Source organism: Ostrinia furnacalis, unplaced genomic scaffold (assembly GCF_004193835.3).
Source record: "Ostrinia furnacalis isolate ACB-3 unplaced genomic scaffold, ASM419383v2 OfSCF2506, whole genome shotgun sequence".
In the NCBI taxonomy this organism is placed as follows: domain Eukaryota; kingdom Metazoa; phylum Arthropoda; class Insecta; order Lepidoptera; family Crambidae; genus Ostrinia; species Ostrinia furnacalis.
This window is the reverse complement of record NW_021132745.1, coordinates 465,918-712,337: the sequence shown is the minus strand read 5'-3', so window position 1 is coordinate 712,337 and position 246,420 is coordinate 465,918. Positions and strand designations below refer to the sequence as shown.

Genomic DNA, 246,420 nt, shown 5'->3' with positions numbered 1-246,420 from the left:
CCAATCGCAATATCTGCACAATACGTAAAAGTATCGGACATAATTTCTGCACTATCAGTCGCGCTCAGGTCGGGTCGCGAAAGCCCGGTCTGTGAGCACGTAGAATTTTGTCCAATGACCCCAAGCTACCTATCCTTATCGCTCGCGCGTAATTATATTGCTGTTGCGACTGTGCGACGGGCGCCCGCAGTGAGTGTGCGAGCGCGACAGCAACATAATTACGCGCGAGCGATAAGGATGGGTAGCTCGGGGTCATTTGACAAAATTCTACGTGCTCGGCGACCAGACTATATGTAGATGTAGTAGGAGTGTAGGCCAAACCCTCCATTTGCCTCTGGTATTAGAGGGTCGTGCGCCTTCAGTGGAGACTAATGCCCGTTTTCACCATCAATCCCTAATTTTTAAGTGACCCCTTTGAAAACAAAATTCCTGTTATGTGTTACCATAGGAGTACTTATTATTATTCTGTGCCATAGGGGTCACTTAAAAATTAGGAATTGATGGTGAAAACGGGCATGAATGACCTGATGATGATTTTATTTTGTTACAGATCTCCGAAGGCCCGCTAACTGGCCGAGTGTTGAAGGGAGTCCAGTACGAGGACATCAGCAAATTGGCTAGCTAACATTGTATTATGATTATTTTTATATTTAGATTAAATGTACATTTTAAAAGGAACTTTTTTTAATTGATTGTCTCCAGATCTTAACAGTTCAGGTTTTGCCTGCGGATTCGCCCGCGTGAAGTTTTTCTATGACAGACAAAATTCCACGCGGCGAAGCCGCGGGCGGAAAGCTAGTGTCTTTATAAATGATAGCCTTCACGTTATTGAGGTAAAAAATATACTACAGTTTCATCAAAATCCGTTCAGTAGTTTTATAAACTTTCTCACATTTCGACTAATTTGATAGAGAAAAGATTGTTTGTTTGTATTGAATAGGCTCCTAAACTATTGGAACGATTTGAAAAACTGTTCACCATTATAGTCTTTTTCACGTAAGATGATCCGTATGACACTTCAAGGTTATCCATATTACGCATACTACATATATGCAGAATATTTTTGAAAAACTATTTGTATTTTATTAGCAATATAATAAAAAAAAAATAACTACTTGTCTTGAAATATATAGTAAAATCTGAGTCTATTGATTATATTTTAATTAAATACGATGTAAAAATATTTTTTATTTAATGTACGCAATGTGTGAAACGGAATAGATTTAGTGCTGGGGTATTTCTTGTATAATAAAATCGATTATTTCCGCGGTTCATTAATCGATTGCAGTGAATACTTAGTTATTAAAAACATCACAAAAATCAACTGTATTTTTCGATTATTGACTTTAATAAACGCATTGAAAATAAATTAATAGTTTTTAATTTAAAGAAACAGAACCAGTACTTTTTAGGAATCGTTTTTTTGAACACGAACCATGAAATTTGAATATTATCATTATATAATTGTTACAATAATATTTGTAATTAATAAAAACATGTTTTTTGTTAAATAACACCTATACAAAATATTTCTCTAAAAGTAGGTTTTACTAACTCTTAGAAAAAAATCGATAGATAAATCGCTATGGTTTAGTTATGTGACATCTCTAAATCTTTCAAACTCGAAACGTCATACGGATCATCTTAGGTGAAAAAGACTATTAGTCCAGTCAATAAAGCATTATAGATGGAAAACTGTAGAACACAATTTCTGACTTCAGGACTTTATTTAGACTAGTTAGGAGGTGAACATAGCAAAAGTCCCCGCCCTTAGCCCTTGAGCCGGCGGGGAGAGGGGGGTTTAAAGGTGCCACTTTTCGGTTTTTCGCTTAATCCTCGGAAACTATGCGTCCTAGTGACATGACTACTTTGAACCAAAAAAAGCATATTCAATTTGCTACAGATGAGATGGACAAGTTTTTCTATAAATTGTATAGTTTTCGCGGCATCTGCTCTAGAAGGTCTGTAATATTGGAAATTTTATTTTCGTCTTACATGTTCCCATCAGGAGAAAATCGACTAAATCAACATTGAGCAATCATTCTAGACATGCGGGAGCATGTTAAGCCTAGTTCCAGCGAGGGGACTACACCGTGCGTATATTTAGACGAATCACTTTGAGCCACTTTTGAATCCTCATCACTCAAAAACTACTGTGCATTAACACTTCAAATTTGGCTCATGTGTTGAGACTTGCAAGATATACATCAGTTTCAAATTTCATAAATATGCCTCAAACGGTTCTTTAGATATTGACGTCCAAAAATCTACATGTCTGACCTATAGACCAAATTCTAACCACTTCCAGATGACCTCGAAGGTTCAAATTTGGCATCCAGAAAGGTAGTTATGTAAATACAAAGGAACAAATAAAAAACCAGTAAATTTTAACATTTCACATGTGATAGATAGATAGTAGTGCTCTAAATATCGATTTTTGAACGTCAATACCTAAATAACCGTTTGAGGTATATTTATGAAATTTGAAGCTGATGTACATCTTGCAAGTCTCAATACATGAGCCAAATTTGAAGTGTTAATGCACAGTAGTTTTTGAATGATGAGGAGTCAAAAGTGGCTCTAATTGGTTCGTCTAAATATACGCACGGTGCAGTCCCCTCCATGGAACTAGGCTTAACATGCTCCCGCATGTCTATAGTGTTTGCTCAATGTTGATTTAGTCGATTTTCTCCTGAAAGGAACATGTAAGACAACAATAAAATTTCCAATTTTACAGACCTTCTAGAGCAGATGCCGCAAAAACTATACAAGATATAGAAAAACTTGACGGTCTCACCTGTAGCAAATTGAATAGGCTTTTTTTGGTTAATAGTAGTCATGTCACTAGAACGCATAGTTTCCGAGGATTAAGCGAAAAACCGAAAAGTGGTACCTTTAAACCCCCCTCTCCCCGCCGGCTCAAGGGCTAAGGGCGGGGACTTTTGCTATGTTCACCACCTAACTAGGCTAAATAAAGTCCCGAGGTCAGAAATTGTGTTCCACGGATTTCTCTCTACACCGTCGTTAAGGCATTCATTGACTGGACTATATAGAATCTAACTTTACTTCTACGAGGAAAGTAACTGCATTTAGTGAGGAAGGGTAATAATTGAAATAAAACGAGCAATTTAATATATAATAACTATTTATGTAAGTATATAAACATTACATCGATAAGAAAAAAATAATTCATTTACCTAACTCACAAAATGAAGGAAAATAATAATTAATAATAATATACCTTAAAAACAACATACAACCTCACGCTACACGTATTTTAATTTAATGATTAAATTAATAACCAATTTTAAATTATTATATTCTTTAAAAAAACATGCCGGTTGTCTGTCAACCGACATTTTGTCGAAATTCTATTTTTTTTTGTTTACACTAAGTTCACTTAACCCTAATCTTTTATTCAACGCTGCATTTAAATTTACAATTTTTGGGTCCGTTTAGTGTAAATTTCGCTAAAAATTGATATATTATTTATTTTTTTATTCATTTTTGACACAAAAAATTCTATCAAAAAATTAAATACACCACAATTACACATTCAAATTGATTTTATTTACAATTTGTATTATTTATCAATGAAATGGGCGTGTCCGAACATCAGTCGAGATTCAAAATCGGTATCGATCTTTGAGGTATCGTTTTTTTTTGGTATCACTAAAAGAACCCAAACTTGCGCAGAACTATGGACAGAGCAGACGCCCCAAAACTTAAAATCTACCTCTCCAAATCTATGAAATATTCTAATTTATACAGATTTCCATACACCCCAAGAAAAATATAATCCTATGCTACATCAATGAAGAGAGTGAAAAAAAAAAACTATTACAACACATCACTATCTCATGGTATAAAATTTCCATAAAAATTTCCACCCAAAATCTCGAAGCTTAGTGCTCAAAAATGTGTTCAGGCAAGAACAAAAAATTTAAAAATTTCCGGTATCGACGTTGAACACATTTTTGAGCTAATTGCCTAAGCGTCATATTACATCTAGATAATGCTGTTTATCGCGTGAGAAATATCGTAAAATCCATAATTTATATAACATGAATAAATGCTTGTTCTGGTGCGAGAGGAATTTTATTTGATACCAATTTTTTGAAAGTTTTTTTTTGTTCAAATATAAAATTCAATCGCGCATCAAAACTTTAATTAAATCAGAGACTTGACCATAAGCCGACATTGTTGTTTAGATCACTTTTTTTAAACTGCACCAAAAATTCTAATGTCATCAAATCGAACAAGAAAAAAACAAAAACCAAGTAAGTAATGGATTAATATTGTGATATTCAAAGTGATGCTTTTTACAATTTAAAATAAATCCGGTGACATGTTTTTAATAAAATTTCCCAAATATTGAAATGGATTAAGTTATTTCATATCTTATAAGTTGTATTACTTGGATTATTTACCACTTTTTTGCTTAGCTTTATCGCCTTCACTGTACAACATAAACTCGACACTATTTGCAATACTAAAAATGTTGCCTTAATTCCGTTAACTGCTCACGTCTAAGTATTATGTCAAATTAATAAAAGTCACTTCACATTGCATTTGTTTTATGGTCAGTTTCACCGTTTCTTGATCAAGTTTCAGACAGTTATCTGACAGATAACGCTATCTAAAAATAGAGGCTGCTGGTTATGGTGATTTTTTCTAACAAATATAAATATGTTAAACCAAATGTTGTAGTTTATCTGACAGATATCCTTACAGATTGCAGGCTAACAGGGACTTGATCAGCAAGCGGTGAAAGTGGTTCAGTGATTCAAACAACAACGCCGATACATCCAACACAGACGCACCGAAATATCCCAAGAAGATCTTAAGAATACAAAAAATACATAATCTAGGAACATTAAGAACTTAAAACAATATGTTAACGCTAAATAATTTATTTAACGAAAAGTTACGAGGAAGAAAGTTTTATTTGTTGATGTGATTATTACTATGAACGCAGTACAATGTAGTGCGTATACTTAAATTATACTTATTTGAACTGTAGCACGAACGCGTAGTTTATATTTTAAAACTCATTAAAATGTATTTTTAAAATTGTATAACTTCTACCAGAGGTAGGGTCAATGCCTAAGGATTTTCAAATTTAATTAAATATTTGTACAGTATTGTATAAATAATATTTTTCATTAAAATGAAAACCATTAGATTTTAACGTATAATTCATAAAAAGTATAATAATTAATAAGTAATATTGCATAATATAATCCATTAAAAACATTGATTATAATAAAGTTCAATTTCATTTATCTTGTTGTGCTTTTTTACTAAATATGACAGATCATTTTTTACAATCTGTTGATTTAAAGCGACAGATTTTTTTTAAAAGTTTTTTCACCGTCAGTGTAGTATACCATGCTACAGTCCACATAATCTTTATGTCTAGCTTTGAAACCACGTTTTAAAGACGTGCAGACGTCAAATAACCTCAGTGCTTATGTAATATCAATACATACATACTTTATTCGATTAAAAAAATCTAAATAACTAAATATTATAGATAATACATAGAATATCACTAATTAAGTTTCTCTTTTTATCTCAACTATGTGCAAAGGCTTTGTTTTGACTCTTGAGACAGAAGAAAAGAAATAAATACATGAATAAGCGAGAAAAATAATATTAATGTTAAGTAGATACCCGGGAATAACTCTGCAATGCGCTGGTATTTTTCATCAAGCTGTCAGCTGTCAAATGTCATGACTGTAGTGATGCTCACAGCTTCAGAAGACTGTCATTGGTGGCAATTATGTCACACCAGTCTAACTAAAAGAAACTTGAACATACAACAATTTGGAGCTGTCAAACTTTGCAGCCACACACCAGGGAGAAAGCGTTAAATTAAGGCGAAAGCAAATTTATACAGTTTGACTGCTCTAAATTGAACGAGTTAGACTGACAGAACACAATTGCCACTAATTTCGACAGTTTTTTAACGTAGATTTCAGTAGGCTAAGTATCACTTAGGTGCGTATTACAAAGACGCTCAAAACTCCAAATTTCAATCATAGATTGACCCTTCTGATTGAATTTCAATATTTAGACCAATAAAAGGTCTGAATCTATGTCTGAGATTGTATTTTGATAGCTGTTTTGTAATACTCAGGCAGCCTACATTTGATCTAAAACAGTCCGGCTGTAAAACTTTTGAATGTATTTGAACAACAGAATTAAACTGTCGAATCGACAGTCTTTAGTAAGGCTGTAAGTCCTTTAACAGTGCAGATCAGCTCTAAATTAAAGTAAGATGATAGTTTTTTATTTGATAGAAATTAAGAAATGCGATGGGACTCCATTTCTTGATATCAGACTTGATTTATCAGAACTAAATTGCACTGATTTGTTCAACAACACAACGTTTGACTGACGTTCAACTGCTTGATCATTTAAGATGTTTCATTACAGATTTAAACCTATTTTGTTTATTATTAATCTAAGCATGATTACACTAATGATACATATGATTTAAAGGAACTTCAATTTGATTGGCACATAATTTTGAAAATAAGCTTTTTAAACTGTCCAAAGAGTCACAAACACACCAGAGGAAGAATGCGCGAAAACTATAAGTGTCTCTAAACAATAAATAACGTGCGAAAAAAGTCAAAGAATTTCTATTACAAAAAAAAGTTTAAAATAAATCCTCTTCAGATCGTTGGAAAACATAACGCGAGGCGGCGCCAACCCGCCAAAAACAAATTTTGAGATCACCAAAATACTTTGCTAGACGAATTTCGATACCGAAAAAAATTGGTACCAATTTTTTCGGCAACAAAAATGATACCGAAAAAAATTGATATCATTTTCTTGGCGAGCTGGCGGCCGACCATCGCGCGATTCACTGCATGAAGTAGTCCGGATGGTCTGGGTCTTTCTCGAATCGTTTCGCCTCCTCTTGCATGCTCTCTTTGATTTTCAAGATGGCCGCCGACTCGGTCTGGTCGTTTTGATCTCCGCCTGGGCCGCCGAAACCTTTCGGACAGCGTTTTCAAGCGCATTTAAACTAAAACTTAAATGAAAATCGTCGAGTCGTGGTCCGATTCGGTACTAGTTAGTTTTAAGATTAATTTTAATAATATAACCCGTCCCTCCAAAGAATTTGAATTATTGATAATTAGACGTGATTTTATAAAAATACCTCGTGTATTCGCGTGTTTATGGCCCTTTTAATCGCGGTTTTGCTCAATTTAGTTTTGTTTAATCTCAAAAAATACGTTTTTACTACATAAAAAACATTTTATGCAGACACTGCCAAGAGGGGCGAGTCATATTACATAAATGGGGGTGCTATCTCACCGAATGCTAATCTAAACCACTACAGAAGCTTACAATTAAACTTAATCTCATTAAAAATATTTGCTCTAATGCGGGAATCGAACCCGCATGCATACATACAACTATAGCTTAGCTAACAATGAGCAATAGAAACTTGGTTTCTTTCAATTTGTTCTTTAATTTCAAAGTATTTTAACGTCTAACCTAAGAAACAACAAAACTGAATATTTTATAGGCAAGATTTGACAATAGTATTCTAAACTTACAATTAATTTAAGTACATTATTATGAAATGTAATAAAAATACTCTGACTTCTATTTTTATTTTATAAAAAATTTCAAGCCCGATTCGTTAAAAAAACGTTCAAAAAAATGTAATCGAAACATGAATGATACAGAAATTTAATGTTATGAAATCCATGGTGTGTTCCTAATAGGTTTTTCAATGAAAAAATTGTTAAAAAAATGTTTACTATAATTTATTTAGACCGATTTTTAACTGTATATTATCCAGGCTCGGCGAGCAAACGTTAACAATTTAACTCATATCGTTGTAACAAGTGTCGCCTACATATAAGATCTGGTTGTACCGTACTCACTTAAACTGTTGTAGTCACCCATTCCTGATCCGGAGTCTTCCCTGGGAGTCCCGGGGCCTCCGCCCCCCACGCCGCCCGGGGAAGACTTCATGCCGTCCACACCTCCTAATCCTGGGGGAAGTTTTAGAGCTGTTCAAGTTCTTGTATTAGTATTAAGCTTACTGTGAAGTTGAACTGAGCGCCATGTTGATTTATTGTGGTTTATGTTATAAGCACAGAACAACAGAACAATGTATTGTCAAAAAAAAAAACAATTTTTCTGAAAAGTGATGCGACATTTTTTTCAATAACATCATAATGGCGCTTAGTTCGAAATGATATTTTAGTATAAGTTAGTCGGATTACGCGTAGTAATAGGAAGGGGGCAATTTATAAATAACAAATTCATAATAACATAACAATTATTATAATTTATTTTTTTTATCAACACAAGGAAGCTCTTGGCCTGTATCTCACCTGATGGTAAGTGATTTATGGTATTTTACTTAAATATTAATTATATGGATGCATTTTTACGTCAATAAGTAGCTGGCAGTAGTTTTAAATTTTGAGGTTCTTTAAACTGAAACCTAAATAAGGTTTATAAAAAAATGTTATTTATAATCCGCCCCCTTGAAGATAATAAAATTAGTAAGCAATTGTAATATTTGACATGTGGATATAGTTTCGTTTCGCTTCATTCTCTAATAACTCGGTCAAAATGCATTTTTTAAAATGATAATGGGACATTTTGAGTACAACTATTTTTTTGTAAATAATAGCAATAACGTATTTTATTTTATTTGTATTTTAGATAATGTCTGTCATGTTTTGTCCCATTTTCACACACACAAAATGTCCCACTATTTATATCTATTTGATTGCATTGATCTCATACAATAAAATTTTTTGTTAATTTAATTTTTGGTGTTTATTTATCATAATCATAACGTTTTTAATATTGTTTTCTAAAAAAAAAAAATAATTCAGCATCAACTTTGAATAAAATTTATATGAGATCAATGTTGTATTTTTTTCGTTTGATAATAATTTTCCTGCTTTTTTTATACGTAGTAGGTATAAATATTGTGTATAAATAATATTTATTACTTGACATAAGCAAACACGCTTTCAAAACAGTTTTTTTAAGTAAAATTATTTGAAATAGACCAATGAAACAACAAAAATAGCATGTAGAACGCGTGATGTGCCTTATGTTAAGTAATGAAAAGATAAATACTAATTTGGTGGTGGCAGTGTGGGCATAAGTTCGTTTCAAACCGGAAAACATTAAACTGCTTTTAAAAATACACAGTTTAATACTTTCCTTGTTTTTTTAACAGTTTTCGTTTATATCTAAGTTTAATATCCTAAGAAAAAATTCAAAATTTCGGGCATTTTATTTCACAGGAAAACATTTCACGATAATTTGAGTTTTTTTTAGTAAACAAGCATAATTCTAAGCACTTTTTTTTAATTATGTGCAATTCAATGATTATAGAGATGAACTCGATTTTTTTTATACCGAAAAAATTGGTATCGTTTGACCAAAACAATGATTTATTTATGATACCATGATTAGTCGTGTACTATGTCAACAAATCGTAACACCAACTAATGTGTTGAGTAGTTACGTTTATAAAACAGCGGGGTTACTATTTGCGTATTCAAACTCAGTCGGTACTTTTTTTTTCAAAAGATTACTAGCAAATAATAATTTTATTCACTTAAGCTAAAGGATGATGGGCACTTTTCTATGGAATCTGGGCGTAAATCCAACAGAAATGTAACTACTATTATTTGTTAGGACTTAATATCAGAAATATATTTTCATATAAATAACTACCAAAAACTCCCGGGTTTGCTTGGAAATTGACATAATGTGTAATAGTAATAGGTTCTTTATTACGCAAACCAAAAATATTATTAATTAATATACTTATCTACTTACATTTTAAATACATTAAGTTATTTATCCATTATTATGTCCAACAGTTCAGGAGTGGGGCCAACAAATGGTTTATTTAAACCATGTTCCATTATAAGCGTAGGACCATATCTAGGTACCATTAAGAGAAATGAGAAATTTTATTGATTACCATCATTACTATCATTTGATTGTTAATTCAATTCCTTATTTTCAGCAATATAATCGATTATTGAAATCGAATAATCGATTATGATTTATTCGGTATACATACTTACTAAATCGATAGAATCTATAGTAAGAAACGATACAATACTCTCAATATGATCGATAAAAGCAATGTAATTGACCTAATACTATTTTTATTACCCTAATGTGATGTGAAATACTATGGAAACTTTGGATACGATACAATACTCTCAATATGATCGATAAAAGCAATGTAATTGACCTAATACTATTTTTATTACCCTAATGTGATGTGAAATACTATGGAAACTTTGCATATTCAACGACCTCTATCTCCGTAGCCCCGCGTATTTCAGGGTTGTTGTCATACTATGAAATGAAGTACTAGTATTAAGCTTTAATTTAGTATACTTTTTGTTTCTGTTGGACTAACGCCCAATATGCCCATCATCCTTTGCTTGTTTTCGGTATAAGATCAACAGTCAATCGGTAGCCGAAACCTTCTTCGATCACCGGTACCCAAAAAATTCGGTATCAACGTAAAACAAAAGCCGAAAAAATGCCCGAGTGAAATCCGTACCCAAAAAAATCGGTATCGACGTAAGAAAAAAAGCGGAAAAAATGCCCGAAACTTTGCCTGGCCGGAAAGCACCTTCACTGGCCGGCGGCTGAGGCAGATGCGGCGGCTGCGGGCCGTGCTCGCCGGCGAGCGGGAACTCGGCGCCGAGCGCGCCCGCGCCCACCGGCTTCATCAGCGTGTACATGTTGTCGCCGCCTGCCGCGAAGTGATACCGAGTTTTTGTAACTGGTATTTTTTTTTGCGTCACCTCACTACGCTCGCTAGTTTGGGGTGTGGACGCTAGATAGTGCTACGTTTATGATAGGGAGACCTGGTTTTTCTACAGTATACCGAGTTTTTGTAACTGGTATTTTTTTGCGTCACCTCACTACGTTCGCTAGTTTCAGGTGTGGATAGATAGTGCTACGTCTATGTATGATAGGGAGACCTGGTTTTTCTAGTCGCCACAAAGTGATGCCGAGCTTTTGTAACTGGTATTTTTTTGCGTCACCTCACTACGCTCGCTAGGTTGGGGTGTGGACGCTAGATAGTGCTACGTCTATGATAGGGAGACCTGGTTTTTCTACAGTATACCGAGTTTTTGTAACGTGTTTTTTTTGCGTCACCTCACTACGCTCGCTAGTTTGGGGTGTGGACGCTAGATAGTGCTACGTCGATGTATGATAGGGAGTTTTTCTAGTTTCTACAGTCGCCACGAAGTGATACCGAGTTTTTGTAACTGGTATTTTTTTTGCGTCACCTCACTACTGGAGCGAATACTCGCTAGTTTGGCTTGAAGGACGCTAGGTAGTGACTACATCTATGAGTGTCGAATGGTTGACCTGGTTTTTCTACGGTTTTTATTAATTTGCATTATTTTCTCACGACTCAAGACAGTCGACATGATGCTATATTTGGAACGTGTAAGTACCCTGAAAAGGGCCTAAATAAAAGAATCAGAATTTTAAGTTTTGTGCTGTGGCTGTAATTGTGCTAAAATTATGTTTAAAAAAACTACTACTTCAAAAAAATATGATACATGATTTTTCTTTTGAATTTCGCTCAGCGGTAAAGTCCGGCATTTTATGAAATTGTCTTAAATCAATATTGATTTAATTAACAGAAGTTTAAAACCAGGTCATTATCATGTTGAATACATTTTTCATTCGTAATCTAGCTAGGGGAAGCATACATGGAATTTTTGTAAGTCTATTATCATTTTAGTTTTCTAACCGGCTAAGCACTTTTTCAATCGAATGCTGTAATAGTTGTTAATAATAAAGGGTATTCGATGTACGTACATATTTTTATCTTTTAGAGGTTTACAGCAACATAATATAATGTACATTATTCAAGATAATAACAGTTTGAAAACTAAAATGATTTACTTCTACTCACTTCATAACAACAGGTGACAAAATGTAGATATTTTGGTTTGATTAAGAAGATTTTATTAGTTTGTTTTAACGTTTTTTTTTTTACTATTTGATTTAATACATTATCACCTGTTGAAACTTAGCGAATCAAACTTAACATCTAACACAGAATGGATACAAACATAAAGAACAAAAATTATACAACATAAAAGGAACATATAAAGCGTATACAGAAGTGACCCAAAGCGGACGAACCAAGGTTAAGCGAGAATGAAGCAAGCGAAACTAAAAAGTAAGAAATAATCTTTGAAGGTTTTTTTTAATAAACAATAAGTCACACCCCATAAATAGTTATGAAAAACAATATCATTGGTACCAATTCCAAAAACTGGTATCACCGATACCAATTTTTTAACAATTCCCTGAGGTGTGCGTAAAAAATGTAAAACGACGCCAAAGGAAGTGCCACAGTCAAATACCTGGTTTTTAGTGATGTAAAGATACAAGAACCTGTAAACTTCTGAATGTAAAGGTTAAATACTCGTTTAAGGTGTGCTGGGTTTAGTTCAAAGTGTTATTAACGGGACCAATAGCGACGGAGAGCGAAAACTGTACGGAATACATTGGGGGTACACAAAAATAACAATATTACATCCAATTTCCGCTGACAGACAGTTAACTTTGAAAGCGCGCTCGGATACCGATTATTTGTCATTAAAAAAGATACCTCAAAAAATCGGTATCCAAGCGTAACCCATCGCCACACCGCCACCCGAGTTACGAGCTACACTCACCAGAGTTCGAAGAGTCTTGCGGGCTCGGCATGATCGGTGTGGGCGGACCGGGGGGCCCGTTACTGCCGGGCGGGGCCCCGTAGGCGCCCGGGGAGCCCCCGCTGTAGTTGAGGGGCGCGGAGCCTCCGCCCCCGCCGGCGCCGCTGCCGCCGGCCCACGCGCCACGGGGTCCCATTCCCATCGGTGGCATACCTGTTTTTTTTGGTTGGTTTAGTGGGCGGTACTTGAAACTTCTTTATTTTTTAGTAAAGTTAAGTAACAAATAAAATATTTTTTGATAATATTGTTACTACTTTTAAGGCCTGATTTTTCAATAGCTGGATAACTTCTAACTGAAGAATATGTTTGGCATATTGACAGTTTTAGTATGGGAAATAAGTCAAAATGACAGTTCTATTCTTCAGTTAAAACTTAACCAACGATTGAAAAATCAGCCCTAAGTTAAGTAAGTTTAGTTTACAGATTTTTTTTCTTTTTGTACAGCTTGACCGCCAATAAAGACCCAACCAGTGAAGGCTTAAGTTTGTCCCAAGTAAAACTGACTACATTATTGGTAAATAGCATAAATGGTATAAAAATAATAAATGAACTGTGAATTGCTGGGTTTTTGTCTGGATATTTTGCCGCAGCGCTGTAAAAGTGTCGCTCACCTGATACTGCTGTGTACTCGTTTCTATACAAATAGGCAATTATCAACAATACTGTATGTGCACCTAGTTCGTTCGTTCGTTTCAGCCAAATGACGTCCGCAGCTGGACAAAGGGCTCCCCCATGGGTTTCCATAACAACAGGTCCCGCGCTGCCCGCATCCAGGCTCTTCCCGCGACATTCACCAGACCGTCGGTCCACCTAGTGGAAGGCCTGCCCACTGGTGCCCACGTTACGTCACCCGGCCCATGGTGGCCACTCGAGAACTTTTTTGTCCCAACGACCATCGTCTCTACGAGCTATGTGCCCCGTCCACAGACTGCCACTTTATTTTAGTAATTCTGCGAGCTATGTGCACCTAATGCTCGGCGGCATTTTGCCGCCTTGGGCCGCGGGGCGTCATGATAGTAGTAGCTACTGTAGTCTTGAACTAAAAGCGTGGTTTAGTTGCAACGGCGTTTTGCCGCCATAGCGACATTTTGCTCTTCTCACCTGGTTCCTGCGACGTAGGCGCTGGGGCTCATGGGCCCGATGCCGGGGCGCGACGGCGTCATGATACAAGTACCTACTCTAGTCTCTAACCAAGGCGTGGGATGTCATATGTTGAAAATAAGTTACTGTGAGCAAAGTAATTATTATTCTCCGGTAGTCTTTTAACACTTTAAAAGGTGGTACATGGTAACTGGCACCGGGTTTTGCGTTGCCACATCAATTATTTGCGCTGTAAGGCGGGGTTTTGCTGCAGTAGCAGCACGACGGGATCATCCTAGAAGGACCTAATCTACTTTCAAACCAGGAGCGTGGTTTTGATGAAGCGGCGTTTTGGCGCCATAGTGGCGGCGTCATGATAGAAGTACTCTAGTCTCTAGCCAAGGGCGTGGAATGTCATACGTCGAAGACAACTAACTAGGAGCAAAGTGATTGTCTTGTAGTTTTTTAAAGCGTTTGTTACTTGCTGCGTCAGTTATTAGCAGTAAAGCGGGGTTTTACCAATTAGGGGCGGCATTTTGCCGTTTCAAGGCGGCATTTTGCCGCTTCAAGGCGGCATTTTGCCGCTTCAAGGCGGCATTTTGCCGCTTCAGTTTAAGATCTCCTCTCACCTGGTCCCTGCGGCGGAGGGCCGCGTATGCCCGCGGCGTTATGATAGAAGTACCTAAACTTAAACCAAGAACGTGATTTTGCTGCAGCGGCGTTTTGCCGCCATAGCGGCATTTTGCCGCCCTACCGGCATTTTGCTCACCTGGTCCCTGCGGCGGAGGGCCGCGCATGCCCGCGGCGTAGGCCCCGGGGCTCATGGGCCCGATGCCGGGGCGCGGCGGCGTCATGCGCGGCCCGCCCAGCAGCCCCGCGGAGCCGGCGCCGCCGCCGCGCTCCATCGAGTTGCCCATCATGCCTTGACCTGGGTAAAAAAGATGATAAACATTCAAGTTAGCATGTTCAACAACCTAAAAAGTATTGTCACGATATTTGCTGTTTGAGGGCATGTTAACCAGCTTATTTTCGTATCCTGACACTTGCGCGAATGCACAAGTGCGAAAAGCCATTTGCGCGCACCAAAACTTGCACAAAAAGACAGTGCGAATGGACGCTTGCGCGAAAAGTCACTATTTAATATTATAACTAATACTGTGTCAATAAAATTATTTCTATTTCATACTAAAAAATAGATGATGTATTTCTGGGTTGTCAGGAAGAGATAGTTTCAAGCAATTGGTCCGCCATAATTGGCCCTCTTTCTGAATTGAGATTTTAAGCTTGAGCTTATCATGTTTTTAATTTTTTAACTAAACGAAAAAAGTCACAACATGGTCATTGTCTACAAATTAAATCAAACAAACAAACCTGGAGGTCCATTAAAATCGTTGCCCATTCCCATCCGCACGGCGCCCCTCGGGCCGCCGCCGGAGTACCACGGGCCTATGAACGGCTGGCCGGTGCCCATGAGCTGCGGCTGCGGCCCGTGCGGCGACGGCTGCGAGCCCGGATGCGGCGCCGGCGGCGACGGCCGCAGCGGCGAGTTCGGGAAGAAACCGGGCGGCATTCCGCCGCCGCCCATGCCTGGAATTAAATAAATAAATATCTTTCGACAATTTCACACAGCGCTATCTAGCCCCAAAGTAAGCAATTAATATGCTTGTGTTATGGGTGCTAGTTTAACGGATATACTTTTTAAATACATACATATTATACATAGTAAACCGGGACCTCTCGGCATAGTAGTCCGTTTTAGAACCACTACACCAAACGGCTGACAATTGCACGTGTTTTTTTACGATAGACTGGTTTATTACATACTTTATGAGTAGAATTTAAAAAATCTGAAATTACAAAATTAGACAGCGAACAAAACTAACAGATGCCCTCCAAAAAGCTTTGAAACTAAAATGGCAATGGGCTGGACACCTAGCAAGGTACAACAATAGAAGATGGACTATAGCATCAACAGAATAATAATAATATAATATAAGCCTTTATTACTGGATTACAAGGTATTTTTACAACATTAACATTTCATTTTACAATTTAGTTGCACTCATCTCCAGTTTGTCCTTGGACATAGGCCTCCTCCAATGATCTCCATGCTTCTCTGTTTCTAGCCATTTGTGGCCATAATGGCCCTGCTAATTCGCGGATATCGTCTTCCCATCTTTTCGCTTGTCTGCCTCTGCTTCTTTTTCCTTCACGGGGATACCATTCCGTTACGGCTCTTGTCCATTTCTCTTTCTTTTCCCTCATTAGGTGTCCCGTCCACTTCCATTTCAACTTTCTAATTGTTGCAACAACACTTCTGAATTTGGTTTTTGATTTTATTGTGTTTAGGTTTATCTTGTGTTTAAGTTTCACTCCTAATACACTTCTCTCCATACTATTTTGGCATACTTTTAACTTTTTAAGTTTTTGCTTAGTTAGTGACCAGGTTTGGCAAGCATATGTGAGGCAGGGTAGTATACAGGCATCAAATATTTTCCTTTTGTGGAACATCTTTAGGTTCCCGTTTTTCATTACCTCTGCTAGTGACCAGTATCTCTTCCATGTGTTTGTTATTCGTCTATCTATTTCTTTGCCCATGCATTCTTTGTTGGAAATTAGATGTCCATCAATCAACAGAATAGAAGGGACCAAAGGGGAAGAGGAATGTTGGGAGACCCAAGAAAAGGAAATAATGAGAGCAGCGGATGAAAATTGGCTCGACCTAGCCCATGACAGGAAGAAATGGAGCGGGATGGAGGATTTTTTTGCCAATACAGGGCACCACAAGAATGAACAAACAAATATTTCTAATTAACTTAATTTATTGGAGTCAAAATCTGTTTGTGGCAAAAGCTTTTTATTTTTATTTATTTATGAGAGAGATCCATCCACAAGGTGGACCAACAACCTCATAAGGGTAGCAGGAAGGCGCTGGAGGCAGGCCACTACCAACCTGTTGGATATCATTGGGGCCTTCCCCTATGTTCAACAGTGGGACATCAATGGCTGATATGATGATGAGATTGCAAATTTTCAAATATTTATGCCATATGGAAATGTTCTGAAGATGTTTTTAAGATTGGCCATGGTTTGTCATTTGCAATCTAACTCTTAATGCACACATAACAAGAACTTTAGAAATACTATTTCAGGTGAAATTAATCATTTGTTGTAAGCCAATAATCAAGGATTAACAAAAATTATTCCATCTAGTTTTAACATTCTGTGTAGGTATTCGATTGATATTGATATTGCCAAAATAAAGTTATTTTATTTCTTCTTTTTATATTGGTCAGTGATTAACAAAATACAATGTCAAAAAAATCTATTAGGTGTTCGGATCAGAACTTGTTTTCAGATATTATATATTAAGATAAGTTATGAAAATTACAAGACGTCATGCAACATAACTAATAAAAAAATAATTTACTAAACCTATTCCTTTCCTTTCCTTCACAAAACCTATCATAATTAAGTAATTGAGCTTAAAAATGTCAACTAAAAATAGAAAAAATAACCTATTCGTAAGTACCTAAATAAAACTAAACTGAATCAATTTAAACATCATAAATGTATCAACTGCTATGATCCTACAGCGACATGCTAGCTGTAAGGAATAGGGTTCAGTTGAATTGCTTTAGCAAGGTAACAAATTGTAATCATCATATTGAGAATGGATAACACAGAGTGCCCTTGCATATTCCTAAAAAACTACAATAATGATTTTCAGAGTGCCGCAGTTAGTACAAAAATACTAATTTACAGCTAGATTGGTGACCTAGATGTTTTAATTCCAATGTTTGAAGAGATAAGCAAGCCTGCTGGCTGAAATTCATCAATTACATTTCAAATTGAGGTAAAAACTAATAGCACACCATTTGCTTTAGATCTTCAGTTAATTCTTCACAGGAATACTGTTTACATACGCTTCTTTCAGGCCAAAACCGCGTTCCACTATTTACATAGCACGATACATACAGGCATGGCCTAGAAACGGTCGGTCGTAAAAACTCACAAATAACGCCGCGTAACTGGGTTGAATGGTACGTACCGTCGTTCGGAGGCGCAGGGCCTGCGTTGTGACCGATTCCGTTGACTCCATAGCCAGAATTGACAAAGCCGTAGTCGTGAAATGCTTTTGCTTCTGATGAGTGTTCGCACGTATCTCTACGCTCGGGAGCCGCACAGTACAGGTCCCAGAATACACACCACCACGAATGTAGGAACCCTGGCGGCTCCCCGAGCGTTATATTCTTCTCCCATCGGATTTCTGAGAGGAACGTCTGTGCGGCTTTGGTGGCGCCGACATGAAGCAGGTACTCATACACATACAGCGCCAACTTTTCACGAGCCTGAGCGTCCGAAGGCACCGTAGAGCCTTTGCCCTTGGCATACATATCGACTGGAAGCCGACTTTTATGATAAAATTGTTTATTATTTACATTAACGCTTTATATCAATAAATTCAACTTCACAAAATGTCATTGATCGATGGCGACATTTGGCGTCTGTGGCATAGAGAAATGAGTTTGTTCTCGTAAACATAGAACTGTCATAAATGTTACTCTATGGCTACCATAGACTAGTTAAGGCTCATATAGACGATTTATTATAATCATTGCATATCGTTAAAAATTAATTTCCACCTTTTAAACATTTTAATTAAGTTTTTCACTAATCATTTACGTTGCAAGATGTTCAAAGTTTTGAGAATAAGGCACAAATCAATTAACAAAAATAAAATTTCTCCTCAACTCTTCACATGACATTTTAATTAATTTATTTTATATTTATTTATTTATTTATTTATTTTCAAATATTATTAAAATTAAAGCATAAAAATGGTTCTGAACCACTGAATTAAAAATATTTAATAATATTAATCAAATAATTTTGGAAAATATACTTTTCATAAAGTATATTCGTAAAATAGAACATTGAAAACATACTTCCGCTCTAGCAATGGCTGTCAATTGTCTATTTCTTTTCCTTTTCGTGCGGCCGTGTCACCGCGTGGTTCACTGCCGCGTTTCTCAAAGAAACACTCAAAATGGCTATCAGACCAGTTTATAGGCCTACAATCGTCAAAAAGAGGACGAAAAGGTTTATCCGCCATCAATCGGATCGCTATGACAAACTTAAGCGTAACTGGCGTAAACCCAGAGGTAAGATTTTCATGGTGTTTCCAACTTGTTCATTGTAGCCACATTTTGTGATAATTTTGTATGTTTGACGAATATATTACTGTTTTTACTCAAATTAGACTTGACTTCAATTTAACTCATGTATAATTTCAAAGAAAAGTAGTTTATTTACTGAAACCTAACCTTTCCTACGAGGTTATGTTTCGGGTATGGTCTTCAACTTAAAACCTTAGGAATATGCAAGGGCACTCTGTGTTATCCATTCTCAATATGATAATTACAATTTGTTACCTTGCTAAAGTAATTCAACTGAACCCTATTCCTTACAGCTAGCATGTCGCTGTAGGATCATAGCAGTTCGATACATTTATGATATTGTGAACATAAAACGCACGGCACGGCTCCTGAGCGCTCGGCTAAAGACATCGTTTTTAACATAATTTACTGATTTTAATAGTGAAATGTTTAAAAACACTGGAAGTAAATTTTGTTCATAAAACTTTTGATACTCATGGAAACAATATTGAAGGTTTACACATTTGTCCATAAAGTGTTCAAGATCCATGTCAGGGACCATAAAATCTGCTTGTACTTAAATCATTAATTCTTGTGTGGTTATGTTGCATTATGAACCAATAGAGAGAAAAATTTGTACCTATCTACTATATTTATTTGTATTGATATAAATTATCCACATGGAGACTAATGTGATTGTAAACAACTTCCAGGTATTGACAACAGAGTGCGCAGGCGTTTCAAGGGACAGTACTTGATGCCCAACATTGGTTACGGTTCAAACAAGAAGACCCGTCACATGCTCCCCAATGGCTTCCGCAAGGTGAGGAAACTTCTATTAAATTATCGTCACTGCCCGAAAACTATTTTACCAGAAAGAGGCTAATGGAGTATTGTAATGATACTACCCATGATTGCAATGGTGGAGTGGCCTGGTATACACATATTGGTTTCGTGGTCACCTTTAACTAAATCCATAGGTAAATAGAGCAGTCCTATTCTACTCTCAAGAGTTGTCAGAATATGTGAAAGAGATTTTGACTTAATTTTACTGTTTATTTCACTGTCATTGCTATATTCAGATAATGAATATTGTTATCCACCTTCTACTGATACTGAACAGTGTAGAAATGTACTGTTACTGTTTTAGATAAAGCTTTCAATAATATTGTAATAGTTTAGTCATGATATCACCTCCACAACCTGTGGCCAGCATGACTGTAGTTCAAACCCTCAATTTTCCTCTGGTTAATTAGAGAGGGTCTACCAGAAGGTAGACCCTGCAGAATGCAGTGGATGGCGGGTGTAGCTAGGTACCCAAGGGCCCTGGGGAAAATTTAGAAATGGGGCCCCACTGCAATCTAAACTGGTTAGGTTTTATCAAGTTTATTGACATTAATCTTACTTACTCTTCATACAGCTTTCGAATTGCAGTCTATTTATTTTGAAAATGGGAGAAATTTTCAAAGTTTAGTTCAATTGAGATTTTCTGGTAAGGGTTCGGGGGCCCCCTAAACTTGGGGGCCCTGGGACACTGCCCTGCCTTGCCCCTTAGTAGCTACGCCCCTGAGTGGAGATTAAATGACCTAATGATGAAACACTCCAACAAATATTAACACTTATTTTATTTTTATTTTATTTATTACGGTATACCAACAACATTACATACAAAGTAATTACATGAAAATCTTACATATAGAAGTTTAGTGTGTATGCATGCCAATAACAGGTACACACAGCTTTGGCTAATATACTGAGTTTATTTCATACTAGCTTTCCGCCCGCGGCTTCGCCCGCGTGGAATTTTGTCTGTCACAGAAAAACTTCCCTGTTTCAAAAACCGGGACTCAAACTATCTCTATGCCAAATTTCATCAAAATCGGTTGCGAGGTTTAAGCGGGAAAGCGTAACAGACAGACAGACAGACAGAGTTACTTTCGCATTTATAATATTAGTTGGGATAAAATTCTGAGATATTATTCCACCGACAGAACATTATTCCTCCCATTTTTCTTTCAGGTCCTGGTCCACAATGTCCGTGAGCTAGAAATCCTGATGATGCAGAACAGGAAATACTGCGCAGAAATCGCTCACGGAGTGTCCTCGAAGAAGCGGAAGGCGATTGTGGAGCGTGCTCAGCAACTCAGTATCCGGGTCACCAATGCAGCTGCCCGCCTCCGCAGCCAGGAGAACGAATAAACTTAAGTTTAATATAAAGTTACAAAAATTTGCGTCTTTTATTTCTGCCTGGTTCATAGTAGTACGATAATCGCGTAGTTATCATACATTTGCAAAACGTAACCGCACGTTTACCGCCTCAGTGCATCGCCAATGGGGGCGTTTGGCCGAAAATAGCGCTTGTTACCAAGATGTTTTTATAGAGTAAGAAATTGTTAGCAAAATTGCGATCGCCATGGCAACCGCAGAAAACTAGCATGTTTTCGGCGAAGACACGTTTGCGAACTCCATTATTTACATTTACACTCGTACATTTTTAGCAGTAATTATAGCACTTGCCCTAAAAGGATGCCATTTTTCTTACATGCGCTATTTTCGGCAACTTGAACAAACTTGATCAACAACACCGTATCGCCTTTGGCCGCGAGGCGAGGCGTTTACGACTTACAGAATTACAATACGGAGTTTCATACAAATAATACTGGACAGCCTCGAGTTGATAATATGGTTACGATCCGTTTTCGGGTTATTAAGTGTGCTTCGTCCTTAACCCTAGCCGAATGTCGCGGATAGCCGAGCGCCCTGTGTTGTGTGACGTCACGCATAAATATATGAATGTCTTTTAAAGGCACCAAAAAACGCGTTTTTCAATAAAACAAAACTTGGTAATAGGTAATTATTTTTTTTATTTTAGAAACTACTACCTTTATTTTAGAACAACAACTACGACCTTTACAGTTCCGTGCAAATACCTACTTAATTAAAAGTTTATTTTATTAACAAATGCCTTGTCAAAGAATTTGTATCCTATTAGAATTCACCAGTTGGCGCCATAGTCGAGTGCAGTGCTTCACAAAACTTGCCAGGGGCGCCAACTGATCAGCGCCACTGTCGAGTACGATGTTTTAGGAAACTCGCCAGGGGCGCCAACTAGTGAGAATACTCGCTAGGGACGCAAACTGACGAGTGCAATTATGATTTGACTGACAAAGTTTATTTGGTGTCAACTAACTACCCTAATACTACGTTTTAAGGCCTATATTCTCCTTTAGGATACACGCTAATATAAGACACGCCCATTTTCTCAGCAGCCGGCTTAAAAGTATCCCCTATAGTCACTCCCTTCCCTTTCCCTACCACATCCAGCTTGGCGACCTTAGTTTTTCCCTTACGAAGTCTCACACCGAGTTTGTCTTTCTTTTTAGAGTCTACGAAAGCTGCTTTTTCAACTTTAGCGTCTATGTCTTGAATCTTGTTTCGTTCTTTGCGTTTGTAGTAGAATACTTCCCAAGCTAGAGTTATCATGGCAAGGCCAAGGCCGAAAAGGGTGGCTATGAAGACTCCGCCTGGAATAAAAAAAAACGTTATTTAAATTCTGAACCGTTAAAAGTCTCAAACTATAGGTTTAGCGCTTAACTCGTTGCTTGAGGTATGGGAGCGATACGGGAGGGTGTTTCATCAAACATCAGCAAGACTGCTTCGTTCGTTCGTTTCAGCCAAATGACGTCCACTGCTGGACAAAGGCCTCCTCCAAGGCCTTCCACAATGCACGGTCCTGCGCTGCCCGCATTCAGGCACTTCAGACGACCTTTACCAGATCGTCGGTCCACCTAGTAGTCGGCCTGCCCACGCTACGTCTTCCAGCCCGTGGTCGCCACTCGAGAACTTTTTTGCCCCAACGGCCATCGTCTCTACGAGCTATGTGCCCCGCCCACTGCCACTTGATTTTAGCAATTCTGCTAAAATTTGCTAACCGCGGCGTCGGTCGGTTCGATGCTCACCTTAGGCAATAATAATTCGATTTTTTCAAGTTATTAAAAATACAGGGTGACTGCAATGCAGCAATGGGATGGCAAATTATTATGAATCAGTTTTGTCGATAAATAACAAAAAAAAGTTGGTTTACCCAAGCTCTCCAGCGTGATGCCTTCAGACTCGTCTGCATCAGGGCAAGCTTGGCGAGCTGATTCGTTCCAATACCTGAAGAAAAAGCCATTAAATATGTCAATAATTTGATTTGATTGTTCCATAGTCGCCTACCATGTGAAGAATGGCAATGGTCCTATTCTAGATAGGTCATCTCCTCCATTTGTCTCTGGTAAAATCGTGCTCCTGCAGTAGAGACTACCAGGGATGTTATGGATATCCGTAACCGCAACCGAAACTTTCGGATATCCGAAATAAAAAAATATCCGAAACCGTAACAGATTCAAAAATTTCGGCTAGTTTCGGATGTAGGCAGTTTAAATTATTTTTGTATAGCATTATAATGTAAAGGCATAACAGCCTGATTTACCTTTATAATGCCTTTTAGTAACTACCAATTTGTATTTTTTATTCGATGTAAAGTGTGCGGCCATGAGTGAACCGTGTTGGACAACTATTGCAAATTGCATTCTAAAGCACAGATACTATCCGTATTACCGTAACCGAAACATTCGGATATCCGAAACAAATAAATATCCGTAACCCTTACCGAAACCGGTATAATATTAATCCTATATCCATAACCGAAACTACATAACATCCCTACACCTCCCTGTGTTCGCGTCGCCCCGTCCATACCAGAGCCTCGATGTGTCGTCACAGCCAGGTGCGCAGTTAAGGCTGGCTGTAAGTACTTACTTTAGTCGCCTTCTTGTCGGCGGTGTTTGTTCTAAACTAATTAAGTAGTGGACCTACTTAGACATTTTTACATATATTTTGAACATCTTGTCTAATACTTTAATTAAAGTATTTGTATCTTACTTGGAAGCCAGCTGTTCCAAGAAGCGTTCCTTCTGCAAGTCCAGCAGAGCTCTGGACAAGTGTTCCTGTAGCCGAGATCCTTGCTGCACTGCAATAGCATAGGGCTGCTCGGCGAACACCTCGCCTACTTCTGTCAGGTTGCAGTTACGGGTGACTTCGTACCTTGAGGAAGAAGGAAACAAAAAATTTGGTAAAGTCCGGTCGCCGAGCAGATAGAATTTCCTACAATGACCCCAAGCTAGTGAGCAACGAACGCGACAGCAATATAATTACATGCGAGCGATAAGGATAGTTTGGGGTCATTGTACGAAATTCTATCTGCTCGGCCGGCTCGGCCACCGGAATTTAGTACCTACCAAAACTTTCACTGTTTGGGTTTTTATTAGCGGTCAAGCTGTATATCTTGGCTACACAGGAGTTGTAGCGGTGGGAATAATCCCGTAGTACCAAAATAACAAGTAACTAATGAGGAAGACAAAATCCGGTCAAGTGCGAGTCGGATTCGCGCACTGAAAGTTCCGTACAAACTTGTAAATATGTAAATATTGTCTCTATAATACATACATTGTGAAACTTGTCTGTAGCAGATTAGAAGGTGAATCGACAACCTGATAAAGGTAGCAGGAAGGCACTGGATGCAAAATTGCAGACCGCTACCAACCGTGCGATGTGGAAGTCATTGGGGGAGGCCTATGTTCAGCAGTGGACGTCCTGTGGCTGAAATGATGATGATGAATAGGTAGGTACCTACATTATTGTGAAATACGTAGGTTGCGAATTAAGTAGTTCGTAGGTAGGTAGGTACAGTGCAAATATTATTAGCTATCTAAGTAAGTAATCGAAAAATACCTTTTTTTGGTTCATTGAGGCACAGAACCCTAATAAGCACTTACTTGATTTCAGCCGAGTCGTGGATGAATGCGAAGTCTGCGTCCGTATGTTCATTGACCTGCTCAAACCCTGTCTTTGCATCTGGAACTGGCCCTAAAACAAATTCAGGAAAACACGACTTTTCACTTGAAATATCGAGCATTACAAACTTTTGCATGTCGATTCTACTGGACTACTGGTCTAAGACTGTACTAAACGCTTTGCCTAATCAGGGTTGCTACACACGTAACCAGGGTTCTCTTCGGCATTAGGTACCCACTTGTTAACAACAAAACCGACCCAAAATATTGCTTCATTAAACCGTGCCGATCGGGTGCACAAGCCCCACCACGACCAAACCGAGTAAGTAGAATATGTTGCCGTCATTGGGAATCGAACCCGAGATTCTCCGAGTCTGAGGCCCGGGTTCTACCAGGGCTGAGTAGACTGACAGCTGACAGCTACGCACAGCTGGCACATCTCCTCCCGTCTCATCTTTTTTCCGCTCCGTTTTAGTGGAAATAGCCTATCAGCTTCACCGCACCTTTCGTCTCCGCACCGCTCCACCTTGGTGGCCTGAAGCAGTCTCAGCCTAGTCTCAGGTGACCACAGAGGCCGTCAAATTCAAATCAAAATTGCCGTTTCTGAATTCTGGATTGCCTGCCTCAATGTTTTAGTGAACTTACCTGAAGCATTAATAGCCAGGAGTATGTGCCCATACTGCTCCCTGATCGGGTAGTCCCAGACTCGGTACTGCGCTTGATCGGACGTAGCATTCAGAGTGATCTCCTTCCATACCCTATGAAAATCATTAAGAAAGAGTAACTACTCAATATCGATATAACTACCTAGATATCAGGTATTTGTTCTATGTCAATACCTTTAAGAGAGCTATCGTATTTGCCGTCACCAGTTGGCGCCACTGTAGAGTATACCTGTCACTCGCCAGTGGCGCCAACTGGTACTAGAGATCTTAAAAAAGTATACATATACCTGCCTACCTTAGGTATTAGTAACATGAGCATTGTAATGGCATTGTAACAATTTTGGCGCATACTCAACTATTTTGTAGTCTTCCAGTGACTTGGCTCACTTTTAGCTTGGTCTACGGGCCAAGTCCCTGTCTTAAATTTTTAAATATTTTTTTTTCAGTAACTGGGCCCACTTATTTTTATTAATAAATTAAACACCAAATCAACAAAAATCTACTCTGAATCTTAGATTGGTCCCAGTTGCTGGAAGAAAAAATATTATTTAAAAATTAAATCCTGCGACTTGGCCCGTGGACCAAGCTAAAAGTGGGCCAAGTCACGCACCTACTTGAGTCATTTAGGTACCTGTACAATGTGTCTTCAGCGAACTTCATATTGATGAAGTACTGATGTATGGTGGATCCTTCGACCACTGTGTAGTTGATGCGCGACTGCCTTGCTAGCTGCTCCAATGATGACACTGGAGTCTGATATTTATTATTTATTTATTTATTTATAAGATGGCCGCCAGCGTTCTGAATGGACAAGTTTAATTTTTTTTTCTTTTAACAAATCTTGAAAATGTAAGTAAGTAAAACTAATAAAAATTGTGAAAGAGTCATGAAAATATCTCTACAAATTAATACAAAAGTTACTTCTCCATTACTCATGGGTTCTAATCTATAAATCAAATCGCTATAATTATGACACCATGCTGAGTGGATACCTTTTCAGTATCATTGTACCAACGTATGACCGTGGGCGGGGCACATTGCTGGAGCAAACTTGGCCTTTAGGGCAGAAAATGAATGAAACATATTTTTTATTCAATTTAAACCAATATTTAACACATATTAAGAAAAGTTGACGGTAAAAAAGTAAATGCGTAAACTTTACAGTCGTAATGACAAAAAATCAGTTGGCGCCCCTGGCGAGCTAAGTCCTGTTAATCACCAGAGGCGCCAACTGGTGACATCACATTATAGAGGCGCCAACTGTTGACATCACATATAGAGGCGCCAACTGTTGACATCACATAATAATATAGAGGCGCCAACTGGTAAGTTGGCAGTAACTCAATTTTTTACCTGCATTCTCTCCACGGTAAGGAAAGCAGCCAAATTAGCCGTAAATGTGGCCAGCATTAGTACAACGAACAACCAGTATGCAGCCACGAGGGTTCTTCCTGATAGCGCTTTGGGAGCCTCCCCCCCTCCTTGGGGGGTGAAAGAGGTGAGGGCGAACCAGAAGCTCTCTTTGAGAGTGAATTCCCTGCGGAAAATGTTTTAATATTGTATTATCGTTTTGGCGCCTAGTGACTCAGTAGCACTGGTAGCACTAAATGTGTGAAGATGGGTCGAGCGCGGCAAGGAGTCTCAAAAGTGTGAAAAATAGCACCAAGGTGGGGTTAATGAGATCAAGTGTGACAAAATATGGTACAAGACAAGTTGTGTCAAAAGTGTGACACAAGTGTGTAGTGCTGAAAAAAGTGTATAAAGGGTGACACGAGTGAAAAATTATGCTAAGTGTGACGTGACAAATGGCGCTAAATTTCATTAATGAGACTAAGGGTGACCGAATATGACTAGTAGTAGCAAGTGTGACCAATGGCGCCAAGTGTGACAAGTTAAGTTCTAAAGGCACGTCATGGCTTTGGTTCTGGTTTTTTATTTTTATTTATTTAAGTGGAGTCAATCGTGACAAGCGGCGCCATGTGTGATAAATGGGTTGGAGGTAAAGCATGGCAAGTGCCTATAGTCTCAAAAGTGTGACAAGCGTCCTAAATAATGCACAAAATACCTTAACATGTCTGGCAAGGATACCTGCACGGATAAGGGTGAGCTTGAGGGTTATTCCTCGCAGAGTATGGCGAGTATTTGTCCAGTAACCAGATCATGAGTCCAGTCAGTACCAGAGCCGCTACTATGCTCAGCCACACCTCTGTCCTTAACACCGTCATGAACTTGAAGAGAGACGTCTTACGGATCGGCTTGCGAATCGCTGCAGACAAGTTTAAATAGATAAATTAATAAGGAACAAGCAAAAAGCCATCCCTACCCACCAATAGATTCTAAACGTATAACTTTAGAAGAAAATAACTAGACTTTTAACGGTATGGGATTGCGATTGGTGAGGCAAGTGTGACAAACAAATAATGATAAGTGGGGCTTAATGGCGCCAAGTGGCATAGACAACGCATGTGTGACAAACAGCGAACAGTGCGGCACCAAATGGCAACAAAATACATCATTGGTACATAATATGCCATGGCTAGTCCCATGTTGCCATTGCAGTTGTTCTTTGGGGGTTGATGTGGACTCAAATAAAGATAATCATAATTGCTACTCTAAGTACTCACCAATAAGAATCCCAGTCTGCTCAAAGTATGGGGCGACGAAGTCGATGACTTCTTCCCTCTCCGCTGTCATCGTCAAAGCGGCTACAGCAAGATCGGTTTCCTGCAAAGCACACAGGTTTTTTTGTAAGCTGCTTCTAGCAGCACATTGGTTTCTCAGTGTGATGAAAGTTTAGCAGCATAAGTAGCTAAGAATCATCTACTTTTCACTGGTTGATAGAATCTATTTACGACAAACTAACAACTGTTTTATTACCAATTTTATTGAACTAATACCACCTCTCGTTCCCACTCATTTATAGTCTACAGTATTGGTTCCCAAACTTATTTGAGACGCGCCCCTTTTCGACCATACAAAAAATTCCGCGCCCCCCCTCCAGTCCAGGTTATTTATTGGTCGTATCGATCAGTCTGGAATGCATTATCTCAGCGGTCGCAGGTTTCTTACAGATAGCCCGCGCCCCCCACTTTGGGAACCAATGGATGGGGTTGGGTGTATGTGGGAACCAATTAGTACCACTAATATTCAACCAGTGAAATTTGAGTTCTCTCGGATGCTCCTGCCTTAGAAATTTAGAACCCGCAAGAAATATCAGAAGATAATATCCACAGTGAACAGGTGCTTAGGTATTTTTCTGACAAATTTTCTGTTCAAATATCTTCTTAGTGATATTAAAAGGTTCCACAAAGGAAGCTCTGTCTGGTCACGAGGAATATCATTGAATATCAATAAAGATGATAAATCACTAACTTAGCACACAAGTTATTTAAAAAATGTTTTTATTATTAAATACCCCTCTCATCAAATCACCAACCACTCCATCCCAAGAGCCATTCGGCAATTTTTTGCCGAAACTGCCAGATTTTGGAGTTATTATCTCGTAGTCGAACTCCATTGTCTGTAAATAAAAGAATTCCTTGTATCAATTTAATCAATAATTTTAACTAAAATTCATAATCAAGGTCATCCAATTCGCGCTGACCAGTTGGCGCCAATGACGAGTACCTAAGTCGTTAGTGGCTATGATAATGGAGCCAACTGGTGTATATGATAGTAGCTCACCAGTTGGCGCCCTGTCCCTCACCAGTGGCGCGGGCGCCAATATCAAATCAATAGTAAAATGCTAGCTGATAAGTCGATAAGTGTAACAATCTTAGGCTGGGGTGCACCATGTTTATTAATTAAAGAAACTTCGAAAGTCTGCCAAACTCCATAAAATGCAAAGGTTATTGTGATACCTAATACTTAAGTAGAGACGGTAAAAGTTAGGTGGTGCAATTTTATTCACTTTAGCCTTGCAAGCAGCGTCAGTGCGGGAAGTTTGATCCGATCAATCCGTTTTCCAATTCCAATCCAATTATTGTACCTAGTTTGCGTGTGCACTCGGATAATAATTTATTTAGCGTACCGGACCGACGATCTGGTGATGGTCGCGGGAGGTGCCTGGATGCGAGCGGCGCAGGACCGGTCTTTGTGGAAATCCTTGGGGGAGGCCTTTGTCCAGCAGTGGACCTCTTTCGGCTGAAACGAACGATACTGATAACACTCAAACATTAGCAGAAAAATGGCGGGTCGAGTCTTGGTGTATGGCACGATCTATAATCATAGTTCTGAAAATCTCACCTCTGCCAGTTTGGATATAAGATCGATGCAGTACCCCTCGTAAACTGGCTGCCCGTCCTCATTGACTTCAGGCTCCCCTGTCTCTGGGTCTAGCTTCGGAAGAGTCCATGGTACAGCCTAGAAATATTTGGGCTTTAGAGCAACTGCACACATTTAGCATCAGCAATTCATTGGCGATTTTGCGGATTCGCGATTTCGCGACGTTTCGTTCGGACGCGGTATCGGAATCGCGCGTTTTAGCGACTGCTGTCGCTGCATCGAGCTTAAGAGTAGGCGCACACCGTTGATTTTTCGTCGGCCGATAGTTTAGTCGGGCTGTTGATCAGTATCGGCATGTATGGGAGTGCGCACACTACGCCGATTCGATTTGGCCGATTCTTCATACAATTTGAAATCGGGCACAACTATCGGCCAACTAAAAATCAACGGTGTGCGCCTACTCTAAAAGCGACTCAATGAGGGTTTTCGCGATTGAAAAACCGCCAGATGAGAATACGTAAACACGAGGTCCAAATGCTGCATGATTGGTTATTTTTGACATGACATTGTCAAACCATACATACGTCGCTCACTCTGATGACGCGGTCAGAACAGGTTCCGAAGCGCACGCGTCGCGCTAGCTAAGTATTTGGTTCTACCCAAGATACGCACAAATTACGGCAAGCGAATGCTTAACTTTGAGGGAGCACAGTTGTTTAATAAACTACCCGCATCAATAAAAAGCATTGACTCCCTAAATATTTTTAAAAAGAAACTTGCCCTACATATTCATGACGTTGTAGAATGAGCCTTACTTATTAAATTTAATGTCTAAAACTAATATTTACAATTTAGAAAATTATATTTAATTTTGTTTTGAACCTATATTATACTGATTTACTTTTTATCGCCAATCAGATGGTATAATTTGCTAAAGCCAATGCTTTTTATAAAACATATCGGTGCGAACGATTCAAATGTAAATTATACTTAGTTTAATTTTGTTCTCAAGTAAGTGACAATTATGTTTTTATTGAGAAATAAAGAATCTTTAAACCTTACATTGACAGATATGTCAAAATCCACCAATCTTGCTGCATTTGGACCTCCCGTCTACGTATTGCCATCTGGCGGATTTTTCAATCGCGAAAACCCTCATTGCCGCGTTTGGCGCTTTTAAGTGTGGGGGTGTCTGTCAATCAGCGAACAGAATCTCAAGAGTCGTACCAACACAGTTGAAAATTTCATAAAATCTGTTTCCACTGCTGCTATATCAGCAATACCAATCTCTTACAATATAAGTGCTTGGCCAGCACAAGACAGTTCATAGATGAGCACGCGAATAAGATTTCATTTTAAATGTTTGAGTACGCTGTGCCGCGCCGCGACAACGTATGCAGTCGGCCAAGCACTAAGGCTGTTAAAAGTCTGTCAAACTCAAACTCCATACAAAAAACAACGGTTAAAGTTAGTGGTGTGCAACTCAGCCTAAATGTTCCGGAGTAGGTACTTAATAAGTTTTTGTTATATTTACAAAAGTTTCCAAATAAAAACCCAAACATGACGTTCTATCTTACGATGTCCAGATCAGTTTCTTACCGGAGAAGTTCCAATCCGAAAGAACAGCTTCAGAGGGTCCAGCGTGACTCCAGGCAGCAGTTTGTACTCGTCATTAGCAGACCAGCTCGCTACAGTCTCCAGGCCCGAGTCTGGTCTGTATACGGAGAGGACGAAGGAAGACCGGAGGAAAAGACCGGACCTGTAACATTTTTATAGTGCCATGGCCATCACCATATCACCATGGGCGTAAACAGAGTCTCGGAGTCAGATCAAACTATCAAAGCCTCAGAGTTTCAGAGTCAGATCAGTCTCAGAGTCAGTTCAGAGTCTCAGAGTCAGATCAGAGTTTCTGAGTCAGATCAGAGTTTCAGAGTCAGATCAGAGTTTCAGAGTCAGATTAGAGTCTCGGAGTCAAATTAGAGTCTAATGCCCGTTTTCACCATCAATCCCTAATTTTTAAGTGAAACCTATGAAAACATAATTACTGTTATGTATTACCATAGGGGTCACTTAAAAATTAGAGATTGATGGTGAAAACGGGCATAAGTCAAACTATCTGAATTGCCCCCCTCCCCCCCTCTAGGCTAGAAGCTGGATAGACTTGCTTCTTAGGTCTGAAGCTGGGTACGCCCATGGATTTGAGTACGCCTGTCTTTGAATTCAAAGTTAAGAACAGGCACTGAAACAGTGCAATCTCTGCTTAAGTGACTCGATTTTCATCTATTAATTTCCCAAGTATCTCTACATGGACTGACGACCTGGTGAAGATCGCGGGAAGCACCTGGACGCGGAAAGCGCTGTTGTGAAAATCCTTGGGGTGACCTGTGTCCAGCAGTGGACATAATTTGACTGAAAACTACCCTGAGCTTGTAGCTCAGCATCATCTTGACTGCGAAAATTACAAAGCGGTAGCTGAAGAAGTCATCAATTCATCAAATTCAGAGTTTAAAAAAATATTCAGTACACAGGCCCTTTCCAGGGCACTTACATGAGTCCCAAATATAGCTTGCCCTACCATCCCGCAACTTACCTGTCATCATCCCAGTAAAACAGCGTGTCGTTATTGATCTCCACATCCTCACCAAACTGCCTGACCAAACGATCCCTGGTCACATTCATCTCTGAAGCCAGGACATTGTCGCAGTCCACCTTGGTACTCAATACAGGCAGTTCTCTCTCCAGCTTGGAGTAGGTCTCCGATAAATAGAGTACAAGAGCGTTGATAATAAGTTGTTTCCTCTGGAAAGACCATGCCGGTTTTTGAGGGTTAAAAGACAATGGAGACCATGCCTTATTTAGCAAACGTAACCGTGAGGGCTACCGTTTTTGCACTTTAGTTGGCGCCGCTGCCGTACCGGAAAGCTCAGCCTCAGCCAGTCCTACGTTCACCTACAAGGTGGACCGACGACCTCATGAAGGTAGCGGGAAGGTGCTGAATGCAGGCCGCCGCTAAGCGGCCATTGTGGAAATCATTGGGGGAGGCCTATGTTCAGCAGTGGACGTCCTATGGCTGAAAATGATGATGATGGCGCCGCTGGCAAGATACAGGACCTTGGTCGACAGCGGCGTCAACCTTATAAGTGCAATTGCGATATGATTTAAAGGCTATTGTTTTGCGTTAACTAGATGGTAGATCCGGCCCTGGCCAACCGAGTAGGTTAAGTAAAATAAATGGCAAAGCTGTCCACCCGTTATAAGGACCGGGAAGGAATAGTTCAAACATTGTGTCCATTTGTATATTTTAAAAATATGGTCCTTCGAGCCGGATCGCAAGTAACCAAACAATTTTTTCTCTCAAAACAGATTCTGTAGAATATATTAGTTCTCAATACCTACCTTCAAATCAGAAGGGCAGCTGCACTCCTCCCTCAACCCTAGCAGTCTGCAGCACTCCACTTGGTCTACATGCAGTATCATAGTTGGGAGAGGGAGTTGCGTGACGTCAATGGAGTCCCCTGAATAGTCTGTGAGGACCAGATTCCAGCGGTAGTCGCGGCGGACTAGCTTCTCTTTTACAGCCTGGAGGGTAGGAGAAATAATACAGAAATAAACGTTTATTGTCATGTAGGTAATCAACTGCAGAAGGCAAAAATTGATGTTTTATAGTGCTTTCAAATGCGTCGATAGGACAACAGTGTGGTAGAATATCGATCGTTTTAACAAGGTAGCTTTGTTCAGCGATTTTTTCTTCTTGTTTTTTTTTCTTAGATTGGAATTAAAATACACGAGTAGGATTGTTATTTCTGTTCTACTCTGCCGAAACCAAACGGTATCGGTAGAGTAGTTTTCTATCAATAAAATTGCTTTTCAATAAACTATCGATGGTTGCTCTTCCATCCAAAATCCAAAGTCAGAAGCTGGTAAAGTAGACTCGATAGCATATCAGAATACCATTTAGGTAGCGCTGGATGCAGGCCGCTACCTACCGGTTATTAAGGAAATCATTGGGGGAGGCCTATGTTCAGCAGTGGACGTCCTATGGCTGATATGATGATGATTAGCACAGTGCTTAGCTTGAAGCCTCCACCTCTGGTAAATTAGAGAGGGCATGATCCTGCATTCAAGACTAAATGATCTGATGATGATCAATAAGATGACGTAATCTATACTACTATACTAACGCGTCTGTAAGTGTCCATCAAAAACCCGCTTTCGCCAACAATGACGAAGAAGCTGGGCTCTGGTCTCATGCTCTTCAGTGCCTTGGCAGAATCCCTGGTGAGTCCTGCGTGGACCCATAGACGCACGTTGGACCTCCCCAGTAGTTCGTATAGCGTTTTGTCTACATCTGGAAAGGAAAACACTTCGTTCATCTTAAATAGAGTTGCAGCGGTGGGAAAGAGAGGTGAGAATGGCGAGACTATTCCCACCTCTCGTTCCCACCGCTGCAACTCCTGTGTAGCCAGGATCTACTTATACAGCTTGACCGCCAATGAAATCCGACCAGTCTGAAGGTAAAGTCCCGGGTTTGCATCATCAAACTATTGTTTAATTAAGGATTTCTTGGAGTGAAAGTGAAGCACTTGTTTCTATGTCTGGTCTGCGAGCACGTAAAATTTTGTCCAATGACCTCAAGCTACCCATCCTTACCGCTCGCGCGTAATTATGTTGCTGTCGCGCTTGCACACTCACTGCGGCCGCCCGTCGCACAGTCGCGACAGCAATATAATTACGCGCGAGCGATGAGAATGGGTAGCTTGGGGTCATTGGACAAAATTCTACGTGCTCACAGACCGGGCTTTAGCAGTTGTTTTATTTTTGTAAGTTGGTGTTTAGCTAAATATTGATTTGTGCAAATAAATACTTAGCCATCGTTTTGCTAGCTCATACACGTCCACCTTTCAGGCGCGGTTTCCACCATAGCGGAGAGGAGATATGATCAGATTTCGTTATTTCCGCACCACCTCTCCGCTTAAGTGGAAACCAGGCCTTAGTAAGGAGTCATTGGAGTTCTTAGATACAGCTCAGTTCTTCACTCACCGCTCTCACTCTCCAAAAGTATAGCAGCATCAGTGGCGTTCCTGCTCTCCAAATACTCGTCCAATGCTGCCACCAGCTGCTGCGAGCCAAGCAAGGTCCGGACTAGTGGTAACCCTGACTCGGCACACAGCTGTTCTGCCATGTCCCAAGGCGCCCAGGACAGGTCGATAACGAGAGACGCACCTTTGGACACTCCTGAGCATACTGCAAGAGTTTATGATGGTTTGGACTAGTGGTTCAGTCAGCGTCAAATAGTTCGTGACACCTAAAGTGGCCAAAAAGTGACACAACCTTATTCCAATTGTAACAAAGACGTGCTGCGAACTTTTACTATTTTGGGTGTACTAAAACTAAACTATTTGACGCTTACTTACTGTACCAGAAGTCGCAGATTCGATACCCGCACAGTATAAACATTAAATTTTGTGTGCATGACACACCTATTTCTTTGTATTGGTCTGGGTGTTTTCTATTATGCTACCATATTACTTACTTCATTGAACCATCATCAAGTAATGCTGGTAGTCTCCACTGCAGACGCACAAACCTATATCTACTAGAAGCAAATAGAGGATTTGGATTCCAGATTTTGGACCACACTTCCCTCTTTCTGACCAGACGGGGTGTAAAGTAGAATTAGAACTTCTCCCAGTCTTTCCGTAGATGTGGTAAAAGGCAACTAAGGAACATATATTTCCGTGAACACCAGGCCTTCCCTACCTAGTCTCCAATCCATCCGTGGGGAGGGCAGGCCTTGATTTGCCTCTGGCAAATTAAAGAGGGTCGTGCTGCAGTGGAGACTATGACCTGATGATGATAAATAAAGTTTTCTAGAATGCCCAGTCATACTCACGCCTCCTATAGCTTTCGTCTTCGTTCTCCCTGTCCAGCTGGACCATATAATCGCTTATCTTAACACCTGATCTCTGTTCTTCAGCATTCCTCAACGCTCGACCTATCTGGTGGGCCAGGTCTGAATCGTGGACTTCCGTGATGAAGACTACAATTTTTGATCAAATCAATAGGTAAGTATGTAGGTACAAAGGCATTGGTTTATATTGCAGATTATCATCATCATTTCAGCCACTGGACGTCCACTGCTGAAAATAGGCCTCCCCTAGTGATTTCCACATCGCCTTGGTAGCTGCCTGCATCCAGCGCTTTCCTGCTACCATTATGAGGTTATCGGTCCAAGTATAAGGTGGGCCCGTCCGTGAACCTTGCTCTAAAATTGCTTAGGTAATAATATTTTTCCTGAACAAAGATTAGAATGATAGAGAAAAAGAGAGAAGTGGAATTATTGGATTTAAAATTGGGAAAACTTTGAAAAACTCCTTCGCTATCGATTGTGTGTTTACTTAGACGATTTTGTAATGGGCAAGAATTTAAAAAAAGTTAATGTAGGTACTCGTATAAAATCTGAGCTCAGTAACTTACCAAACCGAAGAGAAATCTCCGATAAGACACAACCCAAATTGATAAGAAATAATAACAATAACGGGATCTCCATCATTTAATTCTCACAGTATCTACAGTTGCAACTCCTTACTTTGCTTATAAGTATCGCCGATATGTATTCTTGTAATACATAAGGTATGAACAGAGTTAAAAAAACGTAAAATAATATCCTTAATTTTTCCAACATTTGATAAAGTTACCAAAACATTTTGTGAGAACGCAGCGAAAAAATTACGTTTAAAAACTTGAAACTTCTTTGCCACAGTTTAAAAAACAAAAAGCGCGCGAAATTGCACAACGTTGAAGACAAAATGGCCGATTTCAAAGGCGCAATAATTTTCATGTCATGGAAATGATTCTGAAGGTTTTCTTCAATGAATAATTAAGTTTGAGTTGACAAATAATGCTCAAACAAAGGCAGACATGATATTGTTAGCTTTGATTTTATGAACTTGGTAAGTACAGTTACGTGGAAACTACAAAATGGTCCCTTTTTACAAATTAATTTGTTTTTTTTTTCTATGCTTTTCTATCATAGACAGATGGTAGGTTACGTACGTGGGAACACGGTACTCACTGATATAATATTTCAATACATCACATTTAAGTGTAAATATCAAATACCTACACTAGCTACCTCGCTCTTACTAATGTGTGCAAGCAAGATAAGACTACAGATACAGATCTTGCTGTAAAATAAAAAGTAGTCTTAAATACAATCCGATCGAGCTAACTGCACCTAGCTGGGATACGACTCTCCTTCCCACTTACCCGCACACTTCCCAGCGTTTGTCCCGTCCATGCCAGATCATCAATGTGATGTCACTGCCGCTAGGTACGCAGTTAGTTAACACGTGCGTCATAAAGAGACCGATGTCATTAATTAAAAGGTAATTGTTTTTATTGGTCGCTGCGATACAAGTTTCTTGCTTAGTGCAGAGACCGCCAGAATAAAATTGTACATGTTGTGACATCTTTTATCTGGTCTGCGAGCACGTAGAATTTTGTCCAATGACCCCAAGCTACCCATCCTTATCGCTCGCGCGTAATTATATTGCTGTCGCGACTGTGCGACGGGCGCCCGCAGTGAGTGTGCGAGCGCAGGATGGGTAGCTTGGAGTCATTGGACAAAATTCTACGTGCTCACAGACCGGGCTTTAGTAAAAAATACTTTTTTACTTTGAATGGTAAAGTAAAAGTTTTAACTGCATAAATAATTTTGTTCGCGATTGTACCCCACCTGAATATTTGAAGCACCTCTTTATGTAACCTCTTAGCTTTAACGAGTGTGGGAGACCTACCACATGGTGTGTTAGACATGCAACTTGTGTAGGGTGACCATAATACTAGCTTTCTTAAGGACTTTGAAATACCTCATTTGAGTTGGTAAAACTACATGCACAAAAGACTCACGCCCGTATTCACAAACGATGCTTGCTTAAGTGAAGCAGCAAATCGAACGCACAGCGTTGAATAGAGCTCTGTGATTGGTTCGTGTGTCACCCTGGGCTTTCGCGCGCACTGTGAGATTTCATAGTAATCTTTGAATACGGGCGTCAGGTTCGATACCCGACAGGGGCAATCTTTTTAATTTAATATCCATTCCATAGTGACCAAAAAGTTGACACACAAACATGTTGGGAATTTATTGCTATAGTCTGGTCTGTGAGCACGTAGAATTTTGTCCAATGACCCCAAGCTACCCATCCTTATCGCTCGCGCGTAATTATGTTGCTCTTGCGCTCGCACACTCACTGCGGGCGCCCGTCGCGTCGCACTGTCGCGACAGCAATATAATTACGCGCGAGCGATAAGGATGGGTAGCTTGGGGTCATTGGACAAAATTCTAAGTGCTCACAGACCGGGCTTTACTTTGGGTGTCACGAATTATTTGTCATTGACTTAAAAAACTTAACACGCTTTACTTGAAGTAAAAAAAAATCTGGTGTAATGTATAATAAAGGTACAATAAAACAATATAAATCTAACAATAACTTTATTTACAAATATAACTATAGCAGACAATAAACAAACACTCAAATACGGCTCAATTTTCTGTTCAATCTCTGTCAAACTCTCTTTGCGCGACAAATCATTACTTTTGTTGATCGCCTCAACTAGGGATGTTATGGATATTTAGTTTCGGTTGCGGCTACGGATATTTTTTATTTCAGATATCCGAAAGTTTCGGTTACGGTTCCGGATATCTGTGCTTTAGAATGCACTTTGCAATAGTTGTCCAACACGGTTCATTCATGTAAATCGGACGGGTGCGTGACAGTTTATATAAGTTTATATGATATAAATTCATTTCAATAACGTTCATATTGTATAATAAACGTATGTTATAATAACACTTGATATAATTTTTTAACATATAATGTTTACTTCATATAATAAATCATTTCTAATAATATCATTTCAGATACCAATCACAACGCATAAAGACATTTGATATAAACCTTACTTAATCTAAGACTCATTTGATGTAATTTTGTTTAATATAAATATTATTTCACATAACCATTACTTGTAATAAATATTATTTGTTATACTCTTTAATTGATATAATTTCTGATAGATATAACTTTAAGTATGTTCTTCTTTAGCTTGACTTATAAATGACTTTAGTGACAAAAACGAATCGCCGTAAAACCGACTCCACGTAGTCTTGTCTGCCCTACCCCTAGAGTGTAATTTAGAAGCGCGTAGGCACGGAGGGGCGAGGCGGCCCGCGGGCTGAGGAGCAGGTGTTTTGACACTTTACCTGGGATTCTACACCTTCAGAAGCAGCACAAATCCTTGCACTATTGCAAGCAGGGCTCAGCCAGCGGGCTGTCGCATGTCAGCTCCACATAAGCCAGTCCTGGGTTTCGAAAGTTTTAAGACGCTTTCGGGAGACTAGTGGCTTTATCCCGAGACCAAGTTCTGAACAGCGCCAGTGCACATCGCAGAAGGATGACCGTTTTTTCATGTCAACCTCTCTATGAAATCGTCATTTCATTGGTATCGACGTCCAGCAAGAGCTCAAAAATGTTCGTAGGATAACTGTTAGCATGTGAACAGTTCGTCTAAGATATAAGCAATAGAATTTGACTCCAAAAAGACCTGCCACAGGCTCGAAACTGACGGCAGGTCACCGATAAGCACGCTTTCAATTTGCTCGTACACATCTCGATGGGAAGTCGAGCAAGCCACCCCCATAAGCCACTGTTTCAGCGAACCAGCACTGCACAAATCGCTCCCCAGGCTGCCTATAGACCCGACCTCTTCAACTGCTGCACTGCAAACACAGTCTGCATTCATCGGAGAACAAAACTCGCCTCCATTACTCGCCTACCCATCAAAATAAGTGCGAGTTAATTGAAAGCGTGCTTGTCGGTGACCTGCCGTCAGTTTCGAGCCTGTGGCAGGCCTTTTTGGAATCAAATTCTATTGCTTATATCTTAGACGATCTGTCCACACGCTAACAGCTATCCTACGAACATTTCTGAGCTCTTGCTGGACGTCGATACCACTCAAATGATGATTTCATAGAGAGGTTGACATGAAAAAACGGTCATCCCTCTGCGATATGCACCGGCGCTGTTCAGAACTTGGTCTCGGGATAAAGCCACCAGTCTCCCGAAAGCGTCTTAAAACTTTCGAAACCCAGGACTGGCTTATGTGAAGCTGACGTGCGACAGCCTGCTGGCTGAGCCCTTCTTGCAATAGTGCAACGATTTGTGCTGCTTCTGTAGGTGTAGAATCCCAGGTAAAGTGTCAAAAAAAGCGGAGATGTGTATGGATCAACGTGTGAAAGCAAAAATCCGAAAACACGTGTTTTATAGGGGGTAAGTAGGCCGCAACTCGCGACGTATCAAACAGTTGATACATGTCTTTTTCCTTACTTCTTCACATCAGCCGGGATATCTTTTTAAATACCGGTGTGATTTAAATGAATTTGGTATCAATTAAAAGGTAAAAGTTTAATCTTTAAAATGGTGCCACTTTTTTTGTTACTAACAAATTCGTTAGTACACAAGATCGCGTGGAAACAACTTCATATAAGTGATTCCATAGTTTTGCTCGCGAGTGTAGTTATTTGTCTTAAAATTATTCGTTTTAAAATTATATTATTCGTTTATTATAGTAAATAATTATTATATTAAACGATTTTATATAATTTGATGTTATATCCTCTAAGTATTATATGTTAAGTAGTTATATCATACATTACACACCCGACAGAGCGTCGTATTGTAACTTGACAGATAGTTACCCGGAAATAAAAATGTAAATGTCACAGACCAAATGTAAATGAAGAATTCTGTGCACGGCTGATAATGCAATGGTTATAGATGCAACTATTAGCTGGCTGGATATACTGAGTGGGCGTCCTTTTTGGCACATCGCCTTCATAGACATATTATTATGTATTATTATTGTTATTTTTATTTTTTTATTTCCATTTTAATGTCCTGATTTATTGTTTCTTTTTTTGTGCCAAATAAATTATTCTTTCTTTCTTTCTTTACCTACATCCAAAACTATCCAAAACTTTTGAATCGGTTACGGTTTCGGATATTTTTTTATTTCGGATATCCGAAAGTTTCGGTTACGGATACGGATATCCATAACATGCCTGGCCTCAACTCTCGCTGCTCGTCCTAAAATAACGTAGTTTAAAGACCTCCCTACCAGAAGGTCCTAGCCGTAGGTTTCTCCACAAAATCGCTGCTGTTATTCAGAAATCTCTTCCCAAAGGAGATTCTGAAATGGTCTAGATTCAGATATTCGCCATCGTCGATCTCTTTGATAAGTTTGCGCACTCTCTCTTTGGATGATTCGACGAAGCAAGCGGCCATCTTCATTTCGAGTTCTGCGTTGCGAAGGCCTATGCAGTACGATCTGTGGGACAATAATTGAAATAGATATAATAATAGTTATTTATAGTGTGAATGATGTTAACTTAAGCTGTTTGTTTTCGATGAAAATAAGATGAAAGTAAAGTACGGCCGAGCGATACTCAATGTCATGGTCATTTAGAATAGCAGGGGTTTGACCACGGTAATAATATCATACAGTATTGTAACTTCATATAAACAGACGAAACGAGAACTTTCTTTCGAAATTCAAATCTCGGTATGCGCTCGGCATGCAAAAGTCGGGGGTGTCGCGAATGTGCCGAATGGACGTCGGTGGCCAAGTGTTAAAAATGACAAAACTGATTGAATTTGACTGACTGTTATTTACGGTCAAATTGGTCAAAAACTAGTCAAATTGACATTTTCAGTCAGTTTGATTTGAAACGAAAATTATATTGTATTAAACCAGCTTTTTTTTGCCCACGACTTCGCACGCCCGAAATTAAAGTAACAGATCATTATGATTGTTAAAGTTTCAAAATTATTTAAGTAGTTTTTACTAAATTAAATCTACTAATCACAAAACAACACTCATTTTTAACCTACTCCATTCATAAATTATTTAGTTTGTCTAACTAAATAAAAAATATAATTACAAAACTAGATAGAAGTAGGCAGATGTAATCAAACTGGGTACTGTAGATGGGCAGCCCTATCGCATGTTGTCATACTGTGACATACCGCGCGACTGTTGACATTTATATCATAAATATGGCCGAGTTGGAATACTGTATAGATAGTATTACCGTGGTTTGACTTTGACATATTTTGGCGGGAGAACGAGACATTACGACAAATACACAAGATGGGAAGAGACAGAATAGATTGTCAGTTCGACAGTCGAATCGACCTTTTGTATCGCTGCTATTTGGCCGTACTTTAGATGGTATTACATTTTTTAGTTTGCGGCAAAGGACGACTTCGTACGACATCAAATGGTTTTCAACCGACTTCAAAAAAGGAGGAGGTTCTCAATTCGACCCGTATGTTTTTTTTTTCTATGTTTGTTACGCGATAACTCCGCCAATTATGAACCGATTTGAACAAATCTTTTTTCGGCGTATAGGTAATACGAGGGCGGCACTGAAAATTTCGGGAATTAAGGAAGTGAAACAACATTACTATTTAAAAATGTATTTATTGCTTTTTAAAGTATTCTCCGCGAAATTTGACACATTTTTCCATACACGAAACCAATCATTGAAGCAACCATTGCATTCGGAAGTTTGGGTCTCCAAAATGGCCGTTTTGTAGGCTTCCACAGCTTCTTCAGGTGATGAAAATCTCTGACCACGCAATTTATTCTTTATTTTAGGGAAAGTATAGAAATCATTAGGGCTTAGGTCGGGGCTGTACGGCGGATGGACTAATAATTCTATGTTTTCTTGCTTTTTTTTTTTCTTTTTTTCTTTCGTTTCAAACCACCCCCATCCCTCAACCCTTTCCCCAACCCCTGCTGTACAAAATTTTTGTGTGTTTCGTCTTTTTTGTGTTGTCTTGTCGTGATTGTGATTTGTGATGTCTTTTTTGTTTTAGGTCGATAAGTTCGCTTAGTCTTGTAGTTAAATTATTTTATTTTATTTTATTTGTCTCTATCACTGTGTAAAAGCTGCGCACGTGACATTGGCGGAACAGTGGCGAAAAAGCACAAGTTCATCGCCATCAATAAAAGAAGAAGAAGAAGAAGACGCGTCGCTGTCATTTTGCATTTTTATACCACAATTCTCAATCTCAACTCATTAAATCCCACAGTTTGGGTTGAAAACGTTTTAAATACATTCCAAAAGTGCATACATCCTTTATTAGTGACATTAACAAGTGATAACCAGGTCTACACGGCCTCAAAAGCGCATTATTTGCGCTTGAATTTCGTGCGAACTTGGTCGATTTAATCCGCCAAAATTAGTGCTGTAATGGTTCGCGGAACTGGCAGGGGCGGCAGAGGCATGCCCGGACGTGGCGGTATGGGGCGTCCGCCCTTCAACAGACCCAGGATGCTGATGCTAAGACCCCCTTTTGACTTGATATTGGCAGAGCCGGCATTTCCTCGATGCAAACCTGCCCCGGACGATGCGGCGCTTACCCAGGTAAATAAAGCTGTAATATAATGTTATTTGCATTTCCTTGTGTAATTTTTATGTATTCAAGGGTTATTAACCCACTTTATACTACCGTCGTTTTAAAACAACACATAGAAACAAAAAATTTTGGAGAATATGTAGGTACTTTTGTTTTTATTTATTTATGTTACTTGACAGGTGAAGGCTTTATCGACTTAGTCTATGTGGAAAATCTTAATAATTCATTAGGTTTTCCATAATATTTACAAGTTTATTTAGCCATTTTCAACGATGAGTTTTCAAGATAAATAATAATAATAAGTTGCACACTTTATTGAGATAGTTTATATAAAACCTGATGTTAGTATCATAAACTACATATAAACATCAAATCACACTGATTCAGAACCTTTGGTAAGAAGTTATAACGAAAAATAACTGGTGTTGTTTATAAACGCCAGCAGTAAAATGTACTACTTTATCTTTCAAGATATTATTATTTTATTTTTTACTGTAGGACACATTATCAGGCTCTGGAGCTTCATGATTTCGTCGAGGAGCTGGAAAATGACGATAATTTTCCAGTACTAGATTGTCTGATGATTATTGATACAGTAGTTAATACATAGATATAAACAATAACAACACAACTAGAATAAAAACAATTACTGAGCAGTGGCTCAGTGGGGCAGTGGCCCCAATAGGATTATTCCACTATGTTCACCTCGGTGATATCACCTGGGTGAAGAAAGTGTTATTTTTCATGTCCTCATTTCACCTCAGAACCATTTCACCCAGATGATATTATCCATATGACTTGATTTGACTAAAGCAGTCGCTTTTGTTCATCTATTTTTAGGGATGAATAACCCAGGTTTTCGCATTTGTTTACCAGGGTGAATTAATTTCTAGATGAACAAAGGTTCTAGGTGATCGTTTTAGTCGACGCGATCCACCTGAAAAATGAAGCTAGGTGAAATGGTTCCGAGGTGAGATGAGGACACTAAAAAGACAAATAAATATTTCTATTTCACTTTCTTCACCCAGGTGAACAAAGTGGAATGACCCCCCAATAGGCTCCTCGCTCAGCATTTATCCTGATATTCTCGTAAGGGCATGTCAAGAAGCTGGTCTTCCTCGGACGCTCTTGCTTTTGGCATCGCACATCCTGTCGAAGAGACATCGACTCGAGTTTGCTATCCCTCAAAAGGGTGTGCAATGCAGGGAATTACCGTGGTACCTATCTTCAGTTATGCATTTTTACAATTAAAGAAACAAAAGATAATACCAAAAGTAATATTACTCAGTTTTGTCACAAAAGCCAAATAAAATAAAGGATGGTTTTCTTTATGCAATGCATACCTCATAGTAGTGCATTTTACTACTGTTGTTTATAAACGACACCGCTTTTCCGAATTTCCACGAGGGAAATATTTTTTTTCTTATTTTTCCCATGTTATTTGTCAGTTTTTAAGCCTCATATACAAAGATCATTAAGTTTGGAGATAGTAAAATGTTTCAGGAGTATCTGGGTTAAGTGTAACTTAGTGCATAAACTGTTATTGAAACATGTTTTTGTTTGCATTTTGTTGTGTTGTATTCATCTATAGCTAAAATGCATTTGCCATAGGAAGATGGCAACTGTCAAGAAAAAAGACCATGAAAATAGTGTTATTTTTATGTGAAATACTTATTGCTAAATTATCAGCACAATTAACTAATTACATAATTAGAAAAGTGCATTCCTTTTGGCTATTATTAAGTAATGTCAAAACTTGTAAAACAAAATAATGATATAAATGTTCTCAGCTTCTTCTGCAAAGTTGTTGATGTTGAATCCCTTTATATGTATAACAACAATAATGCTTTAATAAAAATTTGCTTCTTAAATCTTCTAAAATCGGCTTCTTCTTTTACGTAAACAGCGTTATATAGACTGGGACTATCAATAATTTCTTCCCCAAGGCTAAGGTGTGAAATCCACGATAGTCCAAACCTTACAATAGTGACAATGTCAAACTGGCAGACTTGAAATCTGATTAACGATGATTTCAACCCCGCTGCTGCTGGAGACTATGTGGTGAAACCCACTTAACACAAGCATATATTTAGCTTCATTACTTTGTTCGTTGAAGCCAATTGACGTCCACTGCCGATCAAAGACCTCTCCCAAAGATTTCCACAAAGACCGGTCCTATTTACGAGAGTAATGGCACTATTTGTAACTAATGCAAGGCAAACTTTACTTTTGACTATAAAACAATTCAACATACTAATATGCTTATTCCAGGCACTCCTCAAGCGTCACGCCGAGCTGTGTCCCACGCCAGCGGAGCAATCGGCTGTGCTGAGCCTCGTCACCAAGCTGCAAACAGTATTAGACAACTTGGTTGTCGCCCCTGGTGACTTCGCTGCCTGTGTAAGTAATTTTTTTATTTGTTAGATTCCAAACTTAATTACTACCTTCATAAGGTAGGGAACAAAGTATTCATAAACTCTGTGATCCTTCTTTTGAGTTCTCTGTGATCAGTAAAATGATTTTTAGCTCTGTCCTAAGTAATTGCAAGCACTGGCACATCATTTAGCAACTTACAATCATGAAAACCAGTAAATAACTACTAAAGCCCAGTTTCCACCAAGGCGGAGCGGAACGGAGAAGTTTTTTGAAAAAGCAATCAAGATTTCCTGGTTCTCTGCGCCTTGGTGGAGTGGAAACTGAGCTTAAATTAAAACTTTTTACAATGTGTATTGCTAGTAGTCAGATCTGCCATTCGTGACGTTAAAAAATAATAATAATTTGTTGTTTTTTACAGCAACTGGAAGAAGTAAGGCAGGTGGGCTCGTACAAGAAAGGCACGATGATGGCAGGGAAGAATGTGGCTGATATCGTCGTCATCATGAAGACCTTGCCCACTAAAGAGGCTGTTGAAGGTCTCTCTAATAAGGTTAGTTTTCTTGTAATTCTTTATACTGCAGTGTAGTGCACAGCACGGTAAAAAAAACCTGATTTATAATGAAGTAGTAATATTTACCAGACTAGTAATAACCTGGTGTGGTTATACAGGGTATATCCACGATAGCTTATATAAATTTAAAGCTGTATTGCATGACTTGTTCGTTTCGGATAAATAGTCTAAAGATTGGTCTATGTATCCGAAACGAACTGTAGACTCTAAACATGATTTATCTAAAAGAGAAAAAAATATATTTTTGCCTTCTATTAGTAGTGCACTTATTTGCATGTCGTGGCAGCCTTTAAGTAAGGCAACACCACAGAATGTTTGATGTATTAAGGTTATATTAGATAAGGTGTATGCTTTGTTGGCTGTCCTTAAAATAAATAAATAAATAGCCGAAGCTTGAAGGGGTCGGACTAGCCGACTCGAAATCCGAGGAACGCGGGTTCAACCCCAATTCGACTGACACAAGCATATTTAGCTTAGTACGAGGAGCTAACGGGACTATTTGTAATTTGTGCAATAAAAATTACTAATATTCTTGTAAAAAAAAAACAGTGAAAACGTAAGGATCTCACTCAATTCTAAACTATACAAGATATCAAAAAACTGGTTACTGATCCTGAAAGTTCTCAGCTCTATCAAACGGTATCTTAATAGGTTACAGAATAAACTAGATCTATCTGAAAATTCATTGTTTCCAGCATCCATACATTTAGTAGAGCCACACAATATTAGATTAGAAACTATACAAGATATCGAAAAACTAGTTACTTCTTTGGTCTATGTTCAGCATTAGATCCTATGCCTAATATGATGATGATGATGAAACTGTTAATTTAAATATCATTATAAACATCTTTCCCTTCTCTCCAGGTCAACGAAGAACTAAACAAACTGATGCGTGCCGACGGCGGTGGTTCTGTGGTGTGCGCGTGCCACGAGCGCGGTTTCACCGTCACCGCCGCCGCGGCCGCCGTGCGAGTCTTGGTCACGACTCTGCACCAGAACTTGAGGAAGCTGGAGCCTGATGTGAGTATTATTTTGAAACTCGTCACACTTTTTTAAAATTCGTCACAGCGTGTGACGAATTTTGTAATCCCATTTGTGACGATGGAGATCGCTCAGTGGTAGTATGTGCATGCCACGAGCGTAGATTCACTGTTACCGCCGCCGCGGCCGCGTGCGAGTGTTGCTCACGACTCTGCACCAGAACTTGAGGAAGCTGGAGCCTGACGTGAGTATTATTTTGAAACTCGTCACACTTTTTAAAAATTCGTCATAGAGTGTGACGAATTTTGTAATCCTATTTGTGACGATGGAGGTCGCTCAGTAATAGTATGCGCATGCCACGAGCGCGGTTTCACCGTCACCGCCGCCGCCGCCGCCGTGCGAGTATTGGTCACGACACTGCACCAGAACTTGAGGAAGCTGGAGCCCGATGTGAGTATTTTTTGAAACTCGACACACTCTTTAAAAATTCGTCACAGAGTGTGACGAATTTTGTAATCCTATTTGTGACGATGGAGGTCGCTCAGTGGTAGTATGCGCATGCCACGAGCGTGGATTCACCGTCACCGCCGCCGCGGCCGCCGTGCGAGTATTGGTCACGACACTGCACCAGAACTTGAGGAAGCTGGAGCCCGACGTGAGTATTTTTTTGAAACTCGTCACACTTTTTTAAATTCGTCACAGAATGTGACGAGTTTTGTAATCCCATTTGTGACGATTAAGGTCGCTCATTGGTAGTATGTGCATGCCACGAACGTAGATTCACCGTCACCGCCGCCGCGGCCGCGTGCGAGTGTTGCTCACGACTCTGCACCAGAACTTGAGGAAACTGGAGCCCGATGTGAGTTTTTTTAAACTCTTCACACGTTTTAAAAAAATGTGACGAATTTTGTGATTATTATAATGAGTATCGTGCGGTCTAATTTTTTTTTCTATAGAATTTTACAACGGCGGCGGCGCGGCACAGAGCGGAACTGTGCGAAGCGGAGAGGAGAACTGGTAATAATATTGGTTATTTATTTATTTTATTTATTTATCAAAACATTTCTCCCCTCTGCTCTATCTTGATGGAAACCTGGCTATAGTGTTTTTCCTATCATAACGTATTATATTTATTGCAGGTGCACCTGGACTATAAGGTGATCAGCAGCCACCTGGCGGCCATCCGCCACAGCCGCTGGTTCGAGGAGAACGCTCATCACTCCTCCATCAAGGTCAGTGAATCAAAATCAAAAATACTTATTCAGTTTAGACCACAAGTGGCACTTATGAACTTCAAATATAGCAAACAGTAAAAAGAAAAGGTAGCCCTTATGGGGCACTTTACATGTCTCCTTATCTTTTGGGCCCTACCAGCGCTTCGAGACAAACATATGGCAAGTGCTGAGAAGAAACGCCGGAACAAACTCAGTCACCACTAATTGCCAGGAATTATCTAACTCTATCCTATCCCTCTATAGTTACGGTCAAATCAAACGCGCTAACACAAGTTGATAAACCTTGTTGTACTTGCGGGAGGCAGTGGTTGTAAGGCACCGCTCCCGTGCCCGGGATATGCGGTCAGGAAGGGAACTAACTTCCTAGTGAGCCTAGAGTCCCTATTCCCTAAGACACTAAGTCCCTAGAGCCCTAGCCCTGCCTAACAATAGATACTTAGACATAATAAGGTTTGATAGGAAGGAAGCTGTGCCCAGGTCGCCCAGGGCAGCAGCGTTAGGACGGCAGGTAGGCGGCGGGGACCCGCTGCCAGCCCGGCAGACTCACCGGACTGATCATAGCGACAGCTAAGGGTGTCTTGGCCGCAGCGGGGGGAAATGAGACACAACGACGGACGGTTGATATCTGATTTATTGGTTTTAACTATTGCTATTTATACCTAAGTTATTTACTGTACACAATGAAACGTATTTGCTAGTGTGCCGTCGGTGTAGAGTGCCGACGGTGCACGCTGAGGGTTCATGGGTCGCCCGGCGGTCGATGCTGACGGTGCAGCAGGATGTACGATCGTGCTCGTACACTTGTTTGAATTTATTTAACTGGATAATTAGGAGAAAGTTGTATTCGACAAACTAACATTCAAATCAAATCATTTATTCAGTACTTAGGCCCTCTCCAGGGCGCTTATACACTTCCCAAATATAGCTTGCCCTACCACCACATATTTTATGGGCTGGTGTTGAAAAGAAGAGGCGGAAGAAACTCATGAGTCACGCATACGAGTATTGCCAAAAGCAAACCATCACTCTTGATACCTAATTAGGTTATTTTTTTCTATTCCAACAGCAAATCCTGTCCTGTCTAAAATAGCTCAAAAATAAGAGAAATCTCCTGGCAAGGCGAAAGGTTGAATTCTCACCTTAGGCAATTCGATTTTTTCAAATCAAATCTAATATTTTATTCTTTAAACGATATGTGATGGATGGATGTTATGGATATGTGTAGGTTACGGATCTATATCCTAATAATATTATACCGGTTTCGGTTACGGATATTTTTTTTATTTCGGATATCCGAAAGTTTCGGTTACTGTTACGGATATCTGTGCTTTAGAATGCAATTTGCAATAGTTGTCCAACACGGTTCATTGATGGCCGCACACTTTACATCGAATAAAAAGTAATAAAAAAATAAAAAATTATAGATGTCATTACAAAGTTGTAAATGTCATTATATAAATAAATAAATAAAGGTAAATCAGGCTGTTATGCCTTTACATATAATCCTATAAAAAAACAATTTTTAACTGCCTACATACTTTTGAATCTGTTACGGTTACGGTTTCGGATATTTTTTTATTTCGGATATCCGAAAGTTTCGGCTACGGTTACGGATATCCATAACATCCCTGATTTATAATGTGGTGTGCTCATGTTTTGTTTCATACAAAGCACTACAAAAATTTCAAGTTATTAAAAACCTTATTTTTTCCAGGTCCTAATCCGCCTCCTCCGGGACATGTGTTCGCGCCACTCGGGGCTCGAACCCCTGACGCCGTGGATGATCGACCTGCTAGCTCATCACTGCATCATGAACAACCCGGCGCGCCAGGCGCTGCCCATCAACGTTGCCTTCCGGTGAGTTTGTTGATCATTATCATTATCATTTCAGCCACAGGACGTCCACGGTCCACTGCTGAACATAGCAAGCAAGCTGCGACTAGTTAGTAAAGTACAGTATACTAAATTATGGAATTATTCTCTGGGGGAACTCTGTTGATTCCGAAAAAGTATTTAAAATACAAAAAAAAATGCATGCGTGCGATGTGTGGGGCAGGCTATAGAGATAGTTGTAAGCCACTCTTCAAAAAATTAAAAATATTGCCATTGCCATGTTTATATATCAAGGAATTATGCCTATTTGTAAAAAAACATCCTGATAATTTTAAGACGCATGAACAGGTATTAGAAAAGACTACTCGCCACAAGAACAGATTGTATTTGCCCAAAATTAATTTAACGTTATATAAAAGAAATGTATTTTGTATGGCTATAAGAGTTTTCAATAAACTGCCAGCTTATATACAGGGAGCTTCTATGCCTGAATTTAGAAATGTATTGCACAAGTGGCTGCTCGATAAATGTTTCTACTCTGTAAATGAGTTTTTTTAGAATTAAATAATTGTGAAATTTTATGTATTAATATTGGTTGTGTGTTATTTTATGTAATTGACATTTAATTGTAATGATTAGTATAATTGGATTGTTGACATTGTTATGATTTTATCAAATGACTTTTCATAAGATTATTAATATTTTGACATGTTCTCCTAATTAACTTTCACATGCCAGTCATGGCAAGGTACACTGTAACGAAATTGATTATTTACAAACATCTAATGGACGTGTATTTCTGTGAATAAATGAATTTGAATTTGAGATTTGTATTTGTATTAAAAAGATTAAAATACGTTTCAAACAATGAAGCAATGATGTCGGCATATTACGGTTATGTCTCCTCTATACTAAATTATGGAATTATTCTCTGGGGGAACTCTGTTGATTCCGAAAAAGTATTTAAAATACAAAAAAAATGCATGCGTGCGATGTGTGGGGCAGGCTATAGAGATAGTTGTAAGCCACTCTTCAAAAAATTAAAAATATTGCCATTGCCATGTTTATATATCAAGGAATTATGCCTATTTGTAAAAAAACATCCTGATAATTTTAAGACGCATGAACAGGTATTAGAAAAGACTACTCGCCACAAGAACAGATTGTATTTGCCCAAAATTAATTTAACGTTATATAAAAGAAATGTATTTTGTATGGCTATAAGAGTTTTCAATAAACTGCCAGCTTATATACAGGGAGCTTCTATGCCTGAATTTAGAAATGTATTGCACAAGTGGCTGCTCGATAAATGTTTCTACTCTGTAAATGAGTTTTTTTAGAATTAAATAATTGTGAAATTTTATGTATTAATATTGGTTGTGTGTTATTTTATGTAATTGACATTTAATTGTAATGATTAGTATAATTGGATTGTTGACATTGTTATGATTTTATCAAATGACTTTTCATAAGATTATTAATATTTTGACATGTTCTCCTAATTAACTGTCACATGCCAGTCATGGCAAGGTACACTGTAACGAAATTGATTATTTAAAAACATCTAATGGACGTGTATTTCTGTGAATAAATGAATTTGAATTTGAATATTTTACGCACACTCATAACACGGAACCGCTCGAGCAGAGGGCTATCACTAGTGACGACGTTTGATGTATACTTTCACTAAGCAGTCGCACAGGCATACATTGACTGCTCAAGCAGTTGACTGCTCTCACGCAGTTACCTACTACCGAGCTCTATTCCGGTTAAACAGTTAATACCAATGTTAGTTATGTAAACCCTGGCATTCTTAATACACATAAAGATATAAATAAACTGCTTCAGAAGTTAATAGTAATGACTCCAGCAGTTATCAATGGCAGCTTCATGCTTTGATTATGACTGCAAGAGCGGTACACAGATCACTGGCTAACTTCTCAATTTGTCCGTGTATAGCGTGTATGTCTACGTATGAAATATCAAATGTAACTATAAGAGTCAATAGGCACTTACAGGGCAGATATGTATGTAACATCCTAGACTGCATCGCACTTAACACCAGTGGCCTAATTCACGTATTTTGATAGTCAAGATCTCGCTGACGTTCAGAAGTCGTCCCATTGAAAAACAGTTCTAAATCCGTATTCACAAGGGTCATTTCGATAGAACGATTACTCGATAGGATCGCAAGTCAGTGTTTTGTTGTTGAAGTTTTGGTACGTGAATAAAGCTACAGGTGCGATTGTTATGCATAAAAAAATGTAGGTCAGTCGCAGCTGGCCAAAGTGTATATTTGCATAGTTCGAGTTGACTGGTACACTATTAATGTTTATTTTTTCTCTCCAGTCGCGCGCTGTCCCTGGTGGCGGGCGGCCTGTTCCTGCCGGGCTGCGCCGGCCTGCCCGACCCGTGCGAGGCGGCGCACGCGCGCGCTCACACCGCACTCGACCTCGCTGCCCAGGACTTGGCCGCTGCTACAGCGCAGACGTGAGTACACGCGACTGTAGACCTTACGGGCTATATTTCACCGGGACACCATGGCGGCGCAACCAGTCGCCGCTACAAACAAAATGTATACAGCTTTGCGCAACCAAACAGACACCAGGTGAGTAACTCTCCATAGAGCTGTATACATTTTGTTGGTAGCGGCGCCACAGTCGCAGGACCAGCTGCCCGACCCGTGCGAGACGTGAGTACACCTTACAGCACAAGGAATAAGGCTCATATTGTAATGAAGCGCGGTTGCGCACTCCACGCGCAACCTCACCGAGCGATAAGGATGGGTAGCTTGGGGTCATTGGACAAAATTATACGTGCTCACAGACCGGACTATAGCTAGAGTATAAGTGCGTGCGCACTCTGTGCTCGACCTCGCTGCTCAGGACTTAGCCGCTGCTACAGCTCAGACGTGAGTACACCTTACAGCACAAGGAATAAGGATCAGATTGCAATGACACCATGCGTACTAGAGTACTAAACTTAGCTGCTGCGACTGCGCAGACGTGAGTACACCTTACAGCACAAGGAATAAGGTCTAGAGTTGAGTACACAACGCTAGAGGATAAGGGACACATTGTAATGAAGCGCGGTTGCGCACTCCACACGCGACCTCACCGCTGCGACTGCGCAGACGTGAGTACACCTTACAGCACAAGGAATAAGGCTCATATTGTAATGAAGCGCGGTTGCGCACTCCACACGCGACCTTACCACTGCGACTGCGCAGACGTGAGTACACCTTACAGCACAAGGAATAAGGCTCATATTGTAATGAGAGCGGCCGGCGCATAAGGTTCAGAGTCGCAATGAAGAAGATAATGGTTTGCGCACTCTAAACGCGACCTCACCGCTGCTACTGCGCAGACGTGAGTAGACTCTATGGCATATACAATAAGACTCACATTGCTAATGATACATCTCATACACAAGGGTCATAGTCGCGTGCTCACACCGCGCTCGACCTCGCTGCCCAAGACTTGGCCGCTGCTACAGCTCAGACGTGAGTACACCTTACAGCACAAGGAATAAGACTCACATTGCTAATGATACATCTCATACACGGTCATACACCAGGGTCATAGTTGCTCGCGCTCATAAGGGTCACGTTGTTATATCGCGCGTACGCACTGTATACGCGACCTCACTGCTGCTACTGAGCAGACGTGAGTACACGCCAATATGGACCCTGTGGTCAGCGTATAAGATCTAGAGTTGCGTACACGACGCTAAAGGATATGGGTCACATTGTAATGAAGTGCGGTTGCGCACTCCACACGCGACCTCACCGCTGCTACTGCGCAGACGTGAGTAGACCTTACAGCTTGGGCATAAGGCTCATATTGCCATGAGAGCGGCCGACGAATGAGGGCTATCGTTTTAGCGCTCACCAGTTGGCGCCACTGTAGAGTAAGGTCCTGTCACTTGCTAGTAGCGAAGACAGTGGCGCCAACTGGTGAGCGCTAAAGTGGTAGGAGGACTATCGCATTTGCACTCATCAAGATGGCGCCACTGTAGAGTAAGGTCCTGTCAATCGCCAGGGGTGCCAACTGTTAAGTATAAAAACGATAGCCCTCATTAGGTTAGAGAGTAGAGTCGCGCACACAGCGCTAGAGGATAAGGGACACATTGTAATGGAGCGCGGTTGCGCACTCTAAACGCGACCTCAATGCTGCTACTGCGGGAGACGTGAGTACACGCGAATATGAATCTTATGGCTCACACACAGAGGCGAGAGTCGCGCATACAGCACTAGAGGACAAGGGTCAAGTTGTTATATCGCGCGTGCGCACTCCGCGAGCGACCTCGCTGCTCAGGACTTAGCCGGTGCTACCGCTCAGACGTGAGTACACCTTACAGCACAGAGAATAAGGATCAAAGTCGCGCACACAACAATAGAGGATAAGGGTCCGATTGCAATGACACCATGCGGTAGGTAACGCGCGCGCTCACACCGCGCTCGACCTCGCCGCTCAGGACTTAGCCGCTGCTACAGCTCAGACGTGAGTACACAAAATAAAATACCTTTGTCAGTCACAGCTTTGTAATAATGTTGTAGTCGTAACTGCCCACTGTGCAATTTTTTGTATAGCCTGACCAGGAACATAAAAACCCTGGCATAGAGGCGCGTCAATTGCATTTGATAGTGCAACACTGAGTACAGTCGTACCTGTGTTAAATTAATAGGCTAACTTTATGTATCAGGATTCAGGATTACGGGCTAATTTGATATTTTCATGAATTAACGAAAAAATATTATTACAGGTAACCTGGTTTAAATAAATTAAATGAAAACATCAATCGAGCTATAGTCTTTTTCACCTAAGATGATCCGTATGACACTTCAAGGTTATCCATATTACGCATACTACATATGCAGAATATTTTTGAAAAAATATTTGTATTTTATTAGCAATATAATAAAAAAAAATTAACTACTTGTCTTGAAATATATACTAAAATCTGAGTCTATTGATTAATATTTTAATTAAATACGATGTAAAAATATTTTTTATTTAATGTACGCAATGTGTGAAACGGAATAGATGTAGTGCTGGGGTATTTGTTCTATAACAAAATCGATTATTTCCGCGGTTCATTAATCGATTGCAGTGAATACTTAGTTATTAAAAACATCACAAAAATCAACTATATTTTTCGATTGTTGACTTTAATAAACGCATTTAAAATAAATAAATAGGCTTTAATTTAAAGAAATAGAACCAGTACTTTTTAGGAATCGTTTTTTGAACACGAAGTCCTTGGAATTTGAATATTATCTATAAAAATTGTTACTAAAATATTTGTAATTAAAAAAAACATGTTTTTTGTTAAATGACACCTATACAAACTATTTCTCTAAAAGTAGGTTTTACTAACTCTTAGAAAAAAATCGATAGATAAATCGCTATGGTTTAGTTATGTGACATCTCTATAACTTTCAAACTCGAAACGTCATACGAATCATCTTACGTGAAAAAGACTATAGTAGGATTTATTTTATTATTCATCAATAATCAAATTCAGAACTTGAATATTCAACTGCAATGTCTGCTCATGAACGCTTCAAACTCGGTACTTCTTTCCCAATTCCATAAAATTCAACACTTAGAAAGTGACAAAAAACTTTAAAATAGGTAGTTGAAACAAACCACAGCTAATTTTCATAGTGGACTGTACTATACGATAAACATGTCAGTCAATTTGACAACCTTTGTCGGAAAAATTATTCAATGAAAATATTGTCCGAACCCTTAGTATTTCTCTTCGACAAATACTTTAACACATTGTGAACCACTTTTCTTTCACGACTATAAAAAGATTTTAGCAATTTAATTCACAAAATCAATTGCGCACATTTAAAATAAAGTTTGTTTACACTTTGACAGCAATAGACTGACATGCAAGGTGACATATCAATGAAGTTTTCAGTTACTGTTGCCATTAAAAGAAATTAGTACCATTAGTTTTCCGCAACATGGCGAGGGTTTTTATGTTCCTGGTCAGGCTATACATATTCTCTAAAGATTTCTATTGTTTTTTCGAATCTTCCCGCGACTAGTTTTACTCAAAATGACTTGATTAGTCTATATTGCCTACGGCATCAATGCTGCGAACCAAAAAAGGTAAAAACTGTCAAAACCAGCTGTGACGAACGAAGAAACATGCCGTTTTGCATGCTGCAGCCTCATGCTAGAAGAAAGTGTCTGGGTCTAACAGCAATAAACTAATTTGTGCATAATTTTGTACTGTGGATTTTAAAGACTATCATGTTATTTTAAGTCTGGGTCTTAGGAGGTAATGCCCGTTTTTACCATCAATCCCTAATTTTTAGGTGACCCGTGGTGAATTTTAATTATTTAATTTTATTAACTTAAGGGTCACTAAAAATTAGGGATTGATGGTGAAAACGGGCATAAAGCTCACATTGCCATGAGAGCAGCCGGCGCATAAGGTTCAGAGTCGCAATAAAGAGGATAATGGTTAGATTGTAATGAAACGTGGTTGCGCACTCCACATGCAATAAAAATACAGTGTGTAATTTTCAACAGATTTTAGTTGGTTCGATTCCCGATGGTAAGCAAATTTTTGGAAATTTTTGAATGCAGTTCCATTTCTTTTAAAAACTAAAAGAACGTTTTCTTTAAAAAAATTATCTATCTACAGTATTAAGAGTACTTTCCCTCCAGGTACCATTACAAAATTCCACCCTGTATTTGTACTGTACGGGAATCGAACCCGCGACTCCAAACGGCCGACTGAATAAATGTTCAAGCCAATAAATAAATTATTTTTATCCAGCCTCCTCCGCGTGGTAGCGCGTGGCGGGCACCGCTACGTGCTCGGTCTGCAAGCCTTCGAAGGCGGCAAGGACATCTCCACCGAGATCACGGTGTGGGACGGCGTGGTCGTGTCTCCCCTCGCGCCGGCGTACCAAGACTCGCCTGAGCCGATGGACACGGATGATAAAGGTCAGTCTCCTCTGAGCTATTTTGTTTGCGAAGTAATGACCCATCATTTCAGCCACAGGACGTCCACTGCTGAACATAGGCCTTCCCCAATGCTTTCCATGTTACCCGGTTGGTAGCGGCCTGCGTCCAGCGCCTTCCTGCTACCTTTATGAGGTCGTCGGTCCACCTTGTGGGTGGACGTCCCACGCTGTTTTTGGGTACGTTGTCTCCACTCCAGAACCTTGCTGCCCCATCGGCCGTCAGTTCTGCGTATGTGCCCTGTCCACTACCACTTCAGCTTGCTAAGCCGTCGGACTATGTCAGCGACTTTAATTCGTTTCCATCCAAGTGACGATCCATTTATTATTTTCATTCTTACTTTGCTTGCATTTTTGTGATAACACATATGGCTAGTTGGTTCCATAATGATATACTTACCTTACACTTAGGCAAAGTTGCACCACCTTATTTTAACCATAAATATAACCCAGGTTCAACAGTTCAACTGGTTAATATCCACCATTAACCAGTTGAACTGTTGAACCCGACATAACTACTGTTTAACACGTCTTTTTTTTCCGGTTTTAAACTAAACATTATTTGTTACAGATGAAGATGGGCAAGATGGCGTCGCCGCTTAGTTTAAACTAGTTTTAAGACCATAGTTTATCTATGTACAACTATACTTCTCAAATAAACTTTCTAAGTTTTTATTTAAATTGGCTTTTATTTACTCACAGGATATCACCAAGGTGAAAAACAAAAGGCTGATGCGAACATGACATACACAACACATTAGGCGGTTATCACACTGCGCCGCGCTCCGCCGCGGAGCGCGGGACGACAGATTTAATCATTGTATGCAAGTACCTCAGTTTGTATAGAAAACACGCACGGCACTTCACACTTTTGAAGCCACGATAGCCGAACGGTGAAGGGGTCGGACTGGCCGACTCGTGATCCGGGGAACGCGGGTTCGGTCCCCGCCGCCGCTCGACTATTGTGGTGAGCTCACTCGTGACACAAGCATATTTAGCTTAGTACGAGGGGCTAACGGGAGTATTAGTAATTTGTGTAATAACAAATTACTAATAATCTTTTGTAAAAAAAAAAAAAAAAAAAAATGACAACGCGTGCGCGCGTGATTTTTTATATGAAAATCACGCGCTCCGCGGCGGAGCGCGGTGCAGTGTCATAACCGCCTTACACATTCATACTATTGAAATTTCGAATAAACTAGCAAATTATTGCAAGCGAGACAACTAGCAACGTTTCACTTTTCTTGATGTTTTGTGTTACTCTCACTAATGACCTAGGTGATGAAAAAATAAATTCCAGCTCCAATCAACTTCACAGAGAAAAATAAGACAGTAATACAATTAATAATAATAATATTTATTCAATACTTTCTTACAACCTTATTTTAGTCGCATACAAAAAATACATCGAGTCGCTATCCACATAATAGTCGATACTAAGTTTGTCCGTTGACATCGGAAACTATTTACAATTATTTTGTACCCCTCCATTGATTTTTTAAAGAATAAAATTACAAAATATCATTCTTCTCTTTGTCATTACACCCACTGATCACAAGAATTTGTTCTATAGTAGACCAATCACATTGAAGCAGTGCAATTTGAATAAAGGAATGACGGTTATAGTGCAACAAAGCTAAAATATTGGTAGGTGAGATTTAGAATCATTACCGAAGGAAGGAATTACATCCTACTTCCTACTAATTATAAATGCGAAAGTTTGGATGTTTGTTACTTTTTCACGCAAAAACTACTGAACGAATTTGATGAAACTACAGTATTGTTCCTTATAACCCAGAATAACATATAGGCTATAATTTATGACGATCTGTGACAAACAAAATTTCACGCGGGTGAAAAGATCAAATAAAATGATTGATGTAATTTTTACTTGCGAATTCTGTTTCCGTGATTTTAAGTTATGTACCTACTTATTAAAGACTTTATGAATCTTGTTGTAAAATATGATTTTAGACGTAGATTTTTTAGAAACCAATGACAAGTGACTATGTACACAACCATTAACTTTATATTATCTAAATTATGCTCGTTGTTGTCTCGTCCTCGATGATGAAAGATAACTAGTGTAGTCCCGGCTTACATCCTCTGGCGTCACACAATTTTAAAGCTAAAATAAAATATTTCTGAACGCAGTCGTACCTAGGTCCCACCACGCCATCTATACCTGTCAACTCATTCGGTTTTCCGTGTTTAATGGCGTCACGTTTGCGGTCGTGAAAAATTTGTTAATTAGAGTGTTTTTTGTACTGAATATTCGAAATTNATCGAAAATTGTCTTATTTGTCTTATCATATCATGTCATTGTCGATGCGCGCATCTTAGGCCTACAGATCTAAATGCATTGATCGCCATCGCTGCACGCCGGTTGATCGCGTTGGTTTGGCCGAACCTTAACGATAACCGGTGTTTTTGTATGGAGTTTGAAAGATTTTTGACGTTTGTCAAAGTTAAAGTAAGATAGTGCAACCCAGTCTTAAACCTGCTAATGACGATTTAAATGACATTTTAGTGGTTCAAATTAAGCTTGTAGAGATAATTAAGGGCGCAGAAAAAACATACTAGGATAGTTTTTATCCCGGTTTTGAAAGGGGAATACGAACGTGCGTGATAAAGTTTTTATGTTGCGGAACAAAATTAACAGGGGTGAAGCCGCGGGTAAAAGCTAGTCTCGTATACTTCAATTAGGTGCGATATTGCAAAGAAGTTGTGTAATGAAGTGGTAAGCTTATTACAAATTGCAAAATTGTTAAGTACCTACTTAGGTGCTAATTTATCAACATTGTTACTAAACTATCAGAAAGTCTCTACATAATAGAGGCAATATCAAATTCAGAGATTTCAAGAGATCTCAATCGATCGATTCGATCTATCCAAAGTTTTATCATCATCATCATTTCAGCCATAGGACGTCCACTGCTGAACATAGGCCTCCCCCAATGACTTCCACATCGCACGGCTGATAGCGGCCTGCATCCAGCGCTTTCCTGCTGCCTTTATCAGGTTATCCAAAGTTTATTGAGAATGTAATTTCTGAATTTTCACGTCAGAGTGATGGCGATGCGTATCAGAAATATTATGAATCACTGACGTCTGACATTACCTAGATCTGAGTGATTATAAGGTTTGTAAATATATTATGTAGATGAACTACGCTGATCTGTCCCACCAAACACATTGACAGGGGGCGCCACCGCGCCTCCATCGTCGTTGAACTATACATATAGTTTCCAAACGTGGCAAAAATCAGAACCAGCGATCCGGTATTGACGGTGGCGCCCCTCTGTCAATGTATGATCAACAAACTGTCACAGGATGGACAGTTTGTTGTAGTTCATCTATTTTTGAGGGTTTTCGCGATTGAAAAATCCGCCAGATGGCAATACGTAGACGGAAGGTCCAAATGCTGCATGATTGGTGGATTTTGACATATCTGTGAATGTCATGTCAAAAATAACCAATCATGCAGCATTTGGACCTCACGTCTACGTACGTATTGCCATCTGGCGGATTTTTCAATCGCGAAAACCCTCATTAGCCAGATTCAGAATAATATTATTTATCAAAATTAATTATTTTTAACCAATTACTCATGCAATACTATTCTACCTATTTTTATGGGCACCACACTACCTGAGAATGAAACTCTTGCGGTGATAAAGTATAAATTATATCGAGTTCTAATCATTATCGCATCAGCCCTACAAACGACCTCTACTACTCACCTATCTTTTAATTTTAAAGTACTTGAAAACAAAAACTAATTCAAAACAACTTGTAAAAGTAGCTGTCAATAATATTGATATCGCAAAGACGATAACCATTCGTCTAAAATTAGATAATTTACTTAATATAACCTCTACCAAGAATTGTATGTAAATTCTACCAAAATATTTACATTATTTATATCACAGCCAAAATAACCCCAAATAATCTAATCTCTTGTAGGTAACTAATATCAATTGGCAGTTATATTAAGAACCTAGAGTCCCTCTCTCTCTCTTATGTCAATTAGCTTGTGTTTAATTAGAACTAAGTGTCTCTACCACTATTTTAATATTAATCTGGTTTCTCAATATTTGTTGTTAGCTGACTTTATAAAGAACAAAATGTAGAGTCGCCTTTGCTAGTTACTTTTCTACCTCAATTGCGCGTAGTAGGAAATTAAGTTTTCTAATGCTTTACTAAAGAATTAGCTCCCAATAATACATTGTAAACAGTTTTCAAAGTTACTTTCCGTATGTTAACCATAAGTGCCAAATCTCGCTCAAAATTTAATAAAAACATTCTATTCCATCAGAGTAAATCTAAACAAAAAGCTATAAAACCTAAACGTAGCATTCAAACCCAAACGCATTCGCATCAACTCGGACGCGGAAGGGTTAACTCAATGTTACGCTACCGCATGAGTCAGCCAAGCGCGAGTCGTGCGCGCGCGCGTTCGCTCCGACGGCCCGATCGCAAGTGGCGCGGGGCGCGGGCGGGGCACCGCGGGAGGGGAGCCAAACAGCTGAGCGCGCCTCTATTGACAGTGGGGCGCGTGGTGCCGCGACGTTAGTATGCTCTCTGATCCCGCGGAGTGCGCACGTAGCCGCAACTTCACGCTTTATTATGCCACGATCGCCCCGCAGTACTAACTGAGCTGCGGTCGGGACCCGTTAAAATTATGACTTTTGGACCGATCGCCGGCGAAGAAGATAGCAGCAGACACCTCGTTCTAGAAGAGAAAGCTTTAAGAATAGTGTCCAGGTACTGGGAAGTCTCCGGTGCATCAGCCGCCGAAAGGCTCCGGTACGCGAACAAACTGCTGAGAGAACCATTCGGACTGCTATAAAACTTTAAATTTTTTTGAACACAAACAATTAGTGATTTTTTTGAGTGCAATACGTGAACTGTGTTTTTGTGTTTTGTTTTTTATTTTTTTGGGGTTTTGTATTTTTGGATATAAATGAAGATGGTGCCCCAACAAATATCGGATGTGAGATCGCTGTCGCCGACATCGAGCGGAGTGCCGGTGTTTGGTTCACAGCTGGTGGACAAAAATTCGTCCACACCATACACGGATGCTACACAGGTAAGTCCATGGTAGGCCAAAAAGTGTGAAAAATCCCCCAATAAAAATTCCGTGAAAAATTACAAAACTGAAACCCGAAAAATATTATTCGTCAAAACTGATCTGATAAAAATCCACCAAAATTATCTAAAACCGTGCCTAAAAAACCAAAAACAATATTAAAAAGTGATTTTAAAAAATCCAAATAAAATAATGTGAGCGTGGAGCCGATCCTAAATAAAAATCTTAAAATAAAATATTTATCAAAGTATATATTTACTTGAGTCAATAAAATTTCCAAAACTCAAAAAAGTAAGTCAGTGAGGTTAATAGAAAAAAAAATGAACTATGGGACAAGTTGTAAATAAATAAAATAAATTCTAAATGTAATAAAATATTTTAAAGGTTAATGTCCATTACAACCTAAACTCAAAACAAACATAACAAACAAAAATAAAAGTCAAAACAAGGTTGTAAAATAAAAAGATGAAAATTAAATAGTAGTTCATATTAAAAGTGAGCATCACAACTCGTAAGTTAATAATCGCATGAAATCATCTGTCTCGAATAATCTGCGATAACCGGCGTAATCTAAATAAACAATTGCAAAAATAATAATAATAAATGCATGCATCAACTTCCACACTTATCAAAATCGCGTAAAAATATTCGCAATAGCAACGCGAATTATTTAATCCAAAACGCGAACGTTAAATAAAATAAGGCGTAATAGTGTTATCTTCAAAAAACAATCGTCATATGCCTAAAAGTAATACGTAAACATGTTTTCATAAATGCCAACGCCTAGACTCGTTAAAGAAACCACAATGAGATGTTTCCTTGGCCAAGTGATAATAGAAACAATGTCCTCACATTGCGGAAAAACATTAATAAAACTCTTGATTTAATTTGCATTGAGTAATTTGTCTCCATTATTCTAGATTGCAAAAAAGGGCCAGTTTATTATCCTGCCTGTAATCGTGCATTGGCTAACATTGCTATTAAACAGACAGAGAAATTCAATACACCCAATAAACGGGTTACTAACGAGGGATAATGGCTCAGGAACATGCGATCGAATGCACTGGGGAGCTCGGAAAAAATTTAAGTCCCACGAGGAGCGTGCGATCTGATTCTTCAAAGTTTACTGCCCATAAAAGTTACGGCAACGAAATCAGAATCTCTAATTAAATGTTTTAATCTTAATGAAAGACGTAAAATAGAGACTAAAGTGCGGAAAGACGTTAAAAATTATACGGGCGTTAAACTAAAATAGGACTTGAATTTTTCCAAAGACTAATCCGTTAGTGAAACGTGGTTGAGACTGAATTTCATACGCGCAGCACTAACTGGTGAATTAAAATAACTAAAAAATACAGCTAAATTGTAACAGGATGTGAATATTAATTGGAACGGTTTTATCTGGATTTATAAATGTGAAATAGAATTTTAAATTGTGCAACAAATATCAGTGCTTCAAGTCACGTACGATCGAACTAAAAAATCAGGGAATGCCCGGCACTCAAATTTATCACAATCGAAAATAATGTGCCAGGCGTCGAGTTAATTTAGTGTCCGTAAAACGAAAAGGATCAGCACTTAAACAGTTAACGTACCATAAAATGTGGAAGCTGATAGTAATGAATAAAACAAACGGGCAAATTTCAAAGTGGGCAAAGATAAATTGACTGCAGCCTGACGCTAACATCCCGAGAGCAACGACACTCGCAACGATTTCCATTAAATAACGAATTAAACACGATTCAACAGTCGATTCTGTTCGAAAATGAAACTTTACCAGTCAAAACAATCGATAAAGTAAAAAGGAACTCGAGTTTTATTAGTCTTGAACGAAATATCCGTAAAATGCCACGCCGTACCCCGAGAGTGCATTAACATTTCAATGTCAACCCGCAATATTTTTAGTCATCTTCTCTGTGTGAGTGGCCTTTCGTGTGTACGCTGTCGACATGTGCGTTTCTGTATCATTATGCTTGTGAGCCTGACAACTACTAGGAAACGATAATCTTAGGTCATTCGCGCCGGTGACTATAAACAAAATCTTCAGCGAAATGCTTAATCATCCTCTTTAACTCCCATAAAAACAGCGGAAAATGTTACAGTTGACGTTATGAGGAAACAATAACATTTGTATCGTTTACATCATTACAGTATAAACTGCAATTATCGAGTCACGAGACGATTAAAATGTTAAGATTGAGAAATCTACGGCGTATAACAGGAACGAGCGAGCCGTGTAAAAAATAACAAAATTAAGTAAGGGCGGAGTTTCAGATCATTGTAATCTCGACGGCGAGCAAACTGCGGACTTAGTTTTTGTTGCGTTTTTTATGTCGTACACATAGCCGGGTTGTTGCCAAGTCGCTATACTGTTCGACCCAAGGTTGCCCACACCTCTGTACCTTTATGCTAGAATAATTGTCCGTTCTCCAAACCGATTGTTAGATTATACGTTGGAGTCTGAAAAACGCGGTACGCTTGCTTTTAATTTACTTTAAACACTTCCTAGAAAGAAAAGGCTCTTTGTACAAGTCTAAAGGCAACTTTTCTTTCGTGTTTGTCTACTATAATGTTGGTTTTCTTACAACTGTTACTCACGGAACGTTTGTTTGGGAATTTGAAGAATTCTCACTATCCTCCCGCTTAGAGTTTTGATTGAGTCCCTCGGGGATTATAAGTTGGAATTGATACGTAACTTCTAACTGAACTGGAATAATGTTTGGACGGTAATAAATTAACATTTAATGCTCCTGGTTACCTTTCTGAAACAATTTCGTGTAGAACCTTTCCTCGCAAGTTTATCGCTTAAGTAAGCAAATTTATGTACCCTAATGCAGCCTGAGCAAATCAACATTTGATTGTAAAATACGTACCCATGTCGGCAAATGCAATTTGCTCTACACTAGTGGGTGTTGTTTTAATGGCGCTATTATGCTTCTGAGTCGAATGTTGCCCGAGAAAATTACCGCGTATAGATAAACACGGTACGCGTATTTACAACAAAAATTAGTAGAATCACGCTTATGGAGTGGAACAACAAACTCCGTGGGAGATTCTCGAAGTGTTCAATGAAATTGTGTGTTTGAAAACTGTGTTCTCTCAAATTAGACGTTGCTTGTTTGAAGCGGAAGGAGTTAATACCGTTTCTGACTAGTCGCTGATGATTTCATTATGATACTCAATAATGTAAATTCACTTTGCATCCTTTGTCGAATTTGCTTAGAAATGTATTATCGGGCCAATAATTGGCCCGATAATTAGATTTCTAATTTACAATTATTGTAATGAAATCGTTTTATTGGAACTTTGGAAGTTTAACACATTTAGTGGAATATTTAAATCCTTTAAACCTTAGGCATGAATATGTATGTATCTAGAATATTAAGCTGCGTGTATAATCTATTAACCTGAGCTAAGCTTCAAACTGTTTACCTGTGGTATGCTAAACGTATAATAGCAAGGGAAATTAGACAGTCCAAGTTCCGTTAGTCTGGTCGTTTACTTCATTACTCCAATATTGTGTACTTGCACCTCGAGCCTCGAGCTAAGTTACCACAGAACTTCTAACTCGAAACTCCAAGCATGACATGTGAAAACAGAAAGTCTGCACTGCAAATAGCTATAAATTTGGCCCCACTACGTTGACAGGGCGAAAATCGCAACGACCAACTTCAACGTTTGAACAACAAAAATAAAACATATATCTTTCACTTGAATATTCTCGGTAAGGTTCATGCTTTTGTTTTGCACGAAGCTTCGTTCGAAAAACTGTTTGTCTTTATGAACTTACATCGTTATTTTTTGCTATCTTTCAGATCGATTACATGTTTAAGGATAATTCGTTTCATCTTATTTTTATGTGCAAACCGGTTATGATTTATTGGACCCATTTTAGTTTTTGCAACTTGAAACGCCTGGTAAGGACCTAAATGAATTACCACAAAAAGTATAATGAAAAAATTCTTAAGGTCAAGACCGCTGCATTGGGTGAAGACTGAACATGAGTAATATCTGCCTAAAAAGGTAGATTTTTTTAGGTTATTTATCAAAATAACCTCATCAGCGCATACCCTATTTACCGAATTTTGTATGGTGATTGGATCCTCAAAAAGTTTGCCACTTCCACGCAATCTCGTAAACCCCCAGGTTGATTAGGTGTTTTAGTCGAAGCAACTTTATTGTACAAGTTTGATTGGAAAGTAATGGAGGCCCGTGGGGGCATAAAACTAACATTATCAGTTTTGGCCGAGTTGCTAACAATACTTTGTAGATTAAATTGGTGATGTTGTTTGCAAGTTGTTTGCCCGTGACATTAGGATCAGACTTATAAATATTATTTTTAACTCTATCACTTTCATGAAGTATTATAGCTACTTTGTACGAATTATCATTGATCAAATTCATGTTTCTACAGCTAAAATCGGTCCATTTCTCAAAAGTCAATTTGATAGCGACTTTATGCTCATTCTCCATCTACGGATATCATGGCCGTTAATCTCCGAAGATGGGGTCTTTTTTAAAATTTAACCTCTCATATCAGCAAGTAGGTCAACTTTACTGTACCTAGCGTTATGGCTCCGAGCGTTCCGTTTTCTCATTTCTGAACGGAACACTAAAAACGATAAAATTTATGACTGGCTTTTAAAAAGGACGACATTCGATCCCGGTTGCTTTCGAAAAGAAATTTCTCTTTTGTTAAGGCTACCGTTTCGTCTGTGCATATTCCACCTCGGATCTCACTCCCTGATTTTATGGCGAATTACTGAAGCTCAGTTAAATTTCGACGATCAGATTCACTTTAATAGCTCTGCCCGTCTTCCATCATACTCGCCGAAGTCATTTCCCTTTTGTGTTAACTTGAAACCTCAAGCGAACAATGTTCCAAACCAGTTTTTACGAATAAATCCGTGATTTTATGTTTGATGCACAAAGGCCTAAACTTATTCCGGCTTTAAAACTAAATCGGCTAAGTCGAGCGTGCATTATCGACAATGACCTTTAAAAGCTTACTTTTATTTCGTTCAATTGAAACCGGTTCTATTCATAGGCTGGAGTGTACAGCCGGCCACACGTGAATATACCTTCACCTAAACCTCGGCGAGTAATTTTAGACTCTACATTCAATGGTATACGACTCAAAGCAGGATATGGACATTGATTTACCTGTATTGCACACAGGTAAGGTATACTGAACGCCTTTAGAAGCATCGAGATGACGGACCGTGTACAAGCTTACAGTTACTGGGGAGCCAACGTAACTCATAAAACAGAAGAAAAATAATCTGTAACACTAATAAATTAATTCCAGATAGTAATTGCAAGTTGTAATTATTACTCTTTAATGTAATTAATTGATTTGGAAAACTAGTCATATTAAAAAGTAATGAGCGAGTAAGTACAACGGATACTAACTCAATTATGTGTTGTATTAATCTATGTTTTATTGATTGTGTTTTAATTACACTCACTGGGTACATTTATTGGAGATACGTAAGAACAGATGTGTTGATGAATATAGTTCAAAGAAAGGTTCAAAGACACGAAAATAAAAAAAAAACATACGGGTCGAATTGAGAACCTCCTCCTTTTTTGAAGTCGGTTGAAAATACACTTCGCATGTCAAAGGCTAACGATTAAACTTCTACGAAGAAAGTTATCGAATGTATTTTTAGAAACCAAGGACTGTAATCGTTTATTAAATTCCTACCGAAGACAGAACTACTAACAACGAACTTTAAACAGCACGGAGTCCATCCACAAAACAACCTCGGGCCGACTTAAACGAATTTCGTTTGGATCGTGGTGGTGTCGCGGGGAGCCCCACTTTGCCCGAAACTTTTCCTGTCTATCCAACTTCTAGATATTCACTTGCAACTTCCCTAATCGTGTTATTCGATTAACTTGTGGACAGGTAGCTTTTACACAATTACCCAGTTATTGGCTTGGAAAAATCCTTTCTAATTTTTTTGCCATCGATTTTTTGTTCCCCCTAAACTTCTAAGTTAAAAGTCATCGTAATTGGACCTAACACTTGTGGACGCAGACTGGTTTTTGTATAATTAATTGTACCGTTGAATGACATTTTAATTGTTTACTGATTGGTCAACCTAGCATTAATTAATATTCAACTCAAAATACGACAATTATAAAATATGACTTGTTTTTTTTAGAATTTGACTAAATATTAAATTTCAACTCGTTTCTGTCTACAATTTTCCTTTTCGAAAACACAGTAGGTATCGTTTAACATGAAAGGTAAAATCGAGGTACATAACAAAAACTTGCAAGCAAGCGAGTGACAACAGAATTCTTAGCACTTAGTTTTCGCGTGATAGAACCCAACATTCCAGGTTCAACTTAAAATTTACACGACAACGACAAAAAAGCCAAGGCAAACCATCGAGTACGAACAGATGATTTGCATGGGCAGTTGCGTGACTCCAGAACGAAGGCTTAGGCTGGTGACTGACGGAGCAATTTTGAGACGCCATTTCAGCCGGTAGTATTTCTAGACTCTACCCACATTTAAGCACTATTACATGTACCTACTAGTAGTTACAGAAGTTTAAATAGGTAATCATTCTTCTCAAGTTTTACACGTTATGCATTATTTGACATGCTTGTTCATTTCATTGACCTTTTTCGGCAGTGCAAAATGTCTACACACATTTTATATATTTTAATGTCACAAACACATTACTTTTTCAACAACATGCATTTACAACATGAACCACGAAATTCGTTGTTACTCATAATAATATTCTAAACATCATACGTTAGTTCTCGCGTTTAAAACTGTTCCGTGAGAGTTGAACTTAAATCCCTCGAATGCCAGTGAAATTAATCACCCTCCTTGAATTTCCCCTCGTGTAAAGTTTTATGAAAATTCCATTATTGCAACTAAAGCTGAATAGGCAAACGATAAAACATTCCGAGATGTAAAGTGGAATACGTAAGCTTTAAATTAAACTTTAACAAAAACATTCTTGTCATTAAACCCGAAAAAAATTGGTTTTGATTCATGAAAGGTTTCTAAATGCTCCAAAAAGGAAGCATTTCACACAATTGAAAATAATTTTGAGACGCAGATTGAAACGTAACTAAGTCAAACCTTCAAATCTCACCTCGCAAATAAAATCAACCAAACCGAAATCGCAACAAGAGCTTTCTGTAGTCATCCGAAACGCAATCAAACACACGCTGTTAACGCTTTGGGGATTATCTCGACGTAATTGAACGAAATCCTTATCAAAATAAATAAGGGGATCGAAGTGGAAGCCTACGATATACAAAAATCACATTTAGGTACGGTAGAAGCACAAACATAACTTGGTGTTAATAACTCACTGGAAAGCATTTGAAAGGTTTCTCGTGACGATAAACACAAACATTTTACATACTAATTGAGTACTAATTTACAAAGTCTTAAAATTTTAGAGTCCCGAAACGCGTTCTATAAATAAAACATTGCAATTTCAAATTTCTTTTTTAAAATGCAAACAAAATACACTTGAAAATTCTCAAAGGAAGATAAAGAATTGATAATACAATAGCTTTAGCTCCAAGTCAAAGTGAAAAAGAAGAAAAATTTCAAAGAGATAAGTAATTTTGTTAGATTCAAAAGTATACAAAACTTTTCTTGAGTTTAAACAACGGTTGCCTGATAGTACGATAAAGCTTAATGCGTGTACTCTTGTAGTACAGTCGACAGTACATCAGACGATATATTTTTGTTGCAAAATAGCTACTATTTCAACTGCATAGATGCCACAGTGTTCAGCTAGATGTGCCGTTGTTTGTCCTAACTTCTGAGAGAACAGAGGTACTCAGACATGGTTTACACTCTTGTATCTATTGACGGGATTGAAATCTACCTCTTTTTAAACTTTAAACTGTGTGTTAAAATCTTTAAAACCATTAGGTATATTCTTGTCTGGCGCAATTAGTAATTGTGATTTCATACCTGACATTGGTCACGTCCAAATTTTACTTGAGAGATGGAGTATTAATGTTTTATATAAACATAAATAAATAAATAATTAAATTGTGCTATGATCGATACAAACCAATAGTCACACACGATGCGTCCACGCTCGTATCTAGAACTATCTGGGCCATTATGAACATTGTACTATCTCACATTAATGAGGACGGGTAATTTAATAATCATTACTTAAATTTAATTTTAATGTTGTTTGTTTTTGCAAGCCCTGTACCTCTGATCTTATGAATCTCGTAAAGGTGTATTCTAGTGATTTTTTTTATGAAAATGTCTTAGATGATTTTCTGAAGTATTTTTTGTGTCCGTTAATTTATTTACATTCAAGATTCATACTGGTTTTAATTATACTGATTACAAGTATTGATATATTTATTTTACTGGATTTCATGCGATGATTTTCACACAGTTAATGATATGTAATGACGTGACGGACAAGGGTATCTCTTCAATTGATTACAATACGACTATTATTATCGTCTATCTTCAAAGAGGCGATGTGAAAGAAATCACTTCAACTCGATAGTCTATTCAAATGAGTGCCGGACCGGTTTTTTCGAACAATATTGAACTTGATCTAACCATACCTTCACCTTTACTGTAATTGTAGTCAATTGTGATTGTTGCCCAACTTCATTCACCGTGAACCTTAACATTATGCTCAACAATAGGTGGATAAATTTGAGAATTTTCCGTGGATATTAACCTTCCATGGAAAAAATTGTATCCCATCAAATGGTAGAGAAAGTTCAGATGCAAATATTGATACCTTTACTAGTTTTCTAGGCGCAGGCAATGTATATTAATCATGAAATCGAGATTTAAAAGATTCTTGTCTGAAGAAATTTTTAAGATAATTATTTTATGATTTCAAATAATCTTGGAACACGCTATGAAAATAATTGTTGGTATCGGACATAAATCAATATAATCGTAACCGGCAATCAATTTAAGTTTCCTTTCAACGATATCTTTTATATTGTGAGTAATTAGGTACAATACAGACTAAGAATTTCATTTTTTAATTATAAAATCGGTAAGAAACCTTAATTTTGGTATTACATACTTAATTTCAGTTACAAAAAGATAACAGACACAATTATGTACACAAAATGAGTTAAGTTTGACAATATCTTGTACAAAATCAGATATGAACCGATGTAAGATAACATAATTAAATTGCCAGTCTATATGAGCAGTCAAATGGCATTAATACGGTATATCCTGATTATCCAGTATGAATATTAATGTGCTATAAGAGCAATAAAATTATTAGAAGATTTAATTACAACTCCGCTATTAGAAGTAATTTATGCGTTAGATATAATTGATACAGCTACTTCTGGTCTGCGATAGCCGATATTTTATATAAAAAAACAAAACGTATTGATTGCAATTTCTAACACCTAAATTTTACGCAATGAATAATTCATTCCGTTGTAGAATAAAGATGAAACTTAATAGGTTAGTAAGAATTCCTCTACAAATATTATCTAAAATGATGATGAAGAAAATGATGATGATCATACAGATCCAGAGGTTTTTAGTGACATTAGTGAACCATAAAGGTTTTTGCCTTCGATCAGAGCAGTGCATTTATTTATAAATGCGTGACGTATTAAAGTTAATGTCGCGTGAACCGGTTGGGGCATGATACGAGATAAAAATCGTTCGATGCACTTTATATGAGAGCGTAATATCTTCCTAGTAGACGCCGAGCGCGGTGATTTCTTGAGACCGTTTAAAATTGAACGTGTTTTTGTTGGTTATTTCAAGTTAAAGTGAAAATAGACTAAAGATTCGCAAACATATCAATCTTTGGAAACAATTACACAAATACACAAAATGTCGAAGCAAATAACTTCCTACACGTAGCCTTGATTCACAACAACTGAAATGAAAACTTCTGCAGTAACTCAAAGCTGTAAATAATGGATGAGTTTGTCCATTAAATAATGAGCAACAGGCCAAAAGTTCATTCCAAGTGAATTGTCTTTTGCCAAAAGAAAACGCCTCTTTCCGTCTATAAAATACATTAACATATTATTATTCCCGCATCAGCTTCCACTCAACTTACGATCTTTGACATTGCAAAAAATTGAAGCAATTCTGCAATTGGTTTCAGAAAAACAATGTTCTTTTAATTTCTTGAGTATAAAGTGATTCATTTTGAACCTAGCGGGTCTAGACTTAAAGTAAACAGTGCAATGCAGGGTTCAGTTGAGAAGTCGGCTCAAGGAAGCTAAAGAACATTTTATAAATACAATTGCATGACCTTGAACTTCGGTACCAGTGGAGTCGTTCGCCTCTCAGACCGGTGTGCTCTTGCCTCGGGCGCTCCGTATAAGGCAGAACCACTCTTTCAATATCAACGACCAGTAACTTTCAAAAGTCAAGATTTTAATGAGCATTTACAGCGTTGATATCATAGCGCTAAAAGTATCTTATCTTCATCTTCTTTTTAAGTCTGTTATGATGTTGAAAATTATGTTGATTAAAATTTCATTATTAAAAAATATGAAGCGACTAAAATTTATCATGGAGATTCTTAAATATAATTACGACAAGCGGGAGCTGGGGATTTGAAACAATCTGAATTTTCAATAACACCAAACGAGGCAAGCCCTTTGCCTTAATTATACATTCACGATTCAAGAGCTTCAAATTTCGTTCTTAATCGACATCTTTGACTTCTATTTTATGATCGCCTTAAGAGGTACATTTAATAAAATATTTATGAGGGTATTCCTTAGTTAAAACCTTTAATTGTTGGACCTACAAATCGCATTAACTTCAAAGGGTAGGAACAAAAATATCACGCCGAATTTCTGTATCTAATCTCTGGCAATCTACTAGATAATGTAGATGAAAAGACTGCTGACGATTTATGAAGAAGGCTGAGCGAAATATGGCGTCGTCGCGACCATTTTCATTGAAACTTTTTTTTAGTGCCTCCCCTTTAGATGAGAGATAAATTTGCAAATAGAGCCGAGCAGCCGGCGGGAATTTATTTTAGACAGTATTGAAATGTAAATGTCATAATGTGAGTTTGTTTTTGCAGATAAATATAAAGCTTGACGATTATTAACCAGTGCTACGTCTTTTAGATCAGTTACAAAAGAGTATAAATTGTTTATTGACGAAAAGAAACATACACTTATTCGTATTAATATCATTTAAGATATTGTTAACATAATTTTCAAATTCTGTCAATATTTATCCCAATCGATCTTTATTTGACTATTGATCATCAGAAATGTAGGGGAGAGTAATTGAAAGTCAACATCCGATACAAAAACGTTAAGTTAAAAAGAGGTTAAAAATTAAGGCAAACTCCGTGGTAGTAGTTCAAAAGTGACTCGTTACCAGGCTTCTAATACCATGCCAATATTTGCTTTCCCGGGGACTCCCGTGGGACGGGTAGGAACGTTTCGTTGCACAAACACTGTCGTAGTCTTCCGATGCATTCTGCCGGAGTGTGGAATGCCTCAGGGAGCCACGCTAATAATGTTAGGACATATCCTGCATTCAATATGTTCATGCGATTTTCTGAATATTAAAATGCAGGCGCAATTTTTCGAGAATATGTTAATGTTGGCAGTGAGTTTATTATCTTCATGTGTTATGTTAAAGTCAGAGCAGATTGTGTTTTATTTTTTGAGTTTGACATTGAAGCGTATTATTTTAAAAGTTTCTTTTTGTAAACTTTTTGTGATCAAGTTAATAGGGTAAGATGTTTATTGTTGATGAGGGCTCGAAGAACTTTTTGTAAAAGAAAAGTGAAACTTAAAGTGATATTGATTACATGGAAAAAAATAGAAACTGTGAAGAATAATAAGGTAGTTTGTGAAAGTCTAGACCTAAATTGGTTGTACTTTAGTAAAATAAAGTAATTAAGTACCGTTTGTTACGTTTTTGTAAATTTTATCACGAATACTCGTTAGGGGCTACCTACTAATGACAGTTATTGTAAAAGCGAAGAAAGTTTTAATGAATACACACATTAGTGTTGCAGTAATTTGGAACTTATTTATCCCTGCTTTGAGTTTAAAATGTCCTGTAGATAGTATGGTTGTATAACATCCTTATCGTAGTAACGTTTAATAGGTTATAGTGATTGGATAGGCGAGATTGTCATTAACCGTTAGTTGACGTGATGTCTGGCCTTAGACAATATTAGTGATTACTAGGGCTGGGAGGTGCTCGATCTGCAATAATTAAGCAGACGTTGTTATAGTTACATAGCTTTTACTGCAAATAGATCCAGTTCAATCCGGTTCAGATTAGCTCGCGATCGGCTGGCATCATCGATACAGAGCTGCATTTACGATCAAATTAGCTAAAACACATGGAGCAAATACTTCGAAACCGTTCAGCGATTACCGAGTAGTTTTTAAGCGTGAGCCATAAATTTTACATTTACAGCGCTGGAAACACGGCCACTTTGTTGGTGGAAACAAAAAGTTGAAATTGAACAACGCGGTATTAGTCCCAATTCATGTTTGGACGATTCCCATCTGCGTCCGTTCCGAAGTTATTGATTGGAAGCATCTGGCTTTATATGCGGTGCATTCCGCGTCAAAATATCTAAGTGGGAATTTGAACGTCTTGTCCCGGGAAGAATTGCGGAGTTCCGACCGCAAAGTTTTTCGTTTCCCTTTGAATATCAACCGCTCGGGTCGTTTCCTTAACATATCGAGCCCCTATTTCATAAACGACGTCTAATGATAACTGTGACGCAACATGCGAATAGTTTATACTAAGGGCAGCTTTTAAAATTCATCCCACACCCTAATCCAGAAGTTGTCTAAACGAGATACGCTCAAAGCAAGGATCTTATTGACTGCTCCGTTCGGTTTACGCCGGAGTCTATTGACTCTGTAATGTCGCTCATTTCCCGAACCAGCTTTCGGGAATAAGAAAAGTTCCGACGTCCTTCTAGCGAGGAAATGGAAGAAAGAGGCGCTTCGGAGCGCACTAAAGTTAGTACCTTTGATCTTACATCCAAAAGTTCGAATTAACACGAACACAAAGACAGTCATAGGCCCGGCCATCTGTTTAGCAGCGTTGGCAATCGAGTAACTAATTCCAAGTTTAATGAGAAACTTCTTAAAGAGGAATAATTCGATTGTATACTGAATACTTGTTAAATATATCTTCGCATCCCTACCTTTTTGATCTTACCAAATTAAATTCCTTGCTTCGTGGCGTGGATACAGCTAGTTTTGTATATAAAGAGGCTATTATACGACGTTAAGGGCAAACGGTGATCACTCTTAATGTCTTGCCTTAATACGATCTTAAATGTAATTACTCGCCTCTTGGTAGCAATATTTCGAGATCGATTTCGCTCAGGGTTCTCGCGTCCGGCGAGTCAGCATATCAAACAATTTAGTAACAAGACGTCTATGATTTCTTTATTACGGCCCTTCTACCCTTTTCTAGCCGGCGCCCGTTTCCTTTTAGTAAATTCCTTCCTGTTTCGCCCAGTATCTCTCTCGAGATAAGTAGATATTGAATTTTGAAGCATAAGGTTCCCTTTTTTATTTTTATCCGGGATTTGTTTCCGTGAATACTGGTGATTTAGTTCGTCTATTACATACATTGATATTTGTGTGGCTCGTTGTTTTCGGGGTACTTAAAGATTAAAGGGTATCGTGGGGAATTCTCTCCAAACACGCCTGGGCGCCATTAAGTCAGACCGAAAAGAATTGTGTTCCAGTTCTCTCGATGCGTACGGTAAGGCACTTACGGTAATGTGTTTATAATTACGTTTCTATGTAGGTTTCGGTCGTGACAACCAGAACAGCTAAGTCTCTAGTTTGAGAGTTCTATGTATATCCATTTGTCGTGATTGCTATAATGGTATGCTTAACCGTGAACCTCTTAAACGAGAAACGAATGACGGTCTACATTGTGTTAGCATTATACAGGGCGATAAATCAAAATGCTTGACAAACTGAGATAATATTATTGTGCTCACTACCATTATCAACTTTCATTTTGTGACAACTTTGACAACATTCTGTTAGAGCATAATTTTTTCGACATTATCCGTCTTTTTCTAAACTAAAGAAGCTAATCTTTCTTTCGTTCGCACATCTTCGCAAATTCTAGAACTTTTCGGAACAGTAACGGTTATCAAATAATACATTCGTACCACGAATTTTGATTCCGTATCATTTGAGTAGAAAACATAACGTCCCATTCATTGAAAAGGCTATTATCTTAGTAATTAAATCCCTTGTGAGTGCTTAACGGCTGTATGCTGGCAAAGCACGCGGTAATAAACCGTCAGGCATGCTTGTTACTGCTTTCCCATGCTCGTAGGAGATGCGTTTAGCTCCGTTAGAACAAATATAGTGCGTAGCTCTAAAATTATCTGTACGATACACGGAAAATTACTGCAACGTATGCTGCCCCTTTTTCCCATCGGCTCAGTCGTTAGCTTAAATTATAAGGCTAACAATGATAGCGGCTTTGGTCTCTGCGTTTGTTCGAATCTTTTTACCGTAAAACTTTTCTTTTAAAGTCGATTATAATGTAACATTTTTTTGTATAAAGATCATGAGTATGAACAAAATTTTATACTGACAGAATTTAGTGCCTAAATGACTAAGAACCATCAAAAATTCAGCTTCAAGTATCTAGTCATGACAACGTGGAACATCTTAATAATTTGGCTGCAATAACTTTAGTGTTTCTGAGAACTTTATCATCTTAATAAAGAACATAAAACGGGCGAAAATATTCCATCCAGTGATGATGGCATGGAGTCGTGTACTTTATAATTTATGTGGGTTTTAGTATTGCAGCAAGACTATCCTTGGTTTCTATATTTGGCGGTTTTAATTAATCTCAGATGTAAAGTACGTCTCGTAAATTGTTTAGGTAAGTTATTATGTGTTTGCTTACGACCTAGAAGGAAATTATACCAAAGAGACTGTAATGTATTACTACAGAAAAGTACTATGTAAATTTGGATTACAGTTTAGATTTATATCTCCTAAATGCGTTGATCCGAGACGCTCTTGTAATTGCAGTGCAGAGGCATATACATTCGCTTAAATGCGACATTGGCAAATGCACTGCAATTAATCTAAATACGTATGTTTATGTTAGACAGAGATAAATTGTAATTAAATGATTAGGGCTATCAAGGCAAAAGGGATTTCGAAAATGATGGAATGGAATGGACCGACGTCAGAAATCATTTATTCAAACATAGCAACGAGAATTTATAGCGCCAAATGAGATTTTGCATCGAATAAAGCTATTAGAATATTGTATAGCAAAGTTGACATACAATTTTAGATTTACTTCTACAAGGAACATGCACAGGCCCTGTATTGTATACTGTAGAAAATATACCATAATTATGCATTCTGAAACAGGGTGAAAGTGCCGATGACTAACATCTAAACTTGGCTGCAGGAATCAACTCAGAAATAGAACTCGCGGCGATGAAAGCTGCACGTGTTGAACTTACTACCTATGTCACTTATTACGCAGAAAGCACGGAATCACTACAATTATAGCGGCCTATTTACTTTCTACACTTGGAAAATTATCAGCTTTGCCTTACTAGAAAAGATTACTTGAGTTAATTTGAACATGCCTTTAAAACAGTTATTATAAATAATGGAAAAGAACACTGTTTTGTTGGTAACCATCTAAATTACGTAGTTGAAACAAGTTTTAGCTTGAAATTTGTTAGGATATATTAAGTCCGCTACAGAGCAATAAACACAGTGGTTGGTAGTAACATAATAAATATATTGGTATCAAAGCACACGTAGAATATTTACAATAGAGAGTTCGGCACAGCCATTACACAACTAAAGAACAACATCACATTTGAATATAAATGACAGTTCTATNTGTCACATTTATGATACATACAAGGTTCACTCACTGTTGGTCTCAAACCCATTTCTCTAAGTTTCATGTCCAGCTTCATATTCCACTGTCTTCCAGCTTGCTTGAGACCATATAACGACTTCTTCAAAAGACAGGTGTCACCCCCTGCTTTCATATTCTCAAGCATTTTCACAGCTCTTTTGCCTATTTCGCTTTTTCTGCCATCCAAGCTTATCAGCTTTTCTAAACTTTCTTTCAGCAGTTCTGGAATTCTCATATAAATATTCTCATCAAGATCTCCATTTAAATAAGCAGTATTTATATCTATCTGATCTATGTCCATGCCCATTTCAGCTGCTAAAGCAATCAATAGACGAACCGTTGCTATCCTAGCAACTGGGGCGAATGTCTTGAAGTAATCCAGACCATGTTGTTGACTATATCCTTTCGCGACAAGCCTGGCCTTCTTCTTTTCTGTTAAATCAACATTTACTTTCGTTGTTAACACATATCGACATCCAATGACATTTCGATCAGGTGGTTTCTTTACTATTTTCCATGTATCATTCTTCACTAAACTTCTTAACTCTGATAAAATTGCTTCTTCCCATTTGACTTTTTCATCACTTCCCAAAGCTTCCTTCAAAGTTGTCTCAATAGCTCCAGCAAAATCATCACAGTCACCATAACCCTTGTTAGGGATATATTAAGTCCGCTACAGAGCAATAAACACAGTGGTTGGTAGTAACATAATAAATATATTGGTATCAAAGCACACGTAGAATATTTACAATAGAGAGTTCGGCACAGCCATTACACAACTAAAGAACAACATCACATTTGAATATAAATGACAGTTCTATCATAGCGGTTCCAGCTAGCCAGCTCTACGTTATACAGCATGAAGGTGCTCATCAACAAAATTCAATATCAACGAAGTAACTACGTTATATTTTGTTAAAATGGGCTAATAGTTTTTCGACATCGTTTTCTTAGAACTTATTAAAACATTTTCTTTCTAATTATTTTTTCGTTGAAATATCCAGAAAAGTTTGGATTTTCACCCAGTCATTCTAGATGTCAAAGGTCTACGCGACTTAGATCACGCACCCAATCACCTAACAATAAGTGTGACGAACGAAACGTGTGGCAGAAATCTATAATCGGCATGACTAAGATAGTTATTAAGTATCGTCCATCAGCTGACTTGCGAACGTGTTACGAACAATCTTGAGTTATCCACATCTTGTATAACCCCCTTTCTCTCTAAAGTAAGTTATTGAATACAATCCGTAAGTTTGTACCCTTATTTCGCTTCCGCGTTCCCCTTTTTCATCTGTTTCTCTCTTAAATCTTTCTTAAACTTCGTTCCAAATAGATTTCTAGCCAACTAATTGCTGCCTTTGAACAGATCAGCAGCACTTTATCAGACGTTTAACGGTTTCTTAGCTTTGTCATCATAAATATAAGTTTTGGCTCGGCTCGCCCGTATCGACGTAGGATCGCTCCGCAGACCAATCCTTTACTGAGATAACGGAGGATCCCAAAGAAGAATAATGTCAGATTACGGAGGATTTGGCGGTTATGTGGTATACTTTAGACTCTAAATTACCAGTATTAACTTATAATTTAGATTTCTGTAGTCAAAGATATCTTTTGGCATCAGCAGCTCCTAGTATTAGTACTAAAATACAATTTATTTCTATCTGAATTTTGGATTAATTAACAGTTTAATGAAGCAACGAATTGAAAGCCACCAGGTATTTTACGGTCGGCAAAGTATTAAAAACACGAGTTAAATGACACTTTTAAGTCTATTAAATTCAGTGTTTTGTATTTTTTATCAGTCTATAAACAATTTTCTCCTTGTCTTTTGCGGCGTTCAAGTAATTACGTATCGGTAGAGGAATTCAAAATGTTTATAACTACATGTAGAGGCAAACAAAGGTCATCGGTGTGACTCACTATTCTGGAAGTATCCTCGTTTCATTAAATACCAGTATTCGATTGTCCCACTTCAGTTATTCAATGCAAATCGAATATTTTTGGACCAGTAGGGTATTACGGGTTGAGACATGAGCGTAACAAATTGTAGATTATATTTGAAACTGAAACTAACTGTCCATAAATAAGGTAATTTTTCGAATATCATGGTGATGTCGAAGATTATAATATTATCTTCAGGAATATTTTAATATCAAGACCCTCCTTTTTAAGGAGACGATTTTGGGACTGTAAAAAATTTGTCGCTTGCCTTCGATGGTTCATTCACGTTTTCTGTTACTAAAATATTACATCAAACGGTTGATTAAATTAGATCATAGAGTTTTGCGTGAGTTTCCGAATAAACCCACGTTCAAGTAGAAAGTAGAGAACATTAAAATAAATGCATTAAATGCTTGAAATTGAAGTAGGAAGTGATTAATTGTTACACTACTACCGAGTAAATTTACTGGTAATCTAAAACACTTTCATTGAGTCGTACGTCTTTAGAATAACACTAACGTAAATATGGGTTTTCCCCACCTACGACATAAACATAATACAAAGTCTATATAAATCTACAGAATATATCAATTAATACACGAGATGTGACAAAATTATATAATGAGGAAAACGATACATTCGTAACTAGCTTGTTATTAGAGTCCATTTTGCATATTTCCTCAGTTAAATAGAAATTATTTACATTCTTAAAATTTTCTATGAATCTACATACACGAGGAGTGTTTGTATTCTTAAGAACAAGTCTAACAATAATAATGCCTCTTTTGGAAGCACTTCTGCAGAAATGTTCCTATCTTCTGGGTATGTTGTCTTGTTTTACTGCCTGTTTTCTTTGCAATGTTTCATAAACTCTTCTCCTTAAAGCCTTACCAGTTTCGTGTATTTTTAGTTGACTCTGAGCTACAGCAGCTGCAGATGACCTTGTCTACTTTTTGCGATATTCGACTTTCTGGCCGGAGTTCATGACATCATTCTAATTACAGTATCTAAATCATTCTAGATTCTTCTATTAACGTCTAAGATTCGTCAAGCTATAGATCCTGGCTACACAGCAGTTGCAGCGGTGGGAACGAGAGGTGGAAATAGTCCCGTAATATCTAAGATTCTAGTTTTATGTTCGACACAATCTTCAAGCTATCGTTTAAATTTAACAACGAATACTTTTCATACAAATAAAGTGCACATTTAATACGTAGCTCGTCGCAGATAAAAACGAAACACGTGTGCGATTAGGAAATATAATAACAACACTGTTTACCGTTTTCACTATAGCAGTTATGTTGGCACGAGTAGATAATACAGGGTGAAAAATCCTGTAACTTTGAAAACTTGTGAAAACTGTTTAATTGATATTCTTCTAGAAAAAATTCTAGAGATATCTAGTAAAAAATTGTGAATAGTAATGAGCCTAAAGAAATTTCATTTTTTTAATAACATAAGAGAATAATGATATTAATAATGTACGAGATGAAAGTTTGAAATCCAAATATAAATAGTGTTTCCAATTAAATATAGCCAAAGATATTTATGTGTGTTTATCGTCACAAATCTAAATGACGATACTCGATCAGTGTATAATTAGACCGATATTTTGAATAAAAGCGGTCAATGTGCGTAGTTCACACGTGAACATTGTTATTATCCTTGAAATAAGTGTCTAATCACACTACAAATAGTTTTCGTTTTTGAAGTAGATTATTTAGAAATTAAAAACTTGTTTTTAATTTCTAAATAATATACTATTTAATATAAAATTATCACTTCACGGGATTTACTATTTCTACACAATTTTATGCAGCTTAGTATTTTATTTATTTTTACCAATGGTCCGTGACCCTCACTCGGCATGGGGCACACTGACAGTGGCCCTCGTCACCGTGGGCCACGGCATATACTGAGTGGGGTCCCGTTGCAGTGGGCATCTTGTTGGTGGATGGGTGGCACTGCTCAGTTTACTCTTGTTTTTATTTTTTCTTCTTCCATTATTATGTGCCACTGTCATGTCTATGTAATTGCCTGTATTTGTGTGATGTCCATTGTAATAAATGTGTCTTTCTTTCTTTCTTTTTTTGGGATACCCAACGTGAAGCCAGAAAACATTAGGAAAAGAATAAGTGCGTAATTTTGAATTATTTTAAAACTACTAGGTGATCTGATTCAAATCAATTACCGTTTATCTGATGATATAAAAAGTAATAAGGTATGAAGTCAACAAGTAATCAAAATCTCGCTACAGTTTATTGCGTTACTGCGCCATCAATCGTAAATACTATAATCGGTGTTTTCACTTTTACAAACTCTTCGTCCATATCTTTAATCGTGCTATCTATTCCTTGCTCACTTTCATAGGATTATGTTTCAAGAACACAGTCCAATTAACGGCTAACTCGATTATGTAAGCTATACTGCAGTGGAGATACATTTCAGTAAGCGTCCTACAGCTCTGACCTTAAAGTATTAATTTCAGATTCCACAAAAGTAAAAAAGTGATATTACCAACTCAAATAATTTTGAAAACATTTTTGTGTTAGCCCGAAAAGAATAACATCATCTAAGTATAACTTCTTTTTCATTTTGCAAAATGTGTCCATCTTCAGTCCAAAATAATTCTGCAAAGTCCTCATTAATTCATTGGTAATCATAACTAGCTTCTGAGAATACTCAATGTACCTTATCTAGTTCTTTATCTATTGCCTATTAGCATTGCTATTCCTTTACCTGATCCATTTCAAATATTCTGATTGATACTAACGACAACTTCACGGACTTCAGCTTGAAATCTAGACATGTGTCCAGTTCATTGCCATATTTGTATTATAATGCGCACAATATCTTAGTTCGTATGCTAATTCTTGCTTTAAAACTTATCATTATCTCTACATCGTCCTTTTGACAGAAATCAAAGGACTATAACAACAGTGCCTATTGTAGTTGACTCTAGTGTAATCACAGTGAGCATGCTTGCATTTAACTCCACTGTAAATATACTATGTTGAACAAATGACTCGTGTCGTATTGCAAAACTATGTGTTTACTATAATATCGTTTTACAGTGAGCCTGTACGTTGCTATCTGCTATGCGGATGAGATATGGACGCCTGTGCAGTATAGGGTGTGGTTTTGGTGACTGCTTTTTAGAGGGCCATATAAATTCTGTATTTTATTTTATAAACACTTAAGTTCAAATTAAAAATAGGACAGATCTTAAAGAACTGTAGAAAATACGCGTATCTCCAATCAATATATCCGCAGTCGCAATTCCAAGCGCACACGCCGCGCACGTGTCTGTATTATCAAAATAACTCAACTACGTTACAACCGAAATCGTTTATTGATATTGTTAGCATACTAACATGTACATAGGTTGATAGCAACATAGCTAACTTTCATTTTTCACATTATCTGACGATAGAATATCATAGTGTGCCAAAGTATGTTCATGTATTCTCCAAGTTAGCGAGGACTTCAAAGAATATCTGTTATATTCTTTTTATTCTTATTAATTTCAAACATCTTATTAACTACAAGCAACAAGTGATATATCAGTACATTTTAATAAACATACTTGAAGTCAAGATCCTTTATGACAGTCATGTCAATTGAAATTATTCAAAATACTCTGCTTTTATAACAGCTCTTAAATATTTGAAAGTTACCATACCTATCTAGTTACCATATCTACCTATCATGAAATGGGTCATACAGACCAACCAAAAGAATGTTTTTTGATATTGACAACTACAAAAACCATGACTCTACATTTGCTCTGCTTTCCGAAGCTAAACATTACCCTCCCTTTAACGCAGTCGGATAAAACCATCCGCTGCTTTCCTCACTAAGCGCACACCCATCCAATCGCAAGCGCACGTACAAGGCACACGTGTGGGTATAAATAAACGCGGCGCAAGAGTGCGCGCGTGTAGTGATGTAACTGCGTATGCGAATGTACTGCTGTCGTTAACACCTGGACACGCTCCTAGGATGACACTAGGGTACGTCCCTAGGGTACCTCTCGTTCCCACCGCTGCAACTCCTGTGTAGAATCTACAGCTTGACCGCCAATGAAAACCCAACCAGTGAAGGTCAAGTTTGTCCCGGGGAAGGGTAACTGTCATAGGACCCGCAACGAAATTAATCAGAAGAACATAGGAGGAGTTCGATGTTAAGGTTCGACTTCCCTCCATTGCAAAGTGTTGACAGGTGATAAATAAAGATGTAGTAACCTTTAAGAGAAAAGACATGCACCACGGACACTAGTGTAACATAAACACCTGAATCTGATGATCCTACGATGACATCTAGGGTAAACTTGGGGATTTCGAGTGAAACTCGCTTCCATCATCCAATACAGATGCAGGCCGAGAGCATAAAAATGTATCAGTACCTGCCAGTTATTTTTTTAGATTTTCACAGCTTTTAAATGCTCATGAATTTATTATTATTCATGATAAAATGACAGCCATCTGGTGGCTTGGTGATTTGCACTGGACTGGACTATAAGTGCGAGGTGCAGTTGCAGATTCAAATCCCTCTGGGACAGGATGTTATTTTGAAGAGTTTTCGGAGACAGAAGTGTATGTCCAGAATCAGAATGATTTATTTGCTTTATATGTGGTAGAAACGATGCATAGAGCTCTCAAGTGGTACTCAAAATTAGTAATTTGCTTACTTGTTACCTACTTATTTAGTTTTCATACTGCAAAATCGGCTTAGTTTGGAGGCAAAATTAATGTCATTGTTTTAATAAATCGCAATACTAGTCTGTTAATGAATTCCAAGTGAAGAGTTAGTTATTCCATTAAACGCAGTGCCCATTTTAAAAATTAACCACCTCTTGACGCAGGAAATTGTTTACGGTCGAAATATTTTTTGCTCCGACTCCATAATCATTACCATTTTTTTCCAAATCTCTCCGGAAATGACCCTTAGTTCATCACAAAAGATAATTCGTAACTTGCTAATGCAAGGTAATAATGTAACGGCTATTACAAAATGAGTATTGAAGTTACAAAAAATTTTAAACCTCTGTGCAGGTAGAAAATGAAATATGACTTGTTTTTGTCATAGACTTGTATATTTGGTACTAGCTTTTCGCGTGGAATTTTGTCTGTCACAGAAAAACTTTATCTCTTGCGTCCCTGTTTCAAAAACCGGGATAAAAACTATCCTATGTCCTTTCCCGGGACTCAAACTATCTCTACGCCAAATTTCATTAGAATCGGTTCAGTGATTTAGGCGTGAAAGAGAGACAGACAGACAGACAAATAGAGTTACTTTCGCATTTATAATATTAGTATAGATTTTCCTTGTAGGTAGTCGATTACATCAACTTACGATATTATATCAATAATATTGACTTTTGATAATAATATCAACACCGCACGTAACAACGCTTGCGAACGATAAAATTAAATGATGTTTTTCATCCGATCCACAATATTGACTGTTATTATTAATGTTAAAAGAATAGAAATTGTTATTTAAAAATTGATGTGATAGCAGAAACTTATGTATTTCTCCTTCTTTCGTTACTTCTTTATACATTCGTTTTTCTCTCTATCTACCCAGTCCACCAATTACATAATTACGCAGTTTTCTATCATACTTATACCAGTCATATTTTTTATACTGATTGTATAAACATTTATACAATTAAAACATATGATTCTGATTTCAGGTCAACAATTACGATGATGATGATAAATAATCGTTATTAATAACTCTTAACTGTAAATTTAATTAATTTCCACATCAAAACCCTATGATACATTAATTGCTCGAAAAGATAAGAATAAAGTGAATTAAAATTCGTATTAAGTTTCCCAGTATGAAGTCGCGTGCATTTGAAGCGAGCTAGGGTAGATTCACACTATGTGGAGTGGAATTATCACACAACAAATTAGAGAAATGTCCCTTTGGCCCTATGTCTGAGAGTCCTCCACCTGGACATGAGCTCCCCTGGCTTACCTGGAAATCTTTGAATAGACTTCGGACGCAGGTTGGCCGTAGTAAGAACAATCTCGTCAGGGGATTCTTGGATGGCTCAAACATGCAGATGCGGTTTTGTTCCCTAGTCGATGAAGCACATGATGTCGTGCCCTGAGTGCCCGAGCAACTGCACGCAGGAGGATTTAATTAATGCTGCTGACAACGCCACTTTTGTAGCGGAGTTTTGGGCTGACACTGTGTAGGTTTGTTGTCAGCACGAAAGAAGAAGAAGAAGAGGAATGGAATCACAATGTCTTTTTTATTTAACCGATAAAATAATATGTTAATCATATAACTCTCAAACTAAGATGAGTTTGTCTTATGACGACTAGTAACTGAGAGATAATAAACCAACGTTCATGACTTTGGACATAAATTCTTCATGCTCATCACTCAAAAATTTGCTCCCAGCGGGGATCGAACCCTTAACAACCCTTAACTGCCTTAGTTCTATAGCAATACACTTAACAACAGGACATCGTAGCAAGCGTGTTTGAGTTTTTAAAACGAATACCTAGTGTAACTCTACCTTTATTCTGTATAACATCATTGCTAGAAACGTATGTGTTTTTCCATATTTTTTACTGCCACTCGTTACATTATGTCATATGTCAGCTGGGTTTATAAAACTTCACGTTGGCATAGAATAAATTAACTGGCCCATTTTATAGTTCTAAGTTCTAACAATACTGCGGTAGTGTAGTAGTGTAGCTTAAAAGTTTGTCCACTTTGGAATATGTTCGGTTTGTGGCGTGGCTTTCGGCCCTTTTTTGGACGAAATGGACACTTCAGAACCAAATTGGTAGTATTACTGTTCATATTTATGTGCGTGAAACAAAACACTTTCAGTCTGCTCCTCAACAACAAAAAATACCACTAAGATTCCTTTTATACCTAATTAACTTTTTAAAAAAATAAAACCGACTTCAAATGCGTGAACACAAAAAAAAAACTAAAAATTGAAAATATTGCGTATAAAAAAGTTCATCCCCAATTTTCCACCCTTGGGGGTGAAATATTTTCTTCAAATTCGCATGAAACCACCCTTTTGATAATACCNTCCGTGACTGTACATAGGTTGATAGCAACATAGCTAACTTTCATTTTCACATTCTCTGAAGATACCTAGGCTATCATAGTGTGCCAAAGTATGTTCATGTATTCTCCAAATTAGCGAGGACTTCAAAACATAATATGTTTTTATACTTCTTCTTAATCATTTTAAACACCTTAATAACTCCTATCAGCTCATTAAAATAATAAGCATGCTTCAAGTCCCTTTATGACGGTCATATCAATAAAAGTTTTTCAAAATCTGTGTTTTTGAACAGCTGTATAAATATTTGAAAGTAATTAGGCCAATCTGAGATGAAATAGGCCTTACAGACCAATCAAAACAATAATACCTTTCGATAATCATCAATTCAAAAACGACTGTACATTTGCTCTACTTTCAGAAGCTTAACATAACCCTCCTTTTAGCGCAATCGGGTAAAACCATCCGCTGCTTTCCCCACTAAGCGCTCACCCATCCAATCGCGAGCGCACGTACAAGGCACACGTGTGGGTATAAATAAACGCGGCGCAAGAGTGCGCGCGTGTAGTGATGTAACTGCGTATGCGAATGTACTGCTGTCGTTAACACCTGGACACGCTCCTAGGATGACACTAGGGTACGGATTCCCACCGCTCGTTCCCACCACTGCAACTCCTGTGTAGAATCTACAGCTTGACCGCCAATGAAAACCCAACCAGTGAAGGTCAAGTTTGTCCCGGGGAAGGGTAACTGTCATAGGACCCGCAACGAAATTAATCAGAAGAACATAGGAGGAGTTCGATGTTAAGGTTCGACTTCCCTCCATTGCAAAGTGGTGACAGGTGATAAACAAAGGTGTGTAGTAACCTTTAAGAGAAAAGACATGCACCATGGACACTAGTGTAACATAAATACCTGAATCTAATGATCCTAGGATGACATCTAGGGTAAACTCTATGGTTAGGGATTTCGGGTGAAGCTCGCTCCCATCTTCCAACACTGAGATGCAGGCCGAGAGCATACAAAAAAAGTATTAGATCTCTCACAGCTTTTTAAACTCTCGTGAGTTTTCATTTTGCAAAGTTTGCTTAGTTTGGAGGCAAAATTAATGTCATTGTTTTGATAATCGCAATACAAGCCTGTTAATGAATTCCAAGTGAAGAGTTAGTTATTCCATTAAACGCAGTGCCCATTTTAAAAATTAACCACCTCTTGACGCAGGAAATTGTTTACGGTCGAAATATTTTTTGCTCCGACTCCATAATCATTACCATTTTTTTCCAAATCTCTCCGGAAATGACCCTTAGTTCATCACAAAAGATAATTCGTAACTTGCTAATGCAAGGTAATAATGTAACGGCTATTACAAACCGAGTATTGAAGTTACAAAACAATTTAAACCTCTGTGCAGGTAGAAAATGAAATATTACTTGTTTTTGTCATAGACTTGTATATTCGGTACTAGCTTTTCGCCCGCGGCTTCGCCCGCGTGGAATTTTGTCTGTCACAGAAAAACTTTATCGCGCGCGTCCCTGTTTCAAAAACCGGGATAAAAACTATCCTATGTCCTTTCCCGGGACTCAAACTATCTCTACGCCAAATTTCATTAAAATCGGTTCAGTGGTTTAGGCGTGAAAGAGAGACAGACAGATAGAGTTACTTTCGCATTTATAATATTAGTATAGATTTTCCTTGTAGTCGATTACATCAACTTACGATATTATATCAATAATATTGACTTTTGATAATAATATCAACACCGCACGTAACAACGCTTGAGGACGATAAAATTAAATGATGTTTTTCATCCGATCCACAATGTTGACTGTTATTATTAATGTTAAAAGAATAGACATTGTTATTTAAAAATTGATGTGATAGCAGAAATTTATGTATTTCTCCTTCTTTCGTTACTTCTTTATACATTCGTTTTTCTCTCTATCTACCCAGTCCACCAATTACATAATTACGCAATTTTCTATCATACTTAGACCAGTCATATTTTTCTTACTGATTGTATAAACATTTATACAATTAAAACATATGATTCTGATTTCAGGTCAACAATTACGATGATGATGATAAATAATCTTTATTAATAACTCTTAACTGTACATTTAATTAATTTCCACATCAAAACCCTATGATACATTAATTGCTCGAAAAGATAAGACTTAAGTGAATTAAAATTCGTATTAAGTTTCCCAGTATGAAGTCGCGTGCATTTGAAGCGAGCTAGGGTAGAGCCACACTGTGTGGCGTGGAATTATCACACAACAAATTAGAGGAAATGCCCTTTTGTCCCTATGTCTGAGAGTCCTCCACCTGGACATGAGCTGGCTTACCTGGAAATCTTTAAATACATAGACGTCGGACGCAGGTTGGCCGTAGTAAGAACAATCTGGTCAGGTGGTGATTCTTGGATGGCTCAAACATGGAGTGCTGGTGCGGTTTTGTTCCCCAGTCGATGAAGCACATGATGTCGTTCCCTGAGTGCCCGAGCAACTGCACGCAGTAGGTTTTAATTAATGCTGCTGACAACGCCACCCTTGTAGCGGAGTTTTGGGCTGACACTGTGTAGGTTTGTTGTCAACACAATAAGAAGAAGAAGAAGAGGAATGGAATCACAATGTCTTTTTTCTTTAACCGATAAAATAATATGTTAATCATATAGCTCTCAAACTAAGATGAGTTTGTCTTATGACGACTAGTAACTGAGAGATAATAAACTAACGTTCATGACTTTGGACATAAATTCTTTATGCTCATCACTCAAAAATTTGCTCCCAGCGGGGATCGAACCCATAACAGCTGTTATTTCTAAAGCAATACACCTAAAACAGGCCAGGCGACATCGCGGCAAAAAAATGAGTAATAGTGTTTGAGTTTTTAAAACGAATACCTAGTGTAACTCTACCTTTATTCTGTATAACATCATTGCTAGAAACGTATGTGTTTTTCCATATTTTTTACTGCCACTCGTACATTATGTCATATATATGTCAGCTGGGTTTATAAAACTTCACGTTGGCATAGAATAAATTAACTGGCCCATTTTATAGTTCTAACAAAAGTGCGGTAGTGTAGTAGTGTAGCTTAAAAGTTTGTCCACTTTGGAATATGTTCGGTTTGGGGCGTGGCTTTCGGCCCTTTTTTGGACGAAATGGACACTTCAGAACCAAATTGGTAGTATTATGTTCATATTTATGTGCGTGAAACAAAACACTTTCAGCGTGCTCCTCAATAACCAAAAACCCCAGTAAGATTTCTTTTATAAAACTAGAACCAAATTCAAACTGACTAATGGTTTCTTTTAAAAAAAAAGCTACACGTTCTGTAAGCCTGAACAGTGAACACCTTGAATATTATAATTTACACTACACGCCACACCTTATCGAAATTATAACATACTTGCAATGTATGCACAAACGACGTGAAGGGAAAGTTTCGACCTGTGTGAACTGTAATTTTCATTTTAATTGCTCCACATTACCATATGTTAAGGGAATACCGTGGTTAACGCATTTGTTTGGACATTTTATGGGGAAATGTTTATAGTTACTTCCTTTCATGATATGACACAGAAGGGTCCTTTGAGAAGTTCAAGTTAAGCTACTTTTTCGGAAATTTCCTTAATATTAGACTTAACGAATATCACAAGAAGATAATTTCAAGCTAAGAAACCACCAAAACAATAAAGAAAAGAGAATAATATATAAAAAAAAGAAAAGGATGAAAATTTATTCTTTATCATACTTCAGTGTTAGAAAAAAAATAGAAAATACAAAAAGAAAACACCTCATACAAAGTAACGTGTAGAAACTAACCTAAAAGTTGCGTGCAGGTAATGCAAGTGTTAATATCTACCGCTAATAGGTTACCTGCTTCGGCTTATTACGTTTGTGCCAGAAGACTTTGGATTTACTGAACTAGAACACAGACAATTTTAAACATGATGTTTAACACAAAAAGAGAAGTAAGATAGAGTATTTATAATAAATATTTAGGTACTGTTTACGATTGTATGAAAACTAAGTGTTTTGAATTTTTTCTTTTACTATAGAGTGAGGCAACTCTGAAGTCTGACTTAATAAGATGTCTAGGCATCTGACAAAAATAAATATGTGTATTTATAAGTGCTAGCACAACTCATGTAAATAAAGCCCGATATCACAAGAACAACATACTTTTTATCAGACCTTTACAACGTTCAATGGCAAAAGAAAATAATAATTGATAACAAACTTTTTCAATATCACCAAATCCTTGAAGAGTTGTCGAGTTCATTTGTATCTCGACATTAGGTTTGTATGGACGGATTAAATCGAGTGCTGATATCGATCGACGGCTAACTAACCACGAGCTTTTAGATGGCGCAAGTGAAAAAACGGAGCGTTTGAAAAAATGAGATAAAAAAGCAAATGATAAAAAAAAATTAATGATATTATCAAAGCCTTCGTGATAACAGTATAAGTAAATACAAATATAGAAGTAAAAGATAAAGATGTTGAAAATAAAGTTGAACCAAGATAGATTGAAAAGCTTACCAAGCAAGATCGATTGTCCATTTTGTGTGAAAGATAACTCAAGTCACTTAAATATTAATTCTACTTGTTAATTCGTGAGTGTTTATAGATCAAACTGTTAATCGTCGGCTAAAGGTACAAACACGAGTAGCCAAGTTTCGCTAAACGCGTTATGCTAATACTTGGCCGCGAAGTTACTTCACTAAGCAGTATTTGCACGTAGATAAGCATAGCGCTCGCAAGGTTGTAAGTCTTAACACAAATGTTTGCTCACACAATATTTTCTTGTGAGCCCCCACTTGATGTCGACATCAAATTATACAAGTTTAAAACCAAGAAACCGCTTACAGTATTATCCAGATAAAGTTTATGGAGCTCGCCATAAAATATGGGATAAGCAACCTTTAGGTCGTTGGTGATATTACGTAATAGGCACTCCTTCCTTTCTTTTTAATTTCTAATTATTAATTTTATGACTACAAATTGATGTTATCATTCCTTTTTGTGTTTGCGTCTTCACAATGGTTAATGACACTCAACTTTACTGCCAAATGCCAATGTAAATTTCTCCACCATTGATCATTAAGGACATTATTATTTACAAACGCGAACAATGTATCAAGTTAATAGTCATAATAACGAAGGAAACAAATTATATACGGCAAATTCGGCCACCTGATACCACTCGAGGTTTTTGCACTTGAGCGTTTGAGTGCCACATGTTCGACAGAATTTTCGAACAGTTGTCAATTGTCGCATGGTTACAACCTTTTTCGTGCACTTGTGTAAATGATCAAATTGCGATCTCCATTAAAATTTGGCATCTCCATTTAGCGTTGCTTCCTCGTTAATATTATCTTGTTCTAAAATTGCGAAATAAAATGTTTGCTATTAACAAAATACAAAGCTTTAATACAATTTTCAGAAATTCTCCCCGCCTGAAATATTCATATCTAAATGGTTCACCCTCGGAGTTTAGAAGTTTATTCAAAGAACAAAACATCTTGGAGAAGTAACTCGACTCGTTCTGGCATCCCAGGAGACAAGATACTAAAGAAAGAACATTTATACAGAAAACTTGAGCATAGACAAAAGAATCAATAGCAAGAGACAAAAAATGCTTAACTGGGACCATTCAGGCTGATTTATTTGTTTATGCCGAAGCATTAAGGCTTAATATCGAATAACGTTTGGACAATATAGGATAGGGGCTGCATAAAGCGAGGTAACGCGAAGTAAAAAATGAAAGAACAAAAAATGTTTTTAAACGAAAACATAGTGAAGGAGATAAGAGAACGTTTTATTGTGGCTTGACATGGGGGCGATTGACGAGTGGAAAAAGGTCCAATACAGGCTGCTTTGAAGAGCGACACTCATAAACTTCTGTTACTGATAAAAAAACTGCAACAAATCTCTTGACTCGCAATTTCACAGACTTATGTCAGCCATACCGAATTTTTGCGAAAAAAGAAATAACAGAAGTAAAGATTGAAGATATGCACGGAGGAATATTTATTATTATAATTCAAGATACATCAGAAGAAAACGTAAAACATTTCACGCACGAAGCTCACGATATTAACTGCATTGCGTGTCAGACCCCGTAAACACTATATATCTTCATACTACACTATCCTGAAGCTTGTGACATACGATACGATATGTATCTATTAGAACAATACATCAAACAACCTGTATGTGTATCTGATGCAAGACTTTACTACCTGTCTTCATCAATAACGTTTTTTTTACTATCCAAAGTTCTTTGCCATCTAACGAACGTGCCATGTTTGATGGATTCGTTTTGAATACTTGGACTTTTTGGTTACAACTCTTGATAATGTCTGAGGGGAAGGCACTCGTGGAAAACGCGACCATTGAATTTAAGGAGTTACCTGTCTGCAGTAAACTCATAAATCTTTTGGATCAGTTAAATAAATAAGTTGACTCGGTGACCCCTCGAATGATTCCCAAAATGAGACTCAAAATACCTTCTGTTTCAAGTTTAAGAAGCTTTGATGAAATAATCGAGTGACGTTTATAAGACAGCTTGAGTTTCTCGCACACTGCACACCTTGTAAATCTCGACACCAAAATATCACCAATTATTGTCAGCGAATACGATAAGATCATCCAAATAGTCATTTCTGTAATCTTTAAATCCCAAAGCTGTATATTTAATGAATACGCGTAACAATTCGACGTGTAAAGTTGAGATCGGTTTAGAGATAAAAATCAATTACAAATACGAAAGAGATCCAAAATCCCGACCGAGTTGGGAGATGATGAAAAAAACAGGTTAGCGACTGTTGGGTTCCCGGCTTAGGGATCAGTAGAAAAACCGGAGACAATAAACTGGTGAACATATGGCTAGTTTACAAGGAAATAAATCACTGCAAGTACATTTCTAACCGTGTCAAGTTTCAATCCGAAAAAAATACAGTAGAACAAAAAATAATGCTTCTGCAAATAAATTTTCCAAGCTGCATCCATGACAATTTTTTCTCCAATAACTAATTAAGAATGTAGCTTAAAAAAACAATCGTGTGATTTTTAGGTAATTAATATTAGGTTACATTTCCACGGTACCCCAAAAAGTACACGGCTTCCGTGGCAATCTCGATAAAATTGAATAAGAGGATTAGGGATTTATCGTATAACCCTCTTCAGAGAGAAATTTTGGTGTCCCGAATTATTTTTGTCGTTCGTTCGTTGTCTGGTGAAGGCGTGCTGTCGCATAACTTACTTGAAGTGAACGTTGGCCTGTGTAATGTACTAAGTTATTTTGTACGATGCGTTATGTCGTCTACATACATCTGAAGGAGTGTGCTGATTACGAAAATAAATCTGTCAACGCGTTGATCCTCCTCCTATAAAGGGTTGAACGGTCTTAATCACATAAAATGTACACATCAGATGTATGAAAATGCTAATTTAACGTCATTAGAGATCCTTGGAAATAGATCCTGTATAGAAAAGTTTTCGTCTGTACATGGCATTACTCATCGATGTACCAAATTCCAAATGAAGTGAAAAAGAAGTGGACAGAGACAGTACCTTTACGGACAGATAGATACGTCTCACATGTAGTTAAGGTTTCTATAAATCTTCAAATAACATTAGCATAATAATAACAGTAAAAACTACATTGATACCACAACTTCATTTAACAGTTGCATTATTATAATTAATTTAACATAATTAAATGAGAAGGGTACCTTCATCTATTTGCGTGCACGATCCTAATTTAGAAACTATATTACTTTCATTAATTCTTTTCCACGTGACTTCAGATCATACAAAAACATTACAAGGCCCGTTTTATATGAGTGACGTTCACAAATCAAATTCGATTTACATTTATATTGAATTAAGTAATTAAAATAAGAAACAGATCACTTTTTCTCTGTAAAAATGCAACTCATTTAATATTTAATTAGAAAAATAGTTTTTGATTGTGATTTTTCTTTTTACAGGTAATTTGAATAAGCTGGTGGTGTATATTGTGAGCGATGCGGTGCGTACAGGTTATGATTTTACTTCTTTTAATGCAATTATCACCATTAATGTCAATACTTTAACTTTTTAAGTTTATCGTCAAATAAGTAATCTCTAACTTTTGATACATTTTGATTATTTTCAATAAGTATTGGGACATTACTTGAATCCTTTGCACGTTTACTCTCGTCCAGTCCATAAAATACATTGCAATCCACTTCGACTAATTCAAATATATCTTGGTATTTGCTAACAGCCACTTCGTTGCATGTATCCTAAAATAGCATACTGTAAGAGTCTATTAATTTTGATTTAGTTTTATATGCATTCCCGAAATGGCAGGGTCGTTATTCAGGTTTGTACTACCCGTATTTTATATAGAGTCCTTTACGAGTGCTTCAGGTATAGCCTTTCTTAAACTATAACAATAAATTTTCAGGAACTTTGTTCATTCCACGGCGGCAATGTTTAACAACTCATCCTTTATCAAGTAAATTACTAGGATAGTGTTGGAATATTTTTCATTAGAGAAATTTACAGCTTTAGATACAGTTTAGTTGGTTTCTTTCTATCTGGAACAGAATTTTACATTTCTAACTTCATTCGTGAGATTCTTTTAGTACTGAACCTTAATGTGTAATTCAGTATACTGTGGAGAGCGTTTAAAGTTTTTAAATTAAAGTGAACTCTTCAAGATTGACTTTTAAAGCATAATAGTTATGGTTCACAATGAAAAACTTGTGGAGTTTTAGTTAAAAAGTTAATCAGCGAAAGTTTTTGTTAGATTGTAATATGAGTGATAAAATTTTATAACGTTAACTTAACCTGAACAGTTTAAGCTAACAATGGCTTGGTTAACTTTTTACCCATAAAGAGATAAGAATAAGGAACGTTTTATTGACAAATACTATTTAATAACTAAACCATAATTAAATCATAATTAAGTCGAATGCAAAGAATAGTAATGCTGCAGTTCTTAAGTTGTCTAAGTAAGTGAATCAGCACTTAAGTCCATTACTATTTCTATTACTATGAAACAAGAAAGCTGTAAAACTTTGTCCTGCGAACATTTTTTTTCGTATTCTTACAATGCTTCAGACACTAAGGATATATGAAAAGAAAAGATAGTAATTTCAATTTATAGACTACTTAAAAGGGAGATAACGGGTAGTCAACGGACAAACAAAATGGAAATTTGCTATTTGGAAGTGAAAATTATACTACTTGTATTGACGGCACCTTTGGTAAGACTATACTTCTCTATGCTTACTTTAAGAATGCTAGTCCTGCTCTTCAAATTTCAATTGTACTAGACTAGGGGAAAGAAGCAATTAAAAACTTTGTAGTCTGTAAAACTTCCATACAGAAACTGCTATAGCATGTAGTAGATTAATATGAAAATCGCGTGTAGTATACTCTGGAGTACTTATCAGAGCTATGCTTTTTCCTTTATTTATACCTTAATGAAATGCAAGCCTTCGATTAGCATTAGCACTCCGTGGTCATGCTGTGATGTGGAGGCTTAAACGTGCTTATGAGTTACCTTATTTTTATCCTTGGCACGTTTTACAGCTGGAAATATATTTGAAAGGAAATGAAGACATGTAGATCTTGATGCAACTACAATAATGTACTCGTACGAGTATTTTGTAATCGGGTCGTTAAAAATAAGTCAGCTCCTTTTAAAAGAAAATCTCATTATTTTCTTACATTGTAGGTTGTGATATTTCCAATATGTTACAATAAACTTTCAAAATTATTTTATAGCGTATCCGGGTGAGCCCTATAAATAAAGAGTTATGAAAGGGGAATAAAATGAACGCAGGAATGCCATGCATTCCCCCATAACCCATGTCATTCAAAATATTTTCTCTCGGAGAGCTCTCACTATGGGGGTTTTATATGGGGTCTTTATCTTTAGGATTATCATTGCTATTTGTTTTGTTATTTATGTTTGCTTTGATTAAATATTTTTCTTCAAAAGAAGTGGAGCTCATGTGCATATCTCTATATCCATCGTTTTATGATTAAAAAAATATTTTCTCATAATCAGCTTGATCAAAATAATCTGTGAAAGATGTTTTAGTCACAAAAACAAATAAACTTTTGAACCAGAAAAGTACAAACACTCCAGTTGACGAAATTACGACGATGAATAAAATTGTTAGACATTTGAGAGCATGTGTCATTAAACACTGTTATTAGTACACGACCAGACTAAGCTCTGCCATATCAATGCGGTCATAGACAGATTGAATTAATCTAACAAACGTTAACGAGCACTAATCTAGGTTTAACGTTAAAAATATCATCTCTTTCCTGTTCTTTTTAAGCGACGTTTAATACAAGCTCGTAAGTAGCCACTTCCTCATTAACTGTTTTGTTAATATTTATCCTAGTCGGCCATTTAACTCCTGGAGTCACCTCGATTACAGTTCGTTAAGAACGAGCACCTCACTTTGTGCAAACGAGAATTTTATTGATGGTAGGCCATTCGTATGCGGAAGGTGTCAGGTTTCATTCAACTAAAAATAAATTGGTTTTGTTTGGTGTTGTCTAGTTTAACGAATCTGAATCTAGAGTAGATTCGCTTTTGTTTTTTATAATGGCACTAGCTGTTACCCCGACTTTAAACGCGTGAAAATATTTGAACAATAGTTCCCGTTTTTGCAACACTTTTAAGTATTTACCTACTGATCCGCCCCTATTAGCCGTAGCCTAAAGACTTCCTCGAAAAATGGGCTATCCAACACAATATTTTTTTTTAAATCGGACCAGTAGTTCCTGAGATTAGCGCGTTCAGGCAAACAAAAAAAAAACTGTTCAGCTTTAAAATGAGTATAGTATAGTATAGATTTTCATTAATTTATTGAAATGTTCTTTGCATTAATGTTGAAGATGTTTAAATTGTGCGGTCGTGATCAGTGTAAATGCGATCAGTAAAGTTGGAAATTTACCGCCTGTAACGTCCGAAGTAATGCAACGCAAGGAATACTACTTCACATAAAACGTTTGTAGGGCACTCTAAAATAAATACACATCGAACTATTTAAGAGCAATGAATTTAAATTATTTACGAGCTGATTTTGCAGCAAACGGTTTATATGTATAACTATCTAAACATAATATCATGCATTTGATAGTTCAAAATCTTTAAATGGATGATTACTCGTGGGTAAAAGTTTATTTTATAACTTCTAGAGCAATTATGAATGAGAAAATAATACAAATAATATAACAACGCGTGTAATTGTTTGCTACACGAAGAGTTACATTTTGATAGTTCTTATAAGTATTTCATTAAATAATAAACTGGAACATTTCTTATTTGTATAAGTAAACGCTCAAATTATACAATGTCTACGTCATGAATTGTAAATATCAAACTTGGAAATAATCTGTTATCGACAAAAACAGGAACAAACTTGTTTATATTAATTAAAGTTGCTCAACAACGAAACATACGGAATTCATTATCAAACTGACATCTTTTGTTTATTATTATAAAGCTATTGTCGTACCCATTGGATTTCCATCAGTCTTGACAAATTGAAACAAACTCAAAAGTTTTGCAAGAAACTTTTCAAGTAACCGTCTTCAAATAAGGGCACCTTCATTAATTTAGTCTAAGTTGAATTAAATCGGTTGAACATCTACTTTGTTGATTATTTTTGAAATTATTTTCTTCTTTCTGGCCGACTTTCTTTTGAGTTACTTCAGAATTGAAAATAAGTTTCTTAATTTGACATCTCCTGATTTCGTCTCTTCAAATCTAGATCTTTAACGACATCTACAATTAAGAACGTTTAGTAAACTGGATCGCATTTAGAAATAATCGCGGCAAAATGAGCAATAACTGGTTCTAATAATTTTATAACAGATATTTCCTAGATTGTGTTTACGGAAATTGTAACGGAAGCCTACCAAAGATAATGCCTTTTAAAATGGTTATTGCTAAGCGCCATTTATGGTACACTGCTCGTGCCTCATCGATCATAAATTAAAACAACAGAAGCGAATGCTCTAACGGTTCAAAATATCCAAACCCTTTGGCTCTCAATTTTTTCCTTCGAAAATTATGAAGTATAATGAACCAGAGGGAAGTAAGTTAGCATTAAGTATTCGCGTTTCCAGAGCTGTCTCTGTCGAGGCAGTTAAAATTTCACTTGGCTAAGCAAAATTTTCTGTCCGCTGCAAAAATCTTCCCCTTTTAGAGAGAGGGGAGCACCGAGCGAATTCTCGCATAAAATTTACATCGAGCGGTCCATACAAATTACCATTTCGCTTCTTACTCTGATTAAATGTTGTAGAAAAAATATTGCTCTCTAAATGGAAGAGAAAATTNTTAGTCTTATTTTAGCTTAAAGTTTTTGTTAGGGCTGAAAAAGGGGAATAAATTTTGATTTACATCTTCCTCATTCAGTTTTAAGAAATAATCTCGAGCCAACATCCCTCTTAAAGTTATTTACAGCAGCCGTATAGAAATTCCCCTCGTGACTTAACCGAAAGGCAAAGAGAGCACGCAAAAAGAATGCGAGCGACTGTCGGACAAAAACTCGCTAAAACTTGGCAGTGCCCGATGAGGTTTCGTCCAAAAAAGGTGTATGTAACAGCATCTTTCACGCAAAAGGGTGAGAAAACAGTAGAAACGGACTGAAGATATTTGGCAGGCCTTTACAGGCTAATGATCCAGTTGATTGCGGTTAAGTGTCGCTATAAAAATGTCCAAATGTTGCCAACTAGGAAAAAACAGTTGCCTCCTCTAAAGTGACTATTTTTCCTGGCAGTCTCCCGATATCATGAGACAATTGCCTTTAGGAGCACTTTAAGTGGTTGGGAATTGATGTTTTCCTTCCTCGCTTTTACAAACTTAGTAACTTTTTCATGTGGAATTGTATACGGGAGTGTCGCAATGTTCTTTTCTTTTATTTGTTCCTGCAAATTTGTTTCCGCAGTGATTCTGTATATGTTAATACTGAACCAAAACGTATTTATAGATAAGCTTGTTATTTTAGAATCAAATGTACTTTATGAAACAAAAAGTTACGAACAAAACCATTACCACAACTGTAATCAAGTCAATGTTGTTTTCAATTCAATATTCCTAGTTCATAAAACTTAGAACGATGTTGACAGCGAGCTATAATCGAAACTTCTTCAAGGAGCAATTTTTGGACCAACTTTATTAAAAGTTGATAAGGTACCGTAACACCAGTTTTCAAGTAATTTAATACTTTTGCGCCGGCCGAATAAACGTTTCAATATTCGAAAGGTTCATTAATCAAGGTAATTGACAGGAAGGGGACTTGGACGGTGTCTACCCCCCCTTCGCCTATCTCCGAACGCTCTTTTGTTTTGTTTTTATTTTGAAATAACGAAACAGTTTTATGCGATAATTTGCCTGGGGGAAAGAATAATTGTCATCGTTAAATACGTTAGATGATGGAATTAGCGTGATTTGTTAAAATTGTTTAGATCTTTCTTTTTGACAAAATTGTCATGACATCTTTTTGGTATTTAAAAAAAGATTTTTGTATCTAAAGGGACTTTTCGATACTTATTATTGGCATGTATCTTAATATTCAATTATAATTCCATTCGAGAGAGTTGCGCAAAAATTGGAGCACCCAAATTCTTTTCATTTTCGACTCGTCCCTCTACACTCGAAAACACATAAATAAGATCCTAAGAGGCGTTCAATTAAAAATAGACATCACAGTAATAAATTAAAGGAGAAGGACATAAATCACTATATAAACAAACCTCTTAATACCACGGTTGGTGTTGCCAAAACGCGAAGTTACTAATGATCAAAAGTTTTCTGTTTGATCGGTTATACTTCCCTAAACCGTATTATCGGAGATGGAGATAGCTAAAGTAATTTGTGGGAAAAATCCAAATACATTAAGAACATCAGAGTATTTGCACAGAAACACATTTGCGTAACGATTNTAACGATCATTCGTATTAACAATGCTGTTATTTGAAAATTATAAATAAGTAACTTGAAAAATTGAACTGCCTACGGTGGGAATTGAACCCACGATTCCTTCCGCTTGCCGGGCGACTGCTCTCCTAAAGGGTAGGCATACCAAACATTGATGAAACAAACGCTGGCCGTAACAGCGTATTACACTTGAAAATGTCGATGTTCATCCAGTGTCTAAGTAGCTCAGTTGAAAGAGAAGTCGCCCGGCTCGACAGTTCGATTTTTTAAGTCATTTATAATTTTCATATTAGTTTGAGATGCGACTCTTAACGCAAAAAATCTGTTATTGCTATAAGGAGTGTCAAATCCTTTTTTGTCAGTCGAGTTAGCGCGCTTAGAGCGTTTATCCCCCGTGTAAAGAGCTCAGTGATCATTAATAGCACATTCATCATAAATCAGGAGAACCTTGAACTATCCCCGTCCCGCTCCAACTTACGTCTCCATTCCCGACTAAATGGGGTTCCGCAAGGATTTACTTGACAAATTACTTTTTCGCTTTTCTTGTTTATAGGAGGCGAGGGGTTACTTTTTTCACAGTATCAGCGCAGTATCGGTTTGTTTACGGCGAAGTTTGCTCCAGTCATTTGGGAACGATTTTTATTAACTTTCAAGAAATATACTTTAGCGTATTGCGACTTTTTCGTTTAACTTTACGTTCAGGGTTTTTATGGGTGCGCACTCCGTTTTATCGCTTATTAAATTGACTATTGATTAAGTATTAAAGATGAGTTTGTTTTTCTCCAAAGTTTGACAAATTGGAAAAGTTTTTCTTTTTTTACGGAGGTAGTACCATCCATCAGGGATTTACAGATCTTGTGCCAGATAATGTTAATTGTTCAGTCAGAATCTTAGAGTATAATATTAGTTAAAGGATTTGCAATTCAAATTATGATTTGACTTTAGATTAAATTATAACTAGTGGGAATGATTAGCATAATAAATATTATCTAGATATGGGTGCCAATATTAGTAACAGCTAAGGCAGGCAAAAATTTTAAACGATATTCAGATTCTTCTTTAAGTCGGCATGGATGATATCAGTAGTTACCTAACTCCATCATCACTGAACCCAAAGTGAAACCCGTTAAGAAGAATTTTATAAAATAAATTGGATATCACTGCTTTTGAAATCTTAAAATTATCCGAGCGAACATTATTGTGCAAGCTGTTACAAAACGCGTCAATCTTCGAGTAAGAACACCCACACAGTTAGCTCGAGGCTCTACCAAGGCTGGTATATTGAGGCCGTAGTACCTAATAAACTCTTAAATCAACTCAGTTTTGGTTTCTGCAGAACCTAGTTCAATAAATAAAATTACTTCTAAAACAGTTGCAATTGTTTTATCAATTTACTCTTCAGTATTTTTTAGATTAACGTTATTTTATTTTGCCAATAAATTTTAGTTTTATTTTTAGACTTCAATTGAATCTAATGTCAAGGTCATATGCCGAATGCAATTCTAGAATCTCTATTTGGAAGTCAAGGTTCGCTTTTTATCATATTTTATTATTATCACTGTCTTTTGCAATGTGTCATTATGTACCTGGTCTGCAAAAGATAATTTTGATTCCATATGAAGCTGAGACACATCTAGGCACATGACCTCTTGCGTTATCAAAATAATTTTATTATTATGGCCTGTTTCGTTACTAATTGACGCTTTTGACCTTAATGTCAAATGATAACACAACTTAACGGTGGCTTGTTTTGCTTTCTCGATCAACTGTGTTTATTATGGTTACTAGAATATCGTCAACGGAAGGTCTCGTTAGAGTAGGAATTAATAAATTAAAAAAGCCCAAGGTGGTTTTTGAAATGACACATAGAATATTTACAACTGATTAGCACAATAACCTAAATTGAAACTCAACTGATACTAACCAAATAATAATATGTCCAAGCTATCCCATGACTTAAAAATATTTCCTTACGCGCATCTGACGGATCCAAATCGAGCTGCAGTTTACACAACACCACCAAAATGAAAATGAGTTTTATTTTTTTGGTATAGGGCTCATATTGGCTTTCAAATATAGTTTGTCGATTGCAAAATCGCTTAACTTTACGCACATTATGAACGCAAATTTGACATTAATCGTCATATTAATTGCGGTTTTATGCGACACCAGAGCCCAAGGTTTATTTATGCACGAACTGATTTGCAATACCAGTTTGCCCTTCGTGTTTGAGCATTAACATATTTAAGCGAAATCGCGCAGTTACGTTATAAATTTTAAGTACAGTTTTGAAATTACATCTGCATCTTGATCAATTTTTGATGTTGCTTAGATAACTTTTGGTTTTGTTAAGATGCTATGCAGCTGTTCCTTCCTTTACTCTTTTGACCAAAGATTTTTTATTCAAAAGAGTAAGTACTTCAAGTAGTCTCATTGGTTTCAAATCTATTTTAAAATAATATCGCCCAAAGAATGACTGGCTTTGTTTCAAATTTCACTGACCTATATTGAATTTGTAATTAAATTAGCAACAATAGTCATGTATCGTATCATTAGATCGTTAAAGAATACAAACATTAATGTAGAGAATTGCAACAATCCTTCTTAATTTTCACTTTCACATCCCCTTGAACAATTGAAACAAATTACAAAATAATGTCTTCCTTATTCTTCACCTTTCATATCAAGGAATTACTTCGGGTGCAAGAATGTATATTGCATCATTATCTTTAATTACACCGGCATTGTACCATTAAGTTTAATAAATAATCGTAATAGCTCAATTGGAAGTGAATCTGACCTTTTCGTTAACATAACTGCTTTCGGTGTAGAGTTTTTAGTGTTAAAGTGTTAATTGGTAGACATTTACGATAACTTCTTATGCTATTTTTTAAAATATGATCTAATTTTATTTTATTTACGATTTTAACATTATAATGTAATTGGATAGCTGTAGCTGTATAAATATTCATTTATTCCAAGTCTATTATGTGTCTAAAATACACATAATTTAGAACAGTATTAAGTTATGTATTGGATCGAACAATATCAAACGCCTGTAACAGTTCGAAACATTCAATACCTTTCATTTATTGTAAACTCAATTTATTTACTAAAATTAAATTATTATCATCAATAAAATCAAAATTGATTCAAAATTTACAAAAATGTCTTAAAAATACTAATTCTGAACTCGATTCGGAGTTATTAGGCAAATAATCAGCAAGGTCAAGTTTCCACGCCGGCCGTGGTCATGACGAGCTAACGTACGCAGTCATACATGCAAACCGTTTCGTAATCCGAGGTTTTTGCAATAAAATTAAGTACCTACGAGAAAATCTTAGAAGGCGTATTTAGCAAGAATTATAGTATTTACCTAATAGTCTAGTAATGAAATCTTCAGAACTTACTCGTAGTTTTTTTTATCTCCCTTTCAGGACAGTTTTAGTTAACAACTTCTCTTTCTTGTGTGACGAATGTGCCTTGCCCGTATTCACAATCGATGCTAGCTAAGTGAAGCAGCAAATCGAACGCACAGCGTTGAATAGAGCTCTGTGATTGGTTCGTGTGTAATCTTGTGTTTGTGAATACGAGCGATGTATTTTATCTACTTTGTGAAATTAAATAATCATAAAATCACTGTCTTCATGTTTTTGACTTGGATATGCACTGTATCTATGCACTTTCGTTCGTTGTAGCTAATTAATAATCTCGTGATAATACTTACATTTTATCGAACGATTACGTGAAAATCTAGGTTGAAATTTTTATACCACTTTAGTTTAGTGAAATAGCCAATACAAGAACGAAGTATTTTCAATAGAAATGTAATTTTATTTGATCGGAAAAACGTTCACTTTATAATGTATTTTTGAAAAAACTGTTACGTTTGTAATGTTTGCAACAAACAAACTTAATGATATGGCTTCCCGGCCATAAAGGAAAAACGAGCCAGGAAGCGTGACTCGTAAATTTAATTAAGAAAGGCAATGGCAAAAGTCACCATTAAACTAAAACAGTGTATTCGAGTCACGTACTGAACTCAAATATTTTTGACGCTGAAAAAGTTATAATACAAATATAGAGCCAACATTGTTGCTAAGAAACATTTATAATATGGGTTACAGACCGAGAGCTGAGCTAAGTTAGTTTAGCTTAGATCTCATAGCCGATGGAGTTTCTAAGAGTAGGCGCACCCCGTTGATTTTTAGTTGGCCGATAGTTATGCCCGATTTTAATTTGTATGAAGAATCGGCCAAATCGAATCGGCGTAGTGTGCGCACTCCCATACATGCCCATACTGATCAACTGCCCGACTAAACTATCGGCCGAAGAAAAATCAACGATGTGCGCCTACTCTAATAGTGTATAGTTTTCAGTTTAAACACGTTTAAAGAAAACTACGTCAGCTATTCAAGCTAAGCTAAAACTTAGCTTAACTCTTGGTCTGTCATTCACATAATCATGAACATTATAGGTGTAGGCTTTACTCAGTTAGTTCCCGAGGTATGGGAGCGGCCCAGGAGGGTGTTTTTGTAATTACGGGACTATTCCCACCTCTCGTTCCCACCACTGCAACTCCTGTGTAGTCAGGATCTACAGCTTGACCGCCACAAAAACCCAACCAATGAAGGTCAAGTTTGTCCCGGGGAAAAGTTAAACTGTCATTGGACCCGCAACGAAATTAATCAGAAGAACATAGGAGGAGTTCGAAATTAAGGTTCGACTTCCCTCCATTGCAAAGCGGATGACAGGTGACAAACAAAGGTTTAAAACCTTTAAGAAAAGATTGTGTGTTTTTGTAATGTCAAACGTTATCAAGACTTCAGATCTCCTTTAGATGTATATGCTCTTTTCTATCACGTCATAATGTCAATGTCACCTCTCCCGTGCCGCTCCCATGCCTCAGACTCTGACTGAGCTATGCAAGACCTTAGTTGGAAATTTTCCGTTTAAGAACTGGACATATTAATGTGGTTTTCATCTTGACAAATTAATAAAGGCGCGGTGGTGTCATGTCCTCAATGATTTATGTAAGTTGCGCACCAAAATGAGTAATCCATTTAATTTTGATATTAATAATGGGTTTAGGCCCCTAGAGACAGGCGCACACCTAATTTAGAAGGATTGTAAGTGAATTAATGTTGTTCAAACTATCACATCTTACAAGTAAATACATAAGTATCTGATAAAGCTGTGATATATTAAGTATTTGAGAACTAAGTATGTAAATTGCGAAGAGTAGTAGATACTAATTTTTGCTTAGATCAATAGTTGGTCGACTGTAGTAACCGGAAAACAGATAAATAAAATATTAAATCGAATGCTGAATGAATGCTTAAGAATATAATATACTTTGAATATAAATATTTGTCTCTCAGTATCATCTCTCGTGGTCTGAAAATATGACAGACCCGAGCGTAGAGTAGCTAACTTACTATCTTTAAAAAACTTAAAAAAATCAAATTGCCTAAGGTGGGAATTAAAATTAAGGTAGGCTCTTAACGCCATAAAAATTATAATAACTTACTGTTTGTTTAAAATCGAGCTCGAAAAAGTCTGAATAAGTAACAACCATAGCTTTATACACCAAACCAGCACTCAACTCGATTTTCCAAGATTTCAAGATATTTACATATTGAAGGTAAAAATCTGGAAATTTTAAAATTTTCCCTTGTTCAATCTAATCAGTTAATAACTACATTCAAATTGCATAGTTACATACATTATGAATGCTGATGCGTTCATGAATATTGTAATACGTGTATGGCATGATATGTAAGCATGATTTTAGCAATATGAAGGTCGCGATGTGTTTTGAATTACAATTTTAATTGATACTTTAACTTTATTAATTACATTTTAAAACTTCCTAAATAATTCAATAAAAAATAATTATTATAATTTTAAAACTAAACATGATTTCATATCCTTGATTTTTCTTCAACGTACGGAATATTAAAATTTTAAATTGTAGCCTTTTTTATTTGCCTAATAAAAAATTGTGAACGATATCATATTGACCACAGCACTTTTAACATTGACACTAAAACAATTTAGGTTACATAATTTTGTATATCAACTAGCGACCCACCCCAACCACCCCTTCGCACAGGTTCCTCCCTCCAAAACCTCCCTCTTGAATTACTCTATCTATAAAAAAAACCGCATCAAAATCCGGTGCGTAGTTTTAAAGACCTAAGCAGACAGACAGGAAAACGACTTTGTTTTATAATATGTAGTGATATGTCCCAAATAAGTATTTAGAAATTCCAAACCTAATCCAAACTTCAAACAACTGCTAAACAACATGTAAAATCCAATCTTTTACAACAAGCACTCTACACGGCGTGTACAGGAGTATCCCTTGTAGTATGCATTAGAGTGCAGGGTTGCCATGGCAACGGGAGGTAACTAACCTCTCCCGGTTCCTCCAATATTATCAGTGTAACGACCAATAAATGTCGAGTGCGCTAACCAAAAATTGTAGCGTACACTTACGTGCAAAAATTTCGGTGTTAGTTAAAAAATAGAATATTTCAGTTTACTCGTAAGTAGAGCCAATAAAAGTGACCTGTACTTTAAAAGGCATGCTTCATGCAGGCTTTTGTTTTTCATTGTTAAAGCTATTAAAAAGTTTTACATTACGAAGCCGGATTATACAGCTGACTGATTTATAGCTAGGTGAAAAACCTTTTTTTGTTTGTAGCACAACCTATTTAAGTTGCATATACAAAAGCCAGGGCTTTATGCAACTGGGAACCGTTTTCGTTGCACTTTTTTGCCTATTCATAGTTGCATGCTGCCTATTCATACTTACACTTTTATTTGTACAAAAACTTTTCTATTTTTAACAAGTAAAAAATGTTTAACTAACTAATTGTGAACCCAACTGTACGGGAGTATAACATCTAAAAATAATGGGATTTTTACTATTCAATTACCCTCACACATGTCAAGATGAAAGATTTAAAAATGTGTGTTTTATAATTTGATTACCTTGATCGTAAACATCCGTAGTTATTTTTTAGAGTGGAATCAAATCATACCTTATAAAGAATCGTTCATAATTTTAGAAATGGAATGAAAAAAAAAGTGTACCTTTTCATAAAGTAGTTATTACCGATATCGTCCAACAAATCTCCCTTTCCGATCCCTTACATTAACATCTCATTTCGTATATTTCACATTTCCTGTTGCTGTTCCTTAACCATTTCTAGCCCGGCCCATTCCGTGTAGAGTTTAACACGTTCACCGACAGTTTACACATTCATGGATACTTTAACCTAATATCGTACTTTTCAACATCACACGTCTTGACGACGGAATCGTTGACGGCATAATTGCTGTTCACGCACCCATTCTTTGGAAAAAAGTTAAGCGCGAGCTTAATTTGACGTTGAGGGGTTCCACGGAAATGTTTATGAATATTCAAATCGGCATTGTTACCTGCTGGACAAAGGCCTTTTTTGGATAGGCTGCTCAGAAGGTCATAAATGAATATTTTTTTAAACATTATTACATTATACAGATGAAGAAATGACTTATACCAGAAAGCCAACTTAGTTACACTTAGCATAAACACACTGAAATGCATTGATGGAATAGTCAACTTAGTACAGTTTTTTGAAGACAATTATTCACTATGAAATAGGAGGTTCAGGTACCATAATGAAGATACATTCTATACATCTGATCAAAAGCAAAGCCAAGCCTTTGACATAAAAACCATCTCTCTTAAAATAGACTTTTGCCCAAACAATTGACTACCGACCCCCAAAAAGGCATCAACTCAAAAACCTACCAAAAACTTACTATACGCACACCAACTTGTGCCTCCACAATTCGGCCAGTTAATAAGGTTCCAGAAATTAGAACATGACTGTGGCAACACGCGAGGCGATTCAAGATCTGTATCTATTCAATGGATGGTTATATCGTTACGGAGTTGTGTTTAAAAAATACGAATCTGTGAAGGTTGGGGCGCTGGCGTGGTTAAGCGGTTGAATATACAAGTTACTATCGAGTTACAGTTGATACTTTTAAAGAATAGAGTCGTTAAAAAGTACTGTGATATTTTGTTCATATAATAAACTCTAGGCCAATCTATTGCAACATTATCCATGGATTTTGTCACAAACAGAGTCACAAAGTTTCTATCTGTAGTGTCATTAAAATTTTTAGATGTTTTGGAATCCTGTTCTTTAATAAGTAGTCATTCAAAATTTTGATCCAGCAGGTCAAATCCTCCATTGGTTTTAGAGAGAGGGTAATCTTAAATAAGAGAGGGTAATCTTTCTCTGCAGTGAAGGCTAAATGACCTGTTGATGATGTAGACCAAATTTACATTATCGTTCTTAATTTCAAACCGCTTCTGCCAAGCCACTTGCACCACTTTTAGAAGCATGCAGTGCGTGATACAGTTAATGAAGATCGCTCAAAAAGCGTTGTATTTAGTAAAATTACAGCTAATAAATGTACGGGTCAATTTTTGTGTTATAATAGCTCATTTTGTTATGTATAATGGTGGATGAAGAATATAATGAGTCATGGACTTGTAAAATTAGGTGTGAAGATATGAGAAGAGTTAAAAGTACTAATGATTTAAAATTTTAGAATTATTTAATGGTGTTCTGAGATCACTTTAAAGGTAATTCTATAATGTTAATAAGCAACTGCAACACATCGATCAACGTGCCATTAGATCGCATGACACTAATCAATCACAGGGCAGTTCTATAATGTTACCGCCACAAAAAATGACCTCAGAACACTTCCTTGAAAACCCAGCGTTTGATATTTCAAAATCACAAGGTGATTTAAGAAGAAGGAAATGTACTACATTAAAGTGCCGAATCACGACCCGACCGGCCTTCGGTTTAACACAATCAGTTTAAAATACAGCCCAGCCTTTGATCTGTAGATAATAATTACTCTTGGCTCAATAAAATTGATGATTCCAATACATTTCTAGAGATTACAGATACTAGTTGTGCTTCTGACAAACCAGTTGAGCTACTGAACAATTTATTAGAAAAAAACTAAACTGTTTACATTTATAAAAAGACTAATATGTTCGTTAGATTCACTTGTTTATTTCTAAATTGATAAATCATCAATCGTGAAAAAATAAGATAAGTGTATAGCTAAAGAAGGAAACAATTTACGACAGATAGCAACTAAGCTCTTCCGTAAAAGTCAAATACGATGTAATAAGTGCTATCGGTCGAATGATCCAAAGATCGAAGGTCACAGCCTAAATAGAACCATCAGTTATTCAAATTTAAAATTTTGGAGACTGCGTACTTTTTTTGTCGAGCCATCATCATGATTTTTCCCTAATGGAATATCATTTAGTCTTACTAGTCCGGAGTAAAGATATAAACTGGTTGTGGCGATGTAGAATACGAGAAATAGAATATTAGAGATCAGGACTATTCCCACCTCTAGTTCCCACCGCTGCAACTCTTGTGTAGCCAGGATCTACAGCTTGACCGCCAATAAAAACCCAACCAGTGAAGGTCAAGTAAGAATATTGGAGATAGCTAAAGATATTTTATTTCCAAAATGTATTCCAACTCCGTATCTGACTAGTTTCATCATTTTAAAGCACTTAATATTGATTCCGTCCTTGAGTTTCAATTAGATGTTTCTTACTACATTGTTTAAGGATGTAGCCTTTCGCGTTAAAACCTCGTAAATGCATTTTCAGTGTTTTATCATTACATCACTGCATTTTAGCACATAATGTACGAATACATACTATTACATACTAACAGTACATCAAGCCTAAACACTGTGGCATCTTAAGTCGTTGTAATAGGATATAGTTTGCAACAAAAATAATATTTCTGCTGTTTTATCGTCTGTACTATCTGTTCTTACTTTGCCTTCACCAAGGTCTTCGAAATATGATCCCTGGACCATTCTCTAATCGTTTCTTCCACGCCACCGGGCCGAGTTTCACGTATCGCTAGTTAACCAATAGTTGTTAGTTAGGAGGGCCATCCATTATTTAAGTTGAGATTCTGAAGTGGAAACATTTAATTTGGCCCTAAAGACATTAAGAATATTATGTTCTTTTTTGTGTTGGTTAGATATCAAGTTATTAATATTAGCATAAGATACGTGTTTGAACTTTTTATGTCTTAATCTAATATAGATGGAATAAAGACACATAATATTTTTTACATAGCTCAAAGTAGAATTCATCAATATTAAGATGGGTCATAAAATCTGAAATATACATACGGTGTAACATGTGGAGACTTCAGTTATTACAATAACATAGATGAGTTTAAAAATGAGACTTTTACCCCCTTATTAATAAAAAGTTACACCTAGGATCAACTCTGGGTTAATATGATATTTCCATACTAAATGACAATTTAAGCCAGAGTTCAACTAGGGTGTAACTTTTATAATAAGGGGGTTAGAGTAGTATACTAGAGTTAAGATTTCACCATCTTAATAAAATTATTTAATTACACACTTATATTAGGTGTGCACTTTTACACAATACTGAATTGGAGAGGCTAGTTTCAAATCATCCAGTCTCTGTCAATCATGACACTTGAAAAATGATACCGTAACCCAATGCAAGTGTTCATGCTCTTTTTTCTAATGATGCAAGCACCTTGAGTCATCATATCCTTGTAAGTTTAACATCTAAATAAAAGTTATTTATATTCGTTTTAACCCGTTAACCTTCAACATAACCGGTTTGTTCAATTGCGGAAATTTGCAAAGCCTGTTTGAGTCGACTTCCGATTTAGCCTGGCTCTATAAACAAGCTCAATGGACAAAGTTATGGACTAGTAAAAGCAGAATGACAAGAAACTAAGCTTCGCCTTGAGGATTATATAGTCATAAAGTGAGCGAAAGAGCTTTCAATGCACGGAGTTATGTTTTGTCATTGAACTGGTTTTGAGACGTCTATCCTTCGTAATGTAGTATGATCTTCAAAATAAAATCTGCCTGATAAAAGTCACTGAATATCTTAAAAAGTTCAATTAGATTCCAAATTATAGGAAATATTTGATTGTTTGTTTGTCTTGAATAGGCTCCGAAACTGCTGGACGGATTGGAAAATTGTTTTACCGTTCGAATCCTACATTTTTTCTGATGAGGTTTAAAGTTTGCCGGGTCAGCTTTTTAGTAAATTTGAGAATTTAGTAAACTTTTTATCATTATTTCTGCCAGAGATTTGATGAGCATGAGCTTAACCTCGAGGTAGTTCAGTCAGTACAACGAACTATAGCTTCAAATTTTCATCACCAGGAAGGCACTGCTGTCAAATGCACCGCATGCCTGACTGAGAGCAACAAAAATCGAAACCCATACATCATAATCAAGATTGTTTCCTATTAAGGTCAACCTATGATTGCAGTCTCCATTTACATTTGACATTCGCCACGACGGTCGTTACGTGTGAAATAATGGACGTTATTAGGAACACCCACGGAACGCCATAAAAGGGCATGTTTGACATCACCAAATCGAACTTGGTCGAAATTGTGATCGTTAAAAATCTTCTCTCTATTAACCACAGTGGAAAAGAACAGTTAGCTAACTTTGCTAAAAAAACTTCTTATAATATCACAGTGTTGTTAAATTAAAGGGAGATGTACCAACATAAACATCTATGCATCTGTCTGTCTTAATTTGAATTTAAATAAGGCTGATATTGAAGTAAAAATAACAATAGCTGATAGCTGTTCTGTTTAAGCTACTCAAAATGGTTTTTTTTTGTAATTTCAATGATATTGTCGGATTTTTTAGAATTTCAAAAAGGTATCCGTAGATACTAAAAGTGTTAAGCTGGTCTACAAAAATAGTAAAGTATATTCCTAATATTAAAGTAAGCGGAATATAAGTAAAACTTACTGACTCCAACTATATTGTGGTTATTATAGATTTCATATCGACAGTTTTTATGGCTCCAAATTTGGTAGAGATACGTCATTTAGATAAAAACGTTTGATTACTAGCGTGATTAATATTAACGTTTTTTAATTATACTTTTATTTAGTTGCTAACATACGTGAGCTAATGTATTTGATAGCGGAGGTAGCAATAAATTGAAATTTTATGTAGAGTTTAGTAAAACTAAACAATTTTTTTCGATTTATTTATTGACCTCCTCCTTTTCTAGGACAGGTAGGTATAATACCTAAGAACATAACCCTCCTGATGAAGTCGGGTAAAAAGGTGCATATTTAAGATCCTCGTGTTAAAATCCGAAAACTTTATTTTTGAAAAGGGCTACTCGCTTTTTAAAATGAACATCGCTTTACTAAATCTTGTTCTTAGAGAAAGCCTTCAATTTATCGTCTCCGACGAATAATCTGTAGAAATCATCATTTACGTGATGGTTTCTCTTAGAACAGTCTTGTAAAGTGTTTATTGAAATCCTGAAAGCGGCCATTTTATTTATCGGTACATTTAGAAAACTTTCTTAAGAGACGAAATCCTCTGAAATGTTTGAGCGAAACAATTTGTTATTTTTTCTATTCATCAGAAAAGTTTTAGTCGAGTAGTTCCATTCAGTTTGAAAGTGGCCATAATATTATGTAGTGGGTATAAAAAAATCGTAAAGCTATGGTTCATTACTTATTTAAAATGCTAATAATAAAGTATTTTGGATAGTCGGAAACGTGTTTTATGAACTGTTATTGTTATTTAGTGTACAGTTTACAGTATATCAGACTTTATATATTTTTTAATGCAAAAAGGACCAATTACAATTTAACATAAGCTTTTTTTGAAAATTATAAATAAATAACTTGAAAAAATCGAACTGCTTAATGCCTTAACATAAGCTGTTTCTTTATGTGCCTTCTGTTTTTACATACTATGTACTTGACTCTATCTACACTAATATTATAAAGAGGAAAACTTTGTTTGTTTGGTTGTAATAAATAGGTTTAAAAACTACTGAACCGTTTTTAAAAAATATTTCACCATTCGAAATCCACATTATTCACGAGTAACATAGGCTAAATTTTATTTTGGAAAAAAATAGGGATCCGTAAAATATGTAGATAATGTAGTCCACGCGCGCGAAGCCGCGGGCGGAATAAAGTTTTATAAAATCTACATTCATTCATTCAAAGACTAATAAGATTATTTTCACTCACCAGTTTTTAAATACAACTTATGACTATTAGAACACACAGGAACAAAACTGTTAGTCGCCGTTAAAACATTTCATATCTCAATGTAGAGACCCGTAAAACAAAAGCAAATCTCGCGGAAAAATATTTTGCGGCAAAGTACTTTTATCGCTTCCGTCCCCGGGCCACATCTTTTGAAATTCGCGAATGTTTTCCCTTCGTTATGTGTATATTTTAACGGGAATTCTCGTAAATTCCTTAAATACTTCCTTGGGCTCGGTTTGGGTGGAGCGGAGCTGAGCGGTGGCGTGAGCTGAGCGGGATACATAAATTGAGCGGAGCGTTTTTAATTTCATACCTAAAGGTAGCCTTTCGAACTAAGCGTCACAGACGCAACGTCTTTAGCTTTGGTCTTGTGCCACCAACGCTGCGTCACTAACTCGCTTCGAAAGGCTACCTTTTAGATCAAAGCTAGAGAGCGTCTGTGACGCTTAGTTCGAAAGGCTACCTTAACGTGTTGGTTGGTCGTAAAACAAAATGCTTTGACAACACTATTTCGATTTATATTGAAGAATAAAAAGTGTTATTAAGCTACTAGGTACATCATGTATCTACTTTACTGTTTCCATTAGCCATTTTTTTATGCATAACAAGCAGATATTTGACCACAATCTAGGATGGTACACAGATAAAATTAACTTTAAAAGACGATTTCAATAGAGTACAGAAGAGCACTTCAAACTTTGATTTCGTAGAAAAAGAGCACCCACTTATTTCCTGTAAATAAACTGCATAAGTGTTAAGATAGCCACTGTCTCATAATTTATCGAAAAACGCTAAAACGCTCCTCTCACAAAACGCTGCAGCCTCCTTTAATGCCACAGCGGTTTCGGAACGTTAGCTTTTGCTTTTTTACTCAGTGTTTGTTACCGAAAGGCTCCCCACGTCATATTGCTTATGTGTAGGCCTTTTAAATCGGGGGCGTATCACGCTGGCAGTCACTTTGCTGTACAGTGTTCAGCCATTCATAATTTCATACTGACGCTTTTATAGGAGCTACTTGCAAATATGAATATTGGCAAGGGAGTGATGATGATTCCTTACTTGGTCGGATCAGTAATTAAAATATTATTAGAGATATTTAAGTCTGAAAGCACAAAAGATGTAGAACCTTATTTTTAAAGCTTTCTATTTGCTGAAATATAATTTAGAATATTCCAGAACTTTTTGCTGTACTTTTTAAAAACTTAAATTTAATTTAATTTTGAGCTTCAAATTAAATTCATTTCGATACCATGCCTTATGACAAAACCCTAAGATAAAATTAGATAAAACCTAAAAGCTGAAACCTAGAAAAGTGTACTCGTATTACAAAAGGTCCAAAAGTAATAAAAAGAGCGTCTATAGACTCAAATCTTTATGAGATTCAACTTTTTACTGAACAGCTTCATTTCGTTTGCGTTTAGTCTCTGGCTTTAAAAAATGTAACACCACAATGACGGATTAGTCTGAAAAAGTAATCAAAACTTTCGCATCCCGATGGGCTCGCCTGATTACCTGCTTGTCAGGTCTGTGAGCCAATCATGGAACAGATGTACTGCCATCTGTTGTGGGACAACGACATGTTTTGCGCGGAAATAGCGCAGCTTTGGTCACGTTTTGTGATAACAACCATCGCTTTTTAATTTTATGGTCTTGTAAGGTAATTCGTGTTCTAGTCGCATGATATTGAGATGAAATATTGGAATGGTAAGCTTCGTAAACATAGAGCCAAACGCGGAAATGCAGCCAGCATTCTGGGCACCATGTCGCGTTGTTTGGACAGCGATTTAGGAATATTTCATTTGTAAATATTTTGTTTAAGTAGTTCATAATAATTATGTTAATTTCATTTAAAAAAATAAGATTTGAATGTGGACTATCTCAGGTGAGAATTGAACTCACCGTCATGACCTTTCGCTTGTCGGACGAATTAAATCAAACAAATCTTTATCATGCCCTCATCTGGGCAATTAAGTGCTCAAAGGGAAATTACTTAGAAAATCATTAAATAATCTTAAATAAATATACCTATACCGGCACTTAATCGACAGATTTGAAGCTCACAAAATCTCAGCAACATTTCAACAAACAACAAATATTAAAAAGGTTAGCGAAGCAAAATTTTATATTAACACCATACGTTCCATTTTAGACTAACATCAGAGTAATTCAGTGGAATAGGGGGATGTAAGGCAAGTGGCCATAGAGGGGGGCAGGGGTGGAGACAGGGCGGGTGAACCGGAGCATGGAATGGGTATAAGGGAATCAACTGTGGCTGCGCTATACGCTATTCTGGGGCCGAAAATATGAACGCCTTATACGGAAATTCTTAGATTAATAAAACCTAGATAGATAGATAATAGTCAGCACACGAAAACTGAGGCAACCTTTAGTGAGCTGAAACGGCTTACTCGTAAACGTCACATGAACTGTCAAAGTGAAAAACACGTCCGACGAATTTTAATTAATTGTGACGGTTTGTGCTGTGAAAGGGTGTCTTAATACGTCAGAAAAACGAAAGGAAGTGACCAGTGTTACATTTTCATAAGTAAGTACTAAAATTCGACGTGTATTTTGATTGAATTTGGCTTTCAAAAATTAAATACGGTAATGATATTTCCTGTTTTATGAAATCGAGACTTTTATGTCGATTTATCTTAATGTAATTAGGTAGATACTGTGAATTTAATAAATAAGTAAGTACATGATGCGTTTTTTTTTGTTAATTATAAAATAATTATAAACGTATTGAAAATCTCCCTGCTTTCGGGGAAATCGCCTTCACTGTCCACACTCCCCAACAAAGATGACACTAATGACATAAGATTTTTGCCTCACCTTTGACGAAGCGTTTGCATGAACACCAACTATCTNAACTATTTGGGCTTTATTAATCTAAGCGGAAAACTGAATAAAACCAGCTTATACAGCAGAGCCGGTGATTATCACAATAATTTAAACAACTAGATCGGAAATATCGGAATACATGAATGTAACAGGAATAATAGACGCGGGTATACATATGGACTCGAAACTATGAATTATGCAGTACAGTACGCTATTAACATTTTTTCACTTTGAAATCTGGGTGGAGATTTAAAAATTTGGCCGGTCGTTCAACTTTGACGGATAACGCATGTTGTATGGTTGGCAAATAAAAAAAAATATTCGTAACTTTAAATTCCACTTTAAAAACAATATTCTATTCCATACTATCTCTTGAATTACTAGAACTGTGTTTAGTAATTTACTCGTACTAAAGAAAATTCATTACAATTTTTGGTCTTCTCCAAAACTTCGTGAATTTCCTAAACGTTACTTTCATTCAATTGACTGTATTTCAAATTGACTTAATTAAAGAACTTAATGAGTTTATCCAGTTGCCAAGAACTAACAATGTTTTCTTTTCCAGGTAAACATCTTCACAACCTCACCGTGCTATTCGTAAGTAATACCTCTAAAGTACCCACGTTGTCTAGTCTAGACTAGACGACAAATAACCAACGATACAATCGATGTTGGCTGCCCGACAATCGATACATATTTTGACACATCGGTTACTCGTGAATTCATTACTTCAACGAATTCGATTGTATCTTTTACATAGAGTACAATGCCCTCATTAAGCGAGTGTCGTGAATAAAATATGGGACAATTTTTGGCGCGTGAATTCATAAAATTTCGCGTTGCGTCAGACAAACTGCTTTAATGGCAAGGGTTTTAGTTAAGGTTAAAGGTAAATGACCTAGAGCATCGACATTTACAATACGATTAGTAATGCAAGACAGATCTAAAGTTTCACCCACGAGATTAAATTTGATATTATCTTGAACATTATAACAATCCCAAGCTAGTTACTACGATTAAATTTGACTTGCAATTTAGTCAATATGGAAACATAATAAGTAGAAATAATTGAAAATCTATAGTTTAAAGCCGTCAGTGGCTCGAAAAAAGTAATTTAATCGAAATATGGATCTCACGAATCGAGATTCATCGATGCATTTCAAGATTTAGCCCCGAGAAAAAGTTAATCGTCATCGTAAGTAGTCTGTCACAGTAAGGTTGAAGGTCAATAACCTGAGACTTGTTTAGAGCTGAGCGGTCGTTCAGTGACTTTAAAAAATTTAACGAGACGTCTACAGATTTATTATGTGCATAGTCTCCATTTTGATTCGGTGATTTGAATTATAGTAACTTAAAGTTAATATTTAAGAGATGCGTTCGTTATTTCACTTTCAAAATGAATACTTTTTGTAATAATGAATAAAAATAAATGTCAATGAACTATCGTGTGGCAGTGGCCGATCAAATTATTCTTTTTTTTGCAACCGACGGTTCCAGTTTAGGCCAATATTTTAACCGAAAGGTTGTAATCGCTTCTGTTTCTGCTAAAATAACTTATAATGCAGATAATAAATTCGCGTAAATTTTAAAATTACGTTCAATTGCTGTAGTGATTGTGAACTAATTAAATTTCGATAGTTATCTTAATTGGAGCTTTATCAGCAAGTATTATTGTTTACTATTGCTCAACTCGAGGCAAGTTCAACGAACCCCCTATCGCTGTCGTTAATAGTCACCAATGTGTTAACAGCTGTTCTTTTTTATGCGAATACATTGCTCCTAATAATGTGGTGTAATTTGTCTAAAACTGCGCAGCAAAAATTAGCGCACACATGTTTTTTCATTTAGATCGTAAGAAACGTAGTTTATTGCAATGATTTGAATGAATGATTTTTATAGCTTTAGAGAGACTAATGGTTTAAAATGTTTCATTAAGAATATCTAGGCATCAGCGATAAAAATGTAAGACAAAAATAATAATATTTGATATCTCTGCTCTAGTTATGTAATTAGACATCAATTTTATCTTAATTATCAAGAAAATGCTATTGTAAATTGATTGGATCGTTATTTAATAGCAAATTAATTGATTTATCAAAGTGTGTAGCATCCAAAGCAGTTTTTATCAAACCAGTACAAGGTATATCCAAAATGATATTTCTAGATTTTTACGTGGTGATTATAATTTAAAAATACATTAAATTGTTTGTAAAATATTTTATTTACTATTAAGCTTAAGTACTTTATTACAGTACTTAATAAATCCTTAATTCTCTGACCTAGTTGGACTCTATTGCCATTATTATTACAAAGATATCATTATTATACAGATAACCTACGGACATCGCTCCATAATACCTTATCTGATAACGCATGTCTATCACTTTCTATTACTATTACATATTTTATTTGATGGTAAAACGTGTATTCGAATTATGTTATTAGTAGCAATAAGCCTAATGCTTTTTTTCGATAATTTAGAAGCATAAATTGAAAAAGAGGGTATTGTTTTTGTATTACCCCTGTCTATTAAGAAGTAAGTGGCAATAAAGAACGTATCAACATCGGTAACAATTTTGAAATAATCAGTAATGTAGAACTAGAATTGATGACGGATAATGCTCAGGGCAATTTCAATTAAGTGAATGGAAATGTTATGTAAAAAACGTGACCTGCATATTCCGTACATTGAAGTAATTTCGACGGCATTGTTCATGATAAACTTGAGATGGATGACCTTTCCATGGCCATAAACTTAGCTGCCAAAGTATGGTGGTCATAGCGACAAACGCAAGTATGTTGGACTTATTAAATTTTATTACAAGGCCGTCTACGAAATTCGGTAACTAAACTTGTCAATGACAGACGCATTTTATTAATTTATTATAGTTAAGGTCAGGTTAGGTTAAAAGTTCAACGATTGAATGAAAATTAATCTAAATACTGATGTTGAAATATGAGTGGCAAGAGTCAATGGTAGAAAATCTGGGGAGCAAATTTGAAATACTGTTGTATTAAAAACGACGGATTAAGTGCAGCGACGGATTACAGCCACGTCGAACCGAGCTTAATCTACGTTTATCAACGAGCACCAGGCTCCGGCCAACGGTAACACCGATGGACAGTTTAATCCACGCGTTCAATACGAGATTTCATCCAATAACGTAATCCCATTTTTTCAGAACACACTCACATAAACCTCTTTAATCTCCCAGAAAATAGTTTTGGAACACAGCACAAGAATAACAGTTTAAAAAAGTAGTTTTATCTGCGAAAGTTTCCTCTATCCAAACTTCGCAAAGCTTCTCCAGCAAAAACATTACAAATTTCTTCTCACGTGTGTGAGTTTCCACACCATGTTTACCTTTCCCGTGGTAAAAGATAAATTATGTATATAGGTTTCGGAAACTCATTGCTCCGTGGCTGAGACAGGATTCCGACCCTCCCTCACAAAATACAATTTAGAGCTAGGTCATTAACCTTTAAGATACTTTCATTTATTTTCCTATTCGCTTCTGGGCCCCCAGTAAATTATGTACCTACCAAATTTATGTTTTCCGAGCCGTTCTGTATCATCAATCGTAGAAATTACCTGAGCATTAAGTAGCGAACTGAAATTGGCTACTCAGTCTCCAATTCCGTCCTAGATTACACAGTCGATGTTTAATCCTGCGTTATCGTTAGACACAGTCGGTCGCTCGATAAATGTCGTACACACCAACAACGATAACTTTACAGATCGCCACCCGAAATTGTCCTTTATCACTCACGACATAAAACCACATAACGACGAGTTATGTGCGCGCCAAATTTATTGGGGTTTCTCATTATTGGAGGCATTGGATTGGCATTCTGATATTTCTGATCCCCCTTTTGATGACAAACGTGATGTTTATAAAGGTTTCTGTATTTCCAACGTTATTTCGAACTCTGTTAAGATTACGATCCATCTCGAAAGCATCAGTTTAACGTTACTTTAAATATTTATGGTTTTGACACAAACGAAAATGTCTCGTAAAAATCGTGACTGGACAATCACGAAGCGAAAATGTATTTCAACAATCGATAAAAGCTTTCGAGTTACCTGTATTACATTCAGCCAGATATTTTCAACAGAGATTTATTACAACTTAAAGAGTTGAGAGAGAATCATTAATCTTCCGTAGTGATACGCCACAAAATTGTTTTAACGCAGACACGACTTACAATCCATTTAGGAGCACTTTTGTTAAATAAAAAACAAGTTATTGCTAATGAAGCGTAATTGATCGGAAGAAGCTCCAAGGTTTTGTTTGGGATATGAAATGCACAGCCGAGCGAAATCTCTGGAGGCGTACCTAACTCCCCGAAGTGATTCCCCGCCTGGCAATATTTCAAAAGAGCACTTAACATTATTGACATTATACGCGAGAATTGAGAGATACCTACGACTTCGCGAAATTATAATTCGGCGATAACTTTGCCATCAAGCGACTTCATTATTTCTGTTATTACTTTGAAATAAGGCTTAAAGTCAATTTCGACATTGGCAAATTTGTTTTGCCCGGGATTAACATCGCGTGGCTTATGATCTCGCATCAAGAGCGATTGATTGATGTGGATTACGCGGACCAGTTATTTCTTTTATTTGAATTGATATAATGGATATAGCGAACGTGTTGCCGTATTTGATTGCTTTTTGTGTTTGATTTGTTTATTAATAATCGCTTTTGAAAACAATATGAACGGATTCTTCTATTAAATCATTAGCTTATTTCTTGTTATTTGAATAGTTTTCAATATGTTTCATTCTTTACTTTCAATAATCATTTTCTTTTAAAACTAACTCTAAATTAATTAAAACTTATAAATGTGTCTGGGTAGGTATCGATGAAGACAGATGTAGATCAAACGTTCGGTCTGAAATACAAAACTGAAGTGCGTTCTCAAAAAGCCCTGTTTACGTTCACAGGTATCGCAGTGGTGTACGAAGTTTTTATGTTTGTTTTGTATTATTTCTCTGAAATTGGAGGTTGCACATCTGCTGCACGTCGCATGCCCAGCCCCGGTTTTATTGCCCTGTTATGACTGCAATTCGGATCGGGCCCGCACTGTTTTTACTTATTTTATTTATTAACACGCCGTGTTCCGTTGCGGTAAATTAAATTTTTGCGAGTGCGGAGTTCGGTTTAAAAATTTGATTGCACAGTGCATGTTGGATTCACGCTTTGTACTATTGCATTCTGTATTACTTTACTTTAAGATTTAACAGATCTAATTATTCTGTTCGTTGTATCGTGATTGCGAAATTTTTCGTCGTTATCTGTAGATTGAATTTTATAATTTTCGATTATAACATTGAAGCAGTTTTCGCATTCATAGCTTTATCTTCCAAAGACAAATTCGCTCATTTTTTCAAAAGTTTGAATGCAAGAGAAACCTTACGGAGAAAAGTTTTGATATATCGTTGTAAATGTGACAGTATTCTTGAGACTAACTTTACGGAGATACGAATCGTTGTCACTTTGTATACAACCAACGCGAGCTGTAGACACTCAGTTGAACTTTATTTAATTTCAACTGGATTGTTCTCCTGATTTGTAAGAGTAGTTTCGTTGCTCTAAAACTTGTTTTAACTTAATTGCATTTTACATGTCTTAACGAGACACGTTCTTCGTATTAAGTGTTTATTTTTTAACTACACCCTTGTTGTTTGAATTTTCGAATCTTTGTAAAATCCTAAGAGATTGTTGATTTTTTAAATAATATGTACGTATAAATTAAAATCGTGATTGTACTTATAATATCTTTTAAGTTATTGTTTCCTCTTCACGGTAATTGAAAATTAATACAGTGATAAATTGTAATCCCAACTAATATTATAAATGCGAAAGTAACTCTGTCTGTCTGTTTGTCTGTCTGTCTGTCTGTCTGTCTGTCTGTTACGCTTTCCCGCTTAAACCTTGCAACCGATTTTGATGAAATTTGGCATAGAGATAGTTTGAGTCCCGGGAAAGAACATAGGATAGTTTTTATCCCGGTTTTTGAAACAGGGACGCGCGCGATAAAGTTTTTCTGTGACAGACAAAAATCCACGCGGGCGAAGCCGCGGGCGGAAAGCTAGTTGGCTATAAAATCGATTCCAAATTACCAATAACTTCACGATTGTTCGTTTAGTTAAAAAAAAGACTTACACTAGTGATGAAAACAATTCAGATAGTTGAATGCTATGTATTCACAAGCCAAAATGTTTGTAGGAAATGAAAGATTCTGATCCTTGAAAATTACAATCTTGTCAATTATGTCTGATGTCTGTGTTGTCTCTTACTTAGAGCTTTTCATTATTCTTTTAAAGTAGGCCACCATGTACCTACTCTATAATATTTTTATCCATTTCTTTATTAGTACCGCAGTATCAATGACGTAGCCATTGCCTCGCGTTCATATGCCGATAACTTTATCCACATTACACATCGACTCGTGTTACTCGCATGATTTATCTATTTTATGTACTGCAAATATTGCACAGCCATTGTGACGACGCATCTGCTTGGTTATCAACGTTTTTGATATTACGTTCCATTTATTAATATATTTTTGATTTGCGAGAAAGTGTTATAAAACTTCTTATCAAATTCAAGCTTTAGGTATACATTGCATAACATTACTTAACTTCGAGACTTTATTGGTAAAATTCTAAAACTATAAATTTTCAAGTGGTAGTATTTTTTAGAATGAATGAAAGTAATATTATATCGTAGATGCATAATAATTTGGAATAATATGACGTGCATGTTCATTTTACTATCCAGAATATCTTTCCAATCATCTTTATTGGGAAATAATACAATCGCAACCTCAAAGCAAATACACCTGAAGACGAAACTCGGAATAATAGAGAATCCGCTCCATCTTATTCCATTCAACGTAACGTTGCCTAAAGCGAGCCAGATAGAGCTTGGTCGTTGAATAACGTCAAAGGGGAGCCGCAAATATGGGGAATATTTTAGAAAGACATAATCCAGTGAAAAGGCATACCGAAGAACCAATTCACTTTGTGCTTTGGCTAGCCTATTTTGCTTGTCCGGCTAACAAACAGGAGTGCAATAAATTCTGGCGAAGAATGACACTGTGATCCCAACTCATATTTTACCATCCCAGACATCGCTTCCCTTGTTTCCCGTATACATACGAAAATTTTCGAATAATAGCCAGGGCAACATTAATAACCAGTCTAGACTGCTGAGGTCGTATGCTAAAATCGAAGAATCGAGAACTCGAGTCCACTAACGTAACACACAGAATTTTATAACAGGAACTTAAAATTGTGAACAAAACCAAATCTCTTTATGGATGGTTTTGCAAAATGTACAGATACAATTTTCCATTTGAAAATGCCTTAGTTGGGACTATTATCTAATATTACACGAGCGAGCGTCGACTGTAGGGTCGGGCTTTAGTCGGATTGCTGGAGTGAATAATTTGACTATGGAGATTTGGTCTGAAATGGGCGGCGCATGCAATGCCTTCGGCGCAATTTATTTGCATCTGATGATCGGAAGACGCTTCGGAGTTAGTCTCTCGAACATTCGTGTCGCTGAGGGATGTCAGACGGATTTAGTTACATCCTAAAACAGAAGAATTAGCTCTTCAGTTTTCAAAGCATGTTAATAGGTGTGGCAGTTACCAGACAGTGTTTTTATACCGAATATAGTGAACTATTCCCCAAAATTGCATTTCGCGGAGTTGGCAAATTTCCGTACGTAGATTTACAAAACCAGCAACTTTTATCTAGAATATTTTTTGCACAAACTTCGAGAAAGACAAACAATGCCTAAAACTACCAAAATTTTTGTTCGAATGAAAATAGACCTTAGGCCGGCCACCGTTGGCCGATAGTGGAATACCTCTTTCGATCTCAGACAGGTTTTGCAAAATCTACCTTTCTGCTTGAAGCTGCTATCGGTTTTTTTATCTTCGTCGAAACATATTTAAGTATTCTTTATGCAAAGCACACACAAAAAGGCTAGGTGAAAAACAACAATGGACCGAATCCTTACTTTTAATTTATTCCTTTTCCCTTGCACAGTGGACGTCATTTCTGCTAAGGCAACACGATTATGCTTTTATTCTTCAGGAGTTTTTGCTTTTAAGCCTTCAGTCTAGTCTGTAAGTCGATCCGTTTTGTTTGGCTTTCTTTAACAGTTAGTTGTTTGTAAACTTCAGACAGGTTCTGGGGCTGCGATAAGCCTGGAGTTATCTCGTTAGCTTTAAATTTAAGTGAATTCCGCTAGTTCGCCGTTCACCTTTCGGTTGACATATTTTGTTATAATCCCTAGCTGCTTAATTAAAGTTTCAAGTTTCAAAAGTTTGAAATTTAATACGAAATTGCGGTGTGGTAATAAAGCGTATCTGTTGTTTATGCGCGCCATCAAATGAAGATAACACCGACTTTACATCCCGAGTTTAAGTTAGTGTCATTGTTTTGTAAGTTACAAGTCTAAGCGACATTTCACAAGCTTCGCTTTAACATTCATGAATATCATTAAGACTCCCCCGTTTTGAATATTGTGAACCTCTTTCAAACGAACTTTACCGAGCTATGTTTATGCTTATTGCTTTTAGGGAGACTATTTTTTGGGAGAGCACTTTACGACTGTCGTAATATTCTGAACAATAGCAGAAGATCCGAGACAGTAAAAGGCAAATCCGACGTTCAGTATTCAGTATCAATAAGCTTCTGTCCCGAAAGGCTCGCTCTAAAACTCGGTTGTAACCAAAGCATTTATAAGAAGAACAAGAAAATAAAATAGTGGTTGAAAGCGAGCGAGTCTGGGAGCGGCGTAATAAAACAAGTTTTCTACGGACATTAAATTAAAGTTTCTGTAGGCACTGTATTAAACGTATGAGAGTTTGAAAAGTCGACGTCGATACGACTGAGCTGGTCAACCGCAAAACTACCTCCGCACACTTGGCAAGAGGCGCCTATTGGAAAAATAAAATGGAGGCAACAGTTTGTTGTCTGTACAGCGAGGTCGAGCATTCTATTGAAAAGAATTCGTTGAGAATATGTTTTCCGGGCAAGAGTTTTCGCTAAATGCTTCTGTTGTGTGAGGGTAATATCAGAATTGGTAATAACAGACAGGAATAAATTCACTGCGAAATTCTTGTACATTTGGCTGGAGTTGAACTTTGTTGTTTCATTTTTGTAGACGCTATTCGACGCAGAAAAGGTCAAAGGCAGGAAAAGCAGGGTAGGTAGGTAGGAAGTTTTCATTTCAAAGTACTTACTTTATCCTTATCTTCTATTTCGGATACCGTCTCATTTTAATTAACTCAAACACAAATTCGTTGCAAATATTCCAGAATCGGGAGTTCCGAAATCCCAACATATTTCAGAGGGCCGCACATCTAAACAAATTGACCGTTTAACTTGATATTTGCTAAAATTCCGCCGGTCGGACCCTTTGGGACAATTTTGACAAATAGTTGTTCGACTAATAAATTTTCATTGAAACCCCCGACAACTTTTCGCGTCAGCTGAGTTCGGAATTGGGACGTTTGAGAGAGTTACAGCTAACTTAATTAAGAGTTGAATTAGTCTTGACTTAAGTATGATTTTAACTTCTCAAGATGTCTCCATCGGTTGCTCTTTGCGTCGTGAGTTATGATATTGAATGACGTATTTGGTGCTAATTTAAATTATACATTACTCGTTTGCGCCTTCATTAAAGATATTTTTATCAAAAACACCTGAATAAAATTCTTGTTCGGCGGCACATTAACTAAAGAATTATTTAATTTCAACTTTGAGAGATGTTGTAAAAAATAATTACGCTTCAAAGTATTTTTTGCTTTGATACACTGATAAAATTTAACTTGTGCAACGAATATTATCTTTATTTACGAGTAAGTAAATGTTTAATAAGTTCAAGGCTTGATTTAAAAAGGTATGTGTAATTAAAATTGTTTGCTGGCAAAACGTATTATTTGCATGTTTGATGTTATCATTTTGGCCAATGTTAGCCAATTATTAGAAGATTCCATCTTGAGTGGCGTGCTCTCTTATGTTAATTGTATGGGTTCTTTTCGCAGAACGTAACTTATTTAAGGTAGCGATTTCATTATGAGCGAAGAATTAAGAATTATTTTTGGTGTAAAAGGATATTCAAAATTTTCTTGCCTGGAATTGTTTAACATTCTCAGATTACATAACTCTTTTTTGCAAAGGTTTTTGAACCTAACATTGAGCCTTGCGTATCCTATATCAGATGTTCTGATGTTATTTTCCCGCTCACATTCTGTTTACTCAGGTGGCCTAAAATTGCAGTTCAGAATTCCACTCTTGCGTTTAGCGAAACGGTTTTGAATGGCCCCAGTTCTGTTACCTAACCCGGCCAACTTCAGTTCAACTGAAATATTGTTATTGGGGGTGCCAAGAGCAACCTCGTTTTGTACAGCGATTCTAGTAATTGAATTGTTTTTTAAAGTTCCGTGGAACTCAGCGGGGCTTTCGTTATTGTTCGTAGTTATTATTATGTTCGTTAGAAGTTTATTATCTATAGTAGCGTTATTCGTATCGCTTTGCTGTTTCGGATTGCAGAGCGGAACTTGTTTTGGGTGTAAATTGTGGCTATAATGCTGTTAGGCTGCTTTATTGTTTGCTGGATTGAGTTTGTTAATGCCTATTTTGTGTTAGAAGCGAATTGTAACAGTGACTTTATCACCACTATCAAGAAATAACAAAATGTTTACAAAATAACGAGGTATTTTAGTCAACATCTATTATGTATAACTTCGAGTGAAAGCTAACAAAATTTACCCGAAAGTTATTTCAAACTGTTTGGCCTATTCCGGTGTTTATACCCGAGACCATAAAGCAAGTCTTCTGGGACTCACCTTTTAAAAACTTTTATATTACCCACCGTCGACTAAAGGTGCCTCGTGGTTGCAAAATTCTTCCCAAGTTTTTACTTTGCAACTAAGGACATTGACAGCGCTGAATTTACGAGTTTCTTCACCGCCAATACTGGGATGAGCTGAAAAATTTCAGTTACAAAATTCTATACTGAATTTTGTAAATGTTTACAGTCTCTGTTATATCGTTTACATCGTAAAGTCGGGAGAGTTTGCGAATGGGGAATATTATTACGAAGTTTTTATTGACATACTCGTTCATTTCCTTGGGTTTAATAGGGCTAAGCACTTTATAGTATGAAGCCAATGTTGCGTAGTTGCATTTAATGATTCGTCCATTAAAATAATATCGCTAGATTGAAACTGTTAGTGTTAATAAGAACTATAACTGTAACAAGCTTTGAAATGGGATTGTTTAATTAAATATTCAGCTAGATCAAGGTGAAATACATTATTATCATTACCAAGTGCACCGTTATTGAAAGAAAAATAGATTCAAATACATACATAATAACCTTTTTCGTTAATGATTTTTATTGTATTATTCATATCAAACCACAGTGTATTATGTTAGTTAAGTGTTCCTCTAGTTCTTTTATGTTACCGACTCGTCTTTGGATCCGTAACATCGTTCATAAAGGCATTAACCACGTTTAATCTGAATAACTCGACTTTTCAACCATTTTATAGGCGTAGAAGCATTTCAGAGCGTAGCTTTAAGATCTTTGCTACATTTACAATATAAATGAATGGAGTAAACCCACAATTTACTAAGCACGTAGAAATAGTGCTTTATCCAAAATCAGGTATTTCCATAAAAAAACAGAAGAAGAAAAAGACTAAGATATTATATTTAAATGACCTAAGAGTAATTAAATCGAAAGCATTATAGATATGAGTTTTGATTTCATTCGCTATTTATTCTTTTAATTCTGCCCCAATGATTTACAATAACATATTACGTTTATCTTGTAAAGAAAGTAAAATATTGTTGAATAATTTAATTGAATTAGGGTTCAAAATCAATGATTAGTTATTTCAATTATCGTAGCAATCTTGGGTATACTTTTGTTACATTTAAACCTGCTTGTTTTACTATTACTAAGAATGGGTCTACTATATTCGTTTTTACTGTGATTTAAACGGTCTGAGTGTGAAACGTGATCGCTATTGAAATGGGTATTGAGAGATTACCTTTTTAGTTGTGTCATGAACATTTCCGATTCTCACTCCGTCGCGGCGTCGTTTGCGTGTCCAATGCGAGAATTAAGCGAGGAAATACCTATTTGTAAAGTTCACTGGAATTTTACGATGCTTAAGAATTTAAACACATTTTTCAACAGAGTCTACACCTTATTATTTCTTTAGGTGCTCTTTTTGGACTAGGCCAAGTGATATTCGTGCGGGTGCTATTTAGGCGGGTGCTCTAAGTCATGTACACCCAAGCATCTAACTAATGCTACAAATGTAAAAGTTGATGAAGATGGATGCCTTGTGGCTTATTCACGCAAAAACTACTGAATGGATTTTAATTAAATTTGTTATAGAGAAAGTTTAAGATACAGGGTAAAACATTAATCCATCCCACTCTTTTAAAGGCTTTGTGACAGACTGAAAAGAGGCAAAAACTAGTTCTACTTTTTCCCTTATAACTTCTACAAACTTCCTTCACTGCCTATGGTTAGTGCTATTTTATGTCACTTTTGAATGGAACGGCCGAGTCCCAAGATAGTTTTAGTTATTCATGGGGACCCTCATTTTATTGGTTGACTTTAATTTGCGGTCAAGCGACCCGATCTTCATAGCTGGGTTAGGGGAAGACATCCCATACTTGCACTTGCATTAAATTTGTAACTAAATGGGAAGTTTAATGTTATGAATTTGATTACTTTAAGTAGTCCAGACACCATCAGTGTTAATTACGCCAATATTACTGTATAATACCTTCTTTCGGTAATGATATTTCTCCACTTACAATCCTTGTCGCAATAAAATCATATTCCTTCATTCCAACCACCACACTGTCAGTAGTAAAGTTGTTATTTCTGATAGTGTAAACAAAAACAAAACAAAAGCCTATCACCAAATTGAGTTTTTTTTTAAATTTAACACTAGAAAGGCCGCCGTCCCATTTTTGTCCCACTCGCGAGTTTGATCGTCTCTAATTTTTTTATTTTTCAACGAAAGTCCATGAAACTTTTTGACTTTTCCTGATTTATTGAATTTTATCATTTTTTAATGTTTTTGATAATATATCATTATTAGAAAAATTTTTAAATTCGGTTTTACCTAGAAGCGCCACTGGGTCATTTTTGTCCCACCTTGGTATTTGCAACAATAATTCGATGAAGAGTCCTTGTTTCGAGGAAATACGAGAATGGGGAGATGAGGAACGTTTAGGTGACTCGTCACAATGCAGAAATGTAAATATATTGTACTAGTTTTTGCCTGTGACTTCACCTAGTGAGAAATTAAGTTTATCATAGAAAGATCTAATTTCTTGACACTTGTCGTTGTTATTTGACCAAATAACTGAATTTTATTGTTAATTAACCCGTATCATCCCAGTGATCCATTTTTGGATCGGTCAATTAAATATTTTTTAATTAAAGTTGCATTAACGCAGCCATTGTTTTTTCTTTATATTAGCAGCACTGACAGTTCTACCGCTCTAATCAATCTGTCAGATTTTTGTTCACGCGCGCAAATAATGCAGTTTTATGAGCTTATTTTTTTTGTTTTTCGTGAAAAAATGTCTCATCAACAAATGTAAGTATTTTATAATTTCTAATATGTAGACAGATTTTGTTTTATCGAGTTTTTATCAAATATAGGTTCAGATACCATATAATAATGCAGTGAAATACAAATATAGGGTATTCGCATATAATTTTTACATTTTACTATACCGATCCATTTTTGGATCAGTAGGATAATATGGAGATGGGACATTCTATAAACTTATGTAATTGTTAGTAATAATTTTTCATTTATTTTGTTGTAGATTGTCGGTAAATTAGATCGTATCATATCTAGAGGAAGTTGATGATGTGTTGTCAGCGAATGTTTACATAACACCCTCAGATAATTACGACAAGAGCGATGAAGATAGCGGCGATGAGGAGTCTTCAAATATAAATCATCTATCTAGACATCAACTCTTAGCACAGGCTGAATTTAGGGCTATTGTCTCATCCCAAAACGATTTAGATGCCATAGAAGACGTTCCGAATGAGCCATTATCAGATACACCACTGCAACCACCTCCACCGAAAAAGAAATGTCCTGCTTCCCGAAAATGGAGGAAAACAGATGTCCCTGAAAAGGCAGACAAAGTGTCAGGTGGCTCTGACTTTTAGAACATCTTGATAGTCCGGTACAATTTTTCAATCATTTTTTTGACGCGGAAGTGTTTGAACTGATTCGCTCTGAAACTGAAAATAATGCAATTCAAAAAGGGTATCATCATTTCAAAGTTACAACTGAAGAAATAAAGCGTTTTATTGGGATTCTTCTGCTGTCGAGATACAATAGTGTTGCAAGATATCGCATGCACCTACTGGGAGCAAAGTGTCGATTGCAATTTTCAAGGTGTGGCAGCTGCTATGCCTAGAAATAGATTTGAAGAACTGCTGCGATTCTTTCACGTTGCTGATAACACTAACTTGGCCCCACAGGATAAGTTCGCAAAAGTTCGTCCTTTATGGAATTTACTCAACAAATAGATGGCTAAAATATTACCCTGGTGATAGAAATCTAAGTATTGATGAGTCGATGATTCCATATTTTGGAAAACATGGTACAAAACAACATATTCATGGAAAACCCATTAGATTCGGTTATAAGAACTGGTCTCTTTGTACTCGTCTTGGATACTTGATTTATCAAGGGGCAAGCACAGGAAATACCCACCCAGAACTCGGTGTAGGTGCTTCTGTAGTTTTAGATCTCATATCTAAATTGCCACCTGGAACTTATAGCTTTTACATGGACAATTACTTTACGTCTTTACCATTGCTGGATAAAATGAAGGCATTAGGACACGATGCGACAGGAACCATAAGTGTTCTTCTGCTTTTCACTCAAAATAATGTGTAAAAATATATTATTTTGATATGTATCTTACTTATAATATGTGATTTTATTGTTAAATAAAATATACGATTATAATAATACGATTTTTTTATAAAAACCTTGTATTATTAACAATCATCTTCCTAACTAATGCAAAATTAATACAGTGGCATATCTTCCTACTGTTCCATTTTTGGATCGGTACTGAAACTGAAAGACAGAAAGCTGATTATTTTTTTCTTATACATATTATTGTTCAGTAGGTTACTAACATGTAGTACTATAAATTTCGTTAAAATCGAATCAGCTTTTAGGTGCTTGGGAAGATACGGGTTAAAGACTATATTATGTTATTCTGAAATATTAACAATAAAACTGCAAAGTTTTATTAANTATCACCATTATCAAGAAATAACAAAATGTTTACAAAATAACAACGAGGTATTTTAGTCAACATCTATTATGTATAACTTCGGGTGAAAGCTAACAAAATTTACCCGAAAGTTATTTCAAACTGTTTGGCCTATTCCGGTGTTTATACCCGAGACCATAAAGCAAGTCTTCTGGGACTCACCTTTTAAAAACTTTTATATTACCCACCGTCGACTAAAGGTGCCTCGTGGTTGCAAAATTCTTCCCAAGTTTTTACTTTGCAACTTAGGACATTGACAGCGCTGAATTCACGAGTTTCTCCACCGCCAATACTGGGATGAGCTGAAAAATTTTAGTTACAAAATTCTATACTGCATTTTGTAAATGTTTACAGTCTCTGTTATATCGTTTACATCGTAAAGTCGGGAGAGTTTGCGAATGGGGAATAATATTACGAAGTTTTTATTGACATACTCGTTCATTTCCTTGGGTTTAATAGGGCTAAGCACTTTATACTATAAAGCCAATGTTGCGTAGTTGCATTTAATGATTCGTCCATTAAAATAATATCGCTAGATTGAAACTGTTAGTGTTAATAAGAACTATAACTGTAACAAGCTTTGAAATGGGATTGTTTAATTAAATATTCAGCTAGATCAAGGTGAAATAGATTATCATTATTAAGTGTATTAATATAATAGATCTAAATACAAACCTAAATAAACTTTTTTATTAGTAAGTTTGTCCTTTTTTCGTGAGTATTTTTTTGTTAATATTGATATAAACCACAGTGCATAATATTATGTCAGTTAAGTGTTCCACTAGTTCTTTTATGTTACCGACTCGTCTTTGGATCCGTAACATCGTTCATAAAGGCATTAACCACGTTTAATCTGAATAACTCGACTTTTCAACCATTTTATAGGCGTAGAAGCATTTTAGAGCGTAGCTTTAAGATCTTTGCTACATTTACAATATAAATGAATGGAGTAAACCCACAAATGACTAAGCTCGTAGAAATAGTGCTTTATCCAAAATCAGGTATTGCCATAAAAAACAGACGAAGAAAAAGACTAAGATATATTTAAATGACCTAAGAGTAATTAAATCGAAAGCATTATAGATATGAGTTTTGATTTCATTCGCTATTTATTCTTTTAAATCTGCCCCAATGATTTACAAAAATATATTATTACGTTTATCTTGTAAAGAAAGTAAAATATTGTTGAATAATTGAATTGAATTAGGGTTCAAAATCAATTATCGTAGCAATCTTGGGTATACTTTTGTTACATTTGAACCTGCTTGTTTTACTATTACTAAGAATGGGTCTACTTTATTCATTTTTACTGTGATTTAAACGGTCTGAGTGTGAAACGTGATCGCTATTGAAATGGGTATTGAGAGATTACCTTTTTAGTTGTGTCATGAACATTTCCGATTCTCACTCCGTCGTTTGCGTGTCCGATGCGAGAATTAAGCGAGAAAATACCTATTTGTAAAGTTCACTGGAATTTTACGATGCTTAAGAATTTAAACACATTTTTCAACAGTCTACACCTTATTATTTCTTTAGGTGCTCTATGTGGACTAGGCCAAGTGATATTAGTGCGGGTGCTATTTAGGCGGGTGCTCTAAGTCATGTACACCCAAGCATCTAACTAATGCTACAAATGCAAAAGTTGATGATGATGGATGCTTGTGATTTTTTACGCAAAATCTACTAAATGGACCTTAATGAAATTTGTTATAGAGACTAATGCTACAAATGCAAAAGTTGATGATGATGGATGCTTGTGATTTTTTTTACACAAAATCTACTAAATGGATCAAATGAAATTTGATAAAGAGATAGTTTAAGATACAGGGAAACATATTGATCCTTTTATCCCGGGTCTTTTAAAGCGATAAAGTCTCTGTGACAGACCGAAATCTACGGGCGAAGTCGCCTACAAAAACTAGCTATTTTTTCCCTTATAACTTCTCCAACGTCCTTCTCTGCCTGTGGTTAGTGCTATTTTATGTCACTTTTGAATGGAACGGCCAAGTCCCAAGATAGTTTTAGTTATTCATGGGGACCCTCATTTTATTGGTTGACTTTAATTTGCGGTCAAGCGACCCGATCTTCATAGCTGGGTTAGGGGAAGACATCCCATACTTGCACTTGCATTTGTGACTAAATGGGAAGTTTAATGTCATAAATTTGATTGCTTTAAGTAGTCCAGACTCCATCAGTGTTAATTACGCCAATATTACTGTAATACCTTCTTTCGGTAATGATATTTCGTTGTCTTTATATACATATCTTCTGATAGTGTCTAATCTTCTATGCTCCTACAGTGGTCTTAATTTATGCATTTGAACAAAAGCCTATCACTAAATTGAGAATTTTTTATTTAAATAGAAAAACTAACCGTAACGATTTGAACACTTAAATAGCCAAGACATATTTGCAGACAGTACTCCACGAACATTCACTGAAGTATTTACAGAGAACTCTAGAATCAACAAAGTCTCACTGTTTTATGGACCAGAAAATTTCAACTCTATCCCATACTTTGCTTTATGATAATAAAGCCATTTATTACGCATGTAAAACTCTTGGATTGCAAAGTCTAGTCAAGAGTTCAAGCTTTCAGATGGTAGAGTTTTTGGTAAGAAAACAAAGATGTTCTAGAGATAGGTAAATATGCAAAATTTCTTGTGGTAATTCAGTAACTCTCTTTGCACGTAAAGTTAACTAACTATGACGGAACAAAATTTTTCTTTTTTTAGTCAAGTTTAATTTTTATTGAGTCTACTATTGGTGTAGTAAACTGAGTTTATGCAATATACTGCACCATTGTACCCATCAATCTCTATAGTTTTGAATGAAAATTGACCCCATCGTCATCAACGGCTTAAAATTTGCTTCTTTATCATAATAATCAATGATTAAAGACTTTGTATCATTGTGTGTAAGAATTACTATATTATTATTTAAATTACAAANGTCCTTAAGTGTTAAGATCGGCTTAGTTTTTTTGCGTAAAAGAGTGAAAAAACAACAATCGATCTAACCATGAATCCACACTCACTTAGTTTGAGCTCAAGGCTTATATCCACCCATTCATCCTTCCTATCCGTTCATCGGTTCATCCATCCATCAATTCATCAATCTTTACTAACTTTTACATTTATAATATTAGTAGGAAGATGGCTTCAAGACATGGGCCAGTTCATACATTGTATGATTTGATACATTTTTAAAATGTTTGACTTATATATTTTTTTAATTAAACGTACATACTTTTCATTGTAATTGGTAAAAAACTTCACTGTGTGTGTACGGATAACAGAAAAATAACCATACCTATAGAAGTTCCTATACACATAGTAGACCAGAGAGACAAAAAAACCATACAAAAAAACTTTGTGCAAAATGTGCACTATTATTTGTAAGATATTTATTAGAATAGAATAGAATAGAATAATTGTTTATTTCTTCAAAAAGAATAATTAATAGTTAAATTAGTAATTTCATAATTTTAATACAGTATAACACCATGTAATATGTGACTATTTTTATATGAAACCAAAAATATCTGTCTTTTAATAATTCATAATTAAATTTGAATAAATTTATATTTTTAAAGAAATAAGTACATATTGATTTAACTGTATAGATAAACCATTTTTTAAGGATACTACAAATAGTTTTAACCATAATGTTCATGCCTGGAACTAAAAAATGTTACAAAATATATGCTGGGACAAAATTGACCCAGCGGCGCTTTTAGGGGGGTCGTAATCTTCGGCACTTCTAGTGTTAAATAGAAAAACTAACCGTAACGATTTGAACACTTAAAAGAAAATAGCCAAGACATATTTTCAGAAAGTACTCCACGAACATTCACTGAAGTATTTACAGAGAACTCTAGAATCAACAAAGTCTCTCTGTTTTATGGACCAGAAAATTTCAACTCTATCCCATACTTTGCTTTATGATAATAAAGCCATTTATTACGCATGTAAAACTCTTGGATTGCAAAGTCTAGTCAAGAGTTCAAGCTTTTAGATGGTAGAGTTTTTGGTAAGAAAACAAAGATGTTCTAGAGATAGGTAAATATGCAAAATTTCTTGTGGTAATTCAGTAACTCTAGCGCAGTTCTTTGCACGTAGAATTAACTCAAAATTGCAAGTTACTACGAGTATTAAGACACAAAAATGTTGTTTTAGTAAGTTTACTATTGGTTCAGTTAACTGAGTTTGCGCAATATACGGCACCATTGTGTTCATTTTGGGTCACCATTTTGCTTCTCTATCATAATAATAATCAATGATTAAAGACAGTATTATTGTGTGTAAAAATTACTTTTATTTAAATTACATATAAGTTCATCCACATTAACACCCAAACCCGTACTTTTGCAAGCAACTCCGGACCAAAACCTGGAATTTATTCCAGCTCCACAAATTTATACGGCGTAATAAATCCAAAGTTATGAATATAAAGAACAAGAGAAGCAGTCGTAACGCAATCTGCAGTATCATTACCACAGACTCGGTGCGAGATTAACGTCACTTGCAAACAAACACGATAGTGTTGCCAGGAATGGGACTTGATAGCGTTTAAAATTGCAATTTTGATAATGCTGCTATGAAAATTTAATTTTTTGATCGTTCTGAATGAATGATTACGTTAAGGGCTGGTTAATAACTAACTTGCTGTAATAATATGATTGCTACGCGTATCTACAATGGCAGTTTTCTTCAAACAAAATCTAAGGCTTTGTCCAAGAAACCTAATTAGTTGAAAAAGTATAGCTAAGTAAGTAAACTATAACTTAAAATTAACATTAACAATGTTAGGAATCTAAATAGACAAAATAATAGCAAACATGTGATTAGTTTAAAAAAAATACGATCACATTTGAAAGAGCTTCCACTGAAATAACCATATTAGAAATGAAAATGAAACTAAAATATCCAAATGATATGGAATTACATATTTGAATAAAATATGAAGTTCAACGAAGATCCAGATAAATGGCAACACTATTTGCAACAGTCTACCGCGTTCAAAACTTGGGAATTTAGAGGTAGCAATTCCAAAAACTTGATATATTTAACGGTCTGCTTTAACAGATAGGTTCGAATTTTCGCTAAGACTGGGATATGTCTTAGGAGGTTATAGAGTTTATAAAACTAATAATCTTACAAACATAGCTCTAATAAATATCAAAAGAGAAAATGCACCAATATTGTATTTAGTTACATGATGACTTTATTTTCGATTAGCTCAATCTACATACTTATAAAAAGAGCAATTTTCACCTTCCCTATAAATTACAATATCAGTATAACTTTCAAATTGTTACTATTTGGAACATAAAATTTAATTGTTGTATCAATAAAGTTTAATCGTGATATCCTGTCAGCTGTCGTCATAATAAATAACGTACAGTTCGAACGGCCTGATAGTAAAACAGACGACGCATCGAAAGTGCATCGGTCCCATAAAACCGCATGCCAGTTGCTTTATTTTCTACCTACACCAAGTGTAACTGAAAGAGACATAACACGTTGTCCAGAACAAATTCAATTTGGATACAGAATAAAGTGCGCAGACAGGCGAGTCCGTTGAAACTCCACTTCATTTTAGGGTGATTTGAAAAATTCCAATGACAATTCCAATGCGTTTCGGTTAGAATATAATATTTGAACGGAATACATATAAATCGGATTTTCAGGGATCTCTGTGCTGTTATTTAGAAATACAAATTGGAAATGGAATTTTTGATATAAAATGTATCGGAAAAATCGCTCGCAATGGAATAATAGGTCTTTCAAAGTTTCAATTGAACTTTTCTAATATATTTTACATTTCAACTAAACAGAAAAATTTGAAAATTATAAATAACTTGAAAAAATCGAACTGCCTAAGGCGGGAATTGAATTGAATTGAATAACTATGTAAACAGAAAAAAATCTACAATAAATATCAATTTAAAATACGGTTTTCAGACAAGAATGACAAGTATGAGCTGATCTAAAAAAGTATTATGCCTATTCCAGTAAATTGTTTGTGCGAGTCAAGTCTCCAGGTTTGATCTACGCCAGCGATACAACATTCAATAAACATTGTGTGGTAGGGCATAAAAAACACCGATCGGTACGCCACTCGCATCATTCTGCTTGTACGTGATTCGGACACAAATTAGTTGAACGCAGAACGGCATGCAGGGAAGACACGCGCGTGTTCTGCCTACGAATGTCGTGGCTCTCGGAGGAACGGGCAACACTGTTGACTGGGCAAAGGTCATGTAAATCGAGATAACACAATCGTTGAACTTTGCAAGGACGTTGCAATTGATTAACTTCTTTATTCTTCCTGTTATTGAAATTAAGAGAACAAATTGCGTTAAACTTTGATATGAATATGATATGTTTGTTTCAATGATCCCATTAATTCATCTATTATCTCTTCATTCATTAATTATAATGTAAATTGATTTATTGTCTACAAAAGATCAAACTAAACTGCGTAATAATTAATAAACTCTACCTAAAATTTTGCCTAAGTCAAGCTACTCAAATATTCATGTAATGCAACAATAAATAGTATGTGTCTACTCTGCACTACTATTCTTTGACGAGCTCTGAAGGCAAGAGCCGGCCGTCCCACTAGAATACATTATATGCAGGAAATCACGATCGAGTCTTGTATCCAATTTATCTTCGAAAATCATAAATTTCGCTGTAATGATATTTTGCATCCGCCGCATTGACATCTCGTTTATATAGTACTCCATTTTTGCTAGGCAAAATATTGGCGCATTGAAGTCTGACCGGTCTTTTGGCCTTGTTTAGTGTTTGCCATTTATTTGTGTATTTGAATTTACAATTCTAGTTTCTATGGACATTTTAGAACTACTTTTGATATCTTCATCGAATGAGTAAGTTATAGTAATTATGAGATTACAAACTAAGAAAACGTATCCAGTTCTTACTGGGTCAAGTTAGAGTATAGAAACAGGAACTGAACCTGCAACCCGCAATTATCGATATTATTAACCACTTAGCCCGAGGTGAAACTTTGAGATAGAACTTGCTTTTCAACGTGCACTTTTCTCTATCGACACGTAGTATGTTATTATAGCAAATCACTGGGAGAAAAATAATATTAAGTTGAGTAAAAGTAAGCATATTTTCAAGTTAGTTATACTTCGATCTGTGGCGCAGATAATATTTTAATTTATTAGAATTGCATACGTCTTACTTGAAATTACGTAATACATCTCCTGCTTTGCAATAAATATCTTTATTTCAATAATATCGTACTTCAAAGCAAATAGCAATTCTCCAGCAATAGATTCCAACTCTGTCAAACTTTATTATTACACAGAATAAACCAGACAATTTAGGTTTACCATTGTAATAGCTTCAGATCTAGGTACAAAAGCGGTTTCGTAGTGATGGAGATGCTAAGTTTTCTATCGATAAACTTACCATAATAATTTATCTGTTTTCATAGCTAATATAATAATTTCGTTAGTTCAATAGGTAAGTACAATATTCTTAACGTATAGTTGTTGAAACATTGTTAAACAAATAAAATAAAAAAATAAAATAAAAGTATAGTTTTGTGAAAAAAAATCCACTACCTATTGTTATAATCAATAATCCTCAATAATTATCATCATTATTTTCTGCTACAGAACGTTCACTGCTAAACATGGGCCACCAATGATTTGCTATTTACGAATAGGATTAAACATTACTTTTGTTATATTTACCCACTAGCTGTGCCCGCGACTTCGTTCGCGTAAAAACCCGTTTTCGCAACATTTTTCATTTTTGCTCTGCACCTATTACTCGTAGCGTGATGGTATATGGCCTTCCTCAATAAATGGGCTATCTAACACTGAAATAATCTTTCAATTCGGACCGGTAGTTCCTGAGATTAGCGCGTTCAAGTAAACAAACAAATAAACAAACTCTTCAGCTTTATAATATTAGTAATAGATTATCCTGTTGGCTTGTAATTTATGGCGTTATATCGATACAAATCGACAATCAGCCTCGCAGCATCACTAGTTTGACCTCCAATTATACCTTTCATCACAGAACCAACTTGGCTACACTGTTTAAGCTTTAGGCGGTACATTAAACGAATTCGATACTAAACCAGCAGCTCTCGACTTCGCCGGGAACATTTTTTCGCCTTGTTTTTTCTCGTGAACGAAAACGCTGTGTATTTCTTCGTTGTATTGATAAATAGAGTGATTTTGCATGATAAAAGCAGTATTATTAGCACCACGCTCGCTCGAAAACCTTTTAGGCGATGTTTATGTGATGGGAACCACCGTTTTGTATCAAAACCTTTAGCATTTATGTTGCTACGTTTATCTATCATGGTTTCAATTTAAGTTCGTGTTCTGAGTCTCGATTTGTATATGTAAGAAGACTTGCTGTTATTTATTTATCTACTTGAGTCATTTAATTCTACTATGATAATAATTTTACTCCATTTCAATTTTATAAAATAGACTCTACTAGATTATTGCTGCAATTAATATAATAACATTGCATTATAAAAATTAGCTAATTGTATGCACGCTAAAGGCGGCCACGCCTTAATTAACTCAAAGACAATTATGTCTATGTCTAATCAAAAGGCTTAGGCAAAATGGCTGTTAAAACTATTATGTTATAGGTACCTCATAATATTATTATTGATTTGATAAGGCGTGGTGCAATATAAAGTACAACGCGGTTTCTAGCAGATAACTATTAATTGAGCGTTTTCATTTACAACTTTCTTGGCCACTGCGGTTTAATGAACAGGCAATCCCATCTGTTGGTGGTATTAAGAACTAATTACTCCCATTAAAATGAGTTGCTTGCTTATTTTAAGCACTCTACGTAAACTAAGTTGCTTATACAATTTATTGTAATTGGAAAAAATCGTGTCTATTTCTATATGATCGATTGTTAACCTTTTATAGGTAACTAGCTTTCCGCCCGCGGCTTCGCCCGCGTGGAATTTTGTCTGTCACAGAAAAACTTTATCGCGCGCGTCCCTGTTTCAAAAACCGGGATAAAAACTATCCTATGTTCTTTCTCGGGATTCAAACTATCTCTATGCCAAATTTCATCAAAATCGGTTTCGAGGTTTAAGCGGGAAAGCGTAACAGACAGACAGACAGACAGACAGACAGACAGAGTTACTTTCGACAGACAGACAGAGTTACTTTCGCATTTATAATATTAGTTGGAATATAAAGGCGGCCTCCATAAAAATATGATCAAAATACCACAACAATTACAATCTCAAAATTGAAACCATAAAGGCCAAAACCAATTTGCTGGTACCTTTAAACACCATATCTCTTGTACCAGTCCCAACATAACCATAAAACGAAACACCAATTACATGGCGCCTGGGGCTTTCTGAGATAGACAAAACTCAAGGTCAAATTAAGCCCCGAAGCCATACATAATAGTGGTATTCATTTTATAACTATCTTACGTGTAATTTGGAATGTTTCGCACTTGGTTTGTTTTGGTAGAGTTCACAAAAATGATACACTTTAGACAATTGTATGAAAACAATTGTCTGAAGATGAAAGCTAGAATTAAAGTGTAAAGCACCTGTGGGTAAACTTTTTACTAAGATTGCAAAGCTTGAAATGTATTAAGTACTCGTAGAACAAAGACAGATCATTTACACTTTAGCAATCAAAAAAACAATAGATTAAGACAGATTAACCATACACGCAATAATTGTTCTTTTAAAAGATGATCTGGAAAATTTTCCTAGTCATCAATGCAAGCTAATAAATTGAAATCTGAAAACATCCCATCATTAAAGATGTATTCTAAATTCAAATAAGTCTTGACTATGACATCATAATTCTCATCATCATCTTTCCCAAATCCATGCAAACGTCATTCGATATTGTGAGAAATCACAACTCATACAACAATAATTCTGCAGTCCCACGTGTATTTGCTAACGGTACATGTAATCACGTCGGTAATCACTTTGGATTAAAAAACATCACAGTTTATTTGTAAGGTAAGGCTAGAATCGTGGGTTAGGAGTTGCACAAATTGGATCGGATGACATTAAGTTTTCATAGCAAACAGTGACGGTGTTAAAAGCGTCGAAAAATTGGGCGATGGAGTAAATAAATTTAGAAAATTTTGAGAGAATTTGATCAACTTACACATTGAAGAAATTCTAAGAATTGAAAATAGTGAATGTTTAGAAAAACAAATAGGTAAGCCTGCTAACGGTTGAACAAAATTTGCACTTAATATTCAGAAGAAACGGAAACAATAACGGTTAACCATTACACAACAATCTTAATTTCAAAACTTATTTCGCTTTCGATTTGAAAATTGTGACCCAAATCCCACTTTTCACATTGATTCATGTAAAAAAATAAATCAATCTAACCAAATTGTACGAACGAAATTATTTAGCAAATGCCTGCTCTTGCCTCAGCGATTTGTTTTTGTAACCTTTTGACGTTGATACATACACCTTTACCGCTTACGAGTAATATTCTCTGATTTATTATCAGCCTCAGATCGGAGTCGGTCAAGCGAGAGTAATGTCGAAAAAGGTTTTTGGAAATGCCAAAATATTAGTTGAAGTGGAAAAAATAACAATGGCAGATAATAAACGCCGTGTTGGTTATTTGATTGTAATGTTATTTCTGTGAAGGTTGAAAACACTCACTGAATTGAATAACATTTTATAGTAAAAGGTGAAACAATTGAACTTTAATTGAAATCTGATATTGAAGACAAACAAATCGTTAAAAGCCCTTCATTTCGCCTGAATTCTAAAGATAGTGATCATTATATGGATTATAGCACACACGACGACATCTACGACGAAATTAATGGAAAGATCCCCCATTGCCTTCTCCATTACCATGAAAATGCTTTATACGATCTTTAGTATCTTAGCGTTCGTTAGATTTTGTGGTATCGATATTTGCTTCGTTAGAATGACCCGAATGTTATTTTCTTTTCTCGGAACCCAATTTTCATCGAGCTCTCCCACAAACGTTAGCATTGATTGGCTGCTAACCTTATTATAGCGAAAATCGTGCTCTTAAAACTAGGATATTGTAGTTTCAGTTCGAAATTATCGAAAAGTAGCTCAAAATGCTGGCTCCAGTTATTCTTATCGGAAAAACATTAGCTTGCATTTTGATCACGTTTATGTTTATTAGAATTCAGAGTTTTTATGATAATGGTTAATAATACCCAAAAGTGCTGTATGAAATTGTGACTATAATAGAGGTACATAATGAAGATAATTATCAATAGTAACCAGCAAAATATATTCACAATGGCATACTGTTTTAGAGGACACGTTCTAGTGAACCCAAAACAACAACATCTTTGTGCTAAACCAAAATAGAACCGTACAAAAAATACAAAACTATGTCAGCATTTTTGATAATTCGTAAGTCCATTTGACCATCGTACGTGAGGCCGTGTTACGAATACAACAATACAGTGTGCACTGATTTATTTTTTATATTGTTCTTGTATAATCAAAATTTTAAGTTTGCCTTTGAAATCATAGAGCGAAACATCGAGGCCAAGGCTCGCAGCTACATGACTATCACGTATTCTTGCTAAGGAGTTTTTTACGTTTTTACTTATAAATCTTGAACCACATTTGTATGCTGAATGAACGCGATTTCAATAAAGGATATCGAATGAGTTACCTGTTTGGAATCGTTCTAGTATCTGCAAGGTTAAGATGTGTGTTTTAGTTTGTTTAGATTTTGGTACTATTAAGGAAATTTTGATGTTCTATTAATATCGTAATGAGAATTATCAACTCCGTGTCATCATAACCATCCTCAATTGAAACGGTATCCGCGTCGAAAACTAGCTAAGAATATTAATAATAATAAATCTGACATATTTCTAAGCACAATACCTATCAAATAGATATTCGCTTCTCGCTGGTGACATCATATCGTCGGAAATGAGTAAGTGTACCATCAATCCTGTATTACGGAAAGTGTTTATAAAAGCCAATACAGCACTATTTTATCACTGTCACGTAACCCCACTGAGACCTCCCAATTGAATCGGAAGCTTGGACCATTAAGTTACCACAAAAGCTGTAACCATGACTGTTGTACGTTATGTAGATCTACGATCGAAGCTTTGATACAAAGTTTGTGTTATGAAACATAATCTATTGACGCTTTTGAATTTTGTCGATGGGAACTATTTATTTGTTAAATATTGTGTGGATGTCACTAAATCTTTCAATATTGTCTTTGTTAAGAACTGCTTATGTGATTTTGAAATTGAGCATAAAATTAGTTTAGTTTGTCAATCGATGACTTTTATTTAGACTGAAAATAGTTGCTGCTTAAAATGTCACAGAATGGTCAATATTTGCATTATTTTGTCCGTAGGTACTTTTAGTTTCTTGAACATTAATTTTGCGTCAAACGTAACCTAAAATGGCGTCCACCATTTAAGCTTAACCGCAAACGCCACGCACTTTATAAATATTGATCATTATGCCAGTGACACTGTTATAAACAATACTTATCACTACACACTCCTACTCCAACTATAGAGGTCACTTTGGCATGGCAGGCAAACAATAGTAATCCAGTACATGTTTGGTGAATCCAAATTCGTATACAAATAACAGTGGTTATCAACTCTTACAAATTTGTTAGTAACATAGTAGCTTGAATGTAATGATTTCGGTGTATGTAATCAATACGAAACCACTGTTGATTGGATAATTAATAGGTCGCATTAAAACTGTGTTACGTAATTGTGGAGACCAAAAATATTAATAGGATGCATTTTTATTGTGGATTTATTCAATCAGTGGACTAGACACCATACAATTTTTAAGAACTTTAATTGACGTCGAAAATAATTTTGCTATTGTGTGAATCTCTTAGAGATACCTAACTGTAAGGCTTCGGCCAAACTAACGCGATCACACCGCGATCAGCCGGCGTGCAGCGATGGCGACCAGACCTAAATGCATTGATCGCCATCGCTGCACGCCGGTTGATCGCGTGTGATCGCGTTGGTTTGTCCGAACCTTAACTATAATAATGCATAAAAAACTGTTACAATGTAAAAAAAATACACACACACATAACCTACACTTATGTAAATGTAATATTATGTGCGGAACTTTTTCAGAATAAATAACATTAATTCAATAGTTCTTTTTGACAATAAATCGCGCCACCCAAATTTATTCCTAAAGAGGTCAACTAAAAAGCCATAATAATAACATTTTATGACCCCATACTGAAGCCAAATGTATTAATATTCACACATAAATATGACAAGTTAGTGGTGTAATAGAAAATCATACAGTAGGGTTCGGATTAGGCAGCCATTAAGCACGACTGAATCCACAGACAAAAATAAAGTTCTCTTAACTCTGTTCAAAATGAATTAATCTTTTCCGCTGGCAATACTTTTAGCCTTATAAAATGGTTACTTGACATAGTAGGTAATTGAATTTTTTGCATTAAGAGTCGCATCTCAAACTAATTTGGTTACTTGACGTTACAAAGATGAGCGCAGATTAGCAAAATTACTTAAATGTTCCAGTTAAATTTGGTACATTTTAATACATTATCTACTATAAAATAAGGAGCTTCCAAATCGTTTATATGAGTAGGAGATCTGTGGAAAAAATAATTAGCAGAATAGCATTACCTTGCTTATCTTCATAAAAATAATTATAATTTGACAGAAAGTGGCTCTACTGTTAAACTTTGAACTGTGACAGTGCCTTAAAGTGCGTTGACAGTTGGATGTAGTGTGTTTGAATAGTAATATAGGTTAGTTAAAATTCAGGTCGTGTACGTGTATGAATGGGCGATTATGGCGAAAAGGGGTCAAAATAGACGTAGCTTTGGAAAGGTCTGTGTGCGGAGTCGTGACTGGCGCTAGGGCGGGACTCGTGGGGAAAGTATCGATATATGCACGATAAATATCGATTATTAAAAAAAAAGAAACCAGCAAGTTCGATTCCTTACTAACGTCGTAAGTTTCTGTTGAGATTTACAGCTGTAAAAATAAATAGTAAAGAAGCAAAACACTATTTTAATAAAAACCTCAACAATAGTTCTTTTGTTTTCAAGAAACTCTGCATAAGCAAAAAACACGATATTTCTGGATTCACATAACTTTAGAATATTCTCGTACTTACCATGACTTTACAATTTATTACCACATTCTTCAACCAGTTAATCATTAACCAACAATTCCGTAAACAGATAACGCTGCCATTACACCGCACATCCCTACTGTCTCACAGTCCTTGACTTATACGTAATTTATATTCACTTCCTTATGCCACTATGTGCTACAGCCTTCTCTAGGCTTCTCTCGCCAGCCTTACGCCAAGTCAACACTTTACATTATTTAAATTTCACACACCTATACTGATCCGTCTTTCATATCTCGGTTCAGAGATGTGGCAAGATTGGCAATGCAGCAAAAATTTACACTAAAAACGTCCAAAATGTGAATATTGGAAAGTAAGGGAACAATTATTTCCAACAAATAACAAAGAGAAGGCAAACAATAAAAGCCCAACACCTAGAATCTGATAAGTTAATATCAACAGAACAAAAAGACGTGAAGACGGACTTAATAAAGCGCAAGATGTCGTCAAAAATTCCAATCTTTATTTTCAAACGGGTCCGATCAAATTGCTTCTGTAATAAGGGACCGGGATGATAGAAAAAAGTTTCATTTCGACAATTGCGAATCATTATCAGCAAACACAAAAGGTACGGGCTCTAGAACTGTGGATATTACAAAGGGCACAGTCGTCGGGCCTTTGTTCGTTTCAAAGGGTGATGTCCAACATCTTCATTAATATTTCCTTCCCGCTCGTTCTGAGTTATGTGTAAAAGAGTAAACACCTTTTTATTGTTCGACTCTACGTCCCCTGGAGATGCGTTGTAAAGTGCCATATGGCACCGAAATATTTGAAGCAAAATGTTGAATAAAGACTGAATTGACAAAGAGTCTTTCAATTCAAACGCTTCTAAAACAAATACACAGAGCTGTCTCACCATTATTATTTTTGATAACACACACAACATCTTAATTTACAAACGAATGAATCATTGAATAAATTTCACAGTCATTTAAACCGCAAAATATTAAATTAGGCAGTTAAAATTCAATCCGAGATCGGCGCCATTAAGTGATTTTTTAAATATATTTATTACGTTATTTATGAGCTTCCTCAAAGGAAGTCGTTATTAATCATCTTTAAAAACCTTATCTTGTGACCTCAATTTGTTAGCGAAATTGCGGACTTGGCGTTACCAGCTTGCAAACACGGAAGCTTTGCTGGCCTTGGACCGTATCGACACACGCTGGCATACTTGGTGATATCCTTTAACTAACATTGATGTACTGCACCTCAGGGTACACATTTTTGTTGAAAAATATCACTTATTTCGACTGCATAAGAAAGAGTTTTAGCAATTTAGAACAGCAAAAGCTGACCCCGAATGAAATGGGATAAGACACAGAAAAAATACTACTCCTTACAAAATGCCAACGCTTGATATTGTGCCCTCTGGACCTAAGTTCACTAAAACTATTTTGAAGCTGCGTTGTTATTAAAATATGAAGTAGTAAACTGATGAATCTGTAAAGAGTGGCTTGATCGGTAATATTTTTTCTATGATTGAATCAATATCACTATTATTTATTATTTTATTTACTACTATAACAAGCCAAGTATTGTGCAATACTAACAAATGTTTAGATAAAACCTTTGATTCACATACAGACCTACTTTACTTATTTACCACAGCATCGAGTGTCCCAGATTGTATGGAGAGGGCAACTGCCCCGGCCATAAAACTAAGAAATAATTAATGAGGGCAATCACAGATTCTGATACAACTCCCAAGGAATGAATGTGAAGATTGCTTGATACTGCGACTTAGTAAAGGATAAATTAATAAAAAGTGCGGAAGATACGGAAAGTATAAAATATAGGCGATGTTGATGACTACTTAAGACATCTTCAAATTGATAAGTGCAGTGATTTATAAGCACGCAACAATGTTTAAATCTTTGTTTAAAATTCTGTTCAAGCTAGTACTATGCAGTTATACACAGAATAAACTTTTCTAATAATTTAAATACAATGCAACTCAAACAATTATGTTATTATGTATACAGACGATAAATTACGAAGCAATGCCTTAAACAGATAATGTTTAATACATGCAAATACATAAACCTCCAATTGCTAGTGTTGTAACACATGAAACAAGGAAGACATTTGGCGCAATTTAATACTCAATAAAATAAACAGAAACCTAACTAAAACAAACCAAGATGGTATATAGGAAGTCTAGACTGTATTAATGTCAAAGTTAAACTAAACAGACGCATAAATATATCGTAAAAGGATTTAAAATGTCTGATTTCTCAGCAATGGCCTGCACGTGTTCACGATACGTGCCCAGAACGCGGTGTATGGTGTTTTGCCAGCCTTCCATTTAAGGTACTGTTTGTGCACAGCTGGTTCAGAACGGCCACGGCAATTAGATAAGTGGTCGTTTGAAATCCATTTACAGTTCTTGATATGGGTATTAGAACAAAGTGTCGAGGCTTTTGAATTTGAAAATTTATCATAGCACAATAAAATCAATTGTGTGGATTTAGAATTATTTTGCTCTTTGGAGCCTTAACATATAGTCACTTATTTTTTTCTCTACCAGCGCTTCCAGAAATATTTGGCAAGTGCTAAAAAAGCGCCACAACAAACTCAGTCACTACAATCTATCGGTACTTCCTTCTAATCATCAACTGTTACAACAACAACAACAGAGAATCAGCCGATTATCTACTCAAAAAACTTATGCCCGTATTCACAAACGATGCTTGCTTAAAGAAGCAGCAAATTGAACACACAGCGTTGAATAGCGCTCTGTGATTGGTTCGTGTGTCACCCTGTGCGTCCACGCGCACTATGAGACCTTATAGTAATGTTTGTGAAAACGGCCGTTAACGTTCTGGCTGTGTTAGTTATTCTGTGGTATGCTTATTATGATCTATGCGTAGCCAACGCCGCTATTCCGCCGGGTCTACAAGGGCATCCACTTCGTTTCCTAGCTGCTTATACAGATACTGTACCACCGTTTGATAGCTTTTTAAGCGATCAGAACAGCGAAATTACTCAGCTTTTATGACTCTTTTAGTATCTTTACGGTGAGCGAGATTAAAAATTAATTTGGAAATCGTAAACTAGATTGTGTTCTAAGAAAGATTAAGGAGTTTGGGTATTTTGGAGCATCTAAAAATTGTTGAAGTCAATATCAAAACCAGTTAACATTTTATGAAGTGCTTTTAAAAATACATTTCATAGCTGGTGGATAAAGCAACAGTTTCGTATTATATTCTATAAGGGATTACATTTTTTGTAGAATGCATCAAAACTTCGTAACAGACAGGCATTTGAGCAGTCCATAAATTTCTAAACACCAGGAAGCCCTCAAATTACGGAAACATTAATTCTATCATATTTACGAAACAACTACAAGCTGTACCAATAGATTTTACATGCAGTTATCGTTAAATGTTATTCGTACTTACAGTAGCAATTTCTTTGAAAAGTATTGCACAAGCAATAATAGCAACCATTGAGCTCTATGGCTGCGACAAAGGGTATGCCAATTCCTATAAATATGTGGCGTGATACTCCGGTTGGGTTTGTAACGGACTTTGATAGCGACCAGATGCTGTTGAATTGCCATCTAAATAGGAACTAAATTCTATAAGGATCCTTACACTTAGCATCATACCAGATATTTTATTGTAGTAGTCTCAACTCTTTCATATTATTTTAAAATAACCTGTTTTCGATGTGGCTTTTTAAATCCTCTGGGGATGAAAGCGATTTCAACAGCAGTATTAGCTTGTCCTTTTCACGCTTTAACAACAATCGGTATACGTAATAGAGACGGCAGAATATTACACCTGCGTTCACGTGCGACTGCGTTTTATTGCGACTTTGCTTGACTTATTTCCCTCCCTTTATCTCTTTTATACTATTTACCCAGCCCTTTGGATTCCTTGGTTTATAGACACTTGAAAATGTTCATATTTTTCGTTTTGAGCAATACGAATTCATTGTGTATTAACTTCAAATACTAATGGAATATTAATTTTGTTTTGTTTGTGTCCTGACTGTTGTAAATTTTGTTTATTTACAGACAACTCACCTTTAATGTCAGCATTCATAAAAATACCTTGGGAGTTTCGTTGATCTGTTGAATGAAGAAGACAAGCTACAATAATGTGTTGTGAAATCGAAAATATTCAATGCAAAACTCGTACTACGCTAAGCTTTCATCACAAACATGTGTCAATATAATGTCAAAATGACATTTAACATGTTTTGATAAATTAACACAACTTTAGTGACGCCTGAGTACAAATAAAGAAGGTGCCTTTGCTGTCATCGACACTGCGACAGAATATTTCAGTCACGAAACTGCAACTGTGATAAATTATATCGAAACCAGACTTGAATCTAGTCCAAACTAAATTGCTCCAACAAAAACTGTATAATAATATCGTCTGGATACGTGGATGCAAAAAACTCCCTACCTCTCATAGTCCGGGCGAAAGACTTTTTATTTGAGCTTGTACTTTTTTAGTTATACAAATATCATTTTTCCAAGTTCTTAGCTAAACCGTACAGTAAAAAATACAATTATTACTGTCAGTGGTTAACTATAAGATTTAGTTATTTATTTTTGTAAGTACAATATTTATGATAATTACATATTTTGTATTATGCTTGCTGTCATCTTGTGGAAATGTTCAATGATAATAAATTCTATTCCTTGGCCCTTAATGAATACGAAACCTTTGAACCTTAAGGCATATCACTCATTAATCCTTATCATATTGACAGCAGTGAATATGTTAAATAAAATGAAAAACTATATTTTGAAAAGAAAAGTTGCTCAACCAATAACAGTTGACATTATCCATCGTTTATTAATAATAATTTTTACAAGGTTTAAAAGCATAATGTTGATATTGTATACCAAATAAACATATTTTATCACTTTTTTCCTAAAATTTTAGTTTTTAAATAGAAATTGTATATCAAAATCGTACTGATATTCTGTCTCTGCCTCCCGGCCTATTGCCTACCTCTACGAAGTTCACCTTGAGCCCGTGTGGGCGTTCCGAACTTGATTTAGTTGCCATCTGACAAACCCTTTTTTTGTCCTGAATATAAATAAGACGAACAAAAAAGGGACAACACTGACAAGGCATATTTACGCTGGGTTTCGTCCAGTTTCGTCTCATAATTATTATGTTGGTCACGTTATCGGCAGCTGATAAAAATCCGTTGGATTTTAAAATAAATCTTTAGATCTATGTACATTTAGTCAGAGTTAACTATAGGAAAGTTGAATTTATGGTACATCCTGAACTTTTGCCTCTATTACTGATCATACAGGCTGTATTTTTTGGACTCGTATGCTTGGGAAAAAGAGTGATTCTGGTTATTTTTAATTACTAAACCCTATGGTTTTCTAAAAAAAGTATAACCATGAAAAGGTAAACGCAATCACGCAGTGGTTCTAGTGCATGATTTTAAAATTCGAATGTAACGTCAAACTTTTCTTCTTTAAAAAGTTGTGTACACTGGCCAGTTTATTCATTCCGCCATAGACCCCAAAAAAGTATAAAGTTAGCGTGGTTTTTTGCAGTTTCCACCGGGACCGCCCGTACAGATTTTAGTGAAAGTAAGATTTGAATAATAAAAGAGAATTTTCGGGTGTGTTCTTACCACATGTTGTTTTTATATTCAGGGGAGCTAGAAATGGTGGATTTTTCCTGTATGGTGATTGTAATTTAAAATCTAATAGTTTTTGTTGTATAATTATAGACCTGTACTGAAGTATAATTATCTAATAGTGTACTTAACTAATATTTATCTACCACTCCACGTTTCGACTTAAGGAAAATGACCCTTGTCCAAGTATAGACCTAATAGTCCTCCAACGCTTCCTACATGATTTGATAATGACTTCCCGTGTCCTTTGACATCCTCGTTTGTCAATGTTTTACATGTGGCCGAGACACGGAAGCCACAACTATAACCCTTTACTGAAAAAGTAACTTAAGAAGCATATCCACTCAATCACTTACAGAAAAAATCGGTCGCGCGTAACACTTAACTAGAACCAATTAACATCTTACATAACCAATCCAACCTACGCACAAAATTTTCCACTACTAAACTGTTTCAATACATACAATTTGACCTGTTTGTTATAATAATTTCTATGATAACAATATCATTAATAGTAAGGCCGCAGACTTAATGGTGCAATGTCATGCATACTAATTCAATAAAACCAGCTCTTTCTGCCCGCGGCACCGCGGACATGTCTGAAATAATAATGCTCCCACAATTATACAGATAACACTGATTTCTGTCTGAAACATAAATCTATTTTATAGCCCGTCCAATAGTTTAGTCGATTATAAATGCTATAATGTTCCTTTTTCATTTGTTACAGACTAAGAAGAACAATCCAAACCACATCAAGAGGCCAATGAACGCGTTTATGGTGTGGTCGCAGATCGAGCGCAGGAAAATATGCGAGCAGACGCCTGACATGCACAACGCGGAAATCTCAAAGAACTTGGGCCGCGTGTGGAAGACCCTCAACGATGAGGAGCGCCAGCCCTTCATCGACGAGGCAGAGAGGCTCAGGCAGCTACACATGCGCGAGTACCCCGACTACAAGTACAGGCCTCGCAAGAAGACCGCGAAGCCTGCCACCAGGACGGGCGCGGTCACGAAACAAAAACGCAAGCAGAAGGCGGACTCGAATAACAACAGGGGCATGTCGAGACGGCGAGCGCGGCCTGCGCCAACCGTCCCCAGCGTCCCGGTGGAGACACCAGCTCCTCCACCCTTGCCAGCATCCCCTGCCGGCTCTCCCGACTCCCCTGAATCCGCGTGTCTCTACGAAGACAGCACGCGTCGTGACCAATCGGATTTGACGGATCTCTACTCCATCACCGACCTGCTCCCTCTGCCGGCGGACTGCGAGGTGGACCTCGACGCCCTGACGACCGACATGGAGTCCTTCGAGACCGCGTCCTCCTCCTCCGGCTCCCACTTCGAGTTCTCTTGCACGCCCGACGTGTCGGACATGCTCAGCGAGATCGGCGTCCACGGAGACTGGGTGGACAACACCTTCTCCTCGTACCTAACGTCGTCTTAGAGCGGTGTTCGGGTCGCCACGGCCGCTGCCGGCCTGTTCCACTGATCTCATACGGTCGGCCGAGAGCCGCCACCTGGAGGCCACGCCACGCGGCGCCCGTCCGCCGCCCCGCCTAGAGAGTGCCTACATCCAAAATGATGTGTCGACATTTGGATTCAATGTACAAAGTTATTTAATAAGGGTCGAGGGAGATAATTATGTTTATTGTCCGGCCGCGAGGCCGATTCTCCTTCAGTTCAGGTTCTTAATTTTAGTTTTAATAGGCGACACGCTTCAACGTTTGGAAGTGCATCAGTTTCAAAGTAAAGGCTGTGAGTCGGTTCTTTTGTGGTGTTGCTTTAATTGAAAATTACTTTTTTGTAAATTGTGGGTGTTATCCAAACGGCACGTCTCTGACAGTAAATAAATCCGTCTACACTCCGTCGCCTGTTTAATAAGTCACGGGTCAGTTAGGGATCGGCGTTGGATTGTTCGTCTTCGATTTCACTCGATCAGACATGTATATAATAAAATCGAGGATCTTGAATGCCAAATGAAGGTGAAGTTGTGTTGGGGTCTCTGTCGCTCGCCGCACCGCGTCGCGTCCGTTTCGTATTATTGACTTGGCTTCTAGTACGTTACAAATAGTAAGTTTGCAATTTCTTTGACACACCATTTATGTTTTGATTCGTACTTTTAAGCGTGACCATTTACTTTTGGACTATTAGATGAAATATGTATTCGTAATAGAAAAATAAGACTAGGTTATAGTCATCTTGCGTTGTCTACGTAAGTTCACATATACTTTGATGCACACGTAGTTGATAGTCGACGATTTACTTTTACTATTTGAAGCAACTCGGTTTGCCATGGATAAATTTCGGAGCGGATTTTTCGAGAAGGTATTCGATGTTTGATGGGTTGAAGAGAATCCTTACCATGTTTGAATTGGAATTGAACGAGTACGCATAATCTTGCCCTTCTATCTTCCGTCTTGATGTATGCGCCTCTTGTTCATGTTATTATGCATATAAATGTCATAGTAGGGATACATATTCAGTGTTGGATGTCTTGCTATAATGTATGTTAGGATGATAAAGTAAGGATAACTGTGGTAAGGTACGGACTTATATGTAAAATATGATGGCACCTATGGATCATGCAAAGGGACACTTCAATACTATTTTATTTTTCTTAACGCTAAATTTTCAATACAATGTTCTATAGAAACATACATATCAATATGGGAATGTGTTGTACTGTGGGACGGTGGAAAAATATGGATCGGCAAACAAACGTTAGTTTTCACTATTTCTTTGCTATTTCAAACACTGTGATTTACTTTACGGATTTTCTAAATTATAAGATTCTAGTGGAGACTGATAACGCATAGATTAGTTTTAGCAGCGCTAGCTTCTGTAACTTTTTTAATTTGTAAAACTGGGCATAATTACATTATTGTGAAATCAATAAGGACCTATTTTTGATACTTTGCGCTGCTGTGAAAAGCGGGTTTCGATCTTTAATAATAATTGTAAAAATATTTTAAAATTAACTGAATATCATGGAAAAGTAAATAATTAATATTGCAAGCTTATGCTATCGGAATTAAATATAAACTTCTTGTCGTAATAAGAAATCTGTCCATTTCAAATTTTGCTTTTCACAGTAGCACATAAGATAAATTGTAAAAATGCTAATATTCTGTCAATTTACCGAAATTGGTGTCAGTTATGGAGTAAAGTTCACCTGAACGTTGCTTCTTTCATTTATAAGATAGATACCTTCTACTAAATATACTATTTCAGATTGTGAAATCAATATTTGTAGATATCATGTGTCCCTAATATTATTAAAATTAATCTAAGGGATCCGTTGTGCTCTATTTGATAAGAAAGAAAATGCTTTACCTATATTATTATATTCTTATAAATATATATGTAAAAAACAAGTTCATGTATTACTTAGTAAGTGTCTATGGAAACCCAACTATTGTGAAAAAAAAAACAAAAATTACATGTTAATATCTATATTATTGCAAATCTGTAAGTTACACTGTCTCGTGTGTTGTAGAATATTATGATAATATACTTATATGTAACGATGTGAAGAAATGAAATAAATTTGTGCCTAATAATCTATTTGGGATTCTTCATAATACATTATACTTATATTTTAGTAATGCTCAAGGTATTTTTAAGCATGTAGTCGTTATTAGATGCTGTTGCTTAGAAGAAAAAAAATACGAAAGTAAAAATAAAACATAGTTTATTTTCTTAAAGCCAGTAACTGCATTTGCCATTGATTTAACTTTGCTAGCTTACAGTATGATAAAGGTTCCATTTAATGTCGTCATACAAATACATTTCATTGGATCGTATCCTATGCCTATGTAAAATATCCCTCCATAAGTTAAAACTTTGACAATAAATGTCACTTTTTGCGTTTTGTGTGTTCTAAGCGTTCTTACGAAGTTTTGTACCGCATTTCATTTGAATGTATTTCGGAAACTGCTTGCGTTCAAACTATTACTCTTTTCTGTTTACTTCAGTAGTGTTCTCTTGTTAAATATAGATTTGATCCAACGACTAAAAGCAATATGGTAACAGCGAAGCTCAAATTAGTATAAAACATCTCTGATAATAATCTCGTGACAGTTTTCAGTTGTTCTTCTTCGACATCTTTTGTGCTAGCTCATAAAATTTCGTCCCAATCTGGTTTGAGATTTTATGGTTCACCGTCACAGATTTTATTACTAGAGATTTCAATAACCCCAAAAGTATTTATATTGAACGCAACATCGAATTTATAACGTTGTAATATAGCGCTTCTTGTTGTATTTCAATATTTGGAATTATCAGGGTTAAATGTTTTCTTTTGTAATTAGAGTGTAATGAACACTGGTATTTACTCTGATTGCCTTCAAACCTTCATCTTGTAACTGATCCTTTGCAATCACAATATTTTCTTCCTCGTAGCTGTAAACTTCATCCGTGAAGTTAAGATTAAATTTAACGATATGTATGTAAGTAATAAAACTGTTTATAATAATGGAGTCAAAATAAAGCGATACTGTGAGAAAAAATTAGAAGTTATATATAATAAACGTCTCAACGGAATAAATTATCATAGAGGACGTAGTTAGTTGTTGTAGGATATATAATTAATTATATGTAAAAATAACAATTGTTGTATTTGTTCATTGATCGCGTGGAAGCTTGTCAACTCGCTTGCCATCCAGTAGATTTACATTTTCTGTGAAAACATCAGACAAAATATAACCATATAGATGTGTAATGTATACATATACGATTGTAAATGTAAGTATGTAAGCGATTCAATACGATACATTAGTGATTTATTCACAGAACTGAAAAGTTAAAATATTCTCGTTATGTTGTGAAAATTGAACGTAATTTTATCTATATGTATATATCTATCTCTATTGTTGATTTAATTGGTAAGCGACTTCTTCTATGTGTTTTGTTTCTTCTGTACTTTGAGACACAACGAAACTTTCTTTCTCTCTCTTTCCCAGCACATAAATGTATTAAGTAATTAATATGTAATTGGTGTCTATAAGAAGTTAAGATGGTAAAACAGTATACCTTTGAATACCCCATTATTGTATGTCAACATGGAATTGTAGTGGATTCATTTAACGTAACCTTATATGTTGTTGACGTAGTGTCATTAATGATAATCGGTATTAAGGAAGTTAATGTTAACGATAAAACAAAGAAATCGCACAATCTGAGTCAAGGAACTAATGTAGGCATAACAATTATAGTTATTATACAATTATTATTCGTAAGCGATGAGTTAGGTGTGATAGGAGTTAAAATTACATTTTGATTTTAAAATTTTACTACTTTTTTACTTAAATCATTGCAGAGAAACCTCTTTTTTAATTAAACACATTCTAGCTATTCTATGCTTTTCAAAATATCTACAACCAGTATCACCACTTGATTTGAAACCATCAGAATTCGTAATGAAGTTGTTAATGTTTGAAGTTTGACGTTGTCCCATTTTTTACTGTAAATAATATGTTGATCAATTTCTTAGGAACAAAAATATAAGGATGGTCCATTTATAGATGTAAATGTAAGATAATGTTAGTGCAGCATATTACCTTGATAATGCATTGTATTTCTTCATCTGAAATGCCAAACTTTTCTTATAGAGCTGGAGCTTGGTTTATCAAGTTTGACTGAGACGATTCGCGCTTTCCCGGGTTCATTTGTCATTGTAAATATCTTGTTAACCCATGAGGCCACGTTGGAGATCAGTTCTTCTGGGCGTTTCGAACCTATTCTAGTCTTGGAAGGTTACACTTTGGGATTATCAACTGTACTCCTCATAGCTTCAACAGCTTCATCACTCAGCGTTAGCAATTTGGTGGCCTTTGCATCATCGATACCTATTTTTTTAGTTTTTTTTATTCAATTTATACCAAAAAAATTATGATGCTTTTATAAACTGTTACCGATGGATCTCTTATTAGTAGCACTTACAGTTATAACGAGAATTCGGCTAACCAAATATTGAAGACGTTCGTTTTTAACACTTATTGGATCAAAAGCGTTGTAAATATTAGATCGGGCTTGTTTTAAGTGAACAAGAAACACAATCCTCCCAAACGAATCAAAATTGTCACCCGAACGGGTTTATTTTATTAAAATCTTTTTTCTGGTAATAGTTTAAGATTTTTTAATTTTTATCGATAAGTTTTCGTATAACGAGGAGCGTGTAGTTCGAAAGCTAATGATTTTCCGTCATACGTTGTATAAATTATTGATATTATGTATTTTTAAGATACTTACTCTTAACTGCATATAATGTACGTAGACATTTAAATTGTTAAGTATGAAATAATAATATTGTAGCTACCTGTCGGTTTAAGGAGAACGTGTACATTTTGTAACGTAATTTGTTCAATAATGAATATATATTATAACGCATTGGTAAAAATAAATCATTCAGTTTTTAAAAAATAAACCAGATTTTCATTAGGTTTTTGAAAAACCTTTCATCGAAACCTACCTACCACTGTGATAATTATAAGATTTGTGAACAAAACTTTTCAATAAAACTGTCTCGTACCTACGTATCGATATGTTACTTATCCTCATAAAAATAAAAATAAATAACAGCAAATATAATAGAAATATGGAAAAGTTTTGTTTACATTTCATATCGTAAAGCAAATGAAAGTAATCACAAGACACAACACAAGGAAGGGTTATAGAAATCATCATTCAAGTAAAAAACCTTACAATGAACATAACTAAACGAGGTATCTAATTGTAAAACATTACACATTTCACCCAACACTACTCTATTTTCAAAAGCACATTGGACTGTACATTTTTAATACAAAATAGCACTTATTAACACTGTATTAAGGTGCTAAGCTTGATGCACTGTCTGAAAAGATGAAATAGACAATTAGGAAGCAGCATCTACGAATGCGTCCACACACAAGGTGGTCCGATGACATCGTAAAGGTAGCAGGAAGGCGCTGGACGCAGGCCGCTACCAACTGAGCAACATGGAAAGCATTGGGGGAGACCTATGTTCAGCAGTGGACGTCCTATGGCTGAGATGATGATGATGATGATGATCTACTAACGCTCATCTGAATTCCTCGGCCAGAAGATGGTGGTGCAATGGGACAAACTTCAGCTAATTTTTTGGAGTAAGATTGGTGTTGATAAGTAAGTATTATAAAGGACGTACTTCGTAAGTAAGAGTAAGTATACCCTACTTCGTAAGTATAATTTAGAGAATGAAACCTAATTACACAACAACCAAAAACTAAACGACTCAATATCGTTGACACTAGAATAAAGAAATTAAGAAAATAAAATGATCCTAACGCTTACAGCAGTAAAAAGATGAGTATGGATGGATCGTCCATTTGCATAAAAGTGATTGATATAAACTGTTTTAGGATTGAAAGGAAAGCAGAAATACTGTAGTTTTCATGCTGTCGTTTTATAATACAACTGAAGTTATCACTTAGTCAAAGCCTACTACTTTTTATGTACACCTGCTACCATGAGTTTACGTTAAGTGTACTCGCTAGCTAGCTAGCTCGCTAGCTCGCTTACGTTAAGTGTTTCTTGAAAGTAGCCGCTAGGGGCGCTGCACAATATGTCATACAATTAAAGTCATTTTTTTACGCAGTCGCTAGCGAGCACACCTAACGTAAACTCATGGTAAGCACACAGAAGGTGAGTATGCGCTCTATGAAATGTTCTAGTGTCACGAACCAAACGTCATAGATTCTGCCTGTGTTGTATAATTCGCAAGAAAGTTTCAATACATAGAAATGCTCTAATCTATACTCACCTTAATAAATGTACAATTTTACTCGCAATTACAATACATGTTACGATCAGATGGTATTTTGTTAAAAGCGCTAAGCTTTAGACATCACAGAGATATTTAACGCTATCACAAATGTATTTTTTATTTTACACATCTGCGGTAGAAATTTTAAAATACGCTGACAGTAGACAAAAATTGGGACCAAATTATAATTTAATATTAGGCCGTAAAATAAAGAGTGTGGCGTAGTGAAATGAATATCAGTAGAGTCGTTTTTCAATAGGCATAATTATTATAATATACGAGTAAGTTAGGTACTATTTTTTGCCAAGCTAAGTATTTTTATGAGTGCAAGAGAAAACTGAAGTAAAAATGCATTGAATTGCATACACGTTGCTGTGTTAAGGCGGTCGGTTATGTGGGGCTTCCCCTCAGAAGAGAGGAGTCTACTCCCTAAAAATCTATCCTGCCTAAGCTTAACAAAATATTAATCTTACTAGCAGCAGAAACTGAGGCAAGTGTGGGTAAGTTATTTCAAGATGAGCCTACTGATTTATCCTAAATACGATGGTTACATTTAAATTTCATCGAGCATAAAAAATCCTAATCTTGAAAGTAATTTTGACACCATAATAAGAGGACATGAAATTTCTGCCAACGTGATGGCATCATCAAGGATGAGTGATGAAGCCTATGTAAGGAAACGCATATAAAATTAAAGTAATAAATCTGAATAATAGTCATAAGGACCGTTTTATTATAATGCAAGTGGAATCAGTAGAATATTTATACCAATTATAGGTCATTATAGCTTTATTATATTTTCTAAGATCAAATTGATATCTATGTACAGGCGACTTTAGTGTTAGACTAGCTAACACTAAAGTCAGATATCTTTGGTGACTAAGTCTACCTGCACTGCTTCTGAACATGACATCATTAGTAGGGTCAAAATTTGGATTTATGTGCTTTAAGTATTCAAAAGCATGCATCCCACTCGGTGTACCGATGAACTTGTGAACGTCGCGAAGCATTTGAATACAGGCAGCGCATGACCGGTCGTTGTTGATATTTTTGGGGTGCCTTTAGCCCAGCAGTGGACGTCCTTTGGTCGAATAATCAAGGCTCTACATAGTGTTTTAGTGATAGCCCGTAAAACTGCCATACTTAAGTAGCAGTGGGTGGGGCACATAGCTCGTAGAGCCGTTTGGGCAGAAAGTTTCTCGAGTATAAATTCTTGGGGGACGCCTTTGTCCAGCAGTGGACGTCATTTAACTCAAAAACTAACGATTAATATCTGACGAATATAAACAAATATAAAAATCGATCATCATGGGGGAGGCTTATGTTCAGCAGTGGACGTCTTGTGGCTGAATTGATGATGATCAACGATCAATAGCTATTTTACTCGCAAAAATTTAAAATACCTAGTACCTACCCTTATTGCAAGATTCGTAAGAATAAAGTCTACTCAACCATACTCCTGTATGGTTTTATTTGCAAATTGCTCTAATGAAATAATCCCGGGTCAGTGTGATGTCTATTAATATTGCTTTATGAGTAGTAACTGCTTTATTGAACAATTGAAACAGGTCAAAATATGGTCAATTGAGACTTGACTCGAACTAAATATAGCTGACAAGTAACTATTGCTTGAGACCAGATGGGTATGATGGTTCTGAGGTGGAATTGTGTAAAGCAATCGTAATCATTTGACAGTCCATAACGAACGATAAAGTCAGTTAAACAAAGCGTTTGACAGAATAAATGTACGTTATGAACTGTCAAATGATAACGATTGCTTTACACAATTCCATCTCAGATCTGAGTGAGTCGGATCAAACTTATGTTTACACTGGTAAGATGTGTGCTTACCATGAGTTTACGTTAGGTGTACTCGCTATGGACTGCGTTAACAAATGACATTCAATGTACCTATGACATATTGTGCAGCGCCCCTGAGCACAGTGTGCTTACCATGAGTTTACGTTAGGTGTGCTCGCTAGCGAGTACGTCAAAAAAATTTATGAAGATTTTATTTCTTGAAAGTAGCCGCTAGGGGCGCTGCACAATATGTCATACATTAAAATGTCATTTTTTACGCAGTCGTTAGCGAGCACACCTAACATAAACTCATGGTAAGCACACTGATTTCAGAATCTTGAGTTTTGTATCCCAGGTAAGTTTATTGAATTAATTTATTTATTAAAACTTTATTGCACACTGAAAATAATTTTCAGAATTTTAGCCTTACAGATTTTCTACTAATCAACCTTGGGGTAAGATATAACTACATAACGAGTACTAATTCTATTTATTTAACCGTTATTATTATTATTGGTTTTTGGGCCTTTATTTGCGCCAACTCGACCAGGTTTGATCTATTGTGGCAGCCCTTGTCTTTAAAGTTCACTGCTTAGTCCCGTTGAGTCTATAAATTTCCAGATTCTTTGGAGCGTGATATCTGCTATCTCATCCGGGTGCATGATGTGTCGCCCGAGATGGATACTTCTTTTGCTCATAAGCGGGAAGCATGAGCAAAGAACATTAACTTATTTAACCGTTAGGATTCACTATAAAATTAAACAAGACGGATATTAATGTATTGTTTGACTAACAAATAAATAACGTATAAACATATTCTACTTATTTACTTACGTAAATAACCTGATAGTAATTTAAATAATTGTATTTACCCTAACAATCACCATTAACTATCGCGGAAGTGTAAATGCATTTGCCCAGTTATTTCTATTAAAAATTCCGATAAATGCAATTTATGGATTTATATCAATGGCGATAAATTAAATTTTCCATAAATGGTCATTTGTTAGTTTCCTATTTTCATAATAAATTAACTGTTAATTATAAAGTTTGTTCTGCTTATTAATGTTCTGAATAATGGGCAAACAAGAAAGCAGAACAGTGTAGCTACGACGTCACTCAATTTCAGGTGTTATTTTCTTATTTATCTTCTTATTTCAACCTAAACTTAGTGCTGAAACTAATTACCATTTACGTAGTTTCAAAGACTACTAGGTATTTTAAGATGATTTTGTAATATGATTATTAAACAATATAATTTGCATCCTAAAGATTCACAAATCATCACCATCAGGGTACTAGTTTCTACTGCAAGAACGGCACTCTCTTTTTACCAAATCCTTAATTTAGCATAGGCCAATATAATATGTATAATGAAAGATTCGGCCTTACACTCTTCATGCTAGCCAGATGGGTTGATGGGATGCCTAATGTTAGCATATTTTTAATAGTCCCGTACCTTGGTCGATATCTACAGGAAGAATGTGGGTGATCCTATGAGTGTTTTACAGGCAGAGTACTGCCTGAACCACTGTCACACGGCTTCATAGACAAGTATGTAAATAAAATATCACAAAAGAACTAGCCGCCATTTTGGCTATCCATTTAAAGGCCTTCCCCAAAATAATGAGTACTTATTCGTTTAGTATTCGTTACGCGAACGAATTCGCTTGCTTAATCGTGTGTTAACTGATGAAGAGACGCGATAGCTTGATTGGGGTGACCTCGGAGCTATTTGGGGGGTAATTATGCAAAAGTGGGGACCACGTGGAAATGTATACATTAACGAGGCAGCCAGGTTCGTGGTTATTTTATGATAAGTATCAAGAGTTGAGCGGTGGAGACAGGTCCAAGTGATTGTACTTGGGAACTTCATTCAATGAAATTTCTATGAAGTTCGAGTAAAAATCAATGAAATCAAATCAAATCAAATCAAACTCCTTTATTTGTGTAATTATTGGAAAGTTCAGTATTTACATATAGGTATTAATAAAATTGAAAACTTCAGTATTTTTATTCGGCCAGTCTTATAATATGATCTACCTAACTACTCGTATATCTGTCACAAAAATAATATTAAACTGTTTTATTTTTATCTGCAGCATCATAATAATCGATTAATTTCGGATTCTATTTTCCATTGAAATTCGAGTATGTTATAATGTACTTAACATTATACTCGTATCCCAGTGCTATTTTCATATCCCAACTAATATTATAAATGCGAAAGTAACTCTGTCTGTCTGTCTATCTGTCTGTCTGTTTTCTATTCTATAGTTGCTGGTGTAATGATTGTACTTTACTTTGACCTACCTATATTAATTTATTAACATACAAGCTGATCCTGGGCACATAGAAGCTACAATAATTGAAACAAGACTAGTATCTGGCCTAGACAAGTTACAAATTGTTACAGTTGTAATTCCAAAATCGCAACGCATACGTAGACCCACGCCACTCTCAGTTTTTTTGTATGTAGTTAATTCGACCGTGAATGGATATCGAAATGAAAATTGTCGCGTTTTCTAACTTGTCTAGAGGACTAGGCCGGAAGACGTAGCGTCTCGGTGGACTGACGATCTGGTTAAGGTCATTGTAAGAACCTGGAAGCGGTCAGCGCAGGACCGGTTGTTATGGAAATCGGTGGAGGCCTTTGTCCACCAGTGGACTTTATTTGGCTGAAACGAACAAACTAAGCAGGGTACTCATCTAGCCGTGTAGCATGTAAAGTATCAGATACTGTATCAAGTGAGTACATAGGCACGAGCCCGCTGCGAGCTGCTCGCGCGTGGTTCGCAGGGAGATCGTGGCGGTATCACTGCGAGCACAAAGGCGGCTCGCAGTAGGATCCAGGAGCTCGCAGCCAGATACGTGATGACCGTGGACGAGCCGTACTCACTTGAAGGTTTTTTTTTAATCCACAACGAGGAAGCTCTTGGCCTGTATCTCACCTGATGGTAAGTGATGATCAGGCCGGAGGTGGAAGCGAGCTTCACCCGGAATCCTCAACCACGGAGGAACTGGCTATCTTACCTCTAACTGCCGGAATACAACAATGCTGTTAACATTGTTGTTATGGCGACAGACTTAGGTAAGATGGTGGTAGCTAGCCAGGCGGACTTAGAACAAGCCCTACCACCAACCAAACCGAACAGAAAAATCTGCCCCCACTGGGAATCGAACCCGGGACCTCTGCGTCTGAGCAGGTGGTCTTACCACTAGACCACAGAGGCGGTTAGTTACGTTACATGTTACGTTACGTTACGTTACATGCTACGTTACGTGCTACATGGCAGGTGAGCACCCTGCCCTAGAAGATGGTTTAGTCCCAGCCCGAGCACAAAGGCGGCTCGCAGTAGGATCCAGGAGCTCGCAGCCAGATACGTGATGACCGTGGACGAGCCGTACTCACTTGAAGGTTGGTTACGTTACATGCTACGTTACGTGCTACATGGCAGGTGAGTACCCTGCCCTAGAAGATTGTTTAGTCCCCTTCACTAGCCATTTCCCCTTAACCAGATATCTGTTTATTACACTCTCCAAACACGGCACTAAAAATAACAATGACTGTATGTATTCCGTGCGCGTATCTTATCTGTGCGTCAGATTGTCTACCACGCGAGATACGTAGTTGGGTCAGAAAGTCGACCGATAGGACTGATAGTGTAACGGCACGTCTGTAATATGAATAGGTAAGTGTTTGTATGTTAATCTACTTGTTTGGTTAGTTAGGAAATGCCAATTGAAGTTGGAATCAGGGAATATTGGTTTTTGGTAAATAGGCTGTACTCACAGTTTTAAAGGATAGAGAAGCATTATTGTTTAATTTTGGAAAAAATGAAGACTAAAGTTAGCTGCAGTTGCTACATTAGTTCTATCTTCTAATCAAACTTAAAATATGCAGCGCTAGCTGACTTACTTGTCAAAATTAAATGTAGAATATGAAAATCGCAGTTAAGTAAGAAGCACGGCATGCAATAGGTACATACTTTTCATATAAACAGAACGAGTGTTGGGATCGTGAAATGTAGTGCGTAGTACATGGCTGTACTGTTTTAGTACCGTATTTACTATGAAAACAAAAACATCAAATCAAGACGTAAGCATAAAAGCCGTTAGTGAGAGGTAGGTTAAAATTATAATTTAAAATACACTCTAAAAAGGACACACACGTCCGTATTCACAAACATTACTATGAGACCTCACAGTGCGCGTGGACGCACAGGGTCACAAAATAACCAATCACAGAGCTCTCAACGCTATGCGTTCGATTTACTGCTTCACTTAAGCAAGTATCGTTTGTGAATACGGGTGACAAAGACATAAATGAAATATGTACACTTACTTGGCAGTTTGTAGTTGTCAGCACCAGTCTTTCAGTTAGTTATTCACGTTCATTTGAAGACACCATCCACGAACCACGAATGTCACTTGCACAAGGACTTTAAGTCTAGAAGTCATATAGCAGTAAATAACTAAAACGTCCACATAAAGTTGCACTTTTACACATTTTAAGCGACATGAAACACACAAGCAGTGTGAGCTGTCAGCGAAATAGTAAAAATCCACTGAGAAAAAATAAATGTCACTACGTAAGAAGTCCATGGCAGGATTAGTCGCTGTACTTGTCCTAGATGCCCAACTTTCATGAACACTAAATAGTTTAAATACATAATTATTTAACGTTAATAATTCGGTAAAACACGAGTTTTAGAAAATAAAACAAACCTGCCAAACTGATGACGCATCACTTGTGATATGACTCTGGCTGTGTGATTTGAAATTGGAACGTCAAAATTATTTTTTTTTTTCTGCTCTAAATAAGGCAAAGGCGTTAAGACATACAGCCTGATCTTCAGTCACTGCGCACATTCTTGTGAACATTTTAATAATTTTGAATTTGGAACGTCTAATAGGTAATATTTTTTCTTTAGGCACCCACAGATAAAAAAGATTGAAATTGCAAAGTTATTGAAAAATTAAACAAATTAATTAATATTTATTTATTTTATGAAACAATTTAAATCTTAGGTGAAGCCTTTCGTTATGCTATGCGGATACAATAGGACGCCTGAACATTATTTTATATAGGGTCATTTCAGAGTACTTACAATGATATGATTTGAAAAGTCATAATCGTATTTTTATTTACTTCTAAATAAGGCAAAGGTGCAAAACTTACAGCCTGATCTTCAGTCACTGCGCACATTTTGTGAATATTTAATATTTGAATTTGGAACGTCTAACATTTTTATCTTTATCAACCACAGATTAAGGATTTACTCGAAAATTGAAGTTGCCATTGCAATCTTATTGGAAAATGAAACAAAAGATATTATATTTTATTTAACTAAATGTCACGGCGAACTTTGTACCGTCTAAATATGCCTATAAAAATAATATAGGATTTTAATGGTGAATGGATTTTAATAGCCCTTCGTTATTAGGATTTAATAGTCCGACACCTGAACACATTTTTTTTCTTATTTAATACTAGCTTTTTCCCGCGGCTTCACTCGTGTGAAATTTAGTTTCTAACAGATTGTCATAAATTATAGCTTAGGTAGGTATATTATGTTATTCTGGGTTTTAAACAATAATACTATAAAGTTTCATCAAAATCCGTTCAGCAGTTTTTACGTGAAAGAGTAACAAACATCCAGATATCCAAACTTTCGCATTTATAATATTAGTAGGATAGGCCCTTTTTAGGGAACTTGCAATAGTAAGGTGTTGTAAGAGTATAAAAAATATTGTTAACTAATTAAACACAACTAACTAAAAATAGTACGTAGCTAATTTTAGATATACGTTTCACCGCAGGTATCCAAAGCCAATAATGTTTTTCGTAAACAAAACATTAGCCGCATCATTTTCTTTAGCACTAATGTTTTAGCAAAACATATTTTTCATGTCTCAATGATGATAAATATCAGATTAACAGCAATGTCGATAATGTCAAAAGGATGTCATTGAACTCGAGGTGATAAAGTGAAATGTTGATAAGGATATTTTTGATGTTTAAGCCTAATATGTGTTTACTTTTGTATTATCTTATTTCGCAATATTTGACCGGAGTAACACCTGCTCTTTGATTTATCATCGTGAGATCGTATTTATCAATCTATCCTCAAGATTTGTTTCAAACTCAAACTTAAATTTACCTGTTCATTTTAGCTCATGTAATAAAGTTAAGTTTTCAGTTTACTGTAAAATTAGATTTTTAGTAAGTGCCCCCGAAATCAAAAAAATATTGCCAACTAAAATCTATGGTAGTCGCTGTTTGATATCGTCAAATGATTTTTACGTAAAGTGAAAAATACGTAACAATAGTTACGTATTAGTTCAATACTTAAGTATTGATAGTAGCGCCCTCCTGTAAATGTTATAATAATTACATGGTGTCCAATGTGGCAAAAATCGGAACTAATACAATGTACACTAATAGCTGGGACGGCTCAGTTTTGGACAAATATCGTTAAAAAGTAAGTATCTCAATTGACTTCAAATCAAGGCGAATTGTGACGTTCCAAATTAAAATCTCATTACAGCCCTCCGCTAATCATGGCGACCATTTTGTTTTGGGTCACACAATGGTTGTGCAATGGTGTAGTTCGAATTTTGAATTTGCGTTCAATGACGCGTGACCCTGCCATAGAGTTTTCTATTCTAGTTGACATTTCATACTGTGTCTGTGTGCTGGTTTTTATGTGATAGTGCGAAAAATTACTGGATATTTTAGTTAATTACAGCGAAATATTGTGACTTTTACACCCAGTAAGTTCTTGTGCAAGTGAAAGTGCCTTACTAGGAACGATAATTATAGTGAATGGATTTTTTTAAATATACGTGATTATAGACTGAAAGACTGATCTCTCGCTGCGCTGTCTTAAATGATCTCGAGCCGTTCTTCAACAACTTCTTTGAGTCTTGAAGACCGGAGCTTCTAGAGCTGGTGGGCTGCAGAACTGGTAATTGCATAATATAATTAATTGTAGCATTAGAAAGCATCTTCTATTGATCTATATTTCACATATTAACAACGAAACTTAGGATGAGGTAGTGAGGATAACCTGCAAATGTAAATGTGTTTGTTCTTACATCCTACTAATATTATAATAATAATAAATAATAAATAAATATCCTTAGACATTTTACACTGCGCTTCAAATCAAATCAAATCAAATCATTTATTGCATTGCATTACAGGCTTCTAGTCCCAAACTAAGCAAAGCTTGTACTATGGGTACTAGACAACGGATATAAACATACTTAAATACCTTTTTTTTGTAAATACATACTTATTATACATAGAAAACACCCAGTCCAATACAAACAAATATGTTCATGCACACAAATGTTTGTACTGTGCAAGCGAAAGATAAAAAAAATATATAATTATCTATTATAAATGCGAAAGCTTTTATGGATATCTGGCTGTTGTTACTATTTCACAAAAAACTACTGAACGGATTTTGATGAAACTTTACAGTATTACCTATTGATTATAACCCAGAATAACATACTCGTATAGGCTATAATTTATGACGATATGTGACAAACTATATTTGACGTGGGTGAAACCGCGGGTAAATGCTAGTTAGCTATAAATTTGTTTTTATCTGTTTTAACTTTAAGTCTTAGGTTGAATTGCACCACCTAAGTTTGACCGTACTTTAACTATAACCAGTGTTTTTTGTATGGAGTTTGACATATTTTTGAAGTTTGTTAATGTAAAGTAAGATGGTGCAACTCGGCCTTAAAGTTTAAGGCCTATGAGGCGTCTAATTATAGGTTCTATCGTGTATTAGCTAGAAACACTTGCCCAATGAATTCAGACTGAATTAATTGTGAATAAATCCTAAAGTAAGGTCAAGTTAGTACTATTCTGCGATCGTAGCAACAATAAACATGGCCGACGTCGCCACTTAAATTTCAAGTTTGGTCGTAACTGCTTTTAGTTCGTTTGCTCAGCCAAATGACGTCCACTNCGTCCACAGCTGGACAAAGGCCTCCTCCAAGGTTTTCCACAATGAACGGTCCTGCGCTGCCCGCATCCAGGCTTCTCCCGCGACTTTTACCAGATCGTCGGTCCACCTAGTTGGAAGCCTGCCCACGCTACGTCTTCCAGCCCGTGGTCGCCACTGGAGACCTTTTCTGCCCCAACAACCATCGTCACTACGAGTTATGTGCGCCGCCTACTGCCACTTGATTTTAGCAATTCTGCGAGCTATATCGGACACTTTGGTTCTCTTGCGGCTGCTTCTTTTAGTATTAATCTTTAAAAGGTGCCGATATTTTACTTACGCATGTGAGCCAATTTTCTTTTCGATTTTTGACATTACTTTGTTGTAGTATGCAAGTGAGTAAATTTTTAGATTTTTTGGATAACTTGTACAGTCGATAGCACATCAGACTTTACATTTTTGTTGTACAATTACCCCTATTACTACTACATTAGATACCACAATGTTTTGCCTGATGTACTGTCGTCTGTACAGTCAGCGTCAAATAGTTCGTGACACCCAAAGTAGTCAAAAAGTTCGCAACACGTCTTTATTACAATTGGAATAAGGTTGTATCACGTACTATTTGACGCTGACTGACTGTACTTACCTTTTTTTTACCTTACAAAATTGACCGTAAACTTCAAACACGTGATTCCACGTGACCACACGTCACACTGTAAACACGATCGGTTATCAAATTATGATTACGAAGTCATGACGACACTAAACGAACAACACCGAATCTTATCAGGAAATGACTATGACCTTGCAAAGAAATGGGTAACTGACCTAAAGGACAGACAAAGTTATACGAAAACAAATCTCAGGTTTTTACACAGATCTGTTTATGGTGAGAACAACAACGAATTAATACACAAACATCTAATTTAGCCAAATGTTCATACAATAGGGATATTTCCTAAGTAAGAAAGCAAGAGTTTGAATTAGTCCGTCAGCTAACTTATAAAAAAATACTCGACACGTATTTTACACTTTTCCAAATAGAGATTTTATCCCGGTTTTCTGTGACAGAAAAAAATTCGCGCGGGTGAAGCCGCTGGCGGAAAGCTAGTATAAACAATATTATGCAATAGAAAAAATGATTTTACAATGACAGCTATCGTATTTGCACTCACTAGTTGGTCACTGGCAAGTAACAGGATCTTACTCTACAGGCGCCAACTGGTGAGGGCAAATAGTAATCATCACCATCATCATTTTTCAGCCATAGGACGTCCACTGCTGAACATATGCCTCCCCCAATGATTTCTACAATGACCGGTTGGTAGCAGCCTGCACCCAGCGCCTTCCTGCTACCTTTATAAGGTCGTCGGTCCACCTTGTGGGACGTCCTACGCAAAGTAAATAGTATGGCCCGCTTTAATTTTTCTCATGAATTGGATTTGACTTCTTCTACTGTGTACCTAGGTTGTAACATCTGAGGTCACGACCTTAGGTTCAACCATCCAACTTAATGAATAAAGGACCGACGGCTTAACCCTTCGAGTACAGATTATTACAGTGAATTTTATAAAATATAAAAAGCCTCAATTGAATCCATGACCTTTCGTTTTATCGGGCGAGTGCTTTGACCGCTAATCTGTGGAGACATTGGGTGAACTGGAAGACAATGTCATGTGGCATTAAGTTAGCCTTTTGTAGCTTGCTATGTTAAATACGTTTTAAATAAATAATCCCTCGATCAAGTGTATTTTCGCTTTGTACCAGTCGTATTTTTTTCAAGTTTTAAATGTCGCATGTCCAAATCATAATAGGGGTTAAAGTTTAAAATTGCCAATTTTTTCTTTAATGTTCAATATTATACTCACAGAACATAGAAAGATACTATTCCTATATTATAGCTATGTCCAACTTTTTATTTTAAACTTCATTTTAAGGGCTTATTTCAATCCATTATAGGTATAGGTATTTTATTAATCATTCAAAGAGTTAGCAATTTTTCAGTGAAAAAATGCACATTAAAATTTGTTATTTTATACCACATGAGTTGACCTACATAATCGAAGGTTCTGATGCTGTTACTATTCTTAATATTAAACCTGACCATGTATTAGTTTATTTAACGTTAGTCACGCCATAATATGAATCATATTATTGAAACAATTGGGGCATCATGCATTGCCATGAAATTATTAATTATGTAGGAAGCAGTGATTCAGGATCGCTTACTGACGTTTGTGAGGTCATCTTTTAGTTAATCTTTTGAGTTAATTCTGGAAAATTAGTTGTCAGTTTTTATTAGCGTAGATAGCTCTTCAGTCTTCCCCCAAAAATCTCTCAAGTTTTGGAAAAAACTTGCTTTTGCCCGTGGACTTGCTTATGTGTCATTTGGCTTATATTTCAGTTTCTTACAGAATGACTGACTTAGTAGGTACCTAGTTAATATTTACACTGAAAAACCTATTATGTGCATGAACTTACTTTAATAAAAGAATTTTTTTCATAAAAATATTCACAACTAAATTATTTGACGATTCGAAAGTTCTAAAATAAAGCTTTGCTAAGTAGGTAACGGTGCATTTACTTCGTCGAACGAACGAACGACGAAGTAGGTAATGGATAATGTTCAATAATACTTTATTATGTCAACATTAATAGTAAGGAAGGCGCTGGTTGCAGGCCGCTACAAACCTGTCATTATGGATAACATTGGGGGAGGCTTATTCAGCAGTGGACGTCCTATAGCTGAAATGATGATGATGATAGATAGTAATAATAAAAAATACAGAATGGAGTTTGTATTATTTGTGTTTTCAGTCAGCATAAAATATTGCACATCGCACTGCAGCCAACACATTGACCTTGCGATTTATCTGACTTTGACTCAGTACTGATTACTGTAGGCCCTACTTAGGCAAAACGATTTCAATTCCATTGCTGTCTCTTTCATCCCACTAAAATGCTCTTACGAGTAAAAAGGACAGGTATATGTCAGCTTTTCAGAATAGGGCCGCTAAGCTGCCCTTCGCCGATCGTGCAGAATTCAATGTTAACTATTAGGTATTTAATTGGATCAAAATTAGTAAAGTATTTAGGCCATTGGCATTAAGAATATAAGACCTTAATAGTTTGAGTTCATTTGCAATCGCTGTTGAGATTATTGCCTACCCGGCGAACTTTGTACCGATATTCATTATAATGTAGGACTCTAAATAGTGAAAGAATAATTTTTCAAGTCCATACACAAGTTTCAGAGCCTTCTCAAATACAAAAAAAAAATGTTCAGCATCGAAAAAAAAATGAATAAAAATGTAAAAATAATAGATAAAAATGTTTGGAATGTTTAACTACCTAGCTCGCATCAATACTTATGACTATAATTTGTATATTTTAAAGACTGTAAAACCTTGAAAATGAGGCTGACAATAGTGACTGAGTTTCTTGCGCTGCTTCTTCTCAGCACTGGCCCATTTATTGTCCCGAAGCAGTGGTAGGGTTAATATTGGGACGTGTAAAAGCGCTATTTAAAGCCTATTTGCAAAAAAAAAATGAATTTTATGAATTTTAATTTTATTTTTTTATGAAAACTTATGGACTAACATGAAATACTGAAAAATTAAACAGATCTCGTACTATTTGATATACCTAAGTACTCGTGTTATATTATTAAATAACGCTTATTTTGTACCTAATGGCATTTTGTGGGAAATAGGTATATTTTTTGACATTTCTATGTTGGCTTGAAGTTGATAGCTATTAGGTATATTATTTATGACTCAAATAAGTTAATAATCGGCGACTCTATATTCCACAACGCACTGTTTAATCTCTGATTATGCTGCCGCGTTGTAGACGTGTTCGGACATGTCGGAACATGGGCCGTGGTGACTCCTAAACATGATAGTTTGTGACCTTACCACTTTAAGGCTGAGTTTCACCATCTTTTAACAACAAAATTAACAGATCCTTTATAACAACAATGTTAACAGAATTGTTGTGTTCCGGCAGAGGAGGTAAGATAACCAGTTCCTCTGTGGTTACGGGTGAAGCTCGCTTCCACCCTCGTCCTGATCATCACTTACCATCAGGTGAGATACAGGCCAAGAGCTTGTGGATAAAAAAGAAACTTATGCCCGTTTTCACCATCAATCCCTAATTTTTAAGTGAGCCCTATGAAAATAAAATAGCTGATAATATGTGTTACCATATGGGTCATTTAAAAATTTGGGATTGATGGTGAAAACTGGCATTAGACTAATGTCAAAAATCTGTCAAACTACATACAAAATACACCGGTTATCGTTAAAGTTACGGTCAAAGTTAGGTGTTGCAACTGAGCCTAAGTTATGGTACGTTCACTCGCTTTGCGGAAGGCATAGTCCACGGTGTTTTTCCTTAATCGTGGTGATTGTGGAATTAAACAGATATGCGGTACCTAATATTATAGTTGCATTTTTCATGGCCGACCCCCATAGTTTTTTTTTGATGTTTTAATTGCTTTAATCTTACTATAATATCTTTATTGAAAGGTCATCGGAAAATGATGAAAGAAATAATTTAATCTGAAGTTATATATAAACAATAAAACTGTTAAGTTTCATCAAAATCCCCTCAGATTTTTTGCGTGAAAGAGTAAACTAAATCCTCACTTTTCCCAATTTTCTTTATTTTCTTTAATTCAACTGTAAGTAACAATTATTAATTATGTTAATACTGTGAATTTATGTATGTTATGTGTTGTTTTCATTACAATCATTAATATAGCAAAATCTAAAAACCAAGCTTATCAGGTTATTCTGTACGAATGCCTATTAAATTAAATTTAAATCGAAAAATAAAATAAAATTCCACTTTTCCTCTTGAAAACGGGGTTATAATATGTATACCTAAATATACACGCAAAAACATTTTTCCTCATTACATTCGCGATGTCAGGTCATTGTACTATTACATGGAAGGCGATTGCGCACCGAACGCAATAAAATACAATTCGAATATATGATACTTTTCCGCGAATCTTCGTGAAAGGTGAATGAACTGTTATCATGATTTGCATATTTCAATTTTCTTTCTAATCATGAGCTCTGGACTTTGTATTTACGTTTTTGTTTTATCAAATCAAATCAAATCGTTTTTATTTGCGAACATGGGTTTACATCAGTAAGTGTTGTAAGTTAGAGGTATCTTAAGGATGTCATAGGTACCTACCGGTTTTAACCCTTTCACGCATATGGGACACATTTGTCCCCACATAGTATTCACGATTTACAGTAATACTGGTTAAGTTAAACCATTTGTAGTTAAATATTCTTAAATTTTATTATTACCTTTTATGATTATGCGCTAGAAATAATAAAAAACTCGATTACATGTGTAAAAAAATACTGGCACAACATGTGAAAAAAAAAATTCGTTAGACGTCAAAATTGAAAAATATTTTTTTATTACTTATCGACTTTCTGCCACTGTGTTTCTTTCAATTTTACATTCAATGGTAAGTATAATTATCGTTTCACTGCATATTTTCATTTATTCTCGTACGAGTTAGGAATATTATGTAAAAATCTAATTGGGACACGGGTGTCCCTATATGCGTCAAGGGAAACTTGGTTCTTACTAAGGATATTGTTTGCGTCGTTATAATTTGTATGTTTATATCGATGTTTTATTATAATATTCATACATTTTTTTGTAAATCATATGTCTTCAAATCGACATAAAAAAATTCGCTCAGGAAAGACGAAATTTTGGAAGTCATGAAGTCATGATGACTGATGATAGTGTCAATGAGGATCGTTTCCTCCTGGATAAAAGGGCGTCTACTGCTGGACTTCCACAACGATCGTTTCTGTACATTCATGTATACGAGAAGCACAGGAACATGTGGCCAGCCACACTGGGTCATCCAATAAGTTCCTATCAGTCGGCGACACTTGAGAAATTTTCTGCCCTCACTTCTGCGAGCTATGTGCCCTACCCACTGCCGCGAAAGTTTGACAATTCTGCGGGCTATGTCTGTTACTTTGGCTCTCCTGTGGATCTCCTCATCAGACTTTGGGTGACTTTGAGCCTTCTCATGAGGCCCATAGTGAAGTAACACGTCTCCGTTCCGTACGCCATCACTGCCAACACACATTGGTCCAAGACTTTCTATCAAAGGTCTTGATACACTGCGGCATTTTTGATAAGANCGCGATTATTATGAAAGTTAAACGAAAAGTTACGATGACGGAACAGATGATGTATTTTTGTTGCCGTTTTAACAAAAAATACTAAAAAGGTCTCCTAACGGACAGCTGATGTGACAGCTTGTGTCAGACGGAAATTAAATTCTTGCTTAATATCAAGACACTTTATTTGCCCATAATTGCTCTGACAGTTATCAAAATACAATTTATAAAACTAAAAAAGTAAGATAAAGGTAAGGTTGGTCTACCTACCTATCGGTTTTCAACAGGTCTGTGTTTATGTATAATGTATGTATTATATTGTATAGACAATAGTGCGGAACCCGTCGTGTGCGAGTTCGACTCGCTCTTGGCTAGTTTTTTTTTTGTAAAGACGTATTGCTTGCATGTTTAATTAGCAAGTCATTACAGCCTATGTGCTAGGTCTACTATAATAATACTCGTGCATTGTAAAGATCTGTTTAATGAAATTCGCGAGTAGGAAAAGTAACAAACCTATCCAACGTCATACGACATAGTACATTTGTGTTTATCTATTGCTAACGCTTATGTAGTCTAGTGGTTGTGATCTCACCACCTGGAGGACTTTAACCTGTATTTACATACTTGAAGTGTCAATGTTTGTTAAAAATAATTTGGATCAGTTTGTAACTTTAAATAGTAAAAGACATAAATTGAAAATTTGTATACTTCCAAATAAATCAGCACTTTTCAATCAGAGCGTTTTCTGTATGGCGCCTCGAATATACAACCATCTACCAAAAGATATAATTGAAACTACATGTATACTTGTATTTAAAGCTAAAAAAGGTTACTACTACAGAGTAGTAACACAGAAATGAATATCTTTCTGACAAATCTGAAACTTTCTTGAACTAAAATCTTCATAATATAGAATGAATGAAAGAAAATTGTAGAATGCGTTTGATATAAAACTTACACTATGCCCCCTGACTCAGACCTAGAGTTCCAGGGTTCGAATTCTAGCGGGGGTAATTCAGCTCTATTTGGTGGGTGGTAGAGCCAGCTTTAATAGCTTCTTCTGAGTCTACCTGACTAGCTATTACCCATATTACCCAAGACTTGCAATGTTTTCTTGTGTTTTGGCAGTTGGTGGTAAGATAGCCAATTTCTCTGTGATTAACGCCCGTATTCACAAAGGATGCTTGCTTAAGTGAAGCAGCAAATCGAACGCACAGCGTTGAATAGAGATCTGTGATTGTTTCCTGTATCACCCTATGCGTCCACGCGCACTTAAAAGACCTCATAGTAATGTTTGTGTATACGGAGCTAAGGATTGAAAGTAAAGTTTAAGCTCTCTTTCATCTTCGTTCTTGTCCATCATTTTCCATCAGATGAGATGTAGGCCAAGAGCTTTGGGGGAAAAAACTAAAGTTTGTATAAATCCTGCCTTTTATACTGGTACTTACATACCCCTACACTATAACGGCTGCATCAGGGGAAGGGAGCATGCCCTGAATATTATCACGAACCCTGCGAGTGTAGGTACAGTAAGGTGTATGGCAGGGACTTTACAGGTATATTATTTATGACTCAAATAAGTTAATAATCGGCGACTCTATATTCCACAACGCACTGTTTAATCTCTGATTATGCTGCCGCGTTGTAGACGTGTTCGGACATGTCGGAACATGGACCGTGGTGACTCCTAAACATGATAGTTTGTGACCTTACCACTTTAAGGCTGAGTTTCACCATCTTTTAACAACAAAATTAACAGATCCTTTATAACAACAATGTTAACAGAATTGTTGTGTTCCGGCAGAGGAGGTAAGATAACCAGTTCCTCTGTGGTTACGGGTGAAGCTCGCTTCCACCCTCGTCCTGATCATCACTTACCATCAGGTGAGATACAGGCCAAGAGCTTGTGGATAAAAAAGAAACTTATGCCTGTTTTCACCATCAATCCCTAATTTTTAAGTAAGCCCTATGAAAACAAAATGGCTGATGTGTTACCATATGCGTCACTTAAAAATTTGGGATTGATGGTGAAAACAGGCATTAAACTAATGTCAAAAATCTGTCAAACTACATACAAAATACACCAGGTATCGTTAAAGTTATGGTCAAAGTTAGGTGGTGCAACTCGGCCTTTATGGTACGTTCACTTGCTTTGCGGAGCGGAAGGCATAGTCCACGGTGTTTTTCCTTAATCGTAGTGATTGTGGAATTAAATAGATATGTGATACCTACTATTAAAGTTGCATTTTTCATGGCCGACCCCCATAGTTTTTTCTGATGCTTTAATTACTTCAATCTTACTAATATCTTTATTGAAACGTCATCGGAAAAATGGTGGAAGAAATCATTTAATCTGATGTTACAGACAATTTAAATTGAAAAAAAAAAATTGTCAGATCAAAACATTGTGTTAGTAGCAATGTTACAGACAATAAAACTGTAAAGTTTAATTAAAATCCGCACAGTAGTTGTTGCGTGAAAGAGTAACCAACATCTTTACTTGTCCCAATTTTCTTCATTTTCTTTAATTCATTTGTGTAACAATTTATTATGTAAACTAGAGGCCGCCCGCGACTTCGTACGCGTGGACCTCGTAACAATTTATTATGTAAATAAGTGGGTAATACTCAAAAATTATGTAGAGATTTATTTAAAACAGTAAAAAGTCTAAAAAATAAACTTATTAGGTTATTCTGTACAAATGCCTATTCAATCAAATCGAAAAATAAAATAAAATTCAACTTTTCCCCTCCAAAACGGGGTTACATGTATAAATACACACACAAAAACATTTTTCCTCATTACATTCGCGATGACAGGTCATTGAACTATTACATGGAAGGCGATTGCGCACCGAACGCAATAAAATACAATTCGAATATATGATACTTTTCCGCGAATCTTCGTGAAAGGTGAATGAACTGTTATCATGATTTGGATATTTAAATTTTCTTTCTAATCATGAGCTCTGGACTTTGTATTTACGTTTTTGTTTTATCAAATCAAATCAAATCATTTTTATTTGCGAACATGGGTGTACAATGTACATACAGTAGGTGTTGTGAGTTAGAGGTATCCTAAGGATACCTACCGGTTTTAACTAGGTACATATGTATGTTGTTAGGGCAATTTGATCTTCGATCGTGTAGGTACCTAACAACCCCGATGTCAGACTCCTTTTAGAGCCATATAAACTATCAGACATGGCTGAGCGAATATTCCGAAGCACAATATAATATAATATAATTCCAAATAAGTTGTTATGAAGGTAAGGCAAGCTATAAAAAAATCGAATTTGAACTGAAAATAGTTGGGTAAATACCTAGTAATTTTTCAAAATGGCTTTTACAGGTCCTAGTGTCAACAAACCCTGCACAAATTGCCATCGATTAAGGATTTCGTTGAATCACACGTCACCATGATTAATTACGATCCATTGTCATTCGAAAGGTCAACGAAGTGCATGAAGGTCACGCCGTCAACATCTCAGGCAGGGTCAACGTCCGAAAGGAAATATTTTGCGTAAATATTGTTTTTTGGCATAAGGATATGCCACGCTGGTTGCGTTCTACGGTCAGTCAGGTCAATGTGAACGCAGCCTGCATTATGTAAACAACATTGTCGGTCCCTACATTTTGTATTGATAAATAGTGACTGATAGCGGCCGATGGGGCAGCAAGGTTCTGGAGTGGAGACCGCGTACCGGAATACGCAGCGTAAGTCGTCCGCCCACAAGGTGGACCGACGACATCGTAAAGGTAGCAGGTAAGCGCTGGACGCCGCTACCAGCCGGGCAACATGGAAAGCATTGGGGGAGGCCTATGTTCAGCAGTGGACGTCCTATGGCTGAGATGATGATGATGAAATAGTGACTGAGTTTCTTGCGCTGCTTCTTCTCAGCACTGGCCCATTTATTATCCCGAAACAGTTGTAGGGAACACTGGGACGTGTAAAAGTGTTTTTATGATGTGATCTGACCGTGCGGGCACGAGCAAAGAACGCAAACCGCACCGCTAACATGGCCTTGTCACGACCACTGACAGATTATATTGCCTAGACAGCTGACCGTTTCCCGATAATGTTATTCGTATAATGACGTGGGCTGCGTTCACTTTGATCTGATCGCTGCCCGCAGAACGCATTGAGTGTGTAAAATCCTTGAATGTACAGCCGACCGCACATAAAAGTAACACCATAGCATCTTAAACAGTTGTAATAGAGGCGATTATAGTTTGATGGGGTGTAGACTGTACACAAGTGTAGGTATATTGATTAGGACGATGATCGTTTATTTTGGACAGATGTGAGAGTTGAAGTGCAGTTGTTACTAACAACAGTTTTGTTATTATATGACTCAAAACCTGGTACCTTATGTTACTTGGAATAAATGCTATTTTAGAAGAAATGCGCAGGCGACTCTATATTAGCAAAGTGTTAGCCTCAAACGAGGAAAATGGCGACAATTGACACAATAATATTATGTTGACCTTTGTCTTTCTCAATTTTTTTTATGAAGACTAGCGTCTGCTCGTGACTTTGAACGTATGCATTCAAGTCCATAATTTTAAAAGTTATCTTATTTAAAAAAAAATCTAAATTCTTATTTTTCCGGACAGGTGTTTACCAATACACATAGGTACCATGGACGGACAAATAATAAATATCCTTGGACATTTTGCACTGCGCCTCTAGTCCCAATCTAAGCAAAGCTTGTAGGGGTATTTTCTAGGTAACAAAATTTAAAAAATCTTTTCTTTTGATCCGACCAAGAGTCGAACCTAGGAACTAAATTGCTTCCAATACGCTACTTAGTTATTGAGCAATCTACTCATTTTTAACATTAACACCTAGATAATTATTTGGTAGGAAGAACACGCGAGCACTTGCGTGGATCTTGATCCAGATTTTGGGGTCATTGCCGATAAGTACGAATTTTTTCTAACCTACATACAGCACATCAAGGTAATTAAAGTACCTTACGTAGTTATGGATAGAGTCGATTTTGCAAAATAAATATACAATTTAGCTTGACTATCGACTGCACTTATGTTTTGGGAGGCAATAAGTATTTTTGTTTTATCTCTACAATTATGATTTGGTTACATTGAATACCTACTTATTAATTTAATATTGTTTAATCGAGAAAACTACAATAGAATGAACTCATGAGTCATCATCATCATATCATTAAAGCCCTTATTCACAAACAGTGAAGCAGACTGACAGCGTTGAATAGAGCTCTGTGATTGGTTCGTGTGTCACCCTGTGCGTCCACGAGTACTGTGAGACCTCATAGTAATGTTTGCGATAAGTGCAAATTTCCAACAAATATAGCTTGTTGAGCTACTTACAAACTGTAGTTGAACCAGATTTAACGAAGGTTCAGTTCAAGGTTCTAGTAATGAACACGCATATATACAACATGTATGTATGTATACAGCGTATCAGATTATAAATTTTTGTGGGAAAATAGCACGTATTACAATGCTAAAAGATGCCACAGTGTTTAACTCAATTTGCCAGTTTCTGTCCTCCTTATTTTTTAACCTTGCTCCTTAGGTTATTATGATAAGTTCATTTCATGATCTTGACAATGTTTTCAGATAGTTAATTACCATATTATTGAATTACTCGTATAATTATGTTATCGGTGTCGCACAACTAAAATCGAGGTATAAGTTCTGGTGCTTGTGTCAGCCCCCAACGGGAATCGAATCTGCGACCTATTCCACTTTGAGCACCCGCCCAAATAGCACTCGTACGAATAGCACCTGGTGACCTGGCCTATTTCACTTAGAGCACCTATCGATATTAAAAATCCATGAAAATCGCCTGCACGATGCTCTAAGTGGAATAGGCTAGGTGCTATTCGTGCAGGTGCTATTTGAACGGGTGCTCAATGTGGAAAACGTCCAATCTTCAACCTACCGCTGCATTTTGGATGCGAACCATCAATCCTGTCAAACCGTTACAGTGTTTATCTACTTTCTCAAATCTGCATAACAAGTGACGTCAANGACGTCATCGTGTATGACATGCCCAAGGTTGATTACACTTTCCCTCTGATCACCAATCATCATACGAAAAGTGATAATACGGTATCACTGATAACAGGTCGATACACCCCGATTGGGTTATCAGTGTCACCTTGTATGCGATAATACCTTTCACCTGTTAACTGGCCGCGTGGAGTGAAACGTGATAAGAATTTTTAGGGTTCCGTAACTGAAGGGTAAACACAAGAATTTGTAGTGTGGGTTAAGGAATGGTTGAGATGGATTTTTTTCCTTGTTTTTCCTAAAGTAGTCATGACTATGTCCATCCTGTGGCGTCGGCTTGTCCTTGAATTTTGGGACACGTTGTATATACATCAGCCTGATTTCTTACATTAAACACAAACACACACACGCACACACACACACACGCACGCACACACACACACACACACACATATTATGTTGGTTTTCTTTTGTTATGGTAAGTTCATCTCATATTCAATTCATGTAGGTACTCAGTTAAAGCTAAATAAGTATTAAGTTATTTATTAGTAACCTAAATTGTTTATTTATAGCGTCTGTATTAGAGGAAGGCGCTAATGACTGCGACACAGTCTTTGACTACTGCAGTCATTAACGTTTCATTTTATCTATGCACAATTGTAATTGGCTACAAATAAAGTTTTTATTTTATTTTATTTTATAAGAACCTAGTTCTGAGAGACCACTCTGTCTGTCACCAGGCTGTATCCAATGCTTCAACCACACCAACGCGACTCATGACAGTTGGCGTGACCTGTCATTGGCCTATGATCGCGCCGGCGATGGCGATCTGCACGCGTTGGTGTGGTTGAAGCCTAAGGATAGCTAGACAGTTGTAATTGTCATAGATGATGTATTTTTGTTGCCGCTTTAACAAAAAATACTAAAAAAAGTCTTGTAACGGACAGCTGATATGACAGCTTGTGTCAGACGGAAATTAAATTCTTGCTCAGTAGCAAGACAGTTTATTTGCCCTTAAATGCCCTGACATTTATCAAAATAGTAACTAAAAACAAAGGTACAAACAACAAAAACAACAACACACAACACAAAATATTAAAAAAAGAAGGTTGGTGTACCTATCGATTTCCAGCAGGTCTGTGTTTATGTATGTATTATATTGTATAGATAATAGTGCGGAACCCCATGTAAGCGAGTCCGACTCGCTCTTGGCAAGATTTTTTTGTAAAGACGTAGTAGGTATTGCTTGCATGTTTAATTTGCGAGTCATTGCAGCCTATGTGCTAAGTCTATTATAATAATAGTCGTGCATTGTAAAGATCTGTCTATTGAAATTCGCGAGTAGGAAAAGTAACAAACCTATCCAACGTCATACGACATAGTACAGGGTGCCCCAGAAGAAAATTCACTTTTGAAAATTCAAGGATACGAAAACTGTACTTTTTTGTAGAACTTTAACTATTGCAATTTAAAGGAAATTTAGTGCAATTTATTTTAGTTTTCAAAAGTGAACTTTCTTCTGGGCTACCCTGTACATTCGTGTTTATCTATTGCTAACGCTTATGTAGTCTAGTGGTTGTGATCTCACCACCTGGAGGCATAGTGTGAGTTTACGTCAAACACATTCGACATCGATTGCGTAAAAAAGTGACATTAAATGTATGACAGATTGTACAGCGCCCCTAGCGGAAACTCTCAAGAACTAAAATGTTCATATATTTTTTGACGCGAATGCGTTTGACATAAACTCACGCTACGCCCCCTGACTCAGACCTGGAGTTCCAGGGTTCGAATTCTAGCGGGGGAAATTCAGCTCTATTGGGTGGGTGGTAGAGCCTGCAGCTTTAAAAGCTTCTTCTGAGTCTACCTGACTAGCTATTACCCATATTACCAAGACTTGCAATGTTTTCTCGTGTTTTGGCAGTTGATGGTAAGATAGCCAATTTTTCTGTGATTAACGCCCGTATTCACAAAGGATGCTTGCTTAAGTGAAGCCACAAATCGAACGCACAGCATTGAATAGAGATCTGTGATTGTTTCCTGTATCACCCTTTGCGTCCACGCGCACTGTGAGACCTCATAGTAATGTTTGTGTATACGGAGCTAAGGATTGAAAGTAAAGTTTAAGCTCTCTTTCACCTTCGTTCTTGTCCATCATTTTCCATCAGATGAGATGTAGGCCAAGAGCTTTGGGGGAAAAAACTAAAAGTTTGTATAAATCCTGCCTTTCATACTGGTACTTACATACCCCTACACTATAACGGCTGCATCAGGGGAAGGGAGCATGCCCTGAATATTATCACGAACCTTGTGAGTGTAGGTACAGTAGGTGTATGGAAAGGNTGGCAGGGTCTAAGTCATACTTGGAGACTTATTAAAAGAAAAGTTAAGTAAGTACCTACCTAATTGAAACAATATTTTTAATATTGCTGTTTTTAGTGAAAAGAGTAACAGTAGTAAAAAAAAATTATCCTTGGACATTTTACACTGCGCCTCTAGCCCCGAACTCGCCGTGTTTCGGTAATCAAGCGACGTAAATAAAGAGACGATATAGAAACGTAGTCGTTATTTATTAAGTATCTTAGCTGAAAGCTTGTACTCGTAAGTAACGTTTGAGGAGGTAAATCGGGATAACAGCTTTAATTAATGCAATCAAAACTGCATTACTAGGTGTCATTATTATCACAATTTCTTTCTTTTACTACTTTTGAAGGACCCACTCTGAATTTAAACACTATTTAAGTACAGAATATGGTTCAAAAGCGTCTCCTACGAAGTTTCGAGAAATCTTTCGCGACTACATCATTCGAGTCTATAAGCTTTCGAAACTATGAGGCAGTGGAAAAAAATCGCTAAAGCATTCATCACTACAGCGGCATTCGAAACTGCATAGGGGACCCGGTTCAAAATTTTAACTTGTCCACTCACTTGAAGGGTTAACGCTCGTATTCACAAAAACTTACTGTGAAGTCTCACATCGCGCATGGACGTACAGAGGGACACACGAACCAATCTCAGAGCTCCATCCAACGCTGTGTGTTCGAATTTCTGCTTCATTTAAGCAAGCATTGTTTGTGAATACGGGGTTAAGTCTTGGCCTCTCAGTGAGCTCACAACCTGTGCATTACTGAGCGACAGAGTGGCGGGTTAGACCCACATCGCAGTGACACGAGCCGCGCACTCTATTCCAAGTGCGGGCAACCTACGAGTAACGCGGGGTAAACATGCATAAGTTATCATATTGGTTTGTTGTACGGGCCACATAAAATCGGGCCCTATTAACTTTATTTGCTTAGCGAAGATGGTAGTGATGTAGGTAAAGAAGGTACATAGAAATTTGCCGATGTAATTCTATCGTGTGGGTTTACAAGTTTTACAACGCTGCTGCCCTGGTGTCCGACTTTTTGACATCTAAAATTTTATCATTTTTTATAAGAAAAAAATACTCTAAGAAAAAATTTATTTTTTAAAAAATAAAGGAATGTTTTCTTAACGTAAAATGTATACTTAATAGTAACTATTTAGAGTAATTTCCCTTCAGGGGGCATTACAAAATTCCACCCTGTATATGAAAGCGAAATACCAATTATCACTGATTAATCACGAAATCTCAGAATCTAATGGGTGATTCATTTGACGGTACTTTATTTAAATCTAAAGAAATGTAATAAAAACCAAATCATTGGGTAATTTTTATTACAATACAAAAAAAAACTTGCATTAAAATGTTGGCGTTAACTCCGGTTAACATAGTCCATTCTGCAATTCCAATTTTCGATGACGCGTCCGAACATCCTTCTTTTTTAAAGTCTGTTAAAACGGTAAGCCATGTCTTTTCTGCAGCAACTCTATAGAAGTAGTTGCTTTATAAGTAAAAGGTCGTGAAATCAAGTCAAATAGTAAATAAGAAAACACAGTGAAGGTTCCAGATCCTCGTAGAAAAAACAACGGCTATAATGTTTTGCCAGTTTTGCTAACATTTCCCGTAAGGTCAACGTACTAAACAGTCTAGAAATTCAGCGTATCTATTTAATTTAAATACTGATAAGGGTAAGATACAGGCGAATCAACGACCCACTATCGGGCGTATTCACGGCCAATACATCCGCCATTTTTGCAGCGGTGGCTGAGGTAAATCACGCGTTGATATGTTGAACTTTGTGATTCACTTTAAATCCACGGCTTTGCATTATAAATTTAATCATCCGTAAAGTCCGCCTATTGGAGGAAATTCGATATTCGACTAAGATAGCCGAATTAATTTTGATTCGGGTTCAATGACAGTTAACTTTCCCATTGTATATTTAGTCTTCATAGATTTTTATTGGCGGCCAAGCTGTAGATCCTGGCTACACAAGAGTTACAGTGGTGGGAACGAGCGTTGCGAATAGTCCTGATTATACAATTTTAAGCTATCCTTGTGTCGTTAACTGAGTGTGCTGAGACTGAGACCATATTTGCAGCCTTTTATTATTCTTAATTTAAATGTTCATTTATTTAAAACGGGTTATCTTGTCGCCCTTAAAATAACGACCGTAAACATAGACCCCGAAGAGTCAGGGCAGAATATTACTAACATAGTTTTTAATTTAATCTTTACAATAATTATTTTATACTAAAATAGTAAGACACGAGTCTTAACGCGATGTTTATTAGTGATGCATTATGCACTCACGGCTTGACGTTTCGGCTGCGATGCTGCAGCCGAAACGTCGCAAATAAACGTCGCGTTAAGGCGATTAGAGTCCTCAATGACCTTGGGCGTTTGACCTTCACGCCGCGAGCAACACCCGCGTACCCCGCACCAAAAACTCCGATTTGACACCGATCAAAAATACACGGGCATAGGTAGATACAGAATAGAAGCTCTTTCTTCATACATTACTGCCTATTATTTTAAACTTAAATTGATGAACCTTGATGTCGGTGTCATTTAACTCAGGCGTAAAGGTATTTAATAAAAATAACAAAATCCATGAACATTTTGTACGGGATAAAATTTTATTTTATTTTTCGTAAATTTTCTAATGCTTTTGTCGGTTCAGTCGTTCTCGAAATTTGAACAAACCCGACTTTATTACAAGCTTTTATTTAGCTTGCAATTTATGATGTATGTAGGTAATTACATAAATGTTTGTTCGGGTGGAATCTTGCAAGCTGAATTAGGTACGCTACTTTGAAAATCATGAGTCTTCAATTCTCTAAGGGAAACTGCAGGGTCTGATGATGGAGCTGGAATGTGGCCATAGGAATAGGCTAGTTTCTTTAAAAAAGACTTTTGGTCCGTCAATTTTACATTATCAAAAAATATTGGACACAGGATATTTTTATTTTTCAATTAAACAAGTAATTACGAAGATAATGATGCGATGAAATTCCGCGTGACGACACAAATCGCCACATTTTTAAGCATGCCTTGACGTCATGTGCCTCATCTTCTGAACTTTGGTGCGCTTCATCTCTTTAAATTTTCATAAATTTAAAAAAGTGAAAAATACATTTAGAGTTTTTTTTTGGTAAGTTCACCGACGGTCTTATTCAAACTCTTGCTACTTTCTTCCTTTATCCACGAAACATCCCTATTCTTCGAAATTATTACGATCTACAAACGGAATTTTTTTTTAAACAAGCTCTTGTATGCTAATAATTTTGGTTTCATGACATGCTCCTAAAATTCATCAACTTATAAGAGGATTTCAGTTTTTATCTGCGAAACTTTTTGATAATATAGGTACGTTTCATGGTTTGGTAATTTAGGGAAGTTTATTTGCACTTCGTTCGTTCGTTCGTTTCAGCCGAAAGACGTCCACTGCTTATTTGCACTTAACATGAAAAATATGGTATCAATGTACTGAGAACCTATGCACCTTCAGTGGCAACAACAAGGTCTACTGGGTACCTATAGTCTACTAAAGGCATGAAATAGATTAATTTCACTAAAAATTAAAACCAACTCCAAAACGAATCACCAAAAGGTAGGACACCGACACCAACTCCGAAAATGGCTAATTTTGTTAAAATAACNTTGTGTTACTTGGGAGAAATTTGCCGATGTAAAATTCTATCGTGTGGGTTCACAAGTTTTACAACGCTCCCGCCCTGTTGTCCGACTTCTTGACATCTAGAATTTGAATCATTGTTTAATAAGAAAACAATACTCAAAGAAAACATTCCTTTTAAAAAATAAAGAAAACATTCCTTTTAAAAAATTAAGGAATGTTTTCTTTGTGTAAAATTGTATATCTACAGTAACTATTAGACTAGGCACAGACCACCGATTTTTAGTTGGCCTATAGTTGTGCCCGATTTTGAATTGTATGAAGAATCGGGCGAATCAAATCGGTGTAATGTGCGCACTTCCATACATGCCCATACTGATCAACTGCCCGAGTAAACCATCGGCCGACGAAAAATCGATGGTCTGCGCCTAGGCTTAACAGTAATTTCCCTTCAAGGGGCATTACAAAATTCTACCCTGTATATTAAAGCGAAATACCAATCACTGATTAATCACGAAATCTCAGAAACTAATGGGTGATTCATTTGACGGTACTTTTTTTAAATCTAAAGAAATGTAATACAAACCAATTTATTGGGTAATTTTTATTACAATACAAAAAAAAACTTACTTGAAATTTGATTTTTAATGATAATTTCATTAAAATGTTGGCGTTAACTCCGGTTAACATAGTCCATTCTGCAGTTCCAATTTTCGATGACGCGTCCGAACATTACCTCCATTTTTGTAGTCAGTTAAAACGGTAAGCCATGTCTTAGCTGCACCAGCTCTATCATACGATCAGTCTCCATACAAGTAAAATGTAGTGTAATCAAGTCAAACAGTAAATAAGAAAACATACTGAAGGTTCCAGATCCTCGTAGAAAAAACAACGGCTACCAGCTACAATGGTTTGCTAACATTTCCCGTAAGGTCAACGTACTAAACAGTCTAGAAATTCAGCGTATCTATTTAATTTAAATACTGATAAGGGTAAGATACAGGCGAATCAACGACCCACTATCGGGCGTATTCACGGCCAATACATCCGCCATTTTTGCAGCGGTGGCTGAGGTAAATCACGCGTTGATATGTTGAACTTTGTGATTCACTTTAAATCCACGGCTTTTATAAATTTTAATCATCCGTAAAGTCATCTACCTATTGGAGGAAAGTCGGTACCTATTCGAAAGATAGTCGAGGATTAATTTTGGTTCGGGTGAATGACAGTTAACATTCTGCTGGTAGATTTGATTTTCATTTATGTTGGGTTTTTATTGGCGGCCAAGCTGTAGATCCTGGATACACAAGAGTTACAGTGGTGGGAACGAGCGATGCGAATCAGTGGCGGATTTACAGTTTTGCCGCCCGTAGGCTAGGGTGGGGTTGGATCTTTATTTAACTTTTATCTTCTGAAATCGAGTAAGCGTCATCTGAAATCTGCCGCCCCTAGGACGCTGCCGCTCCTAGGCCGCGGCCTATACGGCCTATTGACAGATCCAGGACTGATGCGAATAGTCCTGATTATACAATTTTAAGCTATCCTTGTGTTGTTAACTGAGACTGAGACCATATTTGCAGCCTTTTATTATTCTTAATTTAAATGTTCATTTATTTAAAACTGGTTATCTTGTCGCCCTTGAGATAAAAGAAAAGTCAGGGCAGAATATTCACATCGTTTCTTCATACTACTAACATACTTTTTAATTTAATCCTTACAATAATTATTTTATACTAAAATACTAAGACACGGGTCTTAACGCGACGTTTATTAATGAGTTACATTATGTACTCACGGCTTGACGTTTAATTTAACGTCGCAAATAAACGTCGCGTTAAGACCCGTGTCTTACTATTTTAGTTGAAATGGAACGCGAAAGTTTAAAATCATTTTATACTTACGTTACTACGAGTACCTCTCCGACCTCAGATTGGCTGAACCCTTCTTCTTGCGTAGGTAGTACCTATGCGAACCACCGGGCCATACATCGCATGAACTCACTACATTATACTAACCTGGTATTTGCACCCTATAGTAAAAATAGATCCCTAAAACCCCGCGCTAGATACGTGCTGAAGCTCACCCGATCTCAAGTAAGTCGAGACCCTAACCCTCGCTTGCACCCTCCTCATGCACCCTCGGTCATTATAATAATTTCAGGCTGCAACCCCTCATATCTGAACATAGACCTTACTCACAGGCAGATCATTTTGAAAAAAAAAACGTAGGGGAGACCGAGGTGAGGTGTAACCATGCCAACTAATGCGCTGAGCTCGAAACTCAGTGTCGCATTAGAAATTCGCACACACAAAGTAATCAAAATATGTACTCATTATCCATTGCGGTATCAGTACTCAACGTTCGAATAATCTTTAGCACTACGCTAGCAATGTAAACTGTTTAAATTATGACGTCGCTGCTGTCATCATTGCTGTCACGAGCAATGTGTCCTGTTTTTGGTCATATTGCTGAGACACCGGCCCCGCCCTCTTGTCACATCTCCCTTTAGTAGGTACCTATCTGTGATCTGTGGTTGTAACAGAGAAAAGTTGTGAAATTACCGATTTTTTGGAACTTATTAACTACTAGTGAGCGCGCCAGTACGCGTGTTAGTTCAAGTCTCGAGCTTCCGAAATGTCACAATGTCACAACTCTCTTCTGTTACAATTCACCTCGGTCTCCCCTACGTATCCACTTGAAACCTCTCGTTTAAAATAAGACCACCCGTATGTTTTGTATGGAATTATTTAAGGCCAGAAAATATGTGGGTCTAGATAGAATTATCTGCTCACTAGCACATAAATCTAGTCAATATTTTACAAACTGACAAGTGACTGAGTATCTTGCACTTAGTAATCAATATTAGCACTTGACCTTAGAATAATAATATGGATGTACGAGCTTGAATTGGTCCTACGTCGTTAGTTTTGTTATAAAACTTATTATCATACTATATTTTAACATTAGGGGAAGGCCTACATTTAGCAGTGGACGTCCTTTGGCTAAAATGATAATAGCAGCACTAATATTATAAATGACTGATTTCACAGTCTAACTGAAATTTTTATTATCTATGACGCTAATTCTAGTATGTACCTAGTATAATATTATAAACATTTATCCGCTAAGAAGCTGCGTTCCATAACACAAGTCACTATAAAATGTAGAACCCGCAGAAAAAATCCTTTTTTCCCTTCATCCCAAAAAAAGTATTCAAATATATGGTGCCGCTAAAAAATTACCTACAGGAGGTCGCAAATGACCTCCTAAGTAACAGAATGTAGTATAGCCCGAAAACCAAATGGGCCAACAAATAAGAAGATCCTTGTAGGTATAAATAAAGTCTGAGTTTCCTTTGGGCGTAGGTATAAAGTCGACTTCGAGGCAAAGAAAGGGCAGGCTCATAAACATAGGCCGATGTTTGTATTTAAGGGATGTGGCCCCTACTATGGATAACAATTTACAAACGTTACAATTTCTATGTTAAATTATTGAATTGAAAGACAGAATTTTCATTAAGGTAGAGTTTGAATTCTTCATTTGTTTCACAACTTCTTTCTTTACAATGTTTTTAATTATTTTTATGTGATAAAGCAGATATTTAATTGCAATCANGGATGGAACGCGAAAGTTTGAAGTCTTAAATTATTTTATACTTACGTTACTACGAGTACCTCTCTGACCTCCGATTGTCCGAACCCTTCTTCTTGCGTAAGTAGTACCACCGGGCATAATTATGCACTATACTAACCTGGCATTTGCACCCTATAGTAACAATATAAATCCCTAAAACCCATAGCTAGATACGTGCTGAAGCTCACCCGATCTCAAGTAAGTCGAGACCCTAACCCTCGCTTGCACCCTCCTCATGCACCCTCGGTCATTATAATAATTTCAGGCTGCAACCGGCACAGGCAGATCATTTTGAAAAAAAAACGTAGGGGAGACCGAGGTGAGGTGTAACCATGCCAACTAATGCGCTGAGCTCGAAACTCAGTGTCGCATTAGAAATTCGCACACACAAAGTAATCAAAATATGTACTTATTATCCATTGCGGTATCAGTACTCAACGTTCGAATAATCTTTAGCACTACGCTAGCAATGTAAACTGTTTAAATTATGACGTCGCTGCTGTCATCATTGCTGTCACGAGCAATGTGTCCTGTTTTTGGGCATATTGCTGCGACACCGGCCCCGCCCTCTTGTCACATCTCCCTTTAGTTTCTGTGATCTGTGGTTGTAACAGAGAATACTTGTGACATTGTCGATTTCATTGGAAGAGTTGTGAACTTAATTAACTACTAGCAAGCTCGTAACAGTGGGCGTTTTTAGTTCAAGTCTCGAGCTAATAAATGCGTGCGCTTGCGAGCTGATAGTTAATAGGTTTCCAAAATGTCACAACTCTCCTCTGTTACAATTCACCTCGCTCGGTCTCCCCTACGTATCCACTTGAAACCTCTCGTTTAAAATAAGACCACCCGTATGTTTTGTATGGACTTATTTATGGCTAGAAAATATGTGGGTCTAGATAGAATTATCTGCTCACTAGCACATAAAAATCTATATCAATATTTTACAAACTGACAAGTGTCTGAGTATCTTGCACCTAGTAATCAATATTAGCACTTGACCTTAGAATAATAATATATGGATGTAAGAGTTTCAATTGGTCCTACGTTGTAAGTTTTGTTAAAAAACTTATTACCATACTATTTAACATTAGGGGAAGGCCTACATTCAGCAGTGAACGTCCTTTGGCTAAAATGACGATAGCAGCACTAATATTATAAATTACTGATTTCACAGTCTAACTGTTTTTTTATATCTGTGACGTTAATATTAGTAGTATATTATAATCATTTATCCGCTAAGAAGCTGCGTTCCAATAACACAAGTCACTATAAAATTTAGAACCCGCGGAAAAAAATTTTTCCTTCAACCCAAAAAAAGTATTCAAATATATGGTGCCGCTAAAAAATTACCAACAGGAGGTCGTAAATGACCTCCTAAGTAACAGAATGTAGTATAGCCCGAAAACCAAATGGGCCAACAAATAAGAAGATCCTTGTAGGTATAAATAAAGTCTGAGTTTCCTTTGGGCGTAGGTATAAAGTCGACTTCGAAGCAAAGAAAGGGCATGCTCATAAACATAGGCCGATGTTTGTATTTAAGGGATGTGGCCCCTACTAAGGGTAACAATTTACAAAGGTTACAATTTTCTATGTTAAATTATTGAAGATGAAAGACAGAGGGTGGGTTGCACCATCTTACTTTAACTTTGTCAAACGTCAAAAATCTGTCAAACTCCATACAAAAAGCACCGGTTATCATCATAGGTATAGTTAGTCACCGTTAAAATTTGGTGGTGCAACTCAGCCAGAATTTTCATTAAGATAGAGTTTGAATTCTTCATTTGTTTCACAACTTCTTTGCAATGTTTTTATTTTTTTTATGTGATAAAGCAGATATTTAACCGCAATGATACTTATGTTAAGAGTAGATGCAGTCTAGGGTACCTATCCAGTAACCAGGGCTCTCGCGGAAGACCAGTTTCTTGACATGCCCTTAGGAGCATGTCATGATAAATACTAAGCGGGAGCCTATTGACGCAGTGGCTCACTATTTTTCTATATTCCTTTTGTGTTATTACTGTTTTGTAATTTGTTCTTACTGTGATCCATAAATTATATTCTATTCTATTCTAACCTCAGCACCAGCCCAAATGTTGTCCTGAAGTGAGGGCAAGGTTTTTTCAGACGTGTATAAGCGCCCTGGAATTGGCCTAAGTATTAAATAAAAGCTTTGACTTTGTAAATACTAATTCAGTTCACATTTGTCATATTATAATGATCGTAGTGCTCGGGAAAAACACTTATCAGTGAACAGGGAATTCCAGTCCCTAGATTTTCGCATAAAGAGTTAGCGAAAGTGTGTCTCTAATTTTTTTATGCATCATAATATGATTGCCACAATGTCATGTCACCGGATATAAGTGAAGCAAATGATATATTGTGACGTACGTATAAGATAACAATTACATACGGGGAGTTACCCAATCGGAGTATGTACTTCCCTGAAAAGATAATGAATTCACAAAAAAATATTTTAATAATGCAATTTTGGAGCTTGATTTACGAAAGTAACTCTGTCTGTATGTCTGCTAGCTTTTAAAGCTTATACTTTTGAAATAATTTAGATGAAGATTGGCGTAAAAATAGTTAGAATCAGAAGGAAAAACATAGGATACGTAGTTTTTATCCTATTTTTGAAAGAGATTAACGCCCGTATTCACAAACAATGCTTGCTTAAGTGAAGCAGCAAATCGAACGCACAGAGCTCTGCGATTAGTTCGTGTGTCACCCTGTGCGTCCACGCGCACTGTGAGACCTCATAGTAATGTTTGTGAATATGCGCGTATAATATCTTCTGTGACAAACTCAAATAGACGAAGCTGCAAGTAAAAGCTAGTCCTAAAAATTGTCTTTTGTTAGGAGTCAGTTCACCTTACATTGTTCTACTACTATGTAGGTAATTCTATTAAATAATTTTAATACAAAGCAATATCAACTCCTTAATTCGATTTCCCGTAGTAGTATCTTTGACTACCCAACCCTTTGAAAGGGCATGCCAATGAATAAGTAACTACCGTCAATCAAACGCTGTCCCTTCGTGGTAGCCACGGTAAGATAAAAGTTGATCGGGCGCACATAATAATTGATCAACAAACACATTGACACGCGCGCTAAATAATAATGACTTGACTTTGTATAGGTATAATGTATAGATAGGAACCTACAGACAACTTAAATAGTTAGGCTGGGTTGCACCATCTCTTTAACTTTGACGAACGTCAATAATCTGTCAAACTCCATACAAAAAGCACCGGTTATCGTCATAGTTACGGTCAAAGTTAGCTGGTGCAACTCAGCCTTAGATTTTTACATTTTAACCGTAACAACCGGTTATTGTTAACCGGTGATTTTTGTATGGAGTTTGACACATTTTTGACGTTTGTCCGAGTTAAAGTAAGATGGCGAAACTCAGCCTAATTAACTAGCGGCTGTCCGCGACTTTGTACGCGTGGATCCCGATTTACCCCCTTAGGGGTTGAATTTTGCAAAATCCCGTCTAAATAAAAGAAACGCCGATGCAAAATTTGAGACTCCTAGCACTTGTAGTTTCTGAGATTTCGTGATGAGTGAGTCAGTCAGTGACATTTTGCTTTTATAAATATCGAATATAGTTTTATTGTAGAACTTAAGTTTAGAGAAAAACGTACAAAGGACAAAATCAATGTAGTTTTAGTGCCGTACTTTTATAATGCCTTTGGGACAGGCCTTATGCCCGTTTTCACCATCAATCCCTAATTTTTAGTGACCCCGATGTAAACAATATCCATGTTAAAAGTTACCATAGGGGTCACTTAAAAATAAGGGATTGATGGTGAAAACGGGCATTAGTCCAGCAGTGGACGTCATTTGGCTGAAACAAACGAATAAACTTGCCTAATGACAAGAAACCGAGAACTAAGTGAAGAGAGCAGGCGCTCTATTAGTTATGTTTTTTTGTATTTTTATTTAAATACATATTAAACAGTATTTTAAAACAAGTAATTAATTTTACATACATTTTGCACCATGATGTCCATTCCAAAAATTCTTCCAACAGTGAAATTGTGCTCCTACGTCAACTAACAACTCGGAAGTGTTGCCACTTCTAAGGGCCTTGATGATTAAGGAAAATACTTACTGATAAGGAAGAACAAAGAACTGCTCTTGAATCGGAAACGTTTTCCGGAATGCAATTGACCTGTGCGTGTGCCTTACGAGGATATTTGGGCTGTAATCGTTAATTTTGACCTCGAAATTATCTATTACTAAAATCCTTTTTTAACAATGTTCATTTGAGTTGAAGTGGAATAAAAAAGTTATTTTTAATGTATTTCGATCAAGATTTGACTCCAATCTATACTAATATCTACGACTATACTATCTATACTTCTATACTAATATTATAAATGCGAAAGTAACTCTGTCTGTCCGTCTGTTTTGCTTTCACGCCTAAACCACTGAACCGTTTTTGATGAAATTTGGCATAGAGATACATAGTTTGAGTCCTGGGAAAGCACATAAGATTTTTATCCCGGTTTTTGAAACAGCGACGCGCGCGATAAAGTTTTTCTGTGACAGACAAAATTCCACGCGCGCAAAGCCGCGGGCGGAAAGCTAGTATTTGAATAAAATAATAATATATTTTTTATGGAAAAATAGGTAGTAAACTCCCAAATGCAAATAATTCGCTGACAAAAACATTGGGACACTCGTAAAATCTTTACAGTGGATAAAAATCCGTAATGAAGCTTAATTAAAGCCGTCCCGGTGTTATGGCCGCTTGATTAACTCTACGTTTGGGACGCTCGTAAAATGTCGCGCGCGTTACGACGGCAGTCGAGGACTTTGAGGATACGATGCTTGCGAAATTTTTAAATTGTCAATAGCTTGCCCCCGCTGTACTTTTGAAATACTTTTTCATAATAAAATACAAAAACTGTAAACGGTGAAAATTCTCTGGATAATCAATTATGGATTTTCATATTTCAGTTTCGTCTTTGTATAATTTGTATATGCAGAGACTGGAAAACAAGCATTTAAAAAGTATGTTCAATAAATAAATAGACACTTTAAAACATAATACATATAATCATAATACACAAAGATGTTTGTTGAACACTTGTTTAAATTAACATTTTATTATGAAAATGTCATATTTTATTTTTATTATTATGTTTTGTCAAAACAAAAGAATAATACATTTTAATAAAAAAAATTATCAAAATATCCTTCTTCAAATAATCCCTAATGATTTAAGGATAGCCGTCAAAACAATTTCCTCCATTTTAACGAGCTTCGTAAATGGATAAAGAATATTCTGGGTGTTAAATTATGCACCAAGATAAGCTTTTGTATTATTTAACTTATTTATGTTTATGTTGGTTGATATTTTGGGACTAATCCCAACTTTGTGCCAATAGGTACTCTTATGTAGTAAGACACGGGTCTTAACGCGACTTTTATTAATGCGTTACATTATGTACTCACGGCTTGACGTTTCGGCTGCGATGCTGCAGCCGTGGTCACAAGCAGACCACGTGACCACGGCTGCAGCATAGCAGCTGAAACGTCAAGCCTTGAGTATAATGTAACTCATTAATAAACGTTGCTAGGTTTTGATACTTATTCGTTTTTGCAAATTTGAATTCGACTTATTAGGTTTTTAGCAACGCATTTTTCCGGTGTTAAGCACAATAGAGCGATTTCTGTCTTCACATCCTGTGGCGACCTTGATTCTAAGATGATTTATGACAAAAAACTAAAATCTGCAAAAGTGTCCCTTACTAGGTTTTAAAATGGACCAGCTACGTGACTTGACATTTGTTCCCAAGTACACCCAAGCCTTTAACACCCATTTAGGTAAACAAACACCCAAAATCCTTAAAAATAGCACCCGCCAAAAAAAACTGCCAGAAATTGTTAGCACAGTTTTTATCAGAGGCAAGACACTGCTAGAAAACGGCAGTCATCCCAGGAATCCGGTATTTCAGAGGATAATGACGGGAAAAGATTAGCATTCCTTTCATAGCCCGGCAAAAGATTGGGAATAAAAGAAAACAGGAATGGACAAAAACGGCGCTGGAATTTTAACTCTTTTTCCATAGGTTGGAATATGATTTTGGTTCGTTTCGTAAATGAGTTGATCTTGTTAAAATGTTTAAAGGAATGTTAACAGATTTACTGAGGAAAAGGGTTTGTTTCACTTTTAGCAGTTAGCTTTACGTTTAGCTCTTTTTCTGAACAAACCTTCATAGTTTTCACAGTAAAGTTATAGATGACCCACGCTGAACTGTCCCGCCAAACTCAATGACAGGGGGGCGCTACCATCGTTCAACTTTATGGTTTCCAACATGGCAAAAATCGGAACCAGCGATTCGGTATTGACGGTGGCGCCCCGCTGTCAATGTCATCGATAGGACAGTTCAGTATTTTGGAACTATAATCTATGATGAAAACCTTAAATTCGTAGAAGAAAACAATGTTATTTGACAATGAAATCTGTCAAACGCTGTCAACAAGAAGTTAGAATCGGGCTGTTTTGATTTTCAAGATTTATGGGTTTTTAAGGTAAGAATCGCAGGGTAAAACATTAATTATAGATGTACCTAGGTAGTGTTATTTTGTTATTTGAGCATAGGTTCAGTAGGTATGTACTTAGACTCTATCATTAAGCCTAGACGCAGACCACCGATTTTTAGTTGGCCGATAGTTGGGTCGGGCTGTTAGCAGTAATCAGTATGGAGATGTATGAAAGTGCGCACATTACACCGATTTGCTATCGGCCGATTCCTTATACAAATCAAAATCGGGCCCAACTATCGGCCAACTAAAAGTCGTTGGTCTGCGCCTAGGCTAACAGTAACTCAGGTTAGAATAGTCAGATAGTGGGTATAGACAGTTGTTTAGTCCAACATCATCAGCACCACGCTTACTTTGTATCATGCACATATGTACGTACCTACCATAATGACGTGCGAATATGTATAAAGCATCCACACCTCTAATACTGACTGCGTTCTCATCTCTCTTATAAAAACCATTTCATCCCAACTGCTGCCAGCTTTGTTGCTATTTTATTGGAGGTACGAACCTGGAACTAGTTAGGTATAAATCGGCGCGAGCCAAAATCTATTATTATGTTAAAGAGGGTGCAGTTTTTGCACTCGCTGTGGATATAAACATGCCGAGTGTCGCTTTTGCGACGTCCATGCAATTTGCACAGAGTAAAATTTGCAGATTGTTGTAGTATTTTACTGGGTAGTTAGCTTTATCAATAAGAGTAGGGACTGTAACTAATAGCTACTAATAAAATGTAGTCTTTGAAAGGTCAGTGAATTTAAAGTATATTGTCTCTTTCGTCATTTTTGTCACTTTCTGATAAATTTTTATACCTACAGATTTACAATAGAGAATAGACTAAAAGTGGTCACAAGTATTTTCACAGTGTCAAGTGGTAGCCATATAATTTCAGGGCGCTCAAAATCTCACACGTCACCTCAAATCGTGCACGACGTAATAAAATATGAAATTCTAAACGTGTACAAGTGTGCACTGAAATTTAAAAAAAAAATCTTTAATGACATGTAGGCCCTCTACAAATTTGAATGTTCTATACGATTACACTTGTTTCGACGATCAATGGGCAAATATGCGGCGCTAAATTTTATTTTTTCGTTAAAACCAACGCTTTTACAACACTCAATTGTTTTAATTCGCTCACGAACCGATTGAAATTGCCGGAGTTCACTTAACTCCAACTCAGTGGCTTAAAACTTTGGAAACTCTGCCGTTGTGTACTGAATTCGCTACTCTAGACCGGTACAGAGGAATTCTCGTTACACTATCCGAGATAAAGTTAAAATATTATCGTACGGGATCGAACCGGCGCGTCTCGCTTCGCGCGAATAAATGTTCTAATACATTTTGAAAACAACAGTTCTATTTTCCCTTTGGAGCGTCCGCTCGGGTAGGGCTGAGATGCAGTTTTGGTGGAGTTTAATTCGATTTTTGATTGTGTTTTATTTTTTCGGAGTTTTTTTTCACTGAGGTTTGTCGGTTTTGTGGCCAGTTCTGCTTGGATTTGGTTTTAAGATGCGATTCTTCATGCCACACAGAGGAAATGATAAAGGCAATTAAGTATGTTTTAGATTTAGAGGATTTAGCATCATGTGATACGTTACCAGGTTTACGTTTAGTTGTTTGATTTCAAAAATAATTTACCAATTCAATTTTTAGTATCACTTGTCTCCTCGATAGTGTGCTGTATTTTTGTGTCGAAATAGGAGAAAACAACTGACCTCAAGGTCTATAATTTTTTTTATTTGATCTTATCCTTAGGAAAATCTGTGTGATTTTAGTCGTAAACCTCTTTATAAAATAAATCTTATCAAACGACCACTCCTCTGAATATAAGACAAGAAGAAAACAGCATCTTGTTTAGCAATACTCCCGTATCAAAGCATTTTCCGCTGCCCAGCCCTACGGTGCGGTATTTAACCACCGGTCCCGATATTAGAATGTCTGCCTCTCAAAGGCACCCAGGTGATCCGAGCGTTCTCAAGCGCTCGAGTTTTATCTTGGCTCCAGTGATTTTAAAGACATATTCTTTATTGGGAATGCGATAGTGTTTTGGGTTGGGTTTGTAAATAAATTGTAAGTCCATTTTCTGTATGCAACTGACTTTTAGATTAGAATGGCCACAAGCGGTGTACTGTTATTTAAATCTATTGCACTGACATTTTGCATTTTAATTTAAACGGTTTACTGCCTTCAAAGTTTTCTTCTGTAGTGTACGTTATAATGGTGGCGATTAAAGACCTAATGTCAAGTTTTATGAGTCGCTATAGGCATTTGACATGGATCAATCGGATTAGTACCAACCCGTAATATTTTACTCATCGATGTATGTCCTGAATAGGAATCAAACATCTCACTGAAGGGAGTCAAAATCTTTACTCTGAGTCACTAAGGCTTTGTCAATAGTACGTGGGAGTTTCTAAAACAATTTTATTTTATAGACGACAAAAAATATTAGAATTTTGATAATGACATGCAAAAGTACCACATAATTTCTTACACAGAAAATGTTTACAAATATTTCACGAACGTTTCAAAAACTCAACCCAACTTATTGTAAACTGAGATCTCGACACTTCGAGACCGCCATCTTAATACGGCTCCGAAATTAATGCAGTCACTAACTCTAAATAAAATCCAGCTTTGCGCAAACACTGAAACTAAAACTAAAGCTAAAACTTGGAACGTTCGCTAATCCCTCTCCAGGTTATCAAGCTTCAAATCCGAGTATTTGTGAAGTTTTCAACTAATTTACAAACGTGAGTGGCGTTATTACAGAGCCAGTTTTNTTTAACAGTGATTGTATGTTACATGGTTTGTAAATGTCATACTTTAGAAGTCCTGTAAGTTTTAGGTATGATTTCTTAAGAAAATTCGCTAAATTTCGAGTAAATGCAGCAACAGTCAGAACATAGAGGCAAAATCTCGTAACGCCCGAAACGCACACTTTTCGACTCATATTTTTGTTATTCTACATTATAAGCTGTACAAACTGTATTATTAAGATAAAACAACTAAAAACGGACAGATTAAGGCACTAACATTATTAAAATACTATTTCAAAATACATGAAATTGTTGAATATGTGTGTACGAACGTAACACCCGAAACGATGGAATGACCCCCCTTTTATTAAGTAGCTAAATCAATTAAAATGTTTAATTTTTATAAAATATTTATAAAAAGAAGATAACATTACACATCAAACAATATATTTTACTTTTGAGGGACCCTTTTTTACATTCTGGATACAGGTTTCCATGCTTCTGAATATTGGCCTGATTTTTGCTACACTGTGCGTAGCAGAAAAAGCTTTTGCTCTTCCTTTGCAGTGATCAAACCATGAAAATCTTGCATAAGCTTTATAGCTCTTTCAGCTGTATCATTAACTACCCTAAAGAAAGCACTTTTTAGCCTTTAAATAGGCAACATCTTCATCTCATATAGAAATGTGTCTCAGTGCGAAATTATTATAAATTTTCAATCGAGAAAATTAATTTCTACTCTTGACAGACACAAAACCACTCAATGGTTTTCCAGCAACAATAAATAAGGCAATATTATTATCAATTCATTAAAAACAGGATAAAAAATTAGTACAAAGTCCTATTTACCATAGAAATAATCATACCTTCTTCAGATGGAATGTATCTCTTCCCAGAATCATACATACTCTCTCTTTGTACTTTTACTACAATATTGACGGTGTTTGTTCATTTCCTTCATCATCAAAGAGTGATAAAACGGCAATTTGTTCTGATATGAAGTACCAAAGATGTTGACTAAACTTGCTCAGAGCTGCTTTGGAAATCAATTTGTCAACACTCTCATATACCTCTTGGAAAGTGGATGTCAAGAGTTCCTTAAGGCTTTCCTCAGAGCTGGTAAGCTGGTCGTAATGTCCTTGCGTTTGTATAGAATCTTGCGTAGTGAGATATGACGATAAACCTCCGAAACATATTTGGTCTATTTTTAATTTATTTAATTTTCTTTGTCTTGCACTTTCTACTTTTTTAACTAACTTTTTGTCTACACCTTAACACTCTGGACGCCTTGGTTTTATTTGTTTTTGTTAAAATATTTTATTTGTTTTTAAATCCTCCTCACCGCGGCGCTTATAAATCTTGAATATTTTAAATAATTTTTCTTGCAACTCCCTCCAAGCATGGTGCAGATAGACAAGTTTTTTTACACAGTTAGGCTCTGGTAGGATTTACAGCTTTTCCCAAAATATAATACACTCCCGAATGATGAGATTAGAGCTTTCAATAACATTTTAATTAACTTCGCAAAATATGTTAAAAAATACTGCAAAAACTTGACGATTAACGGTAACTTTGTGCTTATTATTTGATAAATTTACGTCCCCGACTAAGAAAATACTTTTTTTATTGCTTCTTAATTCCACAGCCATCTTCTAAATGTCAAACAATAGGTGTTAATCACGAGATTAATTTAGAACAAATGACAAATACCGCGAATACGCACCGCTACTGCCGCGCAACATGTTCCGATGCAAGTCGGCACGGGTTATCGTACTCCAAATAAAGTAAAAATTTATTTCCGAGTGTTTTAGAGGCAAACAAACAAAACTAAGACCTATGCGTTACAAATTTAAAACTTTGAAAAATAAGGGACACCCTAGTGTAGGTACGTTATAATAGTGGCAATTAGAGACCTAATGTCCAGTTTTATGAGCTATAGGTATTTGATATGGATTAATCGGATAAGTACAAAAATTATGTATATTCTTCACCTCAATGTGTGTCCTGCATAGGAATCGAACCGAGTATCTCTCACTCAAAGGAGTACACATTCCTATGGATCACTCCTTGACAGTATGGGTAGGTACGTTTATAAAACATTTTATGATCGATGAACAATTCAATATTAGATTTTGATGATGTAAAAGTACTTAATGTTTCTAAATATTTCAAGAACGTTTCAAAAACTCAACCCAACTAATTGTAAACTGAGATCTCAAAACTTCGAGACCGCAATCTTAATACGGCTCTGAAATTAATGCAGTCACTAACTCTAAATAAAATCTAGCTTTGCGCAAACACTGAAACTAAAACTAAAGCTAAAACTTGGAACGTTCGCTAATCCCTCTCCAGGTTATCAAGCTTCAAATCCGAGTATTTGTGAAGTTTTCAACTAATTTACAAACGTGAGTGGCGTTATTACAGAGCCAGTTTCAGCCGGTTCAGCCGGGCAGACAATATAAGCCATAAGCCGGGCTGAGACGAGCTTATCGGGCCACTGATTGTGCTTGAACATACACGTAACGTAACGTAAATCTTCAATTTTAGTTTTAGTTGGGACTGGATTTGGTTGTGCTTAATTTAGTCGCTGCTTCTGAGTGTGCATGAAAATGCATTAAAATGTTTGTTCATAAATAGGGGTTTTTAGTCCTGTATTTCCACCTCTCGTTCCCACCGCTGCAACTCCTGTGTAGCCAGGATCTACAGCTTGACCGCTGTAAAAAACCAACCAATGAAGGTCAAGTTTGTGCCGGGGGAAAGTTAAACTGTCATTGGAAACGCAACGAAATTAATCAGAAGAACATAGGAGGAGTTTGAAGTTATATTAGGGGTTAAAATGGAGCGTTTGTTTGATGATACTGCCGCGAACTTCTATTGAGCACCAGCCAGCAATGATGGTAGGGAAAACTATGTTTGGGGCGTGTATTCTCTTCTTCCTCGGTTCCTCACTGTTGAGAATCGCGACCACTAATGTTTCTCCATAGACTGTCGTCATAAACTGTGTGGACGGCGCGATGCATACTTCCGCCCACCGTCTTCCTAACTGCGTCTGACCATCTCGTTGGTGCCCTACCCCGTGTTTAAATGTCCTGAAAAGTATGAAATGTAATGAAAAATATTGTTTTTTTTAAATAAGTAGCTTGAAGAATTCGAACTCACAATTTTTCGCTTGCCAGCGACTACTTTTCCATCTAAGTTACTTATTCCTGCCTTCACCATCAATACCTAATTTTTAAGTGACCAGCATTTTTGATTTGATCCAAAATTGACGCTGCTTTCGATTAACTGGTTCGATGGTGTCAATCTGAGTGGTTCTTTCTTCTTCTTTATCCAAAATGAAAATTGTCACAACAAAGAATGGCGTTTGAGCAGTCGATTGCGGCTGTCGAGTCGAAGGCGAATTTTCCATTTTCGCATGTAAAACAAAATTCACTCGCACACCGAGAGCCGCGGAGATGCTGCTGGTGACGGGATTTGCGAGTGGTGGCCATGTTTTCGTGATATTTCGGGATAGGTATTTATTTATGTTTGTAATGCCATAAGGTACGAGCACGTCATATCTGCAAGAGCACGACTGTAACTCTCTAATTTACCACAGGCAAAAAAAAAATTTAGACAACTTATTGTCATCATACATAAGTCATTCTGATGGGCAAGCTAAGTTAAGAAGAAAAGACAAAGTTTTGCAATGTTGTCAATTATTATGTATTTAATTACAATTTGGTTGCAATTTTCATTATTCCTTTTTCGGGCAAATGTCGATTCAAGCTTCTAATGGCAAAGTACTGTCCCATCTAGAAATCTAACCTCTGAGTAAAAGAATCTCACACTCTTAACACAGAACCACGGAGGCGACAACAAGAAGATTATGCCAATAGGGGTAACCTAGAACAGGATTGTACTTTTGTATTTCTTCATTTGTCTCACAATGTCGAAAATGATGGCCGCCCCAGGATCGCCGGCGAATAGTTTCGCGTCTGTCAGAGGGTTTTGAAGGGGATTTATTATTTTTATTATTGTTTCGCAGCCAGTCTTGGGCCTGCCTTATTTCTCAGCTTAAGTTATGACTCTCGCCAAATAGAGTTTTCAGGGTATTATGAAATCGTTTTTTCTTGATCCCCCCTTTGTGTGAATCGTAGGAATTTCGGCAGAAGCTAGGGATTCAGAAGATTGAGTTAATGAAGTTTTTTGAGATGGAGCGAGATGAATTTTTAAATTAAAATACAGGAGACTAGTAGCGAAAGATGATAACAAAAATGTGCAACAGCATTGTGGGATGACTAAGGTATTCTGCTTTCTGTCTCTCTTACTTGGTTGTGATTTGGGGTGAGTGATAGAGATAGAAATAATCCAATAAAGGGGTTGGACGAAAAGAATTCGCAGCAGAAATCTTAATTTGGTAACTAAAAGGTACTCAACATTTTTTGAGTAAAAATGCTGATATTCCATATAATTTGAAAATTACCTTTCTTCTATCGGTGATGCTGGTGACTTGGTGCTTTATTGGAATCGATCTTCGTCTATGAACAGACAAAAATAAAATATTGATACTTCTTAGCAAATAAATGTATACGCTAAGCATTCATCGTAAAAATCTGGTCTGGTTCATATAAACCATTCTTATTCATATTTTGAGTAACTCAACTTTCATATCGACTGAAAGGCAAACAAATTATTCAGTGCTGTCAAAATTTCCACAAAAACCACAATACACCGAGCAATTTACCGCGACTTTTAAAACTGCAGCCCAAACTTCCCGGGCAAGTTGGGATCAGTAACTTAACTTCGAAACGACTATATTAAAATTCAAACCAGACGAAAGTTGTTATTGGTGGAACTTTTTGTAATTTTAAAGTTATGGCGTTTTTCTCTTTGGCCTCTTGCTGTTTACAAATTGTTAAGAAATGAAAGGTGACGAGGTTGTACATCTTTTTGAGTTATGGTTTTTGGGGGATGGGAGACTTTTTCTATTTACAATCACGTTAAATGCCTTGAGGAATTTGTGGTTAGCGTAACGCCCGTAACGATACTTTTTTTTTTTCTTTTTAAGATTTTTTGACACAAAAAAGGAAAAAAATAAAAAACAGAACAAAGGGACTTAAAACTATACACGCATATTTTTGTGCCAAAAAGGCGCCCGCTCAGCATTAATCGAGCCACGCGTGCATGCACGCGTGCCCTGAAGCTGGGTTTCAGCGGGCGCCTCTCCAACCAACATTATAAATAAAAAAAAAAAAATAACATTAAAAACAAAACAAAACAAAAACAGAACATTGACAAAGACTAAGCATTGACAAAGAGGGCGCCACTAGTACTATTTAGCACAATGGAATAACGATCATTACTTTGATAAATTCACAATAAAAATATTATTTGCAAATTAATAAGAAAATCAAGAATGACGTTTACCGCTACAAAATTATTTCGATCCACATTCCGACTAGCTATAAATTTATCAAAAAATCAGTTTTATCGGAATTAATTAATTATCGAATCGAGTCATATAGTAGTCATACTTGCTTAAGTGAAGCAGCAAATCGAACACACAGCGTTGAATAGAACTCTGTGATTAGTTTGTGTGTCACTGTGCGTCCACGCGCACTGTGAGACCTCATAGAAGTAATTTTTGTGAATACGGGTGTAAGTCTGTCTCGCCTCCCAGGGACATGCTGGATAAAAATATATTTAGGTCTGTGTTTGCCTGTTCAAAAAGAAGTTATGCTTTACATTAAATGCTTCGCATTGATGTGAGTGATGTTGAGTCTGAAAAAATCAGATTTGTGATTACAGTTACAAATAACTTAAGAAAAGACGTTGATAGAGGACTTTGAATCTTCTGGTTCTTCTCCTAAGGTGTTTTTGATCATCTTACTTCAATCATCATTTTTGATCGTCCTAAGATTTAAGTTTAGAAGTAAAAAATCATAACGAACTACTTATGTACAATATAAGCTTCTTTCACAAGGATTTAAGGACAAAAACACTGTTATTCACACGAATAAACATCTAAAAGTTCTCTTTCGTAAATATTCGCGTCTGAAAATTACCTCAATAGACCTTTTACCTCCACTTCATTGCTTTGACTCGACTTAAAACAGCTACGAAAAAAAACTTTGCAAACCATCGACGTCGCATAGTTGTCCACTGGCGAACCGCCCGTGTACTACGTTTTNACTACGTAAAGTGAACGCGACTGTTTCAGCGATAATCGCCATCACCGTTGATAGAAACTGACCTTTAGTGGTAAGGGGATTGAGCGATTTGATAGGGATTGTCACGTGAGCAGTTTCGTTGGTACACGTGATGAGTCCTGTGAGCGAGCGTAAAAACCCACTCCGTACATAATTGAAAATGCCTAAAATAACGGGAATGGGGTTGCTAGGTTTTGCAGACTTTTCTAAATTTTGGCAGACATTTTGAATCTCGAGTAATGTTTTATTTTAATGGTGGCGATTTTAAATTTGTCCTAAACCTAAGTAAAGCTTAAGATTTCGAAACGAAAAGTACAGTTTCAATTACACCAAACTCAAGGTATGTTAACGATTTTTAAGGAAGGATTTAAGACGTTTCTATCTGTAATTGTTTTCCACAACATCTTATTTAGTTATGTTTGTTTTGTTAAAACATAAAGCGGTTAAATCCACCTAACATCTGACAAAAAGCCTTCATCCTCATCAAAATATTTGCATAATAACGATAATGCCAAAAGAGTTTGCGATCTCAACCGAGCTTTGTCAAGAAAAATCCCCAACACTGCCTTCAGATAAAGTGCATATTTAAATTTTATCTTGGCAACACCGAACGTCGCACCGGCATTTCCCAGATTAAACTTTTGTCTAACAATTCGGGTAATTTTCTTTTGGAATATTGTCATTTTTACGTCGCCGTCTCGATCAGAAAGTAGATATTGCATTTTTACCTTTAATAAGTGGCTGTATGAGATTCTTTCGCTGGGTTCGCTTTGATATCTTTAACGGCCTTAATGGTCCAGTGGTTCGTGATCTGAACTTTAGAGACAAGGGTTTAGGGTACAAACCCAGACTAATGAAAAAACAGTTTTGATTGTTAGGCTTTTCAGCAAAAGTGAGTTGTAGTGGAGAGAAAAATTCAAGAATGAAATTACAGTCTGTGATTGGTTTCATTGAAATATAGCTCTTCGGTCTATTTCAATAATGTTGTTTAATTTTGAATTTAATTATATCATGGCGGACCTTATTACTTAGAAAATGAGTAATATTTACCCTCATTCTAATTGAACTTTTCACATGTTAAACCCTTAGATTTTTCAGTAAGTCATGTATAAAATATTAAATATCACCCTTAGTGCCAAATTGCTATGCATCAAAAAGGCAGGCCATCTTCGAACATTGTATGACCCCAAAATTCCCGTCTCAGCGGAACCTTTTTCGTTGGTTCTCATCAAATCGACGTCATTCTACGTCACGTATACCAAGTGCCCCGCCAATGAATTTTCGCAAACGAGGCGTCAAATTCTACGAGATTACGCTAAATGTGCTCGTAAAGTAAAATTACCTTCAAGATCACGAAGTCCTCTCGGACTCGGGGTATTTTGTTGGCGTATTATAAATTTGTTGATATCTTCATTCTTGGAGCCTTTTATAAGTTTAACTTAACTACGTACAATGGTATTTTTATGGGACATAAAATTTCTCAAATCGCTTCCACGGACCTGATAACCCATTATGGATAGGCTTTCCACTAGGTGGACCCACGACACGGGAAGAACCTAGATGCTAAATCCTTTGGGGAGGCCTTTTTCCATATTTTATCCATTATTTATTCATATAAAGAGGTAAAGTTTGTGTGTTTGTATATTTGTTAAATTGCAAGGGGTAATCTCGGGATCTACTGAACCGATTTTAAAAATTATTTCACCAATAGAAAGCCACATTATTGCTGAGTGTCATAGGTTATATAAAAAACCGAAAAATTACACGCAGGCGAAGCCGCGGGCGGAAAGCTAGTATAACATAATTATAGTGTATGACAAAAGGAAAAATGATTTTCCTTGAATACTCATTAAAATAATAGTAATTTAATATTTTCATTAAAATGTGTTGAAGATTTATGATGAATAAAAATGCGTACAAATAAACCTAATATCACCGCACCAAAATCCAAATGAAAGCCAAACAACGATCAAACATCTAAAAGGGTGTTTTCATATCTACCGCAATAAAGATTCGGCTAACCGTCAGATAAAACGAATTACAATCCAGTGTTCCACCGCTGTATAAAAACAAACACTTTCTGTCCTTCACATGAAGTTCATTGCTCGATACCGCTCGCGCTTGTGGCGTGCGATATAGGCGGTAGCGGAATTAAAAACGCTATTATCAAACACATCACTATCTTTTAAATAGAGGTTTTAATACAAAATGGTGACCTGAGTATAAAAAGGTCTTACCTCTAAACCGATTGATTTGGTATCAACCGCCTCTGTGGTCTAGTGGTAAGACCACCTGCTTCTGAAGCAGAGGTCTCGGGTTCAATTCCCAGTGGGAGCAGATTTTTCTATTCGGTTTGGTTGGTGGTAGGGCTTGTTCTAAGTCCGCCTGGCTAGCTACCACCATCTAACCTAAGTCTGTCGCCATAACAACAATGTTAACAGCATTGTTTTGTTCCAGCAGTTAGAGGTAAGATAGCCAGTTCCTCCGTGGTTGAGGATTCCGAGTGAAGCTCGCTTCTATCTTCGGCCTGATCATCACTTACCATAAGGTGAGATACAGGCCAAGAGCTTCCTCGTTGTGGATAAAAAAAGGTCACCACTTCATTATTTAGGATGACATTCTTTAAACATACAAAATATCGAGACATTCGTAAAAGGCCATATAAGTTTCTATTGAGGTACTTATACGTGTGGGCAGGCCTCCTACTAGGTGGACCGACGATCTGGTAAAGGTCGCGGGAAGAGCCTGGATGCGGGCAGCGCAGGACCGTTCATTGTGGAAAACCTTGGGGGAGGCCTTTGTCCAGCAGTGGACGTCATTTGGCTGAAACGAACGAACTTATACGTGTAGCTAACTGAAAATAATATCTTAAAAACAGAATAATATTTCTTACATTAAAATTATAAATAATTGTGATAAAAATAGTCCAATGAGGTTCATGGCTCAAATGAAGATAATTTACTCTAAGTAAGGCCGTATAAACATTTATGTTTGTCCTTTACGATAAGTTCATTGTACGATATCATCACATTGTAGCTTCAAGTCATAAGCGAACGCGGTTTGTACTACAAGTTCAGTTCGTTTCAGTTAAAGAAGATTAAGAAAATATTCCAACTAGTTCGTCCCTATTTTAAAATCTGCCTGTCTCTCTCCCTCAGAACGAAATATCGACCGATATATTAAGATTTTTAAGTTAAAATTATGGTTATGTCATAGCTAGCCCTTTGGGACATTGTGGCCAATGGGCCGCGAATTATTTTTTATGGACAATGGTCCATAAAAAATAATTCGCATACTCATCCCGGAGTGACGCGATTTCAGAATTACAACTGTCAGTTTCTTCCTTGTCTAAGGTGAGATTGGGATCTTTTCGATTGGAAAAAAAATCTATTTTCACTTTTTTCGAGTCGATTCGATTTCACCATCGTAACTTAGACCACAGCATAAGATAAGTTGCTAGATAGGGATATCTCGATAAGCCGTCAAGGTGCGAGCTTGCAGACTTGACGACGACGGAGCACTGATAACGTGTTTCGTTTTTTTTGTGTAAACATCACTCAGGGTTATCTAGTGCGAGTCACGTATTGGAGATGTTGGCTGTAGTTTGGGATCAGCTGTAGGGTTGGAATGGAAATGGTTGCTTTTTGTTGCGTTACTCGCCGTAACTTACTTTTTTCTCAACTTAATAGAATACAGAATACTTACACCCGTATTTACAAATGATGCTTTCTTAAGTGAAGCAGCAAATCGAACGCGCAGCGTCGAATAGAGCTCTGTGGATAGTGCGCACTGTGAGACCTCATAGTAATGTTTGTGAATACGGGCGTTAGTAGTTCGACTATTTCCACCCGAAGATTCCCAATTAGAACAAACAATTTATATTTATTTCTTTGAACCGAATTCTGCAAAAATTTATCAATCCTGATTAATTTGGCACACTGGCATCCATCGTAGGTGTATTAAGAACATTTTTGCAACAAAAAATTCGATGAACTGTTGACTTACAATTAAAAAAAATAGTACCTATTGTATGCAGTAGTTGGGTCAAGCAGTGTGTCACCCGTATCTTTTCGATAATTGTCATTTGTCAAAATCAATCCCTTAGCATTAATTGCTCTACGTCATTAATCAGCTGATATCCTATAATTAGCTAATCTTCTATAAAAAATTGCTTAATGCGTGAGAGTAACAACCCAACGTTCGTATTCACAAACGATGCTTGCTTAAGTGAAGCATTAAATCGAACTCACAGCGTTGAATAGAGCTCTGTGATTGGTTCATGTGTCACCCTGTGCGTCCACGCGCACTGTGAGATCTCATAGTAATGTTTGTGAATACGGGCATAAGACGAATATATGCCTGGATTTGAAACTTCTTTCCTACCACTACTATGATCTTGTAAAATAGAAAAAATCTGACAAAATCGACTACTTATATATATATTAATTTATGTATACTGTATAGTCATTAGCCAAGTGATTTTTTTTTAACTCATTAATCATCATTCAGTCTTAATAACCACCTAAAACCTCATTTTGGCTTTGAGCCGTAACCCATACATAATAATATTATTCTATGAATATACCTCATCGTATAACTTCTACACGAATCTTCTTATTACGAAAGATTATGAATAGGCAACTGAGGTAATCACTCCCCCAAACTCATACAAAGTTATACGAATATACAGGCGTGATACAGGGTGTTTACATTATTGGTGTAAATATGTAATACGATATTATTTTATGAACTTATTAATTGATAAAACGTGCGTCAATATACATCCTCATAAAATGTCATGCTTATTAGCATGCTTAAAACAAGCGTGCTCAAACAACTCGAATAGAAATTGAGCATGCTATTTTGCAATTTTCGACTACTAAGCTACGGCTACTAAGTCGCAATTTGTTCAAAAGTGGCATGCTTTTGTGCTAGTAATGAGCAAGACGTGTAATTTACTGACATGAAAAATAAACATTCGTCATTCGAAAACGAACTATACATTCAAAGCAACTATCATTTAAATTAAGTGACTAGTCCAGGCCCTAACTTCATTATTCAAAATTTGTCACAATATTAGTATTTCTCAAAATATAAAGTATTTTTTAACATTTTAATTTCTCCACGATACATTACGTTCAAATTCATTTCTTTCACAGAAATACACGTCCATTAGATGTTAGTACATAATCAATTTCGTTACAGTGTTTTGTAAATGCATTTAAAATACCAGTCTCTTATCGCACACACCCTGTATAACCAACGCAAACAGCCTCCCCTACAATCTCGCATATCGGTCACAATATCTCAGCGTGTCACACTTTATTGCAAACATCAACTGAACTCGAATCAAACGTATCGTGAAATTGTTTTTCCTAAATTCTCGAGGAACCCTAATATGTCATGCAACGGACCTCCCTTCGATCTTGAATTCTATTACTATGGAATAAGATTGGGATTCGCTTTTAGTAGTGTTCTAATGAGGGCAATTCCTACACTCGTATAAGGATCGGACCGTCTTTTTATGTGCAATTGTGATATAATTCTCCTGTTTATTATCTAATTTTGACAATTAATTGGCGATCAAGCTATTTATATGTCACGTGATATACGTTAATTAATATGCTGATTTACTATGTCGTCCACCCACAAGGTGGACCGACGACATCGCAAAGGTAGCAGGGAAGCGCTGGACGCAGGCCGCTACCAATCGTTTAACATGGAAAGCATTGGGGGAGGCCTATGTTCAGCAGTGGACGTCCTATGGCTGAAANCGTTTAACTGATGATGATGATGAAAACAGAACTCACAACCTAGAGATATTGGATTCCTTTTTGATCACACGCAAGATTCATTACTAAAGAACAATTTCAAGGAGAGTGCAGACTAGACGTAGACTAGCATATTATTTATAACAGAACAACGAGCCGCTCTATGAAATGTTCTAGAGTCAGTGTCACCATTTCACGAACCAACCAAACCTGTATTTTACCATTTGTAAGAATGTTACATTATATAGAAATGCTCCTGTCTATACCCACCTTAACACGAATCTACGAGAAAGTAATCAACAATTAATAAATTACTAATCCAAGACGTTGTTTTTATCAGTTTTCGATAATCATGATTACACTACATTATTTAGATCGTTGACTTGAATCAAACTCGGATTAAAGTTGACTTGATAAGTATGTATTTTATATAATGTAATTATAATAAAAATACAATTTTTCTTGCAACCTGCGCAAATATTATTTCAGCGGGGCCATTGTCATGATAACCGGTTATAAAAACCGGTTCAATCCGGTTTGATGAACTGGTTTGCAAACATATTTATTTTATTTTCAGTCGAAGGTTGGTGTCGTGTAAGTTTTTTACAATGGAAAGAAAGTAGAAAGGATTTTTACTCACAAAGCTTAGTGCAGAACTCAAACTTCTTTTGGATCTATCGCTCTCATTTATAGCGAGAATTTAAAGTTAGTGTCTGTGACTGAGAAAGCCAACAATATTGATAAGTCATCATTATCATCATTTCAGCCATAGGATGTCCACTACTGAACATAGAACTTCCAGGAAGATTTCCACAAAGGCCGGTTGATAGTGTATTATAAGGAACAGCGTAGCGTACCTAGGTATTAATAAGTGTAGCGTTGTGACTATCGCCCGTATTCACAAACATTACTATGAGGTCTCACAATCCACGTGGACGCACAGGGTGACACACGAACCAATCATACGCCCGTATTCACATACGATGCTTGCTTGAACGCAGCGTTGAATAGAGCTCTGTGATTGGTTCGTGTGTCCGCCTGTGCGTCCACGCGCACTGTGAGACCTCATAGTAATGTTTGTGAAAATGGGCGATAGAGCTCTGTTCAAGTTCAACGCTGTGTATTCGATTTTCTGCTTCACTTAAGCAAGTATCGTTTGTGAATACGGGTTTATGTTCTCAAAATATCAGTGAAGGTCTAAACCATTTAATTTAATTTATTTTATTTTTTATTCATACTTTTTGGTTCACGCTGCAGTGCTGTAGAAGAAGAAATGTTCCTTGCCAAATTGTTTGTCAGAGTATTCTTACGTCAATTTGACGTCAATCAACACTTCCGACGAGAAAAATGTTGCAATAATTTATCATCGTCTTTTCTATTCTTATTGTTCTCATTCGTCCTAATTTGATTCTCTATTTTGTAAATCAGTGTGCAACAGATACGATCGACACCTTCACGGTTTTCAAAATCGAAAACAGTTTCTTCTCATTCCAAGTCTATAAAGTTCGTTTACCTGAGTTGACATAGGTTCATATCTTTTCATATTTAAAGCATTCTGTTAATGGTTTCTCACCTGTATTGGTATCACAAGTATTTGAAAGCTTTTGTAAGCCTAACTTGTTGCAATTCCCCAAGTTAGACGAACTACACGAACTCAACCTGTGAATCGATTGTTTAATGACCTCAGGGTAAATGACAGTGAGGTATTGTTTGGTTTATACTTTAATGTCTGTAGAGAGATTGCTAATTTTGTAGAGAAATTTGGTGGTTATTGTGTTGAGACTAACTCCCGTATTCACAAACGATGCTTGCTTAAGTAAAGCAGCAAATCGAACGCACAGCGTCGAATAGAGCTCTTTGTTTGGTTCATGTGTCACTCTGTGCATCCACGCGCACTGTGAGACCTCATTGTAATGTTTGTTAATACGGGCGTTAAATAACATGAGTTTTTGGATTTCTGCGTGTGTGAATTGATGTTTAGGGTGTCTTTGACTGTACATAATTTTGGTTCTGTTTGATTGATTTTAACCGACTTCAAAAAGGGAGGAGGTTCTCAATTCGAGTGTACTATGGTTTTTTTTGCATCCCTTATTTGAAAAAATATAATAATTATGGTAAGAAATCGAATGCTACAAGCTCTCGATATTTGGTTTTGTGATGTAAAAGACCAAAAACAATACGAGTGAAGCTCCAAGCAAACGCTACTACATATTTAAAAACTAGAATAATATTAATTTGTTCCAAAGAAAACTCGTTGTACTTTATTTTGAAAAATGTGCAATCATTTAAAATGCCACGTGGTTTGCCACCGATTGATGACAGTCTTACGTGGGTAAAAAATGAGTATTCAAGTCGCTCTGACTGCTGAAATTGATTCAGAGTTATAACATTTACAGTCCTTCATGAAAAATACGAAATTTTTACATTTTGGTGTTTACTTTATTAAAAAAAAATTTATTATCGTGTCGACAAAAACTACACAGTGTCAGCCCAAAACTGATCATTCATTAAATTCTTCCTGCGTGCAGATTTTTCAATTGAGTCGATATTATTTAATCTTGTTTCGTGATCACCTTGTTGAAATATACTTTGAAATTGGGTTATCTATAAATCATCTCGTCTTGTTTGAGAACTCAACCCAGACTCGCCCTATTTTTTTTCTTTAATTCCCTCCTTTGACTTATTTGTGCCGCCCATAAAATGGCACAAACAAACGTTTACTATGTCCAAATCAATTGTTTACAAAGTGACTGTATTAAGAGTACTTTCACAACAATATTTGTTGAGTTTCAGCTTAATCCCTCCGTCTGTCTGTGTCGATAAATATTTATGGCCACTAAACGCGAACCGGGTAGGTGCAAGTAAGGAGGGAAGCGAGGGAGAAGGATGTTTTGGTGCTTGATTTAATGGTTTCCATGCTGAAGATAAATAAATAGATCGATGGCTAGGTAATCTTGATTGCACATCACACAAAACTGAGAAATGTTTAGTTGAATTACAANAATTACAATTTATTGAAATGGTGCGATTAAGTGCTGAGTGTGAGTGCCCTAACGCATTATTGTGAATGTCACCCCCTTTTTGTAATTTTGTGTTATTTTCCTGTTAGACTAAGGCTGGGTTGCACCATCTTACTTTAACTTTGACAAACCTTACTTTAATTTTTCCTGATTCTAAAGAAAGGAACGTTCTTAGGTGGCGACCACGAACTGGAAGACGTGGCGTGGGCAGGCCTCCCACTTAGCTGGACCGAAGATCTGGTGAAGGTCGCGGGAGGTACCTGGATGCGAGCGGCGCAGGACCGGTCTTTGTTGAAATCTTTGGGGGAGGCCTTTGTCCAGCAGTGGACGTCTTTCGGCTGAAACGAACGAACAAACGAACGAACGATTCAAAATCATTCAAAATTATCAGCAAATAAAATAATAATTTGGTAAGGTTAGGCACGAGAGCTAGTTGTTTTGACTAACTCTTATCTCCGTCTGAATATTATTTTTAGAATTAATTAGGACGCTTGATAAACTTTACAATAGTCTGCATTATTTTTCTAATCAGCGAGCTGTTCCATAAACTTGGAATTTAACTGGCAAATAAAAGTTTATTTTAAGGTGAGCTGCGAAATAAAAAAGCAATTGCAGAAATATTGTATACCTGTATTATGACTTTGAATTAATCTTTTTAAAGGCATGTTAATTGTTAATCATTTTACTTTAATATCATACAGGGTGGAATTTTGTAATGCCACCTGGAGGGAATGTACTCTTAATACTGTGGCTATATTCACAAACATTACTATGAGGTCTCACAGTGCGCGTGGACGCACAGGGTGACATACGAACGAACCAATCATAAAGCTGTCTTTAACGCTGTGCGTTCGATTTTCTGCTTCACTTATGCAAGCATCATTTTTGTGAATACGGGCGTGTGAAATCTAATATTACGTTCTATAGTTACACATTAACAAAATATGCCTTTAACCTTTTATTTATAAATAAACGGATCTCCTCACTTGCACCATCGAAAACTATTGAGATATAAAATCTATTTGTATGGTACATTGTTGATTTATCTTTAGATTGCATAGTAATTGCCGGCCCCAGTTGATGCTATCTAGGTAATGAAGGTAACCCTCTTATCGTGGGACGCCTGATTGACTAACTTTCGTTAATTGTTTTGTATTGCCACTACGATCTGTAGTTTATTGGTTAATTTAAAAGGCCTGGGGTAAGAGGAACGGTTTTGCGTTTTGTTGTAATAGAATTATGGGCATTTATAGCAGTTTCTCTAAAGAATTTTAGGGCTTGTTACAATGTTCAGATGTTTAACTTTGTTTTTCATACTCTATTTTTGCAAGTAAGTACCTTTTAAATAATAAGAAAAACGTGTTATTTATATGTCGTGATTATTCTGTTTTAACCCTTAATTCGACGACGTGCGATATACTTCCCATTGAACGAAAATAAAACTCCGTAAAAAAATTGACCGTATATCTTGAACTCAAGGTGTTTATTTGCTCCCTGAACTATCTAACTATGCTGTCAAAAATCAGCAAGGCACCAATATCGATGAGACGCGAGCAATCTCCAATAATATGACGGGGAGGAAGGGCCCGCTGTGCGGGCTCTCGGTAAATTGCATTTTATTCATTATTTTACGGCTTAATACTCTTGTAATATTATTAAAAACTATAGATAGGATACCTGCGAAGATACTTACAATGTATTTACTGTCATCTAGAGTTTTGTTTTCGTTTCACGACACCTATAACTTGCATGTCCAGTATACTTCCCGTCGTCGAATTACTAGTAAAGTAACTGCTAAATACTATGTCCAGTATTCTTCCCGTTGCCAAATTGTTAGAAAATTAACTTTTGTGGGTTTTGATAATAATATTTTAGGGATCCACATATAAAATGTTTTCTGCCTCACTATGTACCGTTTTTCAGTGTATCAACTCTAAAAAACAAGCCTTAGTAGAATTTGTGCCACCTAACACTACTCCTTTTCATATAGATACTGGTTTTTATGAGAAATTTGTTCTTCTCACCCTGCTTTTCCATCAGATCTTGCATAGAGCACATAAATATAGACAGCTAAATCTTTAACTTTGTCTTACTCGAGGGAATAATGCCAGAGGCATGGACCAGAAGCGTTGTGGTACCCTTATTCAAGAAAGGGGATATTACCTTACTGAAGAATTATAGTCCCATCACGCTTCCGAGCCATATCTACAAGTTTTTATGCGAGGGTTATTACATGCCGGTGTCCGAGAAGTCTTTGTAACCATAAACCATATCCATACACTTCGGCAGGGTTATACAGAATNAACTAAAATCATTGATATAGCCTTATGGATTAGCATGCTGAAGTGGCAATGGGCAGGGCGCACATCACGCAGAACTGATGACTGATGGCTACAGCAAGGTTCTAGTATGGAGGCAACGTGCCGACAACCGCTGCGTGGGTGGTCCACTCACAAGGTGGACAGATGAACCCATAAAGGTATCAGGAAGGCGCAGGATACAGAGTGACTATCAGATTGGCCGGTTGTTAGCCCACTTGCCAACCTGATAATCATTGGGGGAGGACAATGTTCATTAGTTGACGTCATAAAGCTGAAATTATGATGATAATAATTAATATTTTATTACGGAACCACTTGTTTCTTTTTTCTGTCTCTTCGACAACGGGAAGTATACTGGACATGGTTGGAGAGCGTAACTTTCTTATGAACTTGGCAACGTCCAGTATACTGGACATAGGTTTTTCAGGAAACTGAAATAGTTAGATTTTTTTGGGTATTTTTTCTGGGGTCCTAGACAAGCTAAGAAATGAAATCAGTAACTGTTTTATAAATTTAACTAAAAAAAAATTTCGTCGAATGAAGGGTTAATCATACTTAAATTAACTCTGCTTTTAAATTACATTAAGCATTGAATTTGTTTTTATCGAAGGTATTATGTTTTCAGTGCTTTTCTCAATGCTATTTTATGGAAATAAAGTTTCCATGCTACTTTTTATGATAAAGTATATTAATCGAGAAAACTAATGCGTTTTTCGATCCAACCTTTTATTTTCTACTACGTAAGGAATATTAATAACAACTTTGCGTCATAATTTATCAGAAAATATGAACTATTCGGTCGTTGCCTTCTTTGATTTTAAGGCATAGACTATAACTGTTACAGTGTTGCCATTTTAGTTAATCACTTGTGAGGCTATCATTACAGGTCACACTCATTTTAATTCATACAATTTATTATTATTTATGGCCTAATTTGTTTTTTTAATCAATGTTTACGTTACGGATGGACTGTTTAGTCAAAACAATGTGATTGTTAGGTTTTTATTTGAGTAAGATTATTTTTATGGGGTCAAACGGCCTCATAAAAAATTCCTGACCCCTTGTGAAATAAAACATGAGTTTTACAGTGCAACATTCAGTATCACTGTTGTAGACATTGTTAGCATCAAATGGTTCGTGACACCCAAAGTGGTCAAAATGTTGACAACACAGCCTTATTTAAATTGTAACTTAAACATAATTATGTTAAGTGAGTAATCTTATTCAATTTTCAATTCAAAGCTAAAAAAAATAAAAAGTGTCATCAGGCAAACTTGGTGACCAAAAAGCTGACAGCTTCATTCCTTTAGTTTCAAATCTGTTTCAAATGTTTGCAATGCTTTTGGGTTATCGGAGGTTAACGTCCAATCCTTAGATTCCCATTCCTCAATCAATGTTTAGACAAGTTCTTCACTAAGCCATTTAACTTCCACATCAATTTTACCAGCGAATTCAGTCAATTTCCGATTTCTCAGAACTATTCCAAATAGAATAGTTGCCCAAACTTTCTAACGGGAGCTTTTCAGAGAAATGTTTCATTTTTTTACCACATAGTTAAAACGATAACACAAATTCCAAATAATCTAGTTCTTTATTGTTTCTACGAAGCTCGCGGTTTGATGTGAGACTCAATACAAATCAGTCACAGTGGACTTCGGAGAAGTAGACCCGTGCCTGAAGAACTGTAGATAAGTTATATTGTCAAAAAAGTTATTATTATTACGTGTTTTTGGAAAAAAAATCCCAAACTTTACCTGCATAAAAACAGATTTCTTGACCAATGCTGATCTTTTTGGTACACCTTCATATTATAAACATAACATATTTCTTGGTGCATTATTTGCAGTCATATTATGGATTCTACTCTTTGTTTTTAATCCAATTAATATTGTCACCTTTTTGATTGTTTCACCCGTGTGCACTTTTGGTAGTGCCACATAAAAGACAAAATTTCTCAGTAGTTTTGGTGTCGCCGGTGGCATCAGCATTTCACGTTCGCGTGTCCGTTAGTTCCACCCACCGTTGACTATTGTTGGCTCTTTATTGGGGCCCTTCAGTGGGCATACTCAGATCGCCATCTATAGAAAAACAACTTTATTGTTTCTAGAAAATATAAATCTAGCACTCATATTACTGAATTTTAGCTAGGCACGTGGAAGTTATGCTTGAAAGGTTATATTTCTCCAATAAAACCAGCTCAAAATTATTCGTTTATTGTTTTATTCTTCAGCATTTTCTTCCTATTCTTCATAGGAAACTGAAAGTTCATGGATGAGCTTTTAGAAGAAGGGTTTATTTTTACGATCCTTCTGAATCTACCAACTTTATGCCAAAGCTTTGTTCCTAGAAAGCTTTAAGCTTGGGAGATCGATGGCCATTGGCTGACGCTTTAATACGTCCACTTCGCTTTGGTTCTATTTTTAATTATGTGAGTCGATATGTGTGATGGGACTGGGAAGTGTGTTTTGGATAGTTATAAATAGGTAGTTAGATTTTTGGATTATGTGAAAGTTTTTAGGTTATTTTCATTCAAAATGTGTATTAGAATTATTAACTTTCTCATTATTCTATCTTTTTTTATCGTCATTGTGAGTTTAAGCTGTGTACCTATTAGCTTCGTTAAGCTCAAAACTTCTACCTACGTGTTTCCCTTAAGAGCCTTTACGGCTCTTAAAGGCCTTCCCTACTATTGCATAGTACGGTTGGTGTTTCAATAAACTTAATCAACACACTATCTTGAAGTAACTATAGGATTCGATTTTGTTTGAACTTATTTGGTACGAGGTCTGTTTTTTTAATGGGACAGGAGGCAAGCGAACAGATGTTTGACCTGAAATAAATCAAATAGTATTATGATTATGTAGGAGGCTTGCTCAATATCTATAATGTTAAAAGGCAATGGAGTGGACTGTATATTTCTGAGATAGGCCTGCTGGTGGTGATTATAATGCAAGAAGCAATTCAAGGAAACACTCCAAATAGGGGCCAAAACAGTATATTTGCTCAAGACATTAAACTAGACTGCACAAGAGACAGTAAAAAAAAGCAACTTCAAAATCCAAAAACATTATTTAAAAAAAGTAAAAACTGCTAGCAACATTACTCTATTCTTAAAGCATTTATGACTTTTTCTTCTTTGCCTTTCATTTTCGATTCACAATTACTCCGCCGCGTTCATCCACGCACATCCAGCTGACACATTTAATATTCTGGTTATACCTTAAATTGTCTCGTTCTAGAGATATATCGGTGCGGACCTACCTATTGTCCCCGGAGGACTTACAACTGACTGTGCACATAGCCTATTATTTAGAAAACAACCCCTGCCACTCGAAAACAAACCCTATATGGCTTGATTTAGACTTGAAAATCATTTGCGCGTGCTCGGATTCGGTAACTGAAGTCCCCTCAACCAATTCCAAGCCGTAACTCCTAGAATATACAGGTGGTTTTGGTGTGAAAGGGAATGGATGTTAAGGCATCTATACACGGCACACACAAACATTGGATAAAGGGCACGCCATTAATCGTGGACCGATAATATCGGTTTTGTAATTGTGGATTACTAAGCGTCTAAGCGATCGGCTAGTACTGCCCGACGATAGCCAGTGATAAGTCAAATTGAAAATTAGGCAGAAGTTGCCTTATCAGTGGGAGTTAATTACGTTCTACTGGATTTGAAATATTTTAATGATGCTTCTTTAGTCAATGTTTGAATTTGATTTGTAAATTAATGACATCTCTTGATTTTGATATTATTCAAACTTTCATACCTATTTCACAGTATTGTTAGGATGTATTTTTGTTGTATAGCATGTCTTTCATGTAGGGTGCTTAATCAAGCATACTTAATTGTATGAAAATTGGTTCATAGTTTTAACCATGAAAACTTACTACACTAAGAAATATTTTCGAATTATTATAATGTTAAACGTATTGCGCCAATCTATCTGTACCTGCAATTATTATAAATGCGAGAGTCCCCGTAGATTTTGATCTTAGGAGACTTTATTAAGTCCTATTTTAATGTATAAGCTGTAACTTTGTAAATATTCATCTAAACCCGTCCAGTAGGTTTTGCGTGAGTTAACCTAACTTTACACTATCTACCCTTTCATACAAACTTTACCCCTACATAACACATATCTACATAACTATAAAGTTTTCTCAACTTTTGAAAAGCCCCAAAATTAACGGCCATAACTAGTCAATACTTAAGAACAACCTTAGTTGAGTATGATTCTCGCTGGGCACAACTTAAGCTCCTTTAGAACTTCGACTCTACTGAACTTTGCAATCAAATTTCAGTATAAGCTAATTGAACTTCGGGCGAGGGAAAAGCTTTGAGCGATTTAAGCTCCGCTAATAAGCTCTGAGAGCTGTGTGTGTTTTCCAGTGGATTTTTCTAGTTTTTAAACGGATTTTTAGGTTGGATCGCAATTGAGTTATGAAATCTGCTCTGAAGCTAGCTTTCGGTTCAGTCGTAATGATAGTAGTTTTAGAGGATAATGGATTTTGCTGTAATTATGTGAAACGTAAGTTTAAAATAGATCTAAAACTTTTAGATTACCTAATATGAGTAATTATGAGTCAAATATTACACAAATTCTTACTTATTTTAAGCTTTAATTGGATCATGTGTCTTATCTTTCTCTGAGACTAGCTGTCATAAGTGTTTGACATGCCTCTATTTCTAAACGCCTACATTTTATTAGGTTCATTCTAAACTTAAAATATCATAACTCTCACACTTATTATTTATCTTGTGCTTTTTTCCACCATAAGAATCTCTAGAAAAACGTAGCATAGAAACATAATTGACAGGTTTTCAGAGAAGTTAATTCTTTCCTGCAATTCTCCTTACTGATCAAAAAGGTGTTGAATTAAACAGGTTTTAACGCAATACACGGATAGGTATTGACAAAAAGATTGATTTATACATATTTAAAAAACCAACCTGCGTCACAGAGTCGGATAAAAATGTATCCTTATATCTCCTCCAGAACTCATATACTAACTAAAATAGGTTCCAACCATATCCCACCAGGCCCAGGTTAGGTGGGTGAAAGGTCAATCACCAACCTCCCGTCAGATGGTATCAGGCCCCAGGCCTGTGAGCCTACCGACAAACTTCAAGTGGTATCACCTATCAGGGATCAATATGAACGTGCCTTAGCTGGCAGATGCCCGATAAATACCGCGATGTATAAATAAATAAACATAATTGTTGGACAAGTTTAGTTATATATAATAATAATCTAAATGAAGCAGAGCTATTGTGGATCAATTAAAAAAAACTACATACACGGACATCACATTTCGTCGCTTGCCTCTCTAACTGACGTATCTGGCATTTTTTTCGAAACTGAGTTATCTACACTATCTTAATCAGTTTCGCAAGACGAATCGATCTGTCTAATAGCCTGAAAATTTTGCAAAATGTCAGTTACGTCAGTTAGAGAGGCAAGCGACGATTTATTTGCAATACTCACATTAAGAATAAATAATCAAATTGACTGAACTGACTGACTGAATATTGTTTCAATTTAACTCGATAGTTTTATGGCTAAATAATAATAACCTTAATCATAATCTTTTCGTCATTTTTCGTTTCAGCCAAAATAACGTCGACTGCTGGAAAAAGGGCTCTCCCAAAAATGTCCATAACTTTTCGTCATACTATTAAATAAAGAAGCTGAACACTGGGGCTTACGAACAACGCCATCTATTAACAAAAGTAATTAGTAAATACAACATTTTAAGTACTTTCACAAAATATGTAATGTAAATAAATGGATTAAACCTTTCGTTTGAACTTCACACGAACGAAGTCACGAGCACTGTACTTCTACGAATGGTACAGCACAAGCCGTGTAATTCTCAGCATGAATATTTCCGACTGTACCTAACCCTAATGACCACGCCTGGCTAGACTGGAAACCGTCTAGAATACAAAAATACTATTCCTTTAAAACGCCCCATTCCTTAATTTCCACGTAAGAAAGTGTTTTATTTATCAAGCACCTTTGTCGCTAATATTTTATGAGGAGCACTTGAAAATATTAAATTCAAAAAATAAGGGAAGCTCGGGCGCCTTTTCTTTGCGATATACAGGGTGCTTTGTTGAAATGCGATTTGAAAGATTTTCTTCTACACTAATATTATAAAGAGAAAATCTATACTATTTATAAATGCGAAAGTAACTCTGTCTGTCTTGCTTTCACGCCTAAACCACTGAACCGATTTTGATGAAATTTGGCATAGAGATAGTTTGAGTCCCGGGAAAGGATATAGGATAATTTTTATCCCGGTTTTTGAAACAAGAACGCGCGCGATAAAGTTTTTCTGTAACAGACAAATTACCACGCGGGTGAAGCCGCGGGCGGAAAGCTAGTATTTCATTGTTTGTTTGTATTGAATAGGCTCCAAAACTACTAGACCGATTTGAAAAATTCTTTCACCATTAGTTTTCCACATTATTTTTGATGAATATAAGTGGTACGAAGTTCGCCGGTTCAGCATTTTTTTATAAACTTTGAACATANGCTGATCAGAGAGCGGCCCTCCAAAGAATGGGCCCGGGCAAACGCCCCGCCAGCCCCCACCTGTGGGGGTTTTTAAAGATGTCCCCTGCATCGTGGCCCGGGCAAATGCCTCGACGGCCCCCGGCCCACTCAATTGTGGGTTACGGGTTGCCCGACAGACCCACCGAGTTGACGAGATCTGCCGCGCCCGTCAGCAGGTGAGAAGTTAGCCGCCCGCGTGAACAGACCACGCGGACGTTGCCCAGGGTGCACCACGAGGAGGTCGCTCACCATCGCACCCCAACTGAAGCAGAGCTACTGTGGGTCAGCCTACATTATTTTTGTAACAATGAGAATGTTACAAAATAAAATTATTTTACATTTTATTTTCAATAATGACATTAAAATTTATCAAATTGACTGAATATTGTTTCAATCTACCTCGATAGTTATAGGGCTAAATAAAAAAAACATTGTTGTCTGTATTCATGACCTTTTTATCAATTTTCGTTTCAGCCAAAATTAACGTCGACTGCTGGAAAAAGGCCTCTCCCAAAAAATTCCATAACTTTTCGTCATACTATTAAATAAAGAAGCTGAACACTGGGGATTACGAACAACGCCATCTATTAACAAAAGTAATTAGTAAATACAACATTTTAAGTACTTTCACAAAAAATGAAATGTAAATAAATGGATTAAACCTTTTGTTTGAACTTCACACGAACGAAGTCACGAGCACTGTACTTCTACGAATGGTACAGCACAAGCCGTGTAATTCTCAGCATGAATATTTCCGACTGTACCTAACCCTAATGGCCACGCCTGGCTAGACTGGAAACCGTCTAGAATACAAAAATACTATTCCTTTAAAACGCCCCATTCCTTAATTTCCACGTAAGAAAGTGTTTTATTTATCAAGCACCTTTGTCGCTAATATTTTATGAGGAGCACTTGAAAATATTAAATTCAAAAAATAAGGGAAGCTCGGGCGCCTTTTCTTTGCGATATACAGGGTGCTTTGTTGAAATGCGATTTGAGTGATTTTCTTCTACAATATTTGATTAGCTTAAAATATTTGATTGTATTGAATAGGCTCCAAAAATACTGGACCGATTTGAAAAATTCTGTCACCATTAGAATTCCACATTATTTTTGATCATCATCATTATCATTTCAGCCATAGGACGTCCACTTCTGAACATAGGCCTCCCCTAATGCTTTCCATGTTGATCGATTGGTAGCGGCCTGCATCCAGCGCTTCCCTGCTACCTTTACGATGTCGTCGGTCCAATGTCATAATTTTGTATAAAGAATGATTCATTCGCTCTAAACGGACAGTAATTGGCTACTTTGGTAGATAATGGTTGTTACATAATATGTATCATAATTATGTCAAGTGTCAGACACTAATCACACGTGTCTTGTTACTAATATGAAATCCATATTGTAGTAGTCTAATAGTTCTTAACTTGTTATTGTAATATGATTTCTTGCGAAAAAATACAACATTATTAGCTATGCCACATGTAAACGTAGCCTATGTGTTAATACAGTCAAATCCAAAATTTAAATATCTACGAATTATTACTAACATCTTTTTGAATAAAAATATTCTAAGGTTAAAACACCCTGTATATTTTAATCGTGTAGTGGTCGCCACTAGCAACAATAGAATCCTGAAAGTGAGCAACCAAAGTAAATGCACCTACATTACGCCAATGTAATAGCAAGCACTACAAAATGGACGGACTATCTGGTGAAACACTTACAATATGGCAAGCGTTTTACATTAATGGAAGGAGAAATGGCAAAAATGAAGTGATTTTTTTGACAATTGTGTTGCTAGAAGTTAGTTATTGGAAAACTAGCTTTTTTAAAAACTTCGTAAGGGAGAAATTTAGGTTGAAACAGAATATCGGTATAAAATACTTGGATACCCTATATTTTATTCTGACGTATACTACTGAATATACACTCGACATCAATAAATCGCACCTCCCGCGACAAGCACTTTCAAACGTATGCATCCCTACTTCCCACCATTATTAGCACCATTTAGAAGCCTAATTCTAATCTTCATTTCATTAAAGGAAAGGTTTTTACCCCAAAAATGTGTCTTTAGAAGGATCCAGAGTCACTTCTTCAAAAAATAGGTAGTTACGCTTGAGCTAACTTTTATGGCTATAAAACTATTAAGTTGGGATTAATCGTTAACCATCTGTTAAAGAGGACACTTGAGATCATTATTTGGTTTTATAACCATAAAAATTGGTCTAATTGATCCCAGAGGTGAGCCCAAAGTGAGGTCTTTTTACAAGTCACATTTATGGTATATGTTAATCATTTATTTAGAAATGAAATGTGGTTTTATTTAAGGAATTATATTGAGCTTTCAAATGACACCAATATTGTTGGGGTACCATGATTGTGGCAGAAGAAAATCTTTAAGTTGCGGAAGGTGCGGTTTATTTGATGTTGAGTGTAGTTTCATAAAAATAGTTTGATTTTCTTATTTTGGTTTTGGGCTAGCTCCGCTTAATCCACTGGTAATGTCCCTCTTAGACTTGATCGATTATTGTCTCATAGGCTTTGCGCTTGTCGCTTGGGATGCTTGAGGTTATCAGACGCCTTGTTTCCTTGTGCTCATCCAGATATGTGATGAGGTCTAAAATCTTCCTGTTGAGGACACCTCTTATCACTTCGAATTTTTTCACAAACATATAGGCGTCCGCCAGGATCACCGCCTCCTCCCCTGACCATGAGAAATTAATCCCAGACTCCCCTATCGTCAAGAGTCCATATTCACACCTGTATTGCCCCGGTTCCGTGATGGACTCCACGGGATGTTCTTGTTGCCGAGATGAAAGCGAGGTGAGAGACCTAGGAGCATGGGCAGGAAACATGGACGGATTTGGCCTGTACCTACGTCCTGCAGACTATACAGAAGTTGTTCTACGCTAGACGTGCACTTGGTCATGATTTCTGAAGACTTGTTGAAGGTCTTGGTGGTCTCGTGGAGGGACGTCCGGAATGCTTCGACCTGATTCTGTTTAATCTTTTATTTTATGCTTTGTTTCGTGATAATCCTTCGTGGAAAAACTACTGGTCGGTTAATAGTAAAACTTAAATATTTTTGAAACTTATGATCAGAATAAGAATAGTTTAGTTTGGAATTTTTTTATCGAAAACTTAGTGGATGAAGTAGCGGGCGAAAAAATGTGTCTTACCTATAGTAGATATTGCAGTTTACAAAAAGAAATAATAAAGTATTTACAAATAGTTGTCACAAAAAGTTGTCACAAACAACTATAAATATTTGCGACCTCTACATGAGACGTTTGTGGGAGCAAATAAAAAAAACCTCAGCCATAGAGCATTACCAATTAATTTCAAAACGAGTCCTATAGAAAGGCTTGAGGAATAAAAACAAAAGTGCAGCCAGACCGAGTGCACGGTCGTGACCGTAGGCCAAGGACCGGGGTTCGACGCCCGGCGTACGTGCGTTCACTGTGATGTATTGGTGATTCATTTTTAGTGGTTTTATTGGAAATCTTATAGATTTGTGACCTTTTTACCCGACTGCGCCAGAAGGAGGGTTATGTAGTGTGGTGTTTCAGGGTGTTATGTAATGTGGTGTTTCAGCGCTGGTAGGGTAAAAAGATTATGAGACATGTAAAGGCTCCTTAAGAGCAAAATATTTGACGATTTGTAAGTACTATTTATTAGTCTAAACAAATAAATACATTTTGACTTTGACTTTGTTACGTCTAAAAAGAACTTACGCCCATATTCACAAACATGACTGAGGTCTCACAGTGCGCGTGGACGCACAGGGTGACACACGAACCAATCACAGAGCTCTATTCAACGCTGTGCGTTCGGTTTGCTGCTTCACTTAAACAAGCATCGATTGTGAACACGGCGTTAGATAAATAAGAATTCAACTTCTAAATAAGCTAGATCCTAAGGATCTTAAGATACTAATCTAGTTTTGGCAGGAATCCGCAAAACTAGAAGGAATCCGCAAAACAGTGGAACACACATTTATGTTTGAAATTAGAATTACAAATTCGAACAGATCGGTTTTTTGCGGGACACTGAAAACGGGATGTTCGTTCGGGATGTACTAAACAGGATCCTGCAAAAAACAGTTCATGCAAAAAACGGTGTCTCCGTGGGGACAAGCCTTTAGGTTCTCCCACTGTTAATAGACGGTGCTGCTAATTTGGGGTATTTTCGATAAGATAAATTTAAGTACCCTCTTGACCTCAAAAGTATTTGTATTGGAATACAATATTGTCTGAATAGAAATAACTTAGTGCCTGAGTTTCTTGCGCTGCTTCTTCTCAGCACTGGCCCATTTATTGTCCTGAAGCAGTGGTAGGGTTAATACTGGGACCTGTAAAACTGCTCTCTAAATGCCTACTTGCAAAAATAAAATTAACATCGCGAAGGTCAAAATGTTAGCGAGATTTATTGACTAAGGTTTTAAACCTACTTAATAAAGGCGTTAAAAACCAAAGTACCTTTGCTTATTTATCACACGAATTCAAAAGCCGATAATTCACAAGTACGACGGCACTATAATTGGCGAATCACGTAGCACTCTTCGGGCGTCGAACCCGGTCCCCCGCAGTTATCGTGGCCATCGTTGGCATAGGTCACGGCGACCTATACAAAATATAGTCATTCAACCTACCATGATGAAATATTTACAGGTTGTTGGTGTGAACGTGATAAATTGATTATGTGCATCGAGCCACCATTATAGTCAACATCATCATTGTCGTCATCATAATATCATCAGCTTTTAACCCGGTGAGGATGTGGTACAAAAAGTATAAATCTGGGATGTGGAGGGGTCAATTTGACCCCGCCCTTCATATTTTTGTGTACAGTTATTTTTAAGGCTGAGTTGCACCATCTTGCTTCAACTTTGACAAACGTCAAAAAACTGGTAAACTCCATACAAAATACATGGGTTATCGTTAAAGTTACGATGAAATTTAGGTGGTGCAACTCAGCCTTGTAGTAGTTCTATGGCATCCTGTATGTTGTATAATCAGGTCAAATATTGGACGTTTCTTTTTGTTTCTACAACTTCGTGCTATGAATGTACTTTGCACTTCCCCATTCTGATTTACCATCTAATCCTTTTAAATCACAAACGAATTCCTCGACCGTTTGTCGCTCTACAGATAGCCTTTCTCATTAGAGTACTGGGAACAAAACAGACATAACACAATCAGGTTTTCAATATCCCATTGTTCTAAAATTCCTAGGAAGTCTACAGCATTACATACCGGGCGATATTAAAAAAGCATTGCAATCCGTCCTCTTTAGCTTTGTAAGCATTTCTGTCGGGGCAGAGCTATGTCGACAAATATGAGAAATGCATCCCGGAATTTCTCCCATAATCCTATTGGTCAGTTTTTGCTGTCTGTTTTACAAGATTTAATAAAGTTGGTAGAGTGCTGTATTTAATTCCCTGTCTAGAGATTTTAAAAAGAAATTAGGAGGAAGAAGGTAAGTACCTACCGTCCTAGACAGCATTTCAGCGGTCAATTACTTATCTACCTTGTTCTGTATAAAAAAGGAAGTCTATCATCATCATCATCATCACCATTTCAGCCATAGGACGTCCTTACCTATCTATAAAAAAAAATGAAAGCACTTTTATATTATTTAACTGATACCTTTTCCTCGGAAATACTTAATGACAAAATTAAAGTTTTATTCCTAAGTATTTATGATAAAAAGTTTAAAATATTTTATTAAGAAATAAAGCAGATTAAAATAGGTAAGATTAAGGATGAGTTGGACCATCTTATGTTAACTTTGACAAACGTGAAAAATCTATCAAACTCCATACAAAAACACCGGTATTGTTATTGTTACGGTTAAAATAAGGTGACTCAGCCTAAGATTTGATGAAATGGATAACTAAATTGACAGGCAATGTTGTGTTACGTCAAATGATTAAAATACAGACAATCCGACGTACTGAAATCTGCTTGAGTACTTTTTTAATTCAGACACCAGCTTAAGAAAATATTGATACATTTGAGCAGCTGATTCACGTTTCATTTGCGTTCCGTTTTTAACACTTCATTTCAAATGTCGGTGTGTTAAGTAATTTTATCATACTTCATCACGCCCTCGACCCGGAAATATACATTAATATACATTATGATTAAATATGTATACATTGGGATCTATAGATCCGTGATGAAATACGTGCGTCATTATTGACGCATATCCAGCAAAAATAAATATGACATTGCAATGATAATAGCAATTGATTTAATGGAATTTGTCTCGCTGTAATTGGATTATTTTCTGCTTCTGAGGTAGGTTTTCTAAGGGTGTATAATTAAAATTTATTGTATAATTAATAAATAATAATTGTAGTTTGCCGTATGAGAATCTCTGGCTGAAGAACTGCAATGATGTCACTTGGCACCTGTAACAGAAACAGAAGTGATGTGACAATAGGTACCATCAAGTGCAGTTCCTTGAAGGCAATTTCTTAGACAACCTTTTTCCAGAGCTTTAATAAATAAATTAACACCCTTACTAATAAAAGTTACCTAAGTACGCGCGTTGAACACTAATTTAGTGTGGAAATGACATTTAAAATAGTAGCATATTGAGCAGTAGCTCATTAAGTGTGTAAGTTTTTATTAATAAAGGGGATATTTAAATTAAAACATGTTATAAATAAAATACTTATAATACTGTCATAGTAACGAAAAGACTTACGCGCCCGTATTCGCAAACGATGCTAGCTTAAGTGAAGCAGCAAATCGAACGCAGCGTTGAATAGAGCTCTGTGATTGGTTTATGTGTCACCCTATGCGTCCACGCGCACTGCGATACCTCATTATGTTTGTGAATACGGGCGTTAATCTTCAGATGATTGTTTTAAATTGTGATAATAATAATCTAGTCTAGATGACTTGCCATACATGTATTAATACACGTTATTGATTAGATTCGTAGATATCCAATCCAAAACAAATAGAAAAATGTTATCAATCGTAAAATACATTTTATTGCAATCAGATTAAACTCAATTAACAAACGTCCTCTACGTGACAAACCGAAAAAGGTTGGCAATACACAGAAATATTCGTCCCAAAATAGTTTCACCTGGCCTCTAGGGATGCGTCTGTAGTTTCGTAGTTTTATCGACAAATGATCAGGCGGACATCGCCTATGACTAGGGCTGTCACTTATAAATTTTATGATTTATTTATTTTTATAACATTTACATAACTTTAGATTAGAATGGTATTAAAAAATACTCATTATAATTTGCAAGAACGCTACAAAATAGCTCATAATTCAGAAAATAATATATTAGTATCGTTGACACGATCAAGAGATGAATTTTNTGAATTTTATTAATGAACCTATGAATGTGTCTTTTTGTGCTTTTACGATTTTGTGAAAAATATTATTAGCAAGTGGCTAAAAGTTACGTGTATTTCTTTTCTTAAAGGATTTTTATCGTTGTTTGTCACTTTGTCACCAGTAGGCCGCGATAAGCGGTTATCACGCCATTTTATCGATTTTGTCCATACATTTTGACGTCGATAAAAGTTATCCTAGGCCTACAGCTTTGCACTGGAGGAAAGTCCATCTTTAATTCCCATGTCCTTCTGATCAACGTTGTTTCTTTGTTCACTGACTTAACTTCCCCTTCCCTGATTTCGTTGGGTTTCAATCGGGTTTTGATTGGGGGGTTAAGCTGTGGATCTAAACAGGAGTTGCAATGATGGGGAAACAAGATGTGGAAATAGTTCGTTCGTTCGTTTCAGCTTAATGACGTCCACTGCTGGACAAAGGCCTCCTCCAAGGTTTTCCACAATGCACGGTCCTGCGCTGCCCGCATCCAGGCTCTTTTATTTTTTTATTTTTATTTATTGGTTTACCAACAATTGTACAATAATACATACAATATGACAAAAAAATCCATTAATACTATGTTCTAAGAGTATAATATATAATAGTAGGTAAACACTGCATGCGTTTATATAAACCAAACCATTCAAAGAAAGTAAGTACTTAGTCTAAAACCTCTTCCCGCGACCTTTACTAGATCGTCGGTCCACCTAGTAGGAGGCCTGCCCACGCTACGTCTTCCAGCCCGTGGTCGCTACTCGAGAACTTTTCTGCCCCAACGGCCATCGTCTCTACGAGCTATGTGGAAATAGTCCTGTTTCATAATGTGACAGCCCTATGAGCAGATATAAAAAACGCTACCCAACGATTTATGTGCCTAATATCCCGGGAGAGCAGGCTGCTGCGGCGTTTTTAAAATAGAAAACTTAGATGATATATTTGTGGATTAGTTGTTGCTAGCTGGGTCTAGGCTATTTGCTAGATATTGATTGTTTCGACATTGAAGAGAAAGGGTGGGTGGGTAAGATTATTTCTATCTTGTTGTTGGTAAACATTTTGGGTCAAAGTTAAGGCTATTTTCAAAAGAAAAAAAAAGTATTTAAGTATATTTATATCCGTTGTCTAGTACCCATAGTACAAGCTTTGCTTAGTTTGGGGCTAGCGGCGCAGTGTAAAATGTCCATGGATATTTATTTATTTATTATTGTTATTATTTATTTAATACAATATTCTTAACCAACTTGGTTGTCTTGGATATCAGTTTTTAAAGTTCTTCGTAATTGGTTAAATCGGACCATTTTACTGTATTTTTAAATGATTTTGAAAGGTTCGTCTCTTGGGAGTTCGTTTTGGGCAGCCTTCGGGAGTGGACGTGCGCAACACGTGCGCTCCAGACGGTTCGACCCTAAAAGGCACTTACAAAGCCCTACGGCGTTTGACGCCGACGCGACGGTGAAACCCAAATGTTCTAACAGTGAATTACCCGAAATCATAGTCGCGATTAACTATTAACATAGTCAGATGTGCAAAAAATAGTGGTTATAGATAATTTCTTTTGTGTGAAAAAAAACTGTAGGTGAGAAAAAAGCATCGAGTAGGTGACAGTTACCAGTGACAGCGACGAAACCCGGTGAGATCTTTCCTTATCTTTCTTTGTTTATAAATATTTTGTGTCAATTACCTTGCCAAAAAGCACCAAAGCGAACGCATAATTATGATCTAGTATTTTCACTTAAAAATATGTAACATAGATCGTATAGTTTGTCAAATGAAAAGCTCTAACTTTTGGTCCATAAACTTTACTTTTTTATTAATAATTTTGATACATACAGATTCTACATGTACCCTACATATTATTATCTACCTACATGTATTTTGCTTCCTGCATGTCATTATAGTAGGTATAAATAATAAGCGATAACAAAGAAAGATCGCTACAAAACTTTGACCAAACACATTCTATAAAAGACATCTATTGCACAAAATTTCAAAACGAATACCAAGAAAGGTCAACATCTGGTCGCCATAAAAAGTTTCCAAAAGCAATAAAATTTAACTTCACTATTGCACTAACATTAGTAGATGGACACTTTAAACACATTTGCCAAAATACACAAAAAAACATTNGATGAATTAATGAACCTATGAATGTGTGTTTCTGTGCTTTTACGATTTTGTGAAAAATATTATTATTAACAAGTGGCTAAAAGTTACGTGTATCTCTTTTCTCAAAGGATTTGTTTGTCACTTTGTCACCAGCATTGCATTGGAGGAAAGTCCATCTTTAATTCCCTTGTCCTTCTGATAAACGCTGTTTCTTTATTCACTGACTTAACTTTCCCTTCCCTGATTTCGTTGGGTTTCAATCGGGTTTTCATTGGGGGGTTAAGCTGTGGATCTAAACAGGAGTTGCAATGATGAGGGAACAAGATGTGGAAATAGTTCGTTCGTTCGTTTCAGCCAAATGACGTCCACTGCTGGACAAAGGCCTCCTCCAAGGTTTTCCACAATGCACGGTCCTGCGCTGCCCGTATCCAGGCTCTTCCCGCGACCTTTAACAGATCGTCGGTCCACCTAGTAGGAGGCCTGCCCACGCTACGTCTTCCAGCCCGTGGTCGCCACTCGAGAACTTTTCTGCCCCAACGGCCATCGTCTCTACGAGCTACACTCAACATCAAATAAACCGCACCTTCCGCGACGCGAACTTTAAAGATTTTTTTTCTGACACAATCATGGTACCCCAACAATATTGGTGTTATTTGAAAGCCTAATAAATATCCTTAAAGAAAAATACATTTAATTTCTAAATAAATGATTAACATAATATACCATAAATGTGACTTGAAAATAGACCTCACTTTGGGCTCACCTCTGGGATCAATTAGTTAGACCAATTTTTATGGTTATAAAACCAAATAAAGATGTCACGTGTCCTCTTTAACAGATGGATAGCGATTAATCACAACTTAACAGTTTTATAGTCATAAAAAATGGCTAAAGCGTAACTACCTATTTTTTGAAGAAGTGACTCTGGATCCTTGTAAAGACACATTTTAGGGGTCAAAACCTTTCCTTTAATGAAATGAAGTTTAGAACTAGGCTTTCAAATGGTACCAATGTTGGTGGGAAGTGGGGATGCATACGTTTGATAAGTGCTTGTCGCGGGAGGTGCGATTTATTTGATGCTGAGTGTATGTGGAAATAGTCCTGTTTCATAATGTGACAGCCCTATGAGCGGATATAAAAAACGCTACCCAACGATTTATGTGCCTAATATCCCGGGAGAGCAGGCTGCTGCGGCGTTTTTAAAATAGAAAACTTAGATGATATATTTGTGGATTAGTTGTTGCTAGCTGGGTCTAGGCTATTTGCTAGATATTGATTGTTTCGACATTGAAGAGAAAGGGTGGGTGGGTAAGATTTTAATCCTATCTTGGTGTTGGTAAACATTTTGGGTCAAAGTTAAGGCAGTAATCCAATATTCTTAACCAACTTGGTTGTCTTAGATAAAGTAGGTATGTTTTTTGAGAAGTTCCTCATAATTGGTGAAAATGGGCATTTTCTGTACTATGTCAGCCTTTTGTCGATATGTTGTAGATATTTTATTTTAATTACATTTCCATTTTCTACTCCTAATTTAATTAATTATTGTTTGTTTATTTATACTTCTTGCACTTAAGCACTGTACAGTGGTGGACTTAATGCCAGGGGTGACATTATCTACCAGTCAACCACAGCACAGGTCTTGTAGCTGCTGTATGGAATACAATTAGCTGCTGTTGTATTCTATAATTTTTCCATCAATCTTAAAGCCTTTTCCAAACATCAATTAACAATAAAAAACTTACTTAAATAACAATGAAAACAACACTTTTTTCAGTGTGAACTATGATTCTTTTTCAAACTTAACGAGCTGTGTGTCTGTAATGGCTTACAAATTCTAGACTTATTTACAAAATGTACAGTAGCTTTTAGGTAAGCTCTCCTTGCCCACTCTACATCACGTTAAGCTCTTAGTTTGGCGAAAGTTGTAATAGATTCAATAGTGTCTGAGCTTAATAGCATAACCTTACTAGCTACGCCCGCGACTTCGTACGTATTGGAGCTTTAGGTTTGTAGTTTTTCAGGATATTGAAATAGGGCTTCTTCAATGACTAGCTATTATAAGGTAAACATTGGTCTTACTTCAATTGATACATTAATTATACATAAAGAAAATAAAAAGCCTTTCTTCTTAGGCGGTAAGTAATTAATGGACGCGCCCACGCCGGTAGTCGCATAGACAATATTCTCTTTGGATCCATAGACCTCTTTCTATGGAGCATGCTTGGTTATAGGGGACGCTAGCGTCGCTGGTGTGGTCCTGATGTAGCAGCGCAAACATGGAATAATTGAATAATATTTCCTGTTTTTGCTACATTTTTCTTTACTGATCCGCCCCTATTGGCTGTAGTGTGTGTGGGGCCTTCCTCAATAAATGGGCTATGCTTTTCAACACAAAGATAAATTTTTCAAACCGAAACAGCAGTTTCTGAGATTAGCGCGTTCAAGCAAACAAACAGAATTTTCAGCTTTATAATATTAGTATAGATCGATTTATCACCATTTCAGACAAAATGCTGAACATAGGCTATTGGTTTCTGCGAGAACAATCCATTGAGGCATAGATGGCTCAATTGAAATTGAGCACGTACGTACTGTAGCACATCAAGCATTACACTGCGGCATCTTAATCAGTTATAATAAGGTGTATATTGCAACAAAAAAGTAAAGTCTGATCTGCTGTCAACTGACTGTAGAAGGCAACATTATAGGAACATCTTGTTTGCTATGAACGGAAAATTGGAATGACTTTTGAAAATGTACACAAAGATTCAAACAGTAATTGCAAAGGCATGTTTACCTACGAGTCTAATGTTAAATTATTATGAATTCAATCTTAAATTACCTATAAGAAATTACGATTGTTCCGGTAGGCTCATAGTACTCCATGGTTTAATGATTAATAATTACCCTGGTCTTGGTTTTGATTCACAGATATAGTAGTGCCGAAAATATGTACTTAAAAATATTTTTGGTTTTGTATTTTAGCTTACTGAAATTTTAATGACTTTAATCATTCCCATGTAAGTATTTAAAGAATATGATTTACTTATGAAAGTCTTAGGCTGGGTTGCAACATCTTAATTTAACTTTGACAAACGTCAAAAAACTGCCAAACTCCGTACAAAAAACACCGGTTATCGTTATACTCGAGTTACGGTCAAATTTAGGTAGTGCAACTCAGCCTTAGTGGTCGTTCTATAAGAGCTTGTATGTACCTATAGAAGGAAGAAAAAATATTGCAAATATTTTGAAGAAGTCAGTTTTTATACAAAAATATAATTTCACCAATAAAAAGTAATAAACGAAGATGTTCCAATCGACCAGTGAGACGATCCATCCTCAGTTATACGTTAATGTGTCTATTGTTCACAAATGATTAAAATGCATTTTGAATAAATTACATTTTCTTATAACAATATATTATTATGTGCACTTATGGGCTTATGCAAATAATAATGTTTTGCAATGCTATGCGTAGAAGTTCGATGGCTTTAGTGACTATTACAATGCCCTCATGAGTGTAGTTTATTTTTACAACTGTTTTTATTTTACTGTAGGACTATCCATAATAGCCAAACGCCTAATTCACAAACATTACTATGAGCCCTCACAGTGCGCGTGGACGCACAGGGTGACACACGAACCAATCACAGAGCTCTAATCAACGCTGTGCGTTCGATTTGCTGCTTCACTTAAGCAAGCATCGTTTGTGAACACGGGCGATAGAGTTGTTGACCTAGACAATCTGGTTCCGTAATTATTTACCAATAAATTATAGATATAGTGGAATTAACCTAACTCATATTCTATGGAGAAACCACATAGCTACTATTTATAAGAAAAATATAAATAAAAATCTCTATCCTCTCATAACATTATGTTTGTACTAGCTTTTGCCCGCGGCTTCACCCGCGTGAAATTTCGTTTGTCACAAATCGTCATAAATTATAGCCTGTTATTCTGGGTTATAAACAATAATACCGTAAAATTTCATTAAAAATCCGTTCAGTACTTTTTGCGTGAAAGAGTAACAAACATCCAGACATCCAAACTTTCGTATTAACAATATTAGTAGGATAGCAGGATTTATTATTAGTAGGAAATAAGATATTCTATCTTAAGTTAGTTATTAAATTGTTTNATGGTTTTAAGTTAGTGTTAATTAGTATTAATAGTTTATTTAATAGCTCAGTAAAGCCCTACTTTTTAACCTACTTGGAGGGATTATATCAGTAGAAATATTAAGTTACATGACCTTGGAATTATTCAAAACCTTTATAACATAGAACATAGTACATATTATAGGCCTTGGAATTATAAAAATATAGAGCTACATTGTCTCATCTCATAATGTTCTCTTAATATTGGGGATTATATTATACAAGTTATTTTAATTAAGGTCAACAAACTTTATCAACCCCGTTTAAATAGTGATGAGCTAACTTCTTATCGATGTATACGCGACGTATCGACATCACCAACAGAACGCAATTTGTGAGATAAAATTATGATTAAGCTTGCGAAACGTTGCGTCACGAGCGCCCCGCGGAACATTATTAAACTTGCAAGCAAAATACAGTCGAGTAGGTAAAGGTTAGTCGGTAAGTAGTGGTGGGGTAACAACATCGATATTTGTATATTTGGAATACCTAATTTACTTGGGACATACTTAATATTTAATCACCTATATAATATATAAATATAAAAGAAATATTTCTTAGGGTGACATCTGTTTCAAATAATAGTAACATAGTGAAAAAATATTGCCTCAAAATTTTTCAGTCTAGCTGAAAATTCTGATCAGATGGTCTAAAGCTCTAATCTGCCTTCTATGTATTCTCTCTGGACTTTTTTAAATTAAAATTACTTCTTTACACATTCTAGTGTGTAGTTAATTTCGAAAGCATAATAACGAATCCATGATGACCATGACTACCAAAATTTTAAAAAAATCTGGCAAATACTATGCGCCAGTTTGTTTTGGGCGACCACGTTTGCGTTTTCTTTGGAGGTTCCAATCCAGAGCCTACTTGGGGATGTGAGGGTCACTTCGGAGAGTGTGGCCGATACAATTCCTAAGCAGTGAAGGATTATGTTACTTAACTATGAAAAAATTGCTACATACGAGTACAATCAGAGGTTTATATGCCAAAAATTGCGCAGATCCGCAGGAGAACCAAAATGACCGACATAGCTCGCAGAATTGCTACAATCAAGTGGCAGTGGGCGGGGCACATAGCTCGTAGAGATGATGGCCGTTGGGGCAGGAAAGTTCTCGAGTGGCGACCACGGGCTGGAAGACGTAGCGTGGGCAGGCCTCCTACTAGGTGGACCGATGATCTAGTAAAGGTCGCGGGAAGAGCCTGGATGCGGGCAGCGCAGGACCGTTCATTGTGGAAAACCTTGGATGAGGCCTTTGTCCAGCAGTGGACGTCATTTGGCTGAAACGAACGATATGCCAGAAATTACTCCCTTTATTTATTCTGTCATTATTTACAACGTATATCGGTCCTTTATCAATACATTGGCATTAAAGTTTACTTTTAAGGAATTATTTATTACACCGATAGCGCAAGGTGTTTGTGTGTACGCGCAGGTCACGTGATAACCCTTGCTATTGACCACGCCTATACTTATCGCTTGAATTAATATTAACACACATTAACAGATTATTTAAATGTGTGCAATTATGAAAGTAATAGCCCCAAGGTTTGTGTCGGACTTTTTACAATCATCATCATTTCAGCCATAGGACGTCCACTGCTGAACATAGGCCTCCCCCAATGACTTCCACATCGCACGGTTGGTAGCGGCCTGCATCCAGCGCCTTCCTGCTATCTTTATCAGGTCGTCGGTCCACCATCCACCACTTTTTACAATAACCAAGAGAATTTCATATTTTTTCTGCTGGAACCACTGGATAAAATCATTACAGAAAAATCAATTATCATCAAATTACTCAATACTTGACATAATAACGTTTGTTTTATTAACTTCGTCACGTCACCCGGGCTTGCTTTACACGTCCCATTACAAGTTGTAATGCACGCGGGTATTTTCATGACTAGCAGCAATAATATTAAATCACTAGCATTTTGTGATAATATTACGGGCTATCTGTGTTAGATTTAGATGGACGATACTATTTTATTTTTACCCGACTACGGCAAAGCAAAAGGAGGGTTATGATTTTGACAGGCTATGTATGTATGTTGTATGTATGTTCATCTGTTCCCTCGTAACTTCTAAACTACTTATCAGAATTCGACAAATGATATATCATTAGAAGCGTCTTAATTATCCGCTGGTTATAGGCTATATGGGGTTTCACAAAAGCTAATGTGGCGCCCTCTAGCGGACAAAACATACAGAGTAAAAAAATAAAGTTAAGATAAATATGCCGAGTTTGGTATCATTTAAAAGCGCTTTACTTGTACATTTCGAATATATATATACAGGGTGTCCCGTAATGTAACGTCAAGCCGGAACTGGGTGTTGAGGCAAGTTGTGCTGGTTATCAGAAAAATAAAAAAAAAATCTATGTGGCATATTTAAAAAATAATAGGCATTTAAAAAAAATCAAAAAATTCTACTCCAGATGACGGTCCTTTTGCTCGTGTTGCCACAAATCTTCACTTTTTCCAATTTTTTTTTTGTTATGTGACCCTGAATAATGCTTCTCTAAATTGTTATCAAAATTACAAAACCAGCTGCTCAAGCTTGGATGAAAAAAATACATTATTCCCAAAAAAAATTTCAAAATAAAAAATTTTCCTAGTTTAAACTGACTGTACTGAAAAAAAAAAGTACTACGCTAGTGTGGCAAGTGACGTCATAATTTGGCGCATTTAGTAAGGATTCCAAAATGGTATAACACTTGGTAAATTTTTGCTGTAATTGTCGACAATTTTTGGTTTTTTGGAAATAGTCCCGTTTTTAACTTTATCTACCTTGGTTAAAAATTATTATTCTAATGTGCCCAAAATTCAAGTTTCTGTGACTGACTACCGTACAGTCAGTCACAGAAACTTTTGTCACCATGACAGTAATTAGTAGTTGACATACTGTGACAAAAGTCACCCGTGCGCGCGCGCCTTTCCAAACATGAAAATTACTATGCAACTACATTAGCAACTTTGTTCAGTTCAGTATTCTGAAAATCTTGTTTTATACTTTTTCAGCGTCGTTTTTTGTCGTAGTTGGGTTTTTTATGATGCTATTTTTAGCTAGACATTTTTTACTGTTTCCTGACAGATTTAATTTCGCTATCATTTCGATGTCGATGTAAAGTTAAGTTTATAACCACTAATTGCGATTGCGATTGCTGTCAAATACCTGCCTTGTCTAGTATAAAAAAAACTATGATTGAATTTCTTCCGCCACTTCTTCTCAGCACCAGACCATAAAAAAATGTTGTCCTGAAGTAGTAGCAGGGTAGGCTATATTTGGAACGTGTGTAAGTGTCATGGAAAGACCCTAAGTTTTAAAGTAATATTTAGATTTTGATTTGAAATGAATAAGACCAAGGTGGACCGACGACTTCGTAAAAGTAGAAGGAAGGCGCTGGACGCTGGCCGCTACCAACCGGGCAACATGGAAAGCATTGGGGGCGGCCGCTGTTCAGCAGTGGACGTCCTATGGCTGAGATGATGATGATGATGAAAACCAAGTATGGCGGTTATCACACTGCGCCGCGCTCCGTCGCGAAGCGCGGGGCGACAGATTTTTTCATTGTATGCAAGTACCTCAGTTTCTATAGAAAACACGCGCGGCACTTCACACTGACAACGCGACGCGCTCCGCGACGGAGCGCGGCGCAGTGTGATAACCGCCTATATCGATAAATCTTTTATAGACTATCGATATTCTCCCAACATCATTAGTATAGAGCCGTAGTGATCATTGTCAATTGGTTCGTGACCAAAATGTACGTATCCGCTTATTATCTTAATAATTTTGAATACAATCTCGGGTGGCTGACTCATTTTTAGCAGATCCAAGGTTTCTAACAATCGTTTCGTTTTAAACTAGGTTAAAAGCACTAGAAATGTGTTTGCAGTAGGCCCAATGACAGGTTAACTTTCCCCCGGGACAAACTTGACCTTTATTGGTTGGGTTTTTATGGCGGTCAAGCTATAGATCCTGGTTATACAGGAGTTGCAGTGGTGGGAATAATCCCGTTAGTAGGCCCATTTAGCAGAAAAGCACTATACACTACAGTTTTTAACAATGGTTTTTGTATTCGGTTTCTTAGTTTAAGGGTGGGCCAAAAATCTGGACACCGCGCTAGGATTTTGACAAAATGACACGTCTTTTAGTAAAACCAAGAACTAATTATCGAATTTCAACTTTAAAGAGCTTAAACAAAACTGGACAGAGTTGTGAGTAAGTAGAGTGGTACTCAATTCAAGGACAGAAGGTACTCAATTCAGTTGAAATGATCCTGAGTGATCCTACTCTTTTCACCTCTATTGTCATAGAAATAAGGTGAAGGATTGTTTGCAGAATTATGATAATACTACACTATGATCGTGTATGGTTAGTAGTTTAGACGTTTTTGATCACGGCTGACTTGTATTTACTTTATGATTTGTTTTTTGATGTTTCTTTTAATATCTCTTCTGCTCTAAGCTCTGAAGCTGGTAGCACACAAACTAATTGATAAAAGGTGAATGTTGTTTGCAGACTTATCATAATACTACACTATGATCGTCTATGGTTGGTAGTTGAGACGTTTCTGATCACGGCTGACTTGTATTTGAATTTACCCTTAAAAAAGAGGCTGACAATAGTGACTGAGTTTCTTGCGCTGCTTCTTCTCCGCACTGGCCCTTTTATTGTCCCGAAGCTGTGGTAGAGTATGTGTCCCGAAGCTGTGATGACTAAGACGTGTAAAAAANTTTCTAATTTTTGTTCAAAACTGAAAAATTGAAATTTCGTTTCGATGATTTTTTATTAAATAAAAACGACTAAATATTTAAAAAATATATGTTATTTTATTTTATTTTAATTATCTCTTTATTTTGTATAATAAATATTTCATAGATCAGTAGTAATTTTCCTTATTTTCATACTTTTTTTTGCGTTCCGCTAAATCTGCCGGTGTGTGTACTTTACGAACAAAACCAGTATCTTGTGTCTACTTGTCTACCAGTAGTTTGTTTGTTTGATGACTCAAAAGCTACTTAACATTCTTTAGATACTATTGATGATTATCAGATAAAGGGCGTACTTAAACGTATTTTTCTGAATTGCACCATAATTTTTAAGAAGCGGATAACTTACGCAATTTCTTTGGGCAAAGTTCGATTGATGTATGATTTGTTAGACTGTAATAATAATATAAAAATCGTAAATATACAATAACCACCACCCCCTACTCTTCCCGTAAGAGTCGACTTAGGGACTACACGAATCAAACAGAGAACGGGCAGCAGCGCTCTCTGAAAAACATCAATCTTTAAACTGCGATCTCCAACTCGCCTGCCAAGCGTGGGGATTATGGCAAAACCCTCCACTATAGTGGAGGAGGCTCATAGTCCAGCAGTGGACTGTAAAGAGCTGTTGTTGATGATGATGATGAAACGTACAATAAAATAAAAAGTACCTACTGAATGTATATTGAAGCATCTTGACATTATTATAATAACATTTAGTTAGGTTCTACACTATAAGTTTCTCAAGCTCTCCTACATCCTCGAATAAAATATGACTTGCTAGTATTATCACTGGCACTTTAATATGTGGTTACGTATAATTTTAAACATTGTTGCTTTCTTCGGTGCCGTTTGCCGCTCATCATTTTAAACATTATTATGATGGAAATGACCAACATTTCATAACCTGGGGAGCAGTGTCGAAATTCCATTTACATTCCAATGGTATTTGATTTGATATTTTTGTAAAAGCCTTTATTTTTTGAATGCTGCCCGTTTGCCTGGTCATCATTTGTTTGAAGCAGTCTACTTATGGACGCAATTGCGCCTTATATCGCAATCTCCTGCTTTTTCTATCTAGACTCTAGACTTTGTCGACTATACTTAATAACGAGTGTCGTCGGTCCATCGAGTCGGGTCACTGTACTTAAAACTTTCGAATTCTCCTCAACATACCTCTTTTATTAGCATTTCGAATACATCTTCTCTTCGCCGATTTATTGGTTCGATAACAGAACCAATACAAATATGTACGAGAGAAACAACAAGTGCTAATGGTGTAATGGTCGCGGACACACGGATACCTGTGCGGACTTGTTCTGATTGGGGCGACTCACGCACAGTGCCAGTGACCGAGGAGGCCTGTGTAAGAGGTGTGTACTCATAACTTGGAGGCCATCCCTGCATTTTCAATAATTACTATACTGCACAAGAAAATATGGTAGATAACCTAATCATAATATACATTATATAACTCAAAGGCGACTGACCAACTGACTGACTGACATATTGATCTATCAACGCACAGCCCAAACCACTGGATGGATCAGGCTGAAATTTGGCATGCAGGTAGATGTTATGACGTAGGCATCCGCTAAGAAAGGATTTTATGAAACTCCACCCCTAAGGGGGTAAAACGGGATACACGCGTACGAAGTCGTGGGCGGCCGCTAGTTGGCTAATAAGGTTCTCTTGTTGAATTATTACAGCAGAGTATTCAATTGACGACTGTCAAATGCGACTCTCCCATTGTTTTGTATGAATAGTCACGACTGCTTTACGAACTCTATTATTAACAAATTAGAGCTTACAATTTTCCAACAATATTTCCTATTACACTGTAGTAGATTTACATCCTACCATTACTGTTTAAAATGATGCAATAAACGATATTTAATTAATATAAAAAATCAAAACGTTACTTCACCATATCCGCTCCAACGCTGCTGTTCAGTACTGACTCATCGATGCCCGTTACCAATGAGTAAGAATTAATTAAATCCTCAGAAACCGATAAAATGTGTCGTGTTACTCGTATTACATCTTTACTGCATTCAAATAAAGATGATTTTCAAACGAAATCAGCCGTTTACCGGTTTACCGTTACCGCATGCGAGGATTCGACGAAACCCGCGCCAATTTTGGACGTTGTTATTAGTTTTGTTACCGTTTTTTTTGAAGATGAGTAAATGATTATCTTCGATGAAGGATTATAAAAACATGGTTAACCTTTGGGTAGTAATCGCTGGAAAATTTTAAAGCCCGCATCAAACTTTAAAAGAACTTATTATCACAATAAATAGTTATTTAATTGCACTTTTGACAGAAATTATGGGACTTTAGATTACTGCTATATAAAGAAATTTGAAAGAGTGACCTAACTAGAGATTTTTGAAATTACAAACATGGGATTATTTGGATTATTTTAATTACTAAAACTTGTTACTTGTTAAGTAATCTGACTCTACATTTTTTTCTTCCTTTTTTGTGTGGGTTGTATCACTAGAAGTGCCATTATTGGGTCAATATTCTGACCATTAGATTAATTAAATTTCCTAATGTCTTTACGAAACTGGGAACTGTTACAGTCCTCTTCTATCTATAACATACTCGTATTATTATGATAATTTCGGTGACAATCAAAACAAAACACGGTTATTTCATTTATTTCATTTGCAATACATCAGCTAATCCTCCATCAAATGAACCGTGTTATTCCTTAGAATGTCACTTATCATGCCGCCATATTGTCTGCTCGCGTTATCGTGGAGTTGACTAACAAATCGGCATGCGGGCGACCTTCCCGATAAGATAGTATAGCAAATAAAGTCAAGTCTGGGTTCTGTCACTCAACAATGCAATGAATTTATGGCTTTTAATGGTATAAGAAATATTAAATTAGTGCCTCTTTAAGTTCTAGAACTGAGCCTCAAAAGCTATTAATCCAATGACATTTTTAAAGCATCATTGATGAATCATTTCACTGATGGATCATTTCCATGAACTGACCAACCATTTTTGCATAAAGTGAGCTTTTTCTGGAACAGTCTTGAGAAGCCCCCATTTTAGCAAAAAATAGTTTCTGA

At 36.6% G+C, this 246,420-nt stretch overlaps 5 protein-coding genes, 2 non-coding genes and 1 pseudogene across 9 annotated transcripts; 4 read left to right on the top strand and 4 right to left on the bottom strand.

The window, feature by feature from the left end:
• Positions 1–3,292: 3,292 nt before the first annotated feature.
• On the bottom strand, positions 3,293–18,382 carry Ssdp (Sequence-specific single-stranded DNA-binding protein). 3 transcript variants are annotated; one of them, XM_028308800.1, is made up of 7 exons: positions 17,905–18,382; positions 15,225–15,440; positions 14,623–14,781; positions 12,735–12,926; positions 10,658–10,780; positions 7,911–8,021; positions 3,293–7,008 (listed from the first exon to the last, which is right to left on the bottom strand). In XM_028308800.1, exons 1-7 carry the CDS (start codon positions 18,248–18,250, stop codon positions 6,875–6,877), a joined length of 1,281 nt encoding a protein of 426 aa, XP_028164601.1. In that variant the 5' UTR covers positions 18,251–18,382; the 3' UTR covers positions 3,293–6,874. The 3 variants fall into 3 exon arrangements, with proteins under 3 accessions (XP_028164601.1, XP_028164602.1, XP_028164603.1); XM_028308801.1 differs by lacking the exon at positions 10,658–10,780 and having other exon boundaries at positions 7,911–8,039; XM_028308802.1 differs by lacking the exon at positions 10,658–10,780.
• Positions 17,421–17,551, bottom strand: LOC114355791 (small nucleolar RNA psi18S-841/snoR66). The gene has a single exon (XR_003656139.1). It is a non-coding gene; the product is annotated as a small nucleolar RNA psi18S-841/snoR66 (small nucleolar RNA).
• Positions 18,383–18,823: 441 nt separating the features above from the next.
• On the top strand, positions 18,824–21,239 carry RpL32 (ribosomal protein L32). Its single transcript, XM_028308807.1, has 3 exons — positions 18,824–19,018; positions 19,726–19,835; positions 21,032–21,239. The coding sequence occupies exons 1-3, from the start codon at positions 18,904–18,906 to the stop codon at positions 21,209–21,211; spliced, it is 405 nt and encodes a 134-aa protein (XP_028164608.1). The 5' UTR covers positions 18,824–18,903; the 3' UTR covers positions 21,212–21,239.
• On the top strand, positions 19,236–19,368 carry LOC114355790 (small nucleolar RNA psi18S-841/snoR66). Its single transcript, XR_003656138.1, has one exon. It is a non-coding gene; the product is annotated as a small nucleolar RNA psi18S-841/snoR66 (small nucleolar RNA).
• A 704-nt stretch (positions 21,240–21,943) lies between the features above and the next one.
• On the bottom strand, positions 21,944–36,623 carry Ir8a (Ionotropic receptor 8a). The gene is made up of 18 exons (XM_028308808.1): positions 36,216–36,623; positions 35,632–35,778; positions 34,779–34,982; positions 33,920–34,086; positions 33,135–33,317; positions 32,329–32,537; positions 31,338–31,497; positions 29,760–29,876; positions 28,930–29,034; positions 28,139–28,238; positions 27,603–27,780; positions 26,868–27,051; positions 26,146–26,267; positions 25,495–25,607; positions 24,832–24,922; positions 23,939–24,100; positions 23,097–23,170; positions 21,944–22,536 (listed from the first exon to the last, which is right to left on the bottom strand). The coding sequence occupies exons 1-18, from the start codon at positions 36,289–36,291 to the stop codon at positions 22,220–22,222; spliced, it is 2,709 nt and encodes a 902-aa protein (XP_028164609.1). The 5' UTR covers positions 36,292–36,623; the 3' UTR covers positions 21,944–22,219.
• A 6,186-nt stretch (positions 36,624–42,809) lies between these two features.
• LOC114355785 (interleukin enhancer-binding factor 2 homolog) lies at positions 42,810–57,890 on the top strand. The gene is made up of 9 exons (XM_028308804.1): positions 42,810–43,230; positions 45,494–45,622; positions 46,017–46,148; positions 47,037–47,192; positions 48,293–48,385; positions 50,103–50,245; positions 52,571–52,711; positions 57,023–57,192; positions 57,781–57,890. The coding sequence occupies exons 1-9, from the start codon at positions 43,057–43,059 to the stop codon at positions 57,810–57,812; spliced, it is 1,170 nt and encodes a 389-aa protein (XP_028164605.1). The 5' UTR covers positions 42,810–43,056; the 3' UTR covers positions 57,813–57,890.
• A 3,859-nt stretch (positions 57,891–61,749) lies between these two features.
• LOC114355784 (transcription factor Sox-12) lies at positions 61,750–158,744 on the top strand. The gene is made up of 2 exons (XM_028308803.1): positions 61,750–62,301; positions 153,112–158,744. The coding sequence occupies exons 1-2, from the start codon at positions 62,176–62,178 to the stop codon at positions 153,823–153,825; spliced, it is 840 nt and encodes a 279-aa protein (XP_028164604.1). The 5' UTR covers positions 61,750–62,175; the 3' UTR covers positions 153,826–158,744.
• A 29,442-nt stretch (positions 158,745–188,186) lies between these two features.
• LOC114355781 (uncharacterized) lies at positions 188,187–204,546 on the bottom strand (annotated as a pseudogene).
• Between the last annotated feature and the right edge of the window lie 41,874 nt (positions 204,547–246,420).

What these genes read in the sequence shown, in the direction of transcription:
- Ssdp (XM_028308800.1), bottom strand. Translation starts at nt 18,250, where the DNA reads ATGTATGCCAAGGGCAAAGGCTCTACGGTGCCTTCGGACGCTCAGGCT. An exon ending in CCCTCCGCCGCAGGGACCAG is followed by an intron (nt 12,927 to 14,622) that starts GTGAGCAAAATG and finishes CAAAAAAAACAG; the next exon opens with GTATGCCACCGATGGGAATG. An exon ending in GCAAGACTCTTCGAACTCTG is followed by an intron (nt 10,781 to 12,734) that starts GTGAGTGTAGCT and finishes ACTTCGCGGCAG; the next exon opens with GCGGCGACAACATGTACACG.
- RpL32 (XM_028308807.1), top strand. Translation starts at nt 18,904, where the DNA reads ATGGCTATCAGACCAGTTTATAGGCCTACAATCGTCAAAAAGAGGACG. An exon ending in TAACTGGCGTAAACCCAGAG is followed by an intron (nt 19,019 to 19,725) that starts GTAAGATTTTCA and finishes AACAACTTCCAG; the next exon opens with GTATTGACAACAGAGTGCGC. An exon ending in TCCCCAATGGCTTCCGCAAG is followed by an intron (nt 19,836 to 21,031) that starts GTGAGGAAACTT and finishes TTTTTCTTTCAG; the next exon opens with GTCCTGGTCCACAATGTCCG.
- Ir8a (XM_028308808.1), bottom strand. Translation starts at nt 36,291, where the DNA reads ATGATGGAGATCCCGTTATTGTTATTATTTCTTATCAATTTGGGTTGT. An exon ending in TTATATCCAAACTGGCAGAG is followed by an intron (nt 29,035 to 29,759) that starts GTGAGATTTTCA and finishes TTTTATTTACAG; the next exon opens with ACAATGGAGTTCGACTACGA. An exon ending in TTGGTGATTTGATGAGAGGG is followed by an intron (nt 28,239 to 28,929) that starts GTATTTAATAAT and finishes TGTGCTTTGCAG; the next exon opens with GAAACCGATCTTGCTGTAGC.
- LOC114355785 (XM_028308804.1), top strand. Translation starts at nt 43,057, where the DNA reads ATGGTTCGCGGAACTGGCAGGGGCGGCAGAGGCATGCCCGGACGTGGC. An exon ending in TGAGGAAGCTGGAGCCTGAT is followed by an intron (nt 47,193 to 48,292) that starts GTGAGTATTATT and finishes TATTTATTGCAG; the next exon opens with GTGCACCTGGACTATAAGGT. An exon ending in GCCGCTGCTACAGCGCAGAC is followed by an intron (nt 52,712 to 57,022) that starts GTGAGTACACGC and finishes ATTTTTATCCAG; the next exon opens with CCTCCTCCGCGTGGTAGCGC.
- LOC114355784 (XM_028308803.1), top strand. Translation starts at nt 62,176, where the DNA reads ATGAAGATGGTGCCCCAACAAATATCGGATGTGAGATCGCTGTCGCCG. An exon ending in CATACACGGATGCTACACAG is followed by an intron (nt 62,302 to 153,111) that starts GTAAGTCCATGG and finishes CATTTGTTACAG; the next exon opens with ACTAAGAAGAACAATCCAAA.